General features: G+C 43.1%; 1 protein-coding gene across 9 annotated transcripts; it reads right to left on the reverse strand.

Annotated features, from left to right (window-relative positions):
- Positions 1-1,748: 1,748 nt before the first annotated feature.
- On the reverse strand, positions 1,749-213,197 carry EVL (Enah/Vasp-like). 9 transcript variants are annotated; one of them, XM_075926578.2, is made up of 16 exons: positions 212,068-213,154; positions 124,994-125,178; positions 87,735-87,903; positions 79,222-79,399; positions 31,197-31,260; positions 26,395-26,462; positions 21,615-22,502; positions 19,400-19,629; positions 18,219-18,340; positions 14,161-14,221; positions 11,716-11,779; positions 10,305-10,371; positions 10,139-10,198; positions 6,360-6,426; positions 4,894-4,951; positions 1,749-2,344 (listed from the first exon to the last, which is right to left on the reverse strand). In XM_075926578.2, exons 3-16 carry the CDS (start codon positions 87,867-87,869, stop codon positions 2,307-2,309), a joined length of 2,100 nt encoding a protein of 699 aa, XP_075782693.2. In that variant the 5' UTR covers positions 87,870-87,903; positions 124,994-125,178; positions 212,068-213,154; the 3' UTR covers positions 1,749-2,306. The 9 variants fall into 9 exon arrangements, with proteins under 9 accessions (XP_075782693.2, XP_075782692.2, XP_075782690.2 ...); XM_075926577.2 differs by lacking the exon at positions 124,994-125,178 and having other exon boundaries at positions 212,068-213,142; XM_075926575.2 differs by lacking the exons at positions 124,994-125,178; positions 212,068-213,154 and adding an exon at positions 171,636-171,825.
- Positions 213,198-219,929: the final 6,732 nt, after the last annotated feature.

Consider the following 219,929-nt stretch of genomic DNA (forward strand, 5'->3'; position numbering starts at 1 on the left):
GACGCGGCGTTTTTCCAGGATACCTCTAGTATCCCAGAAAAACACACCAGTCTAGACGTACCCTAAGTAATCTTGTAACTTTAAAAGGCAACTTTACCCTCTCCTAACTTCCTGGTGGTCTTTGATTACTATTGATCAAGCTGTCCTTTGTTATACTAGCTGTTGGCCTAATTATTTGCCTCAATGCTGCTAGTCTAACTAAAATATTCTTCATCCTTGGGACCATCTGATTAGACGTCACTGATGAAATAAGGGTATGTCTACACTACCCTCCTAGTTCGAACTAGCGGGGTAATGTAGGCATACCGCACTTGCAAATGAAGCCCGGGATTTGAATTTCCCGGGCTTCATTTGCATAAGCGGGGAGCCGCCATTTTTAAAACCCCGCTGGTTCGAACCCCGCGTAGCACGGCTACACGGGGCACGAACTAGGTAGTTCGAACTAGGCTTCCTAGTTCGAACTACCATTACTCCTCATTTCACGAGGAGTAACGGTAGTTCGAACTAGGAAGCCTAGTTCGAACTACCTAGTTCGTGCCCCGTGTAGCCGCGCTGCGCGGGGTTTGAACCAGCGGGGTTTTAAAAATGGCGGCTCCCGGCTTATGCAAATGAAGCCCGGGAAATTCAAATCCCGGGCTTCATTTGCAAGTGCGGTATGCCTACATTACCCCGCTAGTTCGAACTAGCGGGGTAGTGTAGACATACCCTAAGATATTTGTACAATCCAAGTGATATGTGCTGCTAAAAAGCTAATGGCAGGAATTACTGCTTCAGTAGCAGCTGGGGATAGAAAACAACAGTTTTAATTGAGCTGAAACTGTTTGATTTCTTTCACACCAGACAAAATGATCAAGAGCAGGAGAATAGAGCAAGGATTCTGTGTATGTAAATTGTATACAGAACTAAGTCAGCTAAAAGAATGGCCCCTATTTATGGCACAAGTAGTTAGAGCTGAGTGGATATACTGAGAAAATACAGGTCAAGCACCCTGTTCTAATGTTGCCACTGGGATTGTGGTGTGACAACGCAGAGGCTGAAATACCCAGTTTCCATTGAAATGTTGTCTAAAGGCAGCCCCTCCCCCAAGGCCTTGCTTGAAGCAGGGCCATATGCGCAATCATGAGAAACGTTTCACACACCAGGAAAGTTGCACCACCACTGTCAATGTGGACAAGGGCTGCAGCAGCTATTAATGCTGTCACCACCCTTGCTCTGAGCACGCTGCGACCTTCAGAAACAAAACAAGATATACTTTACAAATGTTAAGTCATGACCTGGGTTTTTTGGTGGGAGGGAGGGAAGGAAGGCAGAAAGGACTGAGTTGAGAGAGTGGAGACTGGAGCAGCGGGACAATGGGTTGCAGTCTGGCCCTGCTCAGTGTGGACAGAGGGCAGGGATAAGAGCCCATACTGCAGTTGCTACAGGAAGGTGAGGCTAACAGCCAGTTGTTTCCCACCTAGACCTTTGCTGCACAGCTGGCTTTGCACTCCTGTGAGTGCTCAGGGAAGGAGAGCAGGTAATGAGTTGCCTACTTGGCCAGCCTCTGACATGCTGGCTAATGCTGCAGTGATGGGCCACTCCTTCTCATTTTATTAAAAATGAATGTCACGTAACAGTTCACAACACGTTGTCAGCCTTCCTCTTACGTTCTCACCAGAGCCACCAAGAAAACACACCACAGCATCCCAGTGAAATTAAAGCACAAAGCTAGAACTACTAATGAACAAAACCAAAGGCAGGGCCGTGTGGACAATCAACAGTTTATTACCAATATGAACACAGATACTGTGGTGCACTGACGTACTGTTTTAATATTGTGATAACTCTGAGTCAAAGAACTTGTCGGCTGACAACTAACATGTCTCTGTTTCTTCTGGTGATGCCACAATACATTTCTGTTGGCAAAGGGTCTTCATTTACATTGCAGACTACCAGTAAAATTACTTTGAAATCATCTATTAAAAGCAAATGGTTCACATGTTTTCTTACTACTACTAAAAAGAAACATAATACATTTAAATAAGCAAATACAAAATACAAAAAAGGCTGACAAATCTCATGTGCAGTGTCAGATGAAATCTAAAAAATCCAGAAATTTAAAATTTAATATTTTCTTTAAGACTTTTAAAATGAAGCAAATCCAAGGCAGCAGCAAGCTTCAAAGTGTGCTCAGTCTGCTAATAAAAAGGGTTTAAGAACAAAGACAGTGCAGGTGTCCTCTTTCACCATCTTGCATGACCTTGATACACTTAGAAATGATCCAATCTTCCTAGCATCCTTAGTACCTCGCAGATGCTGTGCAGTCATTATGTTGTACTGATTCTACTCAACTCCTGCCTTATGGCTGGAAAACCAAATCAAAAGGTTAATTCAGACAACTACTCCCAGTGACAGGTGGTAAATAAATACTCTGAGACAAAGGCACAGGTGGTGTAAGTTTTACATTGGCACGAGGGGGAGAGTAACTTGCATAGCAAAGAGGGCAGAAGGACCCATGGAATTGCAGCTGGAGACAAACAAAAGTAAGAAATTGTGTGTAAAAGAGCTGTTCTGTTTTGTATTTTCCTATCCACGTCTAATTGTTGCTTTTCCTATTAAAAGTTGCCCGTGTCACCCAAATTGCACAACTTGTGCCTACTCCTGCTCCCATTGATTTCAATAGCAGCACAATTAGGCTGCCTTACACCAACATGTATGTTGCCCCGGAACCACAAATCTTAGTAAAATAAATCAGGGTATTGTTAAAAATGCATTGAAAAAATATGATACAAATACACACGTAAAACAACGGTCACATTTCTTGAAAACTGTTCAGCACTTTATAAGTTAAGCCTCACTCGGCTCTTGTGAGTACACATGTACAGGGTAAGTATAATAGTGTAGGTAGGTCATACAGCCAGGTGAGATCAGACCCAAATAGTTCAGATTCCCTTTCCTCTACCTAACAACTGCACCACACTGTTCGCTCTATGCTGGTGCTGAGATCCATGGAAAGTCTTACAACTTTCTACCAACAGTCACATTCTAGAGAAATTAGTATTCTTTTTATGTAGTTTCAAAACCATGCTAGAAAACTGTATTTTGCTAGAATATGGTTATAAAAACACAAGCTTTATGAGACAAATCTCAGATTTAGCTTCTGATCACTGCAGCTGTTGGGAAGGAGATGTGGTCCCAATGTAAGGCTACGTCTAGACTGCAAGCCTCTTTCAAAAGAGGCTTTTTCGAAAGAATCTTTCGAAAAACCCTCTTTCGAAAAAGAGTGTCTAGACTGCAATCAGTACTTTCGAAAAAGCAAGCCGCTTTTTCGAAAGAAAGCACCCAGGCAGTCTGGATGCTCTCTTTCGAAAACGCCCTGTTTGCATTCAAGAACGCCTTTTTTCGAAAGTGCTCTTTTGAAAAAAGGTGTTCTTCCTCATGAAATTAGGTTTACCGCCGTTGAAAGAAAAGCCGCATTCTTTCAATTTAATTTCGAAAGAACGTGGCTGTTGTCTAGACGCAAGTGAAGTTTTTTCAAAAAAAGGCTACTTTTTTCGAAAAAACCCTTGAGTCTGGACACAGCCTAAGGTACTATACAATTTTCTAAATATGTTGTGGGGACTTCTGAGCACCACCACCCTGATACATCAATACTCTGCTATGGTACCACCTATCATTAATAATATTCATACAGTAAGTTAGAGGATGAAGTTGTAAATACTTAAAATAACATTTATTTTTGCTTCCTTTCAGCTGCCGAGCAACAAGTCCAATGATCCCAGCAATTCTGTAGTGGAGTGTTTTTATTGCTGTATAATCAATATCCTTTGTCCCTGGAACAGTACCAAGCTATGGGTGTTTTCTTTGCTAACAGAGTAGCCAGTATCGGAATCTAGTTTGTTTAAGGTAGGGCAAAACTTGCTGAATGAACAAAGCTACACACACAGGTGAAGCAATTCAGTTTTGTTATATGCGAGGTACCCTACTGTATTTACCACAGGTGAGAATTCATCACATAGCATAGTCACTGAAAGACCAAGGACAACAGAACTTCCTTCTTTCCAATCTGCATGTAAACCAGTGCTGGGTTTTGAGCATCTCAGTTAGGTATGCACGAAAGAGTGTAGTCTTTGTCCTGCTGGTAAAAATCCCTTACTTGAAGCTCTGATATACACAGTTGACTGAAATCAGGATGACAGGTAATAGTTATGCCATCCCCAAAAGGCAAAGCAAAACTCCTGATAGGATCCAGACTGCATGCCTTGCATTCACGCTTTGAAACAGAGCATACACAAATAAGGCATATAAAAATGCAACTGAGTGATCAAAACTCAGTACCGATAGGTACTTCTGTCTCACGTGGTTCCACGCCAGCCTCTGAGCAATGGTCACACCCATGCTGGTCATACCTATTTCATATCTACATATAACAAACATATATTTTAACTAAGAGCTTCTTGGAAAGTACAGGTTGAACCTCTCTAGTCCAGTCCTCTCTAGTCTGGCACCATCCATGGTCCAGCATGATTTTTAATTAGCTGGACGTCCACTTATTTGGGGTATGGCCAAGTTTCCCGTAATCTCATAAAGTATATTTACAGCCACCAGTCCTGGCTCTCAGTGTTCTGTGCTGTTATTTAGCTCTAATATTGCCTCTAAATATCTTCTAAGAGGCCAGTAAGCAGTGGAAGTGTTGGTAATGCTGCTCGATAATACTGACCTCCTGTGGTTCGGCAGATTCTCTGGTTCGGCACAGATCAGGTCCTGAGGGTGCCAGACTAGAGAAGTTCAACCTATAGTTATAAAAGTACTTTCTGAGGAATTCTCGGCAGCTTCTATTTTCTCATGTGTTGAATTTAAGCAAAATCTCTCAGGACCAAATTGATCAAAATCAATTATTTTTCTATTTCTTACCATCAATTATCTCTTCTTTCACTTTGTGTAACTCTCTTACAACTTCCTCCAGTATTTCCTGATGAGACAAAACAAAAGATGTGTGTTCAGAATTCCATGTCCTCCTTTCCTGGCTGGTCCATAAAAATGATAACCAAAGAGCCCAAGTCCTGTGCTTGCTGATGTACCAGGGGGTGGCATAGCTACACTAGCATTTTGATCCAATAACAGTGGGACTGTTCCCCTCTAAGCTTCAGGAAACCACAATGATCTACCCTGATCTCCTCCATAACAGGAGTATTGTAAGTCTGGGCAAACAAAAAGGCAAAAAGTGATGTTACTATCTTAGGTTACATCTAGACTACATACATCTGGCGACAGAGGCATGTAGATTAGGCTACCCAGCATAGGAAAATGAAGCAGCGATTTAAATAATCACCACTTCATTTAAATGTAAATGGCTGCCATGCTGAGCCGATCAGCTGTTTGTCGGCTCAGCGCGGTAGTCTGGACGCTCCGCGGTCGACATCAAAGGCATTTGTCGACCTCCCAGGTATGCCTCCTGGGATGAGGTTTACCTGGGAGGTCGACAAATGCCTTTGATGTTGACCGCGGAGCGTCCAGACTACCGCGCTGAGCCGACAAACAGCTGATCGGCTCAGCGTGGCAGCCATTTAAATTTAAATGAAGCGGCGATTATTTAAATCGCCGCTTCATTTTCCTATGCCGGGTAGCCTAATCTACATGCCTCTGTCGCCAGATGCATGTAGTCTAGACGTACCCCTACTCATAGACTTTAGGGTCAGAAGGGACCATTATGATCATCTAGTCTGACCCCTTGCACAACGCAAGCCACAGAATCTCACCCACCCACTGCTAGAATAATCCTCTCACCTGTATCTCAGATACTGAAGTCCTCAAACGATGGTTTAAAGACCCTAAGATGCAGAGAATCCTCCCGCAAGTGACCCGTGCCCCACACTACAGAGGAAGGCGAAAAACCTCCAGGGCCTCAGCCAATCTACCCTGGAGGAAAATTCCTTCCTGACCCCAAATATGGCGATCAGCTGAATCCTGAGCATGTGGGCAAGACTCACCAACCAGACACCCAGAAAAAAGTAACTCCTATCTTCCCACCATTGGCCTATTTACCACTGATAGTAAAAGGTCAATTAATTGCCAAGATCATGTTATCTCATCATTCATCCCCTTCATAAACCCATCTAGCTTAATCTTGAAGCCAGATAGGTCTTTTGCCCCCACTACTTCCCTTGGAAGGCTGTTCCAGAACTTCACTCCTCTGATGGTTAGAAACCTTCGCCTAATTTCGAGTCTAAACTTCCTAATAGCCAGCTTATATCCATTTGTTCTTGTGTCCACACTGGTATCTTCATTTAGCTTGAACAGTTGCCCTTTGTGTATGACAAAAACAAAGGAGAAAAACAGCTTCCCATTTCAAATTTCCTAAGCTCAAAAAACCTACTCACTTGTTTCATTCGATCAAAATCTAAGGCATCCATAGCCACGTCATTGCTGCTGCTCACGGGCTTCATCCTTGAGAAATGGAAACAAAGGATAAAGAAGCAAATCAATTCTCTGCAGTGGTTACTAAGCCAGGTGGTTTTTGGTAGAGTCGTTATGGTTAAAGCATGTTAATAGTCTCTTGCGGCACAACACCCACCCACGCAGCACTTCTCAACCGGGGTCCCCAGCCCACTAGGACCTCGGGTGGGTTTCAGGGATTGTGGGGCCCTGCACCTAAAATGCAGGGCTGAAACTGGGAGCAGAACCACAGGGAGCCCCAACCCCTAGTGGATCTGAAGCCAGGAGCAGAGCCAAGTGGTTATAGCTGGGTGCCCGAGTCCCAGTAGATCTGAAGCCTGTTGTGGGACTGAAGCTGGGAATGGAGCCCCAGGGCTGAAGCCCTGAGCCGGGGCTTCTCCCCTCCCCTGCAGAGCTGAAACCAGGAGTGGTTCCTGGTCTAAAGCTCTGAGCTCTGGTGCCCCCACAGGGCAGAAGCCCCAGTTTGCCTGGCTGAAGTGCAGAGCACCAAGCCCCCTCCTGCAACGGAGGGGCACTGGAGTTTTTATAGCATACCGGGCAGGGGAGGGCATCAAAGAAAAAGATTGAAAACCCTGACCAAGATGAAATCCCAACACTCAGCTCTGGAGTAGGTTCACTTTTCACGTGTTCCACTACTCCCTCTTGTGGCATGCTGGAGTATTGGCAGCAAGCATGTCTTGCGAAGCAAGCGACACTATACTGTACTGAGAGCGCAGACTGCAGCTGATCACTACCATCCAGCAAACGATCTTGTTTTCTAATCTTCAAATGCAGCAGAGAGGCTGAGGTTTGAGTTAAATCACAAGACTTTGTCCAAAGAGTTCTGGTCACTAATATTACATTCTAGATAGTTCTGTGGCTACTTTAAAGTGCGTTCTTTATGGCTGTTAATTATTTACAGTGACAAGGCACGTGAGATAAATATCTTTTATTGGACCAACTTAACTTGGTGAAAGAGACAAGCGTTTCAGCTTACACAGAGCTCCTTTCAGAGCTGGGAAACCTATTTGGTGTTCAGGCCTGAAAAAAAGCTTTGTGAAAGCTCAGAAGTTTGTCTCCCTAGAATTTGGTCCAGTATAAGATGTTCCCTCACTCACCTTGTCTCTCTAAGGGTATGGCTACACTAGCCACCCAAGTTCAAACTAGGGTGGCTAATGTAGTCATTCGAACTTGCAAATGAAGCCCGGGATTTAAATATCCCGTGCTTCATTTGCATGTTCCCAGGCGCCGCCATTTTTAAATGCCCAGTAGCTCGAGCTACCTGCCCGCGGCTACACGCGGCATGGGCTAGGTAGTTCGAATTAACACTCTTAATTTGAACTACTGTTACTCCTCATTGCAGGAGTAGGAGGAGTAACGGTAGTTCAAATTAAGAGTGTTAATTCGAACTACCTAGCCCATGCTGCCTATAGCCGCGGGCAGGTAGTTCGAGCTACCGGGCATTTAAAAATGGCGGCGCCCGGGAACATGCAAATGAAGCCCGGGATATTTAAATCCTGGGCTTCATTTGCAAGTTTGAATGATTACATTAGCCACCCTCGTTCGAACTAGGGTGGCTAGTGGAGCCATACCCTAATAGCCTTGGACCACCGAGCTACAACAAACAGCACTGTGTAGTTAGTATCCCAGGTGCTGGAGGTTTGCAGGACCAATGGCTGACTCAAACATTTGAAAATGAAGTCTTCATCTTCCCTCCACTACTAAAACAATGGTAAACCCCCCAAAAAGTGATGTTTGTTCCACTTAACCATTTTACTGAATAGAGTCAGCAATCCATCCCATTGCTAAACCCAGCCTTAGGCAGGCTGAGCAGGAAGGCTGCAGCCACACAAGCGGTGTTTCTTGGCCCAGAATCCCAGACTTCAGGTTTGTATTACTACACCTGAGCCCTCTCTCTTTTTTATCGCCAAGGGCACCACAGCGTGTGTCACTGAGAATGCTGGCGTTTCAAGAAGCTTTCTTTGTTAAAATAGCCAGCAGAGGCTCTGAACCTTTTTTTGAAATCTGTGACTACAAAGTGTTTTAGAAAGAGATCAAATGGCCTATGCCCAATGAGAACAGTGCCGCTACCATCTTTCGGCACAAGATCTCTCTGAGGCCAGCCTTGCATTGATTCCAGTGGGACTTTAGCGCAAAAAAGAGCTGCACAACCAAGCCCTTTGTGTTTCCTCAATCCTGATCCTTATGCTGCTCAAATGAGGTATCAGAAAGGTGATGAGTAGGGGTTTCTGAAGGGACTTAGTGGTGGTTTAACTGTGGTTGCGATCAAACTCCCACTGACTTCAATGGGAGCAGAGCAAGGCCAACAGGGAGTGCTTTTGGAAATCCCTCCCCCAAAGTGTGTGAGTAAGAGAACAAGCAGAGTACTAGTCTTCTGCTAGAACTTGAACGGAACATGAATGCGCTTCCCAGTGAACGGCCTCCAAACAGCAGTGGTCTTAAAGCAGTTACCATGTGAAAACAAGCTTCAGCTCAGCATTTGCAAGGACAGGGAATACTCTGATCATCTGTATCTAATGGCAACTGGCACATCTTTAAAGACATTGTGTGGTGGATCTGGCATAGGCCCAAGCAGCCAAATTTTGATTTTCGTTACACCTGTAACGATTTCGTTACACCTGCAAACCCACTGAATGAAATGGGGTGCAGGATTTGACCCTGCTCTTTAATACAGTACCCACAGACATCTGCCATCACCCACTTGTATTTTTCTATATGTTAACAACACCGTAGCACAAAGGAACAGTGTCAAATAAGGAAAAGTGTTTGTTACAAGCACTTATGTCCCACCTCCAACCCCTAACTTGTCCCAACACCACTCAGGGCTCTACAGGATAGCCACATTGTGGTATGGGCTGACTGGAAAAGCAGCTTCTTTCTCACTTTCCAATGTCACACTTGAACCTTTCAATATCTGCAACCAACAGCATATTGTGCTTGTAATTTGGATAGACAAGCTTTGTTGGACTCCTCCCTTTGATTTTCCCACCTACCAATAGCAGACCATTCCTATGTCCTCTTTTGCTGGGTGCCCTCTCTAGAAGCTCCGAGGCTGCACTCCACTTCATTCTTTCTTCCCCACTCCTTGCTGCACATGCTCCTTATTAGAAAAATAATTTCTCCTCTGCTGGGTACAGATTCCTAGATGGGTTCTGCTTGTGAGTGTCCTCGGACACTGGGCAACACATGCTATTCCTGGCAGGAAGGATCACCCTGCAAGACTTGTTGAGGAGGGGTCAACAAGACCTAGCTGGCTGCTAGGTAACAAAGAGATCCATCAGGCCAGCCTTTGTCTTCCCTGTGGTACAATGTGCTCCCCATTCACTCAGAGAACAAGAGACAGGGCCCCAATTTAGGAAAGCACATAAATATCACTTAATCTGAAGCATGTACTTAAGTCCCATTGACTTCAATGATATGTTTGTTTGAATGCTGGCCAAGGGGTAGAAATCACAGGGCAGCTTCATGGCACTACCCCTCATTCCCTGAGTCAAACTTCCTTTGATATCAGGTGTGGCAAATTCACACACAGCTCACTCATAACCAGACTCTGGCTCAGTTGGTAAAGCAGCAGACAACAGCAAATCACAACAGGCGGAGGAAAGACACGACAAGGACAAATGAATGTTAGTTGCTGCACTAACAATGACACAATTTCCCAAAGGACAAGCTGTGACAGTTAAGGCAGATCATTTTTCAGTACCTAGAAGGTAGTTGGGATTGTATGGGGCTCTTAGCTTCAGGACTCTTCACTGATGAATTTCTATGGCAATGGAATGAAATAAGACATGAATTGAGCACGTCGTGTAGACAGCATGCTTACAGTCCAGACTGTGCCACTATTCTAAACGGTAACCTGAGCAGCTCACCTAGAGAGTAATGAAGATACAGGCTTTTCAACAGAATTGCTTCTTTCCCATGGCTTCTTCCCAGGGTCTGAGAAGTAAGAATGAAGAATTACTATTTGCTCTGCTTTTTATCCCTGCACAATAAAAACATGAAACTGTTTTTCTTTATTTTCTTATATATACATACACACACACACACACACACACACACACACACACACACACATGCACGCTATGTCTAGACTGCAGGCTTCTTTCGAAAGATGCTCTTTCGAAAGCATCTTTCGAAAGAGCATCTTTCGAAAGATCGCGTCTAGACTGCAGGCGGATCTTTCGAAAGAAAAATCCGCTTTTTCGAAAGAGAGCACCCAGCGAGTCTGGATGCTCTCTTTCGAAGACAGCCTCTTTACATTGAAGAACGCCTTCCTTTGAAAGAGGAACTTTCGAAGGAAGGCGTTCTTCCTCGTGAAATGAGGTTTACCGCCATCGAAAGAAAAGCCGCGTTCTTTCGAAATAATTTCAAAAGAACGCGGCTTGAGTCTGGACGCAGGGGAAGTTTTTTCGGGAAAAGGCTACTTTTCTCGAAAAAACCCCTGAGTCTGGACACGGCCACAGAGAGACAGTGCTATGTTGATAGGAGAATTCTCCTGTACGGACAGCGCTATGTTGGTGGGAGAATTCTCCTATCAAAAACTAGCTACTACTCTTTGGGAGGTGGAGTAACTATGTGGACAGGCGAAGCCCTCCTGTCAGCATAGGAAGCATTTCCACTGAAGTGCTACAGAGGCGCAGCTCACTTTGCAGTATTGTAAATGTAGGTAAGCCATAACGGTGCAGTTTATTGGAAGGGTTTTCTGTTAGGGCTTACGAAGCCCAAGACCATCACCAGTTTATATCTGCATGTCTTGTAAATGATCTGTTATTTAATCTTTTGTTCTCAACTTCATCACTGAAACCCACATTATGTTAAGGGCTCAGTTCTTTTAAATGCCAAGCTTCTCTAATTCCCTTCATCTGGCACAGCACCTTGTAGAATCATGCCCATTGTGAGTAGCAACTGTGTTAAGGGAGGGAAACATTTGGACTGGCTCCGCAGCTGGTATAAATCAGTGCAGCTCCCCTTAACTCCCCTAACAAAGCGTATGCAGCACAAGCCATATTCCCAAAGTATTTAGGGTCCTAACTCTCACTGATTTCAGGGTGTTTGAGAATCTGAGTCCACAAACCTAGCTTGACTGTTGGGTCTTTATACTGCTCTGAGAAGAAAATTCATATTCACCTGCTATTGCTCAATTATAACAAAAATATTTGTTGATGTTCTGTTACTAAATCCCCCCTACTCCTAGCCAAGATAACGAAGCCAGATTCCAATGGTACAACGTTTCACTGAGTTAAGGAGAAGATGAAGAGTGCTAATAATCAGATTTAATACCTGCAGAATTCTGCTGTTGGCTAGGGCCTCGTGTGACTGGTGAAGGCGAGGTGCTAGCATCTTCCTAAAAAAAGAAAAATACAGGCTTCTAAATTTAAACTCAACATTTTTCAGGCGAATAGTCACTGATGGATGCTCTCCCTTTATCCATAGCACAAGCAGTATCAGTGCAAGCTTCCTGCCCATGTGCCTCACCGCTGGCTTGAGGGGACCACCTCTTGATGAGATGGTAGATCACTCCCTAGTTCATTTAAACTCCAGTCGCTCCACAAAGGGGGACATTTGGATGAGTGGTGTTTTCTTTTTAATCTTTTCTACTAGGATCTCAACTGAAGTCCACCCACTCAGCTCACTAAACCCACGGCAAATTATAACAATGACCCAATGCTACCGACTCACTTGGGCTCGACTCATGCTTGTGACTGAAAAGAATTGGCTGCCGTTTCCCGTTCCTTGAGTTAATCAATCTCCTAGTTCAGACAGTGTCTGTATTGCTGGAGAAATACAGGACCAAGTTCTGGTCTGTTCTCCCTACATAATTCCTCTGATTCAGCTGGATTGCATAGGAGTAAGCGAGAACAGGATTCAGACCAATCTCTCCACTAGCAGTTTCAGTTTATTTAGCTATCCTAACTAAGACATTAAATATTTCTTCCCGAAACCGGGCTGAAGTCAATTATATAACAGTAACCAAGAGCAGAATCCAGCCTAATGTATCTGACCTGTAAATATTATTTAAGAGCTCCCTATGAAAAAGCACTGAACACATCTGCTCAAATGAAAAAAGCAATCAGTCAGTTTGAGTGGCTGCTGGGTTTTGCATTAAGCATTATAGAAAGTACAAAACAACCATTAAGGTATTGCAAAGTTGTTACTGTTATACAGCCCATGGGTGAATTCCAGATCCATCACACCAAAAGCAGGCCCATTACAATGTGACTAAACTCAAGTTCTGAGTAGAATATGAGTTAATAGCAAAGCAGACAGTAGGAGAGCAGAGTCTGCGTAACTGTGCCTTTCATTGCTAGGCAAATGGTTCAAACCCCAGCTTAAGGAAAAGCTGTGAGCAGAGAGGATGAACATACAGGTCCTGCTCACCTAGCTAGGAGCTGCACGCAATGGAAGCCCTCACACTGATGGGAGTACAAGCACCCTCAGCACTGCAACTGCAGCCAGCCCTTCCAAACAGGCTGGGAAGTCATAGAAACATGTCCCAAAGAGGAGAAGGGAGCAGGTAGTGCTTTGTCTTTGAGGGTGGTGCTCTCTGAAGCTGTAGCAGCCGTGTGCCTGTGGCATGATGCCTCCAGGCTTTCAGCGAACTTCCACAGCGCGGGGTTCTGCCTTAAAGGTACAAGACATAGGCCAGAAGCAACAGAGCCTATAGGCCCAGCAGCCTCAGCAGAGAGGCAAAGGATTGCATGGAAGTGGGGACGGCACTACTCCTGTCCGCCTAGCCATGGTGCCTCTAGGGAATGTCTACACTCAATGAGAGGGAGAGAGAGGTGCCTGCAGCATATGTAGAAATGCCCCGCTAGCTTTGATCTAGCTAACTGAAATGACAATGGCAGTGAAGCCACGACAGCTTGGGGTGTACAAGGCCACCTCGAACTGCTAGTCCATGCTGCCACGGCTTCGCTGCTATTGCCATCTGAGTTACCTAGAGGAAAGCTAGCTCTGGGACTGCCCTAAAGTTCACTTTAAAATGCAATCAAAATCAAAGCCCTCATTTAATCTTTGAGGGGACAAACTGAAATATCCAGCACACGGACAGAATGGTTCAGACAGGTGTGCACTGAAACTACTAGTCCTGCCATAAACCCAAAATTCTTATTGATTGAGCCACCAAACAAACAAATGGACACCTAATGGTATGGCATACATTACAAAGATACACTGCAGCTTCTGAACAGCTCAGTGGTTAAAGTCCCCTTCCCCATTAGAAACCAGGTTTAAACGTAATCTGGCATCTGCAATGCACTGGTTTACTGCGAAAGTAAGTAATCTACTTTGCAAAGCCATCATGTATGATGGATGAAACAAGTCAGTTCTGCTGATGTCTGGGGCCCAGGGATGCAGCAAGCTTAAACTAAAATATCTGGAACTGATCTGAGATGAGATACTAATTGGATTTCCACTAGGGTATTTTCCTTTTGGGCTGAGGGATAAATAAGGTGAAGCCTCTTCAACCTAAATGAGCACAGTGTAAAGAGGCAACCACTGATGTGGTTTAGACAATATCTGGTCTGTGAATAAGAAGGGGATTCTTGTTTCAATTGAATTTAGTTTGTGTTTGATTGAATGTAAAAACCTTTACTAGTCATTTGATTGTGTGTGAAGTGGATAAGTACGGTGCTTCCAGCCTTCAAGTGATTTCAGTACAACAGCTAGTATAGAAAACCCCTTTTTGCTTTGCAGGCACACAATGCTGGTGAGCATTTCACTTACGTTTTGGCTTTCCTCTTCCTTTTTGTCAGCTGGCTTGTCTGACTGTGACGCTGCTTTCCTCCTTTGCACCAGGGTAAAAAGAAAGTAGGACAAAGTCAACCCTTTTCTGCACAAAGCTTCCATTGTCATTATAAAATACCAAGTCATGGCTTGGTGGGGGTAATCTTTTACTGCTGTGTAACTTCTTTAGCAGAAGACTGAATAAGTTGGCTGCACTAGATTTGATCAATGGTGAAGAATCCAGACTAGTCCTCTCTGAGGCAGGCTCTTCAGGCAAGGGATCGATATTTTGAGTCTGGGCTCCATACAAAGGTACAGGGTTGTACAGTTTAAAGGAACAGGGGTAAGAGAAAGGAAGAAAGAAGGGATGGAATCCAACTGTACATGGCACTGAGCAACTAAGAGGGATAGGGCTGCTTCTATAATGCAAAGAACTGGCACACAGGCTACTCTGATGAATGTTTTAACATTGGGCAAGATTATTTCCCCCCTATAATCCATACACAGAATGGACTCTCAATGTACATTTTGCATCTCCCACTCCTGACCCTCAGAGCTTAATCTGTAGGCCCCAGGGTCTACATGTGAGCATGGAGATGCAGGGCTGGGTGAAGTGTAGATTACCCCCTGTGATGGATAGGAGGAGTACAGGGCAGCACTCGGTGACGAAAGGGTTAAACCCAGGTAGCTAGCCAGGTGTTAGCAGGGGGCCAGAAGAACCAATGGGGATACAGTGCTGAAATTTGAATTGGATTAGTTACCTGGTTTGCTCTTCCTTTGTGTATTCTAAATAAGGGCTGGAGAGAGCAGAGGTAGGGAGCAGTATTACCATGCCTATGAGAAATATAGGACATGGGAGTAACTGGACCTTGAAGTATGGATCAGCACAGATCATGAGTAGAGGGAAACATGTATTTAGTTGCGATTAGGATATTTGTCTTTATTTTTGTGATTTATTTTGAACTTCTCTGTGTGACTCCATGCCTCCCCTACCTCCTTCACTATCTAAGAGTTGTCCCTAGAGATTTTCTCTGTGTTTTAATTTGTTTTACTTAAGTCGCTCTGTAATGCCTAGCAATCAAATATGCTTTATCAAGTGTATCTTTTGTTAATAAAAAATCACTTTAAGGTGATGATTTGATTCTTTTGTCCTGGAAAGTAACAGGGGTCTCTGTGTGTGTCTAAGACTGGGTGGTCAGCTACCAGAGACTGCGGCTTGTTTCTCTCTTTTCCTTTTTCCAGCTCTTTTGGGGCAAAAGAGCTTGGGATACCCCCGAGGAAGGAATTCAAGTGTTCCCTCCTGTTTTTTTAGGGTGAAATCACTAGATAGTGGCAGCTTTTTGGTGTTTTTTTCCTCAGAGCCAGTGCATGTGTGACTCTGAGCAATTGGTCTGTGTCTAGCCAGTCTTACTGTGACTTAGGGAAGAGTTTCTCTGAAGATTTGCCTGGGAGAGAGAGCTGTGTGTCTGTGCAGGAGAGTAGTGTGTCTGTGAATGAGGTTTCTGAGTGCCTGCCTAAAGTCTCAGAAGTGAATCTGGAATTGAAAGCAGGGCAGGAAGAATTCAGTGATCAGGAAAACATTTCTCCGGAGCAGATTGCAGTTGATGGCCCGGGTGAAGTTCTTACTGAGGAAAAAGATAAAGTTCTTGAGGGTGAAGCTTGTGAAACTGAACTTGAACTAACTGAAAATGATTTGTTTGAGGGAGGTCAGTGTGCTCAGACACCGAGTGTGGAGACTGGCAGTTTGTCTGCTGGGAGTGGCAATGTGCCTGTGAAAGAAGCTGTCTCAGTTTCCAGGTGTGGGTCTGAGATCAGCCAGGGACGCTGGGACAAAGGAGAGACTGTTTCTCATCTGTCTGTGCCTGGCAGCAGCAGCAGCCTGCCTGAGGAGGAAGAGTTTCTTTCCAGTCCTTTGCCCGCAGAAGGTACAACTCAGCCTGTGATGGCTGAGGATGGTGCACCAGAGTTGATGCACCTAGAGAGTCTTACAAATCACAACGCAGCTCAAAAGAAAGAAAGTATAGTTCAGTTTCTACTCTTCCTTTTTAGTACATTAGCCACAATGATAATGTGATTCATGAGAAGTGGGAGTTTGCACCTTTGACTCTCAAACTCTGCTTAGAGTCTAAAAGCACTTGAGAAAACTTAACACTTTTCTATCCTCTGCAGAGCCCAGCACCAAGATTGAGACAAGTGTGGATTGTTGGTGGTTTTCATTTAATCATCTGCATAATTCCTCGCTTTAGATTTCCAAAGTGCTGTGCAAACATCAGTTTATTAATCCTAAGAAAAACACTCACCCTACTTCTGTTCACATTATATTTTATATCAGTTTAACTATTGCCATGAATGGAGTCACTTCTAATTTGCACCAGCATCTTCAAAGCCCACTGCATCTTCAAAGCATAATCACACACTAGGAATTGCCAGTCTAGGTGCATCTGGGATCCCCCTTTTCCCTCACTCTTTACCCCTCACCTCCATTTCCAAACATTCACCCTCTTCATGTGACCAGCAGAAGTGAGCCAAAGATGTCCTCAAGTGAAGCTCAGTTTGATGGATTGTTTGCAGTGTTCTTGTAGCAGTGTGAGTTCCATGATAGTTGAGAGACACGGTAAGTTATTCTCTCTCTCAGAAAAAATGATACAAGACAAAAACGCTGTACCACTTTCCACAAAGCAGTCACTTCACTGATCTTAGTCCTTTTCCTCAAAGGAAACCTGAACACCACCTTCAAAATATAACTTTGCCAGACACTAAAACGTCTCTATTAATAAAGGCACTGGATTTATGGTTTATCACAATAATCCGTAACCCACCGACTGGAGCATTGTTAGTTTGGCCGTTGACTGCAGAATTATTAACTGTTCACACTGAATGGTCTCTTGCAATGTGTGTCCACTATTTATGCTAAACAGTCTATCCCACCGTGTGACACTCTGGGTACATCTACACTACAAATAAACACCAGCGGTTGGCTCGTGTCATCTGACTTGGGCTCATGGGGTTCAGATTGCAGGGCTATAAAACTGCTGTAGAGATGTCCAGGTTCAGGCAGGATTCCTTAAACTGCAGTTTAGACTCGTGACCCCGAGTCCGGTGTTTAATTGCAGTGCAGCTATATCCACAGGGCACCTTTTCCAGACCCTGTGACTTCTATAGGATTGCACGGGCATAACTGAGGGCAGAATGTGCTTAAGTCTTGAGAGTCTTCTGGGTGAGGTGAGCTTTGCTGGTTAAACTGGCCAGCACACTCAGAACTGGGCAGCTGCTTCCGGGCAGCCTTGTCTATGTTCTTCATGCAATGGCAGTACAATTTAATCTCCAGTAACATACAGAAGCTGCAGTGACACCTAAAATTCACAGAATGCATGCTGTACTGCCATCACTACCCAGTAAATACTCCTATGCCATTGCTAATAACAAATATTAATGTCCCCCACACTGCATTGATCTGGGAAGTTATTTTTTGGGAATCCAGGGAGCATGAAGCACCATGTGCTACTATGGGGGGACTTTGCTTTCAATCCTGTGCAGACTCATCAAGGCACCTGCTTACCCTGGCATCACAGTGAATATGCCGGGTCATACGTACAGTGACATTTTATTTTCCTACCTCAAAGGCTACCAATATGCAATAATTATCTGTTTGGGGTTCTGTTAAAGCTCCATTTCCTCAGAACACAGCAGCTTTCATAGACTGTAAACCAGCAAAGTCAGAGAGAAAACCCAGTAACTCCTAAGGCTCTTGCTCCCACAGGACTGGCTGGATCAACAAGAGCAGCTCAAGCTAGCCTGATACTATTGCTGCTGGGCAGTACCTATGCTATTGCGATGTCAAAAAAATGGGGCCCAGCAAATAACACCCACATCAGAACAGCAGCACAGCAGGCTGTGAACCTGATCTCTTGAGCTTCCACAATACTATGTCCCATGGAGATCTGCACATTTCAGAGAGGCATCAGAGCTGCCCAATTGCTAGCAGCTCCTGAAAGCATATTGTTCCATGGTCTGCTGCGGCACTTGTTCCAGTGTCTACTTTAGGATGAAGTACAAACCTTTTTGCCAGTAATTTATTCATTTCTTCCATTAGTCCTCCTCCTCCTCCTCCACTACTTGTTCGATTGGCATCGCTCTTTGAGGCCCCACTGGGGCTGGAACCTCCTGAACCATCTTCTGGCTTAAGACACAAATTGACATTTCAAATCACCAGAGGAATTTACTGTAAGCACCTGCCCTTTTTGACTAGCTTAGATAATCACTAGGAGCAAAACACTATGACTGCAGCGTGCAGTCAGAGGCAGGAAGCACAATGGGTCGGAATGGAAGCAAATGTAATTTGGGTCAAACCCAGTCGTTAATTCACATGCTAGGATTGGGAAACCACACTGTGGATTTTGTAAATACCTGAGCAAATGATGAAAATGGCAACAAAATACTTCTGATTTTCTGGTGAGATTATGCAACCCTGATTACTCTCAGAAGTACCTACTCACACATGGGCTGCACAATCAAGGCTTTATTTGACAAGTGTAGTGTAGTTTTAACTGCTTATCATCATGGTTGATAGCATAATACTAGTGAGTGTTCTACAGGATACGTTGAAGAGAAACCAATTACGTCTTAGTCATATGAAATCGATGCAGGCACCTGCTAGTTAATCTTCACTGAGCAGGGAGGATCAAAGTGTGAACTACTGTAAAAAGTCAGGAAAAAAAAAATCAATTGGAAAATTTCTTCATGAAAATTACCCAAACATAAAACTCTGCTTTAAGGATTATTTCTAATGGACAAATGGCCCCTTTAAAGGCCCAGCCACACTGCATGTGCAGCTCAGGAAAAGGCAAGTTCAAACAATCATAAAATAGCCTCTGCATATGCACCTGCAGGTATTGCGTATATAATCAGATAGGCAACTATGCACCTCATGTATTTGAAAATTTGACTCTTAAGAGTGAGCTCTTGGATCCACTGATGTCAATGGGAGTTTTGATTGAATTCGAGAGAGCCAGGAATTCCAGCACATATCTTTTCAGTCTTCCTTTCCATAACAGCCTGTACAAACAACTGCCTTTATGTGGTCTACGGAAAGGCCACTTTAAACCACATTTCACTGGGTTTTGTTACCCTTGCTGACTATCCATAAAACAGATCTGCAGAAGACTAAATAAAACTAGGTCAAGCATTCCTCATTCTCCAGTGAAGGCCAGACTGAAAACCACAGTGCCATGGTCCTTACCCGTTGTACTCTCCTGAGTTTGGCACCAGCCAGGGCTGCTGCTAGTCCTGACACTGACCCGTCGTCAATGCTACCTCCATGTCCTCCACCAGCTGGCAGCGGAGGTGGGGGTGGTGGTGCTGCGCCTGTAGGAGGCGGAGGTACTGGCGGAGGCGGCGGAGGTGGGGGCCCACTGGATGAAGCAGGGATTGTGGCAGCAGTGGAAGGATGACCAGGTGGAAGGATGGGACCTGAAATATACAGAAGATTAGATGACAATAAAGAACGTTCTCCCCCATCTCACATACACAACCTGTTCGCTTGTCACTGACAACTGGGTGAATGAAGGTCTGATGAGTGATCACTGCAAAGGTTACCATACAATTAGAGGAATGATACACCGTGAGTATGTCAATTGTATAACATCTGCCTTTTAGTTATCAACGGCACCCATGTCCTTATGTAAAACCCTTGTGATATGTAAATGCCACCTATCTCTTCCTCTCATCAGGCAACTGTTCTGTCTCAACACTGAGTACACTTCGTGTTAGCTTATAAGTTATATTTTAACTTTTCAGTTGCAGATAAATAAATGTTACCAATAACCTTTGCGAACATCAATGTCCACTTTTTAAATAAAGTCCTGGGCTTTAGTTATATATTTCCATTCAATTTCCATTTAATTAAATTTGAATGAACTAATGAATAATGTGTTTAATTTTAGCCACACTGTACTTCAACAGAGGCTACTGCAAGTAGAAGTGTCATTCAATGCACTGATTAGAATAGGTTAATGCCCCTGGTATATGTCTCCTATTTATAACAGGACAGAGTGAGTATCTCATTAATTACTCCATCTCCTCAAAGGCTTCTGTGGCTATTCAATTACAAACTCAATTGGGCAACAAACATTAATTTGAAAGAGGGCTTTTATTGGCTGAGAGAGAAATTTGGGAGTGATATTCAGAGATTAAGTCCTGTTTTTCTATTTCATTTTTTTAAATAACGTCACCCATCACTGTGGTCAGAGATAACCTCTAACATTCTGGGAATGATGCTTCCGCTAATAACTAGGCTCACAGTGCTGCTCCAGCAATGAACTGTAGGTACAGCACATCATCTAACTTCTTACCTATTTGGGCCCACAATAGAGATAACTACCAATTCATAGTGAGTACGGGGAATTGTAGGTGCAAATCTACACACGCAAAATTAGAGGCCAGGCTCACGCCTGCTGAAAACTAATTTAATTATAAATTGACCAGACTAAAAAATATCAGGCACGCTTCTCCGCTGGTGTAATCTAGAATAAGTGTGTCAACGAAAATGGACGTACAGTGATCTGCACCAGTTGAGAGTCTGACCCAACAGAGGCAGCTGAAATATGTGGAGCAGGAAATTTGTCAGTGGAAGAAATATACAAATGTTTCCTAAGTTTTTTAGGTACATCAATTTAAGTACAGTGTGTTTATATACAGAGATGGGTCCAGCTTACCAAACCTGGTCTGGATTTTGAACAGGCACCGCACAGGCCTGTTCTAATCTAGTTATGTTAGCAATACAGGTAATATGCAAATTACAGATCTATATGCAAAATACAGATCCAAATGCAGGATTAGTCTACACTAGAAAAGGTCTGGTGGTTCAGCTACCCTGGTAGATGCTACTTACATAGATGAAAGAGTGTTTTTGCAGGTACAGCTTATAATGGTTCCCCATATGAAACCAGCCATACTGGCAAGAGCACTATTTTAAATGTTTATATATATTTGTATTGTATTTAAAAATTTTTGTAAGCCGCCTTGAATATTTTAAATAGAGAGATGGAGTAACAATATTTAAATGCATAAAAATAAAAATGTTCTGCATCTATGCTAAGACTTTCATCAGTAGGAAAAAACATTACAAATATTACATTCCTAACTGGCATTACTATATTTGCAAAAGTTTCTAGAGTAGATCTGGCCTCAGACTACGAAAACACTCTCTCCCCAAAGACTGGAGCCTTTGGGGATGAGATTTTTTGTCCCGTCCATCACCAATTACAGCACTAATACATTCCTCTATACATTTTTCATATTTGTCTGAACTATCTGGTGCCATAGCATTTGTCTGATTACTTAAGAGTTTTTCCCCACATATTGTTCCAGGGACAGAGCAAAGTGGGCTTTCTGAACGATCAGGTCAAATCTAAAGCTCTTTTAAAGGTTATAACTAGTTCAAAACAAGTACTTACTTAAGTGGGAAATGGTTGATGAAGTCATGAAAGGAGGGGTCTTCTTAGACATATTCACCTCAGATACAGCAGCAGAAGGGGGAGGTAATGAAACAAAGTGTGACATGGCCTGGTACAATTGCTTTGTAGAATGAGGTGAAGATTGGGAGGACTGAAAAGAAGCCTGGGGAAAGGAACCAGCACGGCTGGCTATAACTGGTAGCTGAGAGATGGGTACAGTTTCTAAATATGAGAAGAAAAACCCATCGACACATTTTACTTGGGTGCTAGAGGAGTTTAAAGGAATTTGTGTGGTTGGGGGGTCTTCGGACTGCCCATTCAGACCTATCTGAGGTACATTTGCAGAGGCTTCTTGGACTGTTATATCTGTAGATCCCCTGATTCTGCCATTCTGGACAGGAATCACAGGAAGGACCTCTGGAATATGCGGCTGTGGGATAAAACCCTTCTGCATGGGGCATGTAGTGGTTACAGAACAGGAAGACTGAGGAGAGTGTGAAAGAGAGGAACGTCTAACCGGCTGGTGGGGTGCAAATGGAAAATGGGAAGGAGGCTCAGGTGGTGGGGACAAAGAGATCTGTTTGATGCTTTGTGCTACAGTCCTATGGTTTGGCCATACCGGAGAGGAGAAGGAACCTGGGGAGGGTGAGAGTTCGGAGGCAGAATGTCTGTGACGAAGCAGTGGGAATTCTCTGGCTCTGTTAGAGGGTTTGAAAGAGGTTATACTACTGGAATCAGGGATGGTAGATGCTGAAGAGATAATGTTTGCATAAGATGGCGGTGGAGGGGCAGCACCAGCAGAAGTAGAAGCATTGTAGTTACTGTAGTCAGGAGGAGGAGACTGGCAGTGGGAGGGGGAAGAAGACACTTTTATCTGAAGGGTAGAAACTAAAAGAATAGAAAAAGAAAAGTGAAAAGAATAAAACAGGCAATACAGCAAGGAATGAAAACAAGACAGAATGGTTAGGAGACAAGGAATTAAAAAGTAAATGAAAGCCGAAAATAAAAAAATGGATGGTGCAGTCATGATTTTAGTGATGTCCAGATGACCCCAGCAAATCAAGAGTTGTTCCTTCCTTTAATTCAAAGCAGTGACATGTACAGCAGTGACTAGAGATTTTGGTTTGATTTTTGTAAAGTTTCCTCTAACCCTACAAGTCACCTTGAGTCAAAATTACACACATTCACTTTATTCCAAGGACAGTGACAAATGGCACTTTGAACATACAGCCAGGCACACAAGTTGTGTGCAGCATGGAGATTCCTCCATACATGGTACAGGGTGTTCAGCAGAAAATGCCACTGGCTCACTTATTACGCCTGCATCAAGGTTCCTCGCAGAAGCAGAACCAGGGTTTTGTTTGTTTTAACTGACCCCAAACGGCACTCAAATGCGTGAGCCCATAGGAGGAGTTCAAAGCTGTGGGGGGTAATGCAGTATAACTGTCACTGGTTAGCTTTTCTGTGAACATAACTGAGCTGCTTTTAAATTTAAAAAGTGCTGAGTTTAAATTAAAAAATTAATCTTCTTTTCCAGATTCACAAAACAAAAATTTCTGGCTTCATCTTTCACAGAAGCCAAAGCCAGATTTGCAGCCACAAACCTTTCTACCCACCTTACCTCTTAGCAACCTGATAATATATTAGAAAATACTTTCAATCCATTCAGTAAATACTTTCCCACTAAGCTTACCCGAGCCTTCTCATTTCATTACCCCATCTAAGGGAATCTCACAGAAAGTTCTTCTTCACATAGCGCATAGTCAACCTGTGGAACTCCTTGCCAGAGGTGGCTGTGAAGGCTAGGACTATAACAGAGTTTAAAGAGAAGCTAGATAATTTCATGGAGGTTAGGTCCATAAAAGGCTATTAGCCAGGGGATAGAAATGGTGTCTCTGGCCTCTTTTTGTCAGAGGCTGGAGAGGGATGGCACGAGACAAATCGCTTGATCGTTGTCTTCGGTCCACTCCCTCTGGGGCACTTAGCGCTGGCCACTGTCAGCAGACAGGCTACTGGGCTAGATGGACCTTTGGTCTGACCCAGTACAGCCATTCTTATGTTCTTATGTACACCTCAGGGAAAGCGGGAAAAGTCAGGCACAGGCAGTTCACCTTTACATAAGGCAGCGTTTCCCAGACTATGGGCCGCAGCCTGGTACCAGGCCGTGGGAAAAAAATACTGGGCCTCAGCATGGTTGCCGGGGTGCTCCGGGCTTCTGGAGTATGTGTGCGGCGCTGGGTCCCCCAAGTCCTGGAGCAGGCTGGGTGGAGGATGCAGCCAGATGTTCCAGGCTCCTGGCACAGAGGCATAGTGGGGGGACAGTTGCCCCCTCGGGCACCACGCTAGGGGGGCACCGGGCTGGGGGGGGGGGAGCAGAGCGCACAGCACCATGAGTTGTGCCAAGCCGCGAACCTGGTCTGTATGGAAATGCTCCCTGTAGGATTGTGCTACTTCTGATAGTAGTTTCCTATAGGAGCATTTCCTTACAGTCGTACAGATAAGAAAATGCTACCAGTAGCACCTTCCTATAAGGTATCAGCTTTCTACATTACAGGAGCGCTGTCTGGCCACCTGTGCAATCAAGCGTCCGAGGCAGGACCAAGCAGCAGGAGCAGCTACTGTAAAGGTAGGGTTACCCTGCCCGGCTCTGCAGAAGGGGGAGAGGGATTGGGCTAGGGCAGGGAAGCTGGGGGTGCCTGGCTCTGGGGGATGGGCATTGGATTAGAGTGGGGGAGGGTGTTCTGGGGCAGAAGGAGCATTAGGTTGGAGCAGGGGGACTGGGGATGCCTGGATCTGGGAGAGGGGTGGGTGCATTGGGGATACTTATAATTTTGTAGGTACTTTATTTAAAAAGTTGAAAAACACTGCTCTAAACCACTGTTTCTCAACCAGTAGTATGAATACCCATAGGGGTACTCAAGAGAAGTTTGGGGGGTACATCGACACAACTGAAATTTGGAGAAAACTGAATTTTTGGTTTAAGCTATTCAGTGCTTTATTATTTTTGAACTTTTTACACCCAAAAATTTCATCACCCACCCAGCTATGATTAAGTTGTTTAAACAAATGTGTTTCAATGGTAGAAAAAAAAATGGAGTGTCTGAAAACTGTGCTGGGGGAACTGATAATTTTTTTAAAGGGGGGTAATTTATAAAAAAAAAAAAAAGGTGAGACACACTGCTCCAAACCATTCCTGTTGGCCTCCCTGTTTCCTTTCCTCTTTGGCAAGTTGGGCAGGTAGCAGTTTTGGTAAACATATATCAGACATGTGCACACAGTGTTCTCTCTACCTCAACTCGTGCTGGATAATCTCAATTCTAAAGGAGTTGGCTTTACTGAGGGGATCGATTCCCTCCATGTGTTGTTGTGGATAGTGCATGTGGGGGCCTGCCCCAAACTGGAGGGGGTGGGGGAGGATACAATACAAGCTCCCCCCTTCCTCTCAGGGTCTGGCTCAGCCACGTGCCAGGTTCAGGACACAAATTTTGCTTTTGCCCCCGGGCGCATAACATCTTCGCTACTCCTCTGATGCTAGGGGGAGCGCCGGGCTGGACTGGGGGGGGGAGGTGTGGGGCACTGGGCTCACCTGGGCTGCAGGAGGAGGGAGGTGCCGGGAACCCGGGGCTAGACTTAAGGGGGGGACGGACAGGAAATCAGAGCTGGGTTCAGCAGTTTTGCGAGGCTTGGGGAGAGGTGCAGGGAAACGGGGCTCAGCTGTGCTGTGGGGGAGGCATTCAGGGAACCAGTGTGGGGCTCAACTGAGCTGAGGTGTATGGGGGAAGGCATAGGGAACAGAAGGGCAGCTCAGCTGGGCTGTGAGGGGCTGCAGGGAACTGGTGCTGCGCTCCCTTGGATTGTGGGGATGGTTCTGGGGGAGGTGCAGGGAACAAGGGGGGGTGGGCAGCTCAGTTGGGTTGCAGGGGAGGGAGGTACAAAGAAGCCTAGCGGGGAGTGGGGGAACCAGGAGCCCTGAAATGACCTCCCCTGATCCAAAAAAATCCCTCATCTGGGACCAGTCAGGTTTGGGAAACCCTGGTCTAGCCAGCTTTCTATCCATCTTACACTCCATTTATCCAATCCATATTCTCTTAACTTGCCAGCAAGAATATTGTGGGTAACCATATCAAAAACTTTGGTAAAGCTGGCACTTGGGGCGTTGGGAGGACCAGAAACAACTTATTTGAATATTCATCATTTGCTTAATGCATATGCAAAGACACAAATGAATGTTACTGGTCTTCCAAAAGCTCGTGAATGGATTTACTGGTCCCCATGTCAAAAAAGTTTGGGAACCCCTGACATAGGGGGATCCTATGGTTGTGCCATAGACCCTGTAAAGTGGTTTCTATGCTACCCACCCTTCCTGTGGCTGTGTAGAAAGTGTGACAAGGCCTTTTCTGCACCCAAACAACTTGGCACTGTTGTCAGAAGCATAATTCTGAGCAGAATTCATATTGCTCAGTCTTACGCCAGTCTCATAACTAGGAAAGCACAGAGCTTTGCTTAAATCCACCTTTATATCCTGTGTCTGAGTTGTCCTGCGTGCTCTGAAGACTTGGACCTTAAACTTCGAGTCAAATCTGAATGCAGCCATGTTCCAATCCATTAGCTTATGTCTCTAATTGAAAATGCTTTGAAATTCCAGAATAATTTTAGTTATATTTAGCAGGCCAGTTGTTTCTGCAGTAACACACGAAAACCAACATCAGCTAGAGGAAACAAGCAGGCAGAGGATTATGTTTGCATTGTTTAGCGATACATTTCATTGTCTGATACATGCCTGTGGTAGAGATTCTTCTTTCCAGAGATTCCTGGCGTTGCTGCTGCTGCTGCTGCTCCATCACTTGCCTAAAATAATGGTTTTTAAAACATTCCGGTTTTATTTTTTACTCTTTTTAGAAAATATTCTATATACAGAGATGGGAAAAGTCAGCGTTTACATCTGGGGGTATTAATCAGCCCATTAAAGACATAAAGACTAGCCCAAAAGAGCAGAGGTGAGTTCTGATCTCATTTACACTGGTATAACTCCACGCTGACTTCAGCGGAGTTTCTCTTGATTTACAAAAGCGAAAGTGAGATCAGATTAGGGCCCTGTACTTGGAGTATATTGCAAATGCTTGTCACAAAAGTTTGTAATTCATATGATAATTCTATAGTGGAAATTAAAATATAAAACAGCCAATGAACTTTAAACCAGAGAGAACTGAAGTGTCTCAGGGTATGTCTAGACTGCATCCTTCTGTCGGCAGAGGGATGCAGATTAGGCAGGTCGACATTGCAAATGAGGCAGGGATTTAAATATCCTGTGCTAATTTGCATAAAAATGGCCACCACGTTTTGCCAACTCAGCACTTTGTCAGCAAAAAGTGGCAGTCTAGAGGGGGATCTGTCGAGAAAGAAAGCCTTTTTCGACAGATCCCTTATGCCTCCTGCAAGGTTTACAGGATCTATCGAAAAAGGCTTTGTTTCTCGACAGATCCCCCTCTAGACTATGGCGAGTAGATTTCAGCCAGTCGCTCTGTGCGCCCCATTCACCGGTGCTGCACACATGTGCAGTGCCAGTCTGGTGCAGGCGCGATGCAGGGCTGGCAAGTAGCTCTCGCTGCTCTGCATCTCTCTGCCAACAGAGGGATGCAGTCTAGACATACCCTCAGATCTCAATCCAGCACAGCTCTCAAGTATATACAGTACTTAACTTTAAGCATATGAGGAGTTCCACTTAAGTCAATGGGGTCTCTAACATGCTGAAGTTAAGCACATGCTTAAATGCTGTGATGATATAGGGCATCAGGAATGGCAGTACTTATAAGAATTTAAGGAAATTTGATTTGTATTTAGTGGTTGATTGTGCATAGCCAACTGCTTCACAAAGCTGTATAATAAATTCCTTTATTACAATCAGAATTTTGCAAGTAAAAAAAGTATTGGACACCCGGTTAACAGAACGATCTTATAACACGTTAAATACCATGAGCCAAATTTTGGCCTCAGTTACTGCTATGGTCAAGAGAACCAATATGTCTTGGCTGCCTCAAAAAGCAATGATCAAAAAATTACTCTGTTGAGTTTTTAACAGAAGTATGATCATGAGGAAAGTGTTAATATTAATACCTTTGTATGTAAAGCTTTGCAGGGTTGGGCTCTTGGTTGGGAATACATGATATAAAAGCAACCTATTATATCAATGGTATAATAAAGCATTCCAAAAATATTCTCCATTTTACTAAGGCATGCTGTGCTCCAAATTTCCCACTAGAGGGCGTCTCTTTCACACGAACAGCCCTGAAGAACTAGTGTTCACTGTTACAACCAAGAAACTCTATTTGACTTTTCTTCAGTTAACTAAAAAGCTGAACAACTATACCTAAAATAACAGCTATTTCTGAATCCACATCAGTGATTCTCAAACTGCAGGTCGAGACCCCCAAATGGATTGTGATCCCATTTCAATGGAATCACCAGGGCTGACTCACACTTTCTGGGGCGTAGGGCCAAAAAGTCCCATTGCCTGGGGCTGCCTGTCTTCAGCCCTGAGTGGTAGGGCTCAGATTACAGGCCCCCTGCCTGGAGATGAAGCCCTTGGTAACTCATGCTTTCTCTCCTCTCTCTGGGGTTGTGTTGTAATTTTTGTTGTCAAAGGGGGTCGTGGTGCAATGATGCTTGAGAACCCCAGTCTATATGGATATGAACTATATATTTCAACTACACTTGGATGGGACTCACATTGTGGAAAGAAATTATATTTATCTTATTACACATAGAAAGTAATGTTATATTTGCAAAGTCAAGCACTCAAAAGTCAGGAAATTCCAGAATTACTGTTGTCTGCGGAATCTTAATTTGGTCCTCTTGTGCATATGCATTATGATACTGTCTTTAACTACATAATCAAATACTATATTTTCCATGGGACTCTAGACTAATTCTATGGACAACTGTGTAACCTTAACTAAAGCTGTGCCTATAATGAATTAATAGGCAGTGAAAGCTTTAAATAGGTTTTCCTGGTTATATTTTATATTCATTGCATTTTAAATGCATATATTTGATGTACTGTAGAACTTGTGATTTTTACTACATGTAATTTTTTGTCCAGAAAAATTATGTTAAGGTATGTACAAATAAAGTTAAAGGCTTTTAATTTGCATGACAGACGTTGCTACATTTTAGGCTCCAATTCAACAGCCGTGGATTGGCACATTCATAATTAGGATTATTCATTATGCAGTGATCAGTCTTGCACTAGATTCACAATAGAGACGTGGCATGTCACTCCTCTGTATAAAGTCACAAGTTATATATTGTGTGCAGCAGTGCAATTTTTGAAAGGCCAGTAAGGACACACGAAAATTATACTGTTGGTGTGTAATAAAACATCCTGGAGAATACCCTTAGCTGGTTGAAATTGTTGTACCAACACAGTCTTTAGTAGAGCTCTCAGAATTTACATTGTCAGGATCTGTATCTTTTTTTCCACCTACAATCTCCTGCTATTCTTTGTAGGTATATAATGTGCATCTGAGGCACCTGCTTCAGCTGCACTTTTGATACTGCTATTGTAGACATGAAAACACAAAGCATTATCTACGCATTTTTCTCTTCCTGAACAGCTTGTTACTTATAAGCAGAAGGAGCTGAATCAGAACAAAGAGCTGAGGCCCTACACAAAATGCTAAACTGGCATCTATTTTTTTCTCTTGAAAATGTAGAGCAAATGCAATAAAAGTGCCAAAGATGGAACGTGGGCAGTATGTTGCATGGCCGAGTGTGGTTCCAGAGTTGGGCTAATGTGCAAAAATCTAGCAGAACATTCTCTCCCCAACAGTTCCCTCTGCTGTAGGGGAAGCCTGGCCTGGCTGGGAACTGAAAGTTTGTGTACCTTCCCCAAAGAAGGAACCCAACACAGACATCTGAATTTCAGGCTGGCCCTGGCTGTCTCTTGGCAACTATACACCCTACATGTGCTAAGGGAGAACTCTTATAAACATTCACTTGTGTGAACAGAACTCACACACATAAATTGTCACATTTACATCAATGGAACTAAGTAAAGATTATTTATGTGAGTAAAGATTTGCAGGATGGGGCCTTATGTATCTACTAAGGGCTACTGATGGAGTATGGTCCTATTCAGTATGGTCAAACTCAGTATGAGTAGGAGTGGCCAGATTGAACTCTGTGATTTTAGAAAATAATCTATGCTATATTTAAAATTGTGAAAGAAAATCTTTTAAACAAATGCATTTTGCATTGTTTTTCTCATCTTCATTTACCTGCTCACTCGAAAGTTTAGAACAACATTTTCAAACTACTAGACCTGCAGTTAGGCCTTTAGCTGTTCTCACTATGCTGATATATGTGAAGCCAGAATTCTTCCATAGTATAGATACATATATACCAGTATAAAAGTTCATCTACTGGGTTCAATTAAATAAAATGAGATATGCTGGTTTAAAGCGCCTTACACCAGTGTTACTACATCCATACTAGGGCTTTTACTCTTACTGACATAATTATGCTGGTAAAACTTAAGTGTATACAAGGCCTTAGGCTATGTCTACACTTGCAGAGTTTTTTGCTGTTAGTTTCACTGGTGATAGTGAACAGGTAAGAGAAGAGTGCTGGTTTGAACTCAGTCTCATAAAAAGCTCTCTTGATAATCTTAAGAAAATAGCACAAGAAAACACGATGCAAATTACTTTTAAATTTCATATTATCTGAATCTCTGGACATCAGTATATCTTATTCTTGCCTTTTAATTGAAAAAAATGGTTTGAGTTCTTTACTAATTAGTAACTGAAAATCATTACATATAAGCCAGGATCATGACAGAAAGTAGCTGTAAAAACAGCTAAAAAGTTTTATGTGGAAAAAATGGTGTCAATTAGCAAAGATGTCCTGATTTATATACATTGACTTGCATAATATAAAATCACGTTAATTTAATAAAACTAAATACCGGTACTTTGAACTCATCAGGTATTTTCAGAATAACAATACTCAGAATATAAAATTATCAATACTAAGTGTGCCAAGTACTGATTAAAGCAGTTTGGCGAGTGATTTTTAAAGTATAATAATGAGCCACTAGAAGGCTTTTCCTTTAAATGTGTGTGAATGCACATGTTTCTTTGTGCATAAATCACACACACACAGATACTCCAATGTTGTAAAGTCAGGAATGGTTCTGTTAGGGAAACCAGGGTGTACATGGGACAATAGAGATTCTCCCCTTGGAGATATGCACAGTTCAATTTGTGTGCTGAAGACAGAGTATATTTCCTAATGCTACATTTTTTGATAAACCTGTAACAAACAAATACACAACCTACCTACCTACCTGTGGGAAACTAGACTGTTGAGTCTGACTAATTACAGGCACCATCCACCTGAATGTAAACAAATCAAGCCCAAATTTTGCAAATGGATATACACAAGCAGACCTATGTGCCATCACAGAGACCCATGGCTAACAACTGTATGATTGGGGCCTTAACTATTATAAACTAGCATGGGTCATTTTTTAAAAATATAAAATAATTTGAATCTAACACATTGTTTTCAAATTTTGTTTCTTACCTTCTCTGCACTTCCATTTCATCTGGAGAGGGTCCATTCTGAACCTGGCGCTGGGTAGTTGGACCTATGCAAAATACAACAAATTATAATTAGTAAAACAAATGCGGTGACAACATTGTTACCATTTCTGAAACACAGTGCTGTTCACAGACTCGTACAGAAGTGTTAAGAGAGATCAAAGCTGAAATGATTCAAGGAACATGTTTTCTAACCTTTATTCATTATTTTAAATTTTTTTAACACACATTGAATCAGATGCTGAGCTAGTGTAGTAAATTACTTCCATTCTATTGAGAGAGAGAGAGACAGATCCAATACCAGCATATAGGAACAGCCATATTAAGTAATTCATAGGCACTGGTGATAACTGTAGACAACATAATGCAATTATGCTAGAATGAAGATTTGCAGACCTGCAACATTTGAAAGGATGATGTGGTACAGCTGTCAAGCATATTACTAAAATGCAAAGTTTTAGTCTCTGTAGAATTTAAATCAGGCTTGGTTGGATCAGGATGTTTTCAATCTAGCCTTTGGTGAATACACTGTACAAGTTCTATGTGTGGAACTTCTGCTGAGATCCAGTGTGCAAAATAAATACTGAATGGTGATAGATTCCGGAGGACAGGAGAGTGACCGTATGAACCAGAGAGAGCAATTTGCCCTGAGAGGGTTGTTCAGCTTTACTTCCCTGTTCTCTAATCCTCACTATTCATAACGGCAGCCTCAACAGCTTTTATTAATTTATACAAATAAAAGGACAAATTTCCCTCTAACTCTAAGATGCTGGTGATTTTAGATCCAGGCTTTGGTTTGGACCCATCTACAATAAATGCATATGTCTTCTCTAAATATAAACACACACATCTATTATATGTTCTTATGTTCACATCTATTATATGTTTAATTAAACATTTATTTGGTTGCAGACGTTCTAGGGGTTATGGGTACATTTTTAAAAGCCCTCATATCCCTCATCAACTAACAGGACTCCAACTTGAAGAGTGCTGCAAGATTTGACAGTATTACTAACAAGGAAATTTCACTTGGGAAAAACCATACTATCACGCTAACTGCTATACTGCAGCTGGCAAAATGAACGAGAACACATGCATGTTCAGGCTAAGTGCCAATGTGCGTGCAAGCCTGAGAGAAAGTGTAAGGGTGAGACAGCAGAAATAACTGATTGCCATGAGTACAAACCGAATCAGGATCCCCAGAAATGGTTAGCAAAAAACACTGCATTAATCTGGTAGATCAGCAAGAATCTTCTGAAATGAACACTAAATAACATGCCCAGTTTGGCTAACATGTACATTTGTAATGCAGAAGAAATCCAGATCAGATCTTACCGAAAAACGCCCTCCCTACATAAGAAGCCAATTTCTTTTTTTAGTCTCGGTGTAATTTTGCATAAGTTTCAGATTTTAAAGAAACAGGTTACAAAAAATTCTTCTACAACAGGTTTGGAGCAATCCAGTTTGGAGGTTGGGTTGAAATTTTCTGCCAGATGAACATCTAGCAAGTTAATTCTACCTGCATATCAGATAGGTACTAAGAAGTATACAATTCTGCAAACACACATGCTTAACTTAGACTCATGTTTTTAGTTATGCACGTGCGTGTTTGCAGGGTTGCGATCATAATTACATCAACTGCAACCTATAACCTGGGATAATTTTAGAGTGCAATTTGCACATGTTATAAGTAACCTGTCTTTATTCAGGCAGACACACTGAGTTAATGAAGAGAATGGTTTGGTGAAGCGCACACAAAAAATTTATGAGCATTATTTAATACAAATATAATTGAAATCAGAAAAATTAATACATGTAAATATAAGACTCAGGTAAGGACAGTAAAGTGGTTTACTGCGTTGTTCATTCTTACAACCTCACATTGTTCTTATACGTACAACCTTATGGGAACCATATGAAGTAACAAGCTAAGTGAAGATGCCCACCATGACCATACTATGGCTTTTGTCATTGTTTGTCATCCCTGGCGATTCACTTTGGACACAAAAGAGGAGGACATCATAATAGGATAAACCCACTGATAATCATCAAGTGTCATATCTCTTAATTCATACATTTACATACCAGTCACTAGGGATGTAAAAATATAGAAAAACATTGACTATGTAACTGATTAAAATTCTGTCAGGAACACAGTTAAGCGTTTTAGGGGATGCAGCAGTAGGTGAAGAAAAGGTCACCGCTCCTCTCCAAGGTACGGCAGCTGGCCCCAATCCCAGGCTCCCAGAAGGCTCCCGAACTCTGCCATGGCTGCTGGCCCCACTCCTGACAGGCTCCCAGCCCTACTCACCATGGCTGTCGGCCCTGCTCTCAGTAGGCTGATAGCCTCACCATGGTAGCCGGCCCTGCTCCCCACTCTTGGCTTGTGCCAGGGTCCCAGCCAGTGAGTTTAATTACAGGCAGTCCCCGGGTTACGTACAAGATAGGGACTGTAGGTTTGTTCTTAAGTTGAATTTGTATGTAAGTCGTAACTGGTACATATTGTAGGGGAAACTCTAGCCAAACATTTCTCCAGAGCTCAGTTTTATTCTCCCACACCTCACTTCGTTCAGTCTTTTATTCTCAAGCTGAGGTGTCTGCTGAGAAAAGCCACTCCACGTCTCCCTGGCCTGCTGGGGGGGGGGGCGCTAGCTTCGTGTCTCTCTGGTCTGCTGGGGGGAAGCAGCTAGTGTGGGGTTGCCTCACCCCGTTTGTAAGTAGGGATCCGATGTAAGTCGGATCCATGTAACCCGGGGACTGCCTGTATTTAAGTAACCTTATCAGCTTCAGCATATGGATTAAATGGTTAAACAGTTAAACTTTAACACCCGTACCGGTGACCACAGTTAACTAAGTCTTAGCCCCTGTCCATATGTGGCTTTTCAGGTAACCATAAATAGGGTTTCCGGTTGTTGCTATACGCTACATGCATTAATATATTTGCATTAGCATCAACACCTTGCCCACAAAAAGTGCCCACAAAAGGGCGCTTTTTGCTAAATACTATAATCCTATCTCAGTGGCTCTTTACCTTTATAGACTATCATACCTCTTCAAGAATCTGATTTGTCTTATGGCTGCCCAAGTTTCACCTTACTTAAACACTACTTGCTTTCAAAATCAGATATAAAAATACAAGTGTCACAGCACACGATTATTGAAAATTGCCTACTTTCTAATTTTTGCCATATAATTATAAAATAAATCAATAGCAATATAAATATTGCGCTTACATTTCAGTGTATAGTATATAGAGCAGTATAAACAAATCACTGCATGAAATTTTAGCTTGTACTGAATTTGCTAGTGTTTGTGTAGCTTGTCATAAAACTAAGCAAATATCTATATGAGTTGACATACCTCCTGGCAGACTTCTGCGTACTCCCAGGGATACACCTAGCACAAGTGACCTAGAGTAGTGGTCTAAGTCTTTATGCTTCTTACATTAAGAAAATTGTAACTACTATAACTAGTAGGCACTCTTAGGCCTCATGTTTTTTTTTTGCCATGCCTATCTTATTATGCTTCAGGGAGTGGCCGAATTAGTCTGTACAGGATAAACTGAAAAAACAACAAATAGTCTGGTAGCACTGTAAAGACTAACAAAACATGTAGATAGTATCATGAGCTTTTGTGGGCATAGCCTACTTCTTCAGATGACCAGAGCGGACAGCCAACACTCTGGTCATCTGAAGTGGGCTGTGCCCACAAAAGCTCATGATACCATCTACATGTTTTGTTAGTCTTTAAAGTGCTACCAGACTATTGGTTGTTTTTTAAGTTTATCTTATGATGAATATTCATATTGTATGCTCCCTTATAGCTAATAAAAGCACTTTTATACACAATATCTGAATGAAGCTTGCCTTGTAACCTCTCAAAGATCCAATGGGGTCACAAGTCATTAGCTGTCACATACTTGTGATGAAAAAAAAGTGGCCAGGTTTTAAAAAATCTTTCACTATCTTTTTTCATTATATTAAATATAATTTGATTTAATTTCCTTGATCAGCGATCTATATATCTCTGTTCTGTCCATTGATACCTCTTATATTATTTTTTACATATAACAGGGTCACTTATTTAAAATCCTAATTTAAGAGTATTAATTAACATCTTGCTTTCTTTTATTTGCTAACAGTGAGTAGTGTGCTTAAAATGAAGATGACACTTTGGTCCTTATTAAAAATGCTTATCTGTTGAAATTGACACATTTTCTGCAACATCTTAAGAAATGGCCTTTTCCACACTTGCAAAAGAAAATATCAAATGGGAAGAAATAAATCAGGACTTAGAATTCTCTTTCACACACACATCTTCAACAAAGGTGATGTGGTGTTTACACGTATAATCAATTAAAGGGCCAGATGGCATTCAGATGCTCTGTGTACAGTGCCAGGTAGCTCAAAAAGTTCCATTCGTTCTCTGTCAGATGTTTTGGAATATTGTGACAATTCTTGAATGTCTTAGAATGTCTCTGCAAAGCAGAGTTAAATTCTCAGATATAAATCCCTGCACTTCAAGATTATGTATAAAAATCCTCAGAGAGAAAAAGATCCTCTGCTGTTTTAATGTTTTCCAACATAAACTTTTACTCCTTTTGCTGCACAGTTCATTTCTCTTCTGCACAAATGTTTGTGTTAGACCCAATATCCCCCTCAAGCTACTTTAAATAAAATAAAGTGTGCTTGATGTTATTGAATTTTTTAAAAGAATTACATTTTTGAGGTGGTAGCATGGAACTGACTCGACAACTGGGATGTATAATATGACAGCAACAAAGAATCAGCACGTAATGACTTAATTCCCTATGCTCCTCTGCATGGATGGGTGGGTGGGAATAAAACCACATAACACTCCATGCTGAGGCCATGCACAGAGGAAACATGGATTGGCAAAACTCTCCCAGCCTCTGCCAAAATTCCATATAGCCCACTGAATGCGTGGCAAGAGGGAGGGATGATTAGCAGTGAAAATTGCACTGGTTAGCTTATTGGTCTCCTCTCATCTGAAAAACAAAATGTCTGCTGAATTCTATTAAAATATGTGGCAGGATAATGCAGCTAGAGCTAGGGATGTGAAAGTGTAACTGTGTACATGGTTAAATGGTGAACCTGGGCTCATTGGTTAACCTTCACGGTTACATGCAGGCTCCCGGTGTGTATGGGGAGCCAGCTTAACAGTTGGCTCTCCATGTGAACCAGCGCCTGACTAGGGAGCTGCCTGCTTCCCTTCCCTCCGTGCTGCTGCCTCTGTATCAGGGGCAGTAGCATGGGGGGCAAGTGGGAGCTAGTATGTGCAGGGTATGGGGGAGCCCCTTCCCCACATGTAACCTCTGAAATTTTACTTAATTACTTAATTAAATGCATTTTAACATCTTTAGCTAGAACCAGCATTAATACTTGCCACATAGCTAGACACAGGGTCCATCATAGCCAATAGCAGCATGGATTCCAGTGGGGGTAGGCAGTGGTCCGGATGAGAGATGAAGGAAAAACCTTCACAGAGACTATCTTGGGATAACTAGATATCTGGGGCTCTTAAGACTCTAAGTCTTCTGTTGTCCCTGCATCCACACCCACTGCCGCAGACCATGATGGTGGAATATACTAATTCAGCTTGTTACCCTCTACTTCCCTTCCACCTCCATTAAGAGGATTATATACAAGCATCACCAAATAATTCCTTAGGCATTCCAGCTCTGATCTCATTATATAAACAGAAATGGCTGTTTTCTAGGGTAATGAGAAACCTTCATTGCAAAACTGACAAAAAAAATCATCCAATTTTGTTCAAAACCCAATATTTAAACCAGGTTTTCCAAATGGCTTTCAAACCTGGGCTAAGTTTCTGGTAAACTTGTCTGGATTATATTGGGAAATGGTGTCATTCTGTCTAAGTTTTGCTTCAAGTCTTATGATCCCAATGGTGGAGTCTCACACTGATCTAGTGCTCTCCTCCTCTCTGGGTTTGTTTTTGTTTTGTAATGTGATTTACTAATGCTCACACAAATATTACATGAAGGGAACATTTTAGCAACAGCCTGATTTCATATGTGCATATGAAGTGGGACGCAGATCAGAAAACTGCTTGAACTGAGAGTATTTTTTAATAAATGGAGCAATCTTCATTTAACTGCTCACATTTTTATTTGCTTTCTAAACACGAGCAGACACCAGCAATGAATGCAGCTGGTAATGGCATCCCCATATAAACATCCCTCTCAAATTGCAATGCGACTTTCCTCCTACCCTGACAGCTTTTGGGACTAACCCCAGGGGACCGGTGTACTGAATACAATAATCAGGGGATACCCTTCATCTCCTAAGTTGTTTCAGTTTCATAGCTGTTACAAGCTACATTTCTATCAATTAATTCAGGAGATGTATTGTTGGTGTCTGATGTTTCCATGCCTCTTTGCTTTGTAATAATTTATTGCATTTTCTATGAACCTCTTGTGACTCGGCTCTAGGCCTATTTTTGGGTGTACAGACACTAGAAATTTTCCATGTTAGTTATGTTCCACTTTTCATTTGATGACAATTATCCACAATGTTTTCTGGGCCAGGAAACATTTGCTGTTTCCACATCAGTTCCTGAAACTGGCTGGTTCCTTCATCACCTGTCTTGGATCTATGTGACATTGATAGTCCCAGCAGCACTGCCTCTAGCCTAGTACTAATCTAGCTAAATGCAACATCCTGGTGCTGATGCTGCTCCGTCACCTTTTGTACAGCTTCTGCCTTTTCCCTGACTGAACTAACAGGACCCAAATGGGAACTCTCTGTTGTATGATACTGTTACGAAGGTTACTCTGACTGTGGATCTTACTGTGTATATTTGCCAGTTTCTTTTGAACTTTTGTTGAACTTTGTCAGTAAAACCTGGCTATTCCATCACCACAGCACTTTGCCATTGGACGGGGAGAGATATCGTTATTGTTTTGACTAGGGATGTAAGAAACTAGCCGACTAGTGATGCGACTAGTTGCTTCCTCCCCTTTGCTGCCTCTATCAAAGAAAGGAAGCAAGGGGGAGAGCAGGAGCTGGTGCTGGAGGGAACCGGCTAAAAAGCCGGTTCCCTCCGGCACTGTCTCTGCGGAGGGCAGGGGAAGTAGAGGCACAGCAGGAAACGGTGCAAGCGGGGACTGAAGCAGTCTCTGCTTGTGCCACTTTTGCTGCAATTCTGCTTTTGAAAGGCTCAGGCACTGCAGGGAGCACAGGCCAGCAGGGGAGATGGCCAGCAGGCACCCGCTCCCTGCCGGTCTTCCTTTTGAAATGTACAAGAGCCCCAATGGGGCTCTTGTACATTTCAAAAGGAAGACCCATGCTCCCTGCTGTGCTTCCATTTTTGTACTATAGTAAGAGCCCAGCAGGGCTCTTGCTATGGTTCAAAAGTGGAGGCACCCTTATAGTCTAATCAAGTAGTCGATGGAAATCCCATTGATCTATCAGATATGATCTAGAGACGGTGCTTGGTCCTGTCGTGAGTACAGGGGACTGGCTACTCTTCTCGTCCTGGTGGAGTACCAGCGTCAATGGGAGAGCTCTTGGAGATACACACTAAACCCATAGAATATGTAGCTGGAGTTGGCTTACAATAAACCAAGCTTGGCAGCATCCCCAGAGGGGGAGGCCAATGGGAGCAAACATCCTTGTTGGCTTCCCTTACTCCTCGCAAAAGTGGGAACATTGACGCCAGTGGTGGCATCCTCTGAGTTCAATTTAGCGAGTCTTAATTCCAGAAGATTCATCGCAGCAGCAGTATCTTCCATTTAGTGTAGACAAGGCCTAAGTAGACGCGATAAATCAATGGCCAGTGGATCGATCACTGCAGCGTAGATCCCCGGTGCAATGGAAACAAGCCTTTAGTTACTAGGACTCACAACTCAGGGATGCTTTTAGACCCAATCTGCTGTTTGACAATAGCAATGATCTAGTCAGGAGGTTGCAACCTTTTCTTTCAGATGTGGACTATGCCATTTTTACTGTGTTACTTCCAGATTAGATGATTGTGTACTCTGCCTGGAAATACTCCTTAAAACCACTTGGAGATTGAAGCTGTCGCAGGACACAATGGCTCATTTACTGTGCCCTGCATCTTGAGTGAGAACCTTTGGGACCAATACTCGCTTCCCTTCAGTCTCTGAGTGGAGGTCAAGATGTTGGTAATGACCTAGTAAGTCCTAAGTGGCCTGGGGATGGCTTACCTGGGGACAGCCTTGCCATTCAAGGGTGCCTGAGTGGGATTCCGCTCATTAGAAAAGAGAGGCGGTGGCTGGCAACATATTCTCTGGACCAGATCCAAAGTGAGGAATGGGATTCTAGATCCTGTTCCCCACTGGACTGGAAACAGTTCAGTTTGGCAACCTTGCAGGTGTGCTGCAAAAAGACATCTGAAAAGAAGCTTTTTGTAGGTGGCTGGCTGGCAGAGTTCCATTCTGAATAACTGTAATGATGTTGGGATTTGTTGTAATATTAATAATGTCATAGGGCACCTAGAACTTTGATTTAAATAATAAAAAGAAGACCCCTAAATAAAGTTATACTTAGACACATTAAAACAAATACTGTATTGAGGATGTGTTTCCCGAATTGCTTTTAAATAACAGGATAGAACTTGATTCAAAAGAGCACTTTTCATATTGAATAAATAGTACAATGTCATCATCTATATGTCTGTGGCACTTTTTCTCTCAGGATGACAAAGCACTTAAGTGTTAATTAAGCTTCAGCAATCCTGTGAAGCAGAAAATGTTAAATGACGTACATAAATTTATGTTAAGACCTCATTTACTCAAGAAAATTTGTCCCAGTTTAATGACAGTTGTGATTTTAAACTCATTCAGTTAAACCAGTGCAAAAAGTTGTGTGGATACTCTTTTGATTTAAAGCAGACTTACTTCGGGTTTAACTTAAGCTGACGAGAAATCCGTTGAAGCTAAACCAAAGTAAGCCCATTTGAACTTGAAATAAGAGGGTCCATAGAAACGTTTGCATCAATTTAATCACCATAACATCTGATTTAAGTTACACCTGGGTGATTTTTTCATCTAGACAAGGCCTAAGGCAGTGACAAAGCTGCGAATACAAGCATGCAGGCCTGGCTGACAGTCCCACACTCTAACCACTAATTTGCATCCTTTTCAAGCACAAATGTAGCTTCTGCACACACAAATGTGTGTACAGCTTTATTTAAAAAAACCAAACAAACCCAGCAGGTGCAAGGAGGGATCCACTGCTTGAAAATATGGCCCCTAATGAGTTAAAAGCTCAAAGAATATTGGGCATGACTTGCAAAAGCAATGCTAGATATTCAAAAGAGGAATCTACAATACTAGAAAACATACCAGCAAGTTATTGGCCTAGAGTTCTCAACTGCCAGAGTTATTAATTAATGAATTTAAAATCAGTTGTGATAGATCACACACACAGCGAGGTAGGGATTAAAACAATTATTAGTCATTGCCCTGGCATAGGAGTGATAGTCCTATACAGTAGTGGTTTATTTAGCTCAGTAGAAGAGATAATCATGAGGGCACACGTGAATTTTGTTTGCTCTGGACACAATCAAGATGCTTCTATGGCAAACCAGAATTTGAAACTAAACAGATGTAGGTGCCCTGTGACAAAAGAGACCATATTCATATTTAACCTATTAGGGGCATTGTTAAAGCCCACTTTATCCTAGCCGAGTTCAGTCAGAATCAGGGAGGGTTCTCTCTCACATAAATGTCAAGCAGCTAAAATAATCCTGCAAAGAATACAGAAGAAGACTATGCTATCAAACTGGTACAAGTCTGGAGTGCTTCCAGTTCCTGAAGTCAATGGAGTGGCTCTGGATATACAACAGTGCAAATGAAATAAATATTTTCCCCTCTGCAGAAGACCAAATTGTTTTGCTGGTTCTGCTCCTTTTCCATGTGACACTAACCTCCCCCAGAAGAACTGGTATTAAGAAACACAATTTTTCTCTCCATTACATTGCGAAAGAATGTGTCACTGTACAGGCAGTCCCCGGGTTACATGGATCCAAGTTACATCAGATCCCTACTTACAAACGGGGTGAGGCAACCCCGCACTAGCTGCTTCCCCCCAGCAGACCAGGGAGACGCGAAGCTAGCGCCCCCCCCCCCCCATTAGACCAGGGAGACGTGGAGCGGCTTTTCTCAGCAGACACCTCAGCTTGAGAATAAAGGACTGAGGGAAGTGAGGTGTGGGAGAATAAAACTGAGCTCTGGAGAAATGTTTGGCTAGAGTTTCCCCTACAATATGTACCAGTTCTGACTTACATACAAATTCAACTTAAGAACAAACCTACAGTCCCTATCTTGTACATAACCCGGGGACTGCCTGTATATTATTGTATTTGAGACCCACTGTATAGACACAGCCCTTTATGAAATGGGCCAGGGCCTGATCCTGTGCTCATAAAGGAGTAGGTCTACTGAAATAAAAAGGGACTTACACCGGTATGTGGTAACAATATCAGGCCCCTGGTCTGCATAAGCTGTGAAACAGTGAGGCAACAGTGAGATGAAGGCAGAAAACACAGCATTCATGAAGAGGTGGAACTGGAGCATCCCAGGAGTATTATTTTGCTGTGGAAAGCCCTGAGCTAGAAACAAATAATTCAGCAACTGTTCAATTATGTTCTAATGAAATACAGGCTAATCCAGGCTTGCCACCTGCTATGGGAACACTGTGCAGCAAAACAACAGTTAGCAGCTCCTTCCCGCTAGGAAGAGAGGCTGAAACTTTGCTACATTTATAACATTTATATGCCCTTGTTTCCGGTTTTATGGAACATAACCGCCTCAATCAGTTAAATGTTACATTTATAGCAGGACCCTCAAAAGTTCCACAGAGAAGTTTATTAAACCAAAGATTGTGAGTGCTTAGCCCACAGAAGACCTTCTTCTTTTAAAAAACAAAGCCACTCTGCTCTGGTTAATTAATTCTGGGGCTAGGGCTGCACTGGGTCTGGCTTCACAAACATCCACAGAAGGCAGCACAAGAATCTAGTAACGTAAACCTACAGAGTTCAGAAATCATGAGCCAGGCCCCACAATCATGAAACTGGAGTAAAACTTGTGAGCTTTTTAAAAAAGAGTATTTTGATGGTTTGCATTTCTCTTTTGGCTTTTGAGCCTTTAAGGTTCATGTTATCCACGCAGCTTTCCTGCCATGAGGAATGCTAGAAACTTTTTTCTTAAATACAAGTTGAGTTTCTCCTGCATTTGATTTAAGAAAAACAATAAATATTGCAAAACGTGCAATTAAATCTAGAAAGCTGGGGACACTCAGTGCCTGGCCTTCCTTTCCTCTATATGTAGGACTGATCCAATCAAAGCTCCCAAGGCATAGGTAAGTCTAGCACAAGACTTTCCAAAGTGGCTGAGGAGCAACAGAAGCTCGTGGCCCACATCCCATGGCACTGAGGCCCATGGAGCCTGCTCCATTCAGGGAAATGTACATCATGTCTTGGCTCAGCAACCACACTTTTCCCGAGCCGCAGGATTTGCCTCCCTGAGGCACAACAAATAGAGGAGTGTCAGCTGGGGAGGGCATCTCTGCCCCACCCCTCACTGAGGGCTGTCTTACAGACAGCTTGTGACCCTTAATGTTTTACTTAAATCATTTTGTTATGTAATTGCATAGACAAAGTGCATATGTGAAGTCTTTATTTTGCATTGGTAAGAATGGGCCAGACTGATGTAGTGTATAAATGGTGTTAAGAGGAGCAGCAGCAGCAGCAGGAGTCAAATGGTTCAAAGTGGCTAAGAAAAGAAAACTGTAGTTAGAGCCTAATTCTGCATCAGTAGCAGCTTTACCACTGGCTTCGATGAGTTCAGGGCCAAGCCCTGTGTGACTAACTTCCTCTTGTGTAACATAAATGTGACATGTGACAAATGTCAGCTGCAATAAAGTGGTGAGTGAGTGAGTGTGTAATTCTAATAAAGCCTATGGAGTTATACCAAGGACAGGCATTCAGAATTTATATTTTGGTTAATCTGCAGTTTATAAACACCAGTGATAGACCACCTCTCTAGGTCTGTTTAAGATACACTAAGATGTATAACACTTACAGAGAGAAGCATTGTGGGGCTATATTACCTATCAGAGGCACTGTGCTCTCGTGGATGGGGCACTGGCTTAGGAATCAGGAGACCAGCATGCTACTCATGGCTTACTCACTGGCCTCTCATGTGACCTTCTGTGAGTTACCCCACTTCTCTGAGCCTCCATTTCCCTTCCTAACCACTGTTGGTCTTGTCTACTGAAGCTGTAAACTCCTAAGGGCAGGACTAGTCTCAGAGGGTGCATCTACACTGCATCCTTAGCTCAAAATAAGCGATGCAATTTGAGCTATGCAAATTGCATATCTTATTTCAAGTTAATTTCAAAATAGCTTATTTCGTAATTTCAAAATAAACTGCTATTCCAAAATGCCCTTTAATCCTCATGGAATGAGGTTTACAGGAATGTTGGAAAAGAGAGCCCATTATATTTCAAAATAATGGGCTTGCTTAAAAGATGCGGAATAGCTATTTCAGGATACCGGAAGTATCCCAAAATAGCGCAACAGTATAGCCATACCCTTAGTGTGTACAATGAGGCCCAAGTTCAATACAAATACAATACTGCAATGCAAAATTAATAAGAGTGCAGTGAAAAAAGATACAGTTAACTTTCATTTGTGGAAAGACACTGGACAATTTCTGACCAGACTTTAATCATAATTCTGCATTAGGATCAGCGAACACAGATACCTGCCTAGACTCCTCCTGAAGTCAATGGACCATACTGACATGTGCAGAGATCTGAGCTAGTGCAGGAATATAGCCTTATATTGAAGTATATCCAGAAATTACACATGTAAAGTTGAGCGTGCCTTATAAGTGCACCATGAGCAAATTATTATTCCAAGATAAGAAAAAACAAACAGCTGCCGCTTATTTAAAAATAAAAATAGGAAAAAAGAATGCAAAGTTAGGATCCAGCTTATGCTGAAGTTAAAGGTAAAACTTCCATTGCTGTAATTGGAGACAGGAACTTCCCCTCACTATACATACATTCCGTAAATGGTTTGAATTTCTACAGCCAAATGGGCCACTCTCTCAACTCTCAATGAAGTCCAGAGGACTCAGAGCCCAAGCTCCCACCCAAGCCTGAACGTTTATATACTGCAATTTTATAGCCCTGAAGCTTGAGCCCTTTGCCCAAGACAGCTGACCCCTCTTTTATTGCAGTGTAGACAGAGTTACAGCTGGTATAGGTTACATAAGAGTTACAGCTGTATAAGACATTGTTGTGCATCATCCTTTGGCACTCTAATTCCATTGGTACATGAGCAATTGGATATTTTAATGCAGTAAATAAAAGAGGAAAGGAAGGAACAACCCAACGTGATTATAAGAGTTCTTATACACTCTACACTAATGATTTCTCCTTGTTTAACAGCCCTGGCCAATGTAAGGGTCCAGCTGATTCCATCAAATATTGTTAACAACTCAGCACTTTAGAACCAATCTACTGCAATCAGCAAAACAAAAGACAAGCAACCAATCAAATACAATTTAAAGCATATAAACTCTTAGCCATAGGAAGTGCAGAATGTTCCCATTTTAAAATGCACTCGGGTCAAACCTATACAATTTGAAGAAGTACCTCTCCCCCCTCCAGCAGCAGTTCACTTCAGAAAGAGGCATGCAAGGTACGGCAGATTGAAAAGATTTCATCACCTACAAGACATTCTGCAAAGGATGATGCAGTCACAGTGGCAGAGGCAGAAGCAATGACAAATCCATTCCCTGCTGACCATAGTATGGCAGTGCCTGCTTTAGAACAATCCTCTATGCAACTTTCTCATGAGCAGCACTTACCTACAGGCCAGGTTACACCAAGTGTAATCAATACACCACTGTGTCAGGGAAGTGGGCCTCTCCATTTAAATATTTAATCAGAACGCCTTCCTAACCTATCAGAATGTTTGAATGCTAGACTTCATTGTCTGACATACTGTCTGGACAGTGAGAAGAAACACAGCTGAAATAGTACTGCAAAAACTGCATGCACTTGGACCACCTTGCTCCAAGCTTTATTGACTTATTCATGTGCAATTCATTTTAATAAATTAAGAGTTTGTGAACAAGAGAAGCCAAATATATACTGGTGAAAATGACCATGCACGTATGTGGTCAAACTTCCTTTGATATCACTCCACTGACCTCAGTGGCATTACACAAGGGACCACTAGTTTAACAGCTGCCATGCTGAATTTAGATTTAAATATGTATGGTTTAAAATCCCCATGTGATCTCTCTTTTGGTTCTTCTTTCATCATCCCTTCCATATGCCAGTGAGGCAGATCCCCCAGAAAGGATTCCTCTAGAAATTAATAGATCATTTGTGGGAGGAGGTTCTGCACAATATTTACTCTGAGTGGGTCTACACTGCACCTAGGAGTGAGCCTTACAGCCTGGGCAGGCAGACTTGTGCACTAAAAATAGCAGCATGGCCATGACTTCCCACCTGAGTCCCTGGGTCTGAGCTTGAGTGGCTACACTGGGGAAACACATGGAGGGGGGAAAACGCGTGGAGACACTTGTCTCCCCAGAGCCCTGCCAGAGGGGTTGCCACCGGCCCACTAGGAGGATCTGAATACTGGCACTGGCTGTAAGGCAAATTGAGTTTGAAACCCCTGGAATATGGATTTATAGTGCCATACAGCAATTGCACTGAGTCACAAAAGCAAGATGGCTCCTCTATAAAGTGAGGAAGCCCAAGAGAAAGAAGTAAGGACCCCTGAAAGCAGAGGGCAGGGAGACTCTGTGTTGGGAAAGAGCAAGTCTGCAACAATCAGTCCCCTTCCCTTTCGGTTTATGGTGAGCCAGTGTGTGTGCTTTGCTGGATCCTGCTCTTGTCTGAGTACCAGTGTTGCCTTCCTGAGTAATGGAAAGAAAGGCAGTTTTGAGGTGTGGCCGAGATATATTTCTACACCATTCAATCATTTAAATCTTGGAGGAATTATTGTTATCTGGCGGCAGATCCCTGTAATTAGTGCTAGTTGACACAGTGCATATAAACATGAAAACTCTATGCAACAGTTTTCATTCCCCAATGGTTTTTTTATTCTAGAGCTCCCCACAGACACCACCTTCTAGCACCAACATGATCCTAATGACAAGCTGCTCCTTCCCATTTTTTGTGTGCTCTTTGTATTATCTACCGCCCCCGGCTTACCAATTATTGAGGGAACCTGAGGATTCTCCTTGAGTACGTCCCTATAGTGCAAAAACTTCATCATTTTGGAAACCAAGCCCTTCTCTGAACCCAGCTGATTTATACTTGAGAAACAGCTGATGAGACCATTGCAGAGCCAACAGCATGAAAACACTATGTGGTGAAAAGCACTCCCAATGCTGTCGTCAGTACAGGGGCAGACAAGTCAGCTAAGACAAGCGACAAAATCCTACGCCATTCTTGCGTCAAACATACCTTACAGCAAACCACACGAAGCAAGTGCAAGCCACAAACACTGTTTCCTACTCCTTGGCTTTGTCTACACTGCAAGTTTTTGCGGCATGGTTTTTTTGCACAAAACGGAAGCGGCTACACTGCTTCTTTTTGTGCAAAAATCCCTTACACAAAAAGAATTGGCAGAAAATATGCTAATGACATCGCAACTCATGCTAATGAGTCCCTTATTGGCATATTTTCTGCCACAAAAACTTGCAGTGTAGACAAAGCCCCAGTGAGTCTCTGGTGAAGGAAGAGTTAAGTTCATCTCCTGAGTCAACTTAACACATCTGAGATGCTCATAACTCTGGTGTTGTCAGTCTGTCACCCTGCCTGAACCGCAAAACATGTCCGCTTGTCCTACTTACCAAATGACCTGAAATTGAGCATAGTCATCTGCACTAACAGCTGGCTCACTGACTAGTAGAGGAGCTCCTATCTGCTTGCTGAACCACATCTGTGCAGGCAGCTCAGGCATGGGGCACAGAGAACATTTCAATGCAGAGCTGTGTTGTCAAATTTAGACCAGAATGGCATAAAAATGTCTTTTTTTCCCCTCCAAATTTTGCATCCATTCCTCATTGCCCTGCATATTTATTTTTCTTCATGTATAACTTTTTAAACTAGATTTTGGAGAGCTGACATTTCAAAGGAGGAAAAAGTAATAAATGACCGCTTTATGCAAATGAAAATGAAGCTCGGGATGGTGCCTGTCATTTTTATTTCTCTTTATCCACAGTGTTGCATAAATAATAAAATTCCTTTCTTTCTCAGGAAGCATCCAAATTATTAACACAAGAAAAACTGTTAAAATCATCTCACTATCCCAACACCCACAAAGTTAGAGATATAAATTACAGTGACGGATGTTATGCTTTTTTTTAAGCCAACATCTGATCTTCAAACATAGCAAGTGCTTCTGAGACTGCTTTGATGTACACTGAATTGTATCTTTTTATTGAGTTGATGTATAGTGATCCCCTTCACATTCAGGTATCTTTTTGCTAATGGATATTTATTTAGTCCTTATGCAGTGAAAAGTAAGATAAATATGTACTATAGCAGAAAGAGTTCTGGCTGGGACACTAACTTTAAATGACTTTTCCAGTTTCTTTCCGTAGGTAGAAAATTTTACATTTCCACTCCCATCATGGGCATCCACTGCTGGTGAAAATCAACACTGCTTCTTTGACCCACAGCATTGGGATTGCCAGGTGTCTGGTTTTGAACCAAACAGTCCAGTATTTGAGCTTTGTGTTCGGGAAACAAATTGAGAAAATATAAATGTCCAGTATTTTCTAAATAAGATAGAATGTAGATTGTGATGTAATGTCAAGCGTGTCCGGTATTTTTGTTGAAACCATCTGGCAACCCTACCCAGCAGAGCTTATTTGCAGCAGCTGAGGGACTGACTCCATGACTTTTTTTAAAAATTTGCGTTGTTTTCTCTGCCCCCCCACCCCCACCCAGAAATGGCAAAGTGCTCAGCTTACAGATCCCTCAATATGTGCAGTTCAAATACACTGTATCAGGCACAGGCTCTGTTCACAAAGTGTTCAGTCCTACAAACAATGAACTCATGTGCTTGCCTATAATGGGACTTTGCACATACTTAGAGTTAATCAAATGTGTAAATGTTTGAAGACTCACTGTAGGTAAAGAGAAATAAGGCACTTCAATGTGGATTGGATGTATTTTCTTGAGATTTTTTTTAACAGAACTTCCTGCTCTAGCTGCATACACATTTTACAATTCCATATGTGTTGTTGCATTATTTGGGGTTGGTTTTTTTTTTTTTTACACTTTAAACACTAACAAATTATAATATGCAGAGCGTGGATATTTGAGAGAGAGAGGGAGGAATAGTTTTTTAGTTTTCCTCCACTCACAAGAAATAATTTAGTAACAAAGTTTGTTATACAATAAATAGCACAAAGTGACATACTTCTTCTTTTTTTTTTTTTTTTTTTTTTTGCAAAAAGAGTGTTTAATGTATCTATCTACAGCTATATGCATATACTTAGCAAAACAAGCCAAATTCATTATTTTAATTCTCCTCCTATTCTTATGGTTTCGTGAAAGATGGTAGGCTGACAGCGCTGGAGACCAAAGTACTCTTTGCCCACAGAAACAGTATGATTTGGGCAGTTGCACAATATGCTTACACCTAGTGACCAACCCATGTGCCTTAATCTTTCCCTCTGAATGTGAGAAGCTAGGTCTATATGCAAACCGTTAGCCCTAGGTCGCTCTGCAGAGTTAACCACGAAGTGGCTTTGGGATGTATACATGGGCCCAGTAACAATGACTTTTGCTCACTACTGATCATGGCTGAAATCTGAACCAGAAAAGAAGAGCTCCATATTTCACTTCTAATACCCTGAACAATCTGCATTACATGCTATATGTGACCAGCTCTATACTAACAGTATAGCTTAGAGTATGTTACAACCATAAATGTATATCCTTTGCCTAAAAGGGTTTCTTTTAGTAGTGCATTCAACTCCCTGGAATGCTCGACAAGACAAGACATTTTTCTCCACTCAAGCTCATCTCCAGAAGAGGGTTTTTCCCACGAAAGCTCATGAAACTATATTTATATGTTAGTCTCTAAGGTGCCACAGGACTACTTGTTTTTAAAGTTACAGACTAACATGGCTACCCCTCTGAGGCTTTTTTACACTTCAGTGGTAAGGTGTTCTATCCCCCTGCTGACAGCTTTCAAGAAAGAATGGCTTCTATAAGTGCAAAATAAAATATGTAAAATTATACCTCTGCCTTCTTTTCCCCCGTTGATTAGTCCTAGAGTGGCTCCGTAAAGCTGTTTGGCATATCTATTATAAAAAAGTGGAGGTGACCAAAGAAGTCAGCTGAGATAGAAGCTACAGTAAAGCCTCTTGGTGTGGCTTTAAATCAGAGGACCCTTCAGGGAGCAGTCCATTTGCGTTGGGAAAGGCTGAATAATCGTCCATACCAGATTTAGATCAAACTGTCGATTTCATGTTATTCTTATTACTCAAGAGGTCAACCAATCAATCAATAAATAGTATTTTACAATCACAGCTAGTCTCAAAGGGCTGCGTTCTGGCCTCATTTACAGAGAAGCAAATCAAGAATAGTTCTACTAAGTCAATGCGGTTACTCCACTGTAAAAAACAATCCAAGAAGAACCAGAATCAAACTATGCAAAAACTGATGTAGAAGAGTGAAGAAAAATCATTCCAATCAGTACCACAGAATAACATTCTGTGGCTGCATTTAGCCTTAGTTAATTTCTTCCAAATAATGTGAAATAAATGTTCTATTTTTTTTAAAAAAAAAATACTAAATATCTGCTTTAACCAAGCAGCTACATAATATATTCCATTTATAAGTATTTTCTTATCTCATAAATAAAAATAATTAAAAATAAAAACAACAAAATCCATTGAAGGCTGTCTTGCTCGTCAGTTTTTGCAATGAAAAGTTCTGCCTGAAACACTGATGTCACGGTATGGCATTGACTGCCTTGCAATCATCTTAATTAACATTAAGATTCTACTTACCGTGCATACTCAGGCTGATTGTGGCCCATCTCACTCCGTTGAGATGACCCTGCCGAGCCCGACAGACTGGCATTTTAGAGAAATAAAATTATGTCCCAAGTTGCAATACAAAGAGAGACAGCTTAAACAATCCTTTGGACTGATTTCCACATTATACGTAGAGGATAATGTATCCAAATGATACATCAGGAAGAGTTTCGTAGTTAAACACTGACTGAATCAATCTCTCGTTATAATCAGGGAAATCCTGTGTGTAGAGAAACTCCCCAAGGAAAGGGGAAAAAACCCTTATCTGAAGTACAGTTACGCACCCTAAGAATCCTTGGGATATTTTTGACCTAAAGTCCTCCAATCAGAAACTCGGTGACAGTAAAAACGAATGCAAGCCCTTCTAGACCATATATGTAGTAGATTAGGCAGACTTTGAAGAGACTGAAACAGGAGATGAGTCTTCGAGATCAGTCCTGGCCTACCCATAACCAGCATCGCATGTCACTTGTCAATGTGATATACAGTAGGGTTAAAAGGTCCTGTCTGAGTCAGGGTAAGGAGAAAAAATACGTGTTAACTACAAGAAGTGAAATAGCAGTGTGCCCGTGGTAACACTAGTTTCAATTAAAACAGAGCAACACTAAAATGAAACACTAACTGCAAAGGTTTATTCTAAATATTCTGAATCTAAATATTATTTAGCATCTGATCTATAGAAACTAATACAAAAGAGCTCCCTGAAAATCTCCAGCGAGTTTCTTAGGAAAAAACAAAACAACTGTCTGACATTATTTTGAAACCAGAAGTCTTTTGTACAACAATATACAGTGAACTGTAATAACACAGTTAATTTCTTTTAGCAAATTGATTCTTAAATTCACTATCAGAGGGGTAGCCGTGTTAGTCTGAATCTGCAAAAGTGACGAGGAGTCCTGTGATACCTTATAGACTAACAGATTTATTAGTGCATAAGCTTTCGTGGGCAAAGACCCCTTTGCATCTGACAAAGTGGGTCTTTGCCCATGAAAGCTTAAATTCACTAATGCATTTAGGGCTATTTTCTGAATTCAGTGGCTGGATTGGGCTTTTTAATTCTTTAGTGACTAGCATTCATTGAAGAGGTTTTTTTTAACCATTTTTAGAGGAATGTTAGTACAAATCACAAAAATTTAAAAAACAAACAAAAAAAATCTGGCATTACTACAAGAATAACATAGCCCTTCTAAACCCACATCAGAGGCACAGCAAGGTCACTGGATACTTTTGCCTTGTTTTTTAATACAACACACTTTTAAAAGAAAATTAATACTAAAGTTGGGGAAATAGTTTTAAATCTATCATTCATTCAGCGAGTTTAATATTTTTCTGTGTGCAAACTGTCTGAGAGCAAATTATTTTTTTATACTAACTTGTTACTGAATTTTTTTCACTGAAGGGTTTTTGCAAACAAATGATCTTTAACCAGTTCTTGCTCTGGAACTTGTATGTGAATAGTTCACTGAAAATATCTGATCTGAGCTGTTTTGATTAGACACATAGAAACATACCATGTGACCTGTTCCAGGATTAGACCAGCATAATTCTTGGCATGAGAATTCCGATAGGAATACTTGTCATTACCAATTCTAAGTTTGCTTTCTGCAAACATTCTGCAATTTTTACTTAAAGCTCACTCCTCAGCAAATACACCTGAAAGCAAACTCATTTACTAGACTACACATAGCAGGGAAGCACAACAAGGGAAATGACTAGAGTTGAACCAAAGTTCACTTAAAAATCTGAATGAATATTCACAGGATAGTTAAGCAACATTTGTTCAGTTGTAATCCAAAGATTTACTTTCACTAGTAAAACATCATAATGCTAATTAACAGCATGTGATGTGATGTGATGTGAAGTTTCAGGATTGCACTGTTTAGAGACTGGTAAACAGATACATTACCTTTCATTACCAGGACAAGGGTTCAAATATGACACAGGTCAGTAGCAGGATGATAACACTGTTATTGGCTCTAACAACAACAGAGGTACTGACTACAGGTCAATTTGTTTTACAGGTACTCACTCTCCTCCTTCTTCCCCCTGCCATCTTTTGCTCAGCAGAATTGCTAATAAAAGACAATATTGCACGGATAGTATTCTGCTTCCAATCACATATTTATGTCATTATTATTCAGTTAATCTGTTCAGTATTGTGATCATTCTTAAACAATAGGAGCTAAACTTTGTTTTTCTTTGCAGTAACTCTGTGTTTCTTCAATACAATACAATACAAAGATATTTTTATACATTCACAGAAGGGATGTGAAAGACTAGTCGAATAACCTATAAGCAAATGCTGATCAGATAGGCAACACACTAGTCTACTAATCGCTCTCCCCCTTCTTGCTGCCTCTATCAAAAGAGGCAGCATGGGGGAGGGGGAGAAGGGAAGAAGGGGATGCTTCAAAGTGGCAGCATTGCGTGGAACCCGAGGCCAGACCCTGGGCTCCACATTGCACTGCCGCTTTGAAACACTGCGTGTAGCCTGGGGCCAGCTGGAACCTTCCCAGCTGGCCCCGGGCTACATGTGGCGTTTCAAAGCGGCAGTGCCATGTAGCGCCTGGTGTCAGCTGGGGACTGCCCCCTGCTGGCCCCGGGCTCGTTGTGCTGCCACTTTGAAACACCGCATGGAGCCTGACGCTGGGCTCCACGTGGAACCTGCCACTTTGAAACAATGCAGAGAGCACAGGAGCCAGCAGGGGACTGCTTGAGTCCCCCTCTGGCCCTGTGCTCCCCGCAGTGCTTTCGCCTTTGAAGTATAGCAACAGCCCCAGGGCTGTTGCTACATTTAAAAGTCAAAGGCGCCCTTTCTTACTAATCAAATAGTTGATGCGACTTGCATCGACTATTTGATTACCCAATTAATCTAAATTAAACATCCCTAATTCACAGTGACTCTATAGTGCCAGCCTCCCGTGTCCTAGCATCTTAAAAGGGAAAGGCCTCAAGAATTTTTCCCTGGTGATAGTGCCTCTAAAGATTCAACTGTGGGGAAGAGAGGGTAGTAACGGGGCAAGATTGGGAGGGAGAATCTATCCTTAGTCAGAAATGGGATTAGCAGTGGGATGCAGCAAATAAGGGGGAGGAAATTTGGTACTATTAGGACAGGGGTGGGCAATAATTTTTAAAGGGGGGATATTATTGAAGTGGCCGCAGGCCGCCCCGGAAGGGGAAGGGCCTTGGGTGGAAGGGGTGGGCCAGGAGACTTCTCCTGCTCCCCTCACCCAGAGAAAATCACCAGCTGTTTTAAAACAGCCGGCATTGCTTTCTAGCCACCGCGTGCCCTTGGCGGGGGGTGAAGAGACATTGCACAGGGGGAGTGCGTGGGGGTGGGGAGAGTGGCAGGGTGGCTGCTGGCTGGATCCACCAGCTTAGGGGGCTGGATCTGGCCCACAAAAGCCCCTTTGCCCACCTCTGTATTAGGAGAGGAGAAAGAGGCCATGTGATAGGGCATCTCCCATCTGGCTCAGGGAAAACAGTAGCCAGAGATGGGGTATGTCTACACTACCCCACTAGTTCGAACTAGGAGGGTAATGTAGGCATACCGCACTTGCAAATGAAGCCCGGGAAATTCAAATCCCGGGATTCATTTGCAAGTGCGGTATGCCTACATTACCCTCCTAGTTCGAACTAGCGGGGTAGTGTAGACATACCCATGGAGAGTAGGGAGCAACCAGGGCCTCTTTCTCTGGCTGACTTGAATGATATGGAGTGGGCCGGGTTTCTTTCATCTGGATAGGGAAGGAGTGTGGTGGTGCGGGGGGGAGGAGAGAGGGAGGAGAGTTGGCAGCAGATTTCTCTCGTATCTTGACCCAAACAGAGAATCTGACTGGGCTGGACAGGAGGAAGGCAGGTTTTTCAGGCCTACCTACGCTGTTCAATCCAAATTGTGCTCATAGCCCTTACTATTTGCTATTAAGGAACATTCACTCCTTTAACACAGAGTCTGCAAACCTAGCACAGTTTGACTCCTGCCATATCATCACTGTTTATTGTCCCCAATGCAAATCACTTCAGTTACCTGCTGCCATTCAAATCTTAGTAACAATACATAGAGGCTGGGTAATAAGACCTAGAACAGTAACAGCCTTGCATGCACATCTTATAAGGGAAGTAAGTAAGAAAAGCAAATATGAGCAGTAAGAAAAGCAAATATGGTAGGCGACCAGCTTGGCTTAGTAGTGAAATCCTTGGCAAGCTTAAACACAAAAAGGAAGCTTACAAAAAGAGGAAACTTGGACAGATGACTAGAGAGGTGTATATATATATATATTGCCCGAACGTGCAGAGGGGGAATCAGGAAGGTCAAAGCGTAATTGGAATTATAGCTAGTAAGGGATATGAAGGGAAACAGGAAAGGTTTCTACAGGCATGTTAGCAATAAGAAGGTGGTCTCGGATGGTGTGGGACGCTTACTGGACAAGCAAGGTAACCTAGTGACAGATGATGTGGGAAAAGCTGAAGTATTCAGTGCTTTTTTTTTGCCTCTGTCTTTACAGACAAGGTCAGCTCCCAGACTACAGCACCAGGCAACACGGTATGGGAAGGAGGTGGGCAGCCCTCGGTGGAGAAAGAACAGGTTAAGAACTATTTAGAAAAGCTGGACATACAGAATTCCATGGGATTGGATATAATGCATCCGAGGGCACTAAGGGAGTTCGCAGATGTCATTTCAGAGCCATTGGTCATTATTTTTGAAAACTCATGGAGATCAAGGGAGGTCCCGGACGGTTGGGAAAAGGCAAACGTAGGGCCCGTCTTTTACAATGAATGAGTTAACAGTATTAAGGATCTTCCCATTTTTCAGTAAGAATTACTAGACGTTTATTTCCAAACAAGCAGTCCGTGTGAAATGGGCATGTATTCCTTATACAGAGCTAGTGTGACATCTATTTATATTAGGGATGTTAGTGAGTAGTTGAGTACCCGATAAGCATATGCTTATTGGGTATTTGAGTGGCGTATCGACTACTCGCTCCCCCCGCTTTGCTGCCACTATGAGGCAGCAAGGAAGGAGGGGAAGAAACAGAGGGATCTCAGCACATAAAGTGGCAGTTAGCCACTTAAGTCCAACATTTAGACACCACTGACATTCTCAAAGTCCCCACTCAGAGGCTGCCTAACCCTAATTTCCCTAGGTAACTAAGTTTCTGCAGTCCTCATGGCACTTAAGGGTACGTCTAGACTACATGCCTCTGGCGACAGAGGAATGTAGATTAGACTACCCGGCATAGGAAAATGAAGCGGCTATTTAAATAATCACCGCTTCATTTAAATGTAAATGGCTGCCGCGCTGAGCTGATCAGCTGTTTGTCGGCTCAGCGCGGTAGTCTGGATGCTCCGCGGTCGACATCAAAGGCATTTGTCGACCTCCCAGGTATACCTCCTGGGATGAGGCATACTTGGGAGGTCGACAAATGCCTTTGATGTCGACCACAGAGCGTCCGCTCAGCGCGGCAGCCATTTACATTTAAATGAAGCAGCGATTATTTAAAGGCAGAGGCATGTAGTCTAGACATACCCTGAGTTCCTGCTGTGACACGCGCAAAAGCACGATGCCACCAAACAGTGCAGCACCACTAGCTCATGCTTAAGACCTGGAAAGATTCAACAAACTAGGCATTCCCCACCTCTCTTGCCTGAGAGACTTGGTCTAGGCATGTGGGTGGGAAGATGGAGATGGGGAAAAGAGAGAGAGAGAGTAAATGTGTATGTGTGTTTGTGACCAATAGCTCAGGGTTTAGAGCATTCACCCACTGTGTTAGACAGCCAGGTCAGAATTTCTGTTCTGTCTAATTTGGACCTAAACTGAGATCTGTCAACAGGTTATTGGGTATTCTGGAGTGGCTCTTGCGTGTAAAATCTGTCCACTTTATATAAACGATCATCGGGCCAAAGAGAGCATGTGAGGATAACTCTCTAGCTTGCTGGTTAAGGCACGTGGCTAGGTGGAGGGAAAGTCTAGTCTCGCCCCCAATAAATATTTATATACACTAAAACAGCTTTAAAACAGGTGAGTCTGAGAGGCTTGCCTCAGAATACCTAACCACTTGGTGGGTGGGTGGTAGATCTAGACCCGACTGAAGAAAAGTGACTGAATCCTAATTGCAGATGATAAAAATAAAGTAAATGTCATGAAATACAAGAGAGGGAATGGTGATTTTCATTATGCAGTGTGAAGGCAGATAATGTTTGTTGTGAAAATTCCTATTTATGGAACTGGAGTTATCTCATGAGCCATAATCAAATCTTATCTTTAAAAATTACCTTTAATAACAATGAGGTCACTCATTAAAGCAGGGTACTGTTAAGGCAAGAGTCAGTAGGTGGCACTATTACACAAATTCAAAGGTTTTTTTTTTTTTTTTTTTTTTTATAAAGCTTGTGTCTGTCCAGACTTTTCAGAAAACATGCAGTTCTACCCACATCCCCTTGGACAGAGTCTTCTAGCAAGAAGGAACTGAATGGGAAGAGAGTTGCAATGGACTACATAGATATAGAGCATCATGACAGCACCACTCCAGGGAGCTCCACAACTGACTGACTGGTACTGCTAGGGGAAAAAAATCTTCTGACGACTGGGCAAACACACCTACTTGGAATTGTCATCAACAATTACTTGAAGAAGAATATTATATAGACCATCCCTGACCCACCTGCTCTTAAAAATCTCTAATGCAGAGATTCCACAATCTCCCTAGGCAATTTATTCCAATGCACAACTACCCTGATGGTTTGGAAAATTTTCCTAATGTCCAATCTAAACTACCTAAACTATCATCTAAGGGTATGTCTACACTAGCCCCCTAGTTCGAACCAGGGAGGCTAATGCAGGCATCCGAAGTTGCAATCAAGTCCAGGATTTAAATATCCCGCGCTTGATTTGCATCTCCCCGGACGGTCACCATTTTTTGAAATTTACAAGTTCAGACTAACTGCCCGTGTCTACACGCGGCAGGGACCCGGTAGTTCGAAATAAAGCCATAGTTCGAACTACCTGTTATTCCTCCTGGAATGAGGTTTAACAGGTAGTTCAAACTAGGGCTTTAATTCGAACTACTGGGTCCCTGCCGTGTGTAGATGCGGGCAGTTAGTCCAGACTTGTAAATTTCAAAAAATGGCGACCGGCCGGGAAGATGCAAATCAAGCACGGGATATTTAAATCCCGGGTTTGATTTGCAACTTCGAATGCCTACATTAGCCTCCCTAGTTCGAACTAGGGGGCTAGTGTAGACATACCCTAAACTACCAAAGATCTTGGAGTCATTGTGGATAGTTCTTTGAAAACATCCACTCAGTGTGCAGTGGCAGTCAAAAAAGCAAACAGAATGTTAGGAGTCATTAAAAAAAAGGACAGAGTATAAGGCAAAGTTTCTTATTGCCTATATATAATACCATGGTACGCCCATATCTTGAATACTGCATACAGATGTGGTCGCCTCATCTCAAAAAAGATATGTTAGCAATGGAAAAGGTTCAGAAAAGGGCAACAAAAATGATAAGGGGTTTGGAACAGGTCCCAAATGAACAGAGATTAAAAAGACTTGGATTTTTCAGTTTACAAAAGAGGAGACTAAGGTGGGATATGACAGAGGTTTATAAAATCATGACTGGTGTAGAAAAGTGAATAAGGAAAATTTATTTACTTATTCCCACAATATAAGAACTAAGGGTCACCAAATGAAATTAATAGACAACAGGTCTAAAACAAACAAAAGGAAGTTTTTCTTCACCCAGCGCACAGTCAACCTATGGAACTCCTTGCCAGAGGATGTGGTGAAGGCTAGAAGTTTAACGGGGTTCAAAAAGAGCTAGATAGATTCATGGAGGTTAAGTCCATCAATGGCTATTAGCCTAGATGGGTAGGAATGGTGTCCTTAGCCTCTGTTTCTCTGGAGGTGGGTGACAGGGGAGGGATCACGTGAGGATTACCTGTTGTGATCCCTCCCTCTGGGGCATCTGGTATTAGCCACTGTTGGCAGACAGGATACTGGGCTAGATGGATCTTTGTTCTGACCCAGTATGACCGTTCCTATGTACCTTCGCTGCAATTTAAGCCCATTACTACTTGACCTGTCTTCACAGGTTAACAAGAACAATTTTTCTCCCTCCTCCTTATGGCAACCTTTTATGTAGTTGAAAACATATCATGTCCCCTCAGTCTTCTCTTCTTCAGACTACACAAACCCCATTTTTTCAATCTTCCCTTATGGGGCATATTTTCTAGACCTTTAATCATTTTTGTTGCTCTCCTTTGGACTTCAATTTGTCCACATCTTTCTTGAAGTATGGTGTCTGGAACCAGGCACAGTACTTCAGTTGAGGCTTTATTAGCAAGGAGTAGAGCAGAATTACTTCTCATGTCTTGCTTACAACACTCCTAGCTAATATATCCCAGAATGCTTTTTGCTTTTTTTGCTACAGTGTTAAATTGTTTACTCATATTTAGCATGTGATTTACTATGACTTCCAGATCCCTTTCTGCAATACAACTTCCTAGGCAGTCATTTCCCATTCTTCACTTGTGCAACTGTTTGTTCCTTCCTAAATTGAGTACTTTGTATTTGTCCTTATTGAATTTAATCTTATTTTAATCTAATCTCATTTCTTCAGTTTGTCCAAATCACTTTGAATTTTAATTGTATCCTACAACATACTTGCAACCCCTCACAACTTGGGATCATCCACTAACTTTATAAGAGTACTTTCTATGTCGTTATTTAAATATTGAATAGAACCGGACCTAGAACTGGTATGTGGCCCCCTCTTGATTATGCCCTTCCAACTTGACTGGTCACTACTGATAATTACTCTCTGGAAAAAGTTTTCCAAACTGTTATGTACCCATTTTACAGTAGCTCCATCTAGATTGTATCTCCCTAGTTTGTTTCTGAATAGGTCATGTGAGACAGTATCAAAGTCCTTACAGAAGTCAAGAAATAACACACCTACTGCTTCCCCTATCCACAAGGCTTGTTACCTTGTCAAAGAACACTATTAGATTGGTCTGACTATTCATTCTTGACAAATCCAGGCTCACTGTTATTTATCACCTTATTAACTTCCAGATGTTTGTGAGCTGGTTGCTTAATTATTTACTCCCTTATCTTTTCTAGGTTCTGAAGTTAAGCATTGGATGGAAAGCAGCCAATGGGAGCTGTGAGAGTGGTGCTTGCAGGTGTGGGCAGTGTGCAAAGACCCGCTGCCCCTCTCCCCCTAAGGGGTGTGCAGAGACACACTTGGCAGCAGCAGCTGGCAGCTTTGAGAGGCATGGGACCATATGGCATGCAGGCAGCCTGCCTGCCTGAGCAACCCCACTGTGCCACCGAAAAGGGCCCCAGCCTACACCTGGCATCCCTTTCTGCACCCCAACTCTCTGCCCCAAGTCAGAACTCCCTCCTGCAGCTAAAAACTCTTCCCAGGCCTTGCACTCCTCTTACACCTCTGTCCAGGTTACAACCTCTTCCGGCATCCAAACTCCATCCCACACACCACATCCCCTCCATTAATATACCAGAGAAGTGTAGCCCATGACCACTTACCAACATTCTTTTAGTGGACCCCTGCAAATTTTTTTGCCCACTGTTGATTGAGGATCATGTCAATGGAAAAAATAGACAGCAAGTAATTGTCTATAAATATCAGGAATTTTAGTGTCCATATGTAACTACACATATGCCCTTGAATCATGATTGATGCATCTACTGTGTAACGTACAAGGGCTTGGTATTCATCCACAAGGCTTATTCAGAAGAGGAATGAAATACTTGTAGACAAGTCCACAACCTGACCAGATATAAAGAGACTAGGGTATAACCAGTCTGACCAAGAAATCATAGCTAGGCTGGTGTCCATCAGTCAAAGGTGGCCATGAGGTGGTCATCAGTGAGCAGGGACTGGCATCATTAGAGCTGGGATTGACAAGCAAGAGTCAGAGTCAGACAGGGGACAGCGATCAGAATAGCTTCCAGGTTGGAACCAGGAGCCAATGTCAGGTTGGGGTCAAGCACAGAAGACCACAAAAATAGGTGCAGACTTGGGTCACAGCAAGGCAGAAACCCACGGCCCAGACAACTTCCTGGGCCACCCTCCAAGGTTAAATAAGGCACTCGGGAAGTCAAAAGGCTGCAGGGTGCTGTCACTCTGGAACTTTGGGAGGTGGTTCCTGCAGTGCTTAACCTCCAAAGTGCTCCTTGGAGGTGACACTACAGGTAAGTTTACACTGGAAGAAATACTCTGAAATAGCTTATTTTGAAATACCACATCTACACTACAGGGAAACCTCACAATTAGTCCGAGGCAGGCTTCCCTAATGTGGACGTGCTACCTCGATTTAGAGCCCCAGGAGGCACCGGGGAGTAATTAGTCTGAATGGCCTTGGGAGGAGCTATTTCAAAATAGCAATAGTGGACCATCCACACTACATCCATTCCGAAATAGCTATTTCTGAATAGGTGTTATTCCTCATGGAATGAGGTTTACAGAAGTTGGAATAAGCCCTCCGTTATTTTGAATTTATTTCAAAATAATGGAATTGCTGTGTAGATGCTTGCATTTTGGAATAACGCTGCTGCGTAGACACACCCTACATGGCCTCCTAACGGAAGGCAGAAACTAACCCAGGCTCTACGGACCTGGGTTCTAATCCCATGGACCCTTTTACACTAAAGGCACAAGCAAAGACGCAAAAACACCTTCCCATGTTTGAGTAAATTCTTAAGAAAACTGGAATGTGCAAGTAGATTGGCTACTAGACAGGTTTTATGGACATGAGCTGCACTGATGTAAGATGAGTCCAACAAGCTAATCACTTAGGATTTATTTCTACACTGTTGAATTTGTTTAGATGTTTTTGTCAGTAAATTATGTACAAGAATGCTTTCCTTGCACATTAGGCCTTGCTGGACAGAAAAACAAACAGTATAATTCAATGCACAGTAAATTCAAGAACTATTTAGAAACATAGTAACATTGAAACATTTCACCTGAACAAATCAATATGCTAGAAGACAATGGTATGTTGTAATAGAAGTCCCAATAGCATTGAAAGAAGCCATAGTACAAACTAAGGAACAGGCTGAATGCTGCCCATTCATTCCCTTAGGGGTGCTCAGGGATGATGTTCCAACACATGACAGTGGAGTAACAATGTCTTCTGCTCCACATCTTGGAAAGCTTACACCTGCATTCTGGATCTGAACTGAAGCGCTGCACTCTGTCTCCAGAACAGGCCAAACCCAAATCCTGAATTTGAACATTTTAGGAAAGTTCAGATAACCATCACTGCCGATCAAAATATCTGAATTTTGAGCCCATCTCTAGCAGTAATCTACTGAACCTATCCCGGGGCTTCAGCATACCCCTTTGTGCATGTGAGAAGACAGTATGTGCTAGGATGACCTTATCTCCCATTTTGGCTGAGATAGTCCCTTTGTTATGCCTGTCCAATGTCTCCCAACTCCCTCCCCACTTCCTCCCGCAACCTCCTGCAAAGGAGACATTTGTCCCATTTGCTCTTGCTGACTTCAACAGCTGGCAAAAGCAAACAGGACAAATACTCACTTTGGTTTTTTTTTAAGTGTGTGTTTGCAATGCAGAGGGGGCAAGCGGAGATGCCAGGCCCCACACAGGGAGGGGGCTGGGATGGGGAAGAAATCAGCATTCCAGCATGTGGGGCTCCCACCCGGCTCGAGCAACAGCCTCCTGCAGGGGCTTCTTAGGGTTCCAGCAATAGGTAAGAGCCTGCCAGAGTGGTGGGCACAGGGTTCCAGGAGCTGCCCACAACATCGGAAGGGTCCTCAAGCAAGTGGCTGGGGTGTTTCATTTTGTCTGTGGGAAATATGGTCACCCTAGAACCTGCAGTTTATGAACATGTGCAGAACTGCTCATTAAAACACTGACACATCCGCTCCTTTCCACATACCTCTTCCCCACTAGCGATTCAAATAGCTTTTAAAGGAGAGTGGGATCAGGACAACAAATCAAAACATTTCAAGTTTGCGCTCTTTTCTGCATCTCCCAATGTGTTTGATATATGCTCATTTCTCATTTCTCGACTCAGTGACTTTATATTTGTATGCTACACACACTAAAATCTGTATTGTCCATGCAAGCATTATTAATAATACAACATACAGCTCTTACTGCAAACCATTTAAAATTATTCTTAGCAAATTGCTTTGCTAACACAATATCACAAGACACTCTATGAAAGCAAGAAAAATGCATCCCCATGGAGTCCCATGATATTTCAAGAACTAGCACATATAAAAAGTCAGGCTCCCTTGTCTTGTATTCCCTCCTGTTCCAACTCAGGAAGCACATCACCTTCATTTGAGTTTCCTTATGATTTTTATATCAGAGCTATTGGGTTTTTCCCTCCATCACTTGTTAATGGGGGCTTGTTTTCTGAAAGCATCATTAACCAGCTGCTGTCAGTTTCCTCACAGGAGCTTTCTGCCAGTTTGCAGAATGCCACCAGGGGCCTCAAGTAAGTGAAATCCACCAAGTCCCTTGGTTCTCTTTGTTCTCCCTGGAGCCCTGCACAAAACCAGAGTAAAAGGACCACGTGCACATAAATGCGCTGGTGGGGCAAGAATCCACTGTCAAACCTAAAGGCAGGGCAGCTGCACAGCCTGTTACAATATACTCCAGGGGGAATTCTGTTTTAAAAATTTAAAAATTCTGCACCAAAAAATTAAAAACTTTGAAAACAATATTTTAAAAATCTGAAAAAATCTGCATATTTGTCAAAACAATACAATAAAATCTTACCCATTTCAATTATTTTGGTAATTTATTTCAAAATAACTGTCACCAAGTATGTCAGACAACATAACAGATTTGCAAAACATTTTTTGAGAAATAGATTCCTTACTAAGCATACTAATATAGAACTCTGAGTAATAATTCATCTAACCTACAATACAGAACTGTATTTCCTGTGCCACTCAGAAGCAGTGCAAAGGCATGGGTGAATCAGGAATAACAGAGCAGCTGAGGGAGAGGGAAGTAATTGCTTGAAGGAGTCTGGGTGTGAACTTGAAGGGTTGTTGAATAGGAGTGGGGAAAAATATGGAAAATACTGTTTGGGGGGTGGAGGTGGATTGTTAGAGAACATCCCAACTCTGGCTGACCCCTATCCTCTCCCATTCAGACACGTGTTCTTCCTCCCCCTGTCATCATGTGGCCCAACATCTCCTCAGCCACCTCCCTTCCCTCATCTTCATGTGTCTCTGTCCCTCACCTCCATGTTTTTGTGCCTGCACTCAGCCACCTCTCTTTCCCCTGTAGCCCTGTAGCTCTGCACTCCCTCCCCTCCCAGCATGGGGCCCTGCACCTCCTCTTCCATTCACCTCCCACCCCAGTCAGTCCTCTCCCACTAACCCTTATGAGCCTCTGACCCCCACCAGTCCCATGCTCTCGGTCTCCCCATAGCCAGTCTCCTGACCTGGCCCAACAGGCACTGAGAAGAAGGCAGGGTCTCCCCCCCCCACAGTAGCTGAGGCTGGCCAAGAACAGCTGTGGCATTCTAGCATCACAGCATCCTCTGTGGATAAAAGGCAGAACTACAGAAGTTATTTTCTGCTGCTGCTCTGTGCTAATGCCACTGTGCCCTCTGGAGGGTAAAAGATGGAACTGCAACAACTGTTCAGCAGAAGATATTTTCTGGAAAAAAATTAAATATATGTGTGGCATGCAAGTGAATTATAGACACATGCTGTGGTGCAGATTTCCCCCAGGAATAACTACAGCCTGTGTTCTGAAACAAGGGCTACTGAGACTCCTACTGATGAGTGAACGTCACTCATACTGAGCCCCAACCATCAGCACTCCAACACATACATTTGGCATTGTGTTTAGCACAGCTAATTACTTTCACGCTGGGCATGCTCAGCACATTTCTCCAGTGGCATCTATGATTTGTGCACTTTTGGCTAAGTGGGGCAAGTTCACCATGCCTGGTTTTCCAAAGAATGATTACACAGGTGTTTGAAAAATATCTGTCAATATATTAACTAAAATAAAATGTACATGCTTCAGAGCATAAATGGCTCACCAGCTGAACGCTAGAGCACATTCCCATATAGAGTAATATACATTGTATACAGATTTATTGGAGTCTCCAACTATGAAAATTCTTATGTCCCTGCCTCTGCCTAAGGCTATGTCTACACTACAGAGGCTACGCCTGCACTGCAGAGCTTTTTCTGGGATACCTCTGGTATCCCAGAACAAGCTCTGCCGCGTCCAAGGAACGTGTCTGCTTTTTTGGAAGAATTTCCGAAAAAGCGGACACATTCTTTCACCATCCCTGTATTCCTCATTGTATGAGGAATAAGGGATGTTCTGAAAGAGGAGGTTTTTCTGAAATTTGGCCCTGTGTAGACAGGCCAAACTTTGGAAAAGTCCCCCCCCCCCCCCCGAAAAAAAAGTGGAAAAACATATGCAAATTGCGAAGCGCAATTTGCGTATCTTTTCCAACTTTTCTTTGCAGTCTAGACATAGCCTTAGAAGATAAATTGAAACTGTTACTATAAATACTAGCAGACACTCTCTCCTTTACTCAGTGTTCTGAATGCTTACAGAGTGAAAAGCAGAACCTACTCCATGGCTTATGAGGCTGTTTGATTGGACCTACTCTAGCAATACAAACTCCATTCTGTTAATATAATTTCTTAACTAACACCTCTTAGTATACCAGCAGCCAGAAAGTCAAATGGTATAAATCAGCATAAATCATGGAGACGATCTGGTACTAGAACTTTACTACTTTTCCCTAAGATTTGACCTATTATAAAATTGGACCAGACTGGCCCAAACTGCTGGTTTAAGGACCAGCACTGCATTTCTTGACCACCAAACTATTCCTCAGTGTCCCCAGGATTGGACATTTTGGTGCCCATATATGAAAGGTGGGCTTATTTAATTGCTTTATATTTCCCCATTATATTGCTGTGTTCCTAATGTAATTCATATTTGGAATTGTATTTTATATTTGCAAAGATACACAAACACACTAATTTTGATATAATAATGTTATAATAATATTTTAAAATATAATATTATAGTGATATAATACATTTGTTAGTCTGTAAGGTGCTACAGGACTGCTTGTACTTTTTAATTTTCAGGTGTTAAATTAACCATAAGAGGGAGCCCAAAAAGTCAAACAAATGTAGAGGAAAACAAATGCAACTTCTTACATTATATGTGGGGCTATGAAGGCCAAACAAAGCACATCAGTTAGGTCATACCAAGGTCTATAGGTACTCAACAGTTCTGAAAATCAGATATATGGGCCAAATCCTGAGGTTGTGGAATTTTGTTTAGTAGACTTCAGACTTAATTCTTTGGGTGAAATCCTGGACCTACTGAACTCAGTGGAAATTTGACATTGACTGTACCTCACTGGTTAAATAAAAGAATATTCCATTTCTGGTTTTGAGTTCCAAGATTTGAGCTTTCCCTAGGATCCTTATCCAGTGAAGTCAAGGAAAGGCATTTCATGGACTTCAATAGGGTTTGGAAAGGATTCTATTGAAAGGATATTTTTGCCAGTGATTGTTAGGTGACCAAGATTTTTGTTTACATTTTTTTTTATCTTCAGTGGATACAAATCTGTATCTTGCCAACATGGTATAGAATACATGAGCCTATGAATTTGGACCTCCGTCAAAAATGTTTTGCTTCAAAAAACTTTCACAGACGAATTCAAAATGCAAAATTCAAGAGAGTAACTGAGGACAATAATGATATTTTATGTTGAGCTGTAAACAAAGAATAATCTGGGAATTTTTTTGCAAGGGGAATTCTTTACTTGCAGAAGTCTATCTGGAAAGATTATTCATCTTTGTTGGCTTAAAATAATATAATTTGTCTAAGAATAGTATAATTTAGTAAGCAAAAAGTCCAGGGTATATCTACACTTGCACCCTTTTTCGAGAGAGGGATGCAAATGAAGACATTCAAAATTGCAAATGAAGCTGGGATTTAAATATCCTATGCTTCATTTGCATATTTGCATTATGGAGCTATTTCGAAATAATTGGTAAACCTCATTGTATGAGGAATAAAGGTTATTTCGAGATAAAAGTTCTCTCTCGAAATAATTGCATCTTAACAGCATCTGTTATTTCGAAATAGCGCTATTTCGAAATAGCGTCATAACGTGAATATGCAAATGAAGCATGGGATATTTAAATCCCGGCTTCATTTGCAATTCTGAATGTCTTCATTTGCATCCCTCTCTTGAAAGAGGGTGCAAGTGTAGACACAACCTTTCAAAATAAAGACTGGCCATTTTACCTTTTTATTGTCTATTAACAATCCTCTAACACTGAGACATCTCTGGACACAAGTTGTTTGAATTTGTTCTAGAGCTGTTCTGCTGCTTCCATTCCCCAAAACATGGGGTGAAATCTGTTCCTAATGAAGCCAATGGAAAAATACCTACTGGCTTCAACACCACCAGGATTTTGCTTACGATTTCCTGATATGTGACACTCTTCGGTTTGCTGGGTACAAACTGTGGCTTCCTCCCCCTTCCTTTAAGAACATATTTCTCATGGGTATCTGAGCTCTGCTCTTTTTTCACAGAGGCTGAAAACGGAGATGAAAATAATGTACTGGATTACAGATGCTATTTCCCCTTCTTTTCAGAGTTTTAGTACTTTTTCCATTCAACTATTTAAATCTCTATACTTTGCCAGATTCTTGTAAGCAATATTAGATGCTCTTACCATATAGATTTTTTTCTCTCTTTATACAAACTGAATATTTTCACCTCTTACTTTTCTATAAAACCATTCAAATTTCCCTTTCAATTTTTTTCTCATGATCCCTATACCATGATAGTATGTGCATGGGCTTGATTTTCCAAAATCTCAATTTTATATTTGGGGCCTTATTTTTATTCTACAGATTGTGAATTAAGTTAAACCAGTGGTCACACTAACTAGAATAGCTTTGAAAGGTTTTTTTGGTCTGTCACATTTTTACATTCCTGCAGTATGATGTTCCAGGTTATTTAAATATAAGGGTTCTCTTGTAGTTTTGTATCATTGCAGCTTTGGGGTGGGATTTTCAAAATAATGCAAATGACTCAAGAGCAGAAGTTGCATTGATTTTGCTCCATCTCTCTTACATGTGCCAGTCAGCACAGCTGAGCCATGGCAAAAACACAAGAAGTATGCCACTGGCAGAGACCATTAATGGATTACTTCCCTCCCAAAAGCTAGAGGGAAATCAGGAAATGAACTGATTCTCAGAGTCACAATTCATTCCCTGATCCACTTTAGGGACAGCACAGGTAGACAGGCAAGGCCCTTACTCAGGGCAGCTTGTTAAATTACATTCTAACACTCAATTATCATTTACATATGTCAATTAACACTGCACTCTTTGGAGGAATATTCATAACAATTTAACTATTGTATAAATCTGAGATGATCTGCATTATATACTCCACAGAGTCACTCCCAGGCACTTTGCAAAGGAAATCAATACCATTATCCCCACTTTACTGGTAGGAAAACTGAGGCACAGAAAGGACAATGGTAGAACAGAACCAAGTCTCTTTCGTGCCAATCCAGGGCTCTATTCATAATGGCACATTACCACAAAAACTCTAAATTCCTGTTAGATTTTAATGTGCACTTCTGTACAGAGGCATTGTGCTTTGGTTGTAACTTTACCACTTAGTGCTCTTAAGCTTGCGGTGATTTGCCAAGAGGATCTATTTCTCGTTAAAATAATAATAGAAAATATCTGCTAACAAAACTAATTGGATTAGAAACCCTTGGGGAAAGACCTTTACCTACACTGCTAATGCAGATGTCAGGATGAGTTGCCATTTGCAAATCTACCTAAGTCAAAGAAGCAGCATCATTAAGGGTTTAAGAAGAGTTTTACTTCCAGTTTCATCATCCACTTGCATGCTTATATCTAAAATGGACGCTGAAGAGGTAGAATCAGAATCTATGTCTGTCAGGCAAAAAAACGGAGAGAATTTTGCTGGGACTGTACAAGAGAAATTAGGGGAATATTTGCCTCAGGAAAATAAGCCTGGTTTCTGGAACATCATGCAGCAGGCAAGCTGGGATGCTTGATGTGGCAGAGTATGAAGATGTATGAGAACACAGAGGGAGCCTCTCTTTCTCCACATAGGAAGGCAATTAATAGAATTTTTGTGACCTCTCTATGGATAACAGCCAGGTGTAGAAGCTGCTATGCAGAGGCAGCATATGGTGATTCATTCAGCACTGTTGGAGTCAAACAGGAGATTTTCCTCTCAATTGAGTCTGTTGTAAGAGAGGGCTGCATAGTTGGGCCATAACTCTTCAGTGCATCATTGCTAATGTCACTAGTTGACTCTGTCCTCTCGAGCAGGGAGTGTTTTGACTGAGAACACATCTTGTACTGAACTCAAGTTTGCCAAAGACATTGTTTTTTGTCCAGTGGCTAAAGTACCTAATCAAAGCAGGATTAAAGACAGCTCACAACACTGTCACTTTTATTTTGATTACACAGAACAAATTTTCAATAGGCTTCTTCAACTTTGTTCTTAAAATTTTCAGGCTTTTTTTTTTTTTTTTTTTTTTTGAGGAGAGGGAAAAGCAACAAAAAATAGTCTATTTGACTGTGCAAAGAGCCATCTGCTTGTAGAGATTTGGTAGCCAGAGAAGTAAACACTTGATGTGTGCACAATGAACAACACATTTGCATGTGCACTAACTGTTCCAGAAGAATTTGTTGAGGATCATTGAAAATGTGGGCCTGCATGTGTCAATGTATGACTCCCTGAAAAAACCATGCACTTAACAGAGATCTTGGATTTATGGCCCTATGCAACCCCTTGCCTGCACCCAACTGCCTGCTAACCTTTTACTTACTATTTCATTTTAAGTGATCTCCTACACAGCATGTGTGAACCCCTTAAACGTATCCATCTGACCCACCTCTCATTGACCTTGGACACTTATTATCTTTTGCATACCTGAGGAAGAGCTCCGCAAAGCCTGAAAACTTCCACCAACAGAAGATGGTTGAATAAAAAATATTACCTCAAAACGTGATTGACAACATAATGAATTTGTATGTGCTGTGGTTGTAGTGGAGTTGATCCCAGAATACACGTTGTGTCTCTCATCTCCTGGGCCAACATGACTACAACCACACTGCATATAAATTCACTGTTATTAACATTTTTTAATTGTTTTCCTCTCATTTAAGTTGTGACAGCAGCTTCACAACATTTTCATTGCACATTTTTAGTTTTAAAAGACTTTAAAATATAAATACAAATAAAAGGGGGAGGGGAACTATGTATATATTGAACAGATTTAAATAGAACATGGCTCCACTTTGAATGAAAGTACATTTGACACTCTAGGGCCAAAGAAAAAGATAAAAATAAAATGCCTGTCCTGGTAAACTCATTTTTGTACTTTATGAAATGAGTCATATTTTTATAGAGCCAGGAAAGGATACTGATTATCAAGACATTTAAATAAGGCTGCTAAGCAAGTGAACATAAAACTGAAGGATTTTTAAAATAAAAAACTATTTCAAGGAACAGTTTCGCTTTCTCTGAAACAAAACAGACGTCAAATAAACAGACAAACATTGCACAGTCTATTACCACTAAGCCATAATGGTAGTGCTGAAACACACCAGATTAAACCCACAGAGAAAGGAAAGAGAAGCATGCTAGTTTCACCAGGGATTCATTTGTTTTGCCTATGCTGTACATTTTTAAAGAGACAGGTGAGAATTCCAACCATAATGTAGCAAACACCAGAAATGAGACTTATCAGAGAATCAACTGAACAGTAACACAAAGTTTCAAAGGCCCCTAAGGGAGCTGGGCAGCCAGAGCCAAATGAGTTTCAATAGTATTTCAGTGCCTAACTCTCCTAGTCTCCCTTAAAGATACCAGTCTAGAAGCCTGATTTTATAGTCATTACACACGTTACTCAGCATGAGTGATGGTTGCAGAATCAGACCCTAAAGCCTCTGGTCTCCCCCTACATATAGACATTATTTCTGTCTGAAAGAGGTTAGATTGAGACTGGGACTTTGTGCCTGCACAAGGGAAAGGGGAAGGTTGGCTGAACCCCTTCATGTTGCTACCTGGAGCTTGGCACCAAACACACAGGAGTAACTCAGGCAGGGGCACAAGTAGGAGGCAAGCAGGACATGCCATGCGCATGCAGGCCCATGACAACAGTGGGGTCCAAATTAGGGAAGTTAAAGCAAGGATGGGCAAAAGGGCCTCCACAGGCCGGATCCGGCCTGCCACGCAGGTGGATCCAGCCCACGGAGGCTCTGTTGCTCCCCCGCGCCCAGGCCTTAATTGGCTTGGGGGCGGGAGAGCAGAGGAAGCTTTGCGCACTCCCCCGCCCTCAGGACAATCAGAGCCTGGGAGCAGGGGAACTGTGTGAAGCTTCCTTCTCCCTGCCCTGGCCCTGCAGGGAGGAGGCTTCCCGTGCTCCCCCGCTCCCAGGCCCTGATTGGCCTAGGGGATGGGGGAGCATGCCAAGCCTCTTCCAGGGCATGGGTGCCTAGTGGGAAGGGGGGCAAAGGGACTCCCCCACCCCAATCATGGTCTGGGCTTGGGTAGTCCCGCCCCTTCCTGTTTAGGCCCCACCCTTCTGGGGTGGCCCAAGGCTATTTCAAAAATTTTTGAAGTGGCCCCCAGGCAAAAATTATTACCCACAACTGTGTTAAAGACTAGTCGACTATCCGATAAGTAAATGCTGATCAGTCAGTCGATTCCCCACCCCCTTGCTGCCTCTATCAGATAGAAGTAGCAAAGCGGGGGAGGGGGAGAGGGAGTACTTGAAAGCAGCAGCTCCACACAGCTGAGCCCAGGCTCAGCTTTGTGGTGCTGCTGCTTTGAAATGCCAAGGTGGCATTTCAAAGGGGCAGCACCGCACAGCTGAGCCAGAGATCAACTGTGTGGCGCTGTGCATGGAGCCCGGGATCAGCTGGGCAGTCCCCAGCTGATGCCAGCTCTGCGTGGCATTTCAAAGCTGGGCTGCACGTGGGTGCCAGAGTCAGTGGGACTTCCTGCTGGCCCCGGGCTGCACACGGAATTCCTCATTCCTCGATCAGAAAGAGGCAGCAAGGGAAGGGAAAAGGAAGGGGTTCTGGGGGAGCCAGCTTAAAAGCCCCAGGCCGTTCCCAGGTTCCATGCAACGCTTCCGCTTTGAAATGTACAAGAGCCCCAGCAGAGGCTCTTGTACATGTCAAAGTTGGAACACTGCATGGAGCCCAGGGCCAGTGGGGACTCCCCGCTGGCCCTGGGCTCCACGCAACTTTTCAATAGTGTACATTTCAAAGGTGGAGCGCCACTCTAGTCCTTATCAACTAATCAAATAGTCAATGGAATCCCACCGACTATTCGATTACTTAATTGAAATTTAACATCCCTAATCCTCATGCTCTTCAAATACTTTTGGGTATGTCTACACTACCCCGCTAGTTCGAACTAGCGGGGTAATGTAGGCATACCGCACTTGCAAATGAAGCCCGGGATTTGAATTTCCCGGGCTTCATTTGCATAAGCGGGGAGCCGCCATTTTTAAAACCCCGCTGGTTCGAACCCCGTGCAGCGCGGCTACACGGGGCACGAACTAGGTAGTTCGAACTGGGCTTCCTAGTTCGAACTACCGTTACTCCTCATTCCATGAGGAGTAACGGTAGTTCGAATTAGGAAGCCTAGTTCGAACTACCTAGTTCATGCCCCGTGTAGGCGCGCTGCACAGGGTTCGAACCAGCGGGGTTTTAAAAATGGCGGAGCCCCGCTTATGCAAATGAAGCCCGGGAAATTCAAATCCCAGGCTTCATTTGCAAGTGCGGTATGCCTACATTACCCTCCTCGTTCGAACTAGGAGGGTAGTGTAGACATACCCTCCGTTACTTATCAGAGCTAGTGGAAAAACTGAGGGGAAAGTATTTTTTGTCCCTGAACTCTGGGAATGTAACTAGTTTGTATACCTCTCTGGAATGTAAACAGGGTAATGGTGATAATCTCACATGCAGCACTCTCCTTTTTCTTTCCACATGCTTCAGCTCTCTCTACACTTTTTCTTCTTCCTGCTCAATTTCCTTCCTGAAGTAGTTTTCGCACCATGCAGCAGAAACATCAATAAGGGACTACAGAACCGTTAGATTTGTTATGCTCTTCAAAGAGTATGAGAAATCCTTTGTTCTAGATGAGCTCCAGTACCCTTGTTGCTGTTGCCTGTCAAAAGAGCAATAAGGCAGGAGTCCTGTGGAAAGTGGCAAGGAGTTGGTCAGGAAAAAATGTCCTGAACTTCTATTAAACAACACTATTGCCCCAAAATGGAGAGTTGTTAACACACAGGTGCAAACTTTCCACCATGGTTAACTGAACTAAGTAAATGATGTCCACTTTTCAACAGCAGAAAAATTAAGCTGACACTCTAACGTTCCCTGACGTGAAAATCATGATAACATTTAGAGCACTAGAGCATAAAAGGATTCTTCAGCTACAGTTTCACTATTTATACCATTTTTTTACATCCTGCCTTTCACTTACCTTGAGCCAAGGTAACACCAGATTAATCAGCTTCCCTCTGCTTCTGCTTTAGCCAACTCCTACAGTTTGGATTAGCTAGAGAGGGAATGTTTAGAGCACAACACTTCTTCCCCCTCTCCCCCCACATACTCCACAAATGGTTTCATTGATATTTAAAATCTAGTTCTATTAATATTAGGTCAAATCATGGGGTAAGAGAGACATAGCATAAAGGTTCTTATGCAGGGAAAAGGCACACATCTCCACTGGCCAATGGGAACTGAGATTGTGCTGGAACAGGCGCAGCACACAAAGTCTTGCCACACACACGGTACACAGAGCCACATGGAACAACCAGCCGCTTGAGCAGTCTCGGGCTTCTGGCAGGCAGGAAGCCTGCCTGAGGGTCCTGCTGGGCTGCTGGCCAGGAGCCACCTAGCTAAGCAACACACAGCCAGAGCCAGTCTCTGGCACCCCACCCTTCCTATGCCCCAACTCACAGCCCCACCACCCCTCCTGCTCCACCCAAACTCTCTGCACTCCTCTGCCCCAGGTCACAACTCCCTCCTAGATCCTGCACCCGCTCTTACTTGCTTCCCCCAAGACAGAATCCTTTCCTGCACTCATTCCCCTTCCCGGCCACTGAACCTTAATCCCCTGCCCCAGGTCACAATTCCCTTCCTTCATTCCAGCTCCCTCTCAGACACCACACCCTCTCCTGCATCCCAACCCCCAACCCCAAGTTCCCTTCAGCACCCAACCTCTGTCCCAGATCCCGCACCTCCAAAGAAAAGTGTAGCCCTTAACCATTTACCAAAATCTTAGAGTGGCCCCCTACCAAAAATTACTGCCCACCCCTGCTCTGAGTAGCTGCTCCAGGAGATCCTTCACAGGACCTTCCACTCTAGTGTAGCTTTTGGTCCCCAGGCACAGTCTGTCTCAAGCAATCCTGCCTCCAGCTGCCCACTAGCAGCCCTAAATAGACTCAGGTGCAGCCAAATCATTTTTAATTGGCTGGATTGGACTCACCTGCTCTCATTTTGGGGGTGCAAAGCTCTGTCTGTCCACAGGGCCTGGCCACCCTATGACACACCTGCATCCCCTTTCGTTCATGTTCACAATGCACCATACTCACTGGAAAAGCCCTGCAAGGATACACGATTTGTATCTGCATCGGCATTTGCAAAAATGAGCCGTGGATATTCGTTCGGATATCTGCACGTTTGAAGAGTTCTAGATACAAAATTTGTACCGTCATCTGCACCCATATCTGCAAAAATGAACCATGAATATCCACGGATGCGGATACCCATAGACAGTACTTTTTTTGTTAAAAAAAAAAAAAAGTGCTGGTACTCCAAGGGGAAAGGTTGTTGAGTTCTGACTAGAGGTGCCAGTACTGTGTACGAGGCAGTCCCATCACAAAAAAAGCACTGCCCACAAATAAAAAGTGGATATATGAAGATCTGCAGAGCCCTACTGATCAGTGCATCAAAAATACTTAGATGAATGGAAGAGATTTTATGTCATATACTGCACTTTTGCCAATGTACATAGAGACTGAGAAATTAATATCTTGTATTGCTATCACACTTCTTCTCCGGGATCCCAAAGTGCTTTATCTGCTATACGCTTCCATTGCCAGTGAAATGCAGCCATTCCCAGACTAGAGTGCAGAACCAGAGGAAGAGCAGCCATGCTGAAAAGAGGAGGGAATGAAAAGGAACCTAAATTCTGAAAACTCCCTGGGATCCAGCCTGGGGGAAAGGGCGCTGGAGAAGTAGATGCAAAATGATCTCCACGGAATGATGAAAAAGTGCTGCCAACAGAGCTCCTAATAAAAAAAAAGGAATAAGGAACATCCCTACTCATTGCCAAAACATGTCCCCCATGCAAAGCTTATTGGTAACCTGAGTTGTAGCCATCTCTGTGATATGTGCTGATCTGTGCCAGACGGCTCTCCTACATGCTTCACACAATATTATATATACACGTAAGAGAAGGAAACTGCTTTCTACAGTGAAAGTTATTCCCTATTCACTCCCTTTGACCCATTCTAGCTCTTGTGACTTCCTCAAGGCTGCCCCTCTATGCTCCGGGACAGCCTGATTAACTGTGCCAGTCAATCAATCCTCTCTAATACACGCTCCATCCACTAGACTCTCCATGCACATGGTGGAGGTAGAATTTAAGTTCAAAAATATAAATATCTTGTTGATTCTCTAGCTTTGTAAAATAAATCAGACAATTCACTTGTCTCCAGAGCGAGACATGAGTAGGGAAGGGCCATGTGAGGCCAGGTCTTCACTATGTGCCAGATCAATGGGACAGTAATCAATCCAGCGGGGGTTGAGTTGTTGTGTCTATACTAGTATAGGCACGATAAATTGTCTGCCAATCACTCTCCTGTTGACTCTGGTACTTCACCAGAATGAGATGAGTGAGGGGAGTCAACGGAAAAGTTTCTTCTGTTGACCTGATAAGTAGATCTTAGCTTCAGCAATCTGAGTGGGTATATCTAGACATGTACCCAGAAGCCTCCTGCTATGGGACAAGCCCAAGAAAGAAACCAACAGAACACCACTGGCCATCACCTACAGTCCCCAGCTAAAACCTCTCCAACGCATCATTAGTGATCTACAACCCATCCTGGACAATGATCCCTCGCTTTAACAGGCCTTGGGAGGTAGGCCGGTCCTTGCCCACAGACAACCTGCCAACCTGAAGCATATTCTCACCAGCAACTACACACCGTACCATAATAACTCGAACTCAGGAACCAATCCTTGAAACAAACTTCGGTGCCAACTCTGCCCACATATATACACCAGCAACACCATCACAGGACCTAACCAGATCAGCCATACTGTCACTGGTACATTCTCCTGCACATCTACCAACGTAATATATGCCATCATGTGCCAACAATGCCCCACTGCTATATACATCGGCCAAACTGGACAGTCCCTACGTAAAAGAATCAATGGACACAAATCTGATATTAGAAATGGCAACATACAAAAACCTGTAGGGGAACACTTCAATCTTCCTGGACACACAATTGCAGATCTAAAAGTAGCCATCCTGCAGCAAAAAAACTTCAGGACCAGACTTCAAAGAGAAACTGCTGAGCTACAGTTCATCTTCAAGTTTGACACAATCAGCTCTGGATTAAACAAAGACTGTTAATGGCTTGCTAACTACAAAAGCAGCTTCTGCTCTCTTAGAATTCACACCTCCAGATCAGCTGCTAGAAGTGGGCCTCATCCTCCTTGATTGGATCCACCTTGTCATCTCCAGCCTGATCCTGGCCTGCATATTTATACCTGCCTCTGGAAATTTCCACTACATGCATCTGACGAAGTGGGTCTTTGCCCTCGAAAGCTTATGCTCCTACACTTCAGTTAGTCTATAAGGTGCCACAGGACTCCTCGTCGCTTTTATATCTAGACCACATCCCTCTGTCACCAGAGGGATGTAAATTAGACATACTGAAATTGCTAATGAAGCGGGGATTTAAATATCCCGCGTTTCATTAGAATAAAAATGGCGGCTTTTTGCCGCCACAGCAATTTGCCGGCAAAAAGCAGCAGTCTAGATGGGGATCGGTTGACAAGGAAAGCCTTTTCCGACCGATCCAGTAAACCTTGTTGCACGCTTCATTAGCAATTTCGGTATGTCTAATTTACATCCCTCTGCTGACAGAGGGATGTAGTCTAGACATACCCAGTTATACTACTAGCGTCACTCAAATTGTGTACCTCAGATCATCCTTTCCCTGTAGTGTAGACCTGCCCTCATTCTTCGATTCCCCTCCTGCGGCAGTGCAGCCATGTGTTGTCCCCTATGTACTGAAAGTCTAGCCTAGCACTGTTGGAATAACCACTCTTCTCAGGCTAACTTCATCTATGAATGTAGCTCCCACAGAAATTAATTGTCATACAATGACATTCGCTCTGCACAACAAGGCAAGCCCTATGGAATTTTAAAATTCCATTACTGCACAATCCTTTGTATATATCCTGGTGCTTCTCTGAAGGTAACAGCCCCATGGCATACACAGGTGAAGAGACTGGGGGGAATTCAAACATATTTTTCCCTTGTAGTCCATGTCTATTTATTTATTTGACATTTCTCCTCATTTCTTCAAAAGCTAGCACTGCATAAAAAGTTTACTTTCACTGCTGAAAAACTCTGACTGCCGTGATTTCTAAATAAAATAATTAATGAGGCACTTGGAGGAACCATCACCACTTGGAGGGCACATTTTCAGCTTTGTCTTTTCTAAAATTTTGCCCCAGTTAAAATAAACTGGCTTGGCATCTGCTGGTGGCATGATATATCTCAGTTTCTCTTTACATGTCTTCAAGATTAATTGTAGTCTATTCAGGAGGGTGTTCAAACTAGCAGGGTGGTAGTAGCTGATGCCAAAATCTTGCACAAACTACAACGGGCCTTGCTGGCACCAAAACAACAGTGTCATAAGCTGATATACGAAGCAAGCAAACATTAAAAATAGCACATCCACAGATGTACTATGCTTACTTTCTCTCTATGTGTTATGTTTAGATCCAAAAAGAACCTCTACTTTGCAGTAAAGATTCTGGGCCTGAATTTGAGTTCCTGGCCTTCACCTGTGTGAGTGAAAATTTTATGTGCACACTGCACTCCTGCCTCCTACAGTCAGAAACCCCTGCACGTACACATTGACACCACTAAAGTCTATGTTTTCATACTACTGAAAAATCTATTTACCACATGCAAAAACTAACATTTGTGCAACATGTAGGTGATAGAGATTTTAAAGTGTGCAGGCTGGGTTTGTGCCTATAAATAGATAGGCTCACAATTCTGTGTGTCCAAGGTAGAATTTGGGAAGCCCAGCTAAGAATTTGGCCTCAGACAGAGTTTATGGTTTCAAAGTTTGTTAAATATATTCATGATCAGTTTCTTTGTTAAAATATGCATTGCTAACAGACACACTAGTCCTCAGTGAGGACAACTAGCTTAGAACACAATTTTGGAGTTTTTGGTCAGAATCATTTTAAGATATATTAAAGTTAAATAACCAAAGCAAAAACCTCTCATTTTTGAAACTCTCCTGTCTCCAAGGCACCTTCTTTAAACAATGACATCCTTTGCAAATACCCTGATCTCTGGCTAGACAACAAGCATAAAACACTTCAGATGAAAAGTTGAGGATGTTCTGGAGGGAAACCAGGTTCATCATAGAAAGTCAGCTAAATCCAACAGTTCATCATTACAGCCTTCAGTTGCTAAAACATCGTCTAATTGGGTTGAGATGTTATCATGTGAGGTGACCTAAATAATGCTTCACACTTTGCCCTTCTTTGAATTGAAGGGCTGCATATGTATATAACATAAAGTATAGTTCTGGAGATGTTCAGAATCTAATTGTGACAGGACCTGAAAAGGTGAGCTTGGCTGGGGGTGGAGGAAGAAGTGCTGAGTCAGTCAGAATTCCTTCTAGTGTCTCCATCTGTAGCAGAGCCCTCCACTACCCTTAGGCTGAAAAAGGCAGAATGTACACCCTACCCTGATCCTTCAGAGATATAGTGTGGCATTTAGGGAAAACTTTCTTGTTTTCTGTTGCTTTTTTTAAATTTGCCATTCTATCTGAAAGATAAAAACTGGAAGGAAATATTAGCTAAAAAAAGTGGCGTAAAGTAAAAAGACATACTTCCAGATGCTCCAGAGGGTCATTAGGAGAGGAATGTGACACTGCTCTGAGTTTAGAGTTACCTTCTACGCTCAGCTAGCCCGAGCACTTTAGTGAGGGAACAGCTACATTACTAAGCACAGAATTTGACTCACATACTATAGATCAAAAGTTGTAAGTTTATGCAAGAATCTTAAAATCTCTTGGATTATGAAAGTGACTGCTATTGGGCAATAATAGAGCCCCTAGTCTGTGCTTTTGGCAAGACACCGCCAGCCATCTTTTCAACTCATTAAGCAATTATTTTCCACAATAAGCCTGAACTGCAGACAGTAATTTACTCATAACAGCAAAAGTCAAAGGTAAAGTTTAAATCTTTGGTCCTTACTATGTCCTATAACCAGAAGCCACACGCTGTACATGTATGTACCTTTATACTAGGCACTTCAGCCAATGTAGTCAGTGTTTGTAAATGACAGATAAGACACTTGGAAGAAATACAAACTCCGCGTTCCACATGTGAAGGAAACTAAATTATACCTTTCTGCTTATTTGTTTTGGCATGGCACAGATAGCAGGCATACCTGCATTATAGGATTGAGGTATGTAAATGCAGACAGCAAGCACCACGGGCTAGCAGAGTGATTCATAATAAAAGAGCAGAGGGAAGTGGTTTCTCATACCTCCATCCTGTGAATTCATGATATTCAGTGCAAACAACATTGCATTGGAGAATGTGGTAGCCTCTTCCTTGCTTGCGAAGTTCAAGCCGTAGACTTGCCGTGCATCGCGCCACTGATGAAAGGTAGGTGTTGCTTGATTATACTTCAGACCTTTCACAATTGAATAATTTATCACTACCTGCAATTTCACAGATAGAGGAAGGTTACATATATTCAACTCTCTACCAGGAAAGAAAAGGTAAGCATCAGTTCAGGTCTGCAATGGAAAAATATATAGACAAAAAGATAGGCAAGTGGGAGTTTTAATTCCTAGACACATATCTGCAGAGGAGATTTAGAATTGTTCCATTCAGTGTTCAGGTACACGGACTCCACCTGAATAATCTGCTACCTGCTCAAGCCTCCCTCAAAAGCTCTACCACGCAGCTGTGCACATTTCAGATAAGTGTTTGACTTAGCACCAGCAGTTGCTGACACCTGTTAGGGAGCAATCATCCACCGTGGTTAGAAAAAGGAAGCAACTCATTTATTGGCACCAACCCCTGCCACAAATGGTGTAGGATATGCTTTCACTACCAAGTATTGTTGACAAAACTTACGTCACACCCAAGTTGACAAAACAAAAATCACCAGAGGGTGTTCACATTTGCTCTGTTAACAGATCATGTCCACATTGGGGGCACCAACATTGACAGTATGAGCAATGCACTGTGGGTATGCCTTCCACAGTGCAGTATTATGGGAAGGCAAAGCTGATCCCTGTGCTTCCTGGGATTCCCTCCCAGTTCTCCCACAGCACTCTCAGCTGCTGGGAGCAGCATCAAGAGTAGCTCTGTGAGCACTACATGCTGAGGAACCTCGAAGCAGCTCAGTGTCCATCCCTCTTGCTCTGCAACAGCCACCTGCCTGCTGCCATGTTCCTAGTGCAGGGCAGAACAGGAGCGTTCCTATGATTTGTTCTTTGTTTGTTCCCCAAAAGAAGCAGCTCATTGATCAGTCAAATATTTCTCAGAGCTTTGGGAGGGATGCATGCCTGCAGGGCAGCAGAGACCAAAACACTGAGCTCAGCCATCTGGGCAGGCATTGTGGGATACCAACAGAAGCCAATTCTTTTGAACACTGGTTCTGTTGACAGTAAAAGGAGTGGAAAAGAAAAAAAAGTCTCTCATAGGAGCAGAAGTTTTTGGTCACCAAAATTGGGTGCTTTTCCCGACTAAAGTTACATTTCTTAGTGTATGCGCTCACTGTTTTGTCACCAAAAGGCAGTTTGTGGAGACAAAACTTGGTAGTGTAGGCAAAGCCTAAATGTTTGAGGAGATGACAGAGAGCTGATTTGCTCCTCCCCCATGCTCTGAGTTACTATCAGTTTTTCAAGATGGGGAATTGTTTTGTCTAGAATTAGACTGACATAGATAATACTGGAGGACTCAGAGATAGATAATACTGGAGGACTTCCACCTGCTGCCTTGCTGCACATTCTTCAGCTGCCACTCAAGGCTACAGAAATAAAAAGGCATCTGTGCTCAGAAACAAATTAAAATTATTTGCAACTGTCTAATTAGTAAACTTTGTAGCCATATTATCCTGGTGACCATCTTAGCTGACATCCCACAGACAGAACTGGAAACTTCCAAAGCTAGAAGCATGAGCTGCTACAGCCTGAGCTGCTATAGTCTGAGCTAACTCAAGCTGTACCAGACTAAAATATTTGTGGACTGACAACAGAAGGACAACTATAATGCACTCTCACCAGCTAGCTACACGGGCACTTTATGACAGGTAACCTATAAGGGACAAAACAAAAACTCCCATTCTGAAGAGTACATGGTCCAAAGTTGCACAGATATATAGTGTCATTAAAATAACAGTGTGGCTGGTGGAGGTTGTCTCTTTACAAACTGCTGGGTTCAGGGGAGAGAGAAGCTGCAACTATATCCTGGATAAGAACAATTCCAAGTGTTCAAGTATTGCAGATCTAGGTTTGATGTTCATAGCTGACTTTTACAGTAGGGGTTGTTTTGACTCTAGTTTTACAACAGACAAAACCAAGCCTCAGGCATAATCTGATTCGAAAGCACACTGAAGTCAACTGAAGTCGTTCTTTAGTGAAGTTTTATTTAGGTCCTATGTGAATCAGATCCATCATTGAGTGGTAAGACCTGACTTGCAGGAGTAGGAGGAGAAGGCTTGCAGCACACTGTCTGGGTGACTATAACAAGTGCAAGGGACAGCATGAGCAGAAGTGTTTAGACAGGAATGAGAAATGAAGACAAAGGGTGCAGAAAGCTGCGAAGTTTTGGCAGCCCACCCATCAGGAAGGTCCACTGAGAAATAGCACTATGGTGTCAGATAATTAAATAACCCCCAAGTGGCTTGTGCAGCAAGGACATATAGAAAAGGACACTATGGTTAACCTAGAAGAAGCCTCAAATTAAAGTATCTGCAGCTCGAGGGCTCCGTCTAAATTGTCAGGTTTTTGTGGAAGAGGAAATATAAATAAAGTGCTCATTAGCATTTCTTGAGCTCTCATTTGCATATTCTCTTCCGATCCTTTTTGCAGGAAAAAACGCAGTGTAGAGGGGGCCATTTTTACAAAAAAAACCCCTTATTCCTCTTTTTTTCTTGCACAAAAGGTTTTTTTATGCAAAATGGCCCGACTACACTGCGTTTTTTTCCGCAAAAAGGATCGGAAGAGAATATGCAAATGAGAATGTGAGAAATGTTAATGAGCACTTAATTTGCATTTTCTATTCCGCAAAAATAATGCAGTGTAGATGGAGCCTAGGTGTCTGACTCATACTTATGCTCTGTTGCTAAGATCTGTACCAGTGTGTTGCAATTACAGGCATTAATTCTGTAGGTAAAAACTTTGCCCACATAAGGGATGCTGCCCTTTTGAAAATTTGGTTCGATTCACCTGAAATATCTAACTCATTAGTGGGTGGCAGGTGAGCTGTGTTTAGGAAGAGACATCTCATTCTATTGATCCAGGAGGGCAGGATTGGGGCCTAATTGTCCTAGATGCAGATCACAAATATGCATCCACCTCTGAGATACCAGCAGAGATTGTAAATCTGTTAACTCTATCTCCAGCCTCAATTAATTAACAATCTACAATATATTCAGTAATCAGACGAGACCATTTGTGTCTTCTGCATTTATAATAATAATACCAAATATAAGCAGAAAGGTCTGTTCTGAATCTTTCTTCTGAAGTGTTTGCAATCCTGCGGTGAAAATTCACTCCAGGTTTAACTACAGCATAAACAATAGGAGCCAGTTCTTTGGAAACAGACAGTGCTATCTTCATATTGGATAGTCTTTTCTTTCTTCTTTATCTTCTGGCACTCTCAGGTACACCGGGCATTCATCAATTTCTGCCATTTATATCAGTCTTGTGCTGGTCTGCTCAGACATCCAACTGCCATGTTGATGGATTTGGCTTCTCTCTCAGTTCTGCACAATGTTTCTCTAGGTTGTCCCATTTTCTCTTCCCATGTGGGGTCCATGTTCTCTTCTGATGTGGAAGTGGATAGCATCTTTAAAGGAAACTCAATTGTGATAACTGTTGTCTTCTTACCCTGTTTGATGCTTTAGGTTCATTTGCTCTACTCAGAATTTCTGATGGTCAAAAAACATGGCAGAAAGGTATTGCTGTCACACAATGGCACATATCACATTAGTAGATGTGCAGGTAAATAAGAAATGAGATATATGACATCATTTGCCTGCAATGTCTCTATGCCATGTATGTTGGACAAACTGGACTCTCTATGTAGCAAAATAAATGGACACAAATCAGACATCAAGGATGGTAACATACAAAAATCAGTGGGAGAACATTTTAACCTCCCTGGAACACAGACTTGAAAGTTTCCATCCTCAAGCAAAAACAAAACAAAAACAAAACAAAACTCACCTTCAAAAACAGGCTGCAACATGAAACTGCTGAGCTGGAATTCATATGCAAATTTGATACCATCAGAATGGTCTGAAGAGGGATTGGGAATGGCTCACTCATTACTATAAGTCATTTTCCACTTTAGGTATTTTCATTTTTTATCCATATCTACTCTGATTGAATTAGCTTTAATGTAACACTCCCATCTCTGTGGTTTCCTTAGTCTTTCATTTCATGAGTCTGATGAAGTGAGTTGCAGCTCACAAAAGCTTATATCATAATAAAATTGTAAATCTTTAAGGTGCCAACAGACTCCTTGTTTTTGCTGAAACAGACTAACATGGCTACCTCTGAAATCTGTCCACTCTACCACTCCTCTTTTTTACTTCTCTCTCTAGAACTCAGTATTCTTTTAGCCAATTGCTTGTCTCTTCAGACATCTTCGCATTAATGGGATTTCCCCCCCTTCTTTTTACTATTTCTCTTTTCCATTGTTGCCCAGGTTAATCTATTCTTCCTCTTTAGATTTTTTTTAACTTTTATGACTGTCACTGCACTTTCTAGATGGCACCTCTCTGATATTTTCCCACAGAGTATTGCTGTCTTTGTTTTCTTTAATTGACTCAGAACACTGAATCTGTTCTTTACTTCAAGCTGAAAAAGCACATGTTATGTATATTTGGATCTTTCAACTGTGTTGCTGATGGGCTTTCTTTTTTTTAAAAAACCTTCACCCTCGATTTGATTTTCAATTGTACAATACAAAGGTTAGGGTCCCGATCTACGTCTGCTTCCCTGTAGTCATCAGGGATGGATTTGATCCAACATTTTCAAAAACGTTACAAGCTTATAACCCAAGGATGTTGTCAGGGTAACAAACTTCAATTCTGGTCTACACTTGCAGTGATCAACTCTGAAAAGTCCCACCTTCTCCAAGGGCCCATTTTTATATTAATTTGCTAGTTTGGGGCAGTATGTTAATCCTCAAGACCACTGTGATTTACTTTTGCCTTGCTTTGTTTATTTTTTCAGCACAACCCTGCCAAATGCATCTCAATAATTAGCTCCTCCTGAGGCCTTATCACTTGATATTAAAATTCCTCACTTAAGAATCATTCATTCATACCTCTGAATTCAACTAAAAGCAGCTGAATTCTGCAAACAAATATTCGAAGAAGAATGACTAACAAAATGGAAGTGGTTAAAGTGCTGGTAGCCACAGCTTGAAAAGTACCTCAGCCTGTATTTCTGCTGCTTTGTGGGGGCTGCTGACCAGGTTGGTATGAGTCTACACAGATGCGTGCGTCTGTGCAGGGGAAACAGATACTTCATTTGCACTATGCCATTAATAAGTACTTAGCCATTGCATCTGAGAAATACACAGTGAAGCATGCCAATGAGGCCCATAAATGAGATTTATAAAACAGCCTTATGAAGATTTCCAGTTATTAGATTTACATTTGATCACTCTCAACATCATCTTAAAAACCACATTAGTGGGATAGAACGTTTTAGAGGAGTGGTGACCAATTAGAGAAAAGGTCAAACAGAGATTGAAAAGTAGGGAAAATGAGGTCCAAACATCTGTAAATATCGTTAAATGAAAACCAGAAAAAAGACCAGAAGCAAAAGCAGCTAGAGAAAGACAAGAAAGGGAAAAACCTGCATGCAGCAGAAAATGCAACAGAAGACTGAGAATGCAAATTAAAAAGAAAGATTCTCAGACATCTAGAGTAAGTAGAAAATTAAACAGAAGACATTAAAAGCAAACAAAGGTGAGGTCATGTAGATTATACTAATCTCTTTCTATCTCATCCTGCCAATCAGTAGGCAATACAAGTTTAAATTGACTCTCTGCAGCAATCCTGTGCTAGGGATTTGGGGCCAGATCCTTGATTGGTATAAATCGGCTTAGCTCCAGTAATTTTATTTTATGCCTATTTACACTAGCCAAGGATCTGCCCATTTTCAGAAAACATGCTTTGCTGGTTAAAAAGTTTCCTTTAACAAACCCTCACATTTCAATGGGCCTCTATTGAAGTCAGTATGAGTGTGCATGAATTGGTTTTAACAGAGAACAATTTGCACTGGATGCCTTTTTGTTGTTGTTGTTAAATGCAACTAGTTAGCTATTTTTGTTTTGCAGTAATAAACCATTACAGAAGATGTAATTAGAGTTGGGACTAATGAGAAGTAGTTTAAATTCTGAACCTGAAAAACTTGGAAATTATTTTGTACGTGCCAGTCTCATAGCTCAGTTTATGTTAGGTCCAATGGATAGTGTGATTATTACAAAAATGTATTATAACGTTTACATTAGTATTTTCTCTTACAACTTTTTTATTTTCTAGAGTGATTTTAGACTAATTCCAGGTAACTTCACAGGTTTTTTGTTTGTTAGTTTTCAAGTGCTTGAACATCCCAAATCAGTAGAGAAGTATGGATTTTATATTCTCATTTTTATTTCCTCCTGAATTCAGATGTTTTCAGTGATGACTTGTGCCTACTTATTTACTTCATACGTACTTACATTTGCAATCCAATCCAATAGCTAAAGCAGAACTGACACATTTAAAGCACCACTGACAAAATTTCAAATTTAAATTGTTATAGTCTGATTAAGAACACCCTCTGGCTTATAAATAAGTAGTAGAGAAAAAAACAGACATCATACAATTGCAGGAAAAAATGAATATAAAAAATACAACAACTATTATTTATGTGGGGCCCATGTGAAACAGTGATTTGTGCTTCCTTTACTGGGATAGGTAGAAGTTCATGAATATTCATTATTCCACAGCCATCCTGATATCAGTCACTGATACCAAAGCATAAACGAAAATATCTGATCTTGTTACTAATAAACTCAACAACTTCATGTACTTCATCTTTATGTATATTTATAACATCTTTGCTGACCAAAAAAGGATAAAAATAGAGATGAAAAATATTTTAGCAATTTCAAAAGTACACTTTAAATGGTTGAAAACCAACATACTATATTTCTGAAAAATTATTTGCTTTCCCTTTGAAAGGCATGAAGGTGGTAAAAGCATCAGAATGTACAGCAATACATAGTGATTAAAACATATTGCATTTTTCATTCACAGATTGTTTTTCAAAGCAAAGCAGAGTACTGTAGTAAGCATCATTACATTTTACAAAAGGCAGAAACTGAGACACAGAGGCTACGTCTACACTGGCACCCTTTTCTGGAAATGCTTAAAACGGAACAGTTTTCCGTTATAAGTATTTCCGGAAAAAGCGCGTCTACATTGGCAGGATGCTTTTCTGGAAAAGCACTTTTCCGGAAAAGTGTCCGTGGCCAATGTAGACGCGCTTTTCCGCAATAAGTATTTCCGGAAAAAGCGCGTCTACATTGGCAGGATGCTTTTCTGGAAAAGCACTGTTTCTGGAAAAGTGTCTGTGGCCAATGTAGACGCGCTTTTCCGCAAAAAAGCCCCAATCGTCATTTTCGCGATCGGGGCTTTTTTGCGGAAAAGACTACTGTGCTGTCTACACTGGCCCTTTTCCGGAATAGTTTTTCCGGAAAAGGACTTTTGCCCGAACGGGAGCAGCATAGTTTTTCCGGAAAAGCACTGACAATTTTACAGTAGATCGTCATTGCTTTTCCGGAAAAGCAAGCTGCCAGAGTAGACAGCTGGCAAGTTATTCCGGAAAAGCGACTGCTTTTCCGGAATAAGTGGCCCAGTGTAGACACAGCCAGAGAAGTTAAGTATATGCCGTAAATCACATGAGTGAATGAAAGGGCTAGAAACAGAACCAGAGACTCCCGACTTCCAGAGCCTTGTTCTAAAATGTAAAATGGGACTAATTCATAGATTTAACAGTTAAATGTGACTATTACATTCAGTAATAGTTCCTCTGAAGAAGTGGATTGTGCCCACCAAAGCTCATGATACCATCTACATGTTTTGTTAGTCTCTAAGGTGCTGCAAGACTATTAGTTGTTTTTTAAGGATTACATTCAGAATGAGACGTTTATTTATAGCTCCTGTGAACAAATGCTATCACACTTAGACTGACACACATGACACTGCTGCTAACAGTGTCCCCATACCATACAGACAACCAATGACTAGGAATCAGAGTATGACCTCAGTTCCTTAGTTGTGAATCCTACATAGTTCTATTTATGCCACGGTAAATGAGATCAGAGTATGTGGCTAAGTTTTTAAAATGCAATATGGCAACTAAGTTACTCATCATGAGAAAGTGGGAATCACAAGGAGAGTGAGTGGTCTTTTATGTGGCAGGAATGCTAAAAGTCTGTACCACAGACGGGGCAGCAAAGAGTAATTTGGAAGCAGTATGGAGCAAAGCCTTCAGTGATAAAAAGAGATAGATAAAATGGAGCACAAAACACACACAATCTTCCATACCTAATATTTAATGAGATTTCTCTCTCATGTAAAGTACAGAGAAAATATAATAAATAGAGGTACAGTTCTGGATCAAGAAATCACAAAGAACACAGGTGTATGGAACAGAATATTAATTTACATACCCTTTGTAGGAGTAGCATTAATTATACAACTGATAACATCTTTAGCGATCAAAGAATAAGGACACAAAAGACATAGTTACTCACTTGCTGATCTTGTAGTTTCACGCCAACTACTCTAAAGGTGTTACTGGCAGTGTTGTGGTATATGTTGATTCTGCTGAATCCCTGCTGTCCCGGCTTTATTGGCACCCATTTCTTACTGGTATCATCATAGACCATAACTGAAGCCCGGGCTTGGCAAATACTCTGTTCACTGGAGAACAAAAGTAACATAAGCATAAAACACAGTAAATGTGTGATTTGCTGAAAATTATTCTGAGGAAAGCACAGTTATCAAATATATTTAAACCGTATATTACACATCTGGTCTATTAACCCTCAGAAGGCTGGCATATTACACTGTCTACCAAATTAATGGTTTAATGGTTAACTGTGTGTGCAAACATGCGCACGCGCACACACACTCACACACACACACACATACACACTTCAGTGTGTACTTTACTTGAATTTTATTTTCATCTTGCACACCAATATTAGGACCTAAGTGGAAACTTAACTTGCAAACACTTAAAGAAAGGAAACCAAAAGCATTCATACTCCATTTAATATGCACCTCTTGAAAAATGACGCCTTTCATGTCTGCTTTGAAATTATTATGTTGAAGCTCTGGCATATAAACTGCAGTAAAGTTTGGACACACAATTTAAACTAGAAACAAAAGCACCCTCAAACCAAAAGCCCTGTTAGGTAAACTGAAGAAATCAATTACACTAATCCAGTTAATGTCTGTAATATTTAGACCTGATGACGCATTTAGAAGTCCCAGAATACACTGTGGAAGATACACAGGCTCTTTAAAAACAGTTTTATTTCAGCTTAATAGCAAAGAAGGAAAGATCAAGTAGTTTAGTTACTGAAATATAATCACTTCTCCAAGCAGCCCAAAATGCTACAGAAAGCAAGATTACATTAAAAAAAATCGGAATATGGAGATTCACATCTTTCAATTATTTTCAGTCTGGGTTAGAGATGTGAAGAAAGATTTTAATTAAATGTAGATAATGACTACATTAATTCTTGCATATTTTGGGGAACTATAGTTGGAACATTTCCAACAGCGGTCATCTTTTTCTGAACTTTATTTAAGACGGCACCCTATATTTTTTAGTATTAGTACAGCTGCTGAAACAATTTGTATAGAAGGTATGCTGACAGCCATTGGACCAAACTATAAATCCTGTATGCGGCAGCATCCCTAGTTTCAGTACCTATGAATACTCATGTGCGTTTGCAGTTATAAGCATATAAGTTTCTTGTTAAAATGCATAATCATGATAAGGTAATTACTGTAAATGTTTATTTTTATTCTGCAATTTCACATGCATTTATTATCTTCCTCCCACTTAAATTTATTCTTGGAACAGCAGCTTTGTCAGACAAACGGTGCACTCCTTCAGATTAAAAAAAAACAACAACATCTTTCAGATGAAACAGCTATCATTGGGTATAAGCTGAGGTCATACAAACACAGGACATATTACTCAACATCCATCACTGACATTTTTGGACTGTCAACCAGTATTTCAACTATTGCTATCTCGAATTCCTAGCAGTTGCAGACACTAGGGCAGGGGTGGGCAATTATTATAGAAGGGGGCCACTTCCCAAATATCTGAAGTGGCCCTGGACTAGAAGAGGCGGAGCCTCGGGTGGAAGGGGGTGGGGCCAGGACACTTCTGTGCTCCCCCGCCTACAGATCCTGATTGGCTTGAGAGCAGGGGAGAGCCTGAAGTCTTTGCCCCCTTCTCCCTCTGCTGCCTAGAGAGAACCACCAGCTGTTCACTCTTGGTGCCACATGCCCCTGGTGGGGGGAGGAGACTTCTTGCGCTACTCTATCCGCAGGTCTCAACTGTCCTAGGGGTGGGAGAGCAGCAGGGCGGCCACAGACCGGAACAACCGGCTTGGTGGGCCCCTGGCTGCCAGAGGAATAAGAACTCCCAAAATAACGACTTCAAAATAGTGTGTCCATGCTACAGGGAAGCCTCAAAATTAGCTCCCTTAATGTGGACGTGCTACCTCACCTTAGACCCCCAGCAAGCACTGGGAAGTAATTAATCTGAATGACTCTGGGGAACAGTTATTTTGAAATGGCAGCAGTGGAGTGTTCTCACTACCATTATTTCAAAATAACTAGTTCGAAATAAGTGTTATTCCTCGTGGAAAGCAGGAGTTATTATTTTGAAATATCCAGCCCAGTATTTTGAAATAACAGGCTCAGTAGTGTGGATGCTCCACTTGTTATTTCGAAACAAAGGGAGTTTTTCCAAAATAACTCCCTGGTGTAGACCAGCGCTAGGACTATGCTCCCAAGAAATGGGTAAACACTCAACATTTCTGTGATCCAAGGCCTGGACCCTCATCCTGCACAAAGCAGGCAATTTGCATGAATAAGCAGTGCAGAATCAGACCTACAGTATTTTTTTTTTAAAGATGACATTGTTATGGTGTAGGTCTGGTGTAAGTCCTGAGCTAATGACAACCCTAATAATTTTATACCTACAGGCCACTTCATACCTGCTCTCTTTCTTAGTTTGGGAGGAGGGATGGTAAAGCATTTCCAACTATCCAATGAAAAGCAGTAACACCTGAAGGGCCATCTCATTAAGCTTTAAAAAAAACAGGAAAAGAAACAAACAATAGCTGGTAAACCCCCCAATTCCTTTTCGTGCCATCAAAGTAGGAACAGAGAGACATTGTTGTCATTGCTACTTGTGGGAGATGTTCAGATGTGATGCAGATAAGTATGATAGATAGACAGAGACAGTTAGACAGCACTCACTATGTTGGCAGACAATCCATATCCTAAAGCTAAGAAATCCAGAATAATGCGCTGTTATTACTTCACTGAATGAAAATCAGTAGGATGTGTTACTGGAGCATATAGGAGAAGTCGCTTGTGCAGCCTTAATGTAAAAATTCTTTATGTATATATAGGTTTTATAAGGGATATGCGCAGGTACATCCACAAGTTTGTTGTCTTGTTGCATGAGACAGGGAATGTCTTTTTTCCACCACAGTACAATGAAGCCAAAATCCCCTTAGGGCCTTTAGGCACAGCAACAACAAATGGCCAAAACACTTGGCAGAGTAATCGTAAAACATCAGTTGTTTGAGGGATATTTCTGAGAAGCATAATTCAATTTCTGATGTTTCTAGGATACAGTAGTTCATGCTACAAAATTGAGCTCATGGGCCTGCTCCCACCCCGCTTTCTCATTATAATGATGTTTGCTTTTGAAAAACAAAAAACAAAAAAAACAGCTGTTTGATTAACTACAGGCCAAACCAAGTCAGGGCCGAGTACCTGCTGAACATTCCCGTAAGCAACTCTCCCTGGAGTCACTGAGTGTTTAGGACATCAACAACAAGCCACAGAGTAAAGCACATCCGATTTCTGCAGCCAAATGCAGTGTCCTTCACAATGTCTGTTGCACATCTGCACCCTTATTTATATTTATGAGAGTTGGTCAGAGACACTTTGACCAAACCATATTCCATCCAAATTAAAAATCAAGTAGATTTTCTGGAATTTCCTTTTGGAAGAAAACTAGGGAGAAAAGTTTGGATAAGACTGAAAAAATACAGTTTTGACCTTTTCAGATTGAAATATTTTGATTTATTCTTTAGGAAAAGAGTTTTCATTTTGAAAGTTTGTTCTATATTATATGCTATATAGTATAAGAAACACATTTTAAGATGTTAAAAACAAAACAATTATGTCAAAACATTATGCTTTTTCAAAAATGAATTTATTTTTATTATTTAATAAACAATGTATCAATTTTTGGTTTTCATTCGGATTTGGAATAAAGCTAAATTTCAAAACTGCAAAATCCTCCATGAAATGTAACTTCTGCCCTCCACACAGCTCTGACTTTGACATTGTGTGACTAAACCAAATTTGAAATGTTTGCACTGTTCTTCATAAAGGTGGGCAGGAGCATTAAAGGACCATTTCCCCACATCAGATATATTAGCAGAGGCATTTTAATTAATTCTCCTATAACACAAAGTATCAGGCCCCATTTCTACTTCCCCCTAAATCACTGGGCATTTTTAACCATTAACTTCTATAGGAACAGGATTAGGCTGATTACATGGCCTCTACGTAAAATAACAGAAAGCAACATAAAACAAGTGACACAATACAAGGAAAATTTACTCTTTGCAAAGTCCTTCATTGTCTTGCAAACTTTACAATCTGATTCTAGCCTACAGCCTCTTACCTTGAGCTAAGGAGCACTTCTATACTCCTAAAATCTGTTTTCTCTTTACTTTACCCTTTCTGCTGCTATAGTTATTTCCAAATACCAAGGTGTCCAATCCAATTCCCACTGAAATCAAAAGGAGTCTTTTTACTCATCTCAATGGAAACTGGAATGGGTCATTACATTGTTTTAAACCTAAACCAAAAAATGACAGTCTCATGGAACTACCAGGGAAGTTTCCCCAGCTATTTTTCTGGGCCATATAGTGCTGCTCTTGTCGTGAGGTAGGGGATTGCAGGCAAATACTAACTCCTTCTGTCATATGACTATGAATAGCCTATGCTCTTTCTCTCTTAGGACACTATGGTTCATATCAGCATTTGTATTTAGTCATGGAGCTGCTTTGAAACTTTTACATAAATTTCCTTATGCATCTAAAAATACGATTACTGAGAGCAGAATATTCTGTGGCAGATCCATTATGCTATTTCATTACACAAAACACTCAAAATGCAATTAATTGTCAGATTGATTTTTTAATTATATTACATTTCATTAACATTAACAGTCTATTGCCAGCCTGGAGTTCCCTCAGAGTTGAGTGAACATGAGGAGGCTAAAACAAGATAAAACATGAGCCTAATGTCAAAGCCATACATGCTTAGGAGACCTCTGACTTGTACACTATAGTAACAGTAAATACAATATGTTACAGCACAACAGACCACACATGTTGTCCAGACTAGTTTTGAATAGTTGTGTGATTAACCTAATAAAAATGGATAATTCTTCAACTGACCTTCTCAGAGCTCTCACACACATTTTAAGGTTTCCCATACACTGGAATATAATTTTGGACCAGACTAGAGACATCCAATTAAATTGGTCTTTTCCCACTAAGACATCAGTTTGAAACTGAACCGTTATATTATCCATAGTTAGCCATTCCTGAACTACTGCCTTCCAAGCACAGTATGTCTCTGACATAATAAAGCTCTATAACATACAAGATAACCAACTTATTCAAAAGTTAAAGCAAATGCACGTCTCTGCATAGCCCATGCTAGTAGACCACGCTATGTAAAAGCAGCATGGCCATTCACTGCTTATCTACTTAAGATTCCTAAATGATAGCTAGTGTCACTGAAGTCTCAGTCTCATATTCTTCTTGGCTCACTGCACAGCAGTTTGTTTCCCTCTGCTGGGATTTATATGCCTAATGCTTATTTTTTATTATTTGCAAGTGAAATGATAAATCTGACAAATAGCAGTAAATTTCATGTTTAATTTATGTTTAAAAAAATGGTCAACTTCCTCTAGATTTATGGCTACGTCCTATAGTTTTTGTCTCTGAAAACATGTTACTTTTTGTTAATAAAAGTTTTTTCCTGTGAGTAATTTCATATTTGTTACAATGTTATAAACACAATTATGATGAACTTATCTGGCTTTTTTGTCTTGTGGCTGACAGCTCTGGGTAGCTTAACCTTCTGTTTGTTATGAGGTGACTTGGCTACAGTCTGTAAATAACTACATGGGGAATAAATATTTAGACTTTCCTGAAAATCAACACATGTAGTCTGGAACAATGAAGGATAAAAGTTCATTTGCCAACAATGGTAGCATCTTCCCTACTGTAGGATAGGTGATATGTTTCCGCACATGGACATACAAAAATTAGAGAGAACACTGGATAGTAGCTTCTTACTACTCAAGAAATACTAATTTCAAAGGTCTCATTTGTTCATTAAGCTTCTATATATTACAGTAAAGGGCATCAAAAGTTAATTCAATAAAGTTTCCCAAGGATATTGCAGGAAATTGCCATATTTGTCAAATTATTCAACTTGAGTAAGGTTATCAGAACATGGCCTACACTTACTTAAAATCTGAGTACTTTCGCATCAGTAAAGCAACAACAGAACATATTTGCAAAGCCACTTTATAAAATACCATCTAAGACGAAAGAACAAAAGAATTCTAGGGGCAGTAATAAAAACTATTTTAATGGCATGGCTGTTTCCTTGAGATGTAACATTAATGAAATCCACTGAACATATTTTATTGATGCCATGGTTTTAACTGTTAATCTGAATTCTGGCTATTGTAGAATTACCCTTCACAATTAAAAAAAAGCAATAACCCAGAAAACATCAATGGCAGCAAAAATGCATGTGAAATATGTCACTTTTTGAGAAAGCTGAAAAATAAAATGTTTTATTGATTCACAGGGAAGAATTTGAGAAGGCAAAATGAGTTTGTCTCCAACATGCATTATCCTTTGGGGAAGTCATTTCATTCCATTTTGTGTAGTTCTGCCCTTCAGTTGTGGTTTTAACGCAGAGCCATAATTTACTATGCACTGAGCTGAGTCAATCAAATGCATTTCTCTTAAGGATCATGGCTGAATAAAAATACTTTCTTCTATTCTATGTAATGGTCTAAACCTCTGCAACTTTTATTAGAGATACTGTAGTGTATTAGGTCATTACTGTACAAAACTGTAGTGTTTTTTAAAGGGACAATCTTGAAAAGGAAATAATTTAATCTCAGAATTACTTAGGCTCAGATTATCCTTTTCTATTTAAAAAACAGTAACAAGGAAAAATTAATCTCCAAAATATATGGTTATTTCAATAACTACTGTGCTGAACTGTTTTTAACAACAATATTTAATTTAATACAAAAATAACACAATTATTTCAACAAAAGCATTTATGGACACCAGTTAAGCCAGGTCAGCTACACTTTTCATCCAGAGATCTCAAAGCACTTCAGAATGGGGAATATAATTATCATCGTTAACACTGGAGGACTGGAGGTATAGGAAGGTAAAGGTCAGTGATAGGCCAGGAACAGATTCCCCTCCTCACATAACTCCTCCTTGAAAGATTTAAATCCCCATCTCACAAAAATGCAGAATATGATATTTTCTGCCAGTGCACTGTTCACTTGTCTGTCTTGTCTACTTTGGCCTCGTCTTCACTGAAGAGTTAGCTTGAATTAGCCACACTCAAGTTAACTTCTTGAATTGGCCTAGTTTGATGTCATGAATTAAGGCTTGTAGCTGAATCTGAAACCACCTACTTCCATCTACTTAGTGATCAACAGAGAATTGAGAGCGGAACAAGAGTTAGCTTGTAGCAGAATCACCTGATTAACCAAGCCACCCGATTAGTTGGAAGAACCAACAGGTATGCTCTTAAGCCCAGCAATGGTGTGAGGCCAATGGCAGCTCAAAGTATTCACCAATGGTCCCTCTAATCTCTTCCATCCACGTGTGGATTTTTTCCATCCATGTGCAGACTAAATGTTATGTGTACAGAGACAAGTACACATATGAACCACTCACTAGTAGAAACAAAAAACCTAGCTGTGGGTGCTCTGCTAATCAACTGGGTGGCATTTTAATCTCTCCTGAGTGGCTGCACAAGCTGCCCATGGTTGCATTTGCTACTGCATCTACTTGTTCCTAGGCTCATTCCAGCTCCACTCCTGCCCTCACCCAGCTGTTCCACTACCTTGCCATACTCCAAGTGACCTGTCTTTAAACATCAGCTTAGACTTCAGCCCTGACACTTGGCTCTGGCATCTGGTCTCCGACTCCAGCTATATCAGGGTTTCCCAACCTATGGGTCGGGACCCAAATATGGGTCGCCATTACATTTCAACAGGGTTGCCAAGTGTCTCCCCAGGTGGCTCTGCCTCTCCTCCTTCCCCTGTTTTTCAATTGCCTTGGGTCACCGAGTCTTCCTGAATTGTCAAAATGGGTCTCCATCTGGAAAAAGGTTGGGAATCGCTGAGCTATATGATCCTGGGCTCCTATTCCTGGCTACCAGCTCTTGATCCAATCACTATACCAATTGCCCATGGTCAGATCTCTGACACTTAAGGGAGAGCAGCTGCACTGAATGATTGAATTAACAGCACAGAGAAGCTTGAATTCCCATTGCATTACTAGCTCAACTATCAGTCACATGGGAGCAGCAACCCCAACCTCTTCTGGGGCCAGCTACCTTGAGTTTAAAGCACCACCTAACTTGAGGGAGAGAACTGTGAATGGCAATAACATAAGCACCTTTATCGGATGAAAATAAAGAAAACCATTGTAAAAATAAAAGAATGCTTTATTGTAAGGGACGTTTTAGGGAAGCACTTTCTCTTGAAATGTATATTTCTCTTAAGTGAATATTTCTACTGCCCATAGACATACAATGCAGTTATTATAGGCTTCAAATTAAGGTTTAAAATGGTACTTATTGGTTTTAATACATTTCACCTTAAGGGACAAATCAAAGAAATAAAAGATAAAGAAATAAAGAATGGGTAGTAACCTGACAGTTGAGTTAGAGGCAACACTTGAATTTCCTTGAGTTAATACTGCAGAGAAGACAAGCCCTTAGGTGGTAAGCTCTTCCGTCTCTTATTCTTTGTTTGTACAGTGTCTAGCACAATGGAGCCTTGTTCCTCCTTGGCTCCTAAAAACTATCATAAGGAAGACAACTAATAATAATCACAACCCATATCTCTTGACTTCCAGTTCAGTGCCCTTTCTAATGGACCATATCCTCAATAGCAGCAGTTAGAACAATACTCACTGTAAATGTTACCAAAGATATGTAAAGAAAGAATATAAAATGCTTATGTGGAGATTGAGGGCAGTATCTATTATTTTTTATGAATATCAGCTGCACTTCAATGTACCTGTGAGATATTTTACTGAATGATTGCGTGGCAATGAAGGAGGCTGTTAAAGGGAAACAAAAAGGAAATGAAAGGATGGGAGAGATAAGGTATCATGAGGGAACTGTCATTAAGCTACAAAATGGAAAAAGCTCATCTGCTGGGCTCCAACTAGGATAGCAGGGGTACTTTTCCCAGGCTGGAAGGTGAGATCAAAGGAGCCCTATACCATTTAAGACACCTGCATAGAAAGGAAGAGAGATGAGTAGGCAGCAGCGGCTGGAGCTGCCTCTTTCTCAGAGACAATGAGAGAATGCTGCAGGGGTGTCCTTCTCTCCAAGCTCAGAAGCAGGACTGAGTGGAACTTAGTAGAGCTTGAGAGCAAAGAATACAGTTAGGTAAGACCAGGTGGAGAGGCCTTCTGTTGTTTTAGCCCCTTTATCTGCTTGCTGTGTACTTCTGGGTAAATAAACAATCTCTGGCTTTTAAAAGTTGTTTTTGAGTCACTTTAATCAGCAACTGCTCAGAGGCTCTGAGGTGCCAAACCCAGTTGGGGGCTGTCATACTAACTGGTTCACAGGGGGGATGGAGCCCAGATATCCAGACTAAGAACACTAGGACCACATAAGCCCACCCAGGAGATGTGCACTTGAGGATTAAAAGGAGTTACAGCACAGCTTGCTCTGTTACCATGACAACTTATCACAGCCTTTATTGGACCATGGAACTCATTCCCACAAAAGATTACAGGGACCCTGTAACTATAGTACTAGAGCATGTGAGCAGTACCATGGAAGTCCATACTGGCTCTCACCTTTACCCGAAACTATCTCGGTTTCCTGAGGCAGATCCTCAGCTGGTGGGAATGGTTGTAACTCCACTGACTTGACATTTCACAAAAGCAGAGAATATGCCTCACTCTTTTTAAAATGAGGAATCTAGTGATCACTTAGGGTATGTCTACACTTGCCCCCTAGTTCAAACTAGGGAGGCTAATGTAGGCATTCGAAGTTGCAAATGAAGCCCAGGATTTAAATATCCCGGGCTTCATTTGCATCTTCCCGGGAGCCGCCATTTTTAAATGTCCCTTAGTCCGAACTCTGTGCCCGCAGCTACACGTGGCATGGAGTAGGTCGTTCACATTAGGATCTCTAATTCGAACTACCGTTACTCCTCGTGGATCCTAATTCGAACGACCTACTCCGTGCCGCGTGTATCTGCGGGCACGGAGTTCGGATTAAGGGGGATTTAAAAATGGCGGTGCCCGGGAAGATGCAAATGAAGCCCGGGATATTTAAATCCCGGGCTTCATTTGCAATTTCGAATGCCTACATTAGCTTCCCTAGTTCGAATGAGGGGGCTAGTGTAGACATATCCTTAGTTATTTTCATTAACTAAGGTGCCACTGGTAAAGTTCTTTGAAGTTGCAAACTGCTAGTTAGTGAACTTTTTCCTAACCTTTTTGTTTTCATGTCATACGGTTTGTACTCTCAGGTGCCAAACCCAGCTGGAGCTGTCATGCTAACTGGTACACAGGGGAGATAAAGCCCAGATATCCAGTCTAAGAACACTAGAACTACATAATTCCATCCAGGTTTGAACTACTTTTCTTCTCACCAATCTGATTGTTATTGATATCAGAAGTTATTTGCTTGATCAAGGACTTGTTCTACCTGCAACAAATCCACTTCATAATGAAACATTACAAAAACCCCCTATAATATGTTTTTAACATATCACACTTCTTACAGGAAGTCACATTTATGTGGTTAAACCTGCCGTGCAAGAAATGGCTAGCTTAACATGCAGATATACTTCAGCCAACATTAGCTTTAAAAAACCTACATGCATAAGAAATCGTATATAACAAGAAGTATGATTAGCTTGATATAAGAACATTAACCTCAAAGGTTAAAAAAGACACAAAGCTGCAGACCACTTTCCTGCAGCACAAGCGGTGAGCTGCAAAGTAATGGACTAATCTGCTAAAAAGAATTATTTCAATTATTTTCATCACACCAAATGAAGTAATGATTAGGGTGGGGAAAATGTTTCTTTAATTATATTTAAGATTTAAAGAAATGGAATGGCACTCTATTTGCAGTTTTTAGCCAAACTACCTATTCAAATGGAGCTTAAAATACTGGTAGCCTTTAGAAACTACAGTGTGAAAAAGCATTCAGTCAAGTTACTACAAGAAAACACTTTCCACATCTGGCATCTTGACACATGTGACTGGCTAGGTCATTAATCTTTCCTACCATAGAGTCTACCGTAGCTCCCATCTGAAGTCAGTATCACTTCTGGAAGATCCTCCACCAGAAACCAAGTGAAGCTGGACTCTACCCCTGCATTAGAGCAGCAGTAGAAAAAGTAGAAAACTCCCTTGATCAAAACTGTTGTATTTAGCCACTGGCCCGACTAAAGGGCTGCTCAGTGAGGGAAACGCAGTCTCCTATCCCCTGTCCATCACACAATGCATAGAAGGATCTGCTCAGGTGATGCCACCTTTTATTCTCCCTTCTCTAATGCATTCTGAAGTCTTGTGCACAGAAGGGAAGCCATGCACCAGGCTCCTCTCCACCTCCTTTGATATGCTTGGAGGAACTATAAATGTGGCTGGGCCTTGGATGAGCTGTCAAAGGGGGAGTATCCATTCATACTGTGCACCTGCCTATAGCCATTCAAAGCCTGGGCCTTAAATTGTTTCTTTGGTAAAACTCCAATGTCTTTATAAAATATTGTAAATCCAAAGATACACTAACAAAAATTACAGCAATCTTTACCACACTACATTCAGCAACTGCATTGTGTGAGCACATACATCCCAGACTTGTGAATTGGACACCAAAGAAGAGAAAAGTCACAGAGAATCCACGTTTTCCTCTTGAGAGTCCAGTCCTGATAAGGCAGGACTTCGGGGGATTAGTTACTTCAATGTGAAAATTCAGATTGTGTAGCCATGCTCAATAAGAAAGGCTCACATTTGTGAATCTCACTGTCATGTATAAGGGTGTGTCTACATAGCACCCTTAGTTCGAAATAAGCTACGCAATTTCCAGTGTATTTTGAAATAGCGCCAATTTCCAGTGTATTACGAAATAACTTGCTATTCTGAAGTGCCACTAACCCTCATGGAATGAGAGTTACTGGGATGTCGGAATAAGTTGCCTGTTAAATCTATTTTGAAATAATGGGCTGCTGCAACAGACGGAGATAGCTATTTTGGGATACTTCTGAAATTTCTGTGCAGTGTAGACATACCCAAAGTGTTTTGATGCAGCAAATTACAGATAACCAGGGATGGAAGAATAACATATATAAAGAGACACCATGGAATAACATTTGATTCATGGAGGTCTGATAGTAATCTCCTACCAATTCTATCCTGTTGTGCCCCTTGTGTGAATGAACAGAGAATTCTGATTTGATAAGTGTCTGGTACCTACACATAAATGACCTATGAGTTGCCAGTCCCTAGAGAATCAGATCAGGGCTGATGGAGTTGTTCTGTATTATACCAATGAAACTGACAGCAGACTCTGACCCCCACAGTGAGTTTGTACTGCGAAGATTTTGGGTACTAAATGGTGGATTCATTTCAACTCCTCTGTTTCCTGTACTGATACATTCTTGCGAAATAGAACAATTAATTTAAGGGAAAAGTGTTTCAAGGCAAACTCCACTTGGAAACATGTCAGCTCAGCATCTTAAAAAATAAACAGCTGTTGTACAAAAGGCATTTCATACTCAGCAATTTGAAGATTAAAAAACACCATTCCTATCAAAACAGTCACATAGAAAAGAACATGCCACACTCCAAACCGGAAGCTTTCCCTTGACCTTCAAGCTTTTTAAGCAATGTATGCTCCTTCGCCTTCTACAGCAGTTTCCTAATCTATTAACACTTTAATCCACTCACTGTTTCTTCCTGTAATAAAGTGTGGCATTTTATAGCGTCCTACAAGCCATCTTGCAAACAACCTCCACTACATACACCAAGTTTTGAGAAGTATGTATGAATATGGTAAATGCAGAGGAAAAACCGACAGACTCAATTAGTCCATTACACATGCTAGGATATAAGACATATGAGATCAGGCCATTACACTAATGTGAACTACTTCCCTTTTTACAGAAATAAGAACAAGTATTTTGGAAAATACTGAGACAACATGCACCATCAGAAACCACAGTGAACGGAAAATGCAGATTTGTAGACACCAACTAATGCTTTCAAACACTCTCAAGCCACTTGAGTATGTTTTAGTAGAACATTTTAAACAAAAGGTTTTCAAAAGTTCAAACATATGCAAATTACAAACATAACACTACTAATGAGGACACAGACACATAAATAAGGAAACATAACACAACAAACTATATATGGTCTCGATCCTTCAATGGGAACCTCTGATTTCCACTGTTCTCAATGGGACAAATGAATCTCTGATAACTCCACTGAAATAATTTTACTTGCACCAGAGATGAATTTGGCCCAGTGAATCAAGTACAGTACTGGAAGCTAAATCAAAGCAATTATTACCACAAAAATTGAATTATTCATTCGTAACTGAAACACAACCCTTTTGTGTTGTTAAATAGGACATGCTATTCTTTATATTATACCATTATGAGTTTTGTTCAACAACATCCTTATATATTCACAGTAGAATCCCCAGGTACTTACCAGCTTGCCATTGAGGAAAGAATTTAGGAAAAGATTCAGGAACAATGTATTATCAATCTGTCACACGTAATTTGTGCTAAATCAGATAATTCTGTTCCTCCAATTTATGGAGAGGAACATAAACTTGGCAGTAATGCAGCATGACTGTCTATGCATAAAGTTATAACCAAACAGGAAAACGGAAGCTTTACCAAAAAAAGAGAGCAGGAAATAACACTTGGTTTAAAAAAAAAAAGAGAGAGAGAAATAAATAAATCTTGTTCAATATAAAAAGATGAAAAGAAGAAATAATCCAAGACCAAGAAAACAGATTAGGATCAGATCAACTGCCATTTGTTTCACTGATAGTTGATATTTAAAGCATTTAATTAGTTTTTCATGACATGGGTTCAGTGACAACAGAATTACTATCATTTGTCAACACAGTCAGTGTGCTTGGTTTTGTACAAAACACAGAGACCTTGTCTATACTGAGGGCTGCCTCTAATGTCAGCACTGAGAATGTAAGTGCTAACCATCAGTGAAGGCAAGGAAAGTCACCATTTGTACTGGTGGACCTTATCTGCTCCAAAGAGTCTATAATCAAAGCACTCTTATTCATGTTGAATAGTACTTATTTAGTGCTGGGTGGGTAACCTAGGATGGTCTAAGTTGCACTAGGAACCAAGGAGGCCCTCAGCCAGCTCAGAATTCAGAGAGGGCAAAGATTGGAGTCAGCCACCTCTTCCTTTTCCCTCCTGCAAAAAGCAGCAGAGAATCTGTCCTGATATAAGTACTATCCCAGGTAACACTCCAGAAACTTTTAAAAAATGAAGCTGACTTTTGGGAGTGACAAGAGCAAAGAAACAAAAGTGCTTCTAGATGACAATAAAGAATGAGCTATTTCATGACGTTTTCATTTTATTATAATTTATTTTGTCTTGATATCACAGAACTGATTTTAAAAAACAGTTGAACTGTCCCAAATTGTGATTGCAGTAAAACATCAGGAGATGTGTCTCAGCCAACTGCAAAATTTCAAATTCCATGATAGACTCACAGAGCAATTCCTGCAAGATATGCACAACCCATAGGGTCATATTGCTAATGAATTATTCCCCTGCTCTACACAGACACAGCCTCATAAAACTAAACTTTACCTTGCCTACATATTCTGATCAGCTTTCCCCCTCTTCTGGATAATTCTGGCACTGTGTCAGGGTAACTTTATAAATCATGACTACAAACTGTACTGCTCCAAAGGGCTTTAAAGCTCATAGGGAACACAGCAGACATCCTTGGCATTATCACTATGTCAGTATGTAACCAACATGAGTACGAACAGTACATGGAGGGTGACTGTGGAATGCAGCACTTTGGAGTCTGCAGCAAATGGGAGCGGAGAGGGGCAGTGCCTGCAAGCACAGGTCCATGCGGCATCACTACCCGTCCCCCACCCCGCAGGAGCTGCTACAGTTAAGTGCTCCAATCCCCTGTCCCCTCCTGCAATCTTTCTCCCACTCAGTCTCTGTACCCCCACCCTGCTCCTGCACTTCATCTCCTGCTCAGACCCCCTCCCTCACCCTACTTTTGCACCCTAACTCCTGGCCAGATTTGCACCCCCAACCAACTTCTGCACTCTACCTCCTGCCCACACCCAAACCCTGCTCCCCAGCAGCCCCCTCCCTCACATTGAACCCCTCATTTTTGGCCCTACCTCAGAACTTAGGGGGCTCCCACAAGATCTACTAGCCCTGGGTCCCCAGCAGAGTTGTTCCAGTCCACTCAGCTGCCTAAGGTGTGCAACAAATACATTAGCAATTTCATAGCTGGCACAGCAGGGACAGATAGATTTAAACAACCAAGTCAGCATAGCATGAGATATCAGCTACTTAGGATATGTCTACACTACACAGCTTTTATTGACAAGGCTGTGTCAACAAAGCCTGGTCACTAGAAGTCAGCACATGTGCTGTAAATGCTGTTTCTCAGCACTTTTGCTGACAAAAAACTTTCACTCATTGGAGCTAGCTTTCGCTTTGTTGGCTGAAGAGCATTCCTGCTGATAAAGCACCATTTACACTTGCCCCAGCAAAACTTTTGTCATTTGGGGTGGGGCCAGGGAGAGGTTTTTTTTAAGCATCCGTGAACACAAATGTTTTTGTTGTTCAATTTCAAGTATAGACTAAGCTTCTGTGTATAAATGCCTCACTGCAGCAGGTGTTTCTGTCACCAAGTTCAGCAAAGGACACTTGTACAACTAGATTAGTATATGAAGAGTGTAGTATATGAAGTGTGGTTTTTATGGCCCAACCCGTGTCTCTAATAACAGATTATTACACCCACATTTTTTATTGGACTTTCTTTGATCTGACCTCATTGGCGGTTTGCTGCAATCTGCTCTCTCCCATCTTTTTCAGTCTCTTCACCTCATATTCACTTCACTGTGCTTCCTATCTTCTTATCCCTTTCTCCTCCTGTCTCTTTACCTTAAATTGTTCCCCTCTTAAGTAAACCTGCCCTGCCAAAATAGCAACATGATGTCATCGCATTGTTCACTTTGCTTGTGTGTTCTATCCCTTCCCCACCCGGTGCCCATCTTATATATTTAAACTGTAAGCTCTTCAGGGAATGGGCCATATACTATTCTGTGTTTGTACAGTGCCTAGCACAATAATGCTTCCCTGGCTCTTATTCGCTGCCGTAAGAACATGTATAGAATATAGCTGTTCTTTTTCGCCATTTATTTTGATTATTTTCTGCACGTTAGCCAACAGAACAATTAAAATAATTTACAGTTTCACATTTATTTTCAGTCAATGTCTATTGAGTTTCATTTTCTGATTCTCATGCATTATACTAGCACAATGCTGCAATGTCTGGGTTATAAACTTGGTAAGGCTGGGGAGGACAAATACTGGCCCACGGGCTGGATCCAGTCTGCTAGGGGTAGTCTCCGGTGGGCTGCTCCTGCTGTATTTACCTGCACCTCCACAAGTACTGGTGATTGCAGCCCCTATTGGCTGCAGATTGCTGTTCCTGGCCAGTGGGAGCTGTGGGAAGCGATGCCCAATCCGCGCCACTTCCCACAACTCCCATTGGCTGGGAATAGAGCTCCACAGCCAACGGTAGGGTTTTAAAAGTGGGTAATCAGCTAATTGAGTAATTGATGGAATTTCCATCGACTGCTTGATTAGCTGATAAAGGGGAACTGCAGAGCTGCAGCGGTGTTAGCTCCCAGGAGCTAACCCCACTGCAGCTCTGCCTTTTAAATGTATTAAAAAATGCCTGGTGCCTCTGGTGCTGCGCACCCTGGGGGAGAGGAGACTTCGTGCGCTCCCCCATCCCCAGCTCTCTATTGACCTGGAGGCAGGAAAGCAGCAGAGTGGCCATGGGCTGGATCAAAGGGCTTGGTGGGCCAGATCCAGACCACGGAGGCCCCTTTGTCCATCCCTGGATTACAGGGTCTGGGAGGGGTTTATGACCTGGGGCAGGAGTGTGTGTGTGTGTGGGGGGGGGGGGAATTCAGGGTTTTGGGCTGTGACCCGGGATAGCAGATTAGGGTGCCAGGTCTGGGAGGGGGTTTTGACTTGAGGAGGGGCATAGGAGGGGATGCAGTGTCTGGGAAGATAAGGTTTGAGTTACATAGGGTAGGAGTGCAGGAGGGGATAGAGAGTTGGGAGAAGGAGGGACTTGGGTGCCAGAGGCAGGCTCTGGCTGGGAGACCTTATCTGGGTGGCTCCCAGCCAGCTGCCCAGCAAGTTCCTTAATCAGGGTCCCTGCCTTCCATGCCCCTGTACTGCTCACAGCAGCTACAGGGGCCATGTGAGCCCAGGGGATATGAAGGGAGGGGCACTTCACATGTTGCCTGTCCTGCAAATAGGCAGCTGCTATTGGCCAGAAACTGGCCAATGGAAGCTATTGGGGGCAAGGACAGCGTGAGAAGCCTTTGCCCCCTCCCTTCAGGCTCTCAGTATTCACAGTATTCGCAAAGCATCGCCTTCACCGTGCTCATCAGAATGACCCGTCGTCAACAGCTAAGAAAAATGCCTTCAACAACATTCGCAGGATTGCACAGAGCAAGCTTCGCAGGACTCCTGGTTGAGTGCCAAAGCAGATGAAATCCAGAAGTTTGCTGATAGAAACGATGCCAAACAGTTCTACGAAGTCTTTAGATCCTTGTACGGACCTCAGCCCTCAGGGAGTTCCCCTCTACTGGACTCAGATGGTACAACTCTCATTACTGAGAAGACTCTGATTTTACAGCGTTGGGCTGAGCACTTCCAATCCGTACTGAACCGCTCATCTTCCATCAATAACGAGGCGATTGATAGAATGCCCCAGGCGGATATCAACCACAGCCTGGATGTCTCACCATCAGAGACTGAAACTTTACAGGCCATCAGCCAGCTGTCCAGTGGCAAGGCCCCAGGATCTGATGCGATCCCAGCGGAAGTCTATAAGGGTGGTGGTGCAGTGCTTGTCGACAAACTCACTCAGCTGATCCAGTCCTTCTGGAATCAAGGATCTATTCCTCAGGAACTGAAAGACGCGTCCATCGTACACCTCTACAAGAGGAAAGGAAATCGACAAGTTTGCGATAATCATAGAGGAATATCACTGCTTTCCATCGCAGGTAAGATCCTTGCACGAGTGTTGCTGAATCGCCTGATTGACCACCTGGAACAGGGTTTATTACCCGAGACACAGTGCGGCTTCCGCAAAGAGCGAGGCACAGTGGATATGATCTTCGCAGCCCGACAGCTCCAAGAGAAGTGTCAAGAGCAGAATCGTGAACTGTACACCATCTTTGTGGATCTCACCAAGGCTTTTGACACTGTCAGTCGCAAAGGTCTGTGGCGCATCATGTCGAAGTTTGGGTGCCCTGACAGATTCATCCTGATGGTACGTCAGTTCCACGACGGCATGACGGCTCGTGTTCTGGACGATGGAGAAGCTTCAGAGGCCTTTCCCATCACAAACGGCATCAAGCAAGGGTGCGTGCTGGCACCGACCCTGTTCAGCATAATGTTTTCAGCCATGCTGTCAGACGCCTTCCAGAACAGTTCCTTGGGAATCAGACTGAGATATAGGACCGATGGGAAACTGTTTAACCTGCGAAGACTCCAGGCTGTCACCAAGATAAAGGAGACTGCTACGAGACCTCCTTTTTGCTGACGACTGCGCCCTGAATGCTGGATCAGAGCAGGAAATGCAAGCCAGCATGGACAAATTCGCAGCAGCATGCGACAACTTCAGCCTTCTCATCAACACAAAGAAAACCGAAGTGATGCACCAGCCAGCTCCGAAAGCTCAACATCAAGAGCCCACCATCACAGTGAAGGGACAAAAGCTGCAAGCAGTGGACCAATTTACATATCTTGGCAGCACCCTCTCCCGTGCAGTGACAATTGACATCGAGGTCAACTGCAGAGTCGCCAAGGCAAGCTCTGCATTCGGCAGACTGCTGACCAAAGTGTGGGACCACCGTGGAATAAGCCTTGCTACAAAGCTTAAAGTCTATCGAGCAGTAGTGTTAACTACCCTGATGTACGCCAGTGAGACTTGGACTGTATACAGGAGGCACGCTAGGCAACTGAACCACTTCCACACGATTTGCCTCCACAGACTTCTGAGGATCCGGTGGCAGGATAAGGTGCCAGACACAGAAGTCCTTCCTAGAGCAAGCCTGCCGTCAGTTTACACCCTGCTGATGAAAGCCCAGACACGCTGGGCAGGCCATGTTGCAAGGATGCCAGATCATCGCATCCCTAAACAGCTCTTCTATGGTGAGCTGTTTCAAGGGAAGCAATCGCACGGGGGACAAAAGAAGCGATACAAAGATACGCTTAAAGCCTCTCTCAAGTCCCTGGATATTGACACCACCTCCTGGGAGACCCTGGCACAAGACCGATCGACATGGCACACGCTGATCTACCAAGGCTGTCAAACATCTGAAGCCAGAAGGACAACCATAGCACAAGAGAAGCGAGCACTCCGTAAAGCCAGAGTTGCAAAAGCTGCAACAGTGGTGCCCACACGTCTGCCCGACATGTGGCAGAACATTCCGTGCCCGTATCAGCCTTATCAGCCATTTGCGGACACACCGTGGACAGTCCACAACCCGTTAGATGTCAAGGTCCTCTTCGAATACGATGGACGAACAACAACAACAACATTCACAGAAACACATGGCCCTGCAGCAGCTGGCCTCACTGAGGGGTGGGGTAGGCAGACAGCCTGCTGGATCTCTCGCAGGCCGGAGCCCATGGCTTGTTGGGCCCACAGATCATAATTTGCCCAGCCCTGGTCTAAACTGAAAATCCTGTTGGTCAAAAATTTAAGAACATTTATTCAATTTAGAAACAAGTAGAAGCTCCTCAAAAGTAAACATAGTTCATATCATTGCTATAAAATCTGTCACTGCATGAACTGCATTCCACTGTATGTTCTAGGGGGAAAAGGGGCATGGTTCAAAAATGTGTCTCTAAATTAATTAGTGACCCAAATCACAAAACAACTGTGCCAAAGTCACCAAAGTGCCTATGCTGAACTCAATATAAGCCAGGAGGGGACTGGAACAAAGATGGCTCTAAACCACCTTTTTTCCATCTCTCTCATCCTACAGGCAAGGCCTGGTTCCCAGCAAAGTTATTTTAAGCCATCTGCCAGTGCCTGGGATTAGAGGGAAAGAGTCTTCATTTAATTTCCTGCTAAAAATAAACAGTTTTGTCTCTTAATATACATAGTCACTGGGTCCATTGAGTAATGGAAAGCAGTTTTTTCTGACCATAGCTACACTTGGAAAGTGTGATTTTCCAAGGTGCCAAGCTAACTTCAGCTGAAGTTGTAGGTGTTCAGTTCCTCATACAAACAACAAACAAGCAAACAAAAAAACCCATTAGCAACAACAAAAACAGGCCTTAAGTAATTTGTCCACAGTCACACTGTAGTGACAGCCCATGGAATAAAACCCACTGCTGACTCCCAGTGGTGCTAAAATGCCTTGATAGGTTTGGACTAGAAAACGAGTTTGTTGAAGAATATATCATCTTGGGACAAAGTACAAACAGGAATGCAGATTTATGGCCATGGTGTCCAACATGCTAGCCGCGAGCCACATGTGGCTATTTAGCCAGTTGAGTGTGGCTAGTTGAGGTTAGCTAATTTGCTATAGCAGTAGCCACTATAACGGCTACCCTTTCAGAACTGGCTGGACACCATGGGTGTATAGGGACCCAACAAGGACTGAGTGCTAAATAAACACAGGGCTAAAACAGTTGGTTTAGATCTCTGCAGGAAGATCAGAATTTATTGCATGGAAGAGCCAGCCCTTAACTGCAGTGGTGTAAATATCACTGGACCCTTTTTACCATCACACCTACAGAATATATTAACTGAGGGATACTATTATAAGGTGGACGAGGTACTGTATTTGTGCTCCTTTTGAAAGAAAGGTGCATGAGCAAGGCATGCATGATTTTTGGATGACATGTATAATATGCTCTCAGGTCTAGGAGCTATCGATTGAAACAGATAGATCACTGACTGAGCCTCAAAATGATACATCACGTCAAGACATGAAAACCTTTCATCCTTACGAATGAAAAGAAGCACTATAAGATGTCATGGGTTTGAATGAACAACAAGACTCTTTACTCAATCATCCAAAATAAACTTTACTGCCTACAAGCTATTGAAAGCAGACAAGCTGAAAACATGATTTTTCAATAATTAACACAATATTTCAGACAGACAATCTGAATTACTTTTTATACATGTACATTTGCTGTTTCATATTTAGGTTTATTATATTACCTTAAAAAGAAACCCATTACAATAAGTAAACACTACAAAGTTCTATGTAAAGGAAGTATTTACATAAACTAATGACTTTTCATTTACAGAGAGCATGATTAATAGGCATTAGAATGCACTACTGAAATAACACACTAATAAACTTCGAAAAATCAGTAAGAAAAAAACTGTAAATATGCGACAAAGCCCTGGCTGGGATGATTTAGTTGGGGTTAGTCCTGCTTTGGGCAGAAGGCTGGGCTCCACGACCTCCTGAGGTCTTTTCCAACACTATGATTTTATGATAAATCCAGATTTGCAAAATTCAATTCACAGCTGTTTGTATTATATAAGAATACCAGAAGAATTACTCAGCGTTGCTTATGTCCTTAACTCAAATAAGTTTTGTTTTTCTTCATTTAAATCTGGAGTGGGACTGAGGGGTTCACTATGCAGGCTGCCCTAAGGAGAGGGGAAAACACAGCCCCGCTTCCCTCTGGGGGCCCGGTGAAAAGCATCTATCCATGAATATTGCAGCTGCAGCAGGCACTACTGGAGAAGGGGTGCATGTCTCCCAGCTGGGGGACAGACACACAGACAAACACACACAACAGACAGATTCTCTGAAACACATAATAGATATCCGCCCTTTTCTCCACCTCTGCTCCCTGCTGGCCCAATGGGGTTATTGTTGTCCTAGTCCCTATCTCTGTCCCCTTGCTGTCCCCTATGGTTATTCTGCAGTATAACGGTCTCTCCTGCCAACGCTTTATGTTATAAGAGCAAGCTGCATACCAAATTTGGCGGTCTTAATCTCTTACCATTTTGGAGGAGTCCTTGAATAAATGAACTCACACACTGACGGACAGACACACATTTCTAAAATATATAGTATGATAAGACCATTTTACCAGATTTGCATCCATTACATGTGCTGATGGGTCAAAAATTCTTTGTCCACTAACCATTAGTCCTATATGTAAAAATGCACAATCTTTTAGGGCTCTAGTCTTCCCACGTTGCATAGAACCATCATTTCATTTTAAAGGGAGCTGTAAAGCAATAAGAACATAAGAACAATCATACTGGGTCAGACCAAGGTCCATCTAGGTCAGTAACCTGTCTTCTGACAGTGGCCAATGCCAGATGCCCCAGAAGGAATGAACAAAACAGGAAACCAACAAGCGGTCCATCCCCTATTGCCCATTGCCAGCTACTGACAAACAGAGGCTAGGGACACCATTCCTACTCATCCTGGCTAATAGCCATTGATGGATCTACCCTCGATGTATTTATCTAGCTCCTTTTTGGAACCCTGTTAAAGTCCTGGTCTTCACAACATCCTCTGGCAAGGAGTTTCACAGGTTGACTGTACATTGTATGAAGAAATACTTCCTTTTGTTTGTTTTAAATCTACTACCTATTCATTTCATTTGGTGACCATTAGTTCTTGTTATGGGAACAAATAAATTACTTTTCTTTTATTTTCTTTCTCAACACCAGTCATGATTTTATAGACCTCTATCATATCCCCTCCCCCTTTTAGTCTCCTCTTTTCTAAGCCGAAAAGTCCTAGTCTTCTTAATCTCTCTTCTCATGGCACCCGTTCCAAACCCCTAATCATAAAAATTGAGTGCATATCATTATGGCCCTAGCAAATTCATGGGCCATTCTGGTCAATTTCATGATCATAGGGTTATGAAAAAAAAATCAAAATGTCATTATTTCAGCTATTTGAATCAAAAATTTCACAGTGTTGTAACTGCAGGTGTCCTGACCATAAAAAAAGCTTGTGAGGGTCACCAGCTTGTGTGGGTTGTTGTACTGATATCCTTATTCCCTTGATTCTCTGCTGCTGCTGGCCAGGACCATAGCTATAAAGGCAAAGCCGCCGCCAGCAGCAGCATAGTAGTAAGGACGGCATGCTGTGCTATTGCCACCCTAAGTTTCTGCACTGCTGCCTTCAGAGTTGGGCCCTCGGTCAGCTGTCACCACTCTCCAACTGCCCAACTCTGAAGGCAGCAGCACATGAGTAAGGGTTGCATGGTGTGGTATTGCCACCCTTACTTCTATGCTGATGGAGGCGGGATTGAGGTATGCTGGTCTCCTCTATGAAATCTGTACAGTACAGGGTAAAAGCACACAAAAGATCAGAGTTCATGGTCCATGATACTTTTTTCATGGCTGTAAATTTGGTAGAGCCCAACCTATCATGGAAAATATTAGCTGAAATAAATGGTTAACAGAAAAAAAATCCTCTGATAACCAAGCATGTCAGAAAATAACATCTACAATTGTGAAACTGTGGAGAGGGCACCCCACAGGAATGCAAATCAACAGAGATAGGACTGAGCTATAGCCCTGCTGCCGGTTGTGTAGGAGCAGGCTTCAACACCTAACCCCCTCTTCCAAATGCAGTATTATAAGGAAAGTGGCGCTCTTTAGATCAAACCTTCACAAAGAACCATATTCATCCTTGAATTTCATTGCCTGGCATGATTCGCAGGGGACAAGAAGACAACAACATGATTCACAGTCCCATTGCACAAGACCGGGCAGGATAGAGAGAGGTGGACAAGGTATGACACACACTCACAAAACTAGCATATAGTGGGGACATGGGGGTGAAGCCAGGAAAAGGCAGGTGGAGGTCTCTCTCTGTGCATTGTTCATCCCTCACGACTAAATGGTGGGACAGGCACAACCAGTGCCCAGAGGCAACAGCAAAATGTATGGAGAGTTCCTCTCTGCAGAATGGGGACATACTTGCAATCTCCAGTTCTGGAGGAACTCTGCAGGGAATAGCTGTGCACTTGGAGAGAAATGGGGGCTTCAGTTACAACAAATATATTGTCAGGAAGGATATTTGAGATAATCAATATAATCCAGAGACTATTAGTAACACTTTTAACAAATGTCTCTCTTTTTACACCCCAAAATTCCCATTCCTTCTCCCAACCTTACAGCATTATAAACAACACCTAGTTAAATAAACAAAAATGCATTTGCTGCCTTTGATCTTTGTCCAGCCGGGATGAAAATATGTTGTAGGTGGCCTTTTTCTTCTCTAATCACTTCAACATGGAAACCCACTATACATCCTGAAAAAAAAGTTTTCTAAATCCACTAAGTAAAGACTTAATGAAAGGCCCAATGGAGCGCCATTGTACATGTCGTCAACAAAACTCTCACCATCTTCACTACAGGAGTAGGCCTTATCAGCTTTCACAGGGTCAGCCCATTTTGTTTGGTGGCACAAATAGCTTGTTTCATGTGAGCCAAGACCCCACACTAAGCAGCAATGGAAGAATTCATAGACCACATGGAGATACATAATCTCCCACTTCATGTAAAGAATATGTCATTTATGTTGAAGTCAGCTAATTTAATAACCACTAATCAGCAATTTCATAACAACTGGAGCCCCACAATGTAATGGCAGTTTGTTTAATATGATACAGAAAATGTTCCCCTGAAAATATGAAAGGACTTGGGATTCTGATTGCCTGAGATGTTTTACAGTTGATATAAAACAAACATTGCCATTTACACATTAGCCAGTGATACAAAGAAAGAGTCCAAACTGTCTGTCAGAACTGGCATTATAGCCAATTGCAGTTCCAAGTGTAGGAGCTTGGAAGTTAAGGATAAAAATGCGTAGGCTCCATATTTCTATTTAGAAACAACCATACACTACGGTTCTGATCCAAAACCAACTGAAGTCAACAAAATCTCCCATTCGCTTCATTGGGCTTTGGCTTACGTCTGATTCTTTTTCCTGACTTTTCGAATTAGATGTTGAGAATGTACAGAGTGTTTTATGTCTGGCTCTGTACTGTTGCTTTGAATTTCTGTAAGAGGTTTACTTAATTTTCTCCCTTAGAACATTTCATGTAAAAGGAAGACAACGATCTAGGTTTAAAGAGCAGCTACTAATGGTCTGAATGTTGGCTTATACTCATTTCTAATTATAGGTGTATGGAAGTGAGATTCTCACCTACAGTGAGCCAAATACCGACTGTCAATGGACATCTGGTCTAGAACAGTTACTTTCACTTCTACCCTGTACACTTCCTTTTATCTCAGTAGAGAGATTGTCACACATGGAAAAGGAAAGACAAACTTTATATGTTAATTCCTTCCTTCCTTTTATTTTAAAGAGATTCTATCTATTTTTGAATTTTAAATACCTAAGAAAGGTATTAATTTCACTATCACAGAAAATCAGACTAGGAACCTCTTACAGAAAGTTTTATAGTTGCTCATTTTTAAATTAAACTTACTGCCAATGCTACCCATCACCAGAAGCAAAACTTCTGAACAGCACAACCTGCATATCATGTTTTATTTAATGTGTAAGATTCATGTATTGTGTAAAGGGTAGGGATGTTAAAACACGTGTGCATTCAGGTAAACGTGCAACTGCTGAAATTCTGCCACTTTTCTGTGTTTCATAACAAGTAAACACAAAACTCCCCAGTAAATTAGCAAAACAAAAGTGAGTAGCTCTGGGCAATTGGAGCCTGATCCCAAATGCACAAAACTAAACTGAAACATTCCCACAGACAGTGCTAAATTAAGACATGCTGAAGCCTTAAGATGTTTCACGTTTAAGAGGCCCCACAGAATCATCATAAGAATATGACAATGAAAAAGGAAACAAAGTTTTATATTTGCATATATACCGCTACATAAGCGAAGATGTAAAGAAAAACTAATACTTATTTTTTTTAGAACCGCTTATAATCGGAGGCCCTAAGATGTAGTTTATTTAGCATGTGCATAAATCTGGCACTGCTGACAGTTCAGTGGGCTTTGAGTCTGGCCTTGGTGCATGCAGATATACACCAGCTGTGAAAAATATTACCTAATTCTACACAAACAAGTGTGTGTGTGTAGAATCAGGCCTATAGCTTGTAGGAACAGGATTAAACAAAATGTTCACTCAACATTCTGAGCCAAAGCAGTCGTATTATCCTCTGCAAAAGAGTTGTAAGATGCTACCAAATATTGGGAATGGTAGGATTTGCAAAATCAGCATCTGCCCACTTTGCCCATGTGTCAACAACCACACCAGGTTCACAGCAAGAAATGATTAGGCCCCATTAATTAATTGTATTGAAATATTTTACAATTTTATTTGCCTGACTTGCTTCTAACGTTGCCATGACTCTTTGAGCATCCTTCTCACTCTTTTGCAGCAGCAATGGGCAGACCAAGAACCACTTTCAGCATAGTATTCTAGTGTAAATGCCCCCTAACTCATATCACTCAGACGCTGACTTTTAAACCTTTGCTCTCCCTTAAGAAACTGAATTGGGAGTGTGAATAGGATGTGACAGAGGCAACCCAATAGGATACCAAGATATACACTCATGTATGAGTTCTACATCATCCATGGCTAAACAGCTCTCAATTCAGCTTTTTAAGCCAAAATGTTAAAACTGCCTAAATGCTTCTGAAGATATGCTGAGTCACAGTCTAAGTAGGTGGGGAAGGTAGATTTTTTTTGTTCAAATGCAGACAACAGCACTTCTCAACTCAAACAAATAAAAAGCCACTTAGAAATTAAGAGTCCAAAGCCAAATTATAATTAGACTCTTAAGTTAGAAACAGGTTTTTGAAAGGCTGACTGAATTGATATTCTCTCACGTGTTATTACTCCACTGCTTAGGTCTGAATTGGGTTATTGATGCTTCCCAATGAAGCTACCCAAACTAAAGAGACTGCATGAAACATTTGGTGAACTTTATAATTGGTCTGTTATCATCTGAGGAATGTCTTATTGTTATTTGGTCTGTTAAAGCCAACTCCCCAACGTGCAAACAAAATACAAATCAGGCAAGAGTTTGTATCGTCTCTTGGGCAGCACTCTCAGTTTAGGCAGTTACAGCTTAATGGATAAAACACTGACCTCTGAAACTCCCTTTAAAAATCCAGCTTGCAGTCTCATGACAGGCGGTGGAACTGGGTTAGAGAGCATTAGTTTCAAATGACCCTTTTTCTAAAGTATTGTCTGCATTTTTGCCATAAGCCTTTTCTCTTCGATATTTCTGTCTTCCTTCTCTTCTCTGTTTCATCTCTTTCTCATTTTAGAATGACTGGATTCTAACACCCAAACAATGGCCCTTATTTACTTAATAATACAACCATTGCTGGAAATCAGGCAGTGGATTTTGAGAACACCTTTGTGAAATACATGATAAATGGAGGGGAAAAAACAACTTTCCTCCCTCACACTGAAGATTATCTTAGCTTTGAGTGTGGAATGTTTTCCAGCTTATAACTCTGCATTAAGCAGTTCATGGAATCTCTTATTTTCCCTAGGATATCTTTTGTGGACCTTTGTACCTTAGTTTTACGTGGAATGTGTAGGTTCAGAACTGACATCTCAAGTTGTTTTCAAGATTGCTTATGGCCTCCCATGTCCCACCTGTATAGTGCTGTGTACCAGTGCCAATTGATCAGTTGACCAGCACAGTTGTTTAAAAAAGTGGGTCTTCAACAATCCCCTCTTCTCCACAAAAAGAGAAACTCAAAACCGAAGTTATTCAGATGTATTATATGGGCCCACTGCTCTCAGTCAGTCACTCGATTTTAGAATTACATTCACACAATTTTCAAATAAAACTAACAATAAAGCTTGCTGTTGTTTTATTAAACTCTTTGAGACTTCAGACTTATTCTTAGACTGGAGGAGCCCCAGTGGTGGCTGATCACCTTTATGATCGAGTAGTGGAGCCACCACAGGTGCTGAGAACTTGATCTTGCTCCTCTTGATTTCAGTGGGGCCCTGAGTTAAAAACATCCAATGTTGAGCCTTCATTGTAACTAGCTTAAGCCACTGTGCCATCCTGCCAGCCTATGAAAAGCACCCTCCTTCATGTGTCAAGTCTAGGAGTATTTTAATGGTAATTCACCCCACGCTAATTCTTATCGTGGCCTTGTGCTCGGAGGACCTCCAGCATTTGCCTGTAAGTTTGTGCCCCACAAAGCATACTCCCAGCTATGTCTAGACAGTCCTTGCCCCCAGCAGTGCTGTCCGTTACAATGTACATCAAAGTTGTTATATCCGCCCCCCCCCCCACTTCCTCAATGCAGGTGCAGCTATATTGATAGAGACCAGGGGAGAGAGCACTGGAGAAAGAGTTGGTCCCATAAAAGATATTCGCCTACACACCTTATAGAATCATAGAGCTGGAAGAGACCTCAGGCGGTCATCAAGTCCAGCCTCCACTGCCCAAGGCAGGACCAATCCCAACTAAATCAACCCAGCCAGGGCTTTGTCAAGCCGAGACTTAAAAACCTTGTCTCTCTAATATTCAGGTCTACAACTACACTGCATATCAGTATTTCTAATGGTACCTTGCTACAGGCACTAGAGAAATTAGAAATGTAATTGCTGTACAAAATCTGCCTGTACAATCAAGAAGCAGAATACCAGCCAGTCTCACAGATCCGCCTAGGCTGGCACTGCATTTCCCATAGTAGCTTTACAATAATTCAGAGGGATGGAATGCTACTGGGTGGGTAGTGAGAAGGATGTGAAAAGAAAACAGTGATGCACATAGCCAGCTGTGCAATTCTGTTTTAGTGGGTGGGAACTATTGTGAAGATGACCTACTTAATGGTGACTGTGAAGCCCTTAGTTATTCACTCACATGAGTAAATGCTCACTGCACTCTGGCCCAGAAAGAAATATTGCCATTTGATGGGATACATCAAGAAGCTGATTATAATCTTTGCCTCTTGCATGCTTCTCCTCCTAAGGGCTGTTCTACACACAAACTGGCACCAAAATAATGAAGCCCATTTTAATTCACACCTTTATGTTATTTTGGAGCAAGCCTGTGAATAAGCACAAAATCCAAATTAAGAGCAATGTTTTGTATTGCCTGAAATCAAATCAAATCATGATACTAATACTGAAGTAAAAGTGTCCAGACACAGACCTGCAGAGAATAATGAATGGTCTGAGTTAAACCAGATGCAGTTGTTTCAGAGTAGTGTGCAGAGAAGCCTTTATTGTGTGGTTGGGATTTTCAAAAAGGCCAATGGGGTTTAGGTGCTCCAACCCCTTTGACATTCATTGGGAGTTTGGGGCCTAACATCTTAGGGTATGTCTGCAGTACAAAGTTAATTCAAACTAACAGATGTTAGTTCGAATTAACTTTAATAGGCGCTACACATACAAACCGCTAGTTCGAACTTAATTTGAACTAGCGGAGCGCTTAATTCGAACTAGGTAAACCTCATTCTACGAGGACTAACACCTAGTTTGAATTAAGTAGTTCGAATTAAGGGCTGTGTAGCCACTTAATTCGAACTAGTGGGAGGCTAGCCCTCCCCAGCTTGCCCTGGTGGCCACTCTGGGCACCACCAGGGAAACTTGTCTGCCCCCCTCCCGGCCCCGGAGCCCTTAAAGGGACACGGTCTAGCTATGGTGCCAGTGCCAGGTGCAAGCCTGCCAGCACCAAGCCAACAGACCCTGCACCTGGCACGGCACGAGCCAGCCACCCGCTGCCACCCAGCCCTCCGCCTCTTCCCGGGACCAGGCTGGCCACTCCCAGCATCCTGCCTGGGGCTGCAAGAGGCGGGCACCCGCCTGGTCTAGTGTGGACATCGTGGACCTCATCCACGACCTCCGCCCTACGCACAGGAAAGTGGCCGTCTAGGGCAGGATAGCTGCCAGCCTGGCCACCCAGGAGCAGGTCTGCATGAAAATCAAGGTGGTCCAGTGAGACCCCCGACCCTGAGCCCTGAGCTTAGAACATAAAAACATAAGAACGGCCATACTGGGTCAGACCAAAGGTCCATCTAGCCCAGTAGCCTTTCTGCCGACAGCGGCCCACACTAGGTACCCTGGAGGGGATGGACCGAAGACAATGACCAAGCCATTTGTCTTGTGCCATCCATCTCCAGCCTTCCACAAACAGAGGCCAGGGACACCATTTCTACCCCCTAGCTAATAGCACTCCATGGACCCAACCTCCATGACTTTATCTAACTTCTCTTTAAACTCTGTTCTAGTTCTAGCCTTTACAGCCTCCTGCAGCAAGGAGTTCCACAGGTTGACTAGTTGCTTTGTGAAGAAGAACTTTCTGTTATTAGTTTGAAGCCTGCTACCCATTCATTTTATTTGGTGTTCTCTAGTCCTTCTATTATGGGAACTAATGAAGAACTTTTCTTTATGCACCCTCTCCACACCACTCATGCTTTCATAGACCTCTATCATATCCCCCCTCAGTCTCGTCTTTTCTAAGCTGAAAAGTCCCAGTCTCTTTAGCCTCTCTTCATATGGGACATATGGGACCTGTTCCAAACCCCTGATCATTTTAGTTGCCATTTTCTGAACTTTTTCCAAGGCCAAAACATCTTTTCTGGGGTAAGAAGACCACATCTGTATACAGTACTGAAGATATGGCATACCATAGTTTGATACTTCCCCTCCTCCTTCTTCCCCTGGCTTCCCCCTTCCAGCTCCCTCCTCCCAGGTTTCCCCTTCCCCTCCCCCACCCTCTCTCTTCCCCCTCCCACCTCCTTTTCCCAGTCTCCCCAGAGGTTAACCCCCCCCCCCAGTTTTGTTAAATAAAGAGAGTTTCTATTTTTGAGCACACGTGTCCTTTATTTTGTACATCAGGAAGGGGGGCTAGGGAAGGGTAAGTGGAAGGAGGTGAGGGAGGAGTGGGGTACGAGCCCCCGATGGGGAGGACTGGGGTGGCTCTGCGGGCTCCTCAGGGTGGAAGCTCTCCTGCAGCCCCCCAATTGACTCCCCCGGATGGCAGCCTGCAGCAAGTGCAGCTGGGCTGATGGCCGAGTGCTGTGATGTGCCGAGTGTGGGCACTCAGAGCACTCCAAGACAGGACTGCTTAGCTGTCCCTCATCGAGGTAGACAAGCAAGCGGGGAACCCTGAGAACTGTCTGTCCGGGGTGGCGGTCGGGTCCCTTTAAGCACAGCCCTCGGCTAGCCTGAGACAGCATTTCCACGCTCTAAGTCCTAATCTGATGCCCTGCCGGCACTGCTTCCGGCCATCCTTAACCTCGGTTTAGGGTCCACTCAATGTGGACATGCTAGTTCGAATTAGCAAAACGCTAATTCGAACTGGTTTTTAGGTCTAGATGCACTAGTTCGAATTAGCTTAGTTCGAATTAACTAATTTGAATTAAGTTAGTTAGAATTAGTGCTGTAGTGTAGACATACCCTTAGACTTCTTTGAAAATCTCAGACTGAACATGTAGATGCAGTTCCCATTGGAGATGAGAGCAGTGGTTTTAATTCCATTCCCATTGAAGAGCAGCCCCTGCCCGCACATCCGCCACAGCTAATTTGGCAGGATCAGCCCATCTTTTCCAAAAAGGGCAACGTAAATCTGCAACTATACCATACGTCTGGGGGAATAAAGAGCTTTCATTTTCCATGGAATGACAATCACCATGCACATAAAAGAACACAGCAGCAAGCCATGAATCTTTCCTATAAATGGAAAACATCTCTTCATATGATTTTCAATTTCTACAGAATCAGCACTGCAGAAAAGTGCTAGCTTGGGGGCGGATGGAGAGGCAGGAAGGGAAATGAAGATCCCTCTTTTATGACACTGCTTGTGACTTTAGCAACCCCCCCCCCCCCCACACACACACACACAGAGGATCAGGGTTAATTTTTTCGCAAGCATAACACTGAAATGAATAGTATATGTAAGTATAAGGGGGGGGGGGGAGATATCAGGAAAGCAATAAGCCGCTAGAGTGCATGAACATGAGTCAGAGCACCCTGAGCTACATGCAGGAGAAGGTTACTTTGCGGCAAACAGCTAATATGAATGGGCTAAGTCTTGGGGAAAACTGCTGTTCATCAAAGGTTGCTGCCATCCCATTCTCCTTCACATTCCTAGTGTAGGCATCTAAGCTCCCAAATGAGACCTAAGTGGAAATGCTACAGTTCTACTGCAAAGGTGGGCATGCCACAAAGAAGCCACTCAGTGGCTGCAGGCCTCCCCACATGCTGTCTGCCACAGAGCTTTGCTGTCTCTCAAACTGGAGGGGTGGTGTATGGAGCAGCCAATGGATGAACCATTACACAGGCCAAAAGTCTCTGTATCAGAAGCTGCTCCTGGTGTCCTTAATCTGTAGCTGCAACTCAAGACATTGGGTTAAGTAGAATGATCTTCTTAAGGAGTGATGCTTACTGGTTAAGATTAACCAGCTGGAGCAGTCCTCTGCTCACCCCCTTTAATTGGTTAAACAATATGTTTAACCGGTTAGCCAATTAAACAGGATTTAACATCCCTAGTTAAAAGCTGAAGCTGGCTTTACATAATTTGCGGTCTGTTCCCCTAACTTCACTTGCCATTTCACTTATGAAGACAAACACTGTACTAACATTGGAAAAAACCCTAAAGAAACCATCAGAAAAATAATGGTTTAAAACTGAAAACAGCGATCACATATTTTATACATTCAAGGAGCACCCTTGAATTTTAAATGGAAAAAACTACAACTAAAAAACCAAAACCACCAAATCAATTTCTCCAATACAAGACCAGAATAGAATTATGGCAATTTTAGTTTGCTTGTAAATTATCAGAAAATAGTTAGAAACAGCTAGACTAAACCTTCAGTAAGTTGAAAGGAAATCAAGTTTGTCTATCTATATAGGTCTTGGGATCCATAATGCTGCTATTGCTTAAACTGTCATTTTGAATGTACATTTTGCTTTGGAACCAAAATGAATCAATGCTCTTCGCCCATGTAGGTCAAACCTAAGGGCCATGCAAAGGCCTGTAATTATCACAGCAGGTCCATACATTATTGTTCACATTTTCAGAAATGGGGATAGAGGGTGGAAGAACTGTCTTTTACAGTGCAATCCCCTATAGGAGCCCTTTTTGCTATACTCAGTGATGCCACACTCTGAAATGCAACATTTTAAGTCAGTTCTAGTACAAAATGAAAAATCAGCAAAAGAGCTCTCTTTAATGTCACTAATGGCCCAGGCTCCTATACACAGAAAGACAGTGGTTGACCTACTGCTCTAATTAGCTAGTAGCAATTCTGACATTTATGTCATACAAAGCAGACATGTAAATAGCCAGAGGGAAAGCTGTCAGTCCTTCTAAAGATCACAGCATCCCCACATTGCACCCTGTGGCCTTTAAATATTCAAGTGCTCATCGATTCAGAGTGTAATTTATTTTACTGATAACCAAAACCACAGACAGATCATTCAGCAAGACCAACCCGCAATACAGGAACTCAATTTATGCTGCTGAGTGTAGCAATTCCTCCCACCTTAGATACAGTCCAATTTTAGGGTGGATAAATGTAAACAATGTTCTTTACCATTGGGTTTAGAACAAAGAAAACAATTTTTAAAAATGACCACGAGTATTCAGAGTGTACGGGTTAGTGTAGTGATGCATGTCAGACAGACCAGACCTAAGCATGAAACCAATTACTGCTGGCCATTTATAAATATGCAGCTCGTTTTATTGTATTTTATTTTATTCCCTTGATGGATACATTTGCTATTGAATGTTTTAAGCAGAGTTTAAGTACCCAGGGTGACAAATGGGCACTTCAAATGTACAAGTCAAAATTAAATAAAGTTATTGCAGAATATTCTCTTTCCAGTGCCGATCTACTTCATGCTTACTGAGTGTGTTTACCATTGCACATGGATAGTAGCTAATCTGTTTTGTTTCAAATAGGTGGTGTTTCTGTGATTCTCTCCTGGGGCCCAATCCTGCATTCCTGACATCACTGTGAGGTCCCTAAACTCTAAAGAGTTTTGGAAATCCACTACAGATTTTGTACCTCCAGAATGTCCCTGAAACTCCAGCTGTTTTCCCTTGGATTCACTGACGAGGTATGTGACACAGTAAATATTAGCTTCCCAAAAGTCTCTTAAGGTGATAGGTTCAATGCATCGACAGCACTCCCTCCCAAAGGGCACACGTCTCTGTGAAAAATTCCTTGCTGCCCGCAGAGAAACCAAATAGATATATGAATATTCAGGGTGATGAGAAAACCTTAAGCCCATCTATGAGGGAAAAAGTTTGTGAGGTATTGACAGGGCTTCTAGAGGCTAGCTAGGTGAGAGATGGCTGGAGGAGTAGATAGGATTGTTGGGGTGCCCATGGTTGGGTAGCTCAGAGAAGAAGTTTTGGAGAGCAGGGTTCATGAGGAGATATGAGGGAAATATTGGGTGGCTAGGGGCTGGGTGGAAGCTGAGAGCTGTTAGGGGATGGGGATCAGAGAACTCAAAACAGATATATGGAATATAGAGCATAGCTAGAAGATCTTAAAGCCGAGGGATAAGGAAGCACAGCTGTACCGTAATGAAACTTTCACTTCCATGCAGTGAAACTTTCACTTCCATGCAGCGGTGCTGGCACCATTTTTATAGTGAGAGCCACTGAACCAACCTGTATATAACCTCAGCACCCCTAGTTCCAGCACCCATGCTTCCATGGAGTGATGGAACTGACTGGTCTGTTCCCCCTAGCACAGTAACTATGTGACCTTCTATTGATCACTAAACTAACAGCAAGTAACCCCAAAGGACTGTTGCATCCAAAAGGCAGGATTTTCAGGGGCCAGTGTGACAATTAGAGTGGCTTGAAAATAGGAGGTCTGATTCTCTTCTCCTGTCTGCCTTAGAGGGGTAGAACTCCACTAACTTTGGTAGAGTCCTTTGTGATTTACACTTGCATGAGAAGTGAATCAGGTCAAAACTAGGGATGATAAATATCGGTTAATTCAATAGTCGATTAACCTCTTGAATTCTTGTCGGTTAGTCAACTAGTCTATAGTCCCCAGGCAGCTCCTGTCTGGGGGAGGGGTCTGAGCTCCTGGACCCAGCACTAAGCCAGACTGCCTGCCTGCCTGGCTCCTAATACACTTTAAAATGCGGGCCACAGCGGGGGTAGTTCCAGGACCCAGTGCAAGCTGGGACTGAGCTGGGCTGCTGGCCAGCCTGCTAAAAAAATGTACTGGCAAGCGTGGGGGGGGGGGGGAAGGGGAGGAGAAAGGGGATGCATGTAGTCTATATAGCATTAAACCTATAAGCTTTTGCTTATTGGTTAATCAACTATACTACTACATCCCTAGTCAAAACAGCTATATTAATCTCTCAGGATTTATTACTAGTTACACTTAGTTTCTCCTTCAATAAAAATACTAAGAACTCTAATCAGAGACCAGGCTCCATACTGTGCTAAGCATAAGCACTATACAAAAGCACTATACAAAAAGCTGCCACTTTACCCCAAGGATGTAACAATCTAAATTCAAGGTGGGAGAGAATAGGTGAAACGACCAACAGTTATGATGAGGGGAGGGGAAGATCAAAAGGCAGCAATGAGAGGCCTCTGGGTACATTGCTTAGCTGTGGGCAAAGCAGGTTGTCATAGCATCAGACAGTTTAAGGGATTTAAAGGACAAAGTGGTGATTTGGAGAGCTCCTTGCACACACAGAGGATGGCAGGGGAGAATGCAAAAATGTACCTGGAGTCCCACTGATTTAACAGGAGTCATTCATCTCCTGTGTTTTGAGAGGATGGCCCCAAAGAGTTGTGAGACCAGGAAATTGGAGGTGGGGCCAAACAGCAGCTGTTTATAGAATGAATGAACATGCATTAGTGTTCCAAGGCCATAAGCATTCTGAAGGGAAAGAACAGAGCACTTTAACAGCAGAAAGGAAGGAGGATGTAAACATCTTTTAAAAACACCCTCCCGTGGAAGGGCAAGTTAAGATCACTTTCCCCAATGCTGTGAATATTTTTAAAGAGCAGTCTCTAAAGAGGAGACAAATATGGTCCACATGGCAGGATCATGGCACCTGCAGTTTTCTTTAGCATGTGGACAGGACGTAATTAATAGAATTCTTAATCTAAAAAACAACACTCCACAAGAGTGGTGTCACAGCAGAGCTCTTTCAGGCACACATTTCTCCCCAGTGCCAAGATAAACAGCTCCAGAATAAAAGTTCTTCCTTTCTAGAGCACAAACACCAAGACCTTGTTCTGAGCTTCCTTTCTGCCATACACACCACTGCCTGATGCACACCACTGCCTGATCACTTCAGCTCCTAAACCCCTTTTCTTTCCTGCCTGAATCCTGCCAGATAGCACAAGGGTTTTCTCTCAGACTCTCCTTGGGTAGCAGAACCTCATGTGTCCAACACCCTCTCAAGACCCAGGCACAGGTAGAATAAAGAGCAGAATTCCCATTTCAAAACACAACTTGAAAGGTACGACAGATTTAGGACATAAATAGCTTGAAAGGGTCTCTGAAAAACAAACATCTACATTCTAGGTATTAGAAGTGTTTCTGTTTCCCCATCCAGTGCTGTTGTCCAACAGGTCAGAGCAGCCATGCCACATCTTCTGTTAAATAAGTGATCCAGAGCTATGATTGCAGTCTGTCGATCACAATGGCACCATGGAGGAAATGCCACACTACACCAAGGTGCCCAAATTAAGCACTGTGGAAAATTATTTTTGCTAGGAAGATTGAAAATCTTGGTGTCTCTACAAAGCTTCATGGCAGAAGAATCTTTAGGCCTCCATCTCTGCTACTCTACAGCTTGTATTGCCATTTTAAAGTGGGTGTAAAAAGCTGACGTGATAGTGTTTTATATCCACTTTGCACAAGGATAAAATTACCACACAAGGGAATGGAGAATCAAGCTCTTCATCACCTAGGGAGGCTGTGGAATCTCCATCTCTGGAGATATTTAAGAGCAGGTTAGATAGATCCCCTATCAGGGATGATCTAGATGGTGCTTGGTCCTGCCATGAGGGCAGGGCACAGGACTTGATGATCTCTCAAGGTCCCTTCCAGTTCTAGGATTCTATGAGGCTCAAGTGAATTTAGGAATTTGGTCAACAAGTATTCAACATTAATTGTTACTAACTTACATGTTTTATTTCTTTTATTTCCCTCTGTGCAGGCCACTCTTGCAATTGCCTTTCCAGTAACTGCTATTAAACAATTTTTCTCCAAATAGGATTGAGGATTAGATGTCTTTGGAGCCAGCGCTACTGCTGCTTTCAAGGGAAGCCGTTGAAGACTAAGAAGCTGTGCACTGCAGAACTCAAGGCTGCTGTAAATAAATGTAATTACATGTAAATTAATTTATTACTATACTTTTTTGTGGTTAAAATATCTTGGCTGTGGTTTCTGGAATAATCATGGTAACACCTTTCACTGTCATACCAAAATTGTGGGACTAACAGTCATTGAAAATCTTTGCAAGGTTTATCAGAATTACTGAATGTGGGGAAGAATGGCTGCATGGGGGCAGTGGAACTGCTTACAGAATCTCAGCACTCTAACAAGGAATCTGGTGTCAGCCCCACATTTCCCAAGCTATGTGCATAGCATGCTTTCTCTTCTGCAATGCTCCTCAGCCTACCTCTTCCCCCTAGTGGCAAGGCTCCCTCAGAAGAGTTAATGGACCTAAACCTAAGATTGGGATTTCATATCAACAATCACTATTCACAAAGTTTGCAAGTGTTTGATTGGCTTAGTTATAAAGGCAGGATCATATGCAAGCTTTGGAGCCAAATCTATATTTGGGTTCAGGTTGGGAGGGCAGAGTTTGAAGTTTCAGATCCAGGCCATTCATTCAGACAAATTTGTGCTCAGGCAGTGTCTACACTAGCAATTGAGCGACAAAGCTTTTGTCATTCACAGATGTTTAACTCTCCTTCCCGCAATGAAAAAAAGCTTTGCCATGGCTAGTACTATTATACATAGTGCCTTTTCAACAGGAGCCCTCTCTTACCCACAAAGCAGACATTGCTGGTAGTGGATGGACATATTTTTTGTTGGCAAAAGTACCAACAAAGAGCATTTATGCTGTCTGACTTTTAGTGACACGGCTGTATCAACATGGCCCTGTCTCTAAAAGCTGTGTGATATAGACACACCCTCAGTCACATGCTATGTCTAGCAGCAGCACTCACCTCTATTATGATTTCCATCTGAAAATCTACCAGTTGAGGGAGCTCTTAATTTTAAATGTCCCTAGAGATGGAGTTTCTATCACCCCTCTTTGGAGTCTTTTCTAGAGTTAACGTCCTGATGCAAATGCTCACCACCAGCTACACACCACACAAGAGAAACACTCGTAGATTAGGCAGGATGGCAAAGGGAAATGAAGCGGAAATTTAAATAATCGCCACTTCATTTTAATCAAAATGGCCACCACGCTGTGCCGATCAGCTGATTGTCGGCACAGCCCAGCAGTCTAGACGGGGATCTGCCGACCCCAGAACCCTTCATCGGCAGATCCTTTATGCCTCGTGAAACATAATTTTTGCTGAAACAGACTAACACAGTTATCTCTCTGAAGCATGTCTACACTAAGGCACACATGCTGGCATAGCTATATCTGCACTGATATGCCATAGCCCCCAGTGCAGAGGCAGTGTGTGTGCCAACAGAAAGTTCAATCAGGTGGTATCAGAACACCTCTCAAATGACACTAGCTATACTCTTCTGTCAGTATAGCTGCATCTGCACTAGCATAGTTATATCACTAGAGGATATTTTTTTCAGACTCTGACCGACATAGATAGGCTAATATACATTTCAAGTACAGACCAGGCCAGAAACTGATAGGCTCTCTATAAAATATGCTAAGAGAAACAAACCAGCCTAATGGGACTGGAGAAGGCCTAGCCTTCATCATGAATACATGACCTGCCACATATTGAGTTACGTGGAGAAGCTCTGAGTGACCGAGTTCTTGTTCTGGGTTAGGACTTATTTAAATATTCTAGGGTTATCATCACTCAGAGCTAGACTCCTTTGTGAACTAGGGTTGGTATTTGATGAACAAAATATCAGGGTGTGGCGCGGCCCGACGGGAAAGGAGCCGGCGTGGTGAGTCGGCCCCCCCCCGGGGGCAGAGCGGAGCGTCCCTGACTCACTTACCTCCCGGTGCGGGCCGAGGGGAAGCTGCAAGGGAGAGTGCGCAACGTGCTCCCAGGCGGTTAGGAGATGGAGGGGGCGGGGAGGAGCCGGAGATGCACAGTGCTCAGGGTGTGATGTAACACCCCGGTGCCTGGACTTAAAAAGGGTCGCAGACCTCCAGCAAAGGGGGGAGGAGACGGAGTGGGGTCTTGACCACCCGGCAGGCACATGTGGAGGCACGGCGAGCGTCAGGGACACCGGGGGAGAAGAGGACTAGGTAAAGGGAGAGGAAGCAGCCCAGGACAGGGCTCCCTAAGTAGCCCGTGGGCTGGCGTGTTACAGCGGGATGCCCCACCAGCTGGACCGGAATGGACCACGCAGAGTCCGCATCCTTAGGGCCCTGGGCTGGGGTCCGTGAGAGAGGGAGGGCCCGGACCCCCATCTCCCCTTCACTTGCAACCGGCCCTGCGCGATCGGCGAGGCGGGCACAGCAGGAACCAGGACTTACAGCAGACCCGACTCTCATGTCCGCCGAGTGGGTGAAGGTGGTGGGACCCACATAAAAGAACGGGGGGGGGGCGCAACCCCCAGGGCCCGAGACGTTTACACAGGGTAAGAGACATTCCAGGCCAAAAATTTCAAAAGGTCTCCAAGCTTTATCTACGGACAATATATTTTGCATGCATGGGTGATGAGTGCAGCCAGGACTGAGGGAGGCAAGCCCCCAGCTCCACCTACAGCCCTGACCCTCCGCTGAGGCCCCGCCTGTGCCATGGGGAGCAGAGGAGGCAGGGGAGCATCCTCCCCACAATGGGGAGGGGAAGAGTGCGTGTGCCCCAGCACTGGCGAAGGAAGAGATTGTGTGGCCGGAGCTGCCCCAAGCCTCCCTGGATCCCAGAGCACTAGGGTGGGAGAAGGCCGTGTGGCATGAGCCTGTCCGGCCCCCAGAGCACAGGGAAGTGCAAGTGCTGGGGGCAGCAATGCGCTGCGCCTCCTCCTCCCCCCCCCCCCCCGAACACCTACAGCAGGCATTCTGGGGTGGAATGCAGGCGGGGCTCTGCCTGGCAGTTTGGGAAGGCAAAGCCTTCCCCCACCTAGAATACCAGATGCCCATATTTGCATGTGCTAACCTAGCAAGCTATTTTCCACCAGTGGAGGATCTGACCATAAATGTGCACAAATGGATACTCTTGATGCATTATGTTCTTCTACTTTCAGGGCTGGCTTGGGCCAAGATTAGAAATTCAAATGCTCAAGCCTTAACTATTTTCAGAAGACATACTGCAGGAAGAACTCTTCTCATTCACCATCAAAAGAGGAGGAAGTTTTCACCATAGAAAATAAAAGGCATCAATAACACTTTCCGGCTATCAAATATGGGTACTAGTTGAATGCAGTCAGAGCTGTCCTCATCTGTACTACGAATGATAAACCAGTTACTTAGTAAGCATCACCCTTAATGGTTAACGGGTACCTGGGGAGGCTCTTCCAGTAGCACCCACTCTAGCCCATAACATTTCAACAGTTAACTAATTAAAACAGGATTTTATGTCTCTAATCCATGTGCAGAATACATAGTTGTGTAGGGCACCCAATGATTTGGCGCACCACTGGGTCTTAATTTCTTTATGTCCACCCACCTACCTTTTCCTATCCCTGTTCTGTGGCTTTGCTCCCTCTGGAGAGGATCTAGTTAACTTAAAAGTAAAAAAGCCTGCCAGAGCTATTAGTGGAACCTGTGTAAGAGACGTTCAAGTGGTAATCAAGCCATTTAACAGGCATTTGCCAACCCCTGTCAATCTCTAAATTTACTGCTGGTCTACAGGACCTCAGTTTAAAATTTATTTTAAAAATATTTCATTAGTGTGTTGCTGAAAACTATAAAATCACATCTCTAAAAAATTGTCATCCCCTGCCGGCTACCATCGGACATAGGGGCACCAGTCTAATAGTACTGCATGGGGTCCGAAAAATCCTAAGGACAGCCCTGAATATGGTAATGTGAATGAAGTAAGGAAATTCCAGATTTGTAAAAGAATGCTGACTCCAATTCTGATAACATCTTTCTATGACTGATGCTTAAGGGTCTGGCTGTGTGCTACCACTCAGAAACCCAATTCATTCAGGAACTGACTGAAGTTTCAGTTCCCAGGGTGGTGTTGTAGATGCTCAGAGTGCCTGGAAATTGATGCCTATAATTTCCACAAGGAGAATGCCAACTATGCCAAAGCACATGTGGCACTAACAAAGCAGAAAGTGTTTTTGGCACACAGTTCAGGGGTGCCAGGCACTGGAAAAAAAAGGATGAAGAAGCAAAGAAAGACAATAACTATTCTTATGATAATTCATTGGAAGCAGCAGCAATATTTGGTTGCTCTAGCTTTCAAGTTGAGGTTGCTGTAGAAGTAGATGTATATCTCTGTTCTTTAATCTACAAGGTTTGCTTTTCAGTTTTTCTTAGACTATCAGTTTCAACTTGGTTTGGCTTTACGTTGTTGGGCCATATGACAAAAAAGAGTAGAGCTGTGGTGTATCTGACTTTTATTGTAGCAATGAATTCCTACCATGAACAGTTGTGTTTACTGAAATATTAGAACGGGAGAAAGAAACCTGTACAGTGAAAGAGAAGTGTTATCATGCCCTCCTTGGTATCTGCACTCATCCCATTCCTACTAAGAGTAGAAATAATATGTAAGAGTGATGGCTATATGTGTGGACTGTTGACTTGATATATTCAGTTGCAAGAAGACTACACAGATATGCCTCATGCTCACCTCTGCAATGACAATTCTGGAGGATGCTTGAATTGGTCTTCCTGTGACTTTCTGAAGACAGAATCAGGGCAATTAACTTCTACCATCTGTTTCTTTGCTGCCAGCAAGCTTTCGGGCATGTGCAAAGTCACTACACCAGCCCGCTTATATTTCCATGCACATATGACCTAATACACATAGAAACAAGTTCAACCCTGGTGTAACACCAAAGATATCAGCATGATAATACAGATTATCTCAGAGGGGTAGCCATGTTAGCCTGTATCTGCAAAAACAACCAGGGGTCCTGTCTCTAACGTGCCATAGGATTCCTCATTGTTTTAACAAGGATAATGTGGGCCACAGTATATTTGTAACACTATTCCTGAGAGAAAGCTAGATACATTCCCCTCACAAGTAAGAAGCAATCAACATTTTTTTTAAAGTGCTGAAAATATTCCATTAATTTTAGGGAGAACAGAATACTGATTTTTGAAAATAATTTTCAAATGCCAGTTAGGTTAAAATATTCTTCTGACCTATACTTTACAATGAAAATGCTAGGTCAAACTGTGTACTGACTACCTTGATTTCACTGAAGTTGAGTGGAGTATAAATCAGTGTGAAATTTGGGCCTATATTTTTCTTTGTTTGAATTAGTGTGGCAGTAATAGCAAATATGCCACACTGAGAAAACAGCATTTTTAAAAAGCTGCTGTATAAAATGTCTGAAAGAATTGTAAAACACAACTCTGATCGCCTTCCTGATGGTGACAAATTGTCAAATCATCACGCTATTTCCCATGTAATACAACATGATTCATACATGTCATTACCATTAAAATGTTTTAGATTATATCTGTAGCTATAAACTGATTCCACAATCATGCGCGGATCCTTTACAGTGTCTATATGAGAAAACAAACAGATAACCAGAAGTTGAAAGTGAAAGGTAATAAAGTAAACATAGGTTTAATGTTTGCATTCCTCCATCCTGACTTTAGTAATGATCGTTAAATACATAATTGTTGTGCTCATTGCATTGCTGCTGCCGTTTTTTTAATTTTCTTGAAAAAAATCTTTAGCAGCAGTAATTTTATTTTCAAAGACTTGCACTGAAAGACATTAAAACACTGCTCTGACTGTAAAAAGGGATGGAGAAACTTGAGAAAAACCACTGAGGCTCTACAGGGCTCTTCATTTATTTGTTAAAAAAAAAAAAACTTAAGGGCAAAATCGGATCTCATTAAGATCCCATGGAGGGAATCCTGTGCACTGGTCTCCCTACAAATGCAGATCTCCCCCTTGAAATGCTATGAGGATTTTGTGTTCCATGTCTGAAGTCAAGTCTATGTCATTCCTTACACACTTAAACAACAAATAGTTCTGCAGTACCTTAGACACTAACAAAAAAGTGCTGCAGAACTATTTGTTGTTTTTTAGTTTTTCAGTTATAGACTAACATGGCTACCCCACTGATTGTTTACACAAATTCTTCAGCTACCAGATTTCACTGGAGGTTTGGCAATTTGCTAAGGTACAAGGTTAAACAACACACATTACTGTTTACTAATCCCTCTGCGATTTATATCATTACATCTAAAATGCTTTGAACAGTTTAGGAATTTTGAGGTAAATACATAGAGAATATGAAAAAAAACTAATACAGCCCAATCAAATAGAACATCTTTTTTATAACAACAGTGAGTTCTGTGGCACCTTAAAGACTAAGATTTATCTGGGCATAAGCCTTCATAATGAAGTGGGGTTTTGCACATGAAAGCTTATGCCCAGATAAATCTTAGTCTTTAAGGTGCCATGGAATCCTTACTGTTTTTGTAGATACAGACTAACATGGCTACCTCTCTGATTCTTATTTTTATATTCAGTTTAGAGGAGAATTATTGCCACTCATTTGTAAGTTAATTCTCTGTGTTCGTGTGTGTGCGTGCGCGTGTGAGTTTGGATTTGTGGCTTCCTGTTTGTAATAGGGCAGTAGCAGTGAACAACTCATAAGTTCTGGGAATTGAATAGACAACCCCACACATTTCTCCTCATTCTTTGCATTCCTTGGAGATTTTATGCTCTGTTCCCATGGCACAAATTCCCAATAAATCCCAGCTCTTTTCCACTATGATCACAGAATCATAAAAGTGTAGGACTACAAAGAACCTCAATAAGGTCATCTAGTCCAGTACCCAGCACTCAAGGCAGGACTAAGTATTAACAGACTAGTGATACTCAAGATGGTGGATCAAGCCACAAGTGACTCTTTAATGTATCCCTTATGAGTCTGCAGAATATACTGTAATATTAAATCACTGTGCTTTAATTGTCAACCAACCAGAGTTAGTAAAAGCATCCTGATAAATTAAAATGTAGTTTACTAACTAAGTTATAAACTTGCCCTAAATTATTAGCTTATTTACTGTAAGAATTTGCACACACACACACACACACACACACACACACACACACACACACACTTACACTTACACTTACTCTATTTCCCCTGTCATTCATAATACTGTGACTCTTTTGGATAATGTTGGCTGCTAATTTGGTTCCTGAGGTCTAAGTATCACTGACCTAGACCATTCCTTACAGGTGTTTGTCTAACCTGTTCTTAAAAAATCTTCAATGGTGGAGATTCCACAACCTCTCTAGGCATTTTGATCCAGTGCTTAACTACCTTGACAGGGAGATTTTCCTAATGTCCAACCTAAAACCCCCTTTCTGCCATTCAAGTCCAATGCTCCTTGTTTTATCATCAGAGGCTAAGGAGAACAATTTTTCACCCTCTTCCTTGTAACCTTTAATGTACTTGAAAATTATTATCATGTCCCCAACTCAGTCTTTTTTTCTCCAAGCTAAAAAAATCCAATTTTTTCCAATTTCTCTCATAGGTCATGTTGTCAAGACCTTTAATAATTTTTGTTAGTCCCAGGAAGGGGGCCTGTCACCTTAGCCCTGACAGATGGGGCTGAAGCCCCCAGATCCCAGCAAGTGTAAGCCAGACCTGGTGATCCCATAAAAATGGGTCTGTGACACACTTTGGAGTTCTGACCCACAGTTTGAGAACCACTGTTCTAACACTAACACACACACACACACACACACACACACACACACACACACACACACACAATTAATTGTATAACTCAATTGAGCACATTCCCACCTGAGCTGTGTATCCCATGCTATAAAACTTTTAATTTCCTTCTCCATGTATGGTCTTTTCTAAGGCCTTCTCAAAATGCATTTGATGCTGCACAAAGTGGGTTTTCCCCCCCTCACACAGGAGGCAAACGCTGTTCTGTTTTGATTATTAAATGCTGGTCGTAATTGTGGTATCCAACTGCCTTCCACAATTAAAGCAATAAAACAGAGATAACATATATCAAGTGGGTCTTCTCTCTGTTCCTGTCTCAAGGGGACAGACTGCATGTGCATGATTGTTTTTAATTAAATGGTTTCTTCACTGATGTGCTATCTGCTATGTGTTCTTACTTGGGGAATCTGGGTTCAAGAAACATGCTTTGCATATGAACAAGGAAGTGCTGAAGATTTTAGCAGTTCTTTGTTCTTGGTTTAAACTAGCTCTTGTGTTCCTCCCCAGCAAGCATCCCTGTACACAAAACCCAATCTTTCCTTATGCAGAAACATTGGACTACAGGGCCTTTATGGGACTATGTGATTGTATAGCAGGCAACAATTATTTGTCTGTTTTCTCTGGAGCAATGAAATGTGTATGTAAGGTGCTTAGCAAAACAGAGCCCTGCCTTCTAGTTATTTTAGCAGAAAGTCACTTCCTACTAGAAATGCAAACTGCTGTTCAGAAAGAGATTTTGAAGAAATGAAAGTCCCACTTATAGTGACCTAGAGGTTCAAGTGATTTCCCATTAAGGCTGCCTGTTATTTGGATGGACTAGCCAAACTCACAATGAGCAAAATTCTTCAAAACAATGTACAAACTCCGTAACCCATAGGAACTAAGGAAGAGAGTGTAGTGGACTATTTTACTAGACTTCCACGTGTCAAGCAGTGGGTGTGACACTTACAGGCCAGATGCCAGCTCATGCCAAGACTGCAAGCATTAGTTAAAAATGGACAAGAACATAGCTGGGGACCAAACCAGTTCACATGTATGTTAAGTCATGTCTACACTACCACTTACATTAGCAAAACTTACGTTACTCAGGAGTGTGAAAAAAAATCCACAACTCTGACAAAGTTACGCTGGTATAAGTGTGCACAGCGCTATGTCGGTAGGAGAACTTCTCCCGCTGACTTGCCTACCAGTGCTCAGTGGGGATGGTTCAACTATGCCAACAGGAGAGCTCTCTCCTTTCATTACAGAATGGCTAAAGAAGTGCTCTCATGGCTGCATCAGTACGGCAGTGCCACAGACACAGCCTTAGTTTTGCTCAAAATCAATATTAGTCTTAGAACAAAGCATTTAGTCTCTATGGTTACGTCTAGACTGCATTGCTATTTCAGGATACCAGGAGTATCCTGAAATAGTGACACCACATTCAATGAACACATCTGCTATTCCGATTTTTTTTTTCGAAATAACAGACATGCTCTTTCGCCATCCCTGTAAACCTCGTTCTACGAAGAATGAGGAATGACTCCAAGGAGCACTTTATTTCAAAATCTGGCACCGTGTAGACACGCCAACATTTATAAAACAGCCTCTTTCGAAATTAAATAAAAAAAAGACACACAATTTGTGTAGCGCAAGTTGAGTATCTTTTTTCTATTTTAGAGTGCAGTCTAGACTTAGCCTATGAAACACTTCTAAGTTGCTGCATGCATTAATTTCACTTATATCTGTATTCCATGATACAAGAAAATATTAGCAAGACAAAGTGAGTGAGGTAATATATTTTATTGTATCAACTTTGTTGGTGACAGAGACAAGCTTTCAAGCCATAAAGAACTCTGCTTCAGGTCTGGGAAAGGAACTCCCAGCAACAGAGCAAAATGCAAGATGGAATAGATTGTTTACATAAGTAATTAGCAGAGATTGGCATGGGCCACTCTGCCTTGAATGGTACCTTACAATATGTGCTATTTATCCTAAAAAGTCTCAGCGGGGTAGCCGTGTTAATCTGTAACTTTAAAAACAGTGTGCAGTCCTGTAGCACCTTAGAGACTTACAAACAGATATGGTCATGAGCTTTCGTGGCTAAAACCCACTTCATCAGATGGGTTGGAGTGGAAATAACAGAATCAAGAATACATATATAACAGCAAAAGACGTTTCCTGTCAATTGCAGGAGCAGTGTTAATGAAGCTAATTAAGTCAGCCTAAACAATTTGTTCCATCTTGCATTTTGCTCTTCAGGGCTGGGAATTCTTTTCCCAGCCCTGAAGAAGAGCTCTGTGTGGCTCCAAAGCTTGTTTCTCTCACCAATAAAAGCTGGATCAAAAACTGATTTACAGCGCTGCTGGTTTCTAGCTTCCACTTCCCTGTTAATTCACAATTTCCTAGATGCTGCAGCTGACCAAAACTCAAATAAAGAGTCTTTTCCATGATCTACAACTCACCCAACACATTTCTTAAGGGGAAGCTAAATCACTTGCATCATGCAACTCTCTCAAACAATCATCCGGAACAAAGTTTAGTACAAGCAGAGACAGGAATCAAAATCAACAATTCTGATAAAATTCACTGATGGATTGCGATTGGCTTAATTACAAAAAAATTAAAATTTGGTAGCACCTGGACACATGGTCCTTTCAGGCTCTAGGGTTAAACGGTTAGTTGCACTTTTTGATCAATTCCTCCTGTGTGAGGCAGAGATTTTAAACAAGATCCGCACTCAAGGAAAGACAACGCCTGATTAGTTGTACATAGGCCCAGTCAACCCACATTAAAAAACGTGTAATCATTATTTAAAAATACAAATATTCTTTTTCTTAAATCCTGGCCCTTTAAAATAACACCATCAATTTCAGGGGCATAGATTCTAGCTATCCAAACAGGGATATCCTTGAAAATATCTTGAATGCTGACTAAAAGGCAGGAAAGAATTTCCTGTACTGTATATTCAGGTAGAAGAAATTGTAACACACTGTTTTGTGTCTTTTGCCTTCATATGATATACCATTCAGATCATGAGATGCTGCTCCCATCTGCACCCAGTTTCCAATAGAAACATCTCGGGAATACTTAAAAGAACAGAATCTTTTCTGATAAAAGCCTTGAAGGCACATCACAGGGGAAAGAACAGACTATTGATATCTTTAGGATATGACACTGCATGACATATGTGATCATGACATAAAACACCATAGAAATGGACACTCTATAACTTCGCTGTTCAGGAAAAAACTGTGTTAAATATAGACTGTATTTTGGTCTAATACACTGAGCAAATCCAATCAAAAGTAACTAATACTGGAGAAAAAAACATTGCAATTGCATTAGAGATAGACCTTTACAGTCCATTTGCCAAGTGCATCAGTTTCATATTACCTTTCCAGATCTAAGTGCCTAGTTGAAATGCCATATAGGGACATAGGCTCTACTTCCATCATGAGTCCTATTAGCTTTATTTTTCTGCAAGCAACTTTTTGTAACATCTGCCCATTCATCGTCCTCCTGCCTATTCTCCATAGGATTGGAAATCCCATGGGTTCTTTCTTACTTACAAGTCTGCTGCTATTTCAGATGGAGCTGTTGAAGTTAAACCAAACTACTTAAGACTGTGTACACCATGGACTGTATGGATACTTTTAAATGTGTCTGTCCCGTGTCTAAATGTATCTTAGCTACTCTTGTGGCAGATAACAGAAATCAGACTAGCATTCCTTGAATTTTCTCTCTTAGATCATTGGAAATCAATTCATATTCTAGTCTGATGTAAGGAATAAGGCCCTGAATTAGTCAACAAGACACTCAAGCACATGCCTAACTTTAAGCGTTTGGTTAAATCCCCAATTCAACAAATTGCTTAGGCCTAAATGTTTAAAGCATGTAGATGTTGCTGAATAAAGCATCACATGTCTAACTAATATATGAGCCTAAATCTCATTTTCAAAAGGGATTAGGAGCCAACATCCAAGTGACTGTTCGTTACAAATGCCCAAATCCCTTCTGAAAATTTGATGTAAGCTCTGTCGTCAGTTAGATGATGAAACACTGAGCACTACAATGCCTACACACCAGGGCTGGGCAAAACATGGCCCTGGGACAGGATCCGGCCCACCACGCCACAGGATGCAGCTCATGGACCACTGTGCCGGGACCCTCAGGCATGCAGCTGCCATGGTTTAAAGCGCAGACTGTGCAGCTCTCTGTTCTGCAGGGAGGGGGTGGCTTCATGTGATCTCCCGTTCCCCAGCCCAAGCCTCTGTTCCTATAGGAGCTGAAAGATTGGCCTGGGGGATGGGGACAGTACAAGCCCCTTTTCCCTCCAGGAGCTGAAAGCCATATGGAGGGAACAGCCTACAGTTTAAATTAATCTGGGGCTACAGCAGGCAGGGAGCCCAGCCTGCCATTGGGGTGCTGCAGGGCTGCTAGCTTAGGTAAGCACCTCCCAGTCAGAGCCTGCCTCTGGCACCCCTGCCCCTCCAACACCCAACTCCCTCTCCCAGGTCACTGTCCAAACCCTTTGCACCCTCCTACCCCATATCACAACTCTCTCCCAGATCCTGTACCCCTTTCTATCCCGCGGCCAGAATACTCCCCTACACCCTCCCAGACCCTGAACCCCAATCCTTTGACCCAGGTCACACCCAAACCCTCAGCAGTCTGCACCCCCTTTTCCCCTTCTCCCAGGTCACAATTCTCCCCCAAACTTTGCACCTCCTCCTAGAGTCCCTCCCCCAGGCCAGAATCCTCTCCTCCACCCCTACTCCCTCCCTGACCCTACACCCCCAAACCCAGGTCACAACTACCTCCTTCACCCAAACTCCCTCTCAGACCTCACACCGTCTCCTGCCCTTTTGTCCCTTACCCAGTGCACCCTTCTGCACCCCCCTCTACCCGAGACTCCGCATCTCCTCCGCAGAAATGTGCGGCCCTTGACCACTTTCCAGTATCTTGGAGCAGTCCCCCACCAAAAATTATTGCCCACCTCTGCTACACACACTTAAAAATCTGAGACTGAGCCCCTGCCTAAGTCCCAGTAAAGTTAATGAGAACTAAGCACATTCTTCAGGTTAAGCACATGGGATTTCCCCTGCTCTGAACTGAACTGGAGAGAAATGGAACCCAATCCTGCTCGCTTTTCTGGCATCATTCATGACTTCAGAAAGACAACTTGTGAGAGTGGGGACTTTGCACTGTAAATACTCAGACGTTAAAGTGATGGACATCACATAAAAGCCTATTTATAAACAATAATTATAGCTAACAGGATGCGGTTGACACCACACTCATTTTTCTGGCTCAGCTGATGGTGAGCTACGAAAGTTGCATCAGCAGACATACAATAATCAAATGTTAAAATCAGTGGCACTATTATCCTTTGAGAATACAGATACATGGGGAATAGCAAGCAACAATTTACCCATACAATGCAAGACGGGCTGAAATCCATGGGAATCTTTCCTAAGAAAGAACTTAGAAGCCGTTGTACACCTGTTTATGAAAACCTTAGTCTATTATTTCATGACCCTGTGACTGGGTTCCATCAGAGAGGATGAATACTTCCTCGATATAAGGCAGCATTTAATCCTGCAGGCACAGCAGGCTGAAGAGCCAGTGAAGGCAGTATAGGACAAGGAAGAGAACTGGCAGCTTGTAACCTCTAGAAGAAGAAGAAAGCCAACTCAGGTATTCACCATTCCTGTAGAGGTAAGTATCTGCTTTCAGGCTCTCTCCACAAGCACTGCAGTGGAGAATGCTTTGGCAGGGAAGAAATCTCAGGGAAGAAATCAGAAGGGAACACCATCTACCAGAAGGCATGGGACACATAGTCCTAGGGATAGGGGTTCCACGACCACCCCCCCCAAAAGAAGAAGACGGGTGGTGGTGGTCGGGGACTCCCTCCTAAAAGGGACTGAGTCATCCATCTGCCATCCAGACCTGCAATCTCGAGAAGTGTGCTGCTTCCCGGGACCTCACATTCGCTACCCCTTCCTGCTTCTCCATGTAGGAACTAACGATACGGCCAAAAATGACCTTGAGTGGGTCACTGCAGATTATGTAGCGCTGGGAAAAAGGATCAAGGAATTTGAAGCACAAGTGGTGTTCTCGTCCATCCTTCCGGTTGAAGGAAAAGGTAGGGATCATTGAATTGAGGAAGTAAAAGCGTGGTAGTGCAGGTAGTGTCAGAGAGGGCTTTGGTTTCTTCGACCATCGGATACTGTTCCAGGCACAGGGATTTCTAGGAAGAGATGGGATCCACCTAACCAAGAGAGGAAAGAGAATCTTTGTGAGCAGGCTTGCAAACCTAGTGAGGAAGGCTTTAAACTAAGTTGGTTGGGAGATGGTGACCAAAGCCCTGAAGTAAGTGAGGAAGTTGGCTACCAGAAAGAAACACAAAGAGGAACGAGCAACAAAGGAGGACCCCTGACTCAAATGAAGAAAGTAGGATGAGCAACGGGTTATCTAAGGTGTTTGTACACAAATGCGAGAAGCCTGGGAAACAAACAGGAAAATTAAAAGCCCTGGCCCAGTCAAAGAACTATGATTTGATTGGAATAACGGAGACTTGGTGGGATGACTCGCATGACTGGAGCACTGTCATGGAAGGGTATAAATTGTTCAGGAAGAACAGGAAGGGGAGAAAAGCAGGAGGAGTTACACAGTATGTAAGATAGCAGTATGATTGCTCGGAGCTCCAATATATAGAGGGTGAAAAGCCTGTTGAGAATCTATGGGTAAAGTTTAGAGGTGGAAGCAACAGGGGTGATGTTGTGGTTGGTGTCTGCTATAGACCACCGGATCAGGTGGATGAGGTAGATGAGGCTTTCTTCAGACAACTGAGAGAAGCTTCTAGATCGCAGGCCCTAGTTCTTATGAGGGACTTGAATCACCCTGACATCTGTTGGGAGACCAATACAGCAGTACACAGACAATCCAGGAAGGTTTTGGAGAATGTTGGAGATAACTTCTTGGTACAAGTGTTGAAGGAACTGACCAGGGCCATGCACAGCTTGACCTGCTGCTCACAAACAGGGAGGAACTAGTAGGGGAAGTAGAGGTGGGTGACAACCTGGGAAGCAGTAATCATGAGATGGTAGATTTCAAGATCCTGACCAAAGGAAGAAAGAAAGAGTAGCAAAATACACACCCTGGACTTCAGAAAAGCAGACTTTGACTCCCTCAGAGAATTGATGGGCAGGATTCCTTGGGATGCTTACATGATGGGGAAAGGAGTCCAGGAGAGCTGGCAGTATTTTAAAGAAGCCTTATTAAAGGCTCAGGAAGAAACCATTCCCAATGCGCAGCAAGAAAAGCAAATATGGTAGGTGACCAGACTGGCTTACCGGGGACATGTAAGCTTAAACACAAAAAGGAAGCTTACATGTCTTCCTTGTGGCAGAAGTGGAAACTTGGACAGATGACTAGGGAGGAGTATAAATATATTTCTCAAGAATGCAGGGGAGTTATCAGGAAGGTGAAAGTGCAATTGGAATGGCAGCTAGCAAGGGATGTGAAGAGTAACAAGAAAGGTTTCTCCAGGCATGTTAACAATAAGAGAGTGATCAGAGAGGATGTGGGGACCTTACTGGATGAGGGAGGTAACTTACTGACAGATGATGTAGGAAAAGCTGAAGTACTCAATGCTTTCTTTGCGTCTGTCTTCAAGGATCAGTTCTAGGGCTGGTTTTGTTCAACATTTTTATTAATGACCTGGATGAGGGGATGGATTGCACCCTCAGCAAGTTTATGCATGACACTAAGCTAGGGGGAGAGGTAGATACATTGGAAGGCAGGGATAGGATCCAAAGTGACCTAAATAGATTAGAGGATTGGCCAAAAGAAATCTGATGAGGTTCAACAAGGACAAGTGTAGTGTCCTGCACTTGGGACGGAAGAATCCCAAGCATTGTTACAGGCTAGGGCTCAACTAGCTAAGTAGCAGTTCTGCAGAAAAAGACCTGGGGATTACAGGGGATGAGAAGCTGGATATGAGTCAACAGTGTGTCCTTGTAGCCAAGAAGGCTAATGGCATATTAGGTTGCATTAGGAAGAGCGTTGCCAGCAGATCTAGAGAAGTGATTATTGCCCTTTATTTGGCTCTGGTGAGGCCACACCTGGAGTAGTGTGTCCATTTCTAGGCCCCCCACTATAGAAAGGATGTGGACGCATTGGACAAGGTCCATCAGAGGGCGACCAAAATGATTAGGGGGCTGTAGCGCATGACCTATGAGAAGAGACTGAGGGATGTGGGTTTGTTTAATCTGCAGAAGAGAAGAGTGAGGGGGGATTTGATAGCAGCCTTCAATGTCCCTAAGGGAGGTTCTAAAGAGGATGGAGAGAGGCTGTTCATGGTAGTGACAGATGGCAGAACAAGGAGCAATGGTCTCAAGTTACAGTGGGAGAGGTCTAGTTTGGACATCAGGAAAAACTATTTCACTAGGACAGTGGTGAAGTACTGGAATGGGTTACCTAGGGAGGTGGTGGAATCTCCATCCCTGGAGGTTAAGTCTCAGCTTGAGAGGGCCCTGGCTGGGTTGATTTAGTTGGGATTTGTCCTGCCTTAGGCAGGGAACTGGACTTGATGACCTCCTGAGGACTCTTTCAGCTCTATGATTCTATGGATGTAGATCCACAAGAGACTAAAGGAGAATTTGTTTTCCTGGATCATTTTATCTGGAGATGCTTTTTATTTTAATTATTATATAGCTGTCATTATTTTATCTCAATCCTGAGAGTGCAGAATACAGCAGATTGATTAAAAATAGGTTTCCAAACTTGTGGAGACAAACAAGATTTCACATGATTCATGTATTTGCCTACCTATCAGACCTCAGAGGAGACTAATGGGACCCTCAACAAGAATTATCATTTTCTAAGGCAGAAGTTTTAAAACAAGTACCTCAGGATACATTTTCCCTGAGAGTAGCATGTAATGTTTCAAGATATCTAGGAACAGAAAGCTTTATATTCGAAGAAAGCAGTGTTAAGTATTTTCCTGGCAATCAGGCTAAATATGAATAAATGTATAAGCTCCCCTGGCCAACACAAAAGAGCTATTTTGGGAAGTCAGATGCAATACGATATGTTAACGTAAGAGAAAATAGTCAGTGAAATGCCTTCTAAACAAATAGAGCCGTCCTTAGGGGTTGTGGGACAACCCCCGCATCTGCCCAAGGCCTGCCCTCCCCCACCTCTTCTCACCCTGCTCTGCCCCACCCCTTTCCACCCCTTCCTCAAAGCCACACTCCCACCGCCTCTTCCCAGCCCAGTGATTTCAGGGGGAAACCTGACCCCAGGGGCCCTCCCAGTAATCCCTCAAGCCACTCTGGATTCTGTGGATGAGGTAGAGGCAACATGTACAGTGACCACAGGACAGTTTGAGGATGGGGGTGGCTGCAGGGCCTGGCTCAGCTGCTCCGAATCATCCCATGGATACAGGGTTGCCAAGTGCCCGGTTTTGAACCTGTCAGTCCAATATTTGAGCTTTCTGTTCGGGAAACAAATTGAGAAAATATAAATGTCCAGTATTTTCTAAATAAGATGTAATGTAGATTGCGATGTAATGTCAAGTGTGTCCAGCATTTTTGTTGAAACCATCTGGAAACCCTACATGGATGGGGCGGCTCTGTGAACAAACACCACTGGGGTTTAAACCAGAGCAGATTTTAAGAACAACATCTGCCTCTTCTATAGCACTTTTTATCAGTAGATCTTGAAGCACTTTATAAAGGTCGTCAGGATCATTATCTCCATTTTACAGATGGGAAAAGTGAGGCACAGAGAGGTGAAATGACCTGCTCCGTGGCAAAGCCAGAACTAGATTCTAAGTATCTACGTTCATGCATTGCACCACACTGCCTCCTTTTAGAATCGGTCATTATCCTATCTCTCAGGAAACAGGAGAAAACAAGACTGCTCCTCTCACTGTTCTAACTAGAGTGTAAAACATCGTCATCCAAATCCATTTTTTTTTACCTCAATTCTTCCAGCTGAAGGAAAGGTTCCTGCTGAAAATCATTCCTTGCTCTCTCCAGAGGCCTCAACAAGCTAACTACAAGGATCTTCCTCAAAGTTAGCTTCTTCAAATAAGAAGACAGATTAAAAGTCAGCTATTGATTAATGACCTCACCTACTAGACTTTTTTTGTTCTAGTGAGTGTAACATACACTCAATGAATAAACACTCAACGAATAAACTATCACAATCTTTTGTGATAGACATACACTCTATTCTCTGTTTTACAGCTGGGGAAATGAAAGCAGAAAGATGATGAGGCTTAAGCTTCAGGCCACACCTGCCACAAGTGTCTAGATATGCCCCCTTTTTATTTCTACAAAGAAAAAAATAAAATGAATAATTGCTTCCCCCCTAAAAAAAACCCAGACACCCATGAGTTCCAAACTTTCAGTACTAGCATTCACTTTGCATTTTCCAGCATATCATGGCAAACAATGAAGGATCAGATTAGTTTTACAATTTGTTGTTTCCCAAAACCAGCAGGGCCTGTGAGCAAGGGGCCTTGCAGACCCCCAAAGGCCAGCACTATAAACTCGTAGACCACATCTGCACTTACAGTGCAGGAGATTGATCTTCTGGTGTTTGATTTAACAGGTCTAGTAAAGACTCACTAAATTGAATGTTGAGGGTGCCCCCAGTCAGCACCAGAACTCCTAAAAGCCAACAGGAGCCACCTAGTGCGAAGATGGCACCAAGCTTAGCTTAAGATATGTCGACTCCAGCTACATTATTTACATAGCTGGAAATGCATACCATAAGCCAGGTCTATTATAGACCTGGTCTCAGAGAAATACACTGAGATGACAATGAATATTTCTGCCACTTTATCGGGGGTGAAAAAGAGAAAGAAAAACAATTTTCACTCTTTGCTGGGCACTAATTCACAGCAATGTATTTAAAATACAGAACACTAAGAACCTGGTTCTCAAATGGGGTTTGCTCACATGAGAACACTGAATTCAACTGGACACCATGATGGTATAAGGGTTTGTCTTCACAGACCCTCTAACAGCAGAAGGGTCTTCACTGCTGTGTGCTTGTAATTTATTCTTTATCTCCTTGCATCATTTTTCTGCCCTCCCACCTCTGTGAATGAACATACCTTCTTACCTACTTGTAAAATACACTTTCAGCTGGCTGACACTTCACCTATACAATCTAAAAAGCAGATTCACCACAGAGAATCTAAATCTGCTAAGACAAGATGCACCTTTTATTCTACGAGTAGCAGGAGTGGCCTGAGGCGGGCTGCGGCAGCTGGCGCCCCAGGCAGAACGCGCGATCGGCACCCCCGCCTGCATGGCTGTCAATGGAGTGACGTCATCATTGGGTGCCCCGTGACATCATCGGATGCCCCGGGCGCCCTGTTGAAGGCAGCACCCCAGGCAACGGCCAACTCAGCCTATAGTCACGGGCCACCCCTGACAAATAGGGACAATACAAGACCTTTTCTTTTTGAAATTATGATGCTGCAGAACACTGTTCAGTGTCTCAGGTACATTTATTTCTAGAAGCAAAATACCTGCCATATAAGGTACAATATGCTTGCTACTACATAATTTTTTTAAGTGGTCATTCATTTTAAATGGAGAGTTTTTGGCTGCTGTATGCTGTTTTATGACTGGATTAACCTCAGCTAGAACATCTGCTTACTTAGCCAGCTGCTTTAAACAAGTGCCTTCTTTTGAACTAGGTCAAATAGATGATGGCTTTTACTACAAGTCACATTTCTTTGTGTAGTTAATTTTCCCCGTTTGACTTAGCTGACTAGGGTTACCATATATGAACTTTCAAAATAGAGGACACTTTTGAGAGGGAGTGTATCTGTATCAGTATCTATCAACTCACGTTGCATTAATGTTTATATATACTATATAAAATACATTAATACACCGTGAGCATGTTCAATGAGTAACAGTGAGTATACAACATGAGTATAGAAAAGAAACAAGTAAAAAGTAAATTTCAAATCCATTACCTCGAGTCCTTTCTGAAGTTTTTTTCCACAAAGCCTGATTAATCTTGGGATCCACAAGAGAGGTCACTCTACTACTTTAATTCTCCAGTTCTGAATTCCACAAAACTAGTTTATAACTTGGAAGGCAGGGGAGATGAAGTCAAAAGGAAAGCAATGGAAATTCCAAGTTTAGATTTTGTTGAAGGCTTCTTTTTCAGCCCCTTTCAATCTTCCCTGAATTTGGATATAAACTTAGTGTCAGTCTTGTGTTATCTTTTTAGCAATTCCAACGAAATTGGCAAATAATTGATTTCCTCAATTAGGTGGAGCTCAATTCCTCTAGGGCATTTCCCCTTTGCTTCTACAGTATCCAAACGGTGGAATCAAACATCCAAAATGTCCTTTCATCCTATATGCCACTCAGAAAAATATTCAGGCAAAAAAAAAAAAAAAAAAAAAAATGAGGAAGCAATAGCTGCAAAAGTTTCTTCAGTCACCCAGGAGGATAATCCAGAAGGTGAAGGAATTTCACCACTACATCAAATTCAATGAGGAGAGGGCTGATTTCCAGGAAGATTTGAGAGGGTGGTTACTGATTTTAGAAGAAGGACCAGTTAGGTTATTGGGTCTGTTAAAAACAAGGTCCAGGTTTTGGAACAGATATGGTCAAATTTGGGGAAACACGGGTTTAAGGATTATTTGGTATTTAGGGAGACAGAAAGGAAGTCAGGATTAGAAGTGCTGAGTAGAGTCAGGCTGAAGGAAAAGCATGGGGGACTGGCTGGGCCAGTCTGGAGTGGACTTGAAGAGCAATGTTTGGAAAAGTGGGATGAATAATTGGAGGCAAAGGGCTTTCGGGGGTAGGTTGAGAGAGAAGCAGACTGGAAGGGGACAGGTGAGTTGGAGGAAAGGTCAGAAAGGGATCAGTTGCATGTAGGGAGGAGTCAGGGGCCTGAAGGCAGTCAGGAGAAGTGAGGTGTCAGTAGTCAGAAGGGGCGGTTCATGAGTAAGGGCCGGGGATGGCCACGTGTGGCAGCCACGGTGAGTGGTGAGGAGCCAAAGGGGTGTCAGGGATGAGCCCAGATTTGCTTAGGGAGGGCCATGCAAAGGGGCTGGGTCAGATGAGGGGCATGGAGCTCAGGAAAGCGGAGTCTGTGGCAGGGGAGAAGGCCTGTGGGAGGGAGCTCCAGGGGGTTTCATGCTTCCCCCTCACTCGCCGAGGCAGCTCACCAGATGGCGGGCTCCTCTGTGGGGCTCCGGGCTCCCAGCTCAACGGTAACACTCGGGGCAGGCGGCATTTGAGAAAGAACGAGCAGGGCAAAATCCTGGACATTTTTAGATATTTAATAAAGCCAGCCAGCCAGAGACTGAAGGACCGAAAAGGAGAACATATCCAGGAAAAACAGATGTATGGTAACCCCCATGACAAGAGGAATATTCAAATGTAAGAAGTTCTCTCGCTGAAGGGTTGGCACAACTAGTATTTTATGATTGCAATGAAGATGTCAGCACAGCAATGATAAGAACGTGTGATTTACATACTCGTCTGCCTGACAGTGCATAGTAGGGATGTAAAAGGATAATCGGTTAACCCATAAGCCTCGAGGCTCACTGGTTCCAGTTAACCACAAGGGACGGAATAGCTCCCTGCCTGCTCCAGGAAGGCGGCTGCTCCAGTCCTGCAGGGCCTGCCAGAGCAGCCCCTGTCCATGGCAGCCTGGGCCCAGCTGGCCTCCCACTACCCCCTGAAGATTACACTCTGGTGCCCCAGCTGCAGAGCCCACAGCAACGCCTCACCGGGAAACAGCTGGCAATAGCCTCTGCTGGTCCTGCTCCCTAGGAGGCGGCTTCTCTGCCGCAGCAGAGTGAGGCCAGCAGTAGCCCTGGCCCCCGCACCTGAGCCCACAGTGCATATAATCGCTTTGATTTTTAGCAGTTACATGGTTATTTAACTGCACGTGTGCACTAATACGCAGCTAGTGAATTCTGGCTCATGACAGCCGACTCAGCTTGTGGGGCTATTTCGCTGCAGCGTAGATTTCTGGGCCTGGACTAGAGCCATGGTCTAGGACCCTGTAAGATGGGAGGATCCCAGGAGGTAGGACACAGAAGTCTACACAGCAATGAAACAGCTTTGCAGTCCCCTGTAAGCTCGAGTTGGCTGGCATGGGTCAGTTCCATGAGTGTCTAGTTGAAGTGTAGACACAGAATCATAGAAGACTAGGGTAGGAAAAGATCTCAATAAATCATCTAGTCCAACGCCATACTTAAAGCAGGACCAATACCAACTAAATCATTCCAGCCAGAGCTTTGTCAAGACTGACCTTAAAAACCTCTAAGGATCCAGAGATTCCACCACTTCCCTAGGCAACCCATTTCTGTGCTTCACCACCCTCCTAGTGAAATAGATTTTTCTCTATACAAGCCAGATCTTTCCCACTGCATCTTGAGACCACTGTTCCTTATTCCGTCATCCGCCACCACTGAGAACAGCCTAGCTACACCCTTTTTGGAACCCTCCCCCCCGCTTCAGGCAGTTGAAGGCTGCTATCAAATCCCTCCTCGTTCTTCTTTTCTGCAGACTAAATAAGCCCAGTTTCTCAGTCTCTCAAGTCATGTACCCCAGTTATTTTTGTTGCCCTCTGCTGGACTGTCCAAACTTGTCCTCATCCTTTTTATAGTGAGGGACCCAAAACTAGATGCAATACTCCTGATATGGAGAGCCAGATAGAGGACTATAATCATTTCCTGATATGGAGAGCCAGATAGAGGACTATAATCATTTCTAAAGACCAGCTTGGCTTAACAAGGAGATCTTGCATGATCTCAAAATAAAAAAGGAGTCATATAAAAAATGGAAACTAGGACAACTAACAAAGGATGAATATAGGCAAGCAACACGGGAATGCAGGGGCAAGATTAGAAAGGCAAAGGCACAAAATGAGATCAAACTAGCTACAGGCATAAAGGGAAACAAGAAGATCTTTTATAAATACATTAAAAGCAAGAGGAAGACCAAGGACAGGGTAGGCCCACTGCTTAGTGAGGAGGGAGAAGCAGTAACAGGGAACTTGGAAATGGCGGAGATGCTCAATGACTTCTTTGTTTTGGTCTTCACCGAGAAGTCTGGAGGTGTGCCTAACGTAGTGAATACAAGCAGAGAGAGGGTAAGTTTAGAAGATAGGATACACAAAGAACAAGTTAAAAATCACTTAGGAAAGTTAGATGTCAGCAAGTCACCAGGTCCTGATGAAATGCATCCCAGGATACTCAAGGAGCTGATAGAGGAGGTATCTGAGCCTTTAGCTATGATCTTTGAAAAATCATGGCAGACAGGGGAGATTCCAGAAGACTGGAAAAGGGCAAATATTGTGCCCATCTATAAAAAGGGGAATAAGAACAACCCAGGAAACTACAGACCGGTCAGTTTAACGTCTGTCCCAGGGAAGATAATGGAGCAGGTAATTAAGGAAATCATATGCAAACACTTGGAAGGTAATAAAGTGATAGGGAATAGCCAGCATGGGTTTGTGAAGAACAAGTCATGCCAAACTAATCTGATAGCTTTCTTTGATAAGATAACGAGCCTTGTGGATAAGGGAGAAGCGGTGGATGTCATATACCTAGACTTTAGTAAGGCATTTGATACGGTCTCGCATGATATTCTTATTGATAAACTAGGCAAATATAACTTAGATAGGGCCACAATAAGGTGGGTGCATAATTGGCTGGATAACCATAGTCAGAGAGTTGTTGTTAACGGTTCTAAATCCTGCTGGAAAGGGATAACAAGTGGAGTTCCTCAAGGGTCTGTTTTGGGACCCATACTGTTTGCAGATGATACCAAACTGGGTGGGGTTGCGACTTCTTTGGAGGATAGGGACATAATTCAAAATGACCTTAGCAAGTTAGAGAAATGGTCAGAGGTAAACAGGATGAGGTTTAATAAAGAGAAATGCAAAGTGCTCCACTTAGGAAGGAACAATCAGTTCCATATATACAAGAAGGGAAGCGACTGTCTAGGAAGGAGCATGGCGGAAAGGGATCTAGGGGTCATAGTGGACCACAAGTTGAATATGAGTCAACAGTGTGATGCTGTTGCAAAAAAAGCAAATATGATTCTAGGTTGTATCAACAAGTGTGTTGTAAGCAAAACTCGTGAAGTCATTCTACCGCTCTACTCTGCACTAGTTAGGCCTCAGCTGGAGTACTGTGTCCAGTTCTGGGCGCCACATTTCAAGAAAGATGTGGAGAAATTGGAAAGGGTACAGAGAAGAGCGACAAGAATGATTAAAGGTTTAGAGAACATGACCTATGAAGCCAGGCTTCATGAACTGGGCTTGTTTAGTTTGGAAAAAAGAAGATTAAGGGGGGACATGATAGCGGTTTTCAAATATCTAAAAGGGTGTCACAAGGAGGAAGGAGAAAATTTGTTCCTCTTGGTTTCTGAGGACAGGACAAGGAGTAATGGGCTTAAAGTGCAGCAGGGGAGGTTTACATTGGACATTAGGGAAAAATTCCTAACTGTCAGGGTGGTCAAATATTGGAATAAATTGCCAAGGGAGGTGGTGGAATCTCCCTCTCTGGAGATATTTAAGAACAGGTTAGATAGACATCTGTCAGGGATGGTGTAGACGGAGCTTGGTCCTGCCTTGAGGGCGGGGGGCTGGACTCGATGACCTCTTGAGGTCCCTTCCAGTCCTATTATTCTATGATTCTATGATTCTATCTGTTGTCAATATTCCTACTAATGCAGCCCAAAATGACATTAGCCTTCTTGGCAACAAAGGACACACTGTTGACTCATGTCCAGCTTCTCACCCATTGTAATGCCCAGGCCCTTTTCTGCAGAGCTACTGTTTAGACAATCGGTCCCCAGACTCTAGCAGTGCATGGGATTTTTCTGTCCTAAGTACAGGACTCTGCACTGGTCTTTGTTGAACCTCATCAGATTTCTTTTAGCCCAATACTCTAATTTGTTTAGGTCACTCTGGACCCTATCCCTACTTTCTAGTGAATCTAACTCTTCCCACAGCGTAGCATCATCTGCAGACTTTCTGAGAGGACAATCCATCCCATCATCCATACCATGATTGAAGATGTTGAAGAAAACCCAGAGTCTCACAGCTACATTCAAAGTGGAACAAATTGTTTCACAGAAGTAGCTAACAAGAATTGTAATCTGCCAATCCCCACTTTTTGTTTCATGAGTGCAGAGATATTAATGGGCTACTTCACCTGGAATGGTCCCTTAGAATGTGGGTTAAATACCCTTAAAATGTGTGTTCACTACCTATCCTAAAAAAACAAGTGGTCCTGTAACACCTTCGAGATTAACAAAAAATATAGATAGTATCGTGTGCCTCTTGCTCCACACATCTGAAGAACTGGGTTGTGCCCTTCCAAAAAGGTTGGCCTGAAATTTTAACCCAAACCAAGACATTCCAGCCCAGGTGTTAGAAGTACAGTCTAGTCCCTTGGAGGAATCTAGAACTATAATTTATAATCCTTGTACTTCTACTAACTTGACATCGTGGGCAAGGCACTTATCTAATTTTTTCCATTAAATGTGAAGTAGCCATAAATAACACTCCCACAGGGGTACTGAGAGTTTAAATTCATTCATGTCTTTAAAATGCTCTGGAATTCTTGGTTGGAGTAGCTAATGAAGTCCAAAGAGCTATTAACTTATGTATACAGAAGTATTACTATCCATTGAGTTTACAGGAATAAACCACCTTGTAATTTTTCTTTTATGTAGACCTGAATACATAGCGATAGGCTACTACTCTGGATTACTCATCCTTAATGTTCCTATCCATATTTCCTCAGAGTTTCACATCTTGTTTTCAGATGCTTTGCAAACCGACCAAGATCCCATCTTTGCAGTTACCTGCATTAAAGCATGTATTCATGCACTTTCATTTATTTCTTTCTGTCTGCTGAGAAGTGATGAGATAGATATTTGGGGGTAGGGTTGATTTTTTTAAAAGCACTCTACCAGTAAGTACAGACAAATAGATTTTGAATTTCAGCAACATAGCAAATCTGCTGGCCTTTGCCAAGTCTAATGGACTAATCCATTAATAATTCCAGTCTAGAAACCACATTTGTCACTGTACACAACAACTTGGATTGGAAAAAGAAAACCAAATCCCTCTGCCTTCATCTTACACCTTTGCCGCCCTATCAACATATAATCAAATGTGGAAAATAGTCACACAGCTTAGGATACAGCATGTTGTAATCAGGGAAATGGATTCACTTACAGCAGTAGACAGAAATGTAGATATACAGTCACACAAGAATACAATGGGTATCACTCAGAGCTAGACCTGTTGATATATTTTTCCTAATAAAAACTGTCAGCAGCTTCTACAAGTACTGTCTGAAGAGACTTGGGTTGAGACAAACTGAAGGGCATTTGATCTCTGAGCTAACTGAGGCTGGGGAACATGGGAACATAATTACCCTGTATTATTATGTGTATGTATCCCTGTCACTGTATGAGTGTACCTCATGGAGGCAATGCAATCCAAGGGGCTAGGGCAGTATCTCAATTTTTCCAGACCACTATATTCCTTTCAGGAGTTTGATCGTTCTTGCGTACCCCCAAGTTACATCTCACTTAAAAAGTACTTGCTTACAAAATCATATTTAAAAATTCAAGTCTCAAAAGACACTATTCCAGACAAATTGCTTTATTTAAATCTATAATTATAAAATAAATCAATTGGAATATAAATATAGTACTTACATTTCAGTGCATCTACTACAGCCGCTCCCCAAGTTGCAAACGGTCGAGTTATGACCATTCGCACTTACGACCAAAGCTTCCATGGAGCAGTCGTAAAGGTGGTCCCCGAGTCACGAACGCAACTCGCGCTTACGAACAGCGTGGTCGCATGTAACTCAATGGGGTCCCAGTTACAAACGGATCGAGTTACAGCCAAGTGTTTGGTCCATAACTCGTTCATAACTCGGAGAGAGGCTGTATATATTTTAGAGAGTTTGTCTGTCTGTCATCAATAATTTCTCCTAAACAGTCAGATCTAAGACCAACAAATTCGGCATACAGCTTCCTCTTGTCATAATTTAAAGCAGTGTAAGGGGTTGGCTGTGCCAGGAAAACACATGTTCCCGGAATTGGATTGCTTCTCATAAAACCAAACAGAAATGAGAAAGAATCACCAAAGCAAGTATAATCCTCAAAATTGAGTGAATGTTGAAAGAGACTGAACCAAGATGATTTAGAAAAATAGGATGAACCTGGAACAGAATTGTTTCTCAATCAACCTTACAGAAAAGCTAAAACAGAAAAATTTGGAGTAGTGCTCTGTTTTTGCACAGCCAAATCAATACTTAAGTTTTGAAAATTAGAAGAAAATGTTCCTGGAAACCAAATTGACTATATCCCTTCTTTGTTAAAGCATAGCGAATGATAAGAGTTCATAGGGTGAACAAAAAACCCCACACTTGATGGAATTCCCATTATAAAAATTATTAAAAGTAATTCAGTGGAAAAATACTAACAATCCCTTTTTAAAAGAAGTATGAAATAAAAATTAACTTCATAAAACATTATTTTTGAAAAAATACAAGCATTTTAATAAAGCATATACATTTTCCTTTTATTAAAAAAAAAATCACAACTTAACTGACTTACAGTTGATGTTACAACTTAACTGACTTAATGTTGGGCAAATCTGCTAGAAATATAGCAGCAGTATAAACAAGTCTTTGTATGAAATTTTCATTTGTACTAATTTCACTAATGCTTTTTATGTAGCCTGCTGTAAAAGCAGACAAACATCTAGACGTAACCTCTCCCTGGACGACTTTTGCATATTCACAGGGGGCAAACACACCCCTGGTGGAGAATCAATGGGCTAGGGAACCTGAATTGAAAGTCTGACCCCACTGAAGTCAATGGGAGTTTTGTCACTGACTTTGGAGGAGCCAGGATATCATCTCTTGGTTCTCTTGCCAGCACCGGCAGTGATGGAAATCACACTCTCAGTCCTCATTTCTTCATCTTTGCAATACAGATAACAATACCCTCCTGCTTTCAGGGCTATGAATTAAAAGCTCTAGGTAAATGCTATTACTCTGTGTACTATTCTATGTGTCAATGCATCGAGAGAAAAAAACAACAGTGTGCATAATACAACAAGGCACCGAGCATCTCCTGTGAAGCAATGCACGCTCTCAACTCCCGCTCATTTTGTTCAACATTCAAGGTGCTCAGCATCCCGCATGGGCATTCTATACCAAACAGGACTGGGATATGTATCCCACAGTCACTTAGAGTATGTCTACACTACCCTCCTAGTTTGAACTAGGAGGGTAATGTAGGCATACCGCACTTGCAAATGAAGCCCGGGATTTGAATTTCCCGGGCTTCATTTGCATAAGCGGGGCGCCGCCATTTTTTAAACCCCACTGGTTCGAACCCCGTGCAGCGCGGCTACACGGGGCACGAACTAGGCTTCCTAGTTCGAACTACCTAGTTCGTGCCCCGTGTAGCCGCGCTGCATGGGGTTCGAACCAGCGGGGTTTTAAAAATGGCGGCGCCCCGCTTATGCAAATGAAGCCCGGGAAATTCAAATCCCGGGCTTCATTTGCAAGTGCGGTATGCCTACATTACCCCGCTAGTTTGAACTAGCGGGGTAGTGTAGACATACCCTTAGAGAGAAGGAATAAAGTGCATTATGCTTGCACAGTCTCTAGCAGTGTGTCCTCCCAGGCCTGAGGGGAAAAGCGTAGCTATTGATAGAAAGGAGGGGGGGTAGGGCGTAAGGATAGAAATTATCGGGGGAGGGAGAGAGGCAGAGGAGAGAAAAGGAATGAAAGTTCAGTGAAGAGAGAGTGAGTAAAACCTTTCAGTGAATGAAATGCGCTGAGTCATTGGCACAGAGCGCTTACACAGCTATGCAAGCACAGCAGAGCCTACCTACCTACCATTATAAAAAATATTCCCTTGAAAGCTACAAAGGCTGTTTTTCATTAGACCGATTCCACATATAGTGTAACGTGTAGATTCTACTCTGTCCCCCAGCTGCTAAGGTCATTTCACAATTCTTTCACAACAGGAATGTTGTGAGCAAGACACGAGAAGTCATTCTTCCGCTCTACTCTGCGCTGATTAGGCTTCAATTGGAATACTGCATCCAGTTCTGGGCACCACATTTCAAGAAAGATGTGAAGAAATTGGAAAAGGTCCAGAGAAGAGCAACAAGAATGAATAAAGGTCTAGAGAACATGACCTATGAAGGAAGACTGAAAGAATTGGGCTTGTTTAATTTGGAAAGGAGAAGATTGAGAGGGGACATGATAGAGGTTTTCAGGTATCTAAAAGGGTGTCACAAGGAGGAGGGAGAAAAATTGTTCTCCTTAGCCTCTGAGGATAGGACAAGAAGCAATGGGCTTACACTGCAGCAAGGGAGGTTTAGGTTGGACATTACGAAAAACTTCCTAACTGTCAGAGTGGTTAAACACTAGAATAAGTTGCCTAGGGAAGTTGTGGAATCTCCACTTTTGGAGATATTTAAGAGCAGGTTAGATCGACATCTATCAGGGATCATCTAGATGGTACTGGGTCCTGACATGAGGGCGGGGGACTGAACTCGATGACCTCTCGAGGTCCCTTCCAGTTCTAGTGTTCTATGATTCTTTATGAAGACCCTCACACACCATCATAAGGACTTGTGCCCCTCAGACTTGCAAGTAATCCACTTCCACTGCAATATTATTCTGAGTAAGCAAGAACATCTGACCAACTGCTACCAAGTTTGAGTGCTTGTGTTTTGAAGCACGGGGGTCACTGTTAGCATGTGGTCACTCAAACATTATGTCTGGCAGTGTCTGCAAATAACCTGGGTATCCAAGACAAACTCTCAGTCCCTTGCCAAGTGTCATTCTGATATTTACCCCACTGTCAAGGAGAACGTCTCTCTCAAGTCTGCAGACTAAATAATCTGACTAGACTTTCTCAGTGTGACCAGACCTATAACAGAGGTTCTGTTAACCAAGGTTTCTCTGGTCTAGAGTAAATGTTAATGATTGTGGGCCAGAACTTCTGTCCATGTAATGGTGGTAGCTCCAGCAAAGTCCATGGATCTGTGCCTATTCCCAGCTGCTAAGACTCTAGCCCTCCATCTTCACTACTGCCTTTCCGAGTTTGCTCTTACAGAGAAGCAGGGCCTAAGGTGACGAACAGCACCTCTTCCCAGAGTTTTCCATGCCCAGCCACACCTAAGCATTGCTTTATTCATTGGTTGTGGTCTAGTATTGGTTTCACTGAGCAGCAGGGGCAGATGAGGATTTTGCGGGGCCTATGGCAGCACAATTTCATGGGGCCCTCCCACTCCTTTGACACGGCGCATGCGCGGTGGCGCCACACGCATGCACGATGGCGCCATGGCACATGCGTGGGGATTCTTGAAACACGGGGCCCAGGGCAGCCGCCCCGCTCGCCCTGCCCTCTATCCGCCCCTGCTGAGCAGTCTTACTAGAGTTTCTGATTTTTTTATTTAATGCTTCTGCAGCTGAGCACATCATGCAGTTGAGGAAATCTCTGGTTAATCCGCTGGATACAGAGAGCTCTGGAGTACAGCTTTCCTGCTCGTCTTCTTCATCTAGCTAGCAAGAGTGCCTAGCTGCAGTATGCATGTGACTTCCTATACTACAGCACAGCAATGGAGGAATTACGCTGGTTTGTCAACTCTTCTTAACCGCTTTTTTCCACCAGGTTAAGCATGCAGTATTTGGGGCTTGAGCATGCTTACCTGAAATCCCCATGCCTGTTTATGCTGTACAGATCTTCTCTCAAAAGGACATGACATCCCTTCTCCCTTAAGTTGCTGTCGTACACAGGCATTGAGTGGGTTCTAGTTTCATAAATGGCTTTCTTTCCAGAGCAATTCCCTTGGGAGTTTCCAAACAATCATCGTTCTTAAATCCTCAGAAGTGCTGGGCACCCACTACACTCACTAAGCCTCATTTTGCAATACAGGAAGCCCTCCATATTCACAGGGCTATGTTCTAGAGATACCCACAAATGCCAAAATCTGTGAATATGGGGGACGGGGTTGTGACACAAAAACAACACATTGTCCAAAACAAGCCTTTAATTGCCTGCTGTTTCAGTCAAACAAACAACTTTAACTTCAAAGCAGTTGATCTCCAACCAAACTTGAACACAAAAATAATACTGTATAGTCAACAAACAACTTCAAAACAAATCACCCAAAACAGTTCTTTGAACTCACTCCTGGCAAATTTTATAGTTCCTCCAGGATGGAAGGGGGGAGTTTAGCAGGGGTGGGTTCACAATAAGGATGTTAGCTATCAGTTAATTGAATAGTCGAATAACTGCATGAATTCTTAGTGGTTAGTCGACTACTCGATGGTCCACAGGGGTGGGGCCGGCAGCCAGTGCAATCCAGCCCCACTCCCTGGGAGACCCCTGCCACCTCGTGCTGCTGATGCTCTGTCAGAGGCAGCAGCGTGAGGTGCCAGACGGGAGCCAGTCCAAAAGCCAGCTCCTCTCACAGACCGGCTGCCTGCTGCCCCGCGCTGCTGCCTCCAATACAGAAGCAACAGCGCAGGGTGGCAGCAGTCCCTGTCCACAGGGGGTCCGAACTCCCCACAGCCAGAGGCTGCTTGAGGGGAGGAGGACAGGGGAAGCTGTCCCAAGGCAGCAGCTTGCTGTGGACAGAGACTGCTTTGCGGAAGCCTCTCCTGGCCCAGCCCCCCAACCGCTGTATGAAGGGGGGGCAGGCAGCACCACAGAGCAAGTGCTGGGGGGGAAACTGGCTTTTAAGCTGGCCCCTCCCAGCACCAGTTCCTGCTCTCTCCCCCCGCTCGCCACCTCTGATACAGAGGCAGCAAGCAGGGGGAGAGGGGAATACAAATAGTCGACTTGATTAACCGATAAGCCTAGGCTTATCAGTTAATTAACTAGTCAACTACTCATTCACATCCCTAGTTCACAAAGGAACAGTGTGATGGGAAATTGCAAGAGATAATCCCGTGGTGCTTTATGGTCTGCTGACGGTGATCCCCCCTTAACTGCACATTACGTACACTGTGCCGCTTTTTAAATTTGTCAAACTACCCCCTGCTTGCGGTGAATCACACTGCACTGTCATGACTACCCCCTTCACCACATGATCCTTGCACAAAATGATTCCACAAGCTTAAAGCATTTTCTCAAATTACCATTCATGGGTGCTCATTTCTGTGCCATGTCATCAATTCAAATGCTTAATGCTTCTTCCTTTTTTTCACTTATGGGATCACGACTCACTAATGACACCTTCGTGCAAGCTGGCGCACCTGCAGCAAGTTCCTTATGTTTTGCTTTTTTTTTAAATAAAACACACAGTAGAACTCCTTAATGCCATACATTCTAGCTACTGAGGCCGCATTCCGATCACTTGCAAGCTTATCCAATAATTTCGATGGTTTGGTTTAAAGTAATCACCTTACCCCACTTCTTAGCTGCTTAAACACTGTCTGCATCACTTGCTTTTCTTTTTGGTGCCAAAATTAAGGCTAGGCATTACTTTAGTGATTGTAATTTTTTTACTAGAATGAACTGAGAAAGTGCCAGCCTGCTGTATCATGTGCTTGTGCCGGTGCAGTGCAGCACACCATGAATAGGTGAAACCATAGATGGCAAGGTCTTGCTTTACTCCTTCCCTGTTTGGATGCAGGACAGGACCAGGGAAAATGGATCTGACTCTACCCTTTGCAGTTCCCCAATTTCTGCCCCATTGCAATTTAGAGCAGCCTCAAGGATGCACTAAATTGTGTTGGCTTGCAGTGGCCTTCTGAGCAGTTATGCCAACAGAGATTAGCTAACTCTTTCCACGTCCCACCTCCTCTGTCATACCCCTTATGCCAGGGACAGGGAAATGGGGCTGGTATAGGACCATTATCTTGGTTCTTTGATAGACAGAGAGAATCGCCCTGTATTAGGATATTCTGCAGATGCCAACAAAATCCTCTTTTTGCCACCTGAAGCAGCATAAGAGACCACTGTAAAGTGCAATTGGGACCACTGACTTCAGTGGGTGCTTAGTCTCCCTCTGAATCAGGCCCCAAGTTTCAGTTTCTTTCCCCTTCAGTGTAACATGATCTATAACAATGAGCCAGACTATCAGCTGGTATAAACCAGGATGGCACCACTGAAAGACTGATACGATGGAGCTCTGTGAAGTTGTGCCAGTCAATAACGTAGCCCATGGTATTATTTATTGGTGGAATTCCCCCTCATCTTCCGCCCCTCACACCACCACCACACACATGCCGTCTCTCTGTATACAAGTTGAACTCTCTTTACTCCCTGCACCACTTTTTACCCTATTTTTGAGTTTTCCTTTTGCTCCTTCTTTTACATTGCCCCTCATAAGCAGATCATTAAACAAAGAGAATTCGGAGATAGATGCAATGCATTCAGTCCTTAGCTGATGAAAACTGGAACAGCTAAAGTGAATTCAATAGAGCTACTCTGATTTACAACAGCCAACAATCTGGTTCAGTGAATTTATTACCCAGTGCTAGTAATATACACAACTTGCAAGAAAAATCTTTGATGTTTCATCTTTATGTTTTGACACATCTTTTTCCAGTCTGACAATTGGGGTTTTTTCTCCCTGTGACATCAAGTATATATTATACGCTGTCCTTGTAATCAGGCTGCCCCTTGCAATCAGATTGCCCAATGTCCACATGGGGATGATGTGTCCAATGGTACAATACTGCATTTTTAATGTCATAACATTTCAGCGCTCATTTGGCTTGCAGGGCTTGTTTCTTTTGCTCTAGCGTATGATTAAGGTTGAGCTGTATGCTTTGTTTTCAAAGCACATGTATTGATGCTGCAATCACTTGGCATAACTGGGACATACATTTATTTATTCCCAAGAGGTGCTGTAACTGTTGTTCACACGCAAGTTTAGGCATAGATGCTACTGCCGGAAGCTTTTCATGGTGACAAGGTCATACACAGTACATTGCATTCACCTGAAGCTAATTTTTCTAGGAGTTAAGGTGGACCTTCTTGACAGTAGCCCTGCCTTGTTTTGGTATCAGAAAATGTTTTAATCGACCATTTACTACTAACAGCAGGTTATCACCTAAAACAAGAAGTATAAAAAAAAATTATATTTAAAACAAAACAAATCCCAACCCCGCCAAACATTTTGCTCACCATAAAAAATAATTAGCAGGAAACTGTAAGATCTGCATGCCAAGTTATAGTGTTTTCTCACAAGTGCACTCTTCTATAATCTTATTTACTTACAAATAACCTATAACTGGACAGATTAGAAAAATAAGAGGCAACAAAACAGCAAATTCTGCAATTTTAAGCACTTTCTACATTTTGGCCTATTTTCTGCAGCCTAAGACTCTACCTCACCTGCTCCTTCTAGACAGAGACATGTTTAGAGCCAGATTCTTTTTAAAAAAAAATGTTTAGCGCTCACAATTGGGCCATATTCTCAAAAAGAACTAGACTATTCAACTCCAAGTTAGGCTCCTAAATATGATGGCTAGATTTAGTGCTTAGCATTCAGCTGCTCCTACAGAGAACAGCAGCAGAAATTAGGTGCAGGGCAGCTTTTGAAAGTCTGGCCATGCCTACCAAAACACCTAACCTGAAGTGTTAGGTCGACTTCTGAAAAATCTGGTCCTTAGGTTGTTTGTTTGTTTTTTGTTTTTTTGTCCTCCTGTAAAAATAAAAGTTTCACTTGAATCCCAGATAATATGAAGCCAAATAAGAGCCTAGACAGAAAGATAGATACTCTTGAACCTGAACTGTGTTAAAAACTCCAGTCATCTGAAGAAGAGGGCTGTGCCCACGAAAGCTTATCATCTACAGCCGGTCCCTGAGTTACGAACACATCGACTTATGACCGTTTGTATTTACGACCAACCTCCTAAACAGCCGGAACCTGAGTTACAAACGAAATCCACACTTACAAATAGCGCAGCCATAATGTAAGTGAATTTAATCCAACTTACGAAGAGATCGAGTTACGACCTAGTGTTTGGTACGTAACTCGGTTCACAAGCCAGGGACCGGCTGTACATGTTTTGTTAGTCTATAAACTGCTACCATACCATTTGTTATTTTTTAAGTTTATCCTGTACAGACTAACTTGGCTACCCCCTGAAGCTTCTGTGTTAACTGTTAGGCTATGTCTACAGTGCCCCCGGTTAGCGCCAAAAATATGCAAATGAGGTGAGGCGTGGACTATCAAAGTGCCTCATTTGCATAATTAATAGAGGCTCCGGTTTTGCCCAAAAAACCCCTCCGCCACAAGAGCTGTTCTTCCTAAAAAAATGCGGAAGAACAGCTCTTGCACAAGAGGGGTTTTTGCGCAGAAACTGAGCCTAATTAATTATGCAAATGAGGTGCAGCAATATTCCACGCTTCGCCTCATTTACATTTTTTTGAGCAAAATGGGGGCAGTGTAGACATAGCCATACTCTTCAGCCCTGCTAACTCTGCCTTCTATAAACAGTCTCCAGCCAAAAAGCAGCAAGGGAGTGATTGCTAGAGCTAGTCAGAACAATTTTGACTAAATTAAAGTTAGTTGAAATATGCTGTTTTGTCAAAGCTGAAAGATTTCATGGTGATGGCTCAGTTTCAGCTAAAAGAGCAGGACTTTCTCATAGCCTCATGACTGCTAGATAGGGCATGAACATGGGAGACCTTGCTTCAAATCCTTGCTCCATCTGATTCCAAGTGACATGGGATGAAAAACTCTGCTTGGAATTAGGCAGAGCAAGGACTTAAACTTTGGTCTCCAATAGGCCAGTGCCCAACCCACCAAGCTATGCTTCCCCCCCCCCCCCACATTCACAGTCAAAAAGCTCAGATCTTACTTGCGGGAGGGATGCTGAATGACTGTGAGCCTGCAGAAAACACCACTACTTCCTAGAATCCTTGTGCTGCCACGCAGAAAATGTCAAGGAAGCAGAGGGAAGCCATACGGGAGAGAACCATTGGCACAGCGGGGCTGACTCAGCAGCTGTATGTTGCCTCCTGGGTGCTAGTGCCAGTTCCGCTATGGCCCAATTCCATTTTTATGGGAACATTCAAAAAGAGTTAATTTTTGTTCCAATGCAGAATTAACCAAATTACAAAACCTTGAAAGTTGCCATAACACAGCATCATTATCCTCTGGTCTGTTCTAATGATTGCTTACTTTGGGCTGCTGTCTTTCAGGAATCCTTGATACCCTTAAATATTAACATTATTCAGCACTGCAGTCTGAGAAACACACCATCTGGAGTCAAAGCACTTTGGAAAGTTTATGCTCCATGTTCCTTCCTCCTCTTTTCCCAAAGAGGAGTTTTCTGCTTCCCTATTTGTAGAGGGAGACTTCACTCTCATTATTGCCTAGACTGGCAGGAAATGGGGGGGGAGGGGGCGTTAAAGCCCTTGCATCCCTGGAATTCTTACTTTTTACCTCCCAGTGTTGCCTCCTCTCCAAAAAGAACAATGTATCTGTTTTTGTTTTATGTGGTTGTATAGATCACCTGGTATAGGTGCTATCCATACCTGGATATTTATCCAATAACTTTGCAATATACAAGAGGTCACATTTTCCTCTCCCACCAAGTGCTTCCCATTAACTGAAGAGTAGAGCCAAAGTAAGCACTGCCACCATCAGGCACAACTCCCTTGACTTCAGTAGAAAACATGGCCTGTAATGTAAGAGTGCACTTTGGTCCAGAATTTAGATCAAAGCCTGAGCTCTCTAACCCTGATGTGTGATGTGGTTGAAGTCCTTCAGCTACAGCTTAGCTGTGCAGCTCTTCACCAGTCTGTAGCCGCACGTGTCCTTTTGAAGAGGCAGTAACCCTTTAGTCTCGGACTTTAATAAATTAGTCTCTGAGTGGAGGGTCATCGGCTTTTCCTCTTTTGTTTGGTTTCAAATGTGATTTTCCACAGGTTCTGCCAGCTCCTCACCTTGCTTCATGCTAATTAATATTTTAATAAAACAACAATCCACTTCCTCTACAAGGTATCTCTTTTCTGACTCTCACAAATCTCTTTACAAACATTAATGAAGCTTCTCAATAACCCTGTAAAATAAGTATTGCTATTAGACCCTTCTGACAGCTGAGGTCAAGGTCGCATAGCAAGGGGGTGCTAGCTTTGGGACTAGAACCCAAAACGCCTGACTCCCACCCCATTCGCTACAATAACTGCACCATTCTGCCTCCCTGTGCTGGGATTTGTTACTGCACACAGGTTAGTGATACCTCTTGTGTTTAAAGGAGAGGACAGACAAGTGATTTTGATTTAGGGTGACCAGACAGCAAGTGTGAAAAGTCAGGATGGGGGAAATAGGTGCCTATACAAGACAAAGTCCTAAATATCTGGACTGTCCCTAAATAATCAGGACATCTGGTCACCCTATCTGGATTCTATTCTGGGTTCTGCTACAGGTTTTTCTTTTGTGTGACTTGGATTAAGTCCCTCCCTGAACCTCTGTCTTCCCATAGTTATGTACACCAGCCTCAAAGGGATATTGTGAGCTTAATTCATTAATGCAGCATTTCCCAAAGTGTGGTCCACGGCCCAGTACTGGTCCTTAGAAAAAAAAATACTGGCCCTTAGAAAAATTATCACACATGATCCTATTAATTCGTGTGACGGGTTAGCAGCATCCCGCACTTCCAAGCGCGGTAGCACGGCCCTGTTGGGAAGAGAGCCTGCTGCTGTGGTGTCTCTGCCGGGCATGCTCCCAAGCGATGGGGCTAGATCCAGCTAGGACCCAGGGAGAAGGCCGTGCGCACCAATGCAGAACGCCCAGCACCGGACACAGCCAGGAGAGCCGGCGCCAGCTGATAAAGCGGCCAGGATTGGGGCCAGGAGGGAGGGTGGAACAACCCGCTGAACCGGTAGGGCCAGTGACAATTATTTGCATATTCATCATTTGCTTAATAAATATGCAAATATGAAAATAAATGTTACCGGTCCTCCAAAAGCTTGTGAACGGATTTACTGGTCCCCAGTATCAAAAAGATTGGGAACCACAGCATTAATGTATGAAAAGTATTCTGAGGCTTTCATATGGAAGGTGAGATAGCCATACACAAATTATTCTTCCTGTTATTCCTTTTCTGACATTACTACCATGTATTTCTCCCCTCTCCCCGTATATTGATGCAGTGCTCATAAGGTATGATTTTCCCAACTGCAAATATGTCTCTTAAATTTAATGTCTCTGGTGACAAATTGTGAGGTACTTATTCAGTTTTTGTTTAGGCATATGCAACAATCAACCACTCTTCTTACGAGACGGGAGAAAAGCGTGGATCATCCATGCTCTGACTTTGGATTGGGCTCCATATTCCTGCTCCCATTGATATCAACAGGATCTTACATTGACTTTATTAAGAACAAGATAAGGAGTATGGAACCAATCCAATCACTGAAGTCAGGAGAAAGATTCTCAGGTCAGGCTGTGAAGAGTAAGTTGTAGTGAAGCTACAAAGTACAATACATATGTGTCACAGGTGTTGGAAACAGGAGATCCTGCAGCAGGTATACTTGACCACACTTTTCTGGAACAAGTAAGTGGGTAACTGGCCTGCCTTAAAGATGAATTGCTGGAGTTGGGGCAGGAGGGGGAGAAACTGACTACCTCTTGAAGAAGATGCAATGCTACAGGCTGTACCTCCAAAATCCGGGACACTCTGGTCCGGCAACATCTGTGCTCTGGCAGGACCACAGATGCTCCTGGAGCAGAGTCCAGGAGCCTAAGGGCAGGAGGGTGAGGCAAGTGGAACATGAGAGTCGGCAGCCCAGCTGGGAGCTGCGCGGGACCAGGACTGTAGCCCGACAGCAGCCCCAGGAACGCCAGACCGGACTTAGACCCCTGCAGTTTCCCCCAGCTGCGTGAGGCTGGGCTGGAGCTATGCAGGGACAGGACCAGAGCCCCATGCCTTCCCCCAGCTGTGCAGGGCCCCAAGGTCGGAGCTGCGTGGCTTTCCCCGGCTGGGGCTCTGACCTCCGGCCCCATGCAGTCCCGGCCCCGCGAATGCTCCTGGCTGCATAAGAACCGAGCCCCACAGTAGAAGCTGGAGCCTGTGCTGCCCAGGGAGCCAGCACTAGCCGAGCAAGCATCCCAGCCAGGTGTGTGGGGGGGGGGGGGGGAAGGGTGACGCAGGGTTGCCTGCAGGGGCAGCCTACCAGCAGCGGATGATGGTCTAGGGGGCTGGTGGCAGGAGACTTCCCTGGTCTGGCAAATTCTCTTGTTCAGGGCCTATCAGGTCCCAGTGATGCTGGACCAGACTGGAAACCAGTACTTCATCCAAAAGGATATGTCACTACATGTAAGAATTAATGGAAAGGGGATGTGTGGGGGGGGGAGGTATCTTAACCAAACTTTTTCAAAACTTTATTGAATTTTAATACAAGGATGTGCAAAGGCAGATCAGGCTAAGAGTGGTGCATCCTTCCCTCTTGGATACAGATGGGCTTTTAAAAAATCACTGCATTATGTAGATTAAGGTGCTTCCTTCCTTACAAGAAAGATAGGATTCAGGGTCTTCTTTTTATTTAAAAGTCAGACATACGTTTCCATACATCTCTGATAACACATATTAGTCTTGCAAGACTCAAGCAGCTGGGTCTTGCCTACAGACTGTCAAATTTTGTTCATGGCTATTACAATACGGACACTCGATAAATATTCTCCAAGGACCAGATAGCTGGAAGACTAGTAGAACCTATAGCAACCCTCCCACCACTGAAATATCTATCCATTCAAAGTATTAATATTGTAGTAGCTCTCGGATGTCCCAGTAAGGATTGGAGCCACAGTGCATTAGATACTACACAAACACACTATAGATGTTTTACTTTCTTTCACTGTATCCCTCTGTTATAAAATGGTCACGCCTACTCACTTTCAGAATATGATCTGAAGAAGTGGGTCTGCCCCACAAACGCGCATCACCTAATAAACTATTTTGTTAGTCTTTAAAGTGCTACATGACTGCTTTTTTGTTTTACCAAGATCAGAGTAGCACGGCTACCTCTCTGTAACTACACTATAGGGGTATGTCTAGACTACATGGCTCCATTGACGGAGCCATGTAAACTAGTTTACCCGGCATAGTCAATGAAGCGGGGATTTAAATAATTTAAATAATCCCTGCTTCATTAAAATAAACATGGCCGCCACGCTGTGCCGACGATCAGCTGATCCGGCACAGCGCAGCAGTCTAGATGCGGATCTGTCGGCTGGGGAAGTCTTTGCTGACCGATCCTTTAAGCCTTGTTTCATAAGGCATAAGGGATCGGTTGGCAACGGCTTCCCCAGCCGACAGATTCACGTCTAGACTGCCGTGCTGTGCCGGATCAGCTGATCGTCGGCACAGTGCGGCAGCCATGTTTATTTTAATGAAGCGGGGATTATTTAAATCCCCGCTTCTTTGCCAATGCCGGGTAAACTAGTTTACATGGCTCTGTCGATGGAGCCATGTAGTCTAGACATACCGTAGGTGGACATATTTAGTATTTGGATCTCTAGGATAAGGGGATTCCATCCTATTTATAGGAATTGTATACTCCCTAATAAAAATATTCCTAAACAAGCATACTGCCCAGTACCTTTATCACTGGGATAAAGTTTAAGAGAATTATTACATCCTGCCAGTAATATATTATCCTCATGACTATATCTATCTTCATTTCTCAGCAAGTGTATTCAGTCATATGTACACCAGGAATGCTCTCTCATGCTACTTCTCCTTAGAAAAAATGCAAGTCCTTTTCTTCAAACATCAAATTGCTAAGCCAATGACAAATCAAGAAAATATTATGTATGTAGCTGAAAACTTTCACTGATACACTAATCAGCTGATGGAAGGGAATTCAACATTCCCATGAGGAATTAACATTTTCTCAGGAGCTATATGCTGGTAGAATGACTGAATAACTGTATTGGCTATCCAAAAGAAAGGTTTCACATATTTTTTAAATGATTTAAACATTCACACAGTTAAATATAAAACTCTGGAGGGCCACATTTTATAGGACTTACTTGAGCAAAATTCTGATTTGCTTCCACTTTTTGACTGCAATGGAAGTTTTCCTTCAGGAGAACCCATAGAATTTGGCCTTAAGTTATTTGTAACACTAAAACTGAGATTTAATGTCACAAGATGCAGGAGTCAGCGGAATGGTTTTCACAGCAACCGTAAGTTAGCCTCTTTATGCACATGCGCCGTTTTCTCTTACTGACTTCGAGATACATAATGTGGCAGAGTTACATTTGCTATGGAATTATAACTGGATTTTCTGACTCTGAAGTGCAATTAAAATCTTCAACCTTGACATTACATTTATGTGAGTTTTTACATTTAATTTCCCTCTTTGTAAAGAAGGAATAAAAACTAGGGCACTGGTTGGTCTGTTGGAAGGTTTAAGCCACTAAGGACTCAGAACAAAAGCACCATCTCTACAATAACTGGATTTGGTCCACTGCCATAGAAATGTCTGTTTTAAACTTCAGCTCGCAAAAATTCTTAATTGCTATTGGTTAAATAGCTCACAAAAGTTTTGTTTGTGATGTTGCAATTGCAGTAAATTCAGTGCTGCACGTTACATCCATTTGAGAGACTGTCTGTCAAATGTTGCTCAGAAATAGCATCTGAATCTGCAAAACCCTCGACACTCTGTTTTAAACATTCTCTCCTGCTTTATCTGTTTTAACACCATTTCACCTCATCAGTTTTATTGCCTTACTTTCCTAAACTTCCTTGTTTTCTTGTCAGACAAGAACTACTCCCACTTCATAAATTTTTCCCACTAGTCCCTTCATTTTACCTGTGAAATCACAATCCCTTAGATTCAGAATGAGTTGCTTCAGCCATCCTTAACAATTACAATACCACTGCTACACTCAAAAATTACATTCTTACTGTATGTCGACATAGCAGCATTATTTCAGAATAACGTTATTTTGAAATAATAAAGAGCACATCAACACAGCAAGCCATTATTTCAAAATAATATTGAGCTGGAGGACTTCTTACTCCAACTCCTGTAACCCTCATTTCACAAGGAGTAATGGAAGACTTCCTGTTGTGTAGACAGTGTCAAAAGCCAAATTACGCTATTTCAACTTAAGCTATACAATTGACTAGGGATGCTAAATTTTGCATAACTGACTAATCAAATAGTCGATGTAATTTGCATTGACTATTTGATTCGTCGATAGGGCACCTCCACCTTTGAAGTGTAGCAACAGCTCTAGGCGAAAGTGCTATGGGGAGTACAGGGCCCGTGGGGAGTCCCCTGCTGGCCCTGTGCTCCCCACAGCAGTTCAAAGTGGCAGTGCTGCATGGAACCCGAGGTCAGCTGGGGACTCCCCCACTGATCCCAGGCTCCACGCGGCACTGCCACTTTGAAATGCTGCGTGCAGCCTGGGGTCACCCCAGCTGGCCCTGGGCTGCACGTAGTGTTTCAAAGCAGCAGCACTGCATGGAGCCCAGGGTCTGGCCCCAGGCTCTATGTGGTGCTGCCACTTTGAAGTACCCCTGCCTTCCCCACCCTTGCTGTCGCTTTCTTAGGCAGCAAGGGGGAGGGGGAAGTAACTAGTCGACTAGTCATTCACATCCCTACAATTGACGTAGCTGAAGTTGTGTAGATTGATTTGACTTTTGCCCTGATGTGTAGACGTGCCCTTAGAAAGGAGAAGTTCAAAGAACGTATCAGCCTTTGCTATCTCTTGATAATTATTAATGTCAATTATTAATGATTGATGTTTCCACTGTCACTCGTCACATTTGGAAAAGTAAGCCCTCAACCACCTAGAACACTTGTATTTATCTGCCTGGAGATCTTTCTATTATTCCTTTCTGAACATTTATCTACCTGCTCCACTTCAAATTTCAATATCATTTCTATCTTCACAAAGTAAGACAAACAACTTTAATTTATTCTTTATTAAACTTACTCCACTGAAGCTGCCAACCAGAGGTAGTTGAAATGCTGCTAATAGCATAGGAAAACTGCAGCCAACAAGTAAATATAGCACTGGAGTTTGCTTTGGTTAAACAGTACAGTACTCAAAATAGTGAATTCTCTTCTACTTTGGGGCATTTATATTTTAAATTTGAAAGTGATTAAAGCAGAGGACTGGGAATGAGGACTCCTGGGTCCTATTCCAATTTTACAACAAAATTCATTTGTGCAGCCTTTGGTAAGACACTTAATCACTCTGTACCTCAGTTTGTCCATCTATAGAAGTGACATAATATCTTCTCCAGAGAGTTATTATAAATCTTTATTAATGTTTCTGAGCACGTTGAGATCCTAAGATAAGTGCTATATGTGCACAAAATATAGTCTCATTCTGTTTCAAAATGCATATTAGTTTTTGAAAGAACAACCATATTTGCCATTTTCTTGGAGGAGACTAAAATTTTCCTTTGTGTATTGTTACTAGTTTTGCTCAGTGCATAGGGGAGTAGAAAGTTCAGAGCTAAAAATACTGAAATGTGACGGTGAAGGTGCATTAGAAACACACAGACACTAGTTCATTAGGGAGTATGCTAAGTAATATCCCATGCTAATATACTTCATGCAACAAGAGGAAAATCTGCACTCTTTTTAACAAAGCTTTCTGTTGCTACAAAGACGGATCTGAATTGGACATAAAAGTATAGTGCATTCTTGGCCAAAAGCACATCCTCTTCTCTTAACATAAAGCACAACAACCTAGCACAGTGAAGTGAGAGGTTGAGAAAATCCAGCTGGTGAGAAAACTTACTTCATTTTACATATAAAATGAATGGTAAGCTACTGAACGTAGATAGACCAGACTTAGTAAATATAAGGGACCAGATCCTCAGCTGATGTCATGAGGCAAAAGTCCAATGACATCACAGACTGAGGACCTTGCTGTTTAAGTTTCTGTGACTCTCAGTTAAAAAGAAAAAAAAAAACATTGCCTAGAGCCATGTTTCTCAAACTGTGGGTAGCAACTTAGAGGGGGGTCACAGTATCACAAAGTTTGAGAACCCCTGGCTGAGAGGGTAATGTCCTGTCAGGAAAAAAACTCCCCTTGGCTAGCACATGGAATTAAATTCACAGTGGACCTTAGCTCTTTTGTTTCCTCTGAGGTTCTACTCTTGGCTCATCCACTCAACCACACTAGCTATATTTATCTAGTGCTTTTCATCCCAGAGTGCTTTACAAATAATTGCTTTATAAACAGCCCACCAGGGCTGCTTTCTTCATCCCATGCAGAAGTGAGATGCTTCTGCAGAGAAACCAGCAGCTGCTTAATAATACCAAACCATTTGGCCCAGGAAGTGAAGGTCACTACATCAAATTGAAACTGCAGAGGGAACTTGGGGATCCAGAATGTAATCACTACTGTATCTGGAATTTGTCCAAGGCACCATGGCTGTGCACCTTCTCAGAGAGAGTTATGGATTCCTTAGGGCCCATGTCAAGTTGGAATGTAGATGTCAACTACAGAAATTCTGTTTTGCATGTGCACAATTGTACAGGCATGCACAAAGGGAAGGTGAGCTCACACTTGGCTAGAGAGACACTGATCTAAATTTATACATGGGCAAATCTGAGCATTAAACTGGATGTATGTTTTGGTGCATGCAAGTGAGCACCTACTTTGTAAATGGAAGTCAGGTCCCGAGTAAAGGCCATGACTTCAGTGCTTTATTTTAGCCAAAAAGATGGCACCTTCAACAGCATACTGCCCTTAACATCATACTAAATCTTTAATTCGGGGAGCAGCAGCACCTACTGAATCATCAGCTACATAGCTTAGAGCGCCTAGGTATAGATCCTCCATCTAAATATTGAAACAGACCAGCCCTTTTTAGTTTGAGAGATACACAGTGATCCCATCACAAGCAAATACAGCTATAGGAATATGAGTGAATAATAAACTCACGAAGAAGACCATCAAGGAAGATAGAACTTTAATGGAATACCATTGAAATGCCTAATCAAATAAATGTAATTCTAAATGTGACTAGAAGAATGCCGCAATCCTGTCAGCTTGGAGGATTTTGGAATGCACCGGTAGTCCATGCATATAAAGTTCAATGTAATTTTCAAAGCAAGCCTCAGAGGGGAAGGCTAGTATAGTACATTCACAAGCCTGATGAAGGGTATAGACCTGAATCTGAACCTCTCTGCTGCAGAACTAAGTAAATGTCTTCCTTGTCTTCCCATGAATGGGGCCTCCATTGGAAATTAGCTAGATCTATTTAAGTACACTTTTCAAATTAATTTGTTTTCTAGTGACAAATCTGATCAGAATATGGCTGTATTAATAATGTGTTTAACTCTTGGGTGCAATATAAAGAACTACCAAATCAAATAATGATATAGTAGGCTGTGTGCCTGTTTGCAATTTAACTTATTACCAACAATTGGCTACATAAAGATTTGTGAGCATCTCTTGACAATCCTATGACAACTGCAGTTACACAGCATTACAAAGTATTCCAGTAAAATATTTTTATTGAGGCAGTAACCTATGGCATTTCATAAGCAGTATAAATTCTGCTTAATCTGTACTTCATCATATATGGCCGCATCCTAGAATATGGTAGTTTATTATTATTATTATTATTATTTTTCCAGTTACTCATTTGTACTACTTCTCAGCATCAGACTATGTGTATGCACACACCCCTCATCTGGCAAAGCACCGATTAACAAAATGTAATCAATATTTTGTCTGGCATTAAAAAAAGTTTAATAGGAAAAAAAAATCAGGTACTGACTGTGTATCCTTTATGTCTAGTTACATACTTAAGTTAAACCATCCTTTTTACATCTAAATAAATCAAAGGGATTTTTTCAAGATTATATTATAGAAATGGCATATAGAATAGAAAATATACCAAGAGATTATCTTGATGTTGTCATGATACTATCACCATTTTTATTTAGCCAATATTATAACATGACCTACAAGATACAGTGAATAAACCTTAAAACAAAGTGAAAGGCCCAATGAAGATCAGAATTTTTCATAGAGTACAATTTTGGTGCAGGTGAAAAAACATTAATCATATTAGAATGTCTGTCTGTTGTATTTCAGCTATCTTCAAAAACCTTTTTTAAATAGACCAGGAATCTGCATAGGGACAGAGTTATAAAGGGAAGGGAGATACAAGCCAATATTGAGCAGCACTAATATTAAATAAAAAGGTGCTAATTTTGTACTTTAGCAAGTACAGCTGTTCAAATGTTTGCAAACAAAAACCCAACCCAATCTAACCACATGAATCACATTTAGAAATAGCATATGAAATTCTGCAGCTACAGGATTATGAAAATCAAGCATATAGACTGTACTGCAGCACAAAAATCTAATCCTAGCTATGATCTAAGCATCAATATTTCCCCTTAACTATCATAATCAGCATTCTTTAGAAGCATCTGTCAGGTTCTCATGAACCAAAAATAGCAAAGATCCTTTTCAGCAGAACACTTTCTGTTTTATAACTCTATACTGTACTTGCAGCTTCTGGCTACATGTCTATAAAATCTGTGCAAGATATAATCAATTATCCAGCTTTACTCTTCATCATGCAGTTAGCGATCATTTACCTGCAGCTCATCCTTCTACACACTTCGCCTAATGCACAGGGTAGATATTTTAAAATGCAAGAAACGTTTACATTTTGGAGAACTAACTGTGGAGCTGTCTGACATTACACAGCAAAAACCTGGTGAGAACAAAAACCAAGCACACTGATGTATAAAATAGAGAGCCTACCTGAATTCTTCAAATGCATACATGGCCTAGTAACTAGACAAATTCTCTGAAATTTAAAATAATCTTCTTAACGTGCAGGAGAACCATTTAGTTTGTCAAACTGCAGCAAAATGCATAATTGAGAGGCAGTCTATTTGAAATATTCTGAAGAGAAAGGGTATGCAGATACTGGCCTGCAGCCTACAGCTCAGCCAGCTGCTGACAAGCAGCAGCTAACAGGGAAAGGCATAGAGTACCATGTGATCATTCCTGCAAGTCTGATTAATGCAGTACACTCCAAGAATTCAAGGCTGGTATCTTTATTATTCAAGCCAAATAAGTCCAATACTACACATGACAGGCTCAGCAGTTAAATTATTGTTCATATTTAAAAAACATAAAACACTAAATTAATATAGAGGATAAGGAAGAAACAGACCAGAATATGGTATTAATGTTACAACCTGGTAGACTAAACTGACTCCCTTACTTTGCAGTGATACTTTAATATCAGGTAGTGTTTTTATTCACACAAACTGTCAACATTTCAAAAGATTACAGCCATAATCCATCCTTTTCATGGGTACCGAAACACATTAACTAATTTATCTATAAGATGTCATCACCTACTGTAAGCTATTCCTGATTTCTTTGCTATCACATTATACCTGCCCCTGCTTATGTGGCTCTTAGGAATTCAAGGGGTTAATGCTAACAAATCACATCAGTGCAACTGAATGAAGAGGGATGAAAGCCAAATAGTCCTATTTCAAAATAAAAGAAGGGAAATAAGAATGAGATAAGTTAAGAATTTCACAAATTGTGGCATGGAATTGAAGATGCTTCAGCTGCCTAGCAACAGAGCAATGCAATCTCCGAAGCAACATGGAAAGTTCTAAGGCAAAGACAGGGATTCAATCACATGGGAAGCTTCTTTAAAATGTGAATAAAAGGACTTCCTTGCATGCCTCATGATTAAAAACCATGCTTCAAAGAGCAAAGGTAGGAAGTTACCAAAGTGGTATATGACAAGAAACAACAGGGACACAGAAGAGAACTCAAGCTCAGGTTACAAAGGCCAAAAAAGTTACATGTACTGTATGTAGATACGGAAAAACAAACAATCAGAACACTGGAGTAAGACAGACACCAGAGCAACATTCCTAGAATACTTCAAAAGTAAAAGCATATGTTCTTCCAAAACAACCCAGAGAGGTTTTAGAGACTTTGTGTTTTATAAACATGTCTGGGAAAAATAACAAAGAAATCACTAAGAGCATAAATCCATGTTCCCTGTTCTATTGTCCTCAGTGACATTTTGGGAGTGCAAAAAAATGTAGGACTATGTCATAAAATAGTCATTTAAGTAAAGCAGCCACCTTGTTCCCCAGGACATTTCATTGAAGATTCCAACAATCCTAACTCTGAATCCTAGAAATGTGTTGGAGAGCAGAGAGGCTGGTGGGAGAGGAAAAAGGCACTCAGGGGAAAGACGTGACACTGGAGACAAAGAAAATATGTATTGAATTCATTTAGGCCAAGAACATTTTTTTGAACAGTGAGAACATTGCATTTTGGTAGCATTGCCTCAGTTGTTTAAAAGGCAATAAGTTATGGGAAAAAAGGAATAAATGCATATTGTACTAATAGAAAAATATAACTGGCCACTTTCTAATCTTAGTTACACCATCCAATGCCTGATGTAAATGAAGGGTGAATTTGGCCACCAGCATATTCCTTATCCCCAATAAAATGGAGAGGTGAAATTAAAAGTAGGCGCTTCTGAGTATCCTATTTAAAAAAAGAAGAAGAGTTCCAGACTATCAGGGGAAAGAGGAACAAAGACATCAGAAAACCACCTTGCTTCTTCAAGAGAGGGTCCAATGAATGTACAGGCAGTCCCCGACTTACACTGCGGTCCCGCCGCCTGTGTTCTCCACATCTTTGCTCCACGTCTCCCTGGTCTACAGGGGAGACCAGGGAGATGCGGAGCAAAGCCGCGGAGGATGCGGGCGGGACTTTGGCGCGTCTCGGCGGTCCCGCGTCTCCCTGGTCTGCTGACCAGGCTTTTCTCGCGACGCCAGGGGTAGAGCAGCAGACCAGGCTTTTCTCGCAACACCTGGGGTAGAGCAGCTGGGGTGCTGCCCGGTTGGTCCCGCAGCACCGCTTCTCGGCGCTACTGAACCAACCCGGCAGCACCCCAGCTGCTCTGCCCCAGGCGTCCCCAAGTCAGCCGCTGCTGAAACTGACCAGCGGCTGACTACAGGAAGCCCGAGGCAGAGTTGCTCTGCCCCGGGCTTCCTGGAATCAGCCGCTGATCAGTTTCAACAGCGGCTGACTTGGGGACGCCTGGGGTAGAGCAGCTGGGGTGCTGCCGGGTTGGTCTGTCCCAGGCATCCAGATTCAGCCTCTGTTGAAACTGATCAGCGGCTGATTCCAGAAAACCCAGGGCAGAGCAACTCTGCCTCGGGCTTCCTGTAGTCAGCCGCTGGTCAGTTTCAGCAGTGGCTGAATCTGGACGCCAGTTCCGACTTACATACAAATTCAACTTAAGAACAAACCTACAGTCCCTATCTTGTACGTAACCCAGGGACTGTCTGTACAAGAGATATTAGCGCTGAGGGTGAAATTCTGACGACACTAAAGATAAAGAAATTTGCTACTGACTTCGCTAAGGCCAGGATTTCACCCTGAGAGTCAAGATTAAGTCTGGAGAGTCCCACAGTAATAAGGGAAGAAAATGTGAAACACTCTCTTTTGTCCTCCTTTTAGTCCACCCCGACCTGACTGAAGACTGGCTAAGTTCCGACAGAGGTTGTCTGTGTGTGCAATATTTGGATTTTTTTATACCCTCTTTAAATAGTACACTAGTTAAAAACAAATCCATTCACCTTGCATTTGCATTCACTGAACCGCTGCCATGCCTTCTGATTGTTGCAACTCCTTCTAAACTAAAGAAACTGTCAGGTGTTCAAACCATAACACCCTTATCAATAGCCGCTCTGAAGTCTGCAGAAAGTAATGGCTTTCAGAAAGCATTTACAATTACTAAAGGCCAAATGCTGAAAGATCTTACTGAGAAACTAAAAACTTAATTTTTGTCCAGTGTTTTTCTCCACTGCATGGTTCTTAGCCTATGAGGGAATTAATGGTGTAATTTCTGATATTAAGACTCCTATTCGATTGGACAATATAGAGAACGTCACAATGTTCACATGAATGAAGATCAGCATGTGATTTCCTGACAGAACTTGTATGACTGAAATATCTAATGAAGACATAAAGGGGCAAAGAAATGCCAAAGCCTTATTGATCCAATGCCATCATCATACAAGATTTAAACGTGAATGGAATAATCCTGCCAGAGGCCTCCTAATTCAATTGGAAGACCCTGCAACAATCATACAGCACATCATAAAGATGGAATAAAGATGCAAGTGTTGCAACTTCTCATGTTCTGAGCTAGTGCGTCAATGTGTCAAAAGGAGACAATTAAGAGTCATGTACATCAGAATCACCAAAAAACAAAGAATCATTCAATGACAAAATCATTCATTTTCTGCTTGGGTACCCAGCTCAAATCACTTGGGGGAAAAGACACACATTGCACCAAAAATTGCTACTATGGAACAGAAACCTACAAACTAGAACATAAATGTATGTCAGTGACTGGACAGTTAAGTAATGGTAAACCCAGCCTTTCACTTTGCACTTCTTATCTGGCCCATGTTAGAGCCATTCTAGTTACTATAATTAATTACCATTTGACAGCAGTTCAGTGGCTTAAAAACAGTTGGTGGTCTCAGTCTAGTTCCTACTAGACAGGTTTTCACATGACAAAATCTGTCATTTCTGTTGGAAATCTTCACAAACAGGAGAAAATGATTAAAGGGGCATTTTGCTAGAGGCTGTGGAGGAAATTCTCTCTCTCTCTCCTCTCTCTCTCTCACACACACACACACACCCACCCCTTAAATGGGAACAAGTTGTATAAAGGCCTTGTGTTAGCCATCTACACAGGGCTCGTCTCCACTATGCAGTGGATTGATGCTGCAGTGATCAAACTTTAGAGTGTCTACTTAAATGCAATAAATCGCTCTCTGAGTGCTCTCCCAGAGTCGACTCTGGTACTCCACCATGGTGAGAAGTATAGCTAGAGTCGAAAGGAGAGCAGCCCCTGCTGATCTTCCTGCACAGAAGACGCTGCGCTAAGTACATTAACTTCAGCTATGCTGCTCCTTGCATAGCTGAAGCCACCTAGATTAGATCGATGGTGGGGGTTAGTGTGGACAAGACCTTTGTATAAGATTGTGCATGGGCGGTGGGTATAAGGGGGCGGAAGGCAATGCCTTCCCAAATAGCCAGGCATGGCCCCGCCCACCTCCAAAACACCTATTGCTTCGGCAGGGCTCCTGCCAACAGCAGTGCTGAAGCAGTAGGCGTTTTGGGGTGGAGTGTTGCTGCCCCTTGGGCTTTGGCCATTGTGAGGCTGCAGACACTGGGGCTGCACGTCGCCCACTCTCCCTGTGCTCTGGGGCTGGGAATAGTGTTCCCTCTAGGCTGGGTACTTACGTGGCTGCTCAAAAGAAATTTAAATGCTGCCCAGCAGGTTAGCAGAGCGCCCACAGCTGGGTTTTTGTTTTTACAGGTGGCATACATGTACATTGGTGCACATGTACATGCCTTGGTGCACATAAAAATTTATCCCGCACGTGGATGTAAAAAGTCTGCACATTGATGGAAAAGATTAGCGGGAACATTACTGGGGAGGCTTGGACTGGGCGCTGCCTGCCCTCACCTTGATGCTCGGGGGCTAGGAGCCTTGCCACCCACCCTCCCTGTGGTGTTCCGGGGCAAAGGAGGCTTCCATGGCGGCTAAATGCCTCATGGCCTCTGAGAAGGAGCAGTCTCTCTGCCTGAGCAGTCACTCTGTTGACTCAAGTTCCCAGTGCTGCCATACCAATCCAAATGCTCATTGGTCTTATCACACAGGATTGAAACATTTGCATAAAGTGCCTATTTATCTAGGCAGGGGGAAAGAAGTTCATTATGTTTGCATGTGTCATTGGCTGGGGTTATCGTTTTGGTGATGTGGATTTTATCATTTCGAAAAAGGAACTTGGTGGAATAGCCCAGAATTAATTTCAGTTGGAGAAGAAGCAAACACAGAGTGGAAATGGAGAGGAAAATAAAGACAAGGAAGCACATTGAGTAGTATTGATACATTTTATCAGCACTATCTTTTCTGCACAAGGGTTAGACAACAACCAAGAATATTGCTTAAAGATTTCCATCAGTAGGGCTTACTTTGAGTTCAACAGTCTTTCCTGGGTTTAGCAAATTAAAATAGAGAGATATTGGGAGAATACCTGAAACAATTCCAATAGCGCTAGAGACTTTACTGAATGATGGCATTTATGCACCTTTGGTGACAGTATTGAGTCAATAGTATGGTACTAGTTACAACAATCATCAAACCTCCAGCTACTGAAGGAGAAAAGAAATTAAATCACATGTTCCATTTGCAGCTATGGTATTTATAACATGTTTTGTCATGCGGTAGTGACATGGTGTGATGAGACAAGAAAACTATTCTTGTTCATCTGAATGACTCTCTTGACTGAGAAATTCCTCATTTCCCTCTTTCTGTGGTCTTAGTTTTGACCAGCATGGAGGTTATTCTGGCAAAAGAAGCTTGAATTGGAGGGTGGGGGCAGGGTCAAAAAGGAGAAAATTGCTCAGATGGCAAAAGGATACAAATTCACAGGACCCAGCTCCACCACCTGCACTACTGCAGGAAGGTTGCATGAGTATTTCTCGTGACAGATTACTCAGACAGACACACACAGACATGCACTTTAAACGCTTTCAGTATTAAACGTAAACACAACTGGTCTGTGAAAAAGATAACATAGCCGTAGTGCATTAATGAGCATGTTTTCTCCTCCTCCAGCTCACTTGTCCTAAAATGAATGGAGATATACAGTACCTATCTCCTAGAACTGGAAGAGACCTTGAAAGGTCATGGAGCCCAGTCCCCTGCTGTCACAGCAGAACCAAGTACCATCCCTGACAGATTTGCCCCAGATCCCTAAATGTCCCCCTCAAGGACTGAACTCACAAGCCTGGGTTTAAGCAGGCCAATGCTCAAACACTGAGCTAGAATCCAAAGTACTATTGAGCACACAGCAGGAACACATCACAGCACCAAAGTGGACTTGCTTTCAACACTTCCATTTGCTTTAATACTTCATCTTTGAAGAGTGGAGGGACCAGGTAGAAAGAACACAATTCCCAGTGTCTTTCTAACCACTGGAGTTATTGAAGAATCTGATACCACTTCACATAGAACTGATTCACTTTTAAAGCAATGCATTAAAACAGAAAGTTGACCACAATCAATTACATTCTTTATCATTTACATTTGGGGTCGTGCTCAAAGAACTCAGACTGTTTTGGAGCCCCATTGTGCTGGATGCCATATAAATATCTAGACAGACATGGTTCCTGCCCCAAAGAGCAGACAGCTTAAATAGACATGAGATGGCAAAACAGTAATAAAGGGAAGGCATTTGCTCTGAATGTCAATGCAATGAGGAAACCAATGCTTTCACATTATTGCCTCACCAAAAATTAACAAGATTCATGGTTTTCAGACATGTTGTTTGAAACACTACTATATGATCAAAACCTTCAAATTATATGCCTGACCTGGATTTTTGCCTGAATACAGAAAATGATTTAATGTACTATAAAATCCATACCAAGAAAAGATACAGGATGGCATGAATTTGAAATCAAAGGCTGTAATGTATTATTTATTCCTAGATTTTTTTAAAAATGCTAAACAACAGCTTTTTAAAGCAATAAAGTTTAATTTGACTCATACAGCATAAAAGTTGCCCTAGCAATTAAGAAGTATGCCACATCAAAATTCAGAAGAAAACACCCATAATATCTTGTAGTAGTTATACCACTTCTGATTAGTATCCTAATAACCTATTTGAAAACTGAACAGCAGACAGAACGGCACTATGTGAGTAAATAAAATGAACCACAGATGTCAATTTACCATGGAAACGTCCCTCAAACTAGCCATAAAAAGGTAAGCCAACTTTTTTTTTGGCGGAGGGAAGGTTGATATTGTAATATAATCACCACCAAATGAATATTCAGCACAAATTAAAAGAATATATGGATACCACCAGTAGCCATGCTGCTTCAATGGATGCCGAAAATCTGTTTGACATACTGAAAATGTGCCACGCAAAGGTGGGTAAACACTGGACATGTATTTAAAAGCTGTTATATGAATACAAAGAAGGTTATTCACATGACACCAAAAATACTCTGGATATCTGCAATAGTTTTCAAGTAACCACATGGCCCAGAGGATCTTCTAAAGCATTTAATTACATGGTGGAGTGTTTACAGTCAAAAGTGGCAGCCAACATGTACTAAGCAACTTCCCACACACAGCTGAGCATATTAATGCCTATTAAATCTCAGTGTCATTATCTCAGTGTCAGCACATGAATTAGTCTTACCCTATGAAAAGATTGCCATGCATTCCTTGACATCTACCTGAATAAACATAGGAAGAAGAACAAACCTTAGGTATTTAGTACTGAATTCCCTAATGGCATGGTAGGATGCAGCATGCACTTGAGAAATTAACTTTTCAATTACAAAGTATTTTTTCTTAGTGCTTAATTCTACTTTCATTTACACCAATGAAATCCCATTGCTGTCAATGAAACTGCAGAGTTGTAAACAAGAGTGCAATTTGATTTGTTAGGTGATCCATCCCTAGGATTCTAGGATTCTCTTTGGTCCTGCTTGGACTCAATGACTCCCGAGGTCACTTCCAGTCCTAGAATTCTGTGATTCTATGTTTCTCTAACACAAAGCCAATGACCCACTTAAGCCCCTGGTGAGCTCTAAGTGGAACTGGAATGGGAGATATGCTTTAGACTGGCTCTGTGAAAGGGAGTGAATTTCACCCACTCTCTCTATATATCACAATCATCCATCATAGAGTACTAGTTGTATCAGACCTTTTATATTGGAAAGTTATATACTCTTTTTCTTTGCAGATGGCCTGAAATCATTACACTGCTAGATTTAAGGGTGTTTTTGCCCTTCAATATGATGTGGTAGTGCTTTAGTTAAGATATCTACAGCCTCACTACCAGGGATCTTTTATATTCAGAAATAATTTTTGCCTGATAACTGACACAAAAGATATCAGTGCCATTTCCTGACAAGAACACACTGTGGAATTATTTATTATAAATCAACATCAACAGCAAAACCCAATGCTTTGGAGATCTGAGACCAGTATTTACTTCAATCAGCAAAATATTGAGCAGGGGAAGTTTATGAAAGTTTTAATTTCTGTTACTCATCTGCTAGGAAGATTGTCTTTGAGCTCTGTGTGTCAGATAACTTTGCAGAAAGGTAAGTGAAATCAGTGGTCTCCATTACTGGATCTATGAAAGTTTAGGGCCATGTCATGCTGTTTAGCCTCTGGCTTACAATATGTAGTGCATCACCCTATAGGCACTATATCTTCTAGAGCTCCCCAATGAACAGGAAGAGACCATAGACTGCACCATAGTTGGAAGTGACAGAGGAGGAGAAAGATCTGGGTTGATCATAGGATGTCGATGAGCCACTATATGATGAAGCTATGAAAAAGGCTAATGCAATTCAAGGGTGCATCAGGCAAGGTGTTTCCAATAGAGTCAGGGAAGCATTATTATACAAGGCAGTGGGGAGACCACATCTGGGGTACTACATGCAATTCTGGTCCACAATGTTTATGAAAGATGAATTTCAACTGGAACAGGTTCAGAGAAGGGCTATTAGGAGAATACAAGGAATGGAAAACCTACCTTATGAGAGGAGACCCAAAGAGGTTGGCTTATTTAGCACAAACAAAAGAAGGATGATGGGAGATATAATTGCTCTCCATAAATACAGAGGGATAAATGCCAGGATGGGAGAGGAATTATTTAAGGTCCAAAGCGGACATAAGAACAAATGGCTATAAACTAGCCATCAACAAGCTTAAGCTTGAAATCACACAAAGGTTTCTAACCATCAGAGGAATAAAGTTCTGAACAGTTTTCCGAGGAGGATTTGGGGGGGAGGGAACCTAACTGGCTTCAAGACAGAGCTTGATAAGTCTATGGAGAGGATATTATCATGAGATTGCCTAAAATGACACACCGCTGATCCATGGCTGCTAGCAGTAAACATCTCCAACAGCCAGTGATGGAACACTAAATGGGGAGGGCTCTGAGGGTATGTTTAGATTACATACCTCTGCCAACACAGGCATGTAAAATAGGCTACCCGACATAGTCAATGAAGCGGGGATTTAAATATCCCCAGATTCATTAAAATAAAAATGGCCACTGCGCTGTGGCGGCTCAGCTGATCGTCAGCACAGCGCGAGTCAAGACGTGAATCAGTCGACAAGGGAAGCCTTTGTTGACTGCTCCCTTATGCCTCGTGAAGCGAGGTTTACAGGAGCGGTCGACAAAGGCTTCCCTTGTCAACTGATCCGCGTCTTGACTCGCGTGCTGTGCCGACGATCAGCTGAGCTGGCACAGCATGGTGGCCATTTTAATTTTAATGAATCCGTGGATATTTAAATCCCCACTTCATTGACTATGTTGGGTAGCCTATTTTATATGCCTGTTGGCAGAGGCATGTACTCTAGACGTACCCTGAGTTACTACAGAGAATTCTTTCCCAGATGTCTGGCTGGTAGTTCCTGCCCACATACTTAGAGTCTAACCCACTGCTGTTATATTTGGGGTCAGGAATTTTTGCCCAGGTCAGAGTGACAGAGACTCTGGACAGTTTCACCTTCCTCTGCAGCATGAGGCAAGGTCACTTGCATCTTTATGAGAGAGTAAGTTGTGGATTCTCTGTAACTTGAAGTCTTCTAAACAATGATTTGAGGACTTCTGTAATAGACCCCTAATTTCTGTCTGAGTTACTGGAGTTGGTGGGTGAGATTCTCTGGCCTGCAATGTGGAAAAGGTCAGACTAGATCAGTGGTTTCCAACCTTTTTGAGCACAAGATCACTTTTTGAATTTAGGTGCAATTCAAGATCTACCTCAGATATAAATTCCCTTGCCCTGCCTCCTTCCTACCCCTTCTCCAAGGCTCGCTCCTGCTCACTCCATCCTCCCTCTCTTGCCCATCCTCACTCACTTTCAACAGGCTGGGGCAGAGGGTTGGGGTGCAGGCTCTGGTCTTGGATTAAGGGATCTGGAGTATGAGACGGGCTCTGAGCTGTTCTTGGGGCAGGCAGTTGGGATGTAGGAGGGAGTTCTAGGTGCAGACTCTGGGATGGCGTTTGGATGCAGGGGGGCTTGGGGCTAGGACAAGGGCTTGGGCTGCAGGAGGGGGTTCATGACTAGGATAAGAGTTTGGGAAGTGGGCTCCAGCTGGGCACTGCTGGTGGCTCCAGGGTGGTGATGCAGTGGGGCTAAGGCAGGCTCCCCCCCTGCCCTGGCCCTCTCCCTAAAGCAGCCAGCAAACTCCATCCCAAATCCTGCTGTGCCCCCTCTCTCTCTGGGGAGAAAGGAAACAGAGTGGGATGGGGGCACCCTGACATAGCACTCCCCCTCCCCTGCCCTGCACAGAAAGCAAGAGGCTCCCAGGGGGAGGGGCAGCTCTAAGCCAAAGGGCAGGAGATGCACAGCAGTGGGGGGAAGGGGTAGCTGAACTGCCGGCACTTGAGAGCCTCTTGGCCAAACCAGTTGATATCACCTGTCAGAGGCTCCAAGATCTAGCAGTAGATCCCAATCACTGGTTGGTAGCCACTGGACTAGATGATCATGAGGGTTCCTCTGAGATACAGGGCAGTCTGCTCCCCCGAATACCTGGCTGTTTCTGAGATTCCTCTGCAAGAACAGGGGCTGGGGGCAGGATCAGGGTCCTGATCAGGGTCTTCCCTTTGTGGTGATCTGTATCCCTTGATGCAAATGGAGAAAACATCAACTGTGCTCCCTGAGCGGCATGAAGTCAAGGATGTAAGGGGAAGGCTCAAGAGAGAAGGTACCGACTCCAAGCACAGGCGCACAATGCTAGTCAAAATCTGGCTTTAGAATTTTGTAACTGCCACAGTGCACATGTACAAAGGACACTCTACAGCTCAAGCAGGGACGGAAGAATTTCAGTAGGATTAGAATACAACTTTGAGACTTCATCCCTCTCTTCTACAAAGACCATCATGGTCATCAATATATCAGAAGAGCTGTGAAAGAGGTTGCCAGAGGAAATGGATGTGGTTTTTTGCCAGCACTATGACCTTCTTTCAAAGTCAAGTATCAAAAAGAAATGGCAGTAGCCCCAAGATGTCACATGCCAAAACTGATATACAAGTATGGAATGACCTATAAATGGTTTCCTTTTAAACTGTGGTTCTTTCCCTTTTTTTATTCATTTTTTTATATAAAGAAAAATTGCCACATCTGCTCTGTCCTGGTGTTATTTGAAAGGAAAGGTGGAAGTCTTCAATGTACTACCATCAATTCACACACATTAGGGAAGAGAGGTGTTGAAACCTTAACAAAGGCATCCTGTCCACAGCTGCACATTAAGCATTGGAGTTAAATGCAGGTTAAACAAACACACAAATTAGACTAAAAAATCATTTGCCCTCCAAAGTGCTCAATTTTAAATCTCAGTAGGCCTGTGTTGATCACAGACAGGATCTGATTTTTTAATTTATTAAACAAACAGAGAAACAATAGGTAGTTTTCACATATAATCAAGCAACAAAAAAAGTTCACAAGCCCATTTTTTCATCACTTTGCAGTTCACCTTCGCCCTTGTATCCATGCTTGCATTCCATGTCCAAAGCACTCTATCATAATTAATTATTTAACTCATATCAGAAAGGCAGATGTATTAGTCTGAATCTGCATGAAAAAGAAGTCCTGTGGCACCTTATAGACTAACAGATGTATTGGAGCATAAGCTTTCGTGGGCAAAGACCTACTTCGTCAGATGCATGTAGTGGAAATTCCAGAGGCAGGTATAAATATACAGGCAAATGAAAAGAAAGGAGTACCAATCAAGAGGAAGGCCAGAGATAACGAGATCAATTCAGTTAGGGAGGATATGGCCTACTTCTAGCAGCTGATGTGGAGGTGTGAACACAAAGCTGATGTGGAGGTGTGAACATCTCCTGTTAACCATCATGATCCAAACACTGGGTCTTCTTTACTGAAGACACATGTAAAGGAAATTGTTTCAGAGCGAAAGTATTTTGTGGTGACAGCCAACTTCGGAGCAACTTTTCCTACAAGGTGATAAGTTTAAACAGCTCTTCTTCAAAGTCTTACTAATCATCATCGCCTAATGAAGAATCATATTGTTTATAAATGTCTGACTTGCTGATATGCAATGGGGTGAGATGGGCTGGTTTCAAATCAAATTGGGCTGGAAGTCCTATAAGATTTTTTGAACTTCCCAGCTAGTGAGACCAGCCTTTTGTTCAGTATTTTGGCATTTTTCCTACCTACTTGATGTCAGGAAGCGTATAGTCTGCAAAATTAAAACCGTTGGTCGCCAGCTGTGGGACACGCCCTTAGAACATAAGGGGGGCACTCAGTGGGGCGTGGGCCAGCCACCACAGGAAGTGGGAAGGCAACACCACCCAGCCCAACTCCAGCTTCAGCCACAGTTTCACTCCACCCTGCTCTGCTCTCATTCTCTCTCAGGCCAACTCCACCTCTAACTCCTAGCTACTCCCCCAAACCCAGTTTTCCCCCTCTGTGAGGCAAAGCGTGTAGTAATTGGAGGGGGAGGTGTGCAGACACATTTCATTATTTGTAAGGGGTGGGGACGGGACGAGAAAAGTTTGGACACCACTGATCATGGGAAGAGATTTCCACGGGGATCTAGGATCATGACGCTCCTAAATCTGTTTCAAAATCTTCACACTGTGTGCTTACAAGCCCCATAGCTTTAGTATCGGAATTCTGATTCATGTTAAATTTGGGACAAAGTTCTTTATTTACTCAGCCTTGGCTTCCCCATCTCTAACCACCACCACCACCACCACTACCAAGGCTGCTGTATCATTTTGATACATTTAAGTTGTATTTATACATTATCTTTAAGATAATGCTGAGAAGTCCCTCATATGCAAAATTACAGAGCTGCTTTCCAGATAACAAAACTAACGCATACTCTGTCCCAGCACCACTGATTCCATTCACTTACCCCTGAATTATACCAGTGTGAGATCAAAACCAAGCTCGTCTATGATCCTGCAAAAACTGCATCTCCTATGCAATTTTACTCAGGTGAGTAGTGCAAACTAGATTACTTATTTAAAATTATGCATGTGCATATTTATAGGGCTAATATTTCTATACTTTCCTTCATATTTGTAAAGGCCTTAACTAAATCACATGTACAATTTATATCATCACAACTGTATAGATAGAGTCTTTCAAAATTACTGTTTCGGATAATAATATAATTCTATTTCTATTAAATCTTACTAAATATTGTGAGAAATTGTTGTAATTTCTCACATTTGTATGTTCTTCTAATAAAAGTGTATACATATGATTTTTAATAGCAATTTTTCTTAATACAGTAAAACTCCAATGGTCCGGCATCTGACGGTCTGGCACTCCTGATGGTCTGGCACCATCAGGAACCTGGAAGTGCTAAAACTGACCAGCGCTGAATCCGGGAAGCAGGGGGCAGAACAGCTGGAGTGCTGCCGGGTGGTCCAGTAGCGCTGCCCCTCGGGGCTGCAGGACCAACCCGGCAGCACCCCAGCTGTCCTGGATTCAGCCGCTGCTGAAATTGACCAGCGGCTGACTCCAGGAAGCCCGAGACAGAGCTGCTCTGCCCCAGCTTCCTCGAATCAGCCGCTGGTCAGTTTCAGCAGCAGCTGACTTGAGTACACCTGGGACAGAGCAGCTGGGGTGCTGCTGGGTTGGTCCCCGCAGCGCCGAGGTTTGGCGCTACCAGACCAACCCAGCAGCGCCCCAGCTGCTCTGTCCCAGGCGTCCCCATTCAGCCGCTGCTGAAACTGACCAGGGCTGACTTTCTGGAGTCAGCCGCTGATCAGTTTCCGCAGCGGCTGACTTGGGGACACCTGGGGCAGAGAAGCTGGGGTGCTGCCGGGTTGGTCCAGTCAGTAGCGCCGAGGAGCAGCGCTGCAGGACCAACCCGTGTCCCCAAGAGCAGCTGGGGTGCTGACGGGTTGGTCTCGCGGCACCAAGGGTCAGCACTAATGGACCAACCCGGCAGCACTCCAGCTGCTCTGCTGCAGGCGTCCCCGATTCAGCCGTTGCTGAAACTGACCAGCAGCGGCTGAATCAGGGACTCCTGGGGCAGAGCCGGACTATCAGAAGGGAGGGCTATAAGGGGGTCTGGGGTAGCATCCCCCCACCCCACCCCAGACTCCTCATAGCCCCCCTTCTGATAGTCCAGCATATTTGATAATCCAGCACCTCCTGGGTCCTAAAGGTGCCAGATTATCGGAAGTTTACTGTATTGATAAAATCTTAGGGTATGTCTACACAGCAAAGTTATTTCAAAATAACTTTACTAGCGTCTACGCAAGCCAACCACTATTTCAAAATTAATTCAAAATAGCGGAGGGCTTAATTCCAAATTGGTAAACCTCATTCCATGAGGAATAATGCCCATTTTGAAATTGCTATTTCGAAATAAGCGCTGTGTAGATGCTTATTTCGAAATAGATGGCCTCCAGCACTTCCCAGGGTGCCCTGCTGGCCACTCTGGCCTCAACCAAGAAAACTCCTCTCCCTCCCCCCATCCCTGGAGCCCTTAAAGGGGTAGAGTCTGGCCACAGTGCCTGTGCCAGCTCCAAGCCTGCCAGCCCAACAAACAGTCTGTCCTGCCGCTGACCCAGTGGCCCCAATATGATCCAGCAAGCCACTGGCAGCCAGCCCTCCACCGCTCCCCAGGAGCAGTCTTCCAGCTCCCAGGAGCCTGACAGGTGCCAGAAAAGGCGGGCGTCTTCCTGGTCCAGCGCGGAGATCATGGACCTCATTCAGGTTTGAGGGAATCCTCCAACGTCCATGATCTCCGCACTAGATGGAGGAATGCCGCTGTCTATGGCAGGATAGCTGCCAGCATGGCCAGCAGAGGCCACGTTCTCACCCAGGAGCAGGTGCGGATGAAAATAAAAGAGCTTCAGCAGGCATATGCAAAGGCCACAGGGGGCAGCTCCCAACCAGGTGCACACACACCAAGCTGCCCCTATTTCAACGCCCTGGTCCGCATCCTGGGGGGCAGGACAGTCTGTACCCCACAGGTGGTCGTCAACCCTGGGGCAGAGAGCCCTGACCAGAGCATTGAGGAGGAGGAGGAAGAGAGCCAGGAGCCTCAGCAGACCAGACCGCGCGTGCTAAGCAGCCAGGACCCCCCAAGCCGCCCCAGCGGACCTGTCGCCGGTGTCATCCGAGGCCAGGGAGGCAACAACAGGAGAGTGCCATCACTGTCCCCTTATGCGGGGGGGGGGGGGGGAAGAGGGGCGGAAACCAGGGACTGTGCGTGTGGGCCTTCCTGTCCACGGATCACGCAGCAACGTGCGCATGTACAAGCATGTGCTATGCCGCCCCGGGTATGTGGCCCCAGCTGGCTGCCACACAGGGGCCTTACACTGTAAACCACATGCGTGTGCGGGGAGGCATGACATTCTCCTGACTCCGGGATGGGACACAGCAGGACACCCTCCCTCTACATAGAGGCAGGGGACATATCCTCGCTCCCCCACCCACCCACACTGTACACAGCACAGGGGCATGGGTGCAGTCTCGGGGCAGCTCCCATTCCCAGGGATAGCAGGACATTCCGAACATGGCCTCTGTGCAAGCACAGCAGCTCTGATGGTGCAGGGCACGGTCATCCTCACCTTGCAGAGGGGGCTGGGCTTCACCCACTGTGTCCCCAGGGATAACTGACCACTTCTCTTGTTTCTCCACAGCCGCACCAGCTGTGCGTGCAAGGTACATCACCCCGCCCGAGACATGCTCCTGCACCCAAAGGCTCCGCAGGACCACCCGTGCAATGGAGGGGTACCAACAGCAGCACCTGGGGGCACTGAAAGCCATGCACCGCACCCTCCAGCAATGGGTGCAAGATGACCTGCAGCTCTGGTGGGAGCAGCTTGCCCAGGGCCATGCCATCTGCCAACACCTGCAGACCCTGGTGCAGAGCGTGCCACCTACTGCCGCTCCAGCGCCTGCTGCCCCACCAGCTACCACTCCTCCTCTCACTTTTTCTCCCCCTCCCACTCTCCCTCCACCCCCCCCCCTCCCCATCCCCCTGGGGACACCAAGGCCCCTGCACCTGCGGTGCTGGTAGACAGTTGGCCAGGCGAGACCCCCAACCCTGAGCTTCCCCTCCCCCTTGTTCCCCTTGCTTCCCCCTTCCAGCTCCCTCCTCCCAGGTTTCCTCCTCCCCTCTCTCCTCTCTTCCCCTGCCTCCTTTCCCCAGTCTCACCAGAGTTTCATTAACCCCCTCCCCACAGTTTTGTTAAATAAAGAGAGTTTGTGTTCATGAAAACACATGTATTTTATTTGACATCAGGAAGGGGGGCTAGGGAGGGGTAAGTGGAAGGACGTGAGGGAGGAATGAGGCATGAGTGGGGCAGACCATGAAGACTGTTAGTGCTCCTCAGGATGGAAGCTCTCCCGTGGGACCTCCTGGATACTGACAGCCCCCCGATGGACCTCCCGGATTGCAGCCTGCAGAAAGTGCAGCCAGGCTCACAGCAACGTATCCAAGAGAAGCACCAGAGTGCCCGGGGCAGCTCTGGCTCCATGTTGCCGAGTGCTGTGGTGTCCCGAGTGAGGGAAACCAGAGCACACAGAGACAAAAATGCTTTGCTTGTCCCACCCACATCAAGGTAAGCAAGCAAGCAGGGAAACCTGAGAACCGGCTGTCCGGGGGGAGTCCCTTTAAGCACAGGCCTCAGATAACCTCAGGCAGCAGCCACACAAAGTAACTCCTGACCTGATGCCCTGCTTGAACTGGTTCCGACCGGCCTTAAATGAGATTCAGCATCCACTCAGTGTGGACGCGCTATTTCGAAATAGCAAAATGCTATTTTGAAATGCATTTTGTCTGTAGACGTGTTATTTCGAAATATCTTATTTTGAATTAACTATTTCGAAATTAGATATTTCGAAATAACGCTGTAGTGTAGATGTACCCCTAAAGGGGTGCTTTTGATTAGAAACTCTTACAGTTATCCAACACGGACAATTTTGAAGTACAAAAATGGAAGTAACTATTCTTGGGGAAAAAACGTCTGTGCCATTCACAGATTTATCTTTGTATTTTGTATTTGTATTTCTGTTGCACTTTGAATTACTGTATGCATAAGGCCAAATCACCAGTACATCACGGAGGATAAAAGGAAGATAAAATGGAAAAACAAACAAAACTAGGTAAGAGAACCTGTACACACTGTGTGGAGTGGACCAAAACACTGGTGGTAACTAGACAGAAGATATTAAAGAGTAAAATTACATTAACTATGATTATTGATGCATTGATTTCAAAAGACCAGAAGGAATAATTTACCTGGACTGACCTTCCACACAGAAAACACAGAATTTCACCCAATAATTCCTGCATCAAGCCCATAACTTGTGTCTGAACTAGTTCATATCTTTTAGAAAGCTATCCAGTCTCATTTTAAAAGATTTCAAGTGATGATAAAACTGCCACATGCCCTTGGTAAAACATTTCTATGGTTATCTACCCTTATGGTTAAATATTGCACTTTATTTAGAGTTTGAATTCATCTGTCTTCCATTTCCAGACATTAGATCTGGTTATATTATTTTCTGTTAGGCAGAAATCTCTTCAGTATCAGACATCACCTTCCCGTACAGGCACTTATGGATCATGAAGTCAATGTTGAACCTTCTCTTTGACTTGGTTTACACTGTTTTAATTACATACATTAGAAACAGATATAGTTCAAGTGGCACAACTCCTTAGGTGTGGATCTGTAGTACATATTACATAACGTAAGAACATAAGAACGGCCGTACTAGGTCAAACCAAAGGTCCATCTAGCCCAGTAGCCTGTCTGCCGACAGTGGCCAGTACCAGGTGCCCCAGAGAGGGTAGACCGAAGACAATGATCAAGCGATTTGTCTCCTGCCATCCTTCTCCAGCCTCTGACGAACAGAGGCCAGGGACACCATTTCTAACCTCCTTTTATGGACCTAACCTCCATGAAATTATCTAGCTTCTCTTTAAACTCTGTTATAGTCCTAGCTTTCACAGCTTCCTCTGGCAAGGAGTTCCACAGGTTGACTACATGCTATATGAAGAAGAACTTTCTTTTATTAGTTTAAAACCTGCTACCCATTAATTTCATTTGGTGTCCTCTAGTTCTTCTATTATGGGAACTAATAAATAACTTTTCTTTATTCGCCCTCTCCACACTACTCATGATTTTATATACCTCTATCATATCCCCCCTCAGTCTCCTCTTTTCTAAACTGAAAAGTCCCAGTCACTTTAACCTCTCTTCATATGGGACCCGTTCCAAATCCTTAATCATTTCAGTTGCCCTTTTCTGAACCCTTTCCAAGGCCAAAATATCTTTTTTGAGGTGAGGAGACCACATCTGTACACAGTATTCAAGATGTGGGTATACCATAGATTTATACAGGGGCAGTAAGATACTCTGTGTCTTATTTTCTATCCCTTTCTTAATAATTTCTTAATAATTTCTTAATAATTCCTAGCATCCTATTTGTCTTTTTGACCGCTGCTGCACACTGTGTGGAAGTTTTCAGAGAACTATCCACGATAACTCCAAGATCTCTTTCCTGATTTGTCATAGCCAAATTAGCCCCCATCATACTGTATGTATAGTTGGGGTTATTTTTCCCGATGTGCATTACCTTACATATTGATGTAAGTGCTTATGTCAGTAGAGTTTGTGCCTCTAAATGTAGGTATTTGTTAAGATCAACAGATTGAGCTCTCATTATAAGGCATGCTTTCAGACCTTGAATCGTTCTTCTAGTTTTCTGAACCTACTCCAAATTTCAATAATAATTATTTCTGTGGGTGACAGGTTGTCTGGCTCAACCAGAGTCTCTGCTGTCTTAGATGTTGTTACCTATGGGTTTCGGACAGCCATTAGCTGCCATTGTTTTAGGCTCTCTTCACACTGAAAAAGTCATCACCCACTGAGCAATACAGCCATTAAATTTGGAAGATTATCTTTCCAATCAAAAGGGTTAGAAACTGCCTTAGATTCTATTGACTCTGTAGCCTAGGTGAGCTATACACAGGACAAATATTTGATCCTACTGGGCTGCAGGAAACTAGGACAAATGAAATTGTGGAGAAACCCCCAGGAATAGCCAAGTTTGCTGATAGTGGCTTGAGATACAAAAGAATTCATTCCCCAGGGTAAGGTTTGGACACTCTCTCTCAGGGTCTGTGTGCTCTGTTGAGTTCAGGTTATGGGATCAGCCGATTCCCTGCATATAAAATTTTTCCTCTTGTTTTTCAGCTTTATTAAAACTAATTTAAGTCTACTGAAAAAATTGGAAATTGGAATTAGCAATTGGAAATCTTCATTTCTCAATGCTTCAATGTTGATAATATCCTAAGAAATCTTAATGGGACATTATCATGAGATGTACTGAAAAACAAAATCCTAGAAACAGAGGAAGCATTTGGTATGACTATTTTTAAAAATAACAGGTTACTGGTAATCCATATTTGAAACACCTGCACTGTAAAAAATAAAACAAAATAAAAAAGCAGCACTATAACTGTCCAGGTTTTAATACCACAAAGTAATCATAAGGGCTCACTTCCAACAGAAGATAAATGTGAAATGCACTTTTCATATGTATTCAGTCTATAGACTAATTCGCACCTTATTTACACTGCATATGCTTTACTGACTTTCACAGAGTCACTTCCAATTGTCAGTGGTGCAAGTTCAGAAAAGCATCCTCCTAATGTACATGTTTGTTCTATGGTACTCAATTTCACTAAGATTTTGTCCTCAACCCTCTTGCCCCACCTCACTCACAGGGAGGTGTAGGCCAGGCTTCCAAGAGAATCACATTTGGACTATCGCCTCTATAAGCTAATGACATCACTAATTTTTAAGCTCTCTCAGGGAATGCTCTGCTCTCGTTTGTGTGTTTAGTCAATGCAGAATCTTCACACTTGGAGTTTGCAGGACTTCCCATACTACCACTTTGTGAGCAATGGCCATGGGAGTTCTGCTCAAAAAGTTCACAGGATCAGACCGTAATTGGATTTGCAGACACAGCTCTCGGCCAACATGAGATGGAGACGAAAAGAACAGACTAATATCAAGAACAAGGTGCTGAAGCAAATAATGAGAATACATTAAATTAAAAACAAACAAAAAAAACCAAGACACTGTTTAGCACCTGAGGTTGGAAGCCTTGTGCATGTCTACACATCTAATTCTCTTCAAATTGATTTGTCAATCTGACCTCTGAATTAAATTAGCAGTTAAATAAGTATTCATGGACCACAATGGCAGGGACTGACCTTACTGCTAGGGTGTTTCTACAAAGCATCTGGGAGCTATTTATATATAGCATCTACAATGACTGGCTTTTCTCATTGGTGCCCAATCAAGAAGAGGCAGAAAGGTTTCCATCATCTGACCAAATGTCAGCAGAATAAATTGCCTGGGAGTGGAGCCAAGATCTGTGGCTTTCCAGCAATTGTTACAAAGGACTTTATCCACTCAAAACAATCTGTGACCTGATAGTGTCTCAAATAGATACTGACAAATTGATTGTACCCGAAACTAGCTCCTTTAGAAAATTTAGGCCTTCAGCCATACACACTACAAACAATTCTTTCCATGTTCTCTCCTTCCAGAACGGAGGCAGTGCTTAAAAACCATCAGTTATACAACCAGTATCCAGCACAGATTTCACACTTTGCTGGAGCAGCCCTGCTTATGGTATCCCAGAGTCATGCACAGAGGTTAACCCCCACCGGTTAATCTTCACTGGTAAGTCTTACCTACTAAGGGTGCGGCTTACCAGTTAACCATTCACATCCCTACTTTAAGACAAAGTAGTCAATAGGCAGACCGCGGGCCAACTACAGACCACTAGACACTTTTTCATTGTCCCTAAAATCTTTTATTTACTTACTACTACTACAGGCAGTCCCCGGGTTACGTACAAGATAGGGACTGTAGGTTTGTTCCTAAGTTGAATCTGTATGTAAGTCGGAACTGGCGTCCAGATTCAGCCGCTGCTGAAACTGACCAGCGGCTGACTACACGAAGCCCGGGGCAGAGCAACTCTGCTCTGGGCTTCCTGTAGTCAGTGCTGGTCAGTTTCAGCAGCAGCTGACTTGGGGACGCCTGGGGCAGAGCAGCTGGGGTGCTGTTGGGTTGCTCCAGTAGCGCCGCTCCTCGGCGCTACTGGACCAACCCAGCAGCACCCAATCTGCTCTGCCCCAGGCGTCCTGATTCAGCCGCTGCTGAAACTGACCAGCAGCTGGGGTGCTGCCGGGTTGGTCCAGTAGCGCCCAGAGCGGCGCTGTGGGACCAACCGGCAGCGCCCCAGCTGCTCTGCCACAGGCGTCTGGAGAAAAGCCTAGTCTGCTGGGGGGGGCGTACTAGCTGCGCCCCCCGCACTCCAGCAGACCAGGAAGACGCGGGCGGCGGACCGAGATGCACCGCGGTCCCGCCGCCTGGGTCCTCCGTGGCTTTGCTCCCCGTCTCCCTGGTCTGCTGGAGACCAGCAGACCAGGGAGACGGGGAGCAAAGCCTCTGAGGACGCCAGCAGCGGGACAGCCGCGGGGCGTCTGGGCTGTCCCGCTGCCGGCTTCCCCCGAGGCTTTGCAAAGCCTTGGGGAAGCCGGCAGCGGAGCAGCCCAGGCGCGCCTGGGCTGCCCCGCTGCCCGAGCCCCCCCATGGCTTTGCAAAGCCTTGGGGAAGCTGGCAGCGGAGCAGCCCAGGCGCGCCTGGGCTGCCTCGCTGCCCGAGCCCCTCCGTGGCTTTGCTCCGCATCTTCCTGGTCTGCAGACCAGGGAGACGCGGAGAAAGCCCCGGAGTACACGGGCGGCAGGACCGCGAGGTCCCGCAGTCCATGTCCTCCAGGGCGAGCCCCGTTCGTAACTGCGGATCCGACATAAGTCGGATCCGCGTAAGTCGGGGACTGCCTGTACTACTATTATTTTCTCTGGAGTCTGGACTTTGACTATACTTTGAGCAAGAAATTCGGACCTTGATAAAATAATTGACTACCTCTTCTTTAGACAAGGGAGAGGGCCCCTGGTTCAACACAAGCAACCTATTTTGGTGTCTCTTAGTTACACCTTCCTGTTTGTTCAAGGAACAAAATTAGGGGACTTCAACTTGGCACAGATCTATGACCCTGACTGTGTTTCTCATCCTCAGACAGTGAAGCAGCTCCCCTGTCACTTAGGGCAGTCATGAAACTGGTCCAATACCGGGTCATTTTTCCCCTTTCTCCTCCGCTCCCACCCTCGGAGGCACTGATCTGGCTTTGCACAGGGTTCTTCGGAGCTAGTAAGCTCTAACTTGCCACCCAGTGACCTACAAACTTTCATCAGAACAGAAGCTGAATTCTAACAGAGGACCCCAGCCCTGGAAACTGATTGGCAGAATGCTGGGTGTCCCGATGGATTCACAAAGTTCCAAACCAGGGGTTCACAGGACACGTTATTGGTGGCTGCTCTCACTTGTGCCTAAAATACTTAATTAGCTTTAGGAAAACAAAAATGTACATACATGTGTCCAAATCATAGTAACTTATTTACTGCTGGCCAGCAAGTCTGTTTTGAAAAGGAATATTAACATACAAACAAATATCGCTTTTCACAGCAGACTTAATCAGCCCTGCTAAGCCTGGGGACAAATTCAGCCTGAATGGAGGGTTGGGTGAAGAAGTGGGAGCCAGGAGAGATAAGGGTTCAGGGGTGGGAAAGATAGTGGGGGCCTGAAGCCCTGTGGCCAGAGCCCAAATGCCCACAGCTGGAGGATGGGGTCCAGGGACGGAGCCCAAATCCCCATGGCCACAGCCCAAACCCCATGGTGGGAGGATGGGGTCCAGGGATGAAACCCAAAGCCCCTGTGGACAAACCCTGGAGCCTGCTGTTGTGAAGTGAGAGCCCAGGGCTGAAACCCAAAGCCCCATGGCCAGAGCTTTCTACCCCACCAGCTCAGAGATGAAGCCGAAAGCCTGAGCCCCACCACCGCAGGGAGGAGGGGAACTCACTAGCTGCCTGCTCCTATTGCTTTGTGCTCCAGGTGATGGCCCAAACCCTTCTACTGGCTCCAGCAACCAACACCAGTGTGGTACATCCAGGAGCAACAGGGAGGGGGAAGAGGGCACTACTTTGCCTCCCCATCTCAACCCAGGAGGCTGTGGCCCAAGAAAAGACCCTGGTGGCCACATGTGGCTACACTGACCACATTTTGAGAAATGTTGTTCTAAACAAAGCATAGGAACAGGGAGCTGCCCATGCAGCTGGGTGCTCTCTGCTTTGGACGACTTTCCCCAACACACTTGCTCCTACTGCTGATCTGGTAACCTGACCCCACCTGCCTCCTGACACCTGACTTTGGTTTGCCCTCTGGTCCATGGGCTTAGCATCTGACCTCCTGCTATTGGACCTGGCCTAACCCCCGACTGCCCATCACTTGGTCATGAATACCCCTCCTTGTTCACTTCTGTGAGGCCTAGTGAGTGACTCTCTGCTGTACCATAACTAGTTACTTCCTTAAATCTATTATATATTTAAAAAAGGAAAGACTCTTGAACCTCTTTAATCCAGCAATCCTGGAAAACAGGATATGCCGGAATAAAAAATTTGCCAGGCAAGAGAGGTGCTGTGGGATCTGGACGTGAGAGGGATGAGGGTGGGGTGCTTAGCTGGCACCCAACTCCCGGGGGCTGAAGGGAGAAGACATGTCTTCACACTTCTGGGTATCATCCCCCGCCACTATAGGAGTGGTGGGAAAAAGCCTCAGGGGAAGCACGTTGCCACACGTTTGTTCCCCCAATTGGAGGGAGTGGGAGGAGGAGCGGTTCTGCACACAGCCGCTTCCTTTTCTGCCTGCCAGGATCTGTACCACAGGTGTTCCTGGAGGTTCATGTGTAATTAGAAATCCATGATGCAACCTCTCATTTCTTGTTCAGTGCAAGAAACTATATCTTACTAGGAACATATCCGGTTCCCTTATTTACTGCTCCTTTTACCCATTTGTTACGACGTTGCTTTAATGCCAGATTGTAACCCTCTCAGAACACCTTGTAAAGCACAATACATAACCAAGATGCAGTATAAATAACAACCCACCGTTACACAACCAGGTTATCTACTCTTTTCCAAGGCCCTTGGGACAGGAATAGTCACATATTCCCTTAGTTTGACTTTGGGCAGCAATGTCCCATAAGAAACAAGGTGTACATGCAGGGGTATATGTTTATTCATTGCCCAGTGAGTTCAGATAGCAGTGTACAGCCAGGATCTATGAACAACATGAAAATATAATTCAGGGTGCGTCCTGGATAGTAGCTGAGGTGGACTGAGGAGTTGGGTAGCACATCAAGAATAAATGTAGTGTTCTTTCCCTTAGATTATATAAATTTCCCCTACTGAGTCATGTTCTTTAACATATCCCAGTAAATTCAAAGAAAAATATTTGTAGCAGTTTTGTTTTTTAATTCAGGTATATTGAGTTCAGAACAGTATTTTCATCTCCTGCATTAGTCCCCAATCTTGCAAACTCTTAAGCATAAGCTTCACTCATTGACTTCAATTAAACTTCCCACTGTAATAAACTTAAGCATGTGAGTGGTAGCCTTGCCAGATGGTTTCAACAAAAATACCAGACACACTTGACATTACATCACAATCTACATTACATCTTATTTAGAAAATACCGGACATTAATATTTTCTCATTTATATTTCTTCAATTTGTTTCCCGAACAGAAAGCTCAGATACTGGACTGTCTGGTTCAAAATCGGACACCTGGCAACCCTAGTGGGTGGGTGTTTGCAGGATCAGGATCTTATTGCCTGGCATCAGTCAGCCCCTTTGCTGCCTCCAGTCTTCAAAGTCCTGCACAAATACAAAATGTGCATCCACATCTGTATCCGCAAGAATGAGCTTCAGGTAGTTGCACTGACATCTGCACATGCAAATATAAAGCAGATATCCATGGATTTGCAGGGCTTTACCAATCTTATTCTATGTTGGAGCAGTTCAAATCAGCAAAGAGTTGAAGGCTCCAGACTCCACCAGAGCCCAAATCTGACAAGGGTTGTGAAGAAAGAAGGGTGTGATTTAGTTTGACTGCTGGTGATTCGAGGTCTTCGTATGGTGTCTCTGTAACACCTCCATAGGTACTTTTGCAGTATTTAATATTTCACATCAGAACACGCAGTCAGGGTGACAGATGCTGCTACAGCCTTGCTAGCAATTCAGACTCCAAAAAGCCTCTTCACTTTCCCATTTGGCTAAGTACATATTGCTCTGGAATCTAGTACATATGCTTAATCCCTTTGGACTTCAATGGGAGTTTTATACACATATCCTAAGGCACAGTTTGGCTCTTAATCTATATCTGACACACTAATCTCCACTCTGTTACAGCCACATGCACACATTCCTACTCTCCAAACTCTCTGGATGACAGAATTTCCTCTTTTTTTTTTTTAATTAAAATAACTTTTAAATGCTTCCTTAAAATGTTTCCTCCATGTGAAAACATTTCATCTGGGAGTGAGGGAAGTTTGTCATGTTGATAATCTACTCACAAACAGGTGTGATCAAGAACAGCTGATGTTTATATCTTGCTTTCCTCAGTCTTCAGTCTGAATACAAAACCCATTAGCCAGTGTTCTAGTTTAAAAGTTTGCTTTCACCCCATTGCACGAGAAAAAGGGAGGATGCTTACTGCCATACAAGGTTACTGAGGCAGGGTGTGGGCTATTTGGGAGCCACTATTTCTGTAACTGCCTGCAAAAGGAGCATTTCAGCTAATGTTCCTGAAGTACTATGCTTAACAGAAGCTACAAAGAAGCTACCCAACTCTTCAATCCATTTATTCAATTCATTTATTCAATCACAGACCGTTCTTATCTTGAGGAAAATGAAAAAGCCACAAAGATGGGAAAAAGAAAGTGACTCTGTATCCAGGCCACATTTAAAACGCTAAAGTAAATGTTATGCATTTGTGACATGCCAATTTCTATTTGATTTACTTGATTGGGTTACACATTCTTCAATGGGACTAGTTGCCTGAGGAAAGCAAGCACAGTTTATTTAGTGGCCCATAAACTTTTGTTTCTTAAGACAATGTTTTTTGAGATCAGGAGTTCATCTGAATCAACCCAGAAGATGCCATCTGTCTAGATAGAGATTAGCATATAAACAAAATTGCAGCTTTCAAGCAAAATCATAATACAGTAAAGTCATGGTAGGTTACTAAAATTATCCCAATTACGTTATTAGATCAGTGGTTTTCAAACTATGGGTCACAACCCAGTATGTCAGGCACTGGGTTGCTTTGCTGTAAAGTGACTAGCAATGGTGCTAAGGCAGGCTTCCTGCCTGTGCTGGTGCTGTGGACCGCGCTGCACACCAGAAGCAGCAACCAGCTGGTCCTGCTCCTGAACTGAGGGGCCACAGGGCTCCATGCACTGCCCTTGCCTTGGCCCTACATTTCCACTGCCTGGGAACCAACCAGTGAGAGCTAGGTGGGCAAGAGCAGCGCACAGAGCCACTTGTGTGTCTCCACCTAGGAGCCGGACCTGCTAATGACTGCTTCTGGGGCACAGCACAGTCTGGGGTACCAGGAGAGGCAGGAAGCCTGCATTAGCACCACTGCAATGCCACAGACTAGGAGCTGCCAGAGGTAAGCCTATGCCCCAAGTAATGTTCTCTGTAAACTGTGCACTTGTGTGAACGCTAAGGAGAGATTCAAATACTGCTCACAGATAGGTTTTTTCCTTCTACTAGTGGTGCACATTTGCACATGCCTCTCTACAGATTAAAAATTTATTCCACACATGAATGGAAAAAATCCACACATGGATAGAAAAGATTAGAGAGAACACAGAGCTAGGCAGGAGATTATGGTGTAGGATTAAGGCCGGAGCCCCCTCAGAGCCCACACTCTAGTCAAAAAATAGAATTATGTTGGGTTACAGGCATCAATAATTTTCTTCAACTGGGCCATGAGGGGTAAAAAAAGTTTGAAAACTACTGTATGAGATAGGTAAGTAGAAACTTTAGCACTACACTAAAACTGAAATCAATTAACCAAATAAAACTGAACTATAAATAAACAAACCCAAAATACTTATTTCTATAAACTTAAAAAAACAACAAATGGTCTGGTAGCACTTTATAGACTAACAAAACATGTAGCTGGTATCATGAGCTTTTGTGGGCACAGCCCACTTCTTCAGATGACCAGTGTTGGATGTCCAGGACCAAAAAAAATAGAGAAGAAGGGAGAGGGGTGGAAGAAGTAAAAAACGGGGGGGGGGGGGGGGGGAGCAAGAAGAGGCAGTGGGTAAAAAACAGTAAGGGGAAAGTGGAGCTGGAATGTAATAGGAAAAAACAAATATCTAAAGGCTGGATAGTCAAAAGAGGCAGATAAGAGCCATTAATTAGCAAACAACAAATGGTCAGGTAGCACTTAAAGACCTACAAAGCACGTATGTGGTATCATGAGATTCTACATAGACACGCTATACCAGGAACCCACCGACTGCTACACTCACCATCATGCCTTCAGCTTCTATCCCAGACAATTTCTCAGTCTACTGTATACAGCCAAGCCCTAAGATACAACCAGATTTGCTCCAATCCCACAGAGACAGACAAACACCTACAGGATCTTTATAGAGCATACCTAAAACTGAAATATCCACCTGGAGAAGTGAAAAAACAGACTGATAGAGCCAAAAAAGTACCCACACACGAACTACTTTAAGACAGACCCAACAGAGAAAACAACAGAATTCCACTTGTCATTACCTACAGTCCACAAGTCAAACCCCTCCAACGCATTATCCGCAATCTACAACCAATCTTGGAAAATGATCCCTCACTCAGAGGCCTTGGGGGAAAGACCCATTTTCACTTACAGACAACCCCCCAACCTGAAACAAATTCTTTCCAGTAACCATGCTACACAACTACATCATAAACATCCAGGAACCCAGCCCTGCAATCAGCCATGGTTGGGCGGTGCCAACTCTGTCCATATATCTATACAAGTGAATTCATTACTGGACCCAACCACATAAGCCACCAACCAAATCAGAGGTTCATTTAACTGCACATCCAATAATTTGATCTATGCCATCAAATTCCAGCAATGCCCCACTGCAATATATATTGGACAAACTGAACAGTCCCTACGGGAAAGAATCAATGGACACAAATCAGATATCCGTGAAGGGAACATAGAAAAACCTGTTGAAGAACACTTTAATCTCCCTGAGCATTCATTAACAGGTCTTCAAGTAGCTGTTTTGTTACAAACCAATTCCACAAGCCAAATAGACAGGGAAGGCCTGGAACTACAACTCATTCACAAATTCGATTCTCACACCCATGGACTGAATAAAGATACTGGATGGCTGGGTCATTATCAACCTACCAAACAATAAAGAAAACAATGGTTCTTTGTCTATGTAGAATCTCAGGATATCATCTACATGTTTTCTCAGTCTTTAAGTGCTACCTGACCATTTGTTGTTTGCTAATTAATGGTTCTTATCTGCCTCTTTTGACTATCCAGCCTTTAGGTACTTAGAAACTATTTGTTTTTCCTATTGCATTCCAGCTCCGCTTTCCCCTTGCTATTTTTACACACTGCCTCTTTTTGGTCCCCCACCCTCCCATTTTTTCCTTCTTCCACCCTCCTCCCTTCTCCCCTCTTTATCTTGGTCCTGGACATCCAATACTCCGGTCATCTGAAGAAGTGGGCTCTGCCCACGAAAGCTCATAATTCCATCTACATGTTTTGTTAGTCTATAAAGTGCTACCAGACTATTGGTTGTTTTTTTAAGTTTATCCTATACAGACTAACTCAGCTACCCCCTGGAACTACTTATTTCTATAGCAGAATTCAGTATTCATTCTTTATTTATACTGTATATTGTGGCAGTTCCCAGGCAGGATCGGGGCCCAACTGTCCTAGAAGCTATTTATACACATGCCACGCTGTTAGTGCCCAACAATTAAAAATAAAGACAAGCTGTCAAAGGCTGAAGGAAAAGGGGAGGGCAAGCCAATAAAAAGGTATTGAGGTATTTATGATCCCTGTTGTCTTAGGGTATATCTATGCTTTGAGCTTGGAGATGCAATTCCCAGCTCACAGAGATGTACCTGTGCAAGCTCCGCTCTTATTAGTATGCTAAAAACAGTAAGGTAGCATGGGTAATTTGAGTGGCAGCTTGGGCTAGCCACCAGGGTATGTGCCCAGGGGACCAGCAGATACATGTACTGGGAGGGGGAGGAGGGTTAGCCTGAGCCATCACCTGGGCTACGCTTACTACACTACTATTTTTAGTGCACTAGTACCCACGCAAGCACTGGTTAAGCTATTATTTTAGAATGCTAATAAGAGCAGCACTGAAAATCACATCTCCTAGCTCAAGCGTAGCTGTATACTTTCATTCTCTCATTCTTTTTTAGGTTTGTTTATTACTGGGGCAGTAGTGGGGTACAGAGGCATGAGAGTCAGGGGAAGAAAGGAACAGAGACTCTGACAAGGAGGGATAGAAGAGCACATGGGAGAAGGAAGGACAGACAGAGAGAGAGGGGCATGGAGTGCAGGGAATACAAAATATTATAAAACTCAGCATGTGTGTCTTTTCATCCTCAAAATACTTTGCAAACATTGAGGTTCCAATTACTGCTGTGCTTAAATCCTTTCCTGGATTTGGACCTAACTAATAGTACCTACTGATGAAGTGTTAAGATGCATCATGCTCATTCTGCCGATAGGGTAACAGAGCTAAAGAAGTGATAGAAATGTAGCCGTGTTAGTCTGGGGTAGTTGAAGCAAAATGCAGGACAATGTAGGACTACATTGTCCTGCATTTTGCTTCAAAGAAGTGATCAGCACCCAGCAGGGTGTGAATGGCCACAATGGAAAACCAAAACCTTACAGGTGCTGCACTGCCCCAGCTGTGCCACTGGCGCTTCTGGGGGTGTAGCACATGGTTTCAGGCGTGGCAGTAAGTTGAGACACTTTATTTGCAAGTGAACTGTGGGAGATTTAGTCTGCCCTTCTGGACACAAATCTTTGGGAAGTCTATCAACATTCAAGTGATTTAGCTTGTGTCCATTCCTCACTGCGTGGTCAGTGGCCTACATGAAAGCAACTTCCAAACACTTCGGCTATGTCTACCCTGCCCCTTCTTGTGCAAAAAAATATGCAAATGAGGTGAAGCGTGGAATATCGCCATGCCTCGTTTGCGTAATTTATTAGGCTCCGTTTTTGCACAAGAGCCATTCTTCCTGAAAAAAAGAGGAAGAATGGGTCTTGCGCAGGAGGGGGGTTTTGCACAAAAAGGATTTGTGTAGACAGCTCCTTTTTGCGCAAAAGCTTCTTGTGCAAAAACGGAGCCTAATTAATTATGCAAATGAGGCACGGCAATATTCCATGCTTCGCCTCATTTGCATTTTTTTTGCACAAGAGGGGGCAGTGCAGACATAGCCATTGGGCTGTGTGAGAGGACAGGAGCAGTGTTTAGGCCAACACCCAAGTATCAATAGTGAAGACACCCAGGAACCCCGCACCAGTTGCAGGGATATGTTCTTGAGATCACTGTGAATGGCAAAATCCATGTATGTGGGGGGCAGGAGGGTGTTCCCAACACAAAACAACCACATTTTTCCACCCACTTCTAGTTTCTGGCAGTGAGCATATAATGAATTGTGAGTCTCGTGATATTTATATTTATGATTATGTGTCACTGTGTCATATTATTCCCAGTAAGATTTCCACACACCCTGACTCAGATCATAGAATCATAGAATACTAGGACTGGAAGGGACTTCGAGAGGTCATAGAGTCCAGTCCCCTGCCCTCATGGCAGAACCAAATACTGTCTAGACCATCCCTGATAGACATTTATCTAACCTACTCTTAAATATCTCCACAGATGGAGATTTAACCTCCCTGGGCAATTTATTCCGTGTTTAACTACCCTGACAGTTAGGAACATTTTCCTAATGTCCAACCTAAACCGTTTTCTCCCTCCTCCTTATGACACCCTTTTAGATACCTGAAAACGGCTATCATGTCCCCCCTCAATCTTCTCTTTTCTAAACTAAACAAACGCAATTCCTTCAGCTTTCCCTCATAGGTCATGTTCTCTAGACCTTTAACCATTCTCATTGCTCTTCTATGGACCCTCTCCAACTTCTCCACATCTTTCTTGAAATGTGATGCCCAGAACTGGACACAATACTCCAACTGAGGCCTAACCAACGCAGAGTAGAGCGGAAGAATGACTTCTCGTGTCTTGCTCACAACACACCTTTTAATGCATCCCAGAATCATGTTTGCTTTCTTTACAACAGCATCACACTGCTGACTCATATTCAGCTTGTGTTCCACTATAACCCCTAGATCCCTTTCTGCCGTACTCCTTCCTAGACAGTCGCTTCCCATTCTGTATGTATGAAATTGATCGTTCCTTCCTAAGTGGAGCACTTTGCATTTGTCTTTATTAAACTTCATCCTATTTACCTCAGACCATTTCTCCAGTTTGTCCAGGTCATTTTGAATTATGACCCTACCCTCCAGATTAGTCACAACCCCTCCCAGCTTGGTATCATCTGCAAACTTAATAAGCGTACTTTCTATGTCAATATCTAAATCGTTGATGAAGATATTGAACAGAGCTGGTCCCAAAACAGACCCCTGCGGAACCCTACTTGTTATGCCTTTCCAGCAGGATTGTGAACCATTAATAACTATTCTCTGAGTACGGTTATCCAACTAGTTATGCACCCACCTTATAGTAGCCCCATCTAAGTTGTATTTACCTAGTTTATTGATAAGAATATTATGCGAGACCATATCAAATGCCTTACTAAAGTCTAGGTACACCACATCCACCGCTTCTCCCTTATCCACAAGACTCGTTATCCTATTAAAGAAAGCTATCAGATTGATTTGTTCTTCACTAGGTCATGCTTGTGGTTCCTAAGAGAACTGTGTTTTTATTAGTAAGTAAGTTTCTAAAACTTCAGCAGGGGAGTGGAAGTGGGGAGCTTTGTCAATGAATAGCTTAGACATCTCTATGGAGCTCTGAGCTAGAGTGGAGCTAGCTACTACCTCCATTATTACACATTAGATCAGGAGAGTAGATGAAATGTAAATCATGGGCAGATGATTGTTGATTAAATCTGTTTAGGGGTAAGAGAAAGGACAAGGAGTATTTATTTACCTGGCCTATGTGTCAGCTCAGGCAAGGAAACAATGGCAGTTACTTCAACCTTACCTCAGGTACCCTTGAGCTCCTAGGTGTGGGGTGGGATAAGAGAAAAGATTTATGGATCACTGGCAGCTCTGAAATGATTTCAAAGAAAATACTGGACATCTTTCAGAACTCAAACTACTCCTACAGGTATAAAACCAATGCTTAAGTGAGTGGAGACCATGGAAATCAGATCTACACCAATGAAGACTGACACTGAGGTACAACCTAAATTTTCTAAAGCTCTGATCAAAGGAACCGGAATAGTAAATTGGAGAGCTGAATGTTTATCTTCGTATCCCAATTGCTGAAGGAATCATCAGGTTGTTACCAGGATTTCCTCAGAAATAGATTCAGGAATGAATTTCTTGTAGTTAATTTGTGGGCTCACCCTTAAGGAGAATCCATTTCATTTGGAAGGAGCTTAATAAATTCCCTAAATACTTCAGACTTTAGACAAAAACTGAAGTTCAATACTGTTTATCACACACAGCCGCCAGCACACAGAAATAGTACCAAGAGCAGCAAGCAAGAAAACAAGAAATGGAAAAATAACTAAGTGGCAAGGTTCAAGAGCCAAACAAGAATACTTTCAAAAATGGAAAACTAACCACAGTGAAGCAGCTACAACAGGCAAGGTGTATGATGTAAATTACAAGAGTCAAGGTAGAATCTGAAGAACAAATAGTTAAAGAAAAGGCCAAACAACAAGAAATCTCTTATGTATATCAAAAGCAGGAAATCTGCAAGAGAATCAATCCATCTGCTGGACCACTAGGGAGTGATCTAGGAAGGACAAGACCTATTTCACTAACAAGGAAACCAGCTGAAGCAACAACTAAAAATAGGATTATAAAACATCTGGGTGATCACCATGTGATAGGACTAACAGCAGTTTCTGCAAAAGGAGAACCATGTCCCTCTGGCCTGCTAGAATTCTTTGAGCATGAAACTAAATAGAGAATAAGAGAATGGGTTGAAAATTCTTCCTCTTGACAAGGTTCCTCTCAAGAGGCTATTAAGACAAATTAAATATCAGAAAGGGAGAGAGGTACTATAAAGTCATGGAACAAAAACTAAGGCTATGTCTAGACTGCAAGCCTCTTTCGAAAAAGAGCGTCTAGACTGCACGCGGAACTTTCGAAAGAGCAAGCCGCTTTTTCGAAAGAAAGCACCCAGTGAGTCTGGATGCTCTCTTTCGAAGAAGCCCTATTTACATTCAAGAACGCCTTCTTTCGAAAGAAGGTGTTCTTCCTCGTGAAATGAGGTTTACCGCCGTCGAAAGAAAAGCCGCGTTCTTTCGATTTAATTTCGAAAGAATGCGGCTGCAGTCTAGATGCAGGTGAAGTTTTTTCGGAAAAAGGCTACTTTTCCCGAAAAAACCCCTGAGTCTGGACACAGCCTAAGAGGAGAAAATAGTGAACTTTCTTTGTGGCACAGTATTAACTGATATGCCAAGATTCTGGGCCAGAGCCAGTGTTGTTTAAAATGTTCATTCATGATCTGGAAACACAACTGACATAACCTTATTAAAGTTAGTCGGAACTAGAGAAAACTGTGAGGAACTCCAGCAGGACTGAATAAAGCCAGGTCAACCAGTAACATGATGGCAGATGAAATTCAATATTAATAAGTGCAAAGCAGTGAACAATGGAAGAAATAATTTTAGTCGTTGATAACACAATCTACATTCACTAACAACTCCAAAAAAGCCATGGGCAACTCTACTACAAACACTGCACAATAAGCAGCAGCAGTTAAGCAAAAAAAAAAAAAACCACATTATGGTGTATAAGGAATGGAATGAAATATGATAATACCAGTACATCCAACAGTGTTATATTGCCACTTGAAACAGTGTTCAGTTCTGAACATGGTAGTTCAAAAAAAGGTTATGTCAGAAATAGGATTTCAGAGACAAGCTATGTAAATAATTAGTAGTATGGGAGGGAGACTATGTAAAGAGAGATTTAAAAGACTAGAAGTATTTAATTTAGAGAAGAGAGGAGGGGGAAGAAAAACAAGCATAGAAAAGTTTTTGCTCTTTTGCTCATCCTTACTCTAATAAGAGAACATGCTATTAAACTGAAAGGAAGCAAATCTAAAACTAATAAAAAGAAAATACCACTGTCTGCCACTCACCCACGCTCATCATTAGCTAGTGGAATTAATTTTTCACAAGATATTGAAGTAAAAACCTTAACAAGACTTCAAAAAAAAAAAAAAAAAAAAAAGGAGGGAGATCTGTTTATATAGACAGTGAGAACACCCCAGTTACTGTAAATATGATTAAAACTACGTTTGGAAAAGCTACATACCTCATGCTCTGGAGGTTAAGTCAATTATTAATGAATTGGGATAGAAGAAACTTATTCTACAGGCAGGTTGTTACACAGTTACCCACTTTGGGGTTTTTTGCTCCTTCCTTTGAAGCCTGGGGTACAAGCTAGACACTGACAGAGAAAAGACTAGAAGGACCTGCTGGTTGGATCAAATAAGGCAATTAAAAATGAGATGCTATACAAAGACCAGCACACGTGGCTTTTCGGTAATTATAATCCTGATTGTCATGTAAGGAAAACAGAAAGGAATTGACAATAAACATATAAATAAATAAAGCAAACATTACAGATGAAGCTGCATGTGCAGTGCCAATTTTCTCCATGACAAACTAAAAGTGCTAGCAAGTAAATATGCTGCCACGTGACCTGCTAAATGAGTAGAAATGAGAGGGCACTCAGATAATTGAAATGCTGGGATAATCGCAACAAATTAAAGACTTTGCTTACAAAAGTCTTTAAATCAAAACTACTGGGTTAAAAAGCTCTGTATTACCACTGCACATAGTTACAGTAGGCATATTTGGCTCCGTTTGTCCCAGGGCAGTGGGTTGATTTCATCCCTTCACATTAGGAATGCAAACAGATAGAGCCCTGTGGTATTTTTTTTATTTTTCAGAATGTCGTGTTATTTTGTTTTATTGGGGGAAGGGGTCTGCCCTAGAGCATGGATACAACCCTTCCCCCTTCCACTTCCCAGGGTACCAAGCCCTTGGCAAGGGTGGAGAAACAGTGAGATTTCAGTCAATAGATCAGAATGCCACTCTCTCAAATTTGGCCTGGCCACCCCTCCATCATGACAAAGGGGTGGCCAGGCCACGTGAATGGCCCTGTGGCTAGAAGCCATCACTACAGGGTGAATAGTTTGTTTTATTTCATGTTATTTCACTTTGAGCTCTGTACCTAGATATGGCATCTTCCAGGCACTTTTTTTAAGTTTTCCTCTATACATAGACAGAACATAAGCCTGCAAAGATCTCTGGAGATATTCATAGATTTCAAGGCCAAAAGAAATCTGTAGATCATGTAGTTTGACCTCCTAAAACAAGTCACAGAATTTCAGCCAGTTACCTCCGTACTGCAGCTAATAACTTTTTCTTGACTAACGTGCATGTGCCTTCCAGAAAGGCATCTAGTCCTGATTTGAGGAATTCAAGTGACGACAGGTCTACCACTTCCCTCAGCAGTGTGTTCCAAAAGCTAACTCAACCTCACTGTTAAACGAAGGTCCAGCTTCTCAGTTCCCATTTTTGGATAAAACTAATTATGAAGGTTGACAGGGCTAGCCCTATCAACTGGTGTATAGGGTGTAGGCAGCTGTGTGTACAGTGGCATGATAGAGGTGGATATATAAGCTAGCTATTTGGAAGGGAGGGCAAAAGTGAATAATTGTTTCACAGACCCACCTCAAAATGTTATAGAATCCGTGTATTGCTGCTGTGGATGCCTCTTACACACAAGGGCTATGTGTACATTCCAGGCTTCTTGCGCAAGAACGACCACTCTTACGCAAAAACTTGCCTATTCTTGCACAAGAAAGTTTACAGTAGATTGTCAGAAAAGAGGGCTTTTTGCGCAAGAGTTACTCCTGTCCCTACGAGGAATAAGTCTTTTTGCGCAAGAGCTTTTGTGCAGAAAGGCTAGTTTGGACGGGAACATGGGTTTCTTCCTCAAGAAACCCCATGGCTAAAATGGCCATCAGAGCTTTCTTGCGCAAAAAAGCGTTCACACTGCCATGGACACTCTTGAGCAAAAGCACATGGCAGTGTGGTTGCGCTTTTGTGCAAGAACTTTTTGCACAAGAACTCTTGTGCAAAAAGCCTTCAGTGTAGACATAGCCAAGGTGTTTTAAAGCCATACAGGAAATTAATAGGCAGGAATAGGGATGTAAGCAGCTAGTCGATTATCCAATAAGAAAATGCTCATCAAATAGTTGACTTGACTAGTTGCTTGCCCTACCCCTTGCTGCCTCTATCAGAGAAAGGCAACAAGGGGCAGGGAGCAGGAGTTGGTGCTGGGTGGAACGGGTAAAGCTGGTTCCCCACAGCGCTGTCTCTGTGGGGAACAGGGGAGGCAGAGGCACAGCGGGAAATGGCACATGCAGAGATGGCTTCAGTCCCAGCTTGCGCTGGTTCCCACCGACAGTGCTTCTGCTTCTGAAATGTACAAGAGCCCAGTAAGCTCTTGTACATTTCAAAAGCAGAAGTGCCACAGGGAGCAAGGGGCAAACAGGGACTCAAGCAGTCCTCACTCACCCTATACTCTCTGCACCACCACCCCCCTTTGCTGTCTCTATAAGAGGCAGCAAGGAAGGGACAGGAGTCAGTGCTGGGGGGCGTCAGCTTAAAAGCCTGTCCCCTCCAGCACCATCTCTGGGGTGCTGCCTGCCCCCCTGCTACCTTTATGAGAGGTAGCATGAGGGGGGAGGAAGAGGAAGCTGCTGCAAAGTAGCCCTTGTCCAAAGGGGTCCCAGCAGGAGCTAAGCTTTCCTGCAGACAAGGGCTGTTGCTGCCAAGCAACCCGTTTGTGGCAGCCAGAGCCCATGGGCAGGGGCTGCTGCCTGAACAGCTTCTATCCGCAGCCAACCCTGGCCACCACGAACAAGGGCTGCTCTGGCACCAGCAGTCTTGGCTTGCACTGATCACTGCGCCTCTGCATTTTAAATGCAGTAAAAGCCCAGAGACTCTTACTAAATTTAAAATGCAGAGCCACAGTGCAGGTGGCTCTGGCGCCAGCACGAGCCAGGACTGCTCAGTCCCGGCTCAAGTCGGCTCCTCAGGAGCTACTATCGCTACGGCTCTGCAGAGGCGCTTATCAACTAACTGTCTAGTTGATACAAATTGTGTCAACTATGGGATTAGCCAGATAATCACATCGGAACATCCTTTAGGCAGGAAACTATGTAGAGACTGCCAGAACATGAAAATACTATGTTTATAGTTTATTTCTGTAAAATGATAGAACTACATGATGCTTGCAAAAATAAATAAAATCTGCTGTTAAATAACTAGCAGTATTCCCTGTAGAGCATGATGTAATATTTCTTATCTTTAAGTACTAATAAGTAACAATAATACATTGCAATTATATAGCATCTTTGGAGGATCTCAAAGCACTTTTAACCAACCATGAGAAAATAAGTTCTAATAGGTCAATCATGACACACAATATGCTCGCTACTCATACATTACGATGTTCAAACTCATCTCTTTCAAAAGAGACACAAAACTGGAGACATGATGGAAAAATTTATATACAATTAAAGTTATACTTCAAACAGTGCAAAGCAAGGTAGTATGATTATTCCCCATTGAAAAGCAATAAATACACACATACAGAAAAATATTTTAAGAAGGTTTTTTATTAAATGATTGCATAATCTGTCAGGATCTCCTGAAGTCATACAACCTATAGTATTAGAGAATTTTATACTTAACTGTATTTTAAGTGTGCTTTCTTTCCATTCTGAGGGAAGAATAAAGTAAACTCTACACACATTTACTAGCAAGGTTCTATCTATCAGATTTAACCAACTCAGCATGTATATTGAACTAATATCTATGGTATGTGTTAAAGTGATTTGTATGCAAAATGTCAACAATGGACTAGGGATGTAAGCGACTAGTTGACTACCCAATAAGCATATGCTTATCGGGTAGTCAATTAGTGACTCAACCAGTCGCTCCCCACTCCTCTGCTGCCTCTATCAAAGAGAGGCAGCAAGGCAGGGGAGCAGGAGCTGGTGCTGGAGGGAGCCAGCTTAAAAGCCTGTTCCCCCCAGCACTGTCTCCACAGGCGGGTCAGGGAGGCAGAGGCATAGCAAGGGGACTGGGCACGAGCCAGGAATCCACCAGACTCTTAATACATTTAAAAAGTAGAGGTGCAGCATCTGGGACCAAGCACCAGCCAGGAATCAGCTGATTCCCAGCTCGTGCCTGATTCTCCTACTATGCCTTTGTCTTTTAAATGTATTAAAAGCTTGGCAGGTCTTAATACATTTAAAAAGCAGACCTGCAGCGAGGTTAGCCATTGTGGCTCTGCAGTTTCCCCCCTTACTGACTAATCGAGTAGTCGATGAGCTGATTAAATGCAATTTAACATCCCTACAATGGACTCCTTTAAAAATTCAAAATCAAATTACCCACTTGAGAAGGCAAAACAAATTTCTGCCCCAAAGAAAAAAAGTTTTAAAGACAGACAATATGAAATCAGGAGTGCTCTAAGATTTTTCAAATTCTACTGTCTTTCTTCTTGCAATACTTCTGAATTGCTAATAAGTCACCAAAGATATAGAACAAAAGACAAATTTGGTCTTTGACTATGATTTCTTTCTATTCCTGAGGCAGCCAGTGTGCTTTACAAAGATGATGAAGTGGAAGGAAGGAACCAGCAATGGTTGGGGACAGTGAGGCAGGGAAACCCATGTTGCTTTGAGACATTTACAAGGAGATCGAAGTCCTGCACTGTCTGCAGCAGAAGCGGGAAATTATGGTCCAGAAATAGATGACCTCCTTCCTTCCAGCTCTGGTCTGATTACATGCAATCTATGCTGGCTGCTCCTATGAGTCATGATAGCCAAACTGCCCTGGACATCCCTACAGCAACCAGGCCCACTGCTAGAAGGTGGCCTTTGAATGATCTGGATGGATCTACACTGAAACCTTGCAAGGGGAACACCTTCTCTGCTCCCCTGAACCTATTACAACCTTACATGCTGGCCCACAGCCCAAGGGCCAGGGAAGAGGAGACTGGCAGAAGCTGCAGGGAGTGTGCTACCCAAACAACATCAGCCTTGGAGATACCCGGCTCTGCGCTGCAGAACTAATTTCAAACCTGCCTGCTGCCTTTTATAGCCACTGACATAATCCCTCCTACGGATTTCAAGTCACGACAGGCCAACATGCCAAACATGTCTCCACCCACTAGAATTACCTATCCGGGGAAGGACTAGGAGGCGCAGTTTAACGTCCTCCCCCCAAGGGGCACCGAATCCCACCACCCCTGGAGAGACTGCCAGCTAACCAGCCACAACAAAAAAGGCATCCGCTGGAAATCCAGCCCCAAACGGGGGCAAGGGGGCGCTGCCCCTCCCCCTGCGCACACTGAGCCAGGCCAGTGCAGTGAGTGGAAGCAGCTGTGTTCCCCGGGAGGTTTGGGGGGGGATCCAGCCCCCCGAGGACTCGCCCAGCACAACGCCCCCGCAACCCCGCCCCCTGCTCCATAAATCCAACGAATTGACCCGCGTGGATCCGGCAGCCCGTCCGCCCCCAGCCAGGTGCGCGTCCGGGGGCGGGGAAGGCGGCGCGGCGAGCCCAGACCCGCCCGGAGAGCCGCGCCGGCAGCCAGGTGGGAGGACCCAGGCAGCCATGGCAGCGCCGCGGGGCCAGGAACACCCGGCCCTTGGGAAACACGCGCCCGGCAACCGAGCGGGGGAGCTCGCCGGACGGGACGCTGCTGCCCTGTCGATCGGCCGCGGGGCCGCCTCCCCACGCGAGCCCGCGGCTGCTGGGTCCCGCCGGGCGGAGGATCCATCGCCGGGCCCCGGCCGCGCTCACCTCATCTTCCCTGCGGTTCAGGGGACTCGCTCCGTCCGCCCGCCCCCGGGAAGTTTGTCCGTGTGTCCGGCGCGCCGCGGCCGGCTGATCAATGCAGGGCCCCCCCGAGCGCGCTGAAAGCCAGGGAGGCGCGGCGGCTGCTGCTGCATCGGCTGCCAGAAGCGGGGCGGGGGCTCCCTGCGGCTCCGCGGCTCGCTCGCCTGGCTGGGCTCCTGCTCTGGTCCCGCGGCCCCTGCCAGCGCATCTTCCTGTGCCGAGGGCGCTAGCTGTGGGGATGGTCCGCGGCGGCTGACAGCTGTTCCCGGGGCCCTGCCATCTTCCGCGCTCCCCGGGCGCGTGTGAGAGAGGGACCCAGCACACAAAGCCGGCGGAGCTCTGCTGCCCACTGCTGCTGAGAAACACTTCCGCCAGCCCCGCGCCGAGCTCGGCTTTTCCCACGGCAGCCAGCCAAGCCGTGCGCAGGAGAGCAGGCACACAGCAGCAGAGAAGGCGCACGCAGCCGGGACACAAACACCCCTGCCCCCTGGTTATGTACCTCCCAAATAATCCAGGCATGCAGACAACATAGTATGCTTACAGACACCATCGTAAACATGTACACAGATAGGATGATCCACACACACAACATGCACCCCCCTCCACACACAACAATCTGGATCTACAACATCATGCACACACGATAGTGTAAGAACGCTGTATGCATTTTACACTGGTGCTGGGGCTTATGCTCTCATTGGCTGCTGGTAATTGCTATTTTTCAGATTTCATTTAGGTGTTCAGAGGCTAATAAGGTACCCTATGAAGTAACAGCTGTTGTTGTGCGTTAAAGACTGGAGGACCAGCTTAATAAATAAGAAACCATTGGAAATGACCAATAGTCCTATTTATTTATTCCAAAGTAAACCCTTACATTCACACAATTTGTCAGAAATGTGTAACTTTAACAATTGGAAAGTGAGAATTATCTTCCCTTGATTATTTACATAGTCCTCTCCTAGAGAGTCCCAAGAAAGCACAAACACATTTACTTGAATAAGAAAGAGAAGAACCTGTCAGAAATAAGCCATGATACTCAAAGGTGCCCCTTCCGTTATATTTACCTGCATTAACTCATCAAAATCATGTGGGGGTGAGGAGGTTCCTGGAAGGTAATAAGCTTATCTAGAAATGATGAGAAAAAAATAAAGCCTATTTTCTTTGGCTTATCTGTAGAAAACCCTTCAAAGCACTGGTCATTAAGCAGCCTGTGCGCCATATGGGCCTATGGCAGATAGTACAAGAGAATAAAGACATTTATTAATGTATAGAGTTTCATGGCAATTTTAATTTCTTCTGAACTATTAATACAATTGTAATTCTATGTGAGGTTAATTTGTATTTTAAAATAAAATAATTTCTTTAAACAAAAGTCTACAGGAGATGCTTGCCAAAATAATGATACATCTATTCACATAAGGCTACATCTACACTGGTGTGTTCTCACGCAAAACCCTTTTGCGGAAGAGTTCTTCTGCAAAAACTCTTCCAGAAGAGAGCGTCTACACTGGCATGTGCTTTTGCACAAGAGCATCTAGTGTAGATGCTCTCTTGCGCAAGAAAGCTCTGATGGCCATTTTAACCATAGGGCTTTCTTGCACAAGAAATTCATGTTACCTGTCTACACTGGCCTCTTGCACAAGAACAGTTGCGCAAAAGGGCTTATTCCTGAGCGGGAGCGTCAGAGTTCTGGCGCAAGAAGCCCTATTTCATACATTAGAACGTCAGTTTACTTGCGCAAGAACATGCGGTCAGGGTAGACAGGCAGCAAGTTTTTGCGCAAGAGCGGCCGCTTTTGCACAAGATCGCACCAGTGTAGACACAGCCATACAGTTGTACATGAGGACGGACTGTATGCCATTGGTGGGATGTTAGGGTTCCTGGCTTCAAATCTTAGCTCTTATTAGATATTACCCAGAGTCAGATTGCAACCTTTCAATGCCTGAGTTTCCCCGACTATAACATGTATACATTACCTACTCTCTAAGGTGATGTGAGATTAACAGCATCAGGGTTTGAGACTCTGGGATGAACGGTGATATAGAACTGCAGAAAGGGGACACAATGATCAAATATTTTCATGTGATAAGATTCTTGTATAACCTCCACCCCCTTCCACTGGCATTTCATGTATTGCCATAAACGCACAACCTACCTTTTAGGTTTCTCATGCTGCAGACTACAAATTAGCATCTTACATTACAAGTCAAATCCTGGTCCACTGGAAACCACAAAGCAACCTTCACTTAGATCCATCCCATGCAATATCTTTGTCATGGGGCTCAATCTTGTATTTTGGGCCCAGTCTATGTAAGAGGTCTTGGTTCAGGGTTTTCTCTTAGTCCTGGTCTACACTAGGAAGTTTTTTAACAACAAGTGGAGCATCCACGCTATCAACCCTGTTATTCCATAATAATGGGCTGGTTATTTCAAAATACTTACTCCTGCTTCCCAGGAGGAATAATGCTTATTTATTTCAAAATAGCAATAGCATGGATGCTCCACTGCTGCTATTTTGAAATAACTACTCCCTAGAGCATGGCTACTCATGGCCCGTTTGCTTACAGCCCATGGTGCAGTTTGGGTTTACTTGGGGCTCAACACACAGCCCATGAGTGGGAGCCAAAACAAAAAAGTAATCAATATAATGGTCTTCTGTTGATATGCATTTTAGTAGTTAAATTCCTGAACTGTCATTGCTCATTAAAAGTTCTGTCATATGGGTGGAAATCAGGTAAACATTGCATTTTATTAAAATCAGCAGAACTGACTTAAATGGGGCCTGAATATTGTGTACTCTTGCCTTACTCTTTGTATTCATACTCGTCAGTGTGAAAGAAACTATTTGCATATATTTGCAACCACACTCAAGTTGCGGCCCTCGGCATGTGCTGCGAGTATCATTGTGGTCCCCGGAGCTTCCAAAGCTGAGTAGCCCTGCTCTAGAGTCATTCAAAGTACAGATTAGGGATGTAAGGGAGTAGTTGACTATCCTATAAGCATATGCTTATCAGGTAGTCAGGTCGACTAATCGTTTCCCTTCCCCCACCCCCCAATCCCATTCTGCCTGTGTGTCAGAGCCCAGGATCAGGGAAGTCTGGCAGTGGGCCAGGAGTACCACGGAGGCACCATCAACTCATCCGGGAGCCCAGTGTGTGTATGTGTGGGGGAGGCAACATGCAGCATAGAAGGGAGCTCCAGCAGCGCATGGAAGCTCTGGCCCTGGCCGCAGAGCCAGGTGGTTGTTGAGCTGCAGGCCCAGCTGCAGAGCCAGATGGCTGTGGAGCTCCAGTCGTGGTGCTCCAGCTCCAGCAGCAGCGGGGCCCGTGGTATCTAGAGATCCCGGCTGGGGCAGTAGCAAGGGCAGGCTGGAGCCCTAACTTGGCATCAGTACGGGCCAGGAGGGAAGGGACCTCCCCTGGTCTGGCAAATCTCCTTGTTCAGGACCAGAGAGGTTCAACCTTTAATTACTTCTCAATGCTTCTTGCAGCTCTAAGTCGAGGTAGTGCGTCCACATCAAGGGAGCCTGCCTCAGACTAATTTTGAGGCTTCCCTGTAGTGTGGACATGCTATTCAAAGGAAACTTAAAAAACAACAAAAGGTCTGGTAGCACTTTAGAGACTAACAAAACATGTAGATGGTATCATGAGCTTTCGTGGGCACAGCCCACTTCTTCAGATGAGTTATGAGTTTAGGATTTGCAGACCCAAAATAAATAGGGGAGACAGGGCGGGAAACAAGGAGCAGAGGGAATGAAAATATCAAAGGGAAGAACAAGTAGGCAGAGCTGGTGCCTATAAGGACCTGAAGATTGGATAGTTAAAAGGAAGCAGATAAGGATCAAAGGGAACTAACACAAGAATCCTCATAGAGAACTGTTGGCACCTTTATTAAATGTTAGTTTGGTAATGTCCCAGGCATCCATTGTCCAGACTGAGGAGATGATGATCAGAGTGAGAATTGAATTTGTGGATGAATTGTAATTCCAATGCCTCCCTGTGTATTTGACTAGTAGAACTGGTTTGTGACAAGACAGACACCTGGAGATCTTTTAAAGAATGATTAGGTAGATTGAAGTGTTCCCCGACAGGTTTCTGTATGTTCCCTTTACGGATATCTGATTTGTGTCCATTGATTCTTTCCTGTAGGGACTGTCCAGTTTGTCCAATATATATTGCAGTGAGGCATTGCTGGCATTTGATGGCATATATCAAATTACTGGATGTGCAGCTCAATGATCCCCTGATTTGGTGGTTTATGTTGTTGGCTCCAGTAATGAATTCACTTTTATAGCTATGTGGGCAGAGTTGGCACCGTGGGTGATTGCAGGGCTGGGTTCCTGGATGCTTATGATGTGGTTGTGGAGCAGGGTTACTGGAAAGAATTCATTTCAGGTTGGGGGGGGGGGTTGTCTGTAAGTGAGAATAGGCTTTTCTCCCAAGGCCTCTGCGAGTGAGGGATCATTTTCCAAGTTGTAATACAGATTGTGTATAATGCATTGGAGGGGTTTGAGCTGTGGACTATATGTAATAAGTGGAATTCTGTTATTTTTCTCTTTTGGGTCTGTCTTGAAGTAGTTCATGTCTAGGTACTTTATTTGGCTCTGTCAATCTATTTTTTCACTTCTTGGGGAGTTATTATTCAGAATAAGTTATTTGGAAATAATTTCCTAGTGTAGAAATGCTCTTAGAAGCCCAGTGGTTTGGATGTAATCTTTTCTCACAAAGACCAGAGCACTAATAACCCCTTCCACATCTGACACTCTGAGAACGTCTAAACTACACCCCTGGGTCGGCAGAGGGATGTAAATTAGATGTATCAAAAATGCAAATGAAGCCAGGATTTATATATCCCACACTTCAATTGCATAATGGCGGCTGCCACTTTTTTTGAAATGGGGCTTTTCGAAAAAAACCCAGCAGTTTAGATGGGGCATTTTTGACAGAAATGCCCTGTTTAGAAAGATCCTGTACTCCTCAAAAAATGATGGCAAAACATGAGTACAGGATCTTTCAAAACGGGGCATTTCTGTCGAAAATGCCCCGTCTAAACTGTCGAGGTTTTTTTTTCCGAAAAGCCCCATTTAAAAAAAAAAAAGCCGCAGCCTCCATTATACAAATTAAGTGCGTAGTAAGAAGCTCAGGGAAACTGGCACAGGCCAGGACTTACAGAAGACTGCCTGAGATGGCACACAGGCAGGCTGGCTGTGTACAACTTGTTTACCCCAGAAGGAGAACACTGGATAATAACCCGGCCCAAGGGCCAAAGCAGGAAGAAAAGCACTGTGATTCCTAGTGAGCAAATGGGGCCATGGCATATTAGATCAGGCAGAGCTAATCCCCAGAAACAGAAACAAGGGGCATCACAGGAGTAAGTAAACCCTGTGACATGAAGCTTCCATGTTTTCCTTAGGCTCACACTCTTGTATAAAGCCTGATTCTTTTCAGAGATGTCAGGTTTTCCCATCATGTGGATTTGCGTACTTCCTCTGAAGAATTTTGCCAAAGGGTGTTGGACATTACTTCACTACAGTATGTCTTCAGAACACCTTCCAGCTAGGAAATGGCTTGGCCTGGATGGGGAAGATGTGGCAGTGCTCCAAGTCATGTTTAGATATTTATGTCTAAGAAATGCTCTACTGAATGGCAGAGTTTGACTCCAAACTTCCCTAAAGCTACGGGAGGATATAAAGTGCAGGGGTTTTGCCTTGGCTCAATATAGAGTGGGGAAGCCACAAAGTTTAGATGCAGTCATATCCAAGCTTTCCCCAAATGAAATGGTATTTCAATGTGAGGATTGGATTTAGGCCCATTTACAGCATGCATCACCACAGATTTATGCTGGTCTTGCTGTACCTCCACTAGCAGTTGCATTCTCACTGATTTCTGCTGTATTATCTCATGGCAACAGCTAAGGTCCTGCCCCTGCCTTGCAATAGTCTGGAAGATTTGACTAATGAGAAACAGGGGGCCTACAGGCTAGTGTTAAAGTGGGCCAAACACTAAGCATAGTGCAGACTCACAAGCAGACCTGTGCTGCAGTAAAATGAGATGGGACAGGAGCTGTAGCCAAAGAGGAAAACGGAAGCCTAGAGAGTCCCTTACTAACACAGCCTGCTATTGGTGAGGAAGGGATAATCGTCATCGAGGCAGAAAGTAGAAGAGTGGTAAGGTTAGAGGAAAAACAAAACTGGAAAAAATGGGATTAAATAATGGGAATGGAGAGTAAAAGAAAGGACAAGGGAAGGGGCCTGATGGGAACAAATGGGAACAAGAAAAGACAAAAATAATAAGAGGGGAAAAACAAGACAAACATAGAATCATAGGGCTGGAAGAGACCTCAGGAGGTCATCAAGTCCAGCCCCCTGCCCAAGGCAGGACCAATCCCAACTAAATCAACTCAGCCAGGGCTTTGTCAAGCAGGGACTTAAAAATCTCTAGGGATGGAGATTCCTCCCCCTCTCTATGTAACCCATTCTAGTACTTCACCACCCTCCTAGTGAAATAGTTTTTCCTAATATCCAACCTAGACCTCCCCCACTGTAACTTGAGCCCATTGCTCCTTGTTCTGCCATCCCTCACGACTGTGAACAGCCTTTATCCAGCCTCTTTGGAACCTCCCTTCAGGAAGTTGAAGGCTGCTATTAAATCCCCCCTCACTCTTCTCTTCTGCAGACTAAACAAACCCAAATCCCTCAGTCTCTCCTCAAAGGTCACGCGCTCCAGCTTCCTAATCATTTTGGTTGCCTTCTGCTGGACCTTCTCCAATGCATCCACATCCTTTCTATAGTGGGGGGCCCAGAACTGGACACAATACTCCAGGTGTGGCCTCACCAGAGACGAATAAAGGGGAATAATCTATATGTATGAAACTGATTGTTCCTTCCTAAGTGGAGCACTTTGCATTTATCTTTATTAAACTTCATCCTGTTTATCTCAGACCATTTCTCCAATTTGTCCAGGTCATTTTGAAGTATGACCCTATCCTCCAGATTAGTCGCAACCCCTCCCAGTTTGGTATAATCAGGGCTCGACAATTAGTGTAATCTACTCGCCCGTGGCGAGTAGATTACAAGCCGGTACAGCCGCACAGCGAGATCTGCACATGCGCAGCGTGCCGAACCGTGCAGCTGGCAAGCGAGGCTTGCCGCCACTTGGCGAGCCCTGGTTATAATAATTAAAAAAGCTTAAGATGCAAAGTCTTTCAGGGACTTGGAAGGAAACCAACTTGGTGTGAGGCTGAGACTTACTTATCCAAGGCCACTGATGGCTTCCTTTAAAGATTTTTACACATAACTCAAGGAAAAGGAGATGAAAGCAGGGCAGCTCACACTCATCATTAAAATATGGGAGTGTAGAAATTCATTTTGTAAGACACCAAACTGGTAATTGTAGGTGCATCATGCACACTTCTGACCAGCTGTATTGCTAAGACACCCACAGGTCCAGCAGCATTCCCAGAGACGTTTTCATATCAGAAGGAAGGAAAATGCATTGAACAAACACGGTTCTTCTTTCTATAAATAACCATTTTCCTTGAAAAAAATGGGGTTTCAACATGTGACCGAGTCCCATGTATGTTGGAGACTAACCAAAGCCGGTGTACATGTGAACAAGGGGTATGCAAATGATTGGGGCCTCTGTGCCAGGGGGCTGCATCTCTGTTGTTTCCAAAGGAAGAGGTATCAACTGAGCTATGGTTTATTAATTGTTTTACATTAAATCCTAGCAGTGCTTTTCAAGATCCCAGCTGGCAGGTCAAGCAGAGCTGAACCAGGCTGGGGATGTGGCTAATAACCACATGGGAAAACAGGTTTCCCAATCAGA

The sequence above is a fragment of the Pelodiscus sinensis genome, chromosome 5 (genome assembly GCF_052426305.1).
Source record: "Pelodiscus sinensis isolate ZL-2025 chromosome 5, ASM5242630v1, whole genome shotgun sequence".
Lineage (NCBI taxonomy): Eukaryota > Metazoa > Chordata > Testudines > Trionychidae > Pelodiscus > Pelodiscus sinensis.

Coding starts and splice junctions, on each gene's coding strand:
- EVL (XM_075926575.2), bottom strand. CDS start 171,658: ATGTATGCATTTGAAGAATTCAG. Junction 26,463..31,196: donor GAAATGGAAGTGCAGAGAAG/GTAAGAAACAAA, acceptor CCATTATTTTAG/GCAAGTGATGGAGCAGCAGC. Junction 22,503..26,394: donor AAGAAGAATCTCTACCACAG/GCATGTATCAGA, acceptor CTATTCTTTTAG/TTTCTACCCTTCAGATAAAA.